Below are 244,329 nucleotides of genomic sequence, written 5' to 3'. Positions count from 1 at the left end.
TAATAATTTCATTCATCTTTAAAGTTTTTTAACTTTTAAAAGTAATATCTTTTTCTTTTAAAACTAGAGTTTATTTTTTAAACGTTCTTAAATCATAAATCTCTGACTATCTTTCATCTTTCCAACTCTTCCAAAAGATGCGATAAAGACGTGTCTTTATTGATTTGTTTGAAATTGATGAAAACATGTCTTTGTTACGTCTTCTTACGCTAGAGAGTAAAAATCTGGTGGTCGAAGATAGTGAGTTGAAGTGTCGTCGTCAGTGATCAGAAAACGTTTGAAAAATAAACCTTAGGTTTTAGAGAAAAAAATATTATTTTTGAAAGTTAAAAAATTTTAGGGAGGGATGAAGTTGTTAGCGTTTAAAACTTTAAGAAGAAAACAAACAAATTTTATATATTTTTAATATTATTGATAAAATAATGATTTTATTCATATCTTTAATAAAAAATTTTAATAATAATTGATTTATAGATAAAATTTTAGATTTTTTAAATCTCATATGTGTGAGTTTAAAAATATCCTTGGCTTTCCACCAATAAAGTCAAGAAAATGGGTGGGAAAGTATTTATTATTGTAAGAAGAAATTAGAGAGACTGATACAGGAGAAGAAAATTTGGCTAAAAGAGTATGAAAACATTAATGACATTGGAAACTTGGCTTAGAAGGAAGCCATTTTTGTTGATTGGAGGGGTGGCAATTCTCCTATAAATATCCCCCCTCTCGTCATGTAATTGACACACTTTTCTTCACACAAAGCTTTCTTCTTGTTTCTTCCTTTTGCTTCCTGTCATAATTTCGGAAGCTTTCCTTCTATTAATTCAATAAATTTCATTATTTTATGATGGGAAATACTCTTTTGGCCTTCCATTTATTACATGATAAAACAATTTAATTTGAATTGTGCATTGATTAATAACAGGCGGGCAGTATACCGCCAGCCAACATTATTGCATGTCAACATCTTGAGCCTTGAGGTCTCTCTCCCGGAAACTTCTGTGAATTATTGAGCTTGAATCAAATCATAATATTTTACATTTTTTTCACGTTTCACTAGTATTTTATCATTAATTGGCCCGAAAATTTTAATTAAAAAAAATAAAAAAAGGAGATAATAATGTTGCCGTTGAAATCAAAGGTTCATAGTGATCACCACGATTTATGATTAAATACCAAATCCAAATTATATTTGAATTGTTCTGATTAGGAGTGCTTAAATAATGCTAAACAAATTCCCCCAACTTGTTTGCTTATATACATGTAAAGATAGATTCAGATTAAGTCAAATTGAAATTTAACTTGTTTTGTATAGAGTTAAGTTCAAGTTTAACTTATTTCAAAAGAATCGAGTTCAAATTTTGCTCAAGTTTGAATCCGAATCAAGTTTTAAATTCGGTTTAATATTAAAATAATTTTATTTTAATATATATTGATCGAAATAATTTTATTTTATATTAAATTTTTTAGATTCATGAGCTTAATGAATTAAACACCATTAAAACTCGAACTTAAGCTTGAAAATATTTAATTTTCAAACTCGAATTCACTTGAACTAAATTCATTATAAATTCATTCGAATCAAATAAACTTGATTCGAATTTAATCCTATCTACATATACAATGCTGAATATATATGGAAAGTGGGTAGTTCTGTCATTGCACATTCATTACCTGAAAATTAGGCAACTATTATTAAATTCTCAGCTTTTGATAAAACATTAACAAACATAAAATATAACGTACAAGTACAAACTTGGCCAATTATAGGATTTGCCAGTTAACGCAGACAAGATACATCAAAATGAGGCATTTTTAAGTGTCGTTATCGACTTCAAACTGCTTAGGCACCAAAATACTAATGCTTGTATCATTTCGCACACCATTTAACTTAACTTATATGTTTGTTTACATTTAATATATAGCCGGCTGGGTTATGTGATATAAAATTCTGTAAACAGCATATGTTCAAATGGACAGCACCATATATTTCATACATCTTGCATTTTAATCTATTTATTTCTTTTTCATATACCTTTTATTATATCTACACAAATACGTAACTTCGAACTTAATACAAGAAAATATTTTTATTGGAGACTTCAGCTTACAGCAGGGTAGGCTCCAAGTTTGGGTAATTTAATGGCCAAAGACTTATTCCCACTATTGTTTTTTTAAGTTTCTCCTGTTAATTTTGAAAATCTCATTTATCCACTCATAAAAGAATAAATTTGTTAATTTTAACGAAAACGATGTCATATTACATCGGAAGGAAAACACATCAGAGAGAAATAGACATTGCTTAAAGATCCTCGGAAAAGTCTCTTTCTCACCAGAAAAATTAAATCAAAAGTTTGAAAACTCTAAGAGAGAAAATGTTATTTTTAAAAACTTGGATTAAGAAAAAATTGTTAGTTTTTAGAGTTTAAGAGAGGAAAATAATACAACTAATAGATTCAATTAATTTTAACTGTTTATAAATAAGTAAATGAGATTTTCAAAATTAATAAAGAAAAACTTGGAAGATCAGCATAGGTGGCATCAAGTCACGTATTGGCCAAATTTAATCCATGTCATCACTTCATTCATAAGTTCTTGTTGTTCAAGAAATGAAATAGGAAAACATGATTATTAATTGGCCAAAGGACTATTTTCCACCCAAAGTATACTGATTTCTCAAGTTTTCCTCTGTTAAATTTAAAAATCTCATTTACCCATCCACAAACAGTTAAAATTAACGGTTTCAAGAACAAAATTGTTATTTTATCTATAATATTAAAAATAAACTTAAATTTGATTTTATTTCCCCCTCTAAACCCTAAAAACTAACAATTTCCTTTAACCCAAATTTTCAAAAATAATATTTTCCCTCTTAGAGTTTCTAAATTTTCAGATTGAATTTTTTGATAATGATCGATAATCTCCAGATGATTTTTCTTCCTCTCCGGCTTTTTCTTCTTTCGACCATGCTCCTTACGGTCCTCCTCGAAGTCGTCATCAACAAAAACGACTTGTTTTCATCGACGACGAAGACGTCGTCTTTATCTCTAGACAAAGATAATTCATTTTCGTCAGAGACAAAGAAGCCGAGAAGGATGGGAAGGAGTACAACCAGAAGGAGTTGTTGGAGAAAGAGACGTCGTTTAAAAATTATCGATCGTCATCAAAAAATTTAATCTAAAAGTTTAAAAACTATAAAAAAAAAATGCAGTTTTTAAAAATTTAAATTAAAAAAAATTATTAATTTTTATAATTTTAAAAAAATAATAATATAATTGATCATCATAATAGGTTTCAAACTGAGAGCATCATAATAGGTGGATAAAGTCCGCTGGCCTGATTAATTCGTCATACGTGACATCAGGTGTTCAGTCGACCAAGGAATGGAGATGCATACGTATTGGACTCAATAACTTGATTAAAGAAAGTCGAAACAAGAAAAGACAAAAGCAGTTGTTGTCCTTACTAAATAATTATAACAAAAAGGAGGACGCAACCGGGGTTCCCAATTCCTGAATTCATGAACATAATAAGCAGTCCCCACTTGACCTGGGTAAAAGCGTTAGAATCACAAGTTCACCTATCAACTGTACCAGTCTGAACAGGAGTAGTTGGGATTCATTTGGTGAGGAATTTGCTTTGATGTATTAATGAGACGTTAAGTCTTCTTCAACTTCAACGCATGTGAAGAATTATTTCGTATACGGCGGCTGGGTTTAGATGGAGGTTGACTCTTTTGATTAAATTCCTTTCGTATTAATCAAGGAAAAACAAACTGTCATAAAATGATACAAAGAATCTAAATCAACAAGTCTTTTAACCTAACTTTGATGGGTATATAAAAAACGTAGAAACGCACAAATTCTTTAATTTTTCAGGAATGTTAGAACCAATTAAACTTGTATTGATGTTACAAAAAACCAGAGTTCCTTCAGGACTTATCCATACTTATTTTAAAAGGTTCTTATCTTTGTCCACTCATTCTTGCGGCTCAAGAAAACAATTAACCATTCATCCACAATTCGTCACACATGGCATCATCAATATAATATGTCAGGCGGCAAAGAAATCTGCCATGGATTTAGAATTATACATTTGTCTTGGCCACGCCACCTAATCGTGGAAAAGTCGTAAAACAGATAAGTTACTTTGATTTTCTTTACTCACAATGTTGTATATATATATTCTAATTTAAAGGATGTTAATTTCATCAGTCACATTCAAATCAAAAAAGAAAAGGACAAGGATGGATACAAAGACAAACCCTGGCCGAGCCATGTGGTTGCGGTGTTTCACAATTATTTAGAGGTGATCTCGCCCGTGAATATTGCAATAATAGTAAAAACGATTATAGAATATTTAAATAATACTTGAACCACTTTTGATGGCATTATAAAAATTTACACATTTGTAAATATATTCTTTGCCAAAAGACTTATTCCCACCCAAGACATTGTGAAATTACAAACTCATAACTTTCAATTTTTTAAAACTCAAACATCTATTTATTACCTAAAATCTATAAAACTTTTTTATTAAAATCAAGGGTAAAATCGTTGTTTTATTATTAATATTTAAAAAATTATAATTTTATCTTATTTTCTTTCACAGGTTTTAAAAACTAATAATTTTACTCTTGCTTAAACATTTCAAGTTTTAAAAAGTGATTATTTTCCCTTCAAACTAAGGTTTTTTTCTTCTCCCCTCTTTGACCATCACTCTATTATTGGCGACTTTCTCTTCCCACCCTCACTGTTGGAATTTTTTGACCAACCACCTTGGAAGCCTATGCGACAAAGAGAAGAGATTCTTCGTCTTGGAAGAGATTGACAAAGAGATGTGTCTCTTTGTTGGACGACCTCCCATGATAGTCATCTAAACAATCCCGTCAGTAAGGATGGGAAGAGGAAAGCGCCAATGACGAAATGGTGGCTAGAGAGGGGAGAAAAGAAAATCCTAGTTGTGGGGGAAAATAATCACTTTGTAAAACTTAATGATTAGATAATGATGAATTTGTTAGTTTTTAAAAACCTATGAAAGAAATGAGATAAAATTATAATTTTTTAAATATTATTAGTAAAATAACAGTTTTATTCTTAATTCTAACAGAAAAGTTTAATAAATTTTTGATCTTGGGTGAATGTTTGAGTTTTTTAAAGTTAGAGGGTACGTGTTTGAGACTTTATTATACTTTAGGTGGGAATAAGTCTTTTGGCCTATATTCTTTATTATCTAATTCCATGCTAAACGGATGGAAATGTTAGCATAATTTCAGAGGATTTATTCATCTTTCCCCAGAAGCCCCATACACTGGGCTTTACATTTAACCTTACCAATTCCGAGCCCACTTGATTACCAACCTTCATCCTCCTAGTTTGAGGCCTAAAATGAATATCTCCCTCTGGAATGAAACCTACATGATTATGCCACAACCGTCAGATCTCATTAATCCATGATCCACCAATCACGAACTCACAATTCCAGTAGTGGTCTGCGCATTCATACCATATTGTCGAAAATATCTAGAAAGTGTTAGAAGTGACCCTTAAATAGGCTTTTTTAGGCTTAAATGTGAACTGTCCATAAAATCGCAAGCACTCGCGCCTCCGAATTCTTGTATCTAGGGTTTTACAGTTTTGTTTCCATTTCTTGACAACATGAGGTAAGCTGTTGCTCTCTTCTCTGACGTAGATTTTATTCTCTTTCTCTGACATTCCGGTTCTACTGATTTACGATTATTTGTTTCTGTTTAATTTGTACAATAATCTGTAAATTTTCCCTTTGCTAACACTTGTTTTAATTGCTAAGCTAATATATATAGCTTTATCTATCAAATCTATCAGGTTGAAGATTTAAATCTAATTAGGGTTTTAGTATATGGAGAAAATTCGAGTAAGGTCAAAAAACTATTTTTGTTCCTCATTTTATGAAATGTGGTTAATCTATAGGCAGTTTCTGTTATGTGTCAGCCAAGTTAGGGTTTTGTGATTTGGTGTGTATTGTATATTTTGTTGTGTAACATTCTATTACCAGTTCCATGAAACTGAAAATTCTGTTAGATTGGTTATTTGCTCCAATTCAGACTTTTCATTTTCTGCTTGATTTGTTAATATTTTTGCTGAGGTTTAGACAGAAAGCTTTAGTAGGGGTTCAAAATATAAACAATTTTGCAATGATAGGATGGTGATCGTGACACATAGCAGAAGTTCATTGGAAATTCACATTAGAGCTTCTTATCTTGTCCATAAATGAATTTTTACGAAAATTTCAATGCAGATAAGTGTGTGTAATCATGGTTGTTTGATGTTGGTGTACATGTGAATTGCTGTACCTTTCTGGTTTGCACATAGTTTAACGTTTCTCCATATTACTTTGTCATCTTTTTTTAGGTAAGTGTCGTGTTCTTTTACTGGTTTAGTAAGGGTCCATACTTCAGATAATGGTTGTATCTCTGTATTTTCACTTCCTTTTGCGGTTTGCTTTCTTTAAAAATGCCCTGTATATATTGTAGCCGTGTTCCTGAGGTAAAGTGGGCCCAGAGGGCAGACAAGGTTTTCATCACTGTTCTGTTGCCTGACTCAAAAAATGCAAAGGTCAATCTTGAGCCAGAGGGAGTGTTTACTTTCTCCGCAAGTGCAGGAGCAGAAAATAACCTTTATGAGATTAAATTGGATCTTTTTGATAAGGTCAATGTGGAGGTAAGAGGGTGCTTCTATCATACTTCCATGGTAATGTTATTGGTTTGATAGGTTGATTGATGGCAGTTAGTTCAAAATCATTCATGTGGAAAATTTGTAAAATAGGGACTTAATATAATGATGCATTCCACTGGGTTATTTAGTTAATTTTGAAATGCATCTACTCTGTGAGTGGTGAGAGAACTCACAGATCTTGTATGTGCATGCATGCTAGTAGTTGGTATTACTGTTATACTGGACAATTTGGTGACACCATTCTCTGATATTTTTGTGTTGTCCTTGCTTTTGTTTCTAATTGGTTTAGGAAAGTAAAATTAATATTGGAGTAAGAAGTATATTCTGCATTTTGGAAAAGTCTAAGACGGGATGGTGGAAGAAGCTATTGCGTGGAGATGGCAAGACACCACATTATATTAAAGTTGACTGGGACAAATGGGTGGATGAAGATGAGGATAATGGTATGCACTATATACTTTAAATTATATGTTTTGCTCCCAAACTTCTGGTTTGGGTTTAGGATTGGAGATATCATTGAGAAATATTTTTAATTTTTCTACTTGTTTTAATTAGGTCTTGGTGATTTAGATCTGGGAGGGATGGACTTTTCGGTATGATTATAACATTTTATTAACATTGCTGTTTTGAACATTTTATTGGGACTTTTTAAACTGATTTTCGCACTATTTTCTGCAGAATTTTGGTGGTATGGGAGGCAAGGGTGCTGATGGAATGGGTGACTTTGAAGATAGTGATGATGAAGGTAAGGATGCTACAAGTCCTTTTTCGTGGATTTGGTATAATCTTTCATCATTCTATTTATGGGATTGGGATGTCTTATAGTACGCAGGTTATGTCGTAACTTATGTGGGTTAAATATAAACAATATTATGATAGTGCTTTATAGACCATTGACAACTATGGTATATACCCGGCCAAAATGTTAATTGGAGCATATTTCATGAAGGACCTTGTACATATACTGAGGTCTTCGAGGTTTATACTTCCTTTGAGAATGCTGTCATATTGCTTGCAAAAATTATAGAACAGTAGGTATATTTGCACACCTGGATCTGCTGTAATCATGCAATTTATATCAGTTCTCCCAGGAAATGGAAGGATAGGCATGGGTTGCTTTCTTATTTTTATAACATTTTTCTAATTGGTTATGAAATACTAACTTTCTGACTGAATGGATCTAGAAGTGGCGAAACCAGGGGAACAAGGTAGTGGCTCAGCATCAGGAGAAAAAAAGCCAAAAGAAGAAGGTGAAAAATCGGAAGCAAAAATAGAAGCTGCTCCAAGCACATGAAGCTGTTGTAGTTTAGAATATCAAATATGCCATAACTATGGTTGCAGCATGGGATAAAATTTTCAGTTGCTCTGATGGGATCAAAGAGTGTGTTTTTTTCCCTAATCAAGTGGCGCAAAAAAATTATTATTCGGTGCACCGTGTGTGTTATAACTTGCCAAAACTATTTAACTTGGATTAGGATGTAGTATTTTTCAGTTGTTTCACGTGTGAGCTCAGTCACATGCGGCATGTCGTGATTGAGAGTAAAACATTAGTTCAGGTCATACAAGCATTTTAAGAACAATTTCATTGTTAAGTCTTACCTATTTATGCTCATGGATTTGCTTGCTGGTTTGTATAGATTTGTGGTTTAAATTTAACCTACTTGGTGATATGGTGAGAACGGGATGCTGTGAATGTGATTGGAGGCAGTATGGGCAGGTCTTTTTTATCATTTGATTTAGCAGCTTAGTGCTTTTTCTGTTTTTACGAAATACGGTAACAGTGTTTATGCCACTGAACTGCTCTCAAGGCACGTTTCTTTAATCACATCAAGCACGCTTGAAAAATTGTCGTAGTATCCATTACTTCGGTTAGGATAGACCGTTGTGATTTGCGCTTTTGGAGTGCATGTAGAAACGATTTGTAGGGTGTTCTTGGAAGTACATAAAAGAGATTAGTTCTGTGTATTTTTATAAACTTGAACTATAAGATCCCAATGATCAAGTGTTTTGAGAATATTTTTAGGATTTTCCCCACTTTACTTAGTATATTGGAACTTTAGCAGTCTCCCGAAAATAAAAGGATGACGGATTGAAGCCGATAAAATTTACCTTTTTTTTAATTATAAATGGTATTTATATTTTATTAAGAAAATAAATTAGAACGAGAACAAGTAACTCGAAATGTGATGACATGGCAGAAACTAACTGGCGGATAAAAGGCAGTCAAGCGAGTATGATTTTACAGGATTACAAACCCTAAAACCTTGATAGGCGAAGGAGGGGGAGTTGATAGCTGAGGCATGAGAAACAGGGAGAGAGCGAGAGATGGAGGAAGACACAGAGATGGAAGTAGAAGAGTGTGTATCACAGAATGGAAATTCAACGAAGAGATTTGAACTCAAAAACTCCATTCAAACCAACTTCGGCGACGATTATGTTTTCCAAATTGTCCCTAAGTAATTCATTCCCTTTCTCTCATTTGTTTCTATCTGAATTTTGATTTTATTGTATTAATTAATCAATTAACTATATTTTTTATTTAAATTATGAACCGAAGGGATGATTGGTCTGTAATGGCGGTGTCACTATCAACCAACGCAGTGAAGCTTTACTCTCCAGTTACCGGTCAGTATTATGGTGAATGTAAAGGTCACAGTGGAACCATAAACCATATATGTTTCTCAGCTCCATCTACTCCCCATGTTTTGCACTCTTGTTCATCTGATGGTACCATTAAAGCCTGGGACACTCGGTCTTTCCGTGAGGTATAGAACTCTTCTCTCTCTCTCTATTTAGTTTTTTTTTTTTTTACACTTTTGTTTGTTTGTTTTAATTCTTAATGTCTCAGGTCTCCAGTATAAGTGCTCCCTCTTCTCAGGAGATCTTCAGCTTCTCATTTGGAGGATCCTCTGATAATCTTCTTGCTGCTGGATGTAATTCAAAGGTTCCATCACTTTCAATATTTACCTATTGAATGTTTTATTATTTACCTTACATTTTTCTTCTTAATGGGGGCTTCATTAAGATATTGGGTACCTGTACCGTTATGAACTGAATACCATTGCATATTTGAAGGAATGATATGCATTAGTTTTGACCTTGGGTTCATACTTCAAAGTTTGTGATTTCAATTTTTCCCTTTTCCTCTGGTTCATCATTGGTGGAATGTTATGTATTCATTTTAAAGACATTGTAATGCTCATTTACTAGTTTTTTTTATTAATCTGGCTCAGATACTCTTCTGGGATTGGAGGAATAAAAAGCAAGTTGCATGTTTGGAGGAGTCACATGTTGATGATGTAACACAGGTCTGTTATGTCTTTGTAATGTGTTTTTATTAGTATTTACTTTTGAAGTGCTTGTTATCCTTGAGGATGATATCTACATAACTTGAATCTGACTTAGCCATATACAGTCAAGGTGGGATATAAATTATCTATTATTGTTAAAATATCTACTTGCATATGAATACAAAAATCAACTATGGCAATTTATGAATTGGTTCTTCAAAATTCCATTCAACTGAATTCCATAGAAATCGTTGTTAGTGTTGAGTTTTGGTGTTAATGCAATGGTTTTGGATGTACTGAATCTGGAGATAATGTGGTGCATGGACACTGCTGTGTTGTGTTTGTGGGAAATGGCTGACATGCCATGCATCTACCAACAGTTGAAATTCTGTATGCAACTTAATACATGGATGATTATGTTAATTATGGTGGACAATTTGCATCTCCATGGTGCCAAGGTCCTGTCATGGCATTACTTAGTGGAGTCTGTGAAGATGAGTCAATTTCGTTTATCTATTTAGTGTTTTTCTTCAATGAGTTAACACTCCCCTGGATATTTCCTGTTTCTTGAATTCATCCTTCAAAATCTGTTTGTATTTCAGAATCGCTCCCTGATTGTTTACAGGTTCAGTTTGTACCTGAACATCAAAACAAGCTTCTTTCTGCTTCTGTAGATGGGTTGGTCTGCGTATTTGATACTGCTGAAGATATCAATGATGATGATCATCTGGAATCAGTAAGTACATATGTTTGTTTAATGGTTGTTAAAAATATTTTGTGAAATTGTGTCAGGTTGGATTTGTGTGGCTCTTTCTGAGGCATGGAACAGAAATCCGATTTTATTTTTTGAAATGTCTTGAAAGCATTGGCTGCACTTTAAAGATTAAGTCCTGGTTCTATGGGTGTATGCCGAAGATATCGTGCCATTATTTATAGTTTACCTAATTCAGTTTACTGTAATAATTACTTTTTAGGTTTTGAGCATGTGTCCAGTGATTATAGTCTTTCTTTATACATTGTGTGTTTTGTTTTCTATTACATGCATCTTTCACGAGAAAGTAAATATTAATTGCTCACAATTTATTATGTAATCATTTATATTTTATGAATTTTGTTGGATTACATAGGTCATCAATGTGGGACTTCTATAGGGAAAGTTGGGTTTTTCGGAGAAACATATCAGAAGCTCTGGTGTTTGACACACATTGAAACTTTAAGGTATCACTCTTCTCTGTAGAGTGATCTATACTTACTGTTGATATTCACAAGAATATTGTAGGGTAAAACTTTTGTCCATCTTGGTGTGCCATTCATAAGCCATGTCTCAGTGGTGTGTTTTATGTTCTACATTCTCCAACTTATAGCCTAGGAACTTCATTAATTTTACATAAATACACTTGTATAGATGTTTTCTTCACTCTGTAGATTTTGCTGATATTTAACTGTAATTTAACGCCACTTGTAGTATTTGGGACTGGAAGGATGGAAAGAATGAAGTCAACTTTGAAAATGCTCGTTCATTAGCCTCTGATAGTTGGACACTAGATCAAGTAAGTTTCATCTCCTAAAAGAATTATGCTCATCTTACGAGATTTGTAAAGGCAAAAGTTCAAAAAACATATTATTTTTTTGTGCTCATTCCATTATTGGTAGATGCATCTTTATCATGAGGTTCAATCACTGCATGTGTGTGTTAATTCTGAAATCTGAAGCTCATTTTCTCTGGGGAATTGCTGTGAAGAATTTCAAGTTCTTCATATTAACTTAAAATTTAGCAAGATTTTGTTCACTGTAACATTTGCCTGACCAATTGCTCCTCTGATTTGGCAGGTTGACTATTTTGTTGATTGTCACTATTCGGAGGACACTGGAAATTTATGGGTTATTGGTGGTACAGTTGCTGGTACAATGGGCTCCTTCCCAGTAAACTATAAAGGAGTGGCATCAATAGGTCATGCTGAAGCAGTCCTTAGGGGCGGACACACTGCAGTTGTTCGCAGTGTGTTGCCAATGTCAAGCATGCAGAGTAGGGCTGCCCAAAGCCAGGGTATTTTCGGTTGGACAGGTGGTGAGGATGGTCGTCTATGCTGTTGGTTGTCTGATGATTCTGGTGACATAAATCGGTCCTGGATTTCAAGTTCAATGGTTATGAGGTCAATGACCACTCACAAGAAAAATCGGCATCATCCTTACTGTCAAGACAAAGATTAAAGTGTTTTGTTCAGTCTTTTTGAGTTTGTTTATTCTGTTGCAAGTTATTTGTGCCATCCTGTGTTGAATTCAATGAAAAGTTTTCTCTGGTAATATTATCAGACCATCTGATTTAACTACGCTTTATACATGTAACAGAAAACTTGATTTTGCTTATTGGTTTGTTGGTGCTTGTAAAAGACTGAATGTGCAATAAAAATTACAATACAGTTCTCTCAAGACACATTGGAAGGCAAAAGAGAATATCAAAAATCATGAAATGGCTAAATCAACTATCATAATTCTGAACCTCACCACGGCAAGAGCGATAAATGTGTGACACAACTTACATACATTTGCTACTAGAAAACCAACCATTACAACTTAAAGAGCCAAAGATTTAGATAAATGAATCACCACGACAGTTCCCTAAAGAAAATGGGCAAAAATGCCTTCAAAAATGGCAAACTCGCCCTTAGTTTTACAGATGCACATCAACCTCGGCCTCTGCCTCCACCTGCCACCAAATTTAAACATCATTTATCCATTAGTTAGACACAATGCATTTTATGATATCAATGAAATGAACAAAAGCAAAATTTATTGATATATTTATCTTCAGTTCTTAAGAGTTCCAGGGTTTAAATGACGTTTCAAAAGTTCATTTTGAAAGAACAGGAAAGAATGTCAAAATTTCTCTTTCACAAACCCGTACATCCCACTTTAACTTTTAGATAAGAAAAACAACTAATTTTTTTCCTCCCTATTTTTGGAAGTCTTACCTCTGCTACCACCAGTCTTTCCACCAGATCCTCCCCTGCCTCGGCCTCCACCAGGACCCTTAAGACCTCCATCATCTAGTCCACGACCAATTCCTTTTGTTTGCCTTCCACCAGGACCATCCTCTCTACCTCTTCCTCTGCCACGCCCAACTCCAGGTGGTTTACGATCTAGAAAGAACAAATTTAGATTTCAACCTTCTTGTGGGGAACAAAGGTCAAATACAACTCAAACAAAGAGCAAAATAAAAAATACACACAGTAATTGCACAAACAGGGTAAGGAAGCACATGACATTCAATAAAGAGGACTTATGAGATAATAAAGAACAAGTAAAATATTTATGTTGATTGCACAGATCTTGACAGTAATCAGTAATTGGAACTGCAACATTCAAACAGGGTAATAGAAACTTAGAATTAGTGGATGCAAAACATTCAACTTTCTTTTCTTCTTTCTTTCTTTTTTTCCACCCCACACACCCCACCCCCCAGATTGATCTCTCTGGAAATAGAGATTAAGAAAAACAATTTTGTACTTGCTCAAAAATACGAGAGAGTAAATCATACCAAAGCGGCTCTTGGTTTCTTCCTGAACTTTATCAATCACCTGAAATGAAAAAGGTAATGATTGAGATTAAAGTCAGCCACCAAAAGTTACTAAGTAAACAGAAAATCAAACAAACAAGAAGAAAAATTGAAATCCACAATATTTAAAATCATCTTTTCCTGGCCAAAATTTCAGGAGAATTAAATTTTAAGATTGTCGCAAGACCATTGTTTAGGTACCACTAAGAGTCTAAGACTTGCTTTATGCTGAACTTCAGATATCACCGTTAAGATTATTTCATATTTTGTAATATTACCAGCAGGGCCGCATTATCGAAAAGAAATACAGCATGAACCTATAATTAGGCTCAGCCAGAGGAGCTATATCTTCACAATACAAATTATAGATCCATCTACCTTTCAACAAAGAAGTGTATAAAGGAACAATACAAAGCCAAATAAAGGTCTTTCAACTAAGCATAGTGAGTATCTGTCAACTCATCAACAAACATGAGACAGAAACATGAATTTATGAGCTGATAACCAGCCAAAAAACCAACTATAATCCCTCAATGAAACAAAATCGTAAAGAAATGCAGTCACCTTATTTTGATAACATAGAAAACAAAGGGAATGAATTTACCAAAGCAAAATAAATCAACAATAGATAATATAGTACGTGCATAGATCAGATACCTCATCAGGAACTCGAAGATACTTAATTGTATTACCACGGATGTAGCATTCGGGCATTCTCCAAAACCTGTCTCCATCCTACATTAAAATTCCAATTAAATCAAGTCTGTCTTAGGCGAAAATAATCTATCTAAACATAACTAAAAAAAGTATGTAAGAAGGAAGAAGAAAAAGATAATATCCTATAAAAGAATAAGTACCTTGGAAGTGCAAATTACTTCACGGAGATGGATGTTCATCCAAGTATCACAATTGACCAAATGCCCATTGTAAGTCTCCCCATTTTTTAGCTCTACCAACTGTGTCAAAACATAACCACTGAAAATTACAAATTATAATAGAAACAACATAAAATAAAGGGGAAAAGAAAAGAAAAGTGAGACATAATTTTCTTTTAAATAAAAAAAATCACACCAAAGTAGATTATAGAGTTGATGACAGAAAAATCAAGACAATTCTCTTACCATAGGATGGCCCTGGGCAGTTTTAAGCAGAGAAAGAGGAAGCTGCAAATTCAGAAATAAATTTCATTAATAAACCTAAAAGGTTCAAATTACAAGAATGAAAACCAAAAAGTCACCCTCTTCTAGGAGCAATGACGATGCAATATTGCTTATAATACGAGAAAGAAGCTAAAACCTCAGTCCTTCCAAGTTTCAAACAACTTTTTGCAAGAACGATGTAAAAACAGAATTGCTAAAAACAACAAAGTTTTCATTGATTCTATATAGAAACAAATGGAGCACAGAGAGAAGGAGAATTAAGAAAGCAGCTTACCATGTTTTCTAGCGCAGAAGCTCAGCAAATACAAACAACCTGAGAGTAAGACAAAGTCAGATAGATGAATATAAAACGGTAGGGAGAAAATTACGTTAAAAGTTAGAAAACCCTAACAAATGTTAAAGATAAAACATAGCCGTAATTTATTTCAAACCCTAAGAAATGAAGAGAAAATTTTGCATATACCTATAGAGGAGAAGGTGAAGTCGTTTTGGATTCGATGCCTCTCCTCTTCTCTCACTTCCTTAATTCTTAAAAACTGGATCGAACGGGTTTTTGCAAAAGACAGTACGGCAATTCACTCAACGACTAAACACAACAGCTGCCTTTTTTTTTTAAATGTCCCACATTTTTCTATATTACTTAGTTGCCCCCCCACAGTTCGGCATTTATAAATAGACCACTTTCTTCGAAGTCACGTGACGTGCAAAGACCCCTCTTCCAGGCAATGATCAGAAATTTCATTAGTTCAGGTAGCTGAGTTCTCAAGTAGGTCTCAAACAGTATTTAGTGTATGAATTTAGATCCTTCGTTGGAAGCTGAAAGCAGATCCGATTCTATACCTACAAGTTATGTGTATAATAACATGGTTAAATATACATCTAAAAAGAATAAAATGAAGGAGAGTCTGCCACTTAATTTAGAAGCAAGAAAAAGCAAGACTCTTAATCAGTAAAAATTGTATCTCTTTGAGGAAATACTGTCAAAAGCGAAAAGCATAGGGCTGTTCAATACAACGTCCAAAGTCCACACAACAATACAAAAGGAAAAAATTATCATGCTAAGCGTTGCTAAAACAAAAAGTTATATAAATATAGAACTGGAAGTACATGTAGGAGATGCCATATATACATTTATAGCCTGTAACTGATTGTATATTGCTACATGAATTTGGGAAATTCAATGAAAACATAATAAAAGAGAACTCCAACAAAATCTATAACCAAACAGTAACCATTCATATATTAAAGCTAAGCCAAGGGCCAGTAGTAACCAAAAGGTCCATCAGCAATCTGCATCATCTTCATTGTAAGTTTTGCGGATGGTTGTCAAATCAACCAAATGACGCATGGTTGGACGACCATGTGGGCAATTCCAAGGAGACTTCAGGTCTGTCAGATGCTCAAGGATCTGCATTATTCAAGTGAAACAATGTAAAAACAATTACTTTTCTCTATATCCTCATTAATGACAACTCATCCACCAAAAAAAAAAAAAAGAGAGATAAAAAATGATATCTGAGCCACATGGGTAGTTACGCTTCAGAAGCTTAAGTAAATTCAAAGGATACTTTCAGTTATTCACTGAAAACTCTAAAAGTTTACACTTGATTGTGAATATTTTAAGTGATCAAATATCCAGACTCAACCGAGCAAAAATTTTCAAAAGCTAGCTTTTCATGGTATAACTCAGGATATAAGTTATTACCTTCTGCATCTCATTTCTTCCTAGAGCATCTCCAATCCTAACAGATGATTTGCATGCACGGGAAGCCAGCATTGCACGAACTCTAGATGGGCAAACAGAATCTGCAGTGTCCATTTTGTAAGAACTGATAATTGAGCATTCCCCTTCACTATCAGCAAGAGAAGAAATCAGGTCCTTCACATCTGCATGAAGGAATGTGAACAATTACTTTCTTCAGAGTCAACTGTGATAGTCTCACATACTCAGACAGAAAAGCAGGTATGCTGCGGTCTAACATAAAGATATATGGTTTGTTTCCCATAGACTAGCATGTTGCTTGAAGCAATTGCTTGCAAAATGTTAGGTGGACTTAACATAATGTCATTTCTAGAAAGAACAAGCACTGATGATCCGCTTTCTGGAAGACTAATAACAAGGTAATGTGTTGGGTTTAATATATTGGGCTAAACCCAGTAGAGGCCATCCATCATCTATCACATGTATAAAAGGAGAGAGGGAGCTGAGGAGACAAAATCATTTTGTGGTTTGGGCTATGCTACCTCTAGCAAGGGGAGAAGTGTTTGCTCTTCTGTCTAGACTAATCCGTTCATATCTCCTACATAGTATTGGAAGTAAATGCAATATACTCCAAACCTTCAGGATGAAGTGCAAATAACCCTCACACAGCTTGATCTAGATTTCTATCAATTTTTAAGGAAAAAGAAAAAGAATTTAAAGATAAACTCTAACACACGTCTGAAAGTATATACAGGTCTATCCCACGTCTCAATATCTTTTAAGATGACACCAACGGGAAACAAAGTTCCAATCACAAAATTTATCCATTTTGTCAGTTAAAGCGAGATACAGCCACCGACATTCCAGAACAGGTGCACCTGAACAGACTGTCATCTTGAAAGGTGCAGCTCAGTTTTCTTAAAAATTATAGTTTAAACCATCAAAATACAAAACAAAAGAAAGCCCAAAATTTCCCAAAAAGACATGAGAAAATTAAGCAACAACTACCTTCAACTCCAAAAGTTATGTTTTTACTGAAGGGAACAGCTTTAAGTTTAAAACGTTGCCCTGTCAGAGCTAGTGGATCCTCCTCCAAAGCAAATCCATTTTTCCTGGAAATTCAATAAACCAGAAAGTGTGTCACTATCATTTAATTGTAGACAGTATCAGGAATTTTTGTCTGATATTGAAAGTAAAGCTGAATGACAATAGAAATAGAAAATAAACCTATAAAGCATAAGAATTGTGACTACTTAATGTCAGAATCTTACATTCAATTCTAAACAGAAAGTGCAAGAACCTATAAAACTGTTCAAAAGAGGATCCATTTCAAATAATATTTAAGGCTTAAAACATATATTAACAAACAAAATAGCAAAGCTATGATGAGCATAGATAAGTGGAACAAAACAGCTCACTTTAAGGATCTCAGATAAAACTGCTCAATATCATAGAAGGTAGAGGAAGATAATGGAATCATTAAATTGATAAGAAAAAAACGTAAGGAAAGACGTTGAAATTAGTGAGCACCTTATTATGTCCATATGCATTGAAGCAACAATTTCTTCTTCAGGAGTTAACTCCAACCTCAATGGCCTACATATAAAAATGGGAGATAGAGCTGAGAATCTGATGTCAAACACAAGATTGAAAGCAATAAGCAGAGAAATACCATTAAATCAAGTGAAAAATAAAACAAACAGTTCAGTTCACTAAAATGCTATAATTATTGCATAATTGAGAATGAATGTGTTAGGACTCATGTATATTTTTCTCGTTGGAAAGAAGTGAAGAAAAGAAACAGAGCAGGTGGCAGCAAGGGATTGGAGCAAGTAGAACAGTCAGCAATTATTTTATTGCAAGGTCAATTTGAAGAAGAAAAGCAACGTGGCACAGGCTTGGAGAGGAAGCAGTTGGCAACAGAGAAAAAAGGAGAAAAGGCAACTGCAGGACCAGGGATGGCATGGGACTCGAGACAGAAGGAATGTAGGGAGAGTACAGGCCTCTCGAAAGCCTGAAGTGAACAGTGCACGTGAATATTTTGCTGTGTAATTGTTGTTTGTTCTTAGTTTTGCTTTTGTTGTAATCCTTCGGTTGAAATGTGGAAATTACGGCTTGTATTGTGATAACTCTTGCGACTTTATTGAATCTGAATGAATACAACAAGTGTTCTGTTTTGATCCATTTACATTTATATTTAGTTACACTTCAACTGTGAGCGGTGATTGTGAAGTTTGGGGGCTTGAAATTGGCTGCTGAGGAGTCTGTCAAAGGGAATTGTTGACGCTGGAGAAACATTCATACAGGTATCTATCAGAATGATTGTCCATGATCAATGGGTTTCAAATACCATTCCACCACAATATAAATAGTAAACAAAAATCTATAGCTAATTCCTTAATCCAAGGGGAAAACGAAATCTTACTCCAAAATACACTTAATGAAGCACCAACAAGCTGAACTAGTAAAGCATTGCTGCAGTGCAGTGTTTTCTATCTTGTGTGCAGGGTGAATGTGAGTGTATGTGTATGAGAGAGAGAGAGAGAGAGAGAGAGTAAAGTCATAAACCATAAACATGAGATATGAAGAAGAGAGTAAAGTTGTGTTTGCATGGTGAGAAAATAATAATATCCTAACCCCTTCACTTAGAAAGTGGGACCTAAAGAGATGTCTGGGCCTTTGCTTAATTGATTTGTTTTGTTTAAAAAATAAATAAGGCATTTTTATTCTATAGTTTATTTAATTTAATGAGATTTGTAGTTGGAAAACACAGGGTAAACAGCGGTTAACCACTAATTTTTAAACTATACATTGATAAAGCAAAATCAATACCAGCAGATATTCCAGAAAACAGAAAGAATTTCACTATTAGTAACATTAAGAATTAGATAAAGATGACAAACTCCTTACCGAAGCAAAGGCTGCTGATTCAAGGTGGTTGATTCTGACAAACGCTCAAAATTGTATTTCTCATCAGCAGCATGCTGAGAATAAAGTAAAAGCTAAATACAAAGTTACATACCATTGGAAATACATATAATCACAAGATGATATCTTGTAAGCCTATCCATTTTAAATTCGCGAAAAGCATGCAAACATCCAGAAAATGAATCCAGAAGCTGGCTAAAATTTACCTGATCCACAATAAATAAATCACTGTCTAGCTTCCCAATGATAAATCCAAGATTGAATTGCCCAATCACCTGCAAAACTAGAACTAACTTTGGTAACCAATAAATCACAAAACTTCTTCCATAAAGGTATTTATACAGGAAAATTAGCTGCCTGTGTCTTAGATTTAGGACTAAATAAGAGGCTAGGCTGAGTACCCAAACCAATTAAGGACCATTAAAAAGGGACCAATCATCAAAATCTGAAAACTCTTATATTAAAACTTCTTAGAAAAAAATTTCCCTTCTGTTTAACCATATCTGCAGGTCAACTGGGGTAAAGTTGTATCTTGGGTGCTCCATGAAACCCTTGTATATCCATAAGGAATAATTGGTCAGTAAAATATTTTTCACGAGGAACCAGGCTCTCCACATCAAAAGAAAACGAAAATTTAATAAAAGAAAAAGGCCACGCAGTCAAGTAAACCTGGCTAAAGAAAACTCACACAGTCAAGCATGCAGGAATATAAACAAAATGATAATGCATGAAATCACCTTCATTCTACCAAAGTCATCTTTTCTAAAGAGTCTTTCCAGTTCAGTAGTTGCTGCCGCTAAAGCCCCTGCTTTACGCTCCTCGTTTTCTGGTTGAGACAGCTCTAGTGTTGCAGCAGCATAGCACCTACACCAGAAACCAATAAAATTAAAATAAGTGCTGAAATATATTGTTTTTTTAATTTTCAAATTAAGCTGCCCTCATATAGACCTTCTCATCTTTACACTTCCAGACATGAAACTGCTAGAATGTGTTCTAAACAGCCTTTGCTGCCTCCTACTCCTTAATTCTTCAAAACTAAATTGCAAGGTAGAACATATCACTAGTCCAGAAGAAGTCAGTGGAGCATCCAGCTGCGATCCAGAACACTTTAAAGAAGATGCCACAGCTGGAAGACATGAATTTTTTTGGAGACTCTTGCTAGATGAAGTAATTGATGGTGAAATAACAAGAGGCATGACTTCTTGTTGAGTGCCTAAGTCCTGCAAATGTACAGTCAAACAGAGAATATAAATATTTAAGCTACAATTGGTGGACACTAAATCAACAATAAGCTCTTGAAACAACAATGTAAATACTTGTATGATTCATGAGATACAATGAGAGAAGGCCCTTAGACCTTGCATTGTGCAAGGTCATATATACAAAAGGATATGATAAAATCTCAGATAGCCCTTTTAAGATAAAAATATATTGACACACTCTTCTCTTAACAACTCCCGTAATCACCAACATGTGCACCACCCATAATTCCCATTCCAGCAAACCACAAATCAAAAACTCATTCTGATTCTTGCAGGTGCCCATCAGGCTAAATCCCATCAAGGTAACCAATGAGCTCACAGTTTAGTTTTTAATAGGATTTTGCAATGCGATTAATACCAGTTAAGTCAAGAGGAACAAGAAGAAGCTTGAAGAGGAAACTCTATAAGACTAGTTTTTCATCCTTGTCCAGCATGTGACAAGGGTGAAAGATGCGCTCTTTTACTAGATCCTGGCAAGAGATGAATGTTAGGATTGAACAATTTATTGGTGAGTTCTCTTCTAGTTAGTACTTGTGACAAATATAGAAGAACATCATTTTCCAGATCAAAAAGTATCACCGCATCATGATAAGCTGCCGCCTGAATGGGGGATAACGGGTTGTTCACCAGTATAAGAGTATGTTCCACCTTCATATAGAGCACAAATTATCAAAATAGAACAGCACTACATACCTCTCCAGGTCTTCCATCAGCACTGGCTTCAGAAGAAAGAGGATTTTCAATTTCCTTAAAAACCTTGTCTGTTCTAAGGCACTTAAATGGCTCATCCTTGTTAACCTCAGCAGAATCACCACCCAAGTTATACTTAACTGGGGACATTGTAGCCGCAGCAGAACTGGTCTTCAATTGACATTGAAGGCTCTGATTTCTTAAAACAGGCACTTCAGATAATGTTGTACCAATAGATTCATACTTCCTCTTACTCACAGTTACAAATTTGCTAATTGATGACTGAATACTGCTTGAATGACTATTTGACTCTCTATTTTCAGCAACTATTTTCTCAATCACTTTGGAAGAGGATGGAGAATATTTCGGAAAAATGTCACCCTTCTTATTGTCATGTGCTCTGAGGGTGAAGTCCTTCAAAATTAAGTTTTCATTGGTACAATGGACTGATCCTTCTATGCCATGTGAGTGCTGAGTATCAATTTTGATTTTCAATGGAGCAATGCTCCCTGAAGTTTGCTTCTCCTGAACTTCTTTGGACGTAATTCCAACTGCAGATAACTGTTCTACCATCACAGTAGATTTCTCATGTGTAAAACAAAACTTAGAGCTATCTGCTTGCCTTGAATGCTCTTCGACTTTATTAACAGAATAACTGGTATTGCCTTGGGAATAGATCTGCTGTAAACCCTCTCTTAGAACATGTAATATAGTGCATTCATCAGAAAGGAATATTTTTCTTTTGTCAGGAGTCACATTGACATCACATGCTCTAGTAGGGACAATAAAATTCATAATCGCAATGGGATATTGTCGTGAGTTTGCACCTTTATATAACTCATTAACTAGTTTGCTGACTTTAGGCAGATCTACAGGTCGTCCATTCACAAAAAAATATTGCCTGTCTCCCAAATTGCGTCCATTGCCCTGTCCAGGCTTGGAAAGGAAACCTTCAACCTTGCAACAGTCTGATACACATATAGTCACAGGCTCTAAGCAGCTGAAAGTGTTCATTCCAAACACTGTTATGATGTTATCTCTAAGGGAACCAGTCCCTTGTGTTTTAAGTACCACAGATTTCACATTTCTTCCAGTGGTGTTGGTGCAGACCAATCGAACTCCTTTCGCAATAAGCGCGTAGGCCTGATAATTAAAAATAAAAAGCAGTGAAGAATATTCTACCATCTGAAAAAACACAGAGATAACATATAAGAAAATAGTGGCATCCCTAACCAAGTAAAACTTCACTCTTGCTAAATTTGTAATTCTAGACATGGTAATGCATCACTGCAACAAAATAATAAAAGCCGTAGCAATCACAGGAAACTAAAACATTGCATAGAAGAATATTCAAATCTCTATAGCACAAGGTAGCTCCAATCATAACATTAAGACACATGTTCTCACAACATTATGTACCAATTTTTATAAGGGAAGCAAGACATGAACAATGATCCCAAAGAAATTCGCTATCACTCCTCAAGGAACAAAATCCTAAAGTTTCATGTCTCTTATATGAATATACAAAACTAAGAATTTGATAAAGTGAACTCAAATGACATAGTATATAACTAAAGTGGGTCAGAATTTAATTTATAACCAATAAGATTGACTTAAAGTTGTACTTCGAATCAATAGATTAGCAACAAAATCCTATATTAAATAAACTTATGACAAAATTATTTGGACCAAAAAAAAAAAGAGAGAGAGAGAAATCGGTACTGCTACAAGTTTATTGGAAAGATGGACTCACATTTAACAAAGAAATTAGCTTTCCATATTCCTTGCGTATGTTGCGACTAAATTCTTTGCTTCGAACGGGTAAATTTGAGAATAATTTCTGAATGGTGACAGTGGTACCAATTTGACGTGCAGTTTTCTTCTCAGCTGTTAGTAGACCTGAATGGTCAAAAGTCAAGTGCGTTGCAACTGACTCATTTTTCGTCCTTGTTTCAACAGTCAAATTCCCTAATGCACAAAGTGAACTCAATGCCTCCCCTCTAAAACCAAACGTTGACAGAGACTGAAGATCTGGAAAATCTGCCAATTTGGAAGTATGGTGCTTAAGTGCTAGAACCTGCGACGAATGAGATACATTACAAATTCCGAAAAAACAGACCTTATCAAAATTTACAACAGTTCTATAAATAAAATGCTTGCCTATCATTTACTAACTGATGGTAAACCCAAACCTTGAAATAGGCCATAAAGTATAGAGCCTTAAGGATATCAGAAACAGCATGCAAAAACCGCACCGCAAGCAACATTGAACTAACAGTACTTCATAAATATTCTTAAATTTGTGAAATAACAAATCTTCTCTTAAGAGTAATTTTGACAAGCACCTTGAAATTATTGGGTGAAATGCCACAGCCATTGTCGATAACCTGGAAAGACTCAGCGCCGTGCTCTTTCAATGCTATTTCGATGCTGGTTGCACCGGCGTCTAAGCTGTTTTCAACGAGCTCCTTAACGGCGGATGATAGGTCCAAAATGACTTGGCCGGCGCAGATTCTATGAACCACACCTTTATTTATGGGTCTGATGATCGGTGATATAGTTAAGGTTTCTGATTCCATTGAAGCGCTAACTATAACGATGATATTCGTCAAACCTTAGACTGTGAACTCAACAGTCATGAGCTCATACCTCGATACAAAGTTAATGCAGGAATGTTGTGGAAAAGACCCTACAATGAAAAATTAGAGGGAGTGCTATTCTGGGCACAAGCAGGTTAATCTACGGTAAGAAGTTACCATAATGGTTAGAGTAAGGGTTAAATATCTAGACTAATCGACCAGATCGCTAACCTTGAAGCTTTTGCCGCCAAAAATTGAAGCCAGTCGGACGTAAGCCCGGCCAGCCCGAGCCCCGATAAAAAAATGTTTCAAATTAAACAAAATTCGGTACTATTGATCTGATGGATGAAACAAAAGGTGTGAACTCATTTCATCACACTTTGGATGAAAAATAGTCAAAATGATTCCCAAACCAATTAAAACATACATTCCATTACACACTCACAATTTAATAGTCTTATTAAAATTAAAGGTCATCAAATCTAATAGTTCATTACAATTTTAGATAAAAAACTTAAATTCAAACTTTATCATATTTATTAAATTCTAAAAAATTTACTTTACCCAAAAAAAGAATTGATTGGGTATAGAATTTCCAACATCAAATGTAAATCATATTTAGTTATATAACAAATAAATTACAACTTTCAGTATAAACAAACATACAAATGGTCTCTACTTTCTTGCTGCTGCATCAGGCCACAGCAAGTTAGATCATGATTACTTATCAAGAAGGCGAAAGGACTATTTCCCACCCCAAGTATGCTATAATCTTAAAGTTCCCCCATTAACTTTGAAAATCTCATTTATCCACCCGTGAATGGTTAAAATTAACAGAACTCTAACCTCTTAAAATTTTATCTCTCCCCCCCCCCCCCCCCCCCTAACCCCTAAAAACTAACCATTTCCCCCTAAGTCAAGTTTTAAAAAATAACATTCCTCCCCTAAGGTTTAGTTTTCAATCCCAGACGCCATCGCCAATGACGAAGCTTTCCTGACACACCACTATGCTCCGATGACCTCTCTTCTCTTCTTTGGAACGTCGATCGGCCTAGATCTAGGGTCGTCTTCATCTAGAAAGTTGAAGAGTTTCGTCGGGAGATGAAACTCTTCGTCTTCCCAAACGAAGATGACGACCTCGTCTTCGTCTGGAAAAACGAAGAGCTTCGTCTCCTGATGAAGCTCTTCAACTTTCCAGACGAAGACAACGCCAGATCTAGGCCGATTGACATTTCAGATAAGGGAAGAGAGGCTACCAGAGCATGGTGGTGTGTTGGAAAAGCTTCGTCGTCGAATTTGGCATCGAAGATTGAAAACTAAACCCTAAAGGGGAATGCTATTTTTTAAAACTTGACCTAGGGGGAAATGATTAGTTTTTAAGGGTTATGGGGGAAAATGGATTAAATTTTAATTTATTTTTAATATTATAGATAAAATAATAATTTTATCCTTTAAACTGTTAATTTTAATAATCCATAGGTGGATAAATGAGATTTTCAAAGTTAACATGGGAAAACTTGGGAAAATAGCATACCTTGGGTGGGAAATAGTCCTTTGGCCTATCAAGAATAAAAAAAGTTGATCAAGGACAACTTGTACATTTGCAGACTATGGGCTTCATTTTAATTGATATCGTCCAAAGAAGATCTGAGCCAGATTTCACAGTTACTTTCTCTCCTTTTGCAATATTGGATGTACTTATTAAGCCACCGAATCTCATCTCTGTATCATCTGTTACAGAAATATCAGTAAGCTTGAGTGCATCATAGTCCAGTACCCAAATGACATGAGCAGTTAACCAGAAAAAAGAAAAGGCAAATTTTGCATGAATGGACATAAGTATCATCACTAATTCAGTATCATACCAAATCCACAGGTATCCAGTAGTAAAATGATGATCAAGAAAGAACTTCAACTACAGGTACAGGGTCAAGATGCCTTGATTGAACATGCTTCAACGTAAATAGAGACCAAATAACTCGATATCCATCTTTCCCCACCCCAAAATGCCTCTATTTATATTCCACTCAGTTAAATTTCAGGCTACTACCAATTCATGCACTATCTCATGCCATAAACGGTTACCAGATTAACCTAAAAGAAGAACGATCTGGCACTCACCTTTCAGCCCAGCACAAAGTAGAAAAGTATGAAATAATGTGTTTGCAATATACTCACCAAGATCCCATTGCAGCCCAGTCGTTGAAGTTCTGCCAGACGGTGATCCAATTGGAATGAGTCCACAATGTGGACCCTCAACAGAATATTGGATATATATCTCATGGCGGTGAGTCTTTGGAAGAAGGTAGATGAGGCAATCATCAGATAAAAGTATTATGTGCATGGTTGAGAATTTATAAAGAACATTGATATTTCCAGCCTCATGGTCAAACCGTCCACCAAGTGCACCAGCAACAAGAATGCAGAGCTGCCCAGGAACACAAAGTATTTACAATGCCATCCAAACACACATTAAACCAATGATTTTCAACACATTCAAGATGCATGAGGTACAGAAATATTTGAATTAGTCAGTCCAACCCACTTCCAATGACAAGTTGATATGATATTATTAATGATAGATATAACAGGTATCTAAGAAATATATGAACTTAAAGGAGCCAAACATAACTTACATTAGACTTCTCCAGGTTCGGTGTGAAGTCCTGAATATACGCTACACATTTATGTAGATCTGTGGTGTCCTGATCATGAGATTCGTCAATTACCTTTGTTCCCTGCATAAAAGAAGCATGAACATCTAATGGCCCCAGCACCATATATATACAAAACATAGTACCACAATAATGCAGGATTCTCAAAAAGAGAAACTCATGCCCCAAAAATAGAACATTAAAAAAATAACACGCCAACCTTGCAGTATTAATCATTTGTGCTTTCATTTATGTTTAAAGTAAACAAGAAGTAGAAAATTAATGGAAATCATAACCTAGAATGATCACGGAAAACACTATCTAGAAAGCCACGCAAAAGGTTAGCTTACCGAGCTAGTATAAAAATCCAGTACTTCTGTTCGGATTGAATCCATGTCTCCTTTGATGAGGTCTGGCTTGTACCTAATAGAAATCTAATAGTTAGGGTAACGATATGATCTGCTCCACATAAAAAGCAGTGGCTCAAAGATAGAAAGACAGGAGTCCATGTCAACTCAAATCAAGGTGATAAAAAGCATATAAAACCCTATAAAATTCAGGGTAATCTGTTGTGTTCATGCTCCAGAGGAGGCTCCGTAATATGATTGTTAGTATTGAAGCATTTAATTCAAGTCAATATTTCAGTTGAAATTATCAGCAAATTAAGCACAAAATGTAACAACAGTTGCTCTATTATGTTCGTACTGGATTAGCTACAAGGTTTTATTTAAAAAAGAAAAAAAATTTTCATTTGCTTTCCCGTAGGATTTTTAAGGCTTATTGGCACCTATTTAAAGCCTTTTTCTCATCATTAGCGGTCAATATTCGCGACATGTCCCCTTTAAATGGCGTCCAGTTAATATAGCCAGACAATATATTTTTCTTAATACTGGTATACCAAATCACTGTGAAACATTTACACAACAATATACAATCAATTCGATAAAGAGAAACTAGTCCATAAAACGGAAAAGAAGCCAGAAAAACATAACATATTTGAAAAAGAAGGATGAAAAGGATTGATCATTTTCAGTTGGAGTAACTCGTATTAGTTTCCTCGAGAAACATGAAGATAGGCAGAACCACGCAAGGAAATATTCAAAATAACAAACATAAATTCTAGGTCTAAGAAAGCAAAGAACTAGATAGCAGATTTAAAAAGCAAAACAAAGAAAAACCTGTTTCGAACATCAGAAGCATCTTCATGAGGAAATAATTGAGGGAATTCGTCGTACACACGGTTAGCGCCTCCATCAGCACACAAACGTAGTTGTGCTTTATTATGCAAAATCAAACAACTAAAACCTCAAAACGAATAAAACAAGCGAGAGTAAGAATGAAAATGATAATGATAATGAGAACAAGTACCGTGCTCCCAAAGAAGCGGAGCGAATCTAGGGAGGCGTTGATTAAGCAGGACAAGAGCGTAGGTCACAGAAGGATGGTGAGCGTCCGATGGGTTTACGGGAAGGAGGAAGGTAGATGAATGAATCATGGCCTCCATCATACAAGACTTTCTGTTTGATTACCGCACCACCGCACCACATCCACACAAGCACAAATTAAAATAATAATAATAATATATTTGAATGACTACGAATTTGGTATCCACACACACACGCTCACGTTTTCCAAAAATAACCCCCATCGAAGCATCTGGTTCTGCAAACAAAAGGATCTCACGAGATTTGCACGCATGATAGAGAAACTTAAACCTCTAAACGTCAATGGTCAAAATTAATGCCGATTCAGTGGACATTGGCCCGTCTCCATGCCATGAATATATGAGATTTATACGTTTTCCAATTCCTTCTGTGAAAAAAATTATCATCCCTCCTCTCTACAAGGCATATGGATTTTAAAATTTTAAAGACTGCAAATGGAACACACTCACCAATAAACTTGTTTTACCAGGGAATTCCAAAACTAGACAGCCTTTAAGAAAGAGCGCGAATTTAAAACTAGCAAAGCCTAGTTGAACTGACGGTGAAATTTGCACTTCGACACTACGCAGGGAGTAAAGGAAAATTCGAGAACAGACACCAATAGATTTTTTTCTTTTTTTTTACTTTTTGAGTTACGCAAAATGAAGAAGACGATCGAAACTTTTCCAGGCTCAAGCTTTGTCTATGGACTGGGCAGTTTCCCAATCTTAATCGATCAACAATTCTATATAATATTATTTAAAAGAAAAACAAAAACCGGCAACATTCAGTATGGACAGATTAGGGTAGAGGGGGAGAAAATAAGAATAATTCATATTTAATTGATAATTGGTATGTACAGGCAGAAGGAAAAAGAGAGAGAGAGAGAGACAAAAGGAAGTTACCTGCTTGATTAAATATAGAAAAATTCCTAATAAAAATTTGAAAAACCTATAAATATATAATACAAAGGAGATGGGACCATCAATGGAATTCCATAAATAAAGGTCCCAGATCTTGCCACCCTTTTAAGATGACAAAGAAGAATAAACTACACAAGAATGTGCTATACACAATGATACCATCCCTACATAAAGTAGCTGAGAGATTTCTTCTTTCTGGATCCACCTTCTCCATACAAGTCATTCCACTGAAGGAGGTCATTCATATTTGTAGACTCAGATGATACACTAGCACATACCTGCATAAAAATGTACAGCATTACTGTCATCTTCAACTGTGAAAAAACCCACAGTTCTTCCATATCAAAAGCAAAATACAAGTTCTATCAGAAATCAACTATAACAACTAAATCCACAATCATGATTTTTTTCCCTGTATCTTTCACCTCTGTACCACATTACACAACAAAACATTACTTATGGAATATTACAATATTAAGGACATAACCAGCTTTAATCACGACCCAGGCAAAGCACCACAGAAGAGATACTCGTACTTCTATCAATAACAAAGTAGTAATGACCTCAACAGGTACTTTGGGAAGACCAAAAAAAACAAAATGTAATGACAATAAATAGCAAGCACAAATACCTGCTCATGTGCATATCTAAAATCATCCATCTTCAGAGGGCGAATATCAGCACTGCTATACAATGCAGGTGAAGATCTATTCTCAGCCAATGCTAGAGCTCTCTCCTGAAATTTGAACAACAAATCAATATATGTTTCTGACCACAGGTCCATCCTCAACTGATGTATACAAACTCAATAGCCATTTATATAACACCATGATAAAAAAAACTTGACAGATAACATCAATATGATATTTATCATATTGTATCCTTGATCATCTGTGTGTGTATTTGACTTCTCAGCTAAGAGATGGCATTTACAAAAAAAAAAAAAAAGTAGCCAAAAAACTCAGCCAGTAAAAGAAAGAGGCAAGGACAAATTTAAATTAATTTTGATCAAAGAACTTGTTTTATAGCTAGAATCAGCTATACAATCAAGGTATTCCCAACATGATTCAGATATAGATTAATGACATTTCTAGCAACTAAACCGTGTGGTCAAGTTGTAAAATTATTAGTCAGCCCTGAGAAGGATCGAGAGAGATCAGGTCATCATGCACCACCATAGGAGCAAAGGGAAGAATCAATTATCAAATTTCAAATACCCTGGGTTAAATAACATTTCCAGGAAATATTTCTGAGACTGAAGGGATATCCTATGCAGTTGGCATTAGCAAAACCAACTAGACATACCAAAAGGTGTTTATCATGCTTGTAGGAACATGATGCAGCTGTTCACATACCAAGAAGCCAACTATAATTTATTAAGGACTTGTGTACCACTGACATATACTGCATTGGAGAGTAAAGCAATAACTATCACATTTATTTTAATTTCAAGAAATCACCCAACTAACCTTCTTCTCCTTCTCTAAAATTTCTCTTATGGGGCAATGAGCAGCAGTAACACATAGGTTCTGTCAACAAAAAAGTAATTAATTAATAATTAGAGGGACAAAAGAACAGGCAATATAGAATATGCACACAAAACTAAAAAACGAAGGGACTCCAAACCTTCAGATCACTTCCAGAGTACCCATCAGTCATACTCGCAACAGCTTCCAAATCAGCATCCGGTGCCAATTCTTCTTTGGTTAAAATAACTTTTAATATTTTCTCCCTGTTTGGGGCATCTGGCAAGTTAACCATCAATCTGCAGACCAAGACAGTACAATAGCATCAATGATAATCATTTTCTTGTCAGATAACAAGGACCAAAAAATGGCAAACATGGCGTTCACCTCCTGGGAAGCCTCCTAACTACAGCCTCATCAAGGTCATAAGGCCTATTGGTAGCAGCAAGTACCAATACACGTTCTTTATCCTTTGTACGTAGACCATCCCAATTTACCATGAATTCATTCTTCATTTTACGCATAGCCTCATGCTCCCCCGGATTTTCCCGTCTTCCTAACATGCTATCGACCTAAAACAATCACCCAAGTGAACAAAATATCATTTGCAGCTAAAGAATATGAAGAACAGTATAACATGATGACAAGAAAGAACGGGTAGAACATAAAACTATTTAGCCCAAAAAGAAACAAATGTGTTTAACTGACCTCGTCAACAAAAACAACACTAGGAGCAATTTTACTGGCCAAAGAGAAGACTGCTTTAACATACTTCTCTCCTTCACCAAACCACTGAAAATAATAAAGAGATGTCAGGCTATGCAAACTCAAACTCAGAAGAAGCAAAAAGAGAATAGACTGCATATAAATATATACACCTTTGAGGTAATGCTTGACATGGATATATTGATAAAGTTTGCACCAGCTTCAGTTGCAACAGCCTTCGCAAGCATTGTTTTCCCAGTACCAGGAGGCCCAAACAACAAAATTCCCTTGCAAGGCTGTAGAAAAAGGGTATATCATAAAAAGAAAACATAAGATAACAAACAATTCAGAAAAAAGATTTAAAAAAAGCAGCATGAGTGAGTGAATATATTAAATCACAAATATATTTACAGATAATATCAACCAAACCTTTGTTAGCTGTCCTTTGCAAAACAACTCAGGCCTTTGAAGAGGTAGCATCACCAATTCCTTCAAGGTATCTTTCACATTTTCCAAGGCACCAATGTCGTCAAAAGTAACCCCAATATCAGTAGGGGGAATAACATCAGCAAGGAGTTTCTTCTCAAATTCATTCTCAGTAACAACATCCTGAAAGAAGTCAAATAAAAAATGTAAGATGAACAGATATTCAGAGCCAGTTGCCAGAATAAGAAAGCATATAGAAATTAATGACAGTGCAAAGAGATAACAACAAACTTTACCTTCAGAGACTTTTTCAAGCTCTTGCTTTCACTTTGAATGCCCTGCAGAATGTTCAGTCCATAACTTATGCTGCAATATGAAATGCAAGTAAATAATGTTAACATAAGAGATAACTTAGGCACATTAAATTCAATAATTTTTTAATTATTTTAACAATAGAGATTTATAGTTGGCAGCAACTAGAGGAACCCAGTAACCTTTCAGTAGATATCTTAAGTTTAGCATCTTTTTCTGGAGCTTCTAAGCAATGCATAAAATGGCGGCTCAAAGCCCAGCCAACCAACTTTTCCACACCTGTTAAAATTGCATAGTATAATGGATAACGTTAAACTACCACATAAAGCTTTATGACTTCAATAATGAGTTTAAAATACCCACTTTCAGTTGTAAGGCTTTGATCTTTGATGCAGAGAGTTTCAAGATCAGGGCACTCCAAGCCATTTCGGGCAAGTATCTGAAAGCAGAAAATCATTATTACATAACGAAAAACAAACATGAAGCATCAATTACAATAACATTTGTAAGTAATGACCTGACCCAATAGTTTAAGCTAACAGGAAAAAGTCCAACAGCAGTATTAAAATCTCTGATACTGATGTAGATACATAACACAGGGATCCAAATTAAGATAATATTTTAATACCATGTTAACTAGGCTTGATCCAAAAGGCTAAATCTCTCTAACAATGTTTATCAGACTAATTCTATAAATAGCTAAATGCATATAGTTATCCAGATATAATAAAAGAAACGATTAATCCCAGACCCTAGAATAAAAAGTTAATTAATTGCTGGAATATAAGATAACACATCTGAATAAGCCCACATCAGTATAAAATTGACTAATTATTGGAACTATTTATTGTTTGAATGTGATTGTACAGAGGTGGGCATGCTTACATGGGATTTCATCGAGAGTCTCATACATTATAATTCCACCAAAACTGACCATCATTTACCAATCTTAAGAATGGGCTGCTAGGACCCTTAACCGCCAAGTTTGCATGGTGCTGAGACCGAAGTGGCTCTAGTTAAACTCATCTTATTCATAGGTTAAAATACTGAAAGATCTATTTTCCATTTGTAGCAAGCATTCAATGAATTTCACACATTGTCAAGGTTCTACAAAAAGCATTCACCAACTTGCCAGGGGCAGAATTGAAATGAAGTTAACCAAGCAACATTATCAGGTAATACTCACTGTGCGTATGCTAACAATGTTTGACTGCACTTTTAAAGTTTCAATATCACGCTCCAACTGCTGCTTCCAATCCAAAAGCAAAGCTTCATCCTGGCATGATACTCAGAAATATTAAATGAGAAATTAATATAATCGCACAGCTATATTGTGCCAGAAACAGATTGTAAATTCAGTACCTGAGGCAGTTGAATAATCACTTTGTTTGGAAAAAGTCGAGAAACTTGCTTTGTTGCTTTGGGTATCTCCTTGCTTCTATCATGCAGTCTACTAAAGTTATCCTGGATGAAAAGCAATGCATACATATCATTTTGGTTTCTTTACAGAATTAAAACTACAATCAATTTACAAACATAATCAGAGTCTTTATCTACCCTGATAATGAGTCCCGGTAGCCCTATTAAAAAAAAAGGTTAAAATCAACTAAATATAGGAAAGAGATTAATAAATCCCAGATGTTTATATGACACATTACAGTGTGTGTTATCAATAATAAATCAGTAGACAATTAACTGGACACATAATGAAAGTTGAATTAGGGGGAAACCTGTAATTATGACACTTAGTTCAGATTTAACAAATCCAGCAGGTAAAGCATAGAAAAGGAAATCAAGAACCAGGATTGAATTATAGGAAATGGGTCCTGTTACTTATATATCCAAAGCAGAATAGGCTACAAGCTTACAACTCCAACCTCACAACAAGATTAGGAACCAAATAACTCCAACCTCACAATACAATAGTTAACCAAACATTACCAATTCTGGCTTCTTAGTTAGCTTGGAATATGTGCTGTATACAGGCAAATTTTCGGGAAAGAGAGTGTTAGGATATCATACCACTATTCCCACTTTTGGCACAAACAGTAACCAAAAAGACAAACAAAAATCATTTTAAACATAAAAGGTATTTACATAGATAAACCGGACAATTGCATGAGCTAGGGCCTCCCATTTCTGGCCATTTGAGGGCCACAGACCTCCCACAATCAGCCCTAAATCTGCCCACAACCCTAAGGTCACCAAAAACTCCCTAATTTTTCTTTCCCCCACACGCATGAACATGTTTTAAAACCACTAAAGTTGCAGCAAAATAACATCAAAATATTGCAAATCTAAGCAGTTTGACCTTCCCAGCATGCAAAACCACAAAGCCAGTATTTAGCTAGACTTTCTAATGCCAAGCATACAATGAATGACACAATTTACTATGCACAAGTATGATATGAATAAATAATTATCCAGAGCTGAAAAGTGGAAAAATGGAAGAAAAAAAACATAATGCCAGTGCTTTGCATACCGGAAAGGCAAAATCAAGTAAAGCTGTTTGATTGCTACCAAACTTCGTAAATAAGAGACCACCTGGATGAGACTGCATAAGAATAGATTGACAAAAGACAAATGGTTAGCAATGATTCATTACATCACAAGCAGATGTCATAAAAAAAACATAAAATTATGACTAAAAAACTAACAGAACCACATAAAAGAGTACTTATTACCTTCTCCTTGCGATTGTCCATTTGGGTATGGGATCCAATCACAACAACATTGCTGGGCAAATTTTCAACTTTACTCTTTAGGATACTATATGCATCACCATTCCCCACCATAGACTTCTCCACATCTTTCACAAACAATATTAAGGGACTGCTTTTGCTTTCATTCAAGGCAACCTAAAGACAAAAGCCACTTGAGCTTAATGCTTGAAATAGCAATGCAATAAATATAAAACCACCGAAAGAGTAACAAGTACCTCAAAGAGTTCGTTAATAGCAAGCTTGTCAACATCATCACCTACAGTAGGATCTAAGCGCAGGGAACTAGCTGTGGTGCAACATGAAAAAGGTAATATTAGAAGCTAAGCTAGCCACAAAAAAAATCCACAGAGAAAAATTTTTGCAACAAAAAGTGCTGATTTGATAAGGGAGGCTTTAATTAATAAGGGAAAAAACCTGGGCAAAAGAAACCATGAAGATCTTCACAAAAGCCACCTAGATTATTGCCTTCTACAACAGTCTTATCAAACCTAACACCAATTTTAGAAGAATCGTTTTCTTCAAAAGGTAGGACTACTCTTCCTTTAAGCCCAACAGTTGGTCCCCTGCATGAAGTAGGTGGGATTAGAACCAGATACACGAAAAATTAAAAGCAATGCAACTTTTCACCAAATTAATAGAAATAGAATGTATAATCACAAAACTGGAAACCAACCTTCATCACTTTGTTTATATTAATCAAAAAACCATAAGGACAACACAATTAGGGAAAGTGTAACAACTCCTTCACAGAAGACCAAAAGATCCATGCACAAATCTCTGTGCTCAGTACAGGTACAAAATAAAGACATGTGCATAGGAACAGACTCCAAAGTCTGAGATGACAGCACAAATAATAAACAGTAGATGATGCAGAAAAACAATGCAACACAACTAAAAATGATCAGAGAAGCTTACATGTGATAAAATAATGTACCTTGAATTAGGTTGCACGGGAGAAATTCCAGAAGCCAGATTACCCACAAACCTTACTCTATCACCTGAAAAGAAAAATCATAATCTTCAATCCAGCTAAAAATTGAAAGGAGTTACAAAACAGAGGCGGTGTGACACATTAACAAATCATTACTGGCCCCATAAAGGCTGATGCTAAATCAAGTATCTTTAAAAAACAAAAAACAAAAAAAAAATGTAAAAAAGCAACATGCCTTTTTTGAAAGCGTAGTTTTTGGATGATGCAGTTGATGCCTCTGGCTTTGGCAGTGCCTGTGAGCCTACCGCAGACCCACCTGTAATATCTGCCTCCACGCTAGAAGTTGGTTTCTTGTGCTGTACAAGAGCAGCTCTTTTAGCAAATACAGATGCTCTTTCTGACCTCGAACTTTCCTTCACATAATCAGTTTCTTTTGCTGCCGCTCCCTGAAGTAAAGATGAAAAGAAAAAAAAGAAATTTTTGGTGACTTAAACAGTAGAAAGAACCTTTACTATCAGCTAAAGAGACCCAAGTCAGGCAAATAATTTTTAGTGACATGATATATATTTGTAAAAATCAAAATAGCCTCCCTTAATGAAATTATTATTTATCAGTGGCTCTCAGTTACCAGCTATTTATCATTCCCATTCATATCAAGTATATGAACATAAGAGAAAGCAAGGTTAACAAATTACATGAATAAACTGAAACCAAATATATTTTCTAATAAAGAACTATATAAATTCTACTGAAGGAAGAAAATTGAACTGTAAAGTAAAACTTACACCAGGCAAGAGAAGAGAATCAACAATAAGCAACCTAGCACCAAAGTGTTTGGCAAGTGCCTTCGCCAAAGTCACCTGATATATTTCTGAACCTATAAGAAGTTTACAATAATGTATCACAGGATCCAAAACAGGAGAAGAGACAAAAAAATAGCAAAAAATTATGAAGAACATTAACAAAACTTTGGAGCTACCTGCAGGACCAGATAACAATATACGAGGACACGTGGTAGGAAGATCTGATGCATACTTTGCAAATTTACTACACTTCAAATGAATGTATGTGGATGCTATCAAAACATTCCTTGTTGTATCACTGTACACAGCAGGTCATCAAATCAATATCAGGATCTAACGAAGAAAACAAAAGAGAATATGCAAAAATAATATAGTGCATGCACTGACACATATAAAGGCATGATCAAAGCTCAATACAGAACATACTGAAAGAAAGTCCAGCACTTAATTGAAAAAGAAAAGGTAGGTTTGCACCTTAAATAATAAGGGAAATTCTCGAACGACACATCTATATTATCAGGACTCAGAATTCCTTCCTGTAAACTATCTTTAAATGCTTGCCGTCTTGAAGAGATCAGAACCATTGAGCGCCCAGATTCCTTAAAGAGTTCTCTAAGTTCCCTCTGATCATCAAGCATTTTGGATATACTGCCACTAATATCAAAGTCAGAAGATGAGGATCCAGCAAGCATCTGCAGGAGTGGCCTTATTTCACAAGTTGAAGCAGGCAGCTTCCCAATTTCAGCATTTACACAAGAATTGAGTCCAATGCTATCAAGGTTTGGGTTTTCATTTGCAGCATCAGATGCTGGATCAACAGTCTTTCCCCTCGGAGAAACACCACCCAGATCATTATTACTTGGGGCATCTTTCAACTCAAAATCGGGAGTACGATCTTCTGACCCATCACAGCCAGAAGGTAGAGAGGATATCTCAGTATTTTGAACATCCTCACCAGTTTTTGTGGGTGGTGGAAGAAGGGACAAGTCTTTCCTGAGACTCGACAAAGATGCTAAAATTGATGCTCCTGCAACAGCTGAGGGGTCTCCTGATCTTCCCTCTATATGCATTGAATTCAGTGGAGCATTTTGTGCCTCCAAAATGCTCATAGAAGAAGGTATGCTGGGCGCAGCTAAATTTTCATCATCCAGTTGCTGAAATATCTATCTCCTCGTCAAGGAATTTACTGAACATCCATTAAGGGTAATGATTGATCAAAGGCAAGTCAAAGTTGCAAAAGCAACCATCAAGAACGTTTTCACTTTTTGGGAAACAAATAAAAAATTAGGAACTCATAAAGCAATAAGGAATAACATAACTCCAAGCAATGCTGATAGAAATATTTTAAATTACCAAAGAAGGATACATAAGAATGTTTTCCAGTAACACTAAAAACCACTTCATCACCTCCTCTTAAAATTACAGTAGAATCTTTATGGTGAATATTGCCATTCACTTCAACAACACCTTTGCCTCCTGTAATTTCTAGTACAGCACAGGTTGAACCTCCATTCTATGTAGATCAATGCCAAAAAGAGCAAAAGAATGATTAACATCATAAAACATAAACTGAAACGAATCATGAGAATTATTTTGCCCATGGGCATCCACTCTATGGAAATGTCTCCAAAATGCAGTTGTGACAGCTAAGTGTTATTACCTCTTTGCGCCTCAGTCTACACAAGCTTTTACTAACAGACGGGTCTTTCAGATATAAATCACATTGACGGTTCTGACCAACAGTAAAAACGGCACCACACATGTTCATGTGACAATTCTGCAATGGATGCAAAACATCCAAGCATTAGAAATGCTAAGTGATCGATAAGATCAACAGATAACAACAGGATTTGTCTAAAGATCAACAATCCTCATTCATTGATACGATTAAGCAATTTCCCCCATCAAATAGAAAACATACAAAGGAAAAACAATGCTTCTTTATACAAAGAAAAACTCCCAAGAAAAGATTAATCTGTAAACTATAATATTCATTTCCTAAACATAACAATGATTGAAAATCTAATGAGGAAAATCAATTTCCATAATAAGGAAAAAATAAAGTAAACCAAACCATAAAAAACATCTTTGCAAATGCATATCAACAACCATAAAAATTAAGCATTCAACAAAACATTATCAAAAACAACTTACAAATATTCAATATCTCATTAAAAATTGTCCTGCAACAGTTAACAATCAAACAAGATACAAGAAATTGACAGGTCACAAACTCACTAAATGGCACCAAAAGTTTTTAATAAGAATTTTACCAGTTATGCAAATTAAAACCTGATCCGAAAGCATGGGGGTTCATTAAGGAGCACTTTAAAATTCCTAGACACATAAGCTACTTTTCTGACAAATACCAAAACTTAACTGCCCTTCTTTTTCATTAAGAACATAAAGGCTGGCCAAGTTGCCACTGAAACACTATCCCTCACTTGTTAGCAATTATCAACCTCTGATTAGCAATCACCAACACACCCAATATATGCAGAGCCAAAATTTAAAAAAAAAAAAAAAAACAGTCAAAGGACCTTACATTTCCAGTTGAATCGAAAAAAGTAACAGTGATTTTTTTCAGACTAGCTAAGAAGACGAATGAATATGTTGAACATGTTTACAAATACCTTTTAGTCTTGTTTATAATCTTTACACATACGAACAAATCGACCATAGATCAGGAAAACAAAGAAACGCACCTGCGAATACTGAGAAATAAGTCTCGCCCAAGGTTTGGCACTCATTTTCGCTAATTTTGTTGGGCGCTTCTTCGCACGCCCATTATTAAGGACTGTGCCAATAGCCTTGGATTTCTCTTCATCCACCACGGTTTCACCTAAAACCCCCGGAAAGATAAATTTAAAAAAATCAAATAACCGAATTAGTCGCCAAGAGAGGGAAAAAAAAAACCTCGAAAACCCCCGTCTTTAAGGAAAAAAAAAAAGATTTAAAAAGCATGCAAAAGCAACAAGATAGCACCTGAAGTCGGCGGAGATACCAAGGCATCAGCTTCCATGTCAACGTCATCCGATTTTTCAGCGTCAACGGTCTTGGCAACATCGGCCTTTTGTGGATCAGAGGATCGGAGCTCGGGGTCCCGAAATTCATAACCAGACTTGGCGGCTTCAGTCGGCAGCGACGGCCCTGAAGATACATCGTTCGTCGATGAGGACGCCTCGCACGCCTAGGGTTTCACCAAAATTCAATCCAAACAAAACAAAAATCAGACCCAGATTTATATATTCTCTTCAAAAAAACGTTGATAATAATAATAAAGATTGTACCTTGGATCGCTTATTCGGAGGCGAAGCGTTTCGAGGAGGAAGGGCGCGTTTGGAAGAAGAAGAACTACGCCTGGTTTCGACCATGTTGTTGGTGGTGGTGTTTGTGGGCTTGTTCTCTGATCCAATAACAAAGAGCGTTTGTTTGTTGAGAGAGAAAGGCGTCTGTGAATATGGTTGCGGGAGATCAGTTATCCATCAAGGTTTTATATTGAATTAAAAAAATCAACAAGAAATGAAGAGAAAGAGAGAGAGAGAGGCGTTATTATATTTATGAGGCGGTAGAAAGTAGGAAAACATGAGATTGTATTGCGCGATACGAAGGCGATATTTAAATTAACGTTATAAGGATTACAGATTAGACAAGGCTTTACTGCTTATTGGCGGTCAATTTCGGTGTTTTCCCTTTTTTTTTTTTTTTTTCTCGGGCGCGATTAGTCATTAAAGTGTCGTCGTTTTACTCCGATGTAATTAATTTAAATGTCCTCTAACCTTCTTAGTTTACTCCTATTTTGCCTAACAATATTAAAAAAAAAAAAAAAATATGACGAACTCCTTTTTTTTATAATTTAAATTCAAGGTCTTATTAGGATATTTTTCGACTTTAAAGTATGGTCAAATCCCTATTTCTGATGAGTAAGTAAATAGGTCCATTTTCAATTCTAATTTCTACTGGGAACCCTACCCAAATAGATTTTGATTTCAAATTCCTCGAAACTGATAGGTCCTGCTTTGATTTTGATTCCAAACCCTTAGAAATATAAATCGAGGGTAGGAACCGAATCTGATGCACTTGCACATGTCATTTTTGTCACCTCTTTAGGGCTTTCTAAATCCAATGGTTAAGGACTTAGGGTGGAGACTTTTCAACTGATAATAATGAATTAAACTAAACACACATTATGTTGCCAATTCTACAGATTCATCAAACATTGCACAAGAATTACTGCTTCTTCAAGTAATGCAGTTGTCTTGTGTTAATGAATAAATTCAAGATGATCTAGACATACTTTATTTTAAACCTTTAAAGTTTATATCCATAAGTTGAACAACAACAATAACCCTCAAACCAATTGATTTCGTTAATTCTCCAACTACTTTAACCACCCTCGAAGGTGAAAAGCCAACTGTGGAAATAACCATGTATTCAAATGTAAAAGGCAAATAGTAAATTTCTAGTTAAAACTACAACATTTTTGTTGAAAATTTTATGGTTTATAGGTTTATTGTGATGAAGGTTGTCTTTACCCACACGAGTTTGGTCTTAAACTCCATGTTTATTATTCAAATAAGCATAAAATGATGTTAAATGAAAATTTTCAATTAAAAAAAGTTATCGTGAATCAGTTTAGGTTGAATATATCCACTTATATTGAATTCTTCGTTAATGCACCAAAGTCATTAATAATGCCTACTAGTACAAAGATAAAAGGTGTACTTAATAAAAGAGCGAGCAAAATTGACATAGAACAAAAGACTTCCACTATAATGGACATAAAAGCTAACAAAATTTATTGACGAAATATGATGATAGGTGAGAAAACAAACTTTTTAAAGTTAAAGGGTAAAAAATTCATTTCATTAAAGTTCGAGTGGTTCATAGTCATAAGCCTTTTTTCAAATTTATATTTAAATACTTGTTGGGTATGGAATAATCTCATCAACTTTTTTTCAAAGATGGAAACTACATAAATACATATAAAATGTTAATAATTTTGAGGCATAAATTTCGGTAGAACTTTGAGATATAATATTATTAAAGTTATCTATGAATTTCCCATAATGAATTATTTGTATGTACGTTAGGATAGCCAATTAGAAAAGTGTAACATTCTGTATCATATTCTAGTCAAAAACCAACCTAACGTTAGAATTATATATGTATTTTTCATTATTCTAGGATCTATTGAGAATTCGAATTTACTGGTGGGTTTGAAATGATAAATAATATTCTTGGTGTCAACAAACCCGTGTATATTTTATTAAACCATGGCTTGTAATCCATTATTAAGAAATGCCACTTATTTCATTAGATAAGACTTCACTGTGAATTTACACTGATCTCCCTGTCTTTGCTATCGTCTCAACTACTATTTGTCAGTCACTGTATATAAATTAAATAAAATCCATACAAGCACCAGCTGTGCAAACTTCTGCCGACCTCAAACAGTTCACTCAACTTGATTCTGACTCTCTGTCATGGAATGTTCAGTATACGGTTGGTTGTTGAGTTTAGTAATAATACAAAGGCCAAATGATAAAAGATGATTTTCTTCGTTCAGTGACGAAAATGACTCATAATGGGGGAAGATGTCGGAAAAGGGTAGAGAGAAAAACTAGTTGATTCCAACACTGAAAAAGGGACGAGAGAAAATCCCTAAATCTTAAAAGAAAAATATAAATTTTAAAATTTAATTATAAAAAATATTAATTTTTAAATATAAAAAAAGATAATATTTTATTATTTTTAATATATTATTAGTTAAAAGATGATTTTATCTGAAATTAATTATTTTGTTAATTTCAATATCTCATAGATGAGAGTTTATATTTTTTATAATCAACAGATAAGAGATTAGATTTCTATCCAACTTTGGGTGGGAATATGTCTTTTAGCCTAATATATATATATTTATATATATGTTAGTATAAAATCAAAATATCACTGTCCACTCTACATATATAGTCATTTTTGTTTAACAGGGACTCTTATTTAAACCAAATCATTATTTTGAGCAATGATTTTAAAATTAGATTGAATTGGTTGATTTAATCAATTAAATTAAAAACTAATTTTCAAGTCTAATCTGATTAATATAAAAATTTTTTTTAATTGAATTGGTCAAATTTTATTGAAAATCGAGTTTGACTAGATAAACTGGTCAAAAACCTAATTTGACCAAAAATTTAAATATATTTTAAATTTTAAATTATTTTTAAGTAATTTAATTATTTTTAATTAAATTGGATGCATTTTTAAAGGTTTATAAGAAAAAATAATTTATAGAATTATATTTTTTTTTGTATCATGAGATTGAGATTTTTTTATTTTAATTGTTTCATTGAAATCAAATAAATAATTATTATTTTTTAAAAAATGATATATTCTTAATATTTATAAGTGTGAGTATCATAATCGATTTTATTTTTTATATAATTTTAAGTAAAATTTAATCATTATAATTTAATAATAAATTAAACTAATTGATTTTTTGATTAAACTATAAATCAATAAAATAATTAATTTGGTTAGTAATCCAATTTTAAAAAATTCATTTTGAGATTGAATTTACTCTATTAGGGAGATGAAATTCCGAGTTTAATGACCATTGATCACTTTTTATTACTTCGGTGTCTCCTTGTTGGCAATTTAATTTGATACTTTCTTCCTATTGGTTAGCTGCTTACTTTCGTACAAATCCAAAACAATTTGACGTGTCACTGACAGATTTGTATTTATCAGCTGAGCCGTCTAGTTTGACTGAGACAGTTGATGCCAAAAAAAAAAAAAATCAACTGAGAACAGAAATAATTCATAAGTCAATAATTTCTCAAAACCCTTCAATTTTGGAGACAAACTATGTTATAGTTTGCTTTAAGGTCAATTGCCGTTACTTGCTTTACTAATGGGTCAATATGGTTTAGCGTTTTCTCAAAAGTTTAACTATGGAAACTTTAGATTTAACCAAACCCTAACGGTAGTAGGGGTAAAATCGTCATTTTGGCTGGTTTTAAAAAATGGCAGTTTAAAACCAAACCCTAGGTGAAACTGCCATTTTTTAAAACTTAGGCAGGGGAAAATTTCAGGGTGGGTGTTTGGTGTTTCCATAGTTAAAGTTGAGAAAACGCTAAACCTTGCGTTTGGCCTTATATTTAATAAAAAGTTTTGTATTTTTAGGAGGAATCCACTAGTCACCTACCCACCAACCTACTACAAACAAATGGTGATTAGGAAATGGATTATTAAGTAGATTGTGCAATAATTATATTATTTTAAGTAAGGAAAAAGGTAGTCACATCATATCACATCACATGGAGAAGGAAGGAATCATGCATGGGTTTGATTAGGTTAAATCATTTGCCTCCTCCTGCTTGTTTACGTGGAAAAAACTAAGACACTATTTGACCATCTTTTCTCCTTTCTTGGGCCTAATCACGAAGGCTTCCACCTAACCCAACTTCCTATTATAATTTCGGGCTTAGTTAGCCCAGTGGGTTTGTGGACCTGATCCTTGACAAACTTAAAAAGCGAAGGGGGAAACAAATAAGCAGCTACGGTTGGGATGATGAAGGATGAGAAGCAAAAACTGGCCAACCATCGAGGATGAGAAAGAAGAGGAAGTAATTTGAAACACGTATTCGCCATACTAATGAAAACGAAACAAGACCCAACCAAACAAATATTACTCATCACTTCACTATCAAACAGTCACACAAACCCTAATCCGAATCCTGACAGTTTTCTGAATCGTTAAAAAAATTCCCCATAGCTTCCTTTCTTTCCACAAGAGTCGTTTTCCAAGGAGAAGGAATTCATGAGACCAATTGAACAATACAATTTTTAATCACTCTATCCTGACATTTTGTGAGATATATTGGATTAGTCAAATTAATAAAATTATGCTATTTATTTTAAATATATAAATAGATACATATTTTATGTGTATTATTATATAATTAAATCATTTTAAATTAAAAATAAAATAATACTTAATCATATAATAATACATATAAATATGTAATTATATATATATTAAAAATGAATATGTATAATACTGTTATAATCAAATTGGGAAATGATTCACATTTTAATTCCTTTAGAAAAATATTTCACATTTATCATTATTAATGCAAATAAAATACTTGTGTTGTGTGGCACGTGTGATGTGAAAAATCTCATCTTCTATTCAACTGTCTGTCTTAGAACCTTTAACAGTCTACTCAACAGTATAGAAATACAAAATATTATACAATCTACGTATTTTGTAGAATAAAAATACTAAATATTGTTCATATTATTATTATTTAAAAAAAATATCTATATAAACAAATTTTATTAATATATTTATATGTGATAATATATAATTAAATAATTAAAATTTTATTTTAAAATTAAACAATCATAAATTAATATATTAAATTATATGAATAAATTAATAAATTTTGTTCTCGTGATTATTTTTATTTTAATTAGGGCAAACGAATATCTTTACTGTAGCATTAGGAGCTCACTGTATCACTGGCCACTAGCAGCTTCCGGTGGACAAAAGAAAAGGGTAGTTGTGTAATTTCAGGGTGATATAAACATCGAAACATTGTAAAACCCGCTCCATGCGGCTTTCATAAAAATCGGTCACGCACAAATGCAAGCACCAACACCACCAACAACAACGTAACCTTATCTTTCTCTCAGCTGCTCGCTCCTCTGCAAACCCAAATCCGGACACCAGCCAACCAATTTAAATCTAAAACCCTAATTCCCTTTTATAAAGGAAAGACACTTCCACCGCCATGGACTCCAACACCTCTGCAGCGGAAACCGTCTCGCATCTATCAGGTTTTTCTTCTGCGCATCTTTCTAATGATACTCAGAGTACTCATAATTATGTGAAAAACAATGATTCTGGGCCTTTTAGTAATGGTCAATTTACTAGTAACAGTGGTATTACTGGTGCTTATAGTGATGGTGGGTCTGAGGATGGGGGGTTTGTGAGTGGAGAAGAGGAGTTTGAGACGCCGTCGGAGAAGCCAGTTATGGCTGAACCAGTTGATAAAACTGTTAATAAAACGGTTGAAGGGGAGGATACTAATGCTTCGTTTGTGGATTCTTTGGAAATTCCAATGCTCAATAGTGTTGCTTCAATTGAGGCCATGAATGATAATAATGGTGATAATGTTATAGGAGGTTTGGAAGTTAGGGTTTTCAGTGGGGAGGACCCATTTGGTGATGGTGAGGAGGGGTTGAAGGTAATTTTGGGTGAGGGTCTTGTGAAAAAGATTGGAATTGGGAGTGTGGCTTCTGGTGAAAATGAGGATTTGGTGGAAACAGGTGCAAGTGAGAAGGGGAATTCTGCTGAATTTGTACCTGAGAAGCTTGAGGGTGTTGAGGAGAGGAGTGAGGTTTTTGACAGTGAACAATTTGTGGAAACAAGGGAACCTAGGGGGGTGGTTGACAATAGTGCAGAGGGTGTGAAATTTACGGACACTGGGGACTCTGTTGTCAATGACATCAATCTTGATACTTTAGAGTCTGAAGCGGCTGTTGTTGCTATTGGTGATGTGAAGGAATTTAAGGATATTGAAATTGAAGAGTTGGAGTTCCCAGTTAATGGTAGTGTGGGCTTGGAAAATGGATTTGATGAGATAGACCATTTTGTTGAAGAACCTGTGGAATTGAAGCCAGTGGAAGAAGTAGTAAGCAGTAATAACATTGAAGTCACAGAGGTTCTGCCTGGTGGAAATAAAATTGATTCTGTTGTTGTTGCAAAACATGACAATTCAGATATTGGCAACGTTACTGTTGATATTGAGGACAAAGAAATTACAACAATTGAACCAAAAGCTGATTCAGGAACCAAACAGATTGAGATTGAAGCTGTGAGCATTGCTGATATGTTGGAACATGAGGCTGAACATTCTAAAAATGATCAGATAATTTTGAGTGCCAATAGTGACACATTGGAAAATGGGATATCAGGCAAATCAGGATCACCTGAATCTTCAGAAAAGAGCACAAGTTTGAATGTACAAGTTTCTTTGGAAGCTGAAGATGATGAAAACCATTATCCTGACAAAGAGTATGAGATTGAAGGCTCAGTTACCGATGGAGAAACTGAAGGCATGATATCTGGAAGCTCAGAAGTAGCCAAACAATTCCTGGACGAGTTGGAACAAGCATCAGGTGTTGGTTCTCATTCAGGTGCAGAGAGTTCTCATGATATTTCACAGATAATTGACGGTCAAATTGTCTCTGACTCGGATGAAGAAGTAGACACCGATGAGGAAGGGGAGGGGAAGGAGTTATTTGATTCTGCTGCATTGACAGCTCTGTTGAAAGCAGCTACAGGTGCTGATGCGGATGGCAGTGGCATAACCATAACCTCTCAAGATGGATCAAAGCTTTTCTCTGTTGAGCGTCCGGCTGGTTTGGGGACCTCACTCCGTACTTTGAGACCTGCTTCTCGACCAAACCACAGTAACCTTTTTGTGCCTTCCAGTCTTACAACTGGGGGAGAGACTGAGCCAAAGAATTTGAGTGAAGAAGAGAAAAAGAAATTGGAGAAGTTACAACAATTAAGGGTGAAATTTTTGAGGCTTGTCAAAAGACTAGGTCAGTCTCCGGAAGATTCTATAGCAGCGCAAGTACTGTACCGGTTGTCACTTGTTGCTGGGAGGCAAACTGGACAATTATTTAACCTTGATGCTGCAAAGAGAACTGCCATGCAGCTTGAAGCAGAGGGGAAAGATGATTTAGACATCTCCTTGAACATACTGGTTCTTGGAAAAGCTGGTGTGGGCAAGAGTGCTACGATAAATTCTATTTTTGGTGAGGAAAAGACTTTGATTGATGCATTTGAACCTGGTACAACTTCTGTGAAAGAGATAGTTGGAACAGTAGATGGAGTTAAGATCAGGGTCATTGATACTCCAGGTTTGAAATCTTCTGGTATGGAGCAAGGTGCCAATAGAAAGGTTTTATCTTCTATAAAAAAGTTTACAAAGAAGTGTTCCCCAGATATTGTCCTCTATGTGGATCGACTGGATAGCCAGACCAGGGATCTTAATGATCTGCCATTGTTAAGGACAATCAGTAATGCACTTGGTTCCTCAACTTGGCGAAGTGCTATTGTCACTTTGACCCATGCTGCTTCTGCACCTCCGGATGGGCCATCGGGATCCCCTTTGAGTTATGAAGTTTTTGTTGCCCAACGTTCTCATGTTGTTCAGCAATCCATTGGGCAGGCTGTTGGTGATTTGCGTCTGATGAACCCAAGTTTGATGAACCCAGTTACTCTTGTTGAGAATCATCCAGCGTGTCGAAAGAACAGAGATGGACAAAAGGTGCTTCCTAATGGTCAAACTTGGAGACCTCAGTTACTGCTGTTATGCTATTCGATGAAGATCTTATCTGAAGCTAGTTCTCTTTCAAAATCTCAAGATACTTTAGACCATCGGAAACTCTTTGGCTTTCGTGTCCGTTCGCCTCCTCTCCCATACTTGTTGTCTTGGCTGTTGCAGTCTCGTACACACCCAAAACTCCCCACTGATCAGGGTGGTGACATTGGTGATTCTGATATTGACTTGGCTGACTTGTCTGATTCTGATCAAGAAGAAGATGAGGATGAATACAATCAGCTCCCACCATTCAAACCTCTCAGGAAAGCTCAGATTGCCAAGCTTAGCAAGGAGCAAAGGAAGGCATACTTTGAGGAGTATGATTATCGGGTGAAACTCCTACAGAAAAAGCAGTGGAAAGAGGAGTTGAGAAGAATGAGAGAGATGAAGAAGAAAGGAAAAATTGCTGCTGATGATTACGGGAATATTGGAGAAGATGTTGATCAGGAAAATGGAAGTCCAGCTGCCGTGCCAGTCCCATTACCTGATATGGTCTTGCCACCTTCCTTTGATGGTGATAACCCAGCTTACAGGTACAGGTTCTTGGAGCCAACATCACAGTTCTTGGCGAGGCCAGTTCTGGACACCCATGGTTGGGACCATGATTGTGGATATGATGGTGTTAACATTGAACAAAGTTTGGCCATTGCTAGTCAGTTTCCGGTAGCAGTTACTGTTCAAGTCACAAAGGATAAGAAAGAGTTCAACATTCATTTGGATTCATCTGTTTCTGCTAAGCATGGGGAGGATGGATCAAGTATGATGGGCTTTGACATCCAGAATGTTGGGAAGCAACTTGCTTATATTGTCAGGGGGGAGACCAAATTCAAAAATTTCAAAAAGAATAAGACAGGTGCAGGAATATCTGTTACATTCTTAGGTGAAAATGTTGCCACTGGAGTCAAACTTGAGGATCAGATTGCAATTGGAAAACGCTTAATATTGGTGGGTAGTACTGGGACTGTCCGATCTAAGGGTGATTCTGCATATGGAGCCAATTTGGAAGTTCGGCTCAGGGAGGCTGATTTTCCAATAGGCCAAGATCAATCATCACTGGGTTTGTCATTAGTGAAGTGGAGAGGCGACTTGGCATTGGGGGCCAACCTTCAATCTCAATTTTCAGTTGGGCGAGGTTCTAAGGTAGCTGTCCGTGCGGGATTGAACAACAAACTCAGTGGGCAAATAACAGTTCGAACTAGCACATCAGATCATCTTCAGATAGCACTTCTGGGCATTGTTCCAGTTGTGATGACAATTTTTAAAAGCCTCCGACCTGGCCATAGTGAGAATTACTCTATGTACTAGATCCTCTGTTTTGTTGCTGTGTTTAGACTACACTGAAGGGGACACAATAAATTAGATTTATCTCATTAGCGGATGTTAGTCGTCGTTGAAATTTCTGAATAATGCTTCTTTGTTTTGGTAGAACCATTACGTTATAATGGGGTTCGTATTATTTTGCATACCGGATTGCAAGGAAATTTGCATGATTCAATTTTCTTTTTCAAAATAAGAAAACATGTTCTTTATCAAGAGAAGGTGTGTGTGTGTTGCTGGCTTTGAATTGAGTGCTTTTTTGTTGTGAACTTTTGTTTAATCTTTCTGGCTTCTATGATCCATGGGATATTTCCATCTTTATCTGGGCAAATTCTCTGCTTCTGAAGGATGTCTGATTTCATATTCAATCCGTGAAGCCATCGGTCAAGTTAAATACTATCTAATATCCGTTACAGGAAAAATATGACAATAAGATACAGAACTTGGTTAAATTCCGGGAGTTGAAAGCAGAATGAATAATAATAACTACATATATCGTTTTTATTCCGCCTGGGGGAAGAAAACAGCAAAATCATGGAGTTAAAAAAGAAAAAAAAAGGGTTTAGCAGGCTATCCAAACCCTCAAAATTCATCCCCAGTTCTAAGTAATCCAGCAATTCATTTCTCATCGTGCCCTCCATTGTTCGAAACAGTGGGTCCTTTCTCGTCCTCCTCAAAAGCTTTAGCAATCCTCTCAATTGGAATCAACAGCAGATACTCCGCAACCGCGTATCCCCTCTCTTCCGTGTAGCTAACCAGCTGGTTATACTTACCCGATCAATAGGCAGCCGATTCAGGGATCTCCAATCCAAGCCGAAACTGCATGTGGTTCGCCAAACGGCTCGTACCTCCAGTATAGTTCCTTAGCCGTCGGCTCGTACTTGTTATACACACTATCTGTAATGTGCTTTACAGTGTCTACCACACTGGCGCGCTGAACTTCAGAAGCCACAGCTCGTGCCTTAGTCGACGCTTGCTTCACCAGCGAAGGCACGTGCCTTTCCAGTTCCTTGAAAGATTCGTCAACCTGCGATTCAAGTTAACAGAAGGATTCCATTTATCAAATATTAAGAAACAAATAAATAACTTCATCTGGACGCGCACTTTGAGATCGACGAACTTGAGAAATTCAAACGGCACATCATAAAACCTGTCGTAAACAGGACCAACGACGGTTTTAACGTTTGCTTCAACGGTTTCCACTCCGGGCTTCAGTGGAATCGAATTCTCCTTGGCGCATTAAAAGCAGACTATGAAGTAGATGGCGGTTACTTGGACGAAATCCAGATACTGAAGTCCTTTCTTCCGTCAAAAAAAATTTAAAAAAATAAAGAAGGACAATTTTATATACATATATATAAATTTTGTTAGATTAAAGATGAGATGAAGGAAAATGTTTACCGGCTGTTTGGGAAGAGAGCAGTGCAAAGACTGGTTGGCTTTATAGGGATGAAAGGGGTGATGTGGTTGGACACGACACGTGGACGGTTGAAGCGAAGTTACATGGTAAGGCACCTGTTTAGCAGGAGAATTCAGAAGATGTTACAGTCATGTTAATTAACCTTGATAGATTTGAGATTTGATGGTTTTAAATTAAAAATAAAATATTATATATTATTATTATTTATGTATAAATTTATATTCATTATTTGCATATAAAATGCTACTCAGATATGATAGCAAGTTTGCAATCTTACATTGAGAAGCATTAGATATCATCAATGAAAAATGTAATATGGTTTCAAAATTGGAAATTACAGCATCTTTCTATGAGGTTTTCTGTGAAAATTGAACTTGAATATAGAAGAATAACACCCAAAATTTAGCGGTAAGCATGCTCTAATCAACACGGCAAAGTTTTCTTAGGGTTATGGAGGTTCTCCGTTTTTGATTTAGCTCCTCCCCTTGCCATATCTGAAAGCCTGGCTTGCGAGTTATTTCATGCTTCCAATGGTAGCGAGCTTCTCCTGACATGACAACTAAGGATCCTGGAGTTAAGTAAACTGGAACCTTTTCAGCAGGTGGATCCTCTGTTTCTCTCTTGCCAGTTGAAGAGCCTTCTCTCACTCTGGTAAAATGCATCACGCATGAAGACTCCAGGGAGACAATGGCAATGCCATCATCAAATCGCATCAGATCAACATGCGCACAAATGCCCTATCATTAGGGAAACCTCACCATCAATAAGCTACACATCCAACTAGCAAGTATTTTCATATGCCATTTTTGAAACTGTGAAGACAAATGCAAGCGGAGCATACTTATTGTAAAATCAGATAAACAGCAGATGAAACAAGATATGCCTTGATTTTAAGAAAATAAATATGCTCAAAGAGTAAGGATGTGTTACAAAAAGGGCAACCAGATCTCATGATGATTTTACATAGATAGATAAAGACTTACTGCAGTGATTACTAACCAACTTGCGCGGAGCTTTTACTTGTGCAAGACAGACACCAGGCATAACAATACAAGCAATAGCATAATTTGAAAGGTTTTTTGAAAGATGTCAATTTTTATTCATCTTAAGGTAAATTGCAACAGGAAAACATGAAAAAACCTGAAAAGTAAACAAGATAACAAACTCAGAAAGTTATATCCCACCTCACCTGGTTGATAAACATTAACAATTAGTTGATCAAATAGAGGCTCCCTCCATAACAAATCTGATGCCAAAGGACAGGCTTCCTTGTCCCCATCACAGCTAGCTAAGTCATTATCACTGAGGAGCACAGCCTCACGAATAGAATTAGAAAGCTTTATTGCCCATGTTGGAAGATCTCCAAACCTCATAGCCTGGCACATAACAGAAAATTTGAGCTTTACTAAGGCACGAACTGAACAACTTCATACCAAAATGATTTCACATTCTTAACAATGAAACCTTCTTACAAACCTTCAAGGCAATCGACACAGCCTAGAACACATGACCCATAATCACTTATGAAATTCTTAATTCTGACTGATAAAATGACAACAACCAGAAACACATGGGCTTCGCCAAACTCTTGATTTAGTTATATACTAAGTAAATTCTAGAACCATAAACAAGTACCAGTTCAGGACTACAAATAATTTTACAAGAAATTAACCAGTGAGTAAACTAGAATTTAGAACCATATAATTTAAGCTACTCAACAGCTTATATGATAATATCGACAACACAAATAACAAATAGTAGTTAATAATTTAAACGCTAGTGTAATTTATAAATGTAAATCAAATGCTAATCAGTGACGGGCACCTGGTTGTGAGAGGCGTCGGTGAACCATCCTTCTGTAAAACTACATATGAATCAGCATCATTTGCGTGAAAGATCTTTAGTAAATCAAGCAAGAGAGAGAAGAAAACGCACCATTTTGGACAGCAGAGAGCAAAGAAGATTGGTCTTGAGGAGACAGAAAGTCTCTGCACAAATATAATCCATTGATTACCTTAAAATGTAGCCAGCTGGGAATTTGACCCAAATTCTCAGATCTAATTTCGTGCTGCTGCGGTTGTTCACAGTCGTTGGAGTCCGAATCTGATGATTCTCCAAACACTTGTTTCAGAACTGTCTCCTGATCATCCATTCCTTCTTTTGAGGGACAGAAAACCTTTCGACACCCAGGTCTTCTTTTCAGTTGTGCTCTTATTGGCAATTACATCGTACGGCTAATTCACTCTTAGGATGGTTTGGTATCCTCCCATTTAAGTGATTGGAATATTACAAAATCCGTGGAGAAAACATGCGCAAAGACACATAAGCCCTTAAACTGTAATTTTTTTTATTGGTTTAAGTCCAAGAAACACATAAACCTATGTAAATGAGTCGAATGGAACCTTGTAAGAAGCTTGCAGCTTGACTTGTCTCAAGTAAGGTCAAAATGAGTTCGAATTTTATATCATAGGACTAATATCTAGTTTCTATAACAGATTTAATGGTGCATTTGATTTAATTATCCTTCGGTTTTTTTATCAAAGGTTGTATGGGCAATTTTCCTCTCCCTTTTTTATTGACAATGTATAGATATTTTATCGTTTTGATTGACATTTAACAATTTTCTTACTATTTTATTAATTGTGGGTAGATTTCAATTCAATACCCTTTGATTTTTTGTAGTTTACCCTCAACCATTTCTCCTATAGCCATTTTTTATTTATTGTAGTTTTCTCATGTCCCTACTCTGATTTAGTTTAACATATAAATGCATTAAAATGAAATAATATTTTATTATTATCACCAATCAAATATAATATATATATATATATGAATTTATCAAAGAACATTACTAATTTATCTCTATAATAATATTTGAGTTTTGATAATTAAAGATTTTATGAACCAAACGCATTTTGAAAAAAGAAGAAGAAAACCACCTAGCAAAGCAAATAGAACTTAGAAGGCCTATTTAATCAGCTACACAAATTCAACTTTCACATGTTTTCCTATTTACTAGCTAAGAATACTGATACCAAATAACAAAAAGAAAAAACTCACTCACAAATGCATAATAAAAGTGCCTTGTATGCATTTTCCCTTGATCAATATCATCAGTCAATCCTTCACCACAACTAATTCGTACTTAATAACTTTTACCTCCAAGCTACTTACCAAATCACGAGACTTAACCTTTCTACTAAACTTCTTCCCTAAATTAGGGGTTATCTCTCAACCCCCCATCCATTCATTCACATTTGTTACTTTTGACATCCTTATTTACTTGTTCCAATAAATTTGGTATATAACCTCAAACCCTGATTTTAATCCCAACTTTGATCCTAATTTGGTTCACCATGAACCTTGCTCTTGATATCAACTGAGCACCTCACAAACCTTGGCCATAAACCTAGCTCCTTTCAAAGTTGACTCTGCTACCAACTCAATATTCTATAAATTTAAACGCTGATACCAACTGTCACATCTAACTTATAATTTCTAGTAACCATGTGATCATAAATATTGATTTCACCTTTGCAACACCCCAGTAAATCTTTGTGTGCTATGTGCTATCAAACCCCAATAAAAAATTGAAAACAACCCTAAATAAGGAGTGTGATTGAAGAGAGATTATATTAAGAAAAGGAAGTACAAGAGTTTTGCACATGAGAACTCACTCAAAGATTGCTTCCATGCATGCTTGGATACTATGTACAATTGTCCCTATTTATATAGATTTTCCACCTCTTTAACATGTGCCCAGAATTGAATACTTGGTCACCAAGCACACAATATAACCTATAATTATTGACCTAGAAAAATCTAAGCATATGCCTAAGAATATTCTCTATGTAGAAAAATATTTTTCCGATATACAAGTTCCTAAAAAGGTAAACCCCTACAAGTCTCTAATGAGTTATAGGGTGGACTGGAATTGCGTAGCCGTGCGCTTCTAGAACTGTCCATACCCTTCCATTATTATCTACAAGCTTCTAGAATGTGTTGGAATCTTCTAGTAGTTTCTATTTGCTTCCAAAATTTTTCAAACCTCTTTCAAATCTACATGAACACTCTGGAACACCCTACCCATTGTATGCGCTATCACTACTTGAAAAAATAGGCAATTGGTACGTACCTTAAGGAGGGATGTGACATTAGGCACTAGAGCACATGCTGGTACTTGAAACACCATGTCTAGCCTGTAAACACTAGTAAAACTCTTTCACAAGTAAGATTTCTTGAGACTCATGACAGATATCATCATTGTAAAACATGCTAATGCCAACTTAACTAGCTAGACACGAAGCCTGATACTACAAAATTATTAGTCATGGAAAGATGTAAGATGGGCAGATGCTGAATATGTTAGGTGCTATTAAATGCAGGCTTCACCGCCAAGTTGCTTATTTACAGAGGATGATTTGACCTATGAATTTCCTCATAAGGTAAATGCTAACTGTTAGAGAAGTCTAAAAAGATCATAAATACATCAACTCATGTTTAATCATCTCCGCACTTCACTCCAGCGAGAGACAGCTTAACTGAAAGTTTGCCTCGGGCAAATTCCTTCTGAGCCAAAGATTGAATTCATCTTATTTTCTGTAAAGAAAAATAAGTCATGTCATAGAACTGTTGAAAAGAATTATAAAATGCAATTAATAAAACTGTGTACACAAACAATCATATAATTAAATATTATTTTATTTTTAATTTTTAACTATTCAATTATATGATAAAATGCCTTTGTTTGTGTATAAAATTGTGAACTTAGCATTATTCAAAGGCAATTAGATACTGATAATTTTAGATGGTAACAAATTACAAATCTTTAAACACATTTCAGACACAACAAAACTAAGAAAATAAAATCTAGATTCAATCACTAGAGTTTTGCATTTGGATACTGATATACCACAAGAAACCAAAATAGAATCTCCAAATCAAATATTAGACACACCCCAACAGCATGCATACATATAACAGAATGCTTGCTTTGTAATTTTAGAGCATATCTTAACAGGATAGCATCAAGTTATTCATATATCGTTGATGATTCAGAACAAGACATGAAGCAATCTAAGTTCTTTATTAACTTGGAAGTTGGGTTGTCATACAAATCTGGATTCACCTACATTGGTGAGCAACTTCAGGAACAAAAGATATATCTGAACCTTCATTAATCATGATTGGTGCATCTGTGCAACAGTACATCAACTCAGGTGATCTAAAGAATGCTTTATATTCAAATGCTAAACTATATTTAAAAAATGGACCATTGATTAGAAGCGCATATCAACAACGGAATTCCTTTAACAGAAAACAAATGAATCCAACTGATAAAATAGAACCAGCAATGGTCAATTACTGTTTGATAATTACGCACAAAATCACATCACATAAAGGGCACAATTGAATGAAAGGCTTTTGCAAAGTGATACGGACAAAAAAACGGCAAGCAACCGTTTGAGGAACCTTCAAGCTAAAGAGGGAATTTCAACTAGAGGATCTGCACAATTAACTTCACCAGAGGATTTAGTAAGTGATTTCAGGATTATTATTTCAACAACTAGCTTCACTAATGAATTTCAAATAAATAAGTTACACATTAGATGCATACAGATCATCCTGCACATGTTCATTATGAACCATATAACAAAATGCCTGCCACAGGGATAAACATTTGGTGCATCAATAATAATAACCACCATTAAAACTAGTTCATCACATAATAATTAGTATGTGCATTGCACTGTGTTTTCCATTCAGAGAGATTACATATAACTATTAGTAAATCTAAGACTCTTAGGGAAAAAAAAAAAGGATGGTATCACCAAATTTGACAAATTGCATGGATAGAAACAGTGCAACTAATACAACATATTTTATCAATGCAATAGAGTAGCAAGGAGTCTGCTCAAGAAGAGGATACCTTGATAGTTTTTTTAACTGTGGTTGTAGTAATCCGATCTGATCTGACCTTAAGTAGATTGCTCGTCTCATTTTGAACTCGCTTAACACTTTTACTGACAAAAGAATTATGAATGAAGCCATAAATTTTAAGTATCTGATTATCAGCAAAGTTAAAAGCTCGGTCCATCTGCCTCAAGCACCTTTCAACTGGATAATCCCCAAACTTGGCACAAGGCTTGCAACCCATGAAATGAGTCACTAGAGGCCAACTATGATCACCTAAACCGAGATTATACTTCTCAACCATTTTCTCGTTCCTATCTACCGAAATCCCCCGATAACCATGCAAATAATATTCGCTCTCAAGAAAAACCTTGTCACCCCACTTATCCCTCTGAGTAGCCAACAAGTAAACCATTACTGAATGATTATCTGCTTCAAAGGCTGGCCTATCCTTAAGCTTCTTGGTTAAGATCTTCCCAGCTCCATCCCCAATTATCCCCTTTGGTCCCATTGGAGACCACGAATTAAGAATATTCAACGACCATTGACAATTCCTCAACAGAAAACTGCCAGTGTTCAGTCCGGTCCACTTCTTTTGGTCATAAACCATCTCATTCCATCCGTGCATCACCAAATTGTAGTTTTCATACCTCTCCCATGGAACCTCAAATGTCATATCAGTAAATACTGCATCACTATCCATCCACCAAAACAACTCCACCTCTGGATGAGACAACATTAAATTTCTTATCAATGAAAGCTTCGCCCAAAACCCTGCCATTTCAGCATCTAGAAGAGCCATATTATAAAATATTTCTATCCCGTGCACTCTACAATAATCAATCTTGTTTTTCACTGACTTCAATAGATAATGATCACCTACCGGATTCTCGCACGCTCTAGGTGCCGATCCCGTAACAAGTAGGACACGTGGCTTGTTCTCTCCAACAAAATTAAGAAATTTTGGATTTTCTTTCAGCCACTTCGATCTTCGCTCGTCCCAGTCTGAGATTTTTGGTCCGAGAGAGTAGGACTTGCTCCAGTCGGATTTTTCATCTCCTTCTTTATCGTCCAAAATCTTGCTGATATCAAATTCATTGTAATTATTTTTATCATTCTGAAAGGTGGAGTTGGTGGTGTTGGAAGTATCAGAAGACGCCGACGTCGTTTGGCGTTCGTTTTTAAGGACTCGATGCGTCTCAGCGCCGCGCTTTCTGGAGTGAAAATAAAAGTGGTTACGGATTTCTATGAAATCCTGCTCCGGAGTGCCAATTTACCGGCTCCAATGATGCCCCGTAAGACGATGACTGTGAGGCCTAAGCAGAGGACTGTGACCTTACAGTTGCGTAAAGTTCTATGAACCTTTCTCGCCCTTTGAACTCCTAAACACCGCTCTATCATTTTTCTTTTTTCCTTTTTTTTTTCCTTTTCAGATTTGGTTCGGAAATAGAAATGGAAAGCGCCTTTTTCTAATCAAATAAAGCGCGCGTTTCGTTAACCAAAAATCAAAATAGTTGTTAGAGAGACACTTGATTGTTTTACTAGAGACACCACTAGGTGATTAAATCATCTTAATCTATCCATTAGAGACCATTAGCTAAGTAAATCATCTTAATCTATCCACGTGATCACAACAATTGGAATGGAAGTCCCAGAGTTGAATTTAAGACAAAATCAATCCAACCCAGTGGGCTCCCAAACGCAACACGATTGGTGGAGACAAGGGTGCCAGCGTTGTATGTATGATTTGGTGTTTGATATCTCTTTCACTTTCAAATTTTAATATTGTTGGACAATAAAACCATAAAAATATAAATATGTATCACTAATTTTTTGGGATAAAATGTCCTTATCTTCAATTAAAAGTACATGTATCCCTATTGTGACAATTTTATATACATGCAAACGTATACTTGCCACCAAGTGAAAGAAAGCAAAAATGACTAAATCTCTTTGATATGTGAAGAAGGTGGAGAGGTTTGGAATTCCCCATCACAAAGTAGATGAGGAAGCCTGAGTTGGATCTCTAGATCAATTGACCCCCATGACATTGCCCTCGTATTGTCGTTTGCAGTTTAGATAGTATTCGATTGGCGGTGGATGATTTTTTATCCAACCCCCATATTTACTAATTAAATTAATAATTATTTATTAATAAATGAAAAAAAAACTTATTCTCACCTAAAGTTTGATCTATTTTTAAACTCATACTCATTAAATTTCAAAAGCTCAAATATACATTATTATGTTAGAATTAAGGATAAAACTGTCATTTAACAATAAATATTAAAAACTAAAATTTCATCTTATTTCCTCTCTTAGTTTAAAAAATTAACAATTTTTGAAGAGTTACATTTTCCCTTTTAGAATTTAATTTTTTTTCCTACATTAACAATGACTTCTCCATCACTCTCTCCCTCCCAACACTCTCTCTCCCTCTACGACGCTTCATCTCCCTCCAAAGCGACATAATCAGAGAAGGTCGTGTGCTCGATTTTGACCAATCTCCTCCTTCTCCTTCTTCCTTGAATGCATCTCATCGTCAAAAGATCGTCTCTATTTTCGATCGATTTTCCATGTAGGCAATGAAACACATTTGACAAAGAAGGTGGATGAAGATGAATCGTTTTCGTCTGTCTTAAGAGACGATTCATTTTCGTCCAACAAAAATGGTTGCCAACTTCTGAAGATCAGCTAGAGAAGAAGATGGTGTGAAGGCCAACCATTGATCGGAATGGAGACGGTGGCTAAAGAAGGATAAAAAAAATCTTAGTGAAAAAAATATAACTTTTTAAATTTTTGGTGGAAAGAAATTACTAATTTTTTGAACAAAAGAGAGAAATAAGATAAAATTTGATTTTTTAAATATTTTTTATTAAATAATAGTTTCACAATTTTAGTAGAAAGATAGAGATTTAAATTTTTAAAATTTAACAAACACAAATTCAAGAAAGAACCAAACCTGGGATGAAAATATATCCACTCTTACCATACTAGTAATGTTTATAATTTTTTGGGTGCTTGACGACTGATGGAGGCCTAATTGCAGGCCCAAGGGTGATCCCACAATCCATCATAAGCTGCTGCCCGTACCTCCCAACTGCTGAAATTCCCAAATTGTCCCCACCTTTCTGCTCGCCAGTGGTCCAGCCGCTGCGTTGCTTGGGCTGTCACCAGGCATTTTCTTCTTGGGCCTGCGATGACACACCTTAGTGATTAGGCCTCCATCATCGACCAACTGGAAGCTGTTCGGGTCACTTAACCGACCGAAACTGCAGACTGTTTGGGTCGAGGGAGAATTTTGATTCTTACCCATTATTCAAAGATTGAAGTCACCGTTTCAAGAGTGTTTCCAAGTAGTATTTTTGCCGTAGCACGATAGAAATCAAAATCAACAAAGAGCATAGCGGCGGTATCAATGTCTCGGGTAAAACATGATGCGTCGACTCTCAAAATTTTCAGAAATCCAAAAATCGCATTCGCTTTTGGTTTAATATTCGCGGATGCCCTTCTTGTGGCTCTTATTATCGCCCATGTTCCATGTAAGATCAGGAACTTCTCCAGTTATACTTGTTTATCTCGATATTATATTTTCTTGTAATTATTTTCTGAATAACTTCAGATACCAAGATCGACTGGGATGCTTACATGGCACAGGTTTGACAACACTATTATTATTATTTTTTTCCGAGTTCAGTTTAAAAAATCACAGCAATTCTTAGTTTGCTCAAGAATTTGGATGATTTACTGTAATTAGGTAAATGGGTTTCTTGGAGGAGAGAGGGATTACAATAACTTGAAAGGTGACACCGGGCCTTTGGTATACCCAGCTGGGTTTCTATATGTTTATTCTGCTATAAAGCATATCACTGGGGGGGAGGTCTATTCAGCTCAGGTAATCCTATTCTTCCTTACGTTTTAATTGTCGAAAATATTAAATAGCGCACAACTACGTTTCTGATCTTCCACGATCAGTGATTCTGTGTCTTAGTGAAAAGTTTCTCTCAAATCCGTAGAAACTATGCTTGATTGGGTATTTTGGAGTTCAAAACTTGTTTCTTTGCCTCTAAAATTAAAGTGGCTGTTTAATGTTTGCATATTGGAAAATGCACGTTGTGCTCTCATAAATGCTTACATAATTTTTCTGTTTGGTTGTGGTTGTGGTTGCAGATTCTTTTTGGCATTTTATATATTATAAACCTGGCAATTATCTTATTCATATACGTGAAGACCAATGTGGTATGGTTATTTACTTGCTTTTGTAAATATGATGTGCTAGTTAATTTGCCTTGATAGAAATCTCAATGCCACTGATGTGTCTGCAGCAGTGATAAATGTATTACGTTGCATATACGTGTTCGTTAATGAATGAAGTTGTAGAAAGGGCCAATGTTACACTTTATCAGCAAACCAGAGAATATATATCAGAAACAGCAGAATGATTTAGGGGCCTAACTGCTAAGATCTTGTGGAGGCAGTTGTGTAAATTGATGTTACCTTGCTTTTTACAGATGTTGGTAGTATGATTTTCATTTAGTGGCTTATATGAGCCACTGTGAAGACTGACATCTGTTCTTATAGTTTTAGATCATGTTATTGTCTGTTTTCAGGGTATTATCATTGGCTTGCCATGTAATTATTTTACTATTAGCCATTAGGGATGTTTCGTTATGAGGCTTGTCCTCGGAAATTTTGAGGGCCTTCAAACCCAGATTTTCTTTGAAAGGCTAGTTCTTTGTCTTGCAAGAATTGTTCTTGTCTGTAAAAACACATATCAACTTGTTTTTTTAATCTCTTTGAACCATTTTTTATTTTATTTCACTTCTCACCTTTGATAAATTAGCTTTATTTTTACATAATGTATATTGCAGCTACCATGGTGGGCTCTTAGCTTGCTTTGTCTATCCAAAAGAGTACACTCAATCTTTGTGCTTCGGCTTTTTAATGACTGCTTTGCCATGACACTCCTCCATTCTTCAATAGCCTTACTTCTTTATCAGAAGTGGAATTTGGGCTTGATTGTTTTCAGGTAGTATTCACATTCTTATTGCATGATTAATACATTAAGTGAAATTTGTGTAACTTCCCTCTGCATTTTACAGTGCAGCCGTCTCAATAAAGATGAATGTGCTCCTCTATGCTCCACCCTTGTTACTCCTTTTGTTAAAGGTACATTAGCTTCAGTGTGCAGATTGACTATAATTGTTGAAGTTTGTACTTAAATCACCTGCAAGAATACTCAAATCCCTGTTTATTGTTTGGGAACACTTATTTTGTAGGCTATGAGTGTCAGTGGTGTGATTTCAGCTTTAGCTGGGGCAGCACTTGTGCAGGTATCTATCCTATCTCTATTTTTTTTTTGGAAACTAATCATCTGTGGGCACATCAATTATTTTTACATTAGGCCTTCTTGGATTCTATTTAAGAGATTTTTAATCTTCAAAATGCCTTACTGTTTTCCTTCCCTATGTGGTTAGGTGAGTTGGACTACTACTGCAATTGACTTTGTAGTCTGGGGTGCCATTTATTCAACTTGATCACTCATTTCCACATAGTTGAAAAATGGTTCTGCAGATCCTTTTGGGGCTGCCTTTTATAGCATCACATCCAATTGCATATATATCAAGATCCTTTAATCTCGGGCGTGTTTTCATCCACTTCTGGTACTTTTCATTTGGCATCTATGGTCTGGAAGATTTGATGATTTTTTCATTGAATGTTATTATTTATTTGAGCTAGTTGAATGCTGTGATCAAGTGTAGCTTTCGAATTTGTCTTTTCAGGTCTGTAAACTTCAAATTCATTCCAGAACAAATTTTTGTGTCAAAGGGATTTGCAGTTTCTTTGCTGACGGCACATCTTGCATTAATTGTAGCTTTTGCTCATTGTAGGTGGTGCAAGTAAGTTAAATGGACTCTTGTTCTCCATTATGAGTGGCGAATGTCATTTTGCAATTTCCCTCGATTATCACATGCTAAGTTTGCCAACTGTAAAAATGGTTATGGGAAAACTATTGCCCTGTCTTTGGAAGAGCGGATATTGTTGTATGTTAAAATGTGATGAATACAACTATCTGTCTGTTAAACTGTGAGGAACAATCCTTCCAACACACTGCTTGTAGATGGATAGTTGGGTTGGCCACTTGGTTGGACATATATACGTAGATGTATCTCCTTAGCAGATGCATAGTTTGCTAATGTTTTTCTATGTCTGGTTGTATGCAGGCATGAACAAGGACTTCTCAATTTTTTGCACTCCAAGTATGTTTCTCTAAAGCCAAAATTTGCTCTTTCAAGCTCTAAGAGTTCATCATTTAGGATTCTGAAGAAAGAATGTGAGTACTGTTATCCAAAATGAATTAATCAGTTTATTGAGAATATCTTTTTCTTTGACTTATATTCTTTTTGGGGATATGATTTCAGATATTGTAACGACTATGTTTGTTGGGAACTTTATTGGCATAGTGTGCGCTCGCTCATTGCATTATCAGTTCTACTCGTGGTATGGTAGTTTTTTCTTTTCTTATTATTATTATTATTTTTTTACAAAAAAGCCAAAGCTGGCAGAATTCAGAAGTCTATCATTTGAACCCTGGTGTTGATATAAATTGTAGTATCAAAGATTGTTTATAGTTGGTCAATGTTCATCTTTTATTTATCTAATTATTGTTCCAATGACTTGAGATTAGTGGTTCTATTTCATTTTTATATGTTTTGAGTTGAATTTGCGAGAGTAAGTTCCATGGATTGCTTGATTGTGCACGGCAATGTCATTTTTACAATGATGGAATGAAATAATACTAAAATTGCAATTTGAGGTCAAGCCTCTTTTATTTTAACTTGAATTGCACTAATTCCATAATGTCTCCTTGTGCAGGTATTTCTACAGCTTGCCGTACCTATTGTGGAAAACATCGTTTAATACGTTGCTTCGGTACATTGCTAGCATTGCTTCCCAGTTAATGTTTGTTTAATAACTTGCGCTGCTTATGCTCACAGTGGCATTCTTGTTTTATGCAGTTTGATATTGTTTATAGGAGTGGAATTATGCTGGAATGTCTATCCTTCAAGCATTTATTCATCTTTCCTTCTTTTGTGTCTACACTTAATTATACTGTGGGGATTATGGTCTGCTCCTGCCGAGTATCCTTATGCAGACGACAAGCCTGCAACTAGAAAGAACAAATAAACTTGCAAGGGCTGATATTCCTCTCCCTACTAATTTGATTTTTTTTAATGTCATTGAGAGAATTATACAGAATAGTTATCGAAGGATAAGAAATAATTACTAACTTTCCTTATTTTGTGTTAGTTTTAAAATTTTATTGTTACTGTTGTAAGTCATACCATAAACTATATAAAGGCTAATCTGAACTACTCTACACTTGCTTGATTTGTTGTGGGATATCATATTGCCTTAAAAATAAATTAATTATTTTGAATTATGAAAGGATTTATTAGCTGCCCAGAAGGGAATTAAAATAAATTTATTTATTTATTTTTAAAGGAGACTACAGTTTTGAAATTCGAATCTAATGGCGCTTCCTCGGTTCCGCTTTGGTCTAGCTTTTCGAAATTCAAAGGATCATGGACCGAAAAGGGTAAATGACAGAAATGCCCATTACTAATTCATCGCGTATTCTAATATTTTTTTTTTGTAGCCTCGTATTCTGATCATTAATTGCAGTAGAACAAGTAAAATTTTTGGAGCATCCTCCAGTTTCACGTGTGTTCATTAACTTAGAAATTTCTAATTAGTCTCAAATACAATTATGGGAAAATAAAATTCATTTTTTGTTTTAGAGAAAAATGGTAGATCGGTAATTACTGCAATAGAACGGAAGAAAGCCTGCGTGGTTTTCACATGATAAATACCAATCATTTACTCATCGGCATTTCAACTGAACGCATCGCATCGTATCCACTGAACGGAAGAGCAAAACAGAAATCCGCTCGTCAATAATGGTAAGCTTTATCTTGTTATGAGCCGTCCAATTCAATTATTATTTGTTTCAGTTGTGGTTAAAGTTGTAGTTCGCATTGTATAATTAGGGTTTGCAGAATTGTTGGTATAAAACTTCGAATCGTTTGGATCTGTTTTCACTCCAGAGTTACTAATGTTTTCGGTGTAGAATGCAATGTTCACTTTGCAAAATCTGTTCACTCGTGATTTGTTTCTGCGTTTTCAAAACTGCTAATTTGTTTAGCTCATTCTTTACTATTAAAATAATTTATATTTTGTTGAGCACTGACGTATGAGTTTAGTGTCGATTTCTAGTTTAAATAGTTTTTTCTTTTGTTTTATATTGTTGTTTAAGTTTGCGCATTTAAATTTGCAGCGGCAGCAAGTCCTGCTTCTTTGTGTTGAAATATTTTTTTTTGAATGCATGAAGTGGTTGTTTGTTGGCAGGACGGACATGATTCAGAAGATCCAAAGCAAAGTACTGCTGACATGACTGTTTTTGTGAGTTCTTCAATTCATATAAACTAATCGTTTAGTAATTAAGTCTCTCATTGAAACTATAGTTTAGACATTTGAGTATTAGTCTTATAACCAATTTGCTCATATTTAATTTGAAGTCTTAATACTCAAAAATTTTTGGCTTAACATATGGTGCAATGCTTCACTTAAAAGAGTTATGATTGATGGTACTTTATTTTCTATAAATGATTGAGCTAGTGCTAGGCTCTGGAATCTTGTGACTTTCAATGGGATTGTGTTAATGGGCTTCAGTTATTGCCTTGTTTGCTTAAATTTTTTCCTTTGTAGGTGCAAAATCTTCTTCAGCAGATGCAATCCAGGTTTCAGACGATGTCTGATTCAATCGTTACAAAGAATATCCTTTTCTCTTATATTGAATTTTGGTGGCAATAGCATATCTGGGATAGGAACATCAAATAAAATTTACTTCTTCTGTTCATATTATATGGCTTTGTTGCATTGATTTGTTTCTTCAAAATTATTGAGTATTCAGAATGAGCTGTCGGTAACTTAGCAGAGTTTTTATGTTTTCATTGCCCATATACATTGTTTCATGTTGTGGTCTAGACTCCGCAGAAGTCGTCCTTGAACAAAGAGTAGTAACTATGATAGGGACAAGGATGACAACCTCTTTGTGTTCTTGATTTTATCGTGTGCAAAAGAGATCATTGGGTCCCAATTTGGAATTCCATTTTATTTTCTGTATAAATGATATGTATTTTCTTGTTATATATGATTTTATAATTGGACAATTACTTGCTTCCTTGACTTTGATGCACTTGATGAAATGGGGTGCCGCATAAATGAGTTGGAGCAGAGCATTAACGATCTAAGGGCTGAAATGGGGGTAGAGGGTTCTCCATCACCATTGGCCCCATCCAAGCTGAAGCCAGGCGATGGAAATCAAGAGGATAGCTCTGCATAGATTTATCATAAGTGTGTAATTTTGCTAAGGAGATAGAATGAACTCCGTGCCATTTTTCTTTTCCGTTCTGGTTGATAAGTGCTAGTAAACTGCCCACTATGAGTGCCGCATTTGTTTTTATATTCGATGTTTCCTGGTTTTTTTGTTCCCTTTTGGACCGACAACCAAGAGTAACTATTCCAATATATTGCCATTAACTACTGTCATATAAACAGCAATGCGATATCATCCATTACCTCTCTTAAGATTGATAGAATTGCTTCTTTGGTAACCTTTTTGTACATGTCTGTCCATGGAAATGATGCATCGGGGGTGTGTTTGGTTCAGATCGGGAAATAATAAAGTACTCTAATAATCTATATATATTAGATTCAAGTAAATAATATGTTAATATTTTTTTTATTATCATCGATCAAAGACAATAATTATTATATTATTAATGGAAAAGACACCCTAATCAATCGCATGTGTCTTTAATCAGTTCGGCCAGATAAACTGAAATCAAAGGTTTGAACCGAAACAATGCTTTTTTCAATTCCTGTAGTCAATTTACTCATTGCTTCGGGGGGAGAGCCGAAACTATGCATTTATCCATTCCTGTAGTCAATTTACTCGTTAATTCGTAAGAGAAGCATGGTTGCCTCTCGATCACCACGCAGCTTTATGATTGCGTTAATTCTGTATGCTCTGCGACCTCCGGGAAGAGGAAGCCCTTTGAGAAACAGATCAATATACTACAAAGGATTGCAGGTAGCTTCTGGTGGCACACAGCTGGGCTGTCTTCCTGGTAAATGCTTATATTACTTTCTACATAATTGAAAAAGTCAAAGACCAGAAATGAAAGCTTGTGTTCTGCACAAAGCAGATATATTGGATCACAATAATCAATAGAAATGAAAATTCAATTAAAACAGGCGGTTTCGTAGAAAAAAAAAAAAAACCAGAAAATCACGACAAATAATAAAACAGCCATCTGATACAATACAATAATAGGGTACATATTCTTCTTCCATCCAGAAGTTATTGAATCCTTGATTCTTTTTTACAGATGAAAACCAGATATCAGCCTGAGAAAACAAGTAACTTAACTACGACAAAGCGTAATTTGACTGCAGCCACGATTATAAGGATTAGCCTCCGCACCAGCTTGACAGTTGTAGTAGGAAGCACCTCTTAGAGAACAAGGTACAGTGTCACTCTGCAGGGCTCCATAGCTTATGTATTGTGTTGTGGCCAATACACGACGGTTGATCTCAGTATCCATTTCAAATTCATTCTCAGTCATGCACTCTGCAATGGATCCTTTGCAACGCCCTTTGGTGCCCATCCAACTCATCAACTCCTGCTGAGCACTTGCATCCACGCTCCTCCACGACATCGTCAGACCTACAAACACTAGGCAAACCATCAGAACAAAACCAGAAGCTCTTGCCATTGTTGTTGTCAGTTTAGCCTTGTCCAACTCCCGTTCAATATTGCCTGTCTATTTATATTTGATACTAGAGACAAGAGAGCCAGCCGACAATTAATTTTAAGGTTTTTCTGACCTAATACATTGACACTGTTTTTCCATATATTTACTTAATATGCCATGTCTAATCATATCTTCAGCATTTTTGTCCCGGTTTGTTGAGATGGTAGTTAATGTAATTAAATTGATAAAGAGGCATAATGTTAGAGAAGATAGAACAGGCATTTAGTTGACTAAGCAGCGTGGAGGATTGGGCGCTGATTCTGGGTCTTGCTCAACAACCTTCTACGGTTGGGCTGTCGAAATCGAAGCTTGTACAATAATTATTATCAGAAGGACACCTAACATAGAATAATTAACAACTTTCTTTGATAAATCTGATTAGTTGAATGACTCTTCTCATACCAATTCAAACGCCATGTTATTGCTGTGAAAGAAAGCTGGATCGTTGAATATCATCTATCTCTTCAAAACCTACCACTAATATAATACAACCGTAATAAATTAATCAAGATTAAAAATTTAAAATATGATCTGGATTCTCATCATATTATCAATGCATGCATATAAATAATAATTATTTAATATTGCAAAAAAAAAAAAAGTACCATTGACGCAAATGTCAAAGTTGAATTGGTTCTGGAAACACGATTTCCCTTGTTTTTTTTTTTTTTAATGTAGACTTCTTTTAAGATCCGATCCCATATCACTCCTTGCCTCCTTCATATCTCACTTCTTTTTAGGTTGGATCCATCAATTATATTTGTATACTAATTTCTTCTCTGATAAGATAATTATCTTTTGGTTTAATTTTCCCCTTTGCCGAAATGAATGATTAAAAAATATAATAAAATTATGTATAGGTAATATATAATTAGATAAATAAATAATAAATTATTATATAATTATAAATATTAAATTAAAGATAAAACTAAAATATTATTTGTGTATTTAATTATAAATTTAATACTATGTGATGCTCTTAAAAACAACCTATAATATTTTTATTTTTTATGATATGATAATCTTATTTAAATCAGAGTATCTTTTTACAGTTGAATCGATCACTATAAATATCTTAAACTATAAATCTAATAACCGATCTTACAACTATTATATCAGGTAAATCAAAAGTTTGATTTTGATGTATCGTTGATAGGTTTCAAACCCATACTCTCATGCTTGAATTACTCCATTTTTATCACTCAAATTTCTCTGTGTGGGTAAATGCATACAATTTAGCATACAATTTAGCCTCTTAGTGGCCTAACTACTACCAATTTAATCCTGGATCTAATGTCTCATCCCCATGTAAAATGTAAAGAAAACTAAGTTAGATTCCCAAAACAGTGTAAGCAAGCATAGCATGGCGCGAAGTTTGGCTAAAAAGAGACAGCGTGGCGGTCTGGGACATCATAAGCTTGAAACCAAAAATCACAAACCTTATATTAAACAAAGATATATCTGAAAAGAAAGGTTCCAATGAGATCGGTATAGCTCCCCAAAGATCACAATGACAGCTACATATACATAAGGAGAATATCTCCTGACCTGATTTTGTTCAAAATTATCTCGATTACAAGTTAGCAACAGCAAGCCGAAACTCTTTATCTTTCCAGCTTGCTTACTAATGCTTCCATGGGTGGCAGTTCTTTCACAATCTGTTGCCAGTCGGGCATGCCCTTCAAATATATCAAGAGTTTATTAATGACAACAGTTTAATAATATAGATTATAGACAGAATGCACACAATCTCATCAGAATAATTGCAGAAATCTCTTATAAAAAAATATTAGAGCTTATCAGACAGCAAATTCTTCATGAACTACTTCACTTGAAATGCAGTTTGTAGATGAAAAAAGATCATTTGTCTATTTTTTCAACTATTTAAAAAGCCGTTAAGTAATAATGTATTATATCTTCCCACCACATCCACTCACTTTTCCAGATCTCCGAACACGGCCATCTAGGCGCAGGATTATGTAGACATCCTCGCCAGGTGTAACTCCTTCAGACTTTTGTTGATCTCTGATCCATCTAAATCAAAAAACAGTTGCAAAGTCCATTAAAAAGTTTGAGTTCATCATTTACAATTGGATAATAGATAACAATATTTCAAATCATCCACTTGAAGGTAAAGGAAAGCTAATAAAAGGATAATCAATGTCAGATGCACCATAAAACAACATATTCCAACCAGATAGAAAATAAAGTGGTGAACAAGAAAGAGTAGCATAACACCTTTCCCATTCAGCAGGTGATACAACCTCTGCTCTAAATCGAATTTCAGCTTTCAGCTTTGATTTTGCAGTTATTGACTGAGCTCTTTTCTCAAAATCTTCCTGCAGTGTTGCATAACACACACAGTCAAGCAGGGCAAAGGCACATTTAAATATGCATCACAGAATTCTACCCGCCAAGTCAAATTGAATATTAATTATTAAGAGAATACGCCCTACTTGTTACATTATACCAATGCAATAAGTTAAATATCCAGACACCAAATATCAGGGGCATTAACAACAGAAATAGAGCAATTTGGAAATGTTGAGTAAATCTCATAACACCGTGGCAAAATATGAAAAGTGAAAAAAAATAAAAAACTATCTTGAAAGTCTCCTAATCATGTTTAGCCAAGTTTTAAATTTGACCAAGACAATTTTTTTGTTGGGCACTGAGTGAAACCATACACATGATGGCAATTTGAAACACTCTGCATGACATTTTTCTTCATTGATGGGGAATCTCAGTTTCTTACCCCAATAGATGGAAGAGCAGCAGCTGCCTTTGAAGGAAGACCAAAACCTTTCTTCTCCATCTGTGGTTCCCTACCTTCACCCCATATGACAGGAACTAGAAGAACACCTCGTCTAAGGAGCTCAGTTCGAAACCTTTCCGCTTTCTTTATAGCCAAGGCAACAGTTTCCTTTTTCCCAGCTAAAATAACCTAAACCAAGTCTCCATAAGATTGACAAATTAATCATACAGTGATACAACAGTTTGGTACAAAAAGGAACTTATATCTTAAAACTAGAAAAATGGGACACAACCAGGTGACACTTAACAAGGAAAAGAAAACAACAGTTAATTAGAATATGGATGCACAATAAAATCTTTCTATTTTTAATAAATGCAAACATAATGCAAATCTTTCATAAAAACTCTAGCAGTGAAGCCCAAAATTTTTTTTATCTACTAGTATCAAAATTCCAACATGACCATGAATTAATAAACAGATATCCAAACCCAAAAAACTGAGAACAGGTAGATATCTCATGTTACTCATGATTGATAATGAAGCAAGAGTCTGAACAGCAGGCAACTCAATAATTAAAACAAAGTCTATTATGACAAGAAATATATAATATTACAGTGTTAAAATAAGATCATTAAAAGAAGTGTTTGGTACTAACTGGTCTAACAGTGTCTCGCAACTGCACAAGTTCAACAATGCGATTTGTGGAGAGACGCAGAGGCAACCTTGATAAAGTTTCATCTCGGGATATTTGCGCAAGTTGTTCCTCCTCCTTCTTGTTGTCCCAGAAAAATAATGCCACAAGAACAATGATGCCTGTAGATTGCTGATTCAAAAGCTTAGTCATTTTAAAAGCCAGTTATTAAGTTGTGGGTTCAGTCATTGTGCATAGGGTTTATCCGTCCAACCAATAGGGGTAGGGTTCTTGGTTACCAAAAAAAAAAAAGCCAGTTATAAAGTCCTGTGTATCTAGTTGAATTCTGCGTACCAAAGAAAAATTAGCTACTTAACAACAACTTGGGTAAAAAGATATAACATGTCAGAAATATAGCACAAGATCCTGGTTTACCTCCAATGTTAATGGCAGCATTTTCAGCAGTTTCTAAAAGATTAGGAGCATCATCATCACCTTGAATCGCATGAATTAGCCTGGGTATGGTAAAGAATAAGGAGATTCCAGCAGCTGCTGAGAATGCCACATAAAAAAATCTCCTAACCCCACGGAATGGAGCCTGGACTTCGCTGATGAGCTTGAGATCCCTCCGAAAACTGTAACCTATATCTTCCCCACCCAACCTAGCCTGTAAGCATAACAAACAATTTCTAGATATACCAGTCACAGTTTCAATAACCAAATGAGGTTATGGCTTTAAAGATTCTATTGCTTTCAGCATCCAGGAAATTAAGAAAATGTATAGATGAGGAGCAATCTTTAACCTCTGCAGATCAAGTTGAACTAAAGCTTCTAGCTGGTAAAATGAGGAGAAATTAACAAATAAAGCAGCTCAAATCACAGACAAACCTCTTCCTGCAATTCCTTGAACTCAGGCAAAGCTCTAAAGGAGGCCAAGTCAGGATCATTTAGAATTGTGCCAAATTTTAAGTTATACTCTCTCAATGCAGTACGTAGACAGTCAGCAGCTTTCTTTCCTTCCCCACTTCCTCAAAATTAAAAAAAAAAAAATCAAAATTCTAAATTCTAAAGCCAAAACTAAAGAAGGACATAAACCAAGATCATGTTTATATGGTGTTTCGATGAAGTTGAGACATTTGCGGATATGCTTTTGCTATGTTTTACTCACTAAAGGCTTTTGCTGAAAGAAAATAACTAATTTTTAAGCTTTATTAGATATGCTCTCTTTTTCATGTTGACTAATTTTAAGTTTTAGCAGAGATGCTCTTCGTAGGTACTTTGACATGGGAGAAGGAAGCTTAAAATTTGACAGACTTTTAAGCTGAAGCTCATATAAGTAAGAAAAAATTACACGAGATCATTCTTCTTTCCACGAAGATACATGTTTGTCACTTACGAAACAATAATAACCTTATGGAACATAATCAATTAAAAAAAATATATTGAAAAACTGTACATATACAGGAAAGAAAGGTAGAATTCCTACCGGTATGCATGACAACAAGCTTTGTTATAAAGAGCAGCTTGAGCCTCCACTGGGTTGGGATCTAAACTAAGAGCTGTTTCAAATTGTATCAAGGCATCTTTAACCTGTAAAATCCACAATTACAGTTTTACACAGTATGATAAAGCTTCTTGTCATAACAAACAGATTACTAGAAAAGTTTTGCTAAAAATAAGTATCTAAACATCAGTCAAAATAACTGAATAAAAGCATATCACGCAAGGACATGCTATTGCTGACATTGCAGAACCTGAAATGAGTTCAATTATAAAACTTTCCCACAAATGTAAATATTACAACAATATTCTCTTGGCAAGCAACTGAATCATGAGAAGAGAAATCTTCAATACATTTCACATTCCATAGAGATTAGTGAGAAAATAGTCCACATAACATACCGGATACAAAATGCTGGAAATGTAAGCCCTAAATGAATAAGGCTAGTGATAAAAACTACTGACCCATCATGCATTTTAGAAACTGGCGAAAAATACTTTTATGAAATAACAAAAAAAAAAAAAAAAACTAAAAAGTATTGTTATGAAATGACAGAAAAAGCTATATTTCCACGATCATTTCATAGATTTGTAAACACCCAGAACGATAAAAATGGCGATCAAATATGAGTGAACATAATTGTTGGATATAAAATCAACAAAACCGAAATCACAGAGCCATAATTAAAATCCAAAATATAAAATGCAAAGATTGAAATAGTAAATAGTATATAAGTACATACTCGTCCTTTGGAGAATAGGGAGAGGCCAAGATTGACACAAGACTCAGCTGTTTCTGCATTAGTTTCTGGCGACTGAGAAGTGGAAGAAGAAGAGAAAGAAATGAAAGAGGCATGAGACTTCTTTAGAGAAACGAAAAGACTAGTAGAGTTGGGAAACCATGGTTTTGGTGTAGCTGTAGCTCTTGTTTGTGTTGAAGTTGAGAAGGAGAGCAGTTGCTGGCTTACAGCAGCCACAGCCATTCAGTTTCCCACGCACTTCCACCAAACACCCTTTATCCGGAGTCTTTACAGTTGTTTTGTTGCGGATTGCTTTCCTACAGCGAACACCCTTTGGATTAATTGCCACGTGTTACCGCCAATTTCCATCCTCAAGTTTGGAAATGCTAGTGATAGTAATTATTGAAGCAGAAAATTATTCAATTACCATAAAAAGAGTCAAATAATATTAACACAAAATCTCTATGCACCAGGCCAACACAGGAAAAAATGGGCCTTGCTAAGCCCATAGGTTTAACGGGCTATGAATGCAATTGTGAAATGAGGCTCGTGGGTCAGCTAATATGATTTGCTCAAAATTATTAAAAATTATAATTAAATAAGACGACCTATAAAAACACGTCAGTCGGCTGTGAAAAGTCCATGGGGTGCGGCTGTAAGAGCCTTAGGTCGTATCTCTTGCCTTGCGTTTTGGTCAGGTTAACCTGACACGTAGGCTCACCAAGTGGTGGGCGTAGACCCAGCCCAGCATGTGGACCTCCTGTCCACCTAATGAGCACACCCTACGTGGATAATACTGGTCCGCACTGCCCCCTCGAAACTTTTCTAATTAAAGTTGGGCGTACAGACACAATCCATTCATATCTAAATATAATCTTTAAAATGATTTGATTTTGTTCATTACGCATTTCTTTTTCTTTTATAATATATGCGTATTTGTTACAATGATTTCAGGTTGTTTTTACATAGAGACCCACACGTAGCTGACTGTATCAAACCCAAGAGTAAGACCATATCATGACTTTTTTTACTTTGTATTTATTTGTTTGCACTGGATTAATCGTCAAATCTCTTAAAGTTTTCCTTGTATAAAGTGACACAAATTTCGAAAATGAAATAAATCTCCCAAACTATATCTATATATGTGATTAATTAATAGTGAAATTGGGATTACAGAGGAGGTGAGTGAGTGTAACAGCATGATTTGAGATGATGATGTCACTCTATCTTTGTGGTTCATCTAGTCATATGAATAAACTTATGCACTATCCCAACACAATTCTTCTGAGATCTGGATAAAATTTTATTTATGGAACTTCCACTCCACTATGTTCCTTACGAGTCAACATTAATTTTCATTCTTCACGAAAGATGGTAGAGGGAAATCATTAACTTTGTAACAGATATCGATTATGACAGTGGTTACTAAATGTTAATTCATCCACATTTGGATTAGGTTATTCTCTTTGAAACCCTTTTTAACTTTTTGTTCGCTTGCTAGGCTATGGATCATGATCATCATGGTGAATGGACCGAAATCAGTGTTCTTCAGAATCTAATATTCCTTGTTCATTAACATGTTACTGAGAATAACTTTAGTAAACAGGAAATTAATATGAATGACCTTTTGATACTTGCCCTAACTCGGCACACACACACGTATATATATATCTAAAAATATATAAATTCTCAATTAAAGTCCTTTTAAAACTCCATAGTAAAGGAATGGTGTTGGGTTTTTTATTTTGTTTCAATATTCTGATTTTGAGACAGAGAGCAGAATCTGCAAAGAACAATGTTATTTTATTAGCTTTACAAAGGTCAAGAATAATAATAATAATAATAAATAGCGGCACAGAAGTAGAAGGATAATCTGTGATGTAGAACCAGATACTTCGATCTTGATATTTTAGAATAAATGGACTACGCTGTATTTAAAAAAAAAAAAAAAAGAGGCAAAAGCAATATATTTGATAGACGATTGTATCACCGTATACAATGACGTGGGGAGAAAAAAACAAAAGCACATTTCAATGGAAACGTAGCAAAAAAAATTTTTTATATATAGACCACCAAATTAAGCACCAGAGCGTATCCGGTACTTTGCTTCAACCCTGTGCTCAATTTTCGTGCACAACCATGGAATATGGGAAGAAACTGGTTTACAAAGGTGAGGAGGCATTAAAGGAGATTGAAAAGCTAACTTCAAAGGCCGATGAAGTACAAACTGTGATTTTGAAAGAGATCTTGAAGCAAAATGTGGAAACTGAATATATGAAGAAGTATATGAAGGGTTCAAAAGACGTTTCAGAGTTCAAGCGACGCATTCCTGTTATTACCTACAAGAATGTTTATCCTTATATCCGGAGAATTGCTAACGGAGAAGACTCTTCTCTTATCACCGCACGCCCTATAATTGAAATGTTATGCAGGTACTTATGTATCTCTTTCCTCATGCCTTGTTATTTCTGCTAACTCTAACTTCAAATATGCACAAGGCTGACTTTCTGTGTATATATGCAGCTCAGGGACTTCCGGTGGAGAGCCCAAGTTGATGCCATCAATAGAAGAAGATCTTGACCGACGCACCTTTCTCTATAATCTCATCATGCCTATCATGAACCGGTTAAAATACAACATCCTTTATCTATTGTTGTTTCTAAAATTTTCATCCTCTTTTTTTCGTTTTTGTTTGATTTTCACATGCAGAAATAGTTTCAATCTACAGTACCGGTGAGTTATACTAAATCTATAGTGGGGTACAGAGGAGCTAATTAAATTAAAAGGCGAACTCCTTTTCCCCTCTTGCATAACACCTTACACATGAAAATAATGTTATAAGAAATTCAGTATTATTTTTCTACTAAGCATGAGGGTAAGATCGATCAGGATATAATGTTATTAAAGCCACGTTGATCTGAGAAGGAGTTTTTATTTATGGTAAAACTGATTTGAAGTTTTAATTTAAGACTGAATTCATAAAACTTCCTGTACTTACAAAGTGCGAGTGGAGTGTAAAGCATGATAAGATATCCCTCAAATCATTGCATGCATCGTTCAGAATTCAGCAACATTATCTGTTCCATTATCTCCATATCTACATATCTTGAAAGATCCGCAATAAAATAACTTTTAAAGAGCACAAGCTAAATTTAATTAACTTTAGCCGAAGAGTACGGGGCAGGCAGTTCTTCTTGATTCCAATAATGCTTATGTTGATATTTCAATTCCAGGTACTTTCCTGGCTTAGATGAAGGCAAGGCGATGTTCCTTTACTTTGTCAAGGCTGAAATGTCCACTCCTTGTGGTTTACCAGCCCGCACTGTGCTCACTAGTTACTATAGAAGTAAGCACTTCAAGTGTCGAGCCCGCGACCCTTTTAACGATTTCACTAGTCCAGATGAAGCCATCTTATGCATTGATAGCAACCAAAGCATGTACTGTCAGTTGCTAGCTGGGCTAGTCCATCGGCACCAAGTCATGCGACTAGGTGCCGTATTTGCCTCCGCTCTTCTCCGAGCCATATCTTTTCTTGAACGTAAATGGGTTCAATTATGCAATGATATCCGCTCCGGTCATCTTGACCTTATGATCACAGACCCGGGATGCCGCTCATCAATGATGGCCATTCTTTCTGCCCCGAACCCAAGTCTTGCCGATGAGATCGAAGAGATCTGTGGCCGTTCATCATGGAAGGGGATATTGTGCCAGCTTTGGCCCAAGGCTAAGTACATTGAGGCCGTGGTCACTGGTTCTATGGCACAATATATACCATCACTTGAGTATTATAGTGAAGGAAAGCTGCCTTTGGTGTGTACCATGTATGCTTCTTCTGAATGTTACTTCGGAGTCAACTTGAAACCCTTGAGTCATCCAGCTGACGTGGCATTTACCCTGTTGCCAAACATGTGTTACTTTGAATTTATTCCCTTGGGGGAGAATGGCTCGCTTTTTATGGAAATTGATGAAGAAAAGGAGGTACCCACGGATAAGCTTGTGGCTTTGGTGGACGTTAAAGTCGGCTGTTACTATGAGTTGGTGATTACCACTTTTGCTGGTGAGAATATAACCTTTCATTTGTGTTAATTACATGTTTACTTATTTTACATTGATCTTCCAAATGGATTAGGATTATATCGGTATAGAATTGGCGATGTACTCCAAGTGACAGGATTCCACAATCGAGCCCCCCAGTTCCGATTCATCTGCAGGAGGAATGTTGTTCTGAGCATTGACAATGACAAAACAAATGAAGAAGATCTACACAAAAGCGTTACGAAAGCCAAGAAATTATTGGAACCATACAATGCTCTACTCTCGGAATATACCAGCTATGCTGACGCGTCAACTGTGCCAGGACACTACGTATTATATTGGGAGATTCAACATGTAGATTCAGCAATCCCCCTTAATCCAAATGTACTTGAAAATTGTTGCATCGCTGTGGAAGAACAGCTTGATTATGTGTATAGGCGATGCCGTACGTACGATAAGTCCGTGGGAGCTCTTGAGATACGTGTGGTAGAGCCTGGCACTTTTGAAGCATTGATGGATTTGTTCATCAGCCAAGGCGGTTCAATCAATCAATATAAAACCCCACGCTGCATCAAGTCTAACACAGCGCTTAAGTTGCTTAACTCTCATGTGAAGGCATCGTTCTTCAGCCCTAGGGATCCAACCTGGATCCCTTGAATGTTAATTTGCAGTCAGCCTTATTTAGGTTAAATTATCTTCCCTCTCCTTTCCTACACTACTTCTAAATTTATGTATTTAGCCCTCTACAAGCTTAGGAAGCCAGTTGTATTGAAGGCACAATAAATGTCGCCGTGATGAAATTATCGATGGGCGCTACAATCAATCATTCAGGTGTTACATCATATATGATATGATGTAGATAATGCATGATTTTTGCTTCGTGCATGACGTTGACAGTCCAATCAAATTTGTGGTTTTGTTGGCAGTGTAATTTTTTATTTTATTATAACCATTACCCACCACCCACTTCTTGAAATTTCGGGAGTATACATGGAGCCATAGCGCCATAAAGTTGATTTACCAGGCCGACATGATTTTCAAGAGTGCCGCGCCCTTATATGCGCATGCATTTTCCTCTTTGCACACTTTCAACACAAATGATGGATCTAGAAATATATACGTAGGGGCCGGCTGGCACCGGAGATTGTGCTTTAAATTGTCTGCAACTATAGTCCAGAAGTTAATGTTCCACCAACTAACCATACATGTCCTCATCCAAAAACAACAGCTTTAGGAGTGAAATGTGAAGCATTTACCTAATACGGTGGGATCGAGTAACAAATAAGAATGGAATCATGGATTAGTTAATGCATGATAAAACTAAGAAGAAAGTAATTAAACCCACTTGTATATTTATAAACAGCTAGAAGTTGAGAGAAGGCACATGTTCGAACAATTAATATATGCACTTTGTGTCAGTAGAAAATTCATGTGCATGATTTAGAAGACAAGGTCACAAGGGCGGGGCCATATATCGCTGTTTCTTCATGTTTCAAAAGCACATCAATTAATATATGCACTTTGTGTCAGTAGAATGCAGGAATTTGAAGAAAATGTCACAAGGGGCTGTATATCTTTGTTTGTTAGTGTTTCAAAAGCAGATAAATTGTTTTCCCTTTCTCTTTCACTTTTTTCTTTTTCGGAAATCATTCTGGAATCCACTTCCCCTCACCACATTTTGCAGCATTTTGTGCATGCTTTTGAATTTTAACACACACTTGGACCACATCCAAACAATTAATTCATGGCAAGGCAACTTCAACATAAATTAAAAGAAGAAAGTGACAACTACTAAAACGTTCTATGTAAAACATTGACATGATGATTTTGGAAGATGAGACATCATTTTCCCAAAAATCATGTATTCATTAATTTATCTTTAGCTTAGAAACCATTCATTCATTCATGTAGTCATATATTATTGTCGATATCCAAAATAATATTAATTATAAGTACATAGATTTTTATTGGTTTCTTCATTACTTATTTCATTACGTATAAAGTTTTACTTTTATTCATCAAATTTCACCCAAAATAAATTAATCCAAGAAATAAAAAAAATGTTCTCATTAATTGTGAACTTGACTTCATCAAAGCTGAGCTAAGCTTGAGATCAATGGTGATTAGCTCAGTGAGTTTGTAAATTCACAGTTTGATCCAAGTAAAATATTAATAAATTTTTAAAAGTTTCAAATCATTTATTTCCACTCAATTTTTTCTTAGCTTTAAATATAGAGGATAAGATTTAAATATAATTTTTTGAAAATTAAAATAGTAAAATATAATTTTTTGAGATAAGATCAAACCAAACTTAAACCAATTATTTTTGCCTCAACTTGAGCTCAAGCTAAGATCTTATTGACTATGATCTTGAGCAATTAAATTACATGTACTTAAAATATGTATCAAATTAGATATTAATAATGATGTATTATTATATAATTGAATGATTTTAATTAAATTAAAGATAAAATAACGACAAATCAAATTATAACACATCATTATAGATATCCAATTTGGTATATAAGTATCTGTAACATTGCTAATTTTAAATATCTTATATTGAAAATTGTGGCTGGTGTGAGTCAACAGAAATTTCGACAAAAGATAATTTGGTATATAAGTACCTGCAACATTGCTGATTATAAATATCTTATATTGAAAATTATGGCTGGTGTGGGGCAACAGAAATTTCGACAAAAGATAATTTGATAGACAATATTTTAGAATTATGACAAGAGGAAGAAGTCAATTAAACCATGAGACATTTTCAGACAAAGCTAAAAACATAAGATGAAAGGCTTTGCTTGTGAAACCAATAGTTGTTGTCTAAAAATTTTTAGTCTAGGTAATAAATGTTTCATTGAAAAAAATTATGATTTGTTATGGATCTAAGGGAAATTTTATTATTTTAATGAAAAAAATTAGAATAGTCATTTTGAAGAAAAAAAATAAATTGAATTTATTAATGAAAACGGACTACAAATGAAAAATAAGAAATTTGACTTCTTAAACTTACACAATGGAATTTGTCAAAGTCTGTTGCGAATTTCCCACCACTTAAATGCTTAAACTATACTCTCCTAATTTGCAACTATGTTTAGGGTAAGTGGGCTCTCATTTTTCCACATCCTAACTTCCTAAGCCTGCCTCTCTCTCTCTATGTCGTACCTACTGGAAAATGAAAGCTTAATTCGGATGGCAAAATTGAAGTTATAATGTTGGAATAGCCCAAAACGAAGTGTTTATTTCAGGATTATGGAGTTTGGCCAATCTATTTGACCAGCAGCAATTAATTTTCTATCTGTGTTGTCACGAACAAATTAGAACTTTGTTGGATTTATTAATAGTAATCTAAATATAATGTTTTGGGATTGTGGTTGTGCTTGGAGATAGTAGATAATAATGTGAAAATTTTATTCTGTGCAAGTAATCTGAAGAAAAGAGGGAGTGATGAAAGGGGTGTTTCCCTTGTGGGTTGTTAATTTGGGGGCTTTTGCTTGTAACTTGTTTTGAGCATTTAACATGGAAATGGAATTTACTCGAATTATTCACCTATGTATAACTCAGCAAGCGCTGTTGACAATGAAGGCAGTCTTAATCAGACTGAGCTTCAATTTATTCTAAAATATTTATGACTTAAGAAAGACAATATAACACTATAACACGTGAAAGCTCCTAGGTTTCATGAAGATATTCTTTTGCAATCCTTCCATTGCCACCGTTGGGGAAAAATCCTCCAGGCTTGTGTTCATCACCAGTTCCATATACTATCCTTAAAACCTCCTGCGGCGTTCTTTCATAAGATAGAGAGTCTGCATCCGCCGATAAGATGTTACTTTCTGTCTTGCCCTCGGCTCCAAGTGTTGGTGGCACTATAAGCCCTTCATCTTTGATGCCACACATGCCCAGCTGGTTCCTAAGCTGGGAAATACGGCTGCTGAAATCGGCCACTGTTAAGTTGTACGGCTGCACCTTCTCATTTGCTTTCTCGTATAATAGTGTTCGTATCACTGCATCTTGCCCAGATTCCACTCCCAAGAGTCCCGCAACCAACTACAAAATTTCACACGCGTTAATCAACAAATTAATATATATGAAATTATCAATAATTCTTGAAAGAGAGAATCTTTGGATTTGTTAATTACTTCTCGAGAAGTGTAGTTTACGAGGTTTGGTATGGTGCCAACATAACCCACAAGTCCCACATAAGGGATAACGTAGCACGCTAAGAGATAGTTGAGAGTGTTGAAGTAAGGATCGAATGGAGGTGACAATTTGAAGCCAACTGCTTCGTTAAATATATTAGCGAAATTCTCAGTGCTCAGATTCAATAGGGGCCTTGGAAACCCACCAATTGTTTTTACAATTGCCCTAAGAATGGAAACCAGTTAACGAATAAATAAACTACATAAATTGTTAATAACACTTAGATTAGTAAAATTATCAGAAAGTTAAGAGCTAGCCGACCTGAGATGACCAACTTCCTGATAACCAAATTCTTCGATGATCTGATTCGTAAGAGGGTCAAGATTAGCCTTCTTGGCGCCCGCAGGAGGAGGGCCACCAGCTGCCAAACCTGGATCTATTGCGTCAAGCCCCTTGCCAAGTGCACCGTTCAAGAAAAACTCGGCTTCTAGGAACTCCAAGTTGAGAGCTACTTGAATACGATCCTTATCATTAGCTATAATTGGTCCACAGGAAGCAGCACACATGACCTTCCGGATATTCAATATTGAAATAAAACAGACAAAAAGCAAAGACAGAGTAGCCATTTTTACTTTTGAAGACATATCACCAACGAAACATATCAAGTGCTTATTCCGCATGGCATGTTGAAGTAGCTTTTATAAACAATGGCATGCATGTTACGGCATTTAGTTTCGTGCTTTAGAAGGTTTTGATAATTAATTAACGTTACCAAATTCAAACGATAAATATGAAATATACAGATACAGAAAATTCTTGTTTGCTGAGATTTGAAAAAAAACAAAACAAAACCTTACCAACTGGTACAAGCAACTTTATGTGAAAGAGATGTATCAGAAATATCACATTATAGAGATTTTGACAGTACCAAGTTTTCAAGTCTTTGGAATTTTCATATTATAGAGATTTATCGGCTTCATTATACTCGAGTTAACCTTGGAAAAAGCTCTACCCACTTCACATAATTTGAAATTTTCATATTATAGGGATTTATTGGCTTAATTATATTCAAGCTAATCTTTGGAAAAAAAAGCTCTACGCACTTCCCTTGATACCCAATTTTTCAAATCTTTGAAATTTTCATATTATAAAGATTTATCAGCTTAATCATATTCGAGATAATCTTGAAAAAAACTCTACCCATTTCACTTAATTTGAAATTTTCATATTATAGAGATTTATTCGCTTAATTATATTCCAGCTAATCTTTGGAAAAAAAAGCTCTGCCCACTTCACTTGATACCCAATTTTTCAAATCTTTGAAATTTTCATATTATAGAGATTTTCGAGCTAACCTTAGAAAAAAAACTCTACCCACTTCACTTAATTTGTTACCTAACGTAAGCTAATGCCTAACTAATTTAATTTATTAATTTTCCATATGACACTCTCATTTGACAAATTTTCATTATTAATTTAAGCTTAAACCCTAAAGTAACAAATTCGTAACTAATTTATGTTTAATATGCACTTGTTTAGCAAATTTAGAATTATTGAATTATGATTATGGGTCTAACTGATTCGGATTCGGTACAACGAATGATTATTGGATTATAAATAATTATAATCCAATTGTAATAATTTGGGAAATAACCTAAAAAGTTGATCATTTGTGTTATAATGCCAACATGTCTAATACCGTTAGCTATGTTTACTGATACACCATATGTTTAAAATTTTAAATGAAATCCAAAGTGTATATTATTTCTTTTAACATTGCAAACTAAATTTTATAAATATCATATTAAGAAAGTAGTGTTTTTCTCTTTCCAGTTGCCTTATGCGGAGTGTGATCCTAATTTTACTTATATTAGATTGATGCAGCGCCAAGTTTCCTCAACTTCAGTTGGGTTCTCTTGGGCTTAGAGACTAACCTTACTAAACTAAGCAGGATTTTAATTTGGAAACCATACAGCTTGGATTATTTGCGAGGGAGTCTTTAGCTTAACTGCTGCCTTCTGATTCCTGTATGGTGCACAAGTGGGATTAACCCATTATAAGTTTACCAAAGTTAATTGTTTTGTCAACATTATCATGGTTGGACTTTTGGAGATTTACTTAATTAAAAAATGGTTCTAAAATATCAGCCATTTGAATAAGATTATGCTCGCTTAAATTATATCATAATTGTAATAAGATGTTATCCTATCTAAACATAATCTATTAGAATAGGTGGTTGTGTCAGACCTATAAACCTGATAGACCGTGTATAGATTTTAGGGTAAGGTTCACGGTCAGTCCTATTAAAAAGATTGAAAAATTAAAAAATTATAATTTGATTTCACAAAAGCACATAGACTCAAGGGTCTTGAGCCATGTCGCGGAACCTTCAATTCCAACGAGCAGACCTGATCCACTGGACACTACAGGCTATGCCAAAGTCAGCACCATGCTGATGCTGATCCCATCCCAGCAACCAGGGAAAAAAACAGTGTTCCTTTATAAATTATGGAAACATGACACATGGGCCAAACAAACAAATGGATGAAGCCACATGCTTACAGCCCATAGGCAAGCAACCTAGCCTGGAACAGTCCATACCAAACCCATATGCCCGTAATAAATTAGAGGGAGTTCAAACGGAAGTAGTTTCTCCTGCATAATTAGCAATTTCAGATCGAATCGTCTGAGCGACAGCTTTTCCGTCATCAGACAATTTTTTGGATCGAATACCAATCACTTATTTAGAATTTAGACCCGTTACGGGCTTGGGCTCGATAAATCTGGTCCTGATTCAAACAAGCCCCAGTGGATCCCGTGACAGGTCTTGCCTTTCTGTCTCACCGGGAATTGTTGGAAAAATATGTCGCGTTGGATTACAACTAACCAATAACCTATCAAATAACTAGGGCTGGATTCGAATTAAGCCGAGCACGAGCTCGGTTTGGTTCACATATAATTGAGCTCAAACTCGTTAAGTTCGTAAAAACCTAGCTCAAACTCTACTCGAATTTGGTTCGGCTCATTTTTTGTTATTAAAAATATGTCGTTTTAATACATATTATCAAAACGATTTCGTTTTATACCAAAATTTTTAATTAAAAAAATCTGACAAATAGCTCGAGCTCGATTAGGGTCGGTTCGTTTTGGGTTTGTCCAAACCGAACTCAAACTTGAACTGGCTCGGTTTGAATCCAACCCTACGAATGACGAGATAAGTTGACACAGTTTGCTGTTATTAGATTTCCATATACATCAAAAGAACTCTTGCTTATCAAGATTTTAGTCTTAAATATCTTTTATTCTATATTCTTACATTCCTCTTTGCACTTGCTTGATTTTCAACTGAAAGGTTGAGTTGAGATGATGTTTCTGAAATATCTGAAAATACATGAATCATTAACATCCTCTTCTTTCAAGCATACTATAAAATTGCTACATATCAAACTAATTGAAAGGACGATAGATATTTCGAATACAGAAAGCATAAAAGGACATACGATTTAAGATAACTCCATTCATACAAGAAACAGAAGAAGTTGAGGACGACTTGTACACCTGCATGAAAATATTTTGTTTTTTATTATACTAGCCAAACTATGTAGCACGTTTATTATACGTACATGCATACGTAAAATATACTATTTGTACAAATATAATTAATAAGTCCTCATCACCTCAGCCACGGTTTTCATCAACTATTACACAATGATTCCAAGAAGGAACCAAAAGGTGTTCATCCAAGTTGATGGAGAGTGATTCATTTTAATGTTCACAATCACAGATCATGTGTGACTCCATGATCCCAAGAACATCATAGTTCTGATGGGCTCTTCTGCACTAAAGCTAGGGTTTCGTCTCTTGGTTCTTCTTGTTAATGAAGGGTTATGCCCTCCTTCGATTCCATCTCCAGCCATAGCGACCCTGGCCGCTTCGAAAGCCTGCCTGAGCTTTTCTCCGATGGTTCTCTTTGAATCATGATGATGATGATCACTGGAGACGTGTTGGTGTTTCATCGTTGCCTATCACAGGATGTTAAGTAAGTAATTTGGCGAAGTGAAGACTTGTGTGGATATATAGACAGAAACAACTATAAAGATAACCTCCTGTGTCAAAATTCTATTAAGTGGTAGGCCAACTGGTCTCGTTGGGATAAGTTTGATTCTTTATATTTGTGGATGACACATCAGATTGACAATTGACAATTTTTGTGTCCCAGTTAGTTCAAACTCTAAATCTTTTCATCTATTGATTTACTTTTTCATTAAACAGTATAGGAATTAGTCTGTTTTGATGAAAAAATTTGAATCTCAAATATTTACATATATTGTAGCTTGCTAATCAAGAATCTGAAGCTGCGACATGAATCACTTTAATTATTCGAAATCTTGTGGAACTTGTTCTATTCTTTGCTATCATGCTTTGGAGGCCCCCTAAAATTCGAATTTCTTTTTAAAAGAATGAGATTCCAAATTCTGCAGCCTGTGGGAAGTTGCCATGTTGTTTACAGGGAATTAAAGAATAAAGAAACTGGTAAGTTTAGCATCAGTATCAGTATGAAGGCGAGGTAAGAAACGAATTAGGTTGGTAGGGTGTTAAATACATTTTCCCACCAAAGTTTAGGGAAACCATAATTTCTTCTTTCTTGGATGTCTACATATATATTCCCAAAAACCTAACTTTGATTAAAAAACAAAAAATTAAAGCTAAAGTGTGATATTGCAAGCAACCTCACATTTGACTAAATCTAGCAACTGTAATGGTTAGATTTTGTCAAAGGTATAATCTGACAAAATCTGGATAGATCTAACAACTGACAAAATCTTATTAAAAGTGTAATTCGATTAGATTTGGAGGTGTTGCCATAAGATTCAATAAGATGGCATTATGATTCCTTAACTGGTGTTGTCCAATAACACTCGAAAAGAAACAATTTTTCTCGTGAGTAGGGAAGTTCACATCCTAATAGTGGCTGATAAATGATCTCACAAGGGCACCCTGAAAATGAGGATGGGGGCTTCTAATAATCACTGAAATGTGTGACAACTCTACCGAGCTTGAATGGTAAGGTTTCATTTTCTTTTAACTTGAGTCTATTGTTAGAATCGGAAAGCCAACAGTATTCTTCCCTGCAATTCCGTGTGTACATAATATATATAATATACATATGCTTTTTCAATTTTAAAGCATCATATGAGGGTACATATGAAATGCATCCATGATGATTGATTCACACGTGTACATCGTCCTTCACACCAAATGTTATGCTTGTCAGGAGGAATAATAAGACATGACGCTTGAGAAATTTTTTGGTCAAAAAACCATTGGGTATCAGATCTGTATTTCCTACTCCTTCGAAAGCCCAATATGAAGATGAAATGTGAGTCCGACAATTCCCGTTATTCAAGCGCCCTTGCTTAAGTTGGGGATTGGGCCTCTACAATGAGCCACCCAGCTCTTGAAAATCTACTAATAACAGTGTCACTTCTTAAAAATGATTATTTTAATTAATAACCCATTTTTAGTTTACATAAATCACAATTTAGATCATACATATCACAAAGTTTTTTTTTTTTTTTTTAAATAATGATACTGGGTAGTAGAGACAATCTTTCTTTCTTTCTTTTTTTAATCCCTAGTTCCAGTGCCTTCACATAGATATATTGCATCTTGCAAAATTAAAGCCCTCTTCCTCCATCCCCAGCACATACATGATTTATGCTAGTTATTGACTGATATTTGTATATCCCTTGTTGCATGGCTCAACATTTTGTCACATAATAGAGCATCCAGCATCATAGTTTGGATCGGACGGTGGAAAGGGCGTATATGCTGGTGGTTGACAGTATAAGTAAGTATGCATGGCAGAGGCATAATATGACGTATTAGCAGTAGCATATGCAGTATTGTAACCTACTCCATTCATTGGAGTTGGAGGAGGATAATACGTAGGCGGCGGAGAGGGATATTGTTGGTGATTTGGAGGGTCGAGTTGTAGGGGACTTATATTCATCCTGGCCATAAATGGAATCGGTTCGAGAGTAGCCATAGGAGAACCAGCAGTTGGGTCTGGGCTTGCAGCTGCAGTGGCATCGCCAACATTTTCACCGCCGCCATTACCCGTTTGTCCTTTCTTCTTCTTCTTCTTCCCACCACTGCCACCGGCAGTTTCCTCCTTGCTTTCACCGCCTTTTATGCCAGCACTCTCCTGTGGCTTGTCAATGGAAATGGCGTTTTCAGGCTTTACTGGTGCATCCTGTTTATCATAATCATCCCCACCAACTTCCTGACCATCTTTAGCTTCCATTTGTTTGTCATTGTTCTTGGGCTTTCCGGGTTTTTTCTCCTTCTTCGTTTCAGTCGTTTGCGGCCAAAGCTCGGCGTGTTTTCCTGATCTCAAAAGCTTCTTAATAAGAGTATCTGCTTCAACGTTGCCATTCACCGTAACCTTATGCTGCTGTGAATCTACAACGACGGTATAAACACCTGTAAAATGAGAAAGTGATTTATATAGTTACCTCAAGCTAAAAATTTAAGAAGAAATATCTAGTACCATCAATGCCCTTGAGAACTTTTTTGACTTTCTTCTTGCAGCCTTCGCAATGGATAGAAACTCTCAAGACCCATGTCTGTAAAACACAGTTGATACTTAAGTTAAAAGGTGAAGAAGTGATTTCTAGAAATGGAATATGTAGTATTAAGAAGATACAACTCACCTCGTATTTCAATGGCTGTGGAGATTCTTCAGCTGGTTTCGTAGCCATGACGGAAACAGAGAGAGCTTAATGGCTTGAAAATGAAGAGAAAGGAAATGGAAAGCTTTGAGTTTTTGAACAGAGCTTGTTTAAACCTAAATAAGTGAGAACTCCCATTACAGTATTTATTGATACAAGATATTTGTAACAGAAGGTTAATTATAATCCACCAATGTCAAATAAACTTGCAACTTTCATTAGCGTTTGCCATTAATGTCGTCAGACTGAGCCAACGTTGTTGTGTCAGGTGGCCTAAAGAGTAAAACCTCCCATTGATGGGCTTCTCCTACTGTCAGTAGTTACAGGCAACTGGGACAGGGAATCCAAGCGCTTGTCAAAATTCAATGAATGAAAAGGCCAAGGCAATTCATCAGCAAAGTAAAAAAAGCTTCCTCTTATCCCCTGTTTTTGGCATGTAGTAAGTAGTTTCACTTTGTTTAGTTGCAAATTTAGAGGATATGTGTGACGACTTCCGGAGTGGGGGAGCGCACTCAAAAGCTCCACCATCAATGAGTTAAAGCTGCCGTCGAATTGTGGTAATTTTAATATCAATTAAATTCGATTCACCAAATTCGTCAGAAGTTTTTTAATAATCTAACAATCCGATTCATTGTTGAAATAATTGTTGCGTGGAAACTTAACCTTGCTCCTGTGTGGCATTTTCCTTCCAGAATTGCTACATAGTTATGGTATTGGTATTATGTTCTCGAGGGAAGTTGTGTAGGAGGCTTAGCCTGGCCGCCCGAATAATGAGCCCCACCCATTATGACGTTGTTGAAATCCACCCGCACCACCAGACATGCTCAGATTGCCCCTCGGGGACATGCACAGCACTTTGTTTGCAGAGGCTACATTCTCGGCATACAGATAATATATTACGGTAAGGTTGTGTATTTTTAAATTAATAATAAAATAATATTCAATTATATAATAGCATATCATTTATATGTATATTAAAAAATGTATATATATAACATTATTTGTCTAATAATAATATATATTTCTGTTTTAGGATAGTGTTAGTCCTTGTGAGATGATGGGTAATGACTCCATATAAGTTACACCACATTTACCCATCACAAAATTGTTATCTTGAGGCCAGGGTAGCAGATGCAGACCTTAAATTCGCATCCTACTTTCTCTCTGCTTAATGAAAGCTGGATCAAAGTCAAAACTTTAAACAGTTTATGATAAACTTCTGTGTAGGGCTCACTCCTTATCACTTTCAAGATTCAACATCAGATCAACTTATATAATTGAATGAAAATTCTCTTTCAGCCTTTCAGGGCAACATATAACCAAATGCCGAAGTAACAAGCGCATTGGAACATATGATATTATAGCCACCAAATGCTTGCCAACTCCGGGCTGATTCTGAACAAGCAGTTTATTAAATGATACAGCAACTATTACATAACAATGCTTTCCAGTGGTAAGCCTCCATAAGGCAAAAGCAGAATTTGCAAAAGATGACAATCAACATTATCAAGCAAACAAGAAGAAAACCAAACATTAATACTAACCATTTTAGCTTATCTCCGACATTGTATTAAGCAATGGCTTTTTGCTAAGCAAAAGAAAACAAAACAAAACATTACCACTAACCATTCTAACTTATCTCCAACATTGTATTTAAAAAAAAAAAAAAGTCTGCAGAAAATGTAGACTTGTATTCTCTCCTATTAATGCTCCGGCCAAGTGTTGCATCAATTGTTTTCAAAATCTAAGTTACCACAGCAAAATATTTCAATCCTCAAGATCTTCTTCGCTTCATTAGACATACGCAATTATTGATACAACATTTTAATTTTTCAAATTCCCACATGAAGCTCATTTACACATAAACAAAAAAGTGACTCCCAGTTACAAGCACTTAAGATCCAATTCAAGAGTTATTAATTGATAAAACCTACTGGAATAAACCGCAAATAGTTTAATAGACTAAATTACAATAACAAATCTGGAGTTTTATATGTGGTAATCATAATTTGCTAAAAGTCTTTCTGCATATAAGAACACCTATAATAACAGAAGCAAGAGTCGAAAAAGCTCCCTGCCTCGAAAGCCAGAATTCAGTCCAAGTCAAAGGTCTTGTGACCTGGAATAATACTTTCCGGAACTGCTCATTCAAATCATCCAGTGATCCAGTGTTATCAATCACAATATCTGCCTTGCTCCTTTTAATGTCCAATGGCATCTGAGCATTTATCCTATTTCTGGCATCCTCCTCACTTGTTCTATCTCTTCCCATAAGCCGTTGAAGTTGTGTTTCAGGATCAACCCATACAACAATAATAGGATTTGTCCATTTATCTATTTTAGCCTCAAATAACAAAGGTACATCAAGAACAATAACCTTAAATCCCTTTATCCACAGTTTTAGAACCTCAAAAAAGATGCCAGAGGAGATATAAGGAGCCAATAACCTACAAAAAAGATGAAAACAGAATTTCAAAAGTAATGTAAATTTGGAACTCTGTAACAAAAAAACAATTGAACTCCCAGATGCAAGTCCAAATAAAATAAAATAAAAAACTAGAAATTCAACTGTATGGCTCTATGATCGATAGAAATTTTCACTTTTCACTTAATATTGCCACAGAAGTTCTCAATAATCCCTTACATGATCATGAATTTAATTAACTGAAGCCGACACAAATCCTAGTAGAGGTTAAACCAATCAAAACCAACTAGAACTAGTAAATCAAACATTGGTTATAAGAATTCAAATAATATGAAAAGACTAAATGGCAATGAATTCCCCATATAATTACTATCGAAACAAATTAATTCTTTGAAAAAAGATTAGTTTTAACACAAACGACAATGATCAATAATATGTTACCATGTATGCGGTACATTAATTCAAAATCAATAAGTAGTCATTACAAATTTGTTTTGCAACCAAACAACCAAATAAAAACAGCAGTAGGTCCATACCGGTTAAGCAGTTGGCGCTTGTCAGGATCAGAGAATACAATTTGGCCGAGTTTTGGCCTATCCACTTCTCCGTTAGATAATAAAATCTCCTCTCCAAAACATGCAACAGCCTTTTTCCAACCACCGGTGCCTTTCTTTAATACATCCTGCAAACAAAATCAAGATCATTCAATCTTCATAAATTTCCCGATTTTTGTAAGTGACATAAGCTTTTTGTAATTGAAATTATAATATTTCAACAACATAAAAATCGAGAATCTAAAACTGCAATATAAATCTTAAAATCCTGAGTAAGATATTTAAAACTAAAAAATATGGTTGAAGTTAATCAGGTGCAGCGTGAGTGAGAATGAAAAGAAAGAGAAATTACACGAGCAACGATGTCGGCGTCAACAACGGGTATGTCATTGGCCCTGAAGAGGTTGGAGACCGTACTCTTCCCAGATGCAATTCCGCCAGTCAGTCCTACGATTCTCATTTTCCCCCTCTTGTTGCCCTCGCCTTAGCTGTTACCTTCGCGTCTTTTATGGTTTTGAGTCAACTTTTTTAACTTATTATTGTCTCTTAAAAACAAGTAGAACCATACAGCAAGCAAGCGCATCTGGTGTAGTGGTATCATAGTACCCTCCCACGGTACTGACCGGGGTTCGATTCCCCGGATGCGCAAAACAAGTTCGTTTTTAATCTTAATACACAGCACATCTAGGCTAGTTTGTTTTTATCTTAATGCACAGCACATCTAGGCCTAACTAATACATTTAGAATAAATAATACAAATACGTTTGACATAATTATTATGCACAAAACTACTGTAATTCACACAGATCTTTCTTCAAACATTTTACAGACAACAAAGCTAACCAATCTTCTTCCAAACAACCACTCTTTCTCATCCATGGCTTGAGTAATTACTGAGACAGACAACAAGCATTTTCATGAACATCTAATTCAGTTATAGATGTAACTAGGCATCAGTATCATAGTTTTAAAATTTTTAATATTATGTAACATAAAAGGTTTGATTATTGGTCGAGCAAAGAACCGAGGTCAAGTTTAGCAGAGAAAAGAAAACATGCTTAATTGATGAAGAAACATAAAAAAGGTTATCAAATTTAGCCCTTGGTCGTGTACATTGTCAAGATTTTGAACTGCTAAAATCCGCTTAATTGACTCATCATGACGAAATTTGTATGGCTATGCATTTCAATGCTATTGTCATTCTACTTGTTGGCACAAGCCATTTATTCCACACAGGCTTTATTATTTCAGTGTGCAAGACAACTACGGTTGTCTTACACGATTGATACAGTACACGCTTCAAGCAGTACACTAAGCATAGCAAAATGAAAGGCTCCTGAAAACAATGCCTAAATCTTTTGACAGACAAGTGACTGTCAAGTGATGTGCAGTAGCTAACATCTATTGCTTCTGCATTGCAATAACCTTGGACCAAGCTGGTCTCGATGAAATATCTGCAACCCAGGCACCGACATGAGGGCGTGAATCAAATAGCTTTTTCACTGGTGTCCCCATCAAGTAATGTAAATTAGGGAGGTGATGCATATCCGCTAAGGTGAAGCAGTCGCAAGCCAAGTACTTGGACTGAGCCAATCGAGCCTCGTAGATGTCTAAGACCTTGCATAGCTTAGCTTCATTCTCTTCAACCACAGCTGGATCCGTAGTCTGGCCAAACATTGGCTTAAATACTAGCTCCCAGCTCAATTTAGATGCCACAGGGTCGAATTGGTGTGCTTCCACCTCCTTCCATACCAAAAGCGGAGCTTTGGCCTTACCTAGGCATGTCAACTGAGTGCCCTTGTCAGCATACTCCTCAGCAATGTATTGGGTAATTGCCCTCGATTCTGCAGAACAAAAATTGAAAACATTAAGTTAACGCTAGTCATATATACTCATACAACATCAATAAGAGAGACATTTTTTAATCATATTTACCAAATAGCTTCTGGTCTCCAACTTCTAACGCTGGGACTTGACCAAATGGCTGGCAACATCAACCACACAAAACTCCGTTAGATTGTAGAAGAAATCTGTTAAGAAATGTTTTCAGTTGACAATCAGGCATGAAAGTGTTCAGTTGAAATTAGACTTACATTGAGGGAAAGAAACGTTTCAGATTTGTGTTCACCAGCTCTCATGTTTACCAGAATAAATTGGAAATCAAGATCCTTCTCGTAAAGGCAAGCAAAAACACGCATTGAAGCTGTGGAGAAAACAGCACCGTGAACTTTCAAGACTGCCATGATTATTGTGATTAAACCGAAAGGAAAAAGCTGAACCCTTACAGATGGATGTGGTTGAAAACCGAGGTAGCAGGAGTTTATAAGGTGGGATAGATGCTTTGGAAATTCTAGAATACTCTTTGCCTTGGAAATTCCAGAATACCCCTTTACTTGAAATAACAAAAAAACAAAGGGGGCCAAAAGACTTTTTTCTACCCAACGCGTAGAAAAATCTCAAACCCCATATTTTAATTTTTAAAAATTTAAATACTTTTTTATAATTAAATTTTTATTAAAAATTTTAATTAGAATTAAAGATAAATTGTTATTTATTAAAAAATTTTAAAAATTTTAGTTTTATCACATTTTTCTTCTTAAATTTAGAAATCTTATAATTTTTCTTAACTAAAAGTCTGAAAATTAACAAATATTTTTCAGGGTTTATTCCTTATCTTTTTAACACCGATTTGTTGTTTCTGACCATTGGCCATTTGGTGCAAAAGAGAAAATAAAGAAATTATAAAGGGTATTTATCGGTCTTCAAACTTTCGACTGAAAGAAAATATAAAATTTTAAAATATGAAGATAAAAATATGATAAAATTTTAAATTTTTTAATAAATAATAGTTTTATCTCTAATATTATTTGAGATTTTTAATAAAAAATTATTTATAAATAAATATTTAAATTTTAAAAAATTATAGAATAAAATTTGAAATTTTATTATTTGTTATATTAATTAAAAATAAATTTATTTTTGTCTCAAATAATAATATAATTATAATAAAATCAAGATTATCATGATAATCTTTTAATACCTAAAATGAAGATAGTAATCAGATTATCATTTATATTACATGTCACGTCAGTATTGATAATAAAATATTACCGTAATATTTTATTACTGACAAACCAAACAAGATAATAAAAGATAAATTACTAAGGTAATCTTTAAATCCGGTAACCAAATGGCCTCTTGTAGATGCCTTGAAATCTTGACCCTATAAAAAAAAATAAATTAATCTACAATTATAAAAAAAATTTAAGCAATACATTACAGGTTCTGAGATCTGATTCCCATATGTCGTAATGAATGAGATTAATTAAAAAATATCAATACATTCTTTTGACCTTAGGGTTGGTCGCAACTCTTTCACGTTGACGTGTGTTATATTGAGTGAGTTTGAGGATGTTGAAGACTCAAATAAAAAAAAAAAAAGTCTCACATCTAATAAATTTATAAACCCAATATATATTTTTTATATGGTATTAGAGCACGACCCAAACGACAAACCTAACAGTCTAATGTTTCTGGATACAAGTGATAATGCATCTAACTAAAAATTGGCAAGTTAAAAGACATGTTTAACAGCCTTGGTAGTTACACTTAAGTGAGAGTGTTAGAGACTCAAATAAAAAAGAAAAAAAAAAGTCTCACATCTAATAAACTTGAGTAAAATAAATGATATATAAGTGTGTAGATTAGATCTTAACACAAACTAATTAGTTTTGTATAATATAAGTTTCAATCTTCACACTTGTAAACCTAATATATATTTTTGGCAAAGGAGTTTTACATTTTAGAAATTCAAACTTTTTTGTTAATTTATAATATGAATCTGTAAAATAAATTATCACGAATTAAAAATGCTAACCTACAAAATTTGAGGCCAATCACAACCAAAAATAAGGCTGAATCACATGTTCCCACCCTAAGTTTAGCGAATCAAAGTAAATTTCTTGGGTTCAAAACTAAATTTAAGTACTTTGCTCTAGAGTAACAAATTTGAGGCATGCAATTGATGCAACGATAAGAGTCTCCAATCCACCATCACAAGTTATAGAGTGCGCTTTTTGCAATTTGCCCAACCATTGCAACCACAACTAGTACCACCAATCAGTTTATATATTATACAAAATAACAAAATAATATTTCACTATTAAATCTAGTATTTGACAAAAATACTCATCTTAACTTAAAAAGTGAAGGAGGGTCATGTCGGTAAAACCTTAGTGAGAAACAGAGGCATTCGGCCTTTAGAAATAGGGTTATCATCTTGTTATCTTTTCAAACCTATGGTGGGAACATGGGTTTCGACCCTACAAATAATTCTGCCAATGCTTTATCCCATACGCCAAGGATGTTAAATCACAAAGCATTAACGATCAGAAAGAGCCCCACCTATAGTTTGAATTGATGCAGTAACAAGATCAACGATTTAATTCATTTGAATCTTCTTCCATCAAACTTTCTGGACTTTTGAAAACTCAATACCAAAAATAATTTATTTTCTATTTCACATTAATTTCTAAAGGGAATATGGACACTGCAAAACAGGGAAATTTTTTTTGCACCCTATCCTTGAGACTGTTTCCAACATCCAGAATGTTAGGCCCAAGTCAAACTAGTAAGCATAAGAAACAGGGATTCGATGGTGGTATTGATCACAGACAAATATGATCACTGTGTCTGTGTCAAGACCCATTACACTAGGCTTCTATAGTGGATTTCTCATAAATTATTTAACAACTCACACATATTTTATCACATTCTTCTTCTACGAATTACACTAAATCAAAGGAAGGCCTTGATTACAATTTCTTTTAGAATTGAAAAAAAAGAAAAGTTAAATGAGTTGCAGATTTTACATATATATACTTATATTTACATCAAATAACAGAATAAGAGTTAATTCTACAATACCATATAGTATTGACACTGGGGGCATGCGTTGCCTCAGCCTTGATCACCCTTAATCCGGTGATCCATAAGGTCCCAGTGTCAATACATGAAGGTATCATATGATTTATCCCACCCACTATGAAGATTACATGAATGGAAGAAAAAAGAGAACTAAGGTAAAAATATACTTTATATTACCCAGATATCCAGATTTCAAATAGCCTTTCAGAACACTGCTTCTGGCTTTAGAAAGTTGTGATATTCAATTTGTGTCATTTCTCCACCATTAACTGGGTCAAACTCGCATCGATAGAAGCTGCAGTCATAATCAGTTGGACATAAACAACTTGATTCCAAAAAATTACTCTCTAATTGAGGAGAAAAACATAGCAATGAAATGTCCCAAAATAAGATAAAACAGGGTGCAGAACCAGGCCAAGGAAAATATTGATAAAAGACAAAAACCCAACAATACGATAACTTCAAAGATTTTGGTACTAGGAGGAAAGTTCTAGGAAATACACTGTGCACCTCTTAAAAGGAATTTTGTTCAAGAGCAGTCACTCAAACAATGGTAAAAAAACTATCTACATTATAATGAATCTATTTATACAAGGTGAAGCACAGAGGACTCAAAAATACTGATCAATTACTGAAATGGTTACCGTAGCTTGTTGTAAGGTGACTTGCTAAAATAAAGACAAGCCAAAATAAGGCAAATCATTTTTTTTTCTGGCATTATTATTTAACATAAGATGTGCAGAATAATTCTATTTTGATATTAATTCATTAATATAAAATGTAAAACTAACAACATACAGGCATTGTATTAATCAATTATCAAGTAAAATGAATCAGCACTTGGCATGTTTAAATTTCATGTTAAACAAGCAAACCTGATCTAGACCATAACAATTTGGGAAAACAAAACCTAACGCTTATGTAGTTAAGGGTCATATGTCAAAAAAATGCAATCCTGGATGGTCAGTGTCTATTTGATCAGTTGGTGTCCTCATGGAGAATAAAAAAATTTCCACCACCCCATGCTTTCATTACCTTCCATCCATGCCAAGGATTACCACTGTATTCTTTTGGTGACCAAAGGCAACAATGTATGCAGAACCCTCGACTAAATGGAACTGAGCCACTGACCACTCTGAGCTGAAATACTTGGGCAACACCCCTGTAAGAGAAAGACATATTAGTAAGGGGAATTGAAAATAGAATTTCCACATCTTTCTGGGGAATTATTCATCCATAACCCTTTGAAAACCTGTAGCACTAAAAAAAAGAAAAGTAGAATTGAGAATATGAAACTTCTATAAACTATTGACAATATTAACAATTAGCAGCATATCCATAACAAACGTGAGATGACAACATTGTTGAGTGGCAAGAATGGAGTCTCTCAGGAAAATTAACAATATTCTAGCATTAGGCACAGCAGAAGTTATGAAGAATAAGCACCTTCATAAATATTGGAAATAACACAAATTCTAACATGAACTTAATTACTAGTGTTTAACTGAAAATAGAGTAGTGATCTTTGGAGAAATCAGAGGTCCACCTGCACGAAACTCCTGTTAACTACAAGATTTATTCTTAGGCATATTATTTCAGCTGATCAAAAGTTTACTGACTCGTAGGACATCATCATCTCATCCAAATAACTCTGTGTATCCAAAGATAGTTGGAAACAATTCTATTGCATTGACCTGAACAAAAGATTTAAAAAAAAAAAAATCTTGGAGCTTGAGATCCATAGTGAGATAATGCATGAATGGCATCGCATAAGTGTAAATGCACCTTTCATAAGTTTAGAGAAGGAATTTTACAGCCTCATTGCGTTATAATTGGTTCAACATCTGGTGTCTACAATTGTCCATTCAATTTATTTGTGTGTTGAAGGGAAACAAAGCAATTATCACCAATAAATTCCCAAAGAAGCCTTACCAATCCATGTAATAATACAAAAAACAAAAATAAATTACTGCAGTAAGAAGTAAATGTACTTGACCTTTGATGAAAGAGAGGGATGAGGTAGGTGATGAGGCAAAACTGGGATCAGATGAAGTTTGTTTCTTGTCTGCTCTAAAGGATCCAGTATTAACCTTAAGGTTGAAAACATGGACAGTGCCCTTATCACTTGAGACTGCCAGCCACTGGGCATTTGAAGAGAAGGCCAGACTATAAATCTCCGCTCTATCAGCACCCCTCCTCACCTGCATTCCATATTCAATTAGTTCAACCTAATAGCACGATGGATGTTATAACGATTCAAAATTTATAGTTTTCAAACCAAAAAACCATGCCCAATTATCAATACATAACATGTTTTAAAACAGGACCTCATTTAACTTCACAATATTTAGCTTTCCTGGTTCACGTTTCACTAGCAAAATTCAATAAACATGCTAAGATCTACCAAACAAAGACATAAATATTCAAGTCAATTACACCAGCAACTAGGACTAATAAACAAATTTACATTTTTCGAAACTTAATAAGCACCCCAAACATAGTGAATGTAAAGTCTTAACAACAACAGGACAGTTTAATTTTCCCCTAACCTACAAATAATAGATTCCTCAGGGTTTTTTCAATAATATTAGGACATACCTCTTGCAGCAAGGTACCGTCAAGAGTATTAAAAATACGAACAAGGGTTCCTTTGGTGCTGGCCGTTGCAAGCAACTGTCCATCTTGAGTTAAAGCGAAACACGCAATTCTTGAGTCGTGAGCCATGATAAACTTTGTCCTTTTGGAGGCGTAATGTTCCACCCTAACCTGTCCCTTCTGCAACCCAGGACACACCAGCACCAACGAACCCGTCACCTGAGACACTGCACATAACCCTTTCGGATTTGCAATGGTTTCAATCTGATGTAACAGCTTCAAATCCGCGAAATTATACACGAATATCTTCTGTTCCAAAACCACCACGATTCTGTCGCGATGGAGTTTTACCGATCGAACCTCCGACCTAAATGCTAGCTCGCCGATGCATCGGCTTTGATGGTCGTCCCAGATCATCACCTTGTTAAGGGGATAATGTGGGTCCGGTCCACCACCAACAAGGGTTAATATATTGCATCGGAAAAGCATTTCAACGACTCCGATCCCTCCACCGCGGTCAAAATCTCGACGAAATATCTCACGGAAAGGGTCACAATTGTAGATCCTGAAGCCGTGGTCCGTGCCGGCGGCGAAACAACCATGGTCTTGGTTGAAGGAGAGGTGAAGGAGGGAAGGTGGGGGTGTTGATGCGGGTGAGGCGGACTCGCTGGCTGAAGAAAGAGGGGGGTGAAAATTGGAGTTGGTCTGCGGAATAGCAGAAGAAAAGGGGTCGGATTGGACCGGAGACATTGACGAAAAGGAATCAAGGTCGCGTAGATCCTCGTTGGAAGGAATGAAATCAGAATTAGGGTTAGGGTTAGGGTTAGGGTTAGGGTTAGGATTAGGATTGGAATTAAGATTGGGATTGGGATTAGGGTCAGGCCAAGGAGATGAATACTCAGAAAGAGTAGCCATGGAAGGAGAATCTAGAAAACAAAGATGAGTTCGCAGCAGCCTTTAACAGATGTTATTAATACTATGGTATTTTCCTGAAAATACGACATTCTCCCCCTTTGTTACGATAGGTGGTTCAAAAGTTAATATCGTTATTCGTTAATTTACAGACACGTAAATTGCATAGATACATGACACGTGTCGATAAGGTTAGGAAGTCGGAATGGGGTAAATATGATTTGTACGCTCACCTTATTGTTCAAACCAGCATTTAGGGCATGGCCCATTGGGATACAATCCAATCCGGTATGATTTGTAGAAGGCCGAAGGACTATTTTTTAGCCGAATTTAGGTGCAATTATAAAGTTACATTCACAAAATTTAAAAAATTTAAAAATTTATTTATGATATAATTTTTATTAAAATTATTTATTAGAGATAAAAATAAAATTATTATTTTATTATTTTATTAAAAAATATAAAATTTATTATATTTTTTCTTATAAGTATTAAAAACTAACAACTTCAACTCAGTTTAAAATTTTTAATTTTATAAAAATCACATTTTTTCTTCAAAATTTTTCTTCACTTCTCTAGTCATTATCTTTAGCGTCGACGACTTTTCTTCTCTAACCTAAATTATTGATCAACACACGTAAACAAATTTGGAATAGATCTTTTCGTTGAAAACGAAGAGATTGGACAAGATCTGGGTGAAGAGATCTGAAATATCTTTGTCGAATATGAAGAGATTCAAAGCCCAAATCTCTTCGTCGATGAAGAGGTTTCATCGTCGTCCTTTCCAGATAGCCAAAGAAAGTAGTTGGAGGAAAAGAAAAAAATTTTAAGGTTTTGGGAGGGAAAATATATGACTTTTCAAAATTAAAAAACTTTAGAATGAGTGAAATGTTAGTTTTTAAAATTTACGAGAGAAAAATGTAATAAATTTATATTTTTTAATATTATTAATAAAATAATAATTTTATCCCTATTTTTAATAAAAAATTTTAACTTCAATTGATTAATAGATAAAATTTTGGATTTTTTAAATCTCTTAAATATGACTTTAAAATCACGTCTAAACTTGGATTGAAAATAGTCCTTTGAAAGTTTAAATAAATAATATATATATATATATATATATATATATATATATATATGGATTAGCTCATTAAAACACTCAAGTGCCAGTTAAAAATCCATAGAAACGTAACCAAACACTTGCCCTGTTATGGCCCAACACGGTCTGTAAGACCCACTTTTTTTATGGGTCTTGGCACTATACTTCTCATATGCTCAACAAACCTATCAAATTTTGCCCCGCGCAACCACGATATTAGCAAAATCCTTCTCAATAATTGGCTTTTACATTTCCTAGGATTTATATATATATATATATATATATATATATATATATATATATATATATATATATATATATATATTTTTTTTTTTTTTTCAATTCATGACAAATTACAAGGAGACAGGAGAATAACCCAAAAATTTACAAGACATTTCTTGATTATGTTTGGTAGTCAGTCCCACATATTAATCAAAAGAAATTGAAACCACCAAATTAAGATAACTCAAACTAGTGCACAATAAATTTCACCCTCTGCGTTTTAACAAGTTTTTGATCTCAGTGTGGCTTTTCACTATATCTCCAGAAACAAGAGAAGCAATGAATCTTACCCTCCTCTCACCGACAGCTGCATGACTCTGGATGAATATCCTCTAATCACATAATCTTGCAAGCAATGAAGTAATACTTCTTTCTCCCAAAAAAAGCCGGATGTGTTATCATGAAATTTGAGAGAAATATGTACATAAAACACTGCTCTGACCATCTCCCTTGACTTGAATCTCTTTCCTATGGAAAAATTCATACGTTGAAATTAGTACATATTGTTTGCACTGAACCAGTGTAGAAGACAACTAATGAAATGTTCTAATAAAAGTCAAAAACTTTACCCCACTGCAATGATAAGCAACTTTATTCGGCCAGCCAGTCCTACGATTCTCATTTCCCCCCCTTGTTGCCTCCGCCTTACTGTTACCTTCACGTCTTTGATGGTTCGGAGTCAACTTTTTTGACTTAGTATTGTCTCTTTAAATATCTTAAGAAACTCGTTAGGCAGCGAGCAAGCTCATCTAGAGTAGTGGTATCATGGTACCCTCCCACGATACTGCCCGGATGCGCAAAACAAGTTTACTTTTATCTTTATACACAGCACATCTAGGCCTAGGCCTAGGCCAAACATTGCATCTATAATTAAAAAAGAAAATTTCACTTTACGGTGTAATCCACGCAGACTTTTTCTCAAACATCTTACAAACAGCCAAAATAATAAACAGTAGACGAGATGTACATCCACTTTATATGTAAAATGCTAATAAATAAATTAAACAAAAAAAAAAAACATTCACTTTACTTTATATCAAGAATAATATATATGATATAATCAATCATTAAGCACAAAACTATTGTAATTCACACATATCTTTCTTTAAACATTTTACAAATAACAAAATAGTACCCCAAAACTAACCAATCTTCTTCCCAACAATCAATACAAATATCAAATTCAAATAAAATTTGGTAACCCAATAAACTTATGCCTTAATTTAACCCAATCAAAGAGTCAAACAGCAATATAAAATTGAGACCTAAATGAATAGTTAAACAGCAATATAAAATATAGATGAAGGAAGATTCATGAAGCTGTGGAAAATATGGTGAATTGACGAGAAGCACGGCTGCCCTTTGTGCAGAAAATGTCCATCTGTTAAAAGAAAATGGAAACTGAAGTTGCAGTTTTAGTATAAAATGGTAAAGTTTTAATATAAATAGATATGGGTATACTTGCAATTGAACAAAACTTACGGTTGTTTTTGAAAAGTCATCCGCCCCTGATCCGGTCTTAATTTTCACTCTTTTTAATCCATGGCTGAGTAATTAGTGAGACAGAAAATAAACATTTTCATGAACATCTAATTCAGTTATAGATATAATTAGACAACAGTATCATAGTTATAAAATTTTTAATATTATGTAACATAAAAGGTCTGATTATTGGTCGAGCAAAGAACTGAGGTCAAGTTTAGCAGAGGAAACAAAACATGCTTGATTGATGAAGAAACATAAAAAAAGATATCAAATTTAGCCCTTGGTCGTGTACACTGTTAGGATTTTGAACTGTTAAAATCCGCTTAATTGGCTCATCATAACAAAATTTGTATGGTTATGCATTTAGATGCTGTAGTTATTATACTTATTGTCACAAATCACTTATTCCACACAGGCTTTATTATCTCAGTAGTTGTCTTACACAATTGATACAACACAAGCTTCAAGCAGTACACTAAGTATAACAAAATGAAAAGCTCCTAGTTGTCTTACACGATTGATACAATACAAGCTGCAAACAGTACACTAAGCATAGCAAAATGAAAAGCTCCTGAAAACACTGCCTAAATCTTTTGACAGACAAGTGACTATCAAGTGATGTGCAGTGGCCAACATCTATTGCTTCTGCATTGAAATAACCTTGGACCAAGCTGGTCTAGATGAAATATCTGCAACCCATGCACTGACACGAGGGCGTGAATCAAATAGCTTTTTGACTGGCGTCCCCATCAAGTAATGTAAATTAGGGAGGTGATGCATATCCGCTAAGGTGAAGCAGTCGCAAGCCAAGTACCTGGACTGAGCCAATCGAGCCTCGTAGATGTCTAACACCTTGCACAGCTTAGCTTCATTCTCTTCAACCACAGCTGGATCCGTAGTCTGGCCAAACATGGGCTTAATTACTAGCTCCCAGCTCAATTTAGATGCCACAGGGTCGAAATGGTGTGCTTCCACCTCCTTCCATACCAAAAGCGGAGCTTTGGCCTTACCTGGGCATGTCAACCGAGTGCCCTTGTCAGCATACTCAGCAATGTATTGGGTAATTGCCCTCGATTCTGCAGAACAATAATTGAAAACATTAAGTTAACGCTAGTCATATATACTCATACAACATCAATAAGAGAGACACTTTTTAATCATATTTACCAAATAGCTTCTGATCTCCATCTTCTAACGCTGGGACTTGACCAAAGGGCTGGCAACATCAACCACACAAAACTCCGTTAGATTGTAGAAGAAATTTGTTAAGAAATGTTTTCAGTTGACAATCAGGCATGAAAGTGCTCAGTTGAAATTAGACTTACATTAAGGGAAAGAAACGTTTCAGATTTGTGTTCACCAGCTCCCATGTTTACTGGAATAAACTGGAAATCAAGATCCTTCTCGTAAAGGCAAGCAAAAACAGGCATTGAAGCTGTGGAGAAAACAGCGCCGTGGACTTTCGAGACTGCCATGATTATTGTGATTAAACCGAAAGGAAATAGCTAAACGGTTATAGATGGATGAGGTTGAAAACAGAGGTAGCAGGAGTTTATAAGGTGGGATACATGAGGCTCTGGAAATTCTTGAATACTCTTTTACTTGAAAAAAAAAAAATCTGTGCATTTGGGGACAAGGACGCAGAGCATTCCTACCCCACTCGTGGAAAATTTTTATAGTAAGATTAAATAATCGATAGCTCTAGGCTTGGAACTCTCCTTCCACATTTGCTTTGCTCAGAACCACATACCAAGTAGATTCTAGAGCAGCGGCTATGTCGATGTGATCTATGTGCGCGACTCACTTCACTTGAAGATGAAAACAAAGCTATTGCATCAACCGCACCAAAAGTCCAGCCCACCTTGGACGACTTGTAAACTTCTTTAACTTTTTTTGAGGCCAGATAGCTATTTCCGATCCAGGATTTGGTGAAATAACATCATCCTATATGTGATTAAATGTTATGTATATGTACAGAGAGTAATTGCCAACCAAATTGCTTTAAGTCTTTATCTTCGAATACAGGAACTTGACCAAATCCAGATGGTTGAACGGTACAGGAACCACTTATGTAAATGCCTGCTCTGTCTAAGTATGGTTCAGCTGTAAACAGCTCTTTTTCATGTAATTATAGATGCTAGTTGACTTACACTCGTGGCAAGAAGCTGTAATTTCAGCTATAAGAAAGCTGAAATTGAAACAGACTCATGTGACAGCTGAAGAATCTTATCGGTACAGTTGGAAGCTGGGTCGTCTTATATTGGACGACGCCTTCTGGGCCAAGGCCTGCCAAATTACAGGTGCTAGCCTACAAAAAAGCAAGGCCGGCTAATGGCCATGACCATTGGGCTGTAAATCAGTGGGCCTTTATCAGGCCGATCCACATGTTTTGTTGACTGACCAGCTATATTATATAATTTTTTATTTTTTAAATCATTAATTTTAAAAAAACGAAACAACGCAAAATGTTTAGTTTATTCCGTTACATTAAAGGTAATTAACAACAAATAAACTATCACAAATTGCCAAAAGTTTTTGAAACAGACTAGAGTAGCTAGAAGATGAGCAGCCCAACAATTTTCAGTCACGGCCGAACTTCATACCCTTGGCCACTTTCTTGAAAGCTGGCCTAGAAGAAATATCCTCCCACCAAGCCTTCACATGGGGACGTTCATTTATAACCGAAGCAAAAGGAGTCTTCATGAAATAGTGTAAGAAAGATGGTGCAAATCAGCCAAGCTATAGAAGTCTCCAGCAAGATACTTGGTGCCACTGAGCTTAGTCTCATACACATCGAGCACTTGCCCTAGCTTCACTAAGTTTGCATCGATGATGGCTTGATCCGGCGTTTTGCCTTGCATAGGCGCCACAAAGAACTGATACACAATTGAAGAGATTGGTGGGTGATATTGCTGGGATTCAACTTCCAGCCACACCTTTACCAATGCCGCTTCTTTCAGGTCTTTGTGCCTCAAAAGATCAGTGCCCGTTTCCTTGAATTTTTCAGCCACATATGATGTGATTGCTCTAGACTCTAGCATATATAAAAGTTTATAAGGATTTCGTTCAAAAGAATCAATGAGTTGTGAGAAGCAAGAAATTAAAGCTTACCAAATAAAGTGAGATCGTTGTCTTCTAGAGCTGGAATCTGACCAAAGCGCTGTCGTAGCAAAATAATATTAATAAGAAGAGTAAGAAGAAATAGATTTTAATTAAACCTGAAACCACCATTGATTAATAATATTAGAAAATATAAAATTTATTATAGTTTTTCTCATAAATTTTAAAAACTAACAAATTCATCTCCGTTTAAAATTTTTAATTTTATAAAAGTTAGATTTTTTTCTTAAATTTTTTTTTCACTCCTTTGGTCATCATATCTAACGTCGACGACTTTTCCTTTTATTCCAAACTATTAATCAACACACGTAAACAAATTTGAAATAGATTTTTTTGTTGAAGACGAAGAGATTGGACAAGATTCAGGTGATGAGATCTAAAATCTTTTTGTCGGATATGAAGAGATTCAAAACCTAGATCTCTTCGTTGACGAAGAGGTTTCGTTGTCATTCTTTCCAGGTAGTAAAAAAAAATGGTTAGAGAAAAAGAAAAATATTCTAATATTTTGGGAGGAGGAATATGTGACTTTTCAAAGTTGAAAAACTTTAAAAAAGATGAAATGTTAGTTTTTAAAACTTACAAGAAAAAAATGTAATAAATTTATATTTTTTAATATTATTAATAAAATAACAATTTTATGCTTATTTTTAATAAAAAGTTTTAACTTCAATTGGTCAATAGATAGAATTTCAAAATTTTCAAATCTCATAAATATAACTTAAAAATCACATCTAAACTTAGATTGAAAATAGTATTTTGAAAGTTTATATATATATATATATATATATATATATGGATTAGCTCATTAAAACACACAAAGTGCCAGTTAAAAATCCATAGAAACGTAACCAAACACTTGCCCTGTTATGGCCCAACACGGTCTGTAGAACCCACTTTTTTTATGGGTCTTGACACTATACTTCTCATATGCTCAAGAAACCTATCAAATTTTGCCCCGCGCAACCACCATATTAGCAAAATCCTTGTCAATAATTGGCTTTTACATTTCCTAGGATATATATATATATATATATATTTTTTTTTCAATTCATGACAAATTACAAGGAGACAGGAGAATAGCTCAAAATTTTACAAAGACATTTCTTGATTATGCTTGGTAGTCAGTCCCACATATTAATCAAAAGAAATTGAAACCACCAAATTAAGATAACTCAAACTAGTGCACAATAAATTTCACCCTCTACGTTTTAATAAGTTTTTAATCTCAGTGTGGCTTTTCACTATATCTCCAGAAACAAGAGAGGCAATGAACCTTACCTTACCCTCCTCTCACCGACAGCTGCATGACTCTGGATGAATATCCTCTAATCACATAATCCTCGAAGGAATGAAGTAATACTTCTTTCTCCCAAAAAAAGCCGGATGTGTTATCATGAAATTTGAGAGAAATATGTACATAAAATACTGCTCTGACCATCTCCCCTAACTTGAATCTCTTTCCTATGGAAAAATTCATACGTTGAAATTAGTACATATTGTTTTCACTGAACCAGTGTAGAAGACAACTAATGAAATGTTCTAACAAAAGTCAACAATTTTACACCACTGCAATGATAAGTAACTTTATTTCGCCAGCCAGTCCTACGATTCTCATTTCCCCCCCTTGTTGCCTCCGCCTTACTGTTACCTTCACGTCTTTGATGGTTCGGAGTCAACTTTTTTGACTTAGTATTGTCTCTTTAAATATCTCTAGAAACTCGTTAGGCAGCGAGCAAGCTCATCTGGAGTAGTGGTATCATGGTACCCTCCCACGATACTGCCCGGATGCGCAAAACAAGTTTACTTTTATCTTTATACACAGCACATCTAGGCCTAGGCCTAGGCCTAACATTGCATCTATAATTAAAAAAGAAAAATTCACTTTACTGTGTAATCCATACAGACTTTTTCTCAAACACCTTACAAACAGTCAAAATAATAAAACAGTAGATGAGATCTGCATCCACTTTATATGTAAAATGCTAATAAATAAATTTAAAAAAAGAAAAAAAAAACATTCACTTTACTTTATATCAAGAATAATATATATGATATAATCAATCATTAAGCACAAAACTATTGTAATTCACACATATCTTTCTTTAAACATTTTACAAATAACAAAATAGTAGCCCAAAACTAACCAATCTTCTTCCCAACAATCAATATAAAAATCAAATTCAAATAAAATTTGGTAACCCAATAAACTTATGCCCTAATTTAACCCAATCAAAGAGTCAAACAGCAACAATATAAAATATAGATGAAGGAAGATTCATGAAGCTGTGGAAAATAAGGTGAATTGACGAGAAGCACGGCTGCCCTTTGTGCAGAAAATGTCCATCTGTTAAAAGAAAATGGAAACTGAAGTTGCAGTTTTAGTATAAAATGGTAAAGTTTTAATATAAATAGATATGGGTATACTTGTAATTGAACAAAACTTACGGTTGTTTTTGAAAAGTCGTCCGCCCCTGATCCGGTCTTAATTTTCACTCTTTTTAATCCATGGCTGAGTAATTAGTGAGACAGAAAATAAACATTTTCATGAACATCTAATTCAGTTATAGATATAACTAGACATTAGTATCATAGTTATAAAATTTTTAATATTATATAACATAAAAGGTCTGATTATTGGTTGAGCAAAGAACTGAGGTCAAGTTTAACAGAGGAAACAAAATATGCTTGATTGATGAAGAAACATAAAAATAGATATCAAATTTAGCCCTTGGTCGGGTACACTGTTAGGATTTTGAACTGTTAAAATTCGCTTAATTGGCTCATCATGACAAAATTTGTATTGTTATGCATTTAGATGCTGTAGTTATTATACTTATTGTCACAAATCACTTATTCCACACAGGCTTTATTATCTCAGTAGTTTTCTTACACAATTGATACAACACAAGCTTCAAGCAGTACACCAAGTGTAACAAAATGAAAAGCTCCTAGTTGTCTTACACGATTGATACAATACAAGCTGCAAACAGTACACTAAGCATAGCAAAATGAAAAGCTCCTGAAAACACTGCCTAAATCTTTTGACAGACAAGTGACTGTCAAGTGATGTGCAGTGGCTAACATCTATTGCTTATGCATTGCAATAACCTTGGACCAAGCTGGTCTAGATGAAATATCTGCAACCCATGCACTGACATGAGGGCGTGAATCAAATAGCTTTTTGACTGGTGTCCCCATCAAGTAATTTAAATGAGGGAGGTGATGCATATCCGCTAAGGTGAAGCAGTCGCAAGCCAAGTACTTGGACTGAGCCAATCGAGCCTCGTAGATGTCTAACACCTTGCACAGCTTAGCTTCATTCTCTTCAACCACAGCTGGATCCGTAGTCTGGCCAAACATGGGCTTAAGTACTAGCTCCCAGCTCAATTTAGATGCCACAGGGTCGAATTGGTGTGCTTCCACCTCCTTCCATACCAAAAACGGAGCTTTGGCCTTACCTGGGCATGTCAACTGAGTGCCCTTGTCAGCATACTCCTCAGCAATGTATTGGGTAATTGCTCTCGATTCTGCAGAACAAAAATTGAAAACATTAAGTTAACGCTAGTCATATATACTCATACAACATCAATAAGAGACACACTTTTTAATCATATTTACCAAATAGCTTCTGATCTCCAACTTCTAACGCTGGGATTTGACCAAATGGCTGGCAACATCAACCACACAAAACTCCGTTAGATTGTAGAAGAAATTTGTTAAGAAATGTTTTCAGTTGGCAATCAGGCATGAAAGTGTTCAGTTGAAATTATACTTACATTAAGGGAAAGAAACGTTTCAGATTTGTGTTCACCAGCTCCCATGTTTACCGGAATAAACTGGAAATCAAGATCCTTCTCGTAAAGGCAAGCAAAAACACGCATTGAAGGTGAGGAGAAAACAGCACCGTGGACTTTGAAGACTGCCATGATTATTGTGATTAAACCGAAAGGAAATAGCTAAACGGTTATAGATGGATGAGATTGAAAACAGAGGTAGCAGGAGTTTATAAGGTGGGATACATGGTGCTCTGGAAATTCTAGAGTACTCTTTTACTTAAAAAAATATATCTTTGTAGTGGGGGACAAGGACGCACAAGATTCCTACCCCACTCGTGGAAAATTTTTATAATAAGATTAAATAATCGATAGCTACTCTCCTTTCACATTTGCTTTGCTCAGAAGCATATAAGTAGATTCTAGAACAGCGGCTATGTCGATGTGATCTATGTGCGCGACTCACTTGACTCGAAGATGAAAACAAAGCTATTGCATCAACCGCACCAAAAGTCAAGCCCACCTTGGAAGACTTGAAAACTTCTTTAATGTTTTTTTGAGGCCACATAGCTATTTCCTATCCAGGATTTGGTGAAATAACGTCATCCTATAGGTGATTAAATGCAAGGCCAAAGGACTATTCCCACTCCAACTATGCTAAATTTTTAAAGTTCCTCTCATTAATTTTAAAAATACTGTTTATCCACTCATAATCGATTAAATTTAACAGAACCCTAACACCTAAAAATTTTATCTCTTTTTATCTTTTTAAACTTTAAAAACTAAAAGTTTCTCTCATAATAAATTTTAAAAAATGACAGTTTCATCTTAGGATTTCGTTTTAAAATCTCTGGCTCCATTGCCGACAACCTCTCCCTCCCGAAGCATCCTTTCCTTCCGACGATCTCTTTCCTCCTATTTGAACGTTCGATCGATATCAGAGAAGCCTTGAGAGACAAAGTCAGACGAAGAACTTCGTCGTCTCCCAAGGCTTCTTCGACTTAGATCAGACATCCAAATGAGAAGAAAGAGATCACCAAAAGGAGAGGATGCTTCGGGAGAGAGAGGTGATCGGCAATAGAGCCGGAGGTGTCATCAGAGATTTCAAAACGAAACTTTCATTTTTTAAAACTTAGACTGGAAAAAAATTTTAATTTTTAAAATTTAGGAGAACAAAAATAGATTATATTTTAGTTTATTTATAATATTATAAAGAAAATGATGATTATATTCTTATTATCATTAATTTTAATTACTCATAAATAAATACACGATATTTTCATAGTTAATGAGATAACCTTTCAAAATTCAACATAATTTCGGTGGGAAATAGTCTTTTGGCCTTAAATGTTATGTATATGTACAGAGAGTAATTGCCAACCAAATTGCTTTAAGTCTTTATCTTCGAATACAGGAACTTGACCAAATCCAGATGGTTGAACGGTACAGGAACCACTTATGTAAATGCCTGCTCTGTCTAAGTATGGTTCAGCTGTAAACAGCTCTTTTTCATGTAATTATAGATGCTAGTTGACTTACACTCGTGGCAAGAAGCTGTCATTTCAGCTATAAGAAGGCTGAAATTGAAACAGACTATGTGACAGCTGAAGAATCTTATGGGTACAATTAGAAGCTGGGCCGTCTTATATTGGACGAGGCCTTCTGGGCCAAGGCCTGCCAAATTACAAGTGCTAGCCTACAAAACAGCAAGGCCAGCGAATGGCCATGACCATTGGGCTGTAAATCCGTGGGCCTTTATCAGGCCGATCCACATGTTTTGTGGACTGACCAGCTATATTATATAATTTTTTATTTTTTAAACCATTAATTTTAAAAAAACGAAACAACGCAAAATGTTTAGTTTATTCCATTACATTAAAGGTAATTAACAACAAATAAACTATCACAAATTGCCAAAAGTTTTTGAAACAGACTAGAGTAGCTAGAAGATGAGCAGCCCAACAATTTTCAATCACGGCCGAACTTCATACCCTCGGCCACTTTCTTGAAAGCTGGCCTAGAAGAAATATCCTCCCACCAAGCCTTCACATGGGGACGTTCATTTATAACCGAAGCAAAAGGAGTCTTCATGAAATAGTACGTGTAAGAAAGATGGTGCAAATCAGCCAAGCTATAGAAGTCTCCAGCAAGATACTTGGTGCCACTGAGCTTAGTCTCATACACATCGAGCACTTGCCCTAGCTTCACTAAGTTTGCATCGATGATGGCTTGATCCGGCGTTTTGCCTTGCATAGGCACCACAAAGAACTGATACACAATTGAAGAGATTGGTGGGTGATATTGCTGGGATTCAACTTCCAGCCACACCTTTACCAATGCCGCTTCTTTCAGGTCTTTCTGCCTCAAAAGATCAGTGCCCGTTTCCTTGAATTTTTCAGCCACATATGATGTGATTGCTCTAGACTCTAGCATATATAAAAGTTTATAAGGATTCCGTTCAAAAGAATCAATGAGTTGTGAGAAGCAAGAAATTCAAGCTTACCAAATAAAGTGAGATCGTTGTCTTCTAGAGCTGGAATCTGACCAAAGGGCTGTCGTAGCAAAATAACATTAATAAGAAGAGGAAGAGGAAATAGATTTTAATGAAAACTGGAAACCATCATTGATTAAATGGGAAAAGTTAATTACATTCTTGGCAAGAAAAGGAGGTTGCTTGTGCTCAGCCGCAAAAAGATTAACGGGGACCAGCTCGAAATCCACAGACTTTTCATGTAGACAAGTCATCACCCTCGCGGTGCAGGTAGACATTGGGGCTCCATACAGTTTGAGCGCCATGAATGTGTATATGTGTATGTGTGTGATGAGAGAGAGCAAATTTTACACAAATGAAAGGAAGCAATGTCTCAATATATAGGCTTCACACTCTGAAATGGGCTCTAGCCTATAGTTCATATTTCAATTTTTAATTTTTTTTATATTTATATTTATCTAAATTAATGAAATTCAATCTTACAGGCCAAAATGCATATAAGAGAACAATATTCTCAAAAATAAAATTATTCTAAGTGGACCCTTCTGATACAGATGTTTGTATAAGGAGTCTTATTGACTTTTATAACATAGCGATAGTAACTAGCGAGCCCATGGAGAAGGGAAAAAAATTGGCAACTTGTGATGGACGGTGGCACATCTACATCTGCATCAGCTCTGTATAGTTGTGTTTTATTAACGCAAGTGTTTTCTTATTCGTTGGAAAGGTAAACTTGCAGGTTTTTTTTGTGAATCTTGATGAATTAGGTATTGACTTGGACTTATTCCATTTGAATTTCATATAAACACTCCTTTTTTTTTTTTTTTGTAATTTAATACCGGCTATTTCTTTGCCTTTCTTTATTCATTATAAATTATATAATATGCTTAATATGTGCAAAGATGTGACTTAATGATGTGGCTTAGCTGTAAATTACAGCCTTGGAAATTGGAGCATTATTATGATATTGTTAGGAAATATTATTAAATGAAGATTAAAGGAGGATGACATGATGTCAGCCTCTCCCCCTTAACTCACATGGTCACAGACCTGAAACCACATGGGTTGTATCGTCAAACCACAATTTCCGGTGAATCAATATACAAATACAATTGCTCTGCTTCATCTTGAGATTTGCCCTTAATCTGGTGAAAACACAGAATTTCATGCAAAGTAATTTGAGATGGTAAACTCTTCTTTTTCCAGCTATAGATGCTCTGAAATCTCAACCCTACAAAAAAAAAATAAAATAAAATAAATCTACAGTTATAAAATAAATCTTAAGCAATAATACATCACAACTTTTGAGATCTGATTCCCATATGCCGCAGCAACAGTGAATGAGATGAATTAAAAAATATTAATATATGCTTTTGACCTGGCTCTTTCATGCTAACGTATGTTCTATTGTGTCAAGTGGGTTTGAGGAGCTTTTCATTCTAGAAATTCAACTTTTTTTTTTTTTTTGGTTAATTTATAATACGAATCTGTAAAATAAACTATCACGATTTAAAAATGCCCACCAACAAAATTTCGACCCAATCACAACCAAAAATAAGGTCGAATTACATTTTCCCACCCCAAGTTTAGTGAATAAACGTAAATTTCTTGGTTTCAAAACTAAATTCAACTTCTTTGGTCTAAAGTAACAAATTTGAGACATGTAATTGATGCAATAATAAAAGAATCCAATCCACCGTCTACAACTAATGCCACTAAACAGGTAGTCATTCCTCTGCACCATCTAATCAAATATTTTATTGTCGCCGTTACACTTTTCTTTTTTCAGTTGACAAAGTTTAGGGTTATAATGAGTTGAGATTGTGTTTATCATGGTTTTGTTGTGGCTTGCTATGGAATTTCTAAATTATTTAGATTGAAGAGGAATCTTTGGGTTGCATTGACTTTGGGCTCATTGTTCTCAACATTGTTGACACTTTCAAAATTGTGGCCCCCTGAGTATTTTTTATGATGAATAAATAAAAAAGAAATGAAAAAAATAAAAGAAATATAAACATAAAATAATTAAAATAAAAATATGATTTGATTTATATGATTAATAGTATAAATAATATTAACTCTATTATATATTGTTCAAAATAACAAAATAATATTTCCCTATTTAATCTAGTATTTGACAAAAATACTTTTCCCAAACTTTAAAAGTGAAGGAGGGTCATGTCAATAAAACCTTGGTGAGAAATAGAGGCATTCGGCCTTTTAGAAATAGGGTTATCATCTTATCATTCTGTCAAACCTATGGTGGGAATATGTACTTCGACCCTACAAATAATTCTGCCAATGCTTATCCCATACGCCAAGGATGTTAAATCACAAAACATTTACGATCAGAAAGAGCCCCACCTATAGTTTCACTTGTTGCAATAACAAGATCAACGATTTAATTCATTTGAATCTTCTTCCATCAAACTTTCTGGACTTTTGAAAATTCAATACTAAAAATAATTGAGTTCTCTATTTCACATTGATTTCTAAAGGGAATACGGGCACTGCAAAACCGGGAAATTTTTTTTGCACCCTATCCTTGAGACCATTTCCAATAACCAGAATGTTAGGCCCTAGTCAAACTAGTAAGCATAAGAAACAGGGATTCAATGGCAGTATTGATCACAGATATATATGATCACTGTGTCTGTGTCATGACCTATTACATAAGGCTTCTATAGTGGATTTCTCATAAAATATTTAAATACTAACACATATTTTACCATATTCTTCTTCTAGGAATTACATTACTTCAAAGGAAGGCCTTGATCACAATTTCTTTTAGAATTGAAAAAAAAGAAAGTTAAATGAGTTGCAGATTTTACATATATATACTTATATTTACATCGAATAGTAAAATAAGAGTTAATTCTACAATACCATATAGCATTGACACTGGTAACGTGGGTTGCCTCAGCCTTTATCACCCTTAATCCAGTGATCCATAAGGTCCCAGTGTTAATACATGAAGGTATCATATGATTTATCCCACCCACTATGAAGATTACATGAATGGAAGAAAAAAGAGAACTAAGGTAAAAATATACTTTATATTACCCAGATATCCAGATTTCAAATAGCCTTTCAGAACACTGCTTCTGGCTTTAGAAAGTTGTGATATTCAATTTGTGTCATTTCTCCACCATTAACCGGGTCAAACTTGCATCGATAGAAGCTGCAGTCATAATCAATTGGACATAAACAACTTGATTCCAAAAAATACCTCTCTAATTGAGGAGAAAAACATAGCAATGAAATGTCTCAAAATAAGATAAAACAGGGTGCAGAACCAGGCCAAGGAAAATATTGGTAAAAGACAAAAACCCAACAATATGATAACTTCAAAGATTTTGGTACTAGGAGGAAAGTTCTAGGAAATACACCATGCACCTCTTAAGAGGAATTTTGTTCAAGAGCAGTCACTGAAACAATGGTAAAAAAACTATCTACATTAAATGAATCTATTTATACAAGGTGAAGCACAGAGGACTCAAAAATACTGATCAATTACTGAAATGGTTACCGTAGCTTGTTGTAAGGTGACTTGCTAAAATAAAGACAAACCAAAATAAGGCAAATCATTTTTTTTTCTGGCATTATTATTTAACATAAGATGTGCAGAATAATTCTATTTTGATATTAATTCATTAATATAAAATGTAAAACTAACAACATACAGGCATTGTATCAATCAATTATCAAGTAAAATCAATCAGCACTTGGCATGTTTAAATTTCATGTTAAACAAGTAAACCTGATCTAGACCATAACAATTTGGGAAAACAACACCTAATGCTTATGTAGTTAAGGGTCATATGTCAAAAAAATGCAATCCCGGATGGTCAGTGTCTATTTGATCAGTTGGTGTCCTCACGGAGAATAAAAAAATTTCCACCACTCCATGCTTTCATTACCTTCCATCCATGCCAAGGATTACCACTGTATTCTTTTGGTGACCAAAGGCAACAATGTATGCAGAACCCTCAACCAAGTGGAACTGAGCCACTGACCACTCCGAGCTGAAATACTTGGGCAACACCCCTGTAAGAGAAAGATATATTAGTAATGGGAATTGAAAATTGAATTTCCACATCTTTCTGGGGAATTATTCATCCATAACCCTTTGAAAACCTGTAGCACCAAAAAAAAAAAAAACACAAAGAAAAACAAGTAGAATTGAGAATATGACACTTCTATAACCTATTGACAATATTAACAATAAGCAGCATATCCATAACAAATGTGAGATGACAACTTTGTAGAGTGGCAAGAATGGAGTCTCTCGGGAGAATTAACAATATTCTAGCATTAGGCACAGCAGAACTTATGAAGAATAAGCACCTTCATAAATATTGGAAATAACACAAATTCTAACAGGAACTTAATTACTAGTGTTGAACTGAAAATCAGAGTAGAAATCTTTGCAGAAATCAGAGGTCCATCTGCACGAAACTCTTCTTAACTACAATGATTTATTCTTAGGCATATTATTTCAGCTGATCAAAACTTCATTGACTCCCTACTTCAGTCTTGTTCATTGAGTAGGACATCATCATCTCATCCAAATAACTATGTGTATCCAAAGATAGATGGAAACAATTCTATTGCATTAACCTGAACAAAAGATTTAAAAAAAAAAAAAATCTTGGAGCTTGAGATCCATAGTCAGATATTTATGAATGGCATCTCATAAGTGTAAACACACCTTTCATAAGTTTAGAGAAGGAATTTTACAGCCTCATTGCGTTATAATTGGTTCAACATCTGGTGTCTACAATTGTCCATTCAATTTATTTGTGTGTTGAAGGGAAACAAATCAATTATCACCAATACATTCCCAAAGAAGCCTTACCAATCCATGTAATAATACAAAAAACAAAAATAAATACATAAATAAATTACTGCAGTAAGAAGTAAATGTACTTGACCTTTGATGAAAGAGAGGGATGAGGTAGGTGATGAGGCAAAACTGGGATCAGATGAAGTTTGTTTCTTGTCTGTTCTAAAGGATCCAGTATTAAACTTAAGGTTGAAAACATGGACAGTGCCCTTATCACTTGAGACTGCCAGCCACTGGGCATTTGAAGAGAAGGCCAGACTATAAATCTCCGCTCTATCAGCACCCCTCCTCACCTGCATTCCATATTCAATTAGTTCAACCTAATAGCACAATGGATATCATAACAATTCACAATTTATAGTTTTCAAACCAAAAAGCCATGGCCAATTATCAATACATAACATGTTTAAAAACAGGACCTCATTTAACTTCACAATATTTAGCTTTCCTGGTTCACATTTCACTAGCAAAATTAAATAAGCACGCTAAGATCTACCAAACAAAGACATAAATATTCAAGTCAATTACACCAGCAACTAGGACTAATAAACAAATTTACATTTTTCGAAACTTGATAAGCACCCTAAACATAGTGAATGTAAAGTCCTAACAACAACAGGACAGTTTAATTTTCCCCTAACCTACATATAATAGATTCTTCAAGGTTTTTCCAATAATATTAGGACATACCTCTTGCAGCAAGGTACCGTCAAGAGTATTAAAAACGCGAACAAGGGTTCCTTTGGTGCTGGCCGTTGCAAGCAACTGTCCATCTTGAGTTAACGCGAAACACGCAATTCTGGAGTCGTGAGCCATGATAAACTTTGTCCTTTTGGAGGCGTAATGTTCCACCCTAACCTGTCCCTTCTGTAACCCAGGACACACCAGCACCAACGAACCCGTCACCTGAGACACTGCACATAACCCTTTCGGATTTGCAATGGTTTCAATCTGATGTAAAAGCTTCAAATCCGCGAAATTATACATAAATATCTTCTGTTCCAAAACCACCACGATTCTGTTGCGATGGAGTTTTACCGATCGAACCTCCGACCTAAATGCTAGCTCGCCGATGCATCGGCTTTGATGGTCGTCCCAGATCATCACCTTGTTAAGGGGATAATGTGGGTTCGGCCCACCACCAACAAGGGCTAATATATTGCATCGGAAAAGCATTTCAACGACTCCGATCCCTCCACCGCGGTCAAAATCTCGACGAAATATCTCACGGAAAGGGTCACAATTGTAGATCCTGAAGCCGTGATCCGTGCCAGTGGCGAAACAACCATGGTCTTGGTTGAAGGAGAGGTGAAGGAGGGAAGGTGGAGGTGTTGATGTGGGTGTGGTGGACTCGCTGGCGGAAGAAAGAGGGGGTTGAAAATTGGAGTTGGTCTTCGGAATAGCAGAAGAAAAAGGGTCGGATTGGACCGGAGACATTGACGAAAAGGAATCAAGGTTGCGTAGATCGTCGTCGGAAGGAATGAAATCAGAATTAGGGTTAAGGTTAGGGGTAGGATTAGGATTGGAATTAAGATTGGGATCGGGATTGGGGTCAGGCCAAGGAGATGAATACTCAGAAAGAGTAGCCATGGAAAGAGTCTCTAGAAAGCAAAGATGAGTTCACAGCAGCCTTCAACAGATACTGATATTATGGTGTTTTCCTGAAAATACGATATTCTGCTCTTTGTTGCTATAGGTGGTTCAAAAAGTGAGGGCCCTTCTGAACGTAAAGTTAATATCGTCATTCGTTAATTTACAGAAACGTAAATTGCATAGATACATGCCACGTGTCGATAAGGGTAGGAAGTGGGAAACCCTCATCTTTTTGTTCAAACCAGCATTTAGGGCATGGCCCATTGGGAAACAGTCCAATCCGGTATGATTTGTAAAAATAATTAAAAGTAAACCAAAAAAAAAAAAAAATTATGGATTAGCTCATTAAAACACACAGGTCCCTGTTAAAAATCCACAGAAAACCCGAACACTTGCAATGTTGTGGCCCAACACGGCCTATAAGACCCCCACTTTTTTACGGGTCTTGACACGACACATTTCATAAGCTCCACAAACCTACCAAATTTCGCCCGACAAGGCCACGATATTAACAAAATCCTCCTAAAAAATTAGCTTTTACATTTCCTACGATATATATATATATATATATACACATTTTCAATTCATAATATTCATAATATTATTTTCAATTCATAACAAATTACAAGGAGACAGGAAAAAAGCTCAAAATTTTACAAGACATTTCTTGATTATGTTTGGTAGTTAGTCCCATATATTAATCAAAAGAAATTGAAACCACCAAATTAAGATAATTCAGACCAGTTCACAATAAACCTTACTCGGTGCGTTTTAACAAGTTTTTAAACCCAGTGTGACTTTTTACTATCTCCAGAAACAAGAGAGGCCATGAACCTTAACCTTCTCTCACCGACAGCTGCATGGTTCTGCATGGATATCACCTAATCATATAATCCCCAAAGGAATGAAGTAATACTTCTTTCTCCCCCAAAAAGCCCGATGTGTTATAATGAAATTTGAGAGAAATATGTACATAAAATAATGCTCTCACCATCTCCCCTGACTTGAATCTCTTTCCTATGGAAAAGTGGAGGAAAAATTCATACATTGAAATTAGTATACATTGTTTCCACTGAACCAGTGTAGAAGACAACTAATGAAATATTCTAATAAAGTCAACAACTTTACACTGCTGCAATAATAAGTAACTTTATTCCGAGAATGTATCTATAAAAAGGGAAAAAGAAGCTGACCATCAAGGAAAAGTTATACCTGCAGCTAATGTTTAAATCAAGTTGACTTGACTGATTGACAAAACATTATGTTTCTTCATATTACTCGTTTAATCATAATTTCTTCTAATTAGATTTAGAATTATCAAGCTCTTAGACAATAATTAAATTGTGATGTACATACCATGGGGGGTGGATACGAATTGACTTCCCAGCTTCGAGGTCAACATCACGGCAAACTCTTGGATTAAAAATAATTGTCCTTTCTCTTCCATCATTAGCCATTGTTTGGTCAAACTCTGGCCATTCGATGCTCTGCATAAGCAAGCAAGCACTTTAATTTTCCTTAACCAGGAACACAAATAGACAAGAATCTGCATTCAATCAAAGCATGCAGCTGGATGCACATCTAAAAGGATTTCTCATCTAAATATCATTCAGTTCTTAATTGCATGAGCATGCAGGTACAGAGTTTGTGTTCGAGGGAAGTGGATGGTAGAAAACTTTTGAAAGAAGGAAGGTTGCATTTTACACAACCAATCAGAGCTCCCAGTCAGAAAGAGCAAGAGAGTTTGTAGAATATTGTTGGTGAAAGAGAACCTTCTACAAGTCACAAGCCATAGGCAGTGGCCCATCAAAGAAAACTTCCTATCTTATGAGCAATGAAATTTAAGTAGAAGTCATCAGTGAAATTTAAATGATAACTAACACAGAAATTTCAAAACCCCCCAGAAATATTGAAAAGAATGAACTTTAACTAGAAGCCATCCTATTCAGGGCTTAATCAACATGATTTGATCAAGAATGTAAGTGTTCTCAGATTCAAATATGACCTCAATGTCCTTTGCAAAAGAGACACGGCACACTATCAACTTTCCATCCAAGTATCTTGAGAGGATTCTTATATTGACACAGCTTGGATCTGAGGAAGAACGTAAAAGACAACCCGAAATGAGCAGCAGGTGAAAATACATTTTGACAAATTGTTTGCATTATAAGTCTATGACTGTGCTAGCTTTATTAAACCATGAAAAGAAGAGGCAACAACTTACTATTTGGACTAGCTCCACCCTGTAACTTCAAAAAGTTCATATCTTTCAACTTCTCACTCTGGGTGACCTGCTGCAACTTCCCAAATAACCCAACGCTGTGGATTCAAAAGCACCAAAGCACAGTTGATATAGGGTTACTCTAATAAAACTTACTTCTAAAAACATTGTAAGGCATGCGCAATGGAAAACTCTAGCTCATCATTTACCCAGATGTTCTCAGTACAGTAACAAGGGCTGCTTTGTCACTTGAGGAAGCACCTAGAGCTTCCTGAAACTTATCTGCAATAGTTTGCTTCTTCATCTCCGGAAATGCAGGTTTTAGTTCTTGATGACTGGCCTATGTGATAATGCAACTAGGATTACATAATCAGTGATTTCAACAAGAAAAAACTATAAGAAAGTAATGACATCCAAGAAATACCTCATCATCACTTGATGATCCCCTAATGGGTTCAGGGAGATCTTCACTGAAAATAGTTCTATCTTCAAGTGGGGATGTACTTCTCTTTACAACTTGTATCCTTTTCCCTGTAGTTCTGCCATACTGCATTATATACTTGATTAAACAAGGTAAAGAGAGCTGTAAAGGGAAGAAAACTACTAATCAAACGGAAAGCTACCATCTTGGAATTTCTTTTCAGCAGACCAGTCCTATCCTTAAGGCCATCTAAAAGCTCAGTCACTGAATGCTCCCCACTGAAACACAGATCTTTTACTTCAGCCGACACAATGTCCGATTTTTTGGGTTTTTCTCCACAGAAATCTTCAAGAAGCTCGGCAAATGAATGTTCTCTAGAGTTGGCAGTTTTCAACCTTTCAGGTCCTTCATGAACCTTGAATGGCACATCATTGCCATCCTTAGGTGACTGGAAATGGAATGAAAAGTTTGGCCTGGATTTACTTTTAATGCCTGCAGAGCATAAATATACAAGTACCCTTTGTTGAAGGAATAATGGACCATTCTTTAAAAATCCATATACATTTGCATCAAATCTATGGTCTGAGAGGTTTGACAAACTCAGTTGAACTTTGGCCATACAAGTAGGTCCCTTATTGATAGTGAGATGCTATTTTATGAATGCAATTTATTTCAGTACATACGCTTGTATGAAAGAATAGTTTATGTTAACATCTGGGAACCTGAATAATGATTTAATTAGCCTTAAACAAATGCAGGTGAATAACTGCGTGTATCACAACCCACTCCTGGCATATAACTAAGGGTGGTGGGGTGGTTCAATCCTTATTCCCTTTTCTTTATCTTATTCCTTTTCTCCTTTAGCTCATACTCAGCAGTTCTTTTGAGAACAAGCTCAGAATCAAAATGGAAAAATGCAGGAACTGAATGCATTGGATGATAGTCACGCAAAAGCTCAATTTTGTATTGCAGAAAAATGATTTACAGGATTCATATAGCTGAACACAGGTTTGTATGCAGATTGAAGCTTCTTGAGTGAACTGTTTCTTTTCTAGGGAACATGAAAGGGGGAAGAACCAGTACATCTAAATTGAAAGTATAAACAACATTCACAGTTACAGCCTGGAAGCATGTATACATTTTATAAGAAAACATTTCATATGAAAGAAAAACTCTTATCCACCAATCTTAAGATGTATCACAAAGTTTATTGGACAGATATGCACACAAACTGCAAATGAGAAATGTGAGAACTCAGAAGGCCTGAATGATCATAGAATACCTTTACAAGATTTGTTTGCTTCAGAGGCAGAATGTGATGAAGAAGAGATACCAATTTCATTCGACTGGATTAGTGCCTCAGCCTCTTCACCTATTGTGGAGCATAAGTTGACCACAGCCTGCTTCCCACTTAAAAAGTTATGAAGTCCATCTTTATGTACTGGTTGAACACCAGAGGTGACTGAAATTTTTAGGAGCATGTTTTCCTTCCAAAGTTACGGCAGAAAGGGGGGGGGGGGGGGGGGGGGGGGGGGGATGATGGGGATGAGGGGTTGGGGAGAGGAGGGAGGGGGTGTAAATGATTCTCAATATTAATGTTTTGCAATAAGGGCAAAAGTTTTCAAGATAGTTACAAAGTCAGTAATCTACTACAAAATGGCTACAACGAAATCTTACAGGGTACCTCATCATCAGAGATTGTTTCATCATCCGTGTTGCATGTAGACACCTTCCTTGGGGAAAACATAAAGCTCTGTTCATCTGGGAAGTCAGGGACTTCAACCTCATCTTCACATAAGACACTTGATTGTTTCTGGTTCCATCAACACAATCATAAGCTAGTTTCCACTAAGTGCACTGATTGGGAAATTATACCTTTAACCCAAAATTAACACATGCCTTTGTGGATGAACTGCTAAATTCCCTTCCACAATTTCCATCATAAGCACCTACGCAGAAATCAAGATTTGTGCTTAGCATACTGATCAGTAATACTATTAGCTACATTCATTAACTTGAAAAAACTTCTTTCTTTGAATAACATGAGGGTTCAACAAAATACCTCTTAGTACATCCAATCGTGATTGAAGATGTAATCCTTCCTATCAATTTATAAATTTATGTTAAGAACACATTGTAAACAAATTAAAAATAGCCAGTAGTTGTGCTTATCATTATTACGACAATTTAAAAAAAAAAAAAATCAATTCAAGAAACAAATCTTCTGCATTTTTCATCAAGACAACTCAGTTAAATTATAATTAAACTGATGAGCTAAATTCGGGATTTAAATTAAATTAGCAAAGTGACTACCTACCCCTTCGTCCTTACGCCCACACATTGAAACACCATTCTCTCGCAAATCAACATTGTAATCTCCCTCATCTGTCAAATGATAAATGAAAAATTAAGGAAATGCATAAACACTTATACTGTAAACAAACCAGAGCAAAGATACGTCACTAATGGAATTTAAAATGTCGCTTTAATTTACCAGAAATGCTTTGATCAGAATCTGGATCTCCCTAAAGCGCAATTCAAAAACACACACGCACACAGCGGGGTTAGTATTAATAAAAGAAATTTCTTAAAAGTAAGAAGAAAAAACGTTTACAAGAGAGGGTTTACTGGGAAATTGTTTTGCCGCCACATTTTCTGAAGTGTTTACAGACTCAACGCAACGGGATGAATAATAAACCGTGTACGATGGATTTATTTATTTATATATTAAAATCAGATTAAAATTTAAAATGGTGTCGGCTGGCAAAAATGCCCGTTATTCTTATCAAAATCACTCTTTTGCCCTCAATATGGTATTTCCCACCAAAAAGTGGGTGGAATAGTTTACATACTACGCGACCTTACATTATACGCCGTGTCACAATGGCTTTGATTGGTCAGATCAATATTTGTCAAATTTTGTACGGTGAGGATCAAATCTTTAGAGATTTCACTGCTGTGTTCCCTGTTCCCTCTCTCATTCGTGTATAGCAAGATTGCAAACCGCGGAAATTGAAACACATTCACTTTCAAAATTGCAATAAATTCATTTTATATACAAGCACAAACAAGGAACGCTGAGAAAGCTAGGAAGAGAAAGGTGGATTGGTACAGTGAATGATGAAGAGGAAAACCAAAACCCTAAAAACGAGGAGTAGCAATGAGAAGAGAAAGACGAAAAAATTGAAGGGAACAGTAGTGAGGCGCCTGCTAGGTCAGCTGGGGATTTCATCTGTCCAGCATCAATCTTCTCCCTCTAAGTCATGGTCCGATCGGTCCAATCGCTTCCAAAACTTTCTGGAATCTGTGGACGAGAATGCCGCTCTCAGTGTAGATGTAGATGCGTATGTCGACGATAAAGAAACCATTCTTACTCAAGATTTCTTCTGGTAAGTTAGTTTTCGCCTTTTTTTTTAACTCCTTCAAGGAAAGAAATGAGAATTTCTATAAATTATGATAAATGAATGATTAATTCGTGTGATCTAATTTTAAGTTTGTTGTGATGGAATTTAGATGTAGTTTGTTTTTAATATGTTTTTTTCAGTACGCCAGATTATATCACCCCGGACAATCAAAACTTGTTGAATAGTTTCGATTGCAACAAGGTAGGGGGAAATTTTTACTAGTACGCAGAACTTGTTTTATGTAAGGTTAAAACTTACTAAAATTTGCTTCATTTGTTTCGCAGGAAAATATTCCTTGCCCTAAATCACCTGAGAAGCTAAATACTACCAAAAGCAAGAGGTATCAACAGGGTAAGATTGGTTACGGTAACTAGATTTTTGGGTTCTATTGTTTGCTTCTATTAGTTCATGAATATAGTTTACTCAAAATTTTGAACTTTGATGTGTTACCATAATTCAATATAAATAATACAGCCGGGGAAAAAATTAGGATGCAGGACAGTTGAGTTATATAATGTGGAGGATGCTTATCATTTATTAGGGTTTGAATAATTTAGAATCATATGTCAAACTATGAACAGCTTGAACCAAATTCTTACTGGAAATAAATAGAATTAGCCTGAGGCTTATCGAATGATCACCTCTGGTCATGTTGCTTGATAAAGGATTACTAATGAGTGCTCTATATACTTGACCACAAGTGATTGCAATTTATTGAATAAAAGGAATTATGGAGATTGACAGTTGATCTGAATGCATAATTCTTGGAATTTGGTTATAAAATCAATATATTGGTTGTGAGATATGGGTAATCCCCTACTACAAAAATTTTTCTATTTATGATTTTTTTTATAATTCCTTTGTTGTTTGTTCCTTTGCCTTGAGATATTTATTGCCTTCATAATTAAAAAAAATACTATTGCCATTCCTTATTTTTGTTCCTCCTATCACATGAAAATGCTTATACAAATTTAGTATCCAATAATTCCATATCTCAAGTTTCATATTTTTTAATGCTAGTATATGTTTTAACCATATTTTTATAACTATTCTATTCATTTTAGATGGTTGCTTAGTGAATTCCCTCAGTCCTTCATCTGGCTACCAAGATGTAGTGGAACTCGCAAAAGATACTTTTGGAATAGATGAAATTATGGTTGATAAAAAAATGTTAAGTGGAACACAGAAGACTCAAAATTATGTTTCACAATCAGCAGTTGCTTTACGCTGTCGGGTCATGCCCCCTCCATGCATTAAGAACCCATATCAAAAGGATGCTTCGGGAACGGACATAGATCCTTTTGGAAACCAAAGAGTAAAATGTGGAGGTACAATTTTCAGAACAGTATTTTCATTGCATGATGTTTATGGAGAGTTCTGTTTCATGTTTTTTGCTTACCCTAGTGGAGGCTCCTTGGTTCTTCATTTTACAATTGTAATTACATACTATATCAATTTCTAGGTTTCTTCCCTGCAATAATTGGAGGCAATGGCCTTTCACGCTATCACACAGATTTTCATGAGATTGAGGTATCTCTCTGAAGTACCAAAAATTTTTGGTCATAATTAAGTATTTGAGCTTTTGTTGTTTTTTGTTATTTGGCTGAGTAATTTGCATTTCCTATTCAGCAAATTGGTGTTGGACACTTTAGTCGTGTTTTTAAAGTGTTGAAGAGAATTGATGGATGTTTTTATGCGGTAAAACATATCACGAGACAATTGCAACAAGATGTGGAGAGGTAACGAAACCATAAACCCTAATCTCGTCATGTTTTAAGTTATTTCTATCATTCTTTAGGCAACTTTCTTATGTGATAATGTGATGAAAACTTGTTAACTAAATTCAACTCCACAATCAAATCAACATAATCAATCCACAACAGATTCAGCATAATGTAATCAAGAAGTTTATGAAACAAACACGTCAATATGAACAAGGATACTTCCAGGATTTCAATAACACCAGGAAATCATTAAAACAATAAGCAATTACTGAAATAAAAGCAAAAATGGAAAATTGACAATAATAGAATAAAAAATTTTGGCAATGAAGGTGTATTGCTATCCTTCGCCCCCTTTCATCACTCTCTTTATGCCTTCCACGTCTGACTCTCTTTTTGGAACCTTGGGATGATTCCACCTCACCCTTGAGCAGCAACCTCTGTCTGCATCTTTTTCTTCTTCTAGAACACCTTGGTAATTGGTGGCCTAACATAATGTTTGCAATTTACAGGAGGAAAGCTTTGATGGAGGTTCAAGCTATGGCAGCTTTAGGTTTGTGATATTGTCTTTGTATTTGTGCTTGCAGTTGAAAATAGAGCCATTTGTCTTGAATGATTTAACTTATTGATTTTTTAGGGTGCCATGAAAACATTGTTGGGTACTATTCAGCTTGGTTTGAAAATGATCAACTGTACATTCAGATGGAGCTCTGTGATCACAGTTTGTCCATTGGTAAAGCTTCACAGTTATTTACCGAGGGAGAAGTATTGAAAGCCTTGCATCAGGTTACACTTCTTTGGAGCATTATTTTACCATCTTAACATTTGAAACTCCATTTTACTTCAGCTAAAAATTGAGTTGTGTAACACAATCAGTAGGATAAACTTATTACTTTATTGACAGTGCAAAAAAATATTTGGGAAAAAATAGGGGTATAAGATTGAGATTTTGCAATTTATCTATGCACTGGTTCAGAAATCATTGTGCTATCTGAATATGCCCATGTGATCAAAAGAGATTGCTTCATTATCATTCCATTTAAATATTTGTATTTCCTCTCTATAAAGTAAACCCAATTGTTATGGGAAGCAAGATTTAATCTTATTATATCCTTTCTACTCATGAATGTCAATAACTGGCAATTAGTATTCATGATTATTCAAAATGAATAGCGCTTCATATTTGATGCTTTCTTTACTTAATGAAATTCCTGTCAGATTTGTACAGATTGCAAAGGCATTGCAGTTTATACACAAGAGAGGATTAGCTCACCTAGATGTAAAACCAGATAATATCTATGTCAAGAATGGTGCTTATAAGCTAGGTGATTTTGGATGTGCAACTCTTCTTGATAAGAGCTTGCCTTTTGAAGAGGGTGATGCACACTATATGCCACAAGAAATCCTGAATGAGAACTATGATCATCTTGACAAAGTTGATATCTTCTCTTTGGGGGCTGCTATTTATGAACTAATCAGAGGGTCACCTTTGCAAGAAGCTGGACCACAGTTTTCTAATCTCAGGGACGGAAAGCTGCCTCTCCTTCCAGGCCATTCCTTGCAATTTCAGAATTTACTCAAGGTTCTGATTCTTGCCTATGCTTTTGCTTGTCAATCTCTTATGTTGTGTTTAGAGTATCTTTGCAGAGTAATTACGGCAGTGAATATAGTACAAAACACAAGAAGTGGTTTTTCATAGCCAAATGCTGTTTCTCTCTCTCTCCCCCTCCCTCTTTCTCTCTCTCTTTTGTTGTGTGTGTGCTTGTTCTATTGTTCTGAATCTTGCATTGTGTTTACTCAAGACCTACATTTTGATACATGCATATATCATGTATAATAAACTGAAATTTTGTATATTAGTTAAATTACCTAATATTTCTTTCAAAATATACAACATTACCAAGTACTATGGTTTTCAACTCTCTCTCTCTTTTTTTTTTTCTTTTGGTTGATTTGAAATGAGAAGTACCTTGTATGCATTGGCCCATGCAGCAGTAATATTTTACAGGAGACCTTTTAATCAAAACGCAGGAAATAAGCTTATGTATATTTACCCTTAATTTGTTAGGCTGTGGTTCCATTTCAGCTTCTTGTAATGGTTAAAACAAAAAAAATATTGAAGAACTAGCAATAATATGACTGATACATTAGGTGATTTAATTATCTTTTCAGGTCATGATGGAACCAGATCCTGTTCGACGGCCTTCTGCTAAAGAATTGGTAGAAAATCCAATTTTTGATAGAATTGGAAAAAAGTTCACAAACTTAAATTAAATCATTAATTGGTTATGCCTGGGATTGGAATGTTGAATTATTGTATATGCACTTAGCATTTGATTGTGATGAGCTAGCCCGACACAAAGGGCATGAGGTTATTCATGATGATGCTAGTCATTCTCTTATTTATGCACCAAGTTTTCTTCATGAATGCTGCAAATGTTGTACAGTTTGGAGTCAGTGTTGTATTACGTGGAGTGGAGGTATGCAACACTGATTGAGAGTTTGTTTGAACTTGTATTAAACAGTCATGCTTCTCAGGTGAAATTATTTCTAGTTATTGTATATGTTGGTGCCCTCATCTATTCCAGTAATGATTTCATTATTTCATTTCTGTTGCAATAAGGATGTTTTGAAAGAGAGGTTTTACCTATTGTTTATAACATAGGCTAAGGCCTAAGCTGTTGATAACTCCATTCGTTTGAAGGTAGACTTTTACAGTTGTAAGCTGCAGCTATCTTTGAATTTGTACATCTAAGATAAGAAGATTATCTGCAATACTAGTTCTATTTGTGACAGTGTAGACTAGTTAGATAATGTGTTCGATACAATCAGTGGAAGATAGAGTGATTAGTGAGGGAAGAGTATCTTATTTAGTGGAGATGGGTCTCAATGTGTTTGGTAAATAGTATGTGGTACGTGAAGAAAATTGACATAAATTTAACAAAAGATCTTCATGCTAGTTAGCTTAGATAACAAAAAGAACAGAATAAATAATAATGAAGAAATAGCAATAATGTGACTGATCTATTCTAATGATTTTGTCCTGTTGGGTCATGGTGCAACTAGATCCTGTCTGTTTTCTACTAAAGGATTAGTAAAAAAATCCTTTTTTTTTTAAATGAAAAAATTTTCAAAAACTGAAACAAACCATAATTTGGTTATGCCTGATTGGTGATATGATGTGCCGATTCAATTATCCTCTGTGGCGAAGAAAATCCGAAGTGTGCAGAAGGCAGTCTGAAGGAGTTTAGTATGGGCGTAAGGTATGTAATGTAATTTTAATGAATAGTTGTTTAATGTATTGCCATTTCTTTATCTATATTAATATAAAAATCCTATGAAGTTATGCTTGTTTCTGTCATGACCAAATAATATAACTTGGCTGTGTTAGCATCTTAGAAGCTTGTTCATTATTATTATTATTATTATTTTGGTTTCTGATTTGTGTAACATGACCAAAAGGCCAGTGTTGGTGAATTGGAGCAGATAGCTAATGCACTCAGGGATGATGAATGAATTATTCTGGTTGAATACGATTATCTCCTTGTCTGACGATGCTAACAAATTTGTTTTCAGTATTAATTTGTAAATTGATTATATTTTAGTCAGCATATCTTACATTAAGAAGAAAAGTCATCCCCATAATATGTCCTCGAAGAATAAAGGAGATGGTGAAATTAATCTTACATTAAGAAGAATAAAGTATATACATAATAAATCATTGTATGCTTATATATTAATTAATCTTTAATTTAAATTCATTTAATTACATAATAATCACTATTTATGTATCGATTTGTGTAGTGTATAAATAATTTTATTGTCATCCATTATTCGCAAACAAAAGTAACTCATTTTCATGTGGATGAAACATGCAGAGTGACATAATCTTGGGAATTTTGTGGATCGATCAGCGCCAACAACTTTCGGTAAAATTTATTGTATTAGATTTATTGTTATTATTGACTGTAGCTGTTATCTGCTTCTAGTTGCAAACAAAGGAATAAAAACCAATTAAATAAATAAACAAACTTTCCGTCTAAATTATTGTATTTTATTGTGTCATTAATTAGTTGCCACTTACTTTTCTAATTAAATTAAAATCAAGCCATGTCAAGAGATGGTAATGCTATGTGTACTTAGTTAAATAATTGAAAGATTTCATATGGCAAACAGTCACCATTCATCCAGAGGAGGATGGTCAAGAGAATGGAGAATTTATCAATGCCACAAATATTTGGAATAGGATGTTGATAGATTATGTTTACAATTTTTCAAATAAAATCAATGAAGTATGTTCATGCTGTAAAAGAATAAAGGGGAATTACAGGTCTTGCATAAGATAGGCCTTGGAATTACATTACACCAGGGCTTTGTGTTGATGTTCAACCATGTGTTCATGTTGTAAAAGAATAAAGGGGAATTAAGCGCATGAATTTTCACTGGGTTTGATTTTATGTACATTAATTTCCAAGTCATTTGCATACCCAACAAGTTGCCTAGCTTAATTTCAATAATATCTTTAAAGAAGAAAACGAAAGGATATTTGGTGCTGGCATCGGCTCCATCGAAACAGAATATTACCATCAGAAAATTATATTTTTGTACGAATATAACAGGAGAAGTTGCTATTTAGGGTAGTTTGGTTGGAGTATTTCTTGTAATCAATTTTTTATTATTTGTTGGTTTACAAAATTAATAAAAGATTTTGATAATTTTATTTTTTTATTATTTTTGAAAAAAAAATCCCTCAATTTTTTTTTTTTTAATTATTGTTGGCATTCCAGATTTTTCTTTCTGAAACTTGCAGGCCACTAGCAACGAAGAGTGGTGTTGGACGTAACCATATTTTGTCTTGGCTCTGTTGGAACCGTGGGCGAAAATCTGCAAAAAAAAAAAATATGTTGATAAATATGTCGGTGTTTTATATGAAGACCCTTTTATGGACAGGCCATCGCGCGGAACTTTCTAATTTAGACCTTCTCTCGTACTGAATTATAATATAATTTAAATGTACAATATCTATTATTATATAAATAAATATTTTAAATTAAAAATAAAATAATATGTAATTATATAATAATATATTATTTATATATTTAAATTATATATATTATATTATTCATAATTTAAATATACAAATTTATTGTATTTTGTATATCTGGAAATAGCTTGTAAAATTAAAGCTATTATTTTAGAAATCATAAAATCTAATATAAAAGTTTGAATTATTGCTGTCTGGAATTAACGTAGATTGACTTTAGCGAAGTTGGTTAGGATAATACAAGGAGTTGACAGAAAATAATGCCATGAATAACAGAGACTGGCTGATGTAAAATATAGTAGCTGTCTCTCTTTCATACAATTATTATCCTTCAATATAATTCTGTCTTTGTTAACTTGATTTCTCAGGAAGTATCATCATGGCAAAGAGAATCAGATACCAATAATTATATATATAATTGTGATAAAGGTATTGGCATTATTGCTAAGCATTTAGACTTTCCTCTTCAAACTCACCAACCAGCTTTAGAATCCTACTCTGCAAATTTGGGATGTACGAAACCAACAGCAGGAGTTGGTGTTTATAGTAAATTAAGGACTTTGAAATAACTTTTCCACAAGAATATTCTTTCTGAATCTTGCAGGCCGATGGCAACAAAGACAACTGTTGAAAGCAACAATGCCTTGTCTTGACTTAGGGTAAGCCATTGTTGAACTTGAAACTCTGGGTCTAACTGGACGAAAATTCATAAAAAGATAATAAAAAATAAAAAGAATGTTATCGGTACATATTTTTATGTGTATAAATAGATACATATATGATATATTATTATATAATTAGATAATATTTTATTATTAATTCAAAATCATTTAATCACATAATGACATATCATATATATATTCATTTATATACTAAAAAATGATATAAGTTTGATCTGTTTATATATTTTAACCGCAAAGGTTAATTTTCTACCTAAACCATATCAAAAAAAGGGCGTCGTTGATATTACTACTGTTAAAAATTAATTTGAGATTAAGAATATGCGAGAGGAAGATTGGCATACAGTAAAAAATCAAAGTGTTTAAATTTATTTCTTTTATAATTAACTTGCCGATTAAACTCATAGCCACAATTCTGTTCATACTTTCTTTTGATTTTTTTTAAATTTAATTTGATTTCTGCTGAAAAAAAATTCTTCTAAGCTTTATTTTTAAATCATAAAACAATTAAATCAAGCGTCCTATATAATTTCATTCTTCATCACCTCACTCAGATGCATCAAATTCTTTTAAAGTATTATTTGGATCATGATGTTTGACATTTAACCTTTTAAAATTGGTTTCATGTTCCAATTTAATGACTGTTTCCCACCCAAATTTTGATGAAACTATAGTGTCTATCTTTTAAATTTGAAAAATTCATTTATCTACTATCATCTACTCCAGTTAATAAAAGTTGTTATATACAAAGATAAAAAAATCATTTTGTAAAGACTTTTTTATTTTTCTTTGCTTACTTTCTTCTGCTTACTTTCTTCTTCACCCCCTTCTAACCAAGTTAATCGGTTTTTATATTTGACTAGACCTGATCTCAATTGATTTTTCAAAAGTCACAGTTAATATATAATAACCTACATTAATATGACCTATACAAGTGTTGAGAGGTTGAATTTGGCTTCTACCACACTTTAAGGGTAGATCTCACTTCTCTATCGGTGATGATCATGTCAATGACTCTATAGTCATTGTGATTGTGTCTCATCTTCCTTTTTTGTCGATTTTTCTTTGTCTCTATGATGTTGTTCTTTTATTTTGTGGTGACTTCATCTTTGTTAATAATGACCACCCTCCCCTTCACGACCAATTTGATTGTTTTTATCTTGATTAACTTTGTTTTTGTCATTTATATTGTCTCCCCATGGTTATAGTTGATGATAAAGATTGATTAAGGATATTTTTATAATTTTATTAAAAATAAAGATAAATTGATAATTTATATTTGTGTTGTGTATTTGAAAAAGGTTTATAATTTTAATAAAAAAATTAATATTAACTAAAGTAAATGATCAAATGAACTTGTTAGAAAGATTGAAACTATGATGATTGGCCGATAGAACATAGATGGGGAGGAGATCCTAGTGTGGCCGCCATCAACACGTGAGGCCTCGGTTGTGTTGTTGGGTTCACGCATTTCTCTACACTAAAAACAAAGATTTTCATATGTTTTGAGTGCAGGTGATGCTATCCTGGCTCTTCCTTAATTTTCATTATAAATATATACCACCATCCAGGCTTCCACCTCGCATCTTGTAACCAGCTCACTATTAAAAATAAAACCAGTTCTCAAACCCCACATTTCTCTCTTTCTCTCAGAAATGTCTGGGGATGAAGTAACCAACACCGAGGATGACTGCCAGGTGGAGGTAGTTTCTCAAGAACTCATTGCAAGGAAACTTTCAATTCTAAAGTTCAGAAGACTCGATTCCTTCGACATTGAATCCCGGAAGGTTTCTGGTCATTATGGTCATGCCACCAAGGTCTGCTTCCCAAAAGACTACTATACATAAATCTATATTGAAATTCATTTTATAACATACTTTATCAAAAAATCTGTTTATAGAAAATTTAATTTTTAATAGTTTGAATACTGGGTTGGGTAATTCAGGAAGGTGTGAAGTGGGGAATGATATTGCATCTAGCATTCCAGAGCATCGGAGTAGTGTACGGAGATATTGGTACGTCGCCTCTCTACGTATATGCAAGCACTTTCACAGATGGTATACATCACCCAGATGATATACTCGGAGTACTTTCTTTGATTTTGTATACCCTCACTTTGATCCCTCTAATCAAGTATGTCTTCATTGTCTTGAAGGCCAACGACAATGGTGATGGTATTACATCTTCTTCATACCAAAAGTACATGCTATATTGAGACTGAATTATGTGATGAAGGATGAGAATTTGAGAAATTGGTCAAATAAACAAGTAAATGATTTTTTTTCCCTTTTCAGGAGGGACGTTTGCTCTATACTCACTTATATGTCGATATGCGAAGGTAGGGTTAATACCCAGTGAGCAAGCTGAGGATAGTGATGTGTCAAACTTTCAGCTTGATTTGCCTAGCAAACGTCTAATGAGAGCTTCAAAACTTAAACATAAGCTTGAGAACAGTCAGTTTGCCAAGCTTTTTCTATTGATGGCCACCATGCTTGGTACTTCCATGGTCATTGGAGATGGTGTTCTAACTCCCTGCATTTCAGGTTATCTCATTGTCCATTTTGTTGTTAACTGATAATATTCTAACACTAGTCCACAAGTATTAATACTTGCAAACGACAAAATTAGAATTTGTTAGTCTTCTTCTCTCATATATATGACTTCTGACTCATGAATTTGAATTGGTTGAGCGACAGTTTTATCAGCAATCGTAGGCATCAAGGAATATGCACCTGCCATGACAGAAGGTACGTTAATTTGAAATCTCAGTTTGTCTATTTGATGCTAAATTCATACTAAAGCTATTTATCCCATTGTTTGTGTTTAGGTCCAACTGCTTGGGTATCAGCGGCCATTTTGGTTTGCCTATTCGCTGTTCAAAGATTTGGATCTGACAAAGTAGGCTACACCTTTGCTCCAATAATCTTTGTTTGGTTTGTACTCATTGGTGGCATTGGTGTCTACAACTTCTTCAAATTTGACCCATGGGTGCTCAAAGCTCTTAATCCAGCATATATTATAGGTTATTTCACAAGAAACAAGAAAAATGCTTGGATATCCCTTGGTGGAGTTGTCCTTGCCATAACAGGTACTCGTTTCTCTTTGCTTTATATATTTTTAATTAATTTAATAAATCAATTTGGAAATGTACTAATCAATTATTCTTTTTGTTTGAAACAAAAGGAACTGAAGCACTGTTTGCCGATATGGGTCATTTCACAGTTCGGTCTATACAAATAAGCATGTGTTTTGTGACTTATCCAGCACTCGTTTGCGCATATAGTGGGCAAGCCTCCTGGCTTCGCAAGCACCCTGATCAAGTGCCCGATACCTTCTACCAGTCCATACCACGTAATTAAATAATACATATAGACATTGAAATCTATATATTTTGTGTCTTTAAATATCAATAAATTAATTAGTTAATTGACCCAAATGGTTAAACAATGCAGATGGTTTGTACTGGCCAATGTTTGTAGTAGCTGTATTAGCTTCAATTATAGCAAGTCAAGCTATGATTTCAGGGGCTTTCTCTATAATTCAGCAATCTCTTGCCTTGGGATGTTTCCCACGTGTAAAAGTCGTACATACATCCACCAAATATGAAGGACAAGTATACATTCCAGAAGTTAATTATATACTTATGTTGGCTTGTGTTGGAGTCACTCTTGGTTTTCGAAAAACAGACAAGATTGGCAATGCCTACGGTAATAATCCCACTCCTCTATCTGTTGTTTTATCTTGACTTAATTTCATACAATCTGTTAATGAGTTTGTTAATTAATTACTTTATACAGGAATTGCGGTGGTGTTTGTAATGACACTGACATCTTGCTTGTTGGTTCTCGTCATGATAATGATATGGAAATCAAATATAATTTTTGTCCTATTTTATGTCCTTATTATTTGCTCCGTGGAGTTTTTGTATTTGAGTTCGGTCCTTTACAAATTTAACAAAGGAGGATACTTACCACTTGCCTTTTCTGCTCTTCTGATGACAATAATGTATATTTGGAACTATGTGTATAGAAGGAAGTATCATTATGAGCTTGAACACAAGATTTCCCCTCAAAGGGTAAAGGAAATAGCCACCGATCCAAATTTTTGTCGATTCCCTGGATTTGCCATATTTTACTCTGAGCTTGTTGAAGGGATTCCACCAATTTTCAACCATTATGTGGCAAATGTACCTGCATTGCACTCAATCCTTGTTTTCGTCTCTATCAAATCCTTACCAATTAGCAAGGTTCCACCAGAAGAACGATTTCTTTTCCGTAGGGTAGAACCAAAGGAGCTTAATGTGTATCGTTGTGTTGCGAGATATGGGTATACAGATGTGCGCAATGAAAAAGAACCTTTTGAGGTAATATTAGTTGAAAAACTAAAACAATTCATAAGAGAAGATTATTGGCTATCGCAAACAACCACCAAGAACATGGAGGTTGGTGAAAGGAATGGAGAATTAAGTGATGTGACAAATAAAGGAGAGGAGGAAGGTGATGAAGATGTAAGGTTGGTTCAAGAAGATGAGCAAAAAGAGTGGGAACTAGAGAGAGAGATTGAAATGGTGGATAAAGCATTGCGTGCTGGTACTGTTCACTTGATGGGTGAGGGTGAAGTTATTGCAGGAAAAGGAGCTGGTATTGGAAAGAGGATTTTGATAAATGCTTTCAATTTCATGAAGAAAAACTTAAGACAAAGTGAGAAAGTGTTTGAAATTCCCCACAAGCGCCTGCTCAAAGTGGGAATGACTTATGAGCTTTAGAACACAACTGAATGTGGCATGGGATGAACTTAAAAAATTTGATGTAAAATAATTATTTATACTTATTTATAATTCTGTCTTTGTTAACTTGATTTAACTATTGGCATTATTACTTAGCATTTAGACTTTCTTTCTTCAAACTCACCAACCAGATTTTAGGGTTCTGCTACTCTTTGAAAATTTGGCATGTCCGAAACCAACAGGAGGAGTTGATGTTTATGCTAAAACAAGGAGACTGAAACTCTAGGTTTAATTGGAAATAAATTCTTTTAATATTTATATTAAATCGAGTGTCCTATATAATTTAATTTCCATCACCTCCCTCAGATAAATCAAATTCTTTTAAACTATTATTTCGATACTGATGTATGTTTAACCTTTAAAATATGTTTAATTATTCTAGCCAATATAAAAAATCTATTTGTTTATTATCATCAACTTCTAGTAATAAAAATTGTTACCTAGTAATGTAAAAAGATTATTTTGTAAAGACCTTTTAATTTTTCTTTTCTCTTACTTTGTAATTTTTCTTCCTCTTTTCTCCGCCCCTTATTGCCACCCGTAACAAAGCCAATAGATTTCCATATGTAATTAGATCCACCTTTAATCGATTTTTCAGAGGTCATACATAGTCTAAACAACATCGATATGACCTGCACAAACATTGAGAGATTGGATCTAACCTCTAAAATGCTTTAAAATTAGATCTTATTTTTCTATTGATGATGATCATTTTAATGTCTCTATTATCATTGATGGTGTCTATTTTCTCATTATGATTGTGTCTCGTCTTCCTCTTTTATAGTGTTTTTTATTTATGTGATCTCATTCTTTCGTTTTTCTTATAATTCTATCTTTTTTAATGATGACCTCTCTCTTATTAATGATCAATTCAATTGTTTTTGCCTTGAGTAACACAACCTTAACCATTGACATTCTCTTTCAATGATTATGGTTGATGATGAAGATTATTAATATTTTTATAATTTCATTAAAAATAATAACAAAATTGTGTGTATATATTTTATGAACATAAATATATATATATGGTATATATTATTATATAATTTAAAAGTTTTGATTTAATGATAATATAATATTTAATTATATAAAAACGTATATAAATGAATATTTATTTATATACTTTAAAATAAATACATATAATATTACTTTCAAAATAAAGAAAATTTGGCGATTGATATTTGTGGAAAGTGATTGGGGAAGATTCATGATTTTATTTCAAAAAATAATATTAACTAAAGTAAATGAACAAATAAACATGTTTGAAAGATGGAAAATATGATCCATTGGCCGATAGAACATAGATGGGGAGGAGATCCTATAGGGGCCCGCCATCAACATCTGAGGCCTCAGTGGTCTCGTTGGGTCCACACAATGCTCTACGCTTAAAACCAAGATTTTTCGTATGTTTTCGAGTGCGGGGTGATGCTATCCTCGCTCTTCCTTAATTTCCATTATTATATATTTAAAAACGAAACCAGTTCTCAAACCCCTCATTCTCTTGTGCTAAGATTTCAGAAAATGTCTGGTAACCAATACCAAAGACTACTGCCAGGTGGAGGTAGTTTCTCAAGAACTCACTGCAAGGAAACTTTCAAGTCAAAAGTTAAGAAGACTCGATTCCTTTGACATTGAATCCCGCAAGGTTTCTGGTCCTCATGGTCATGCCACCAAGGTCAGCGTCCAAAAAGGCTACATATATTTCAAATCATTTGACAATTCTATAAATAAAAATATCTTTCTATAGAAAAGATCTTTTTTAATAGTTTGAATATTGGGTTGTGTAATATAGGAAGGGGTGAATTGGGGATTGATATTGCCTCTAGCATTCCAGAGCATAGGAGTAGAGTACGGAGATATTGGTACATCGCCTCTCTACGTATATGCAAGAACTTTCACACATGGTATACATCACCCAGATGATATACTCGGAGTACTTTCTTTGATTTTATATACCCTCACTTTGATCCCTATAATCAAGTATGTCTTCATCGTCTTGAAGGCCAACGACAATAGTGATGGTATGTTATCTTCTTCAAACCAAAGTACATGTTACCTTGAGACTGAATTATGCGATGAAGGATGAGAATTTCAGAAATAGGTCAAATAAACAAGTAAATGATTTTTTTTTACTTTTTCAGGAGGAACGTTTGCTCTATACTCACTCATATGTCGATATGCGAAGGTAGGTTTAATACCCAGTGGGCAAGCTGAGGAGAGGATAGTGATGTGTCGAACTTTCAGCTTGAGTTGCCTAGCAAACATCTAATGATAGCTTCAAGACTTAAGTATAAGCTTGAGAACAGTCAGTTCGCCAAGCTCTTTCTATTGATGGCCACCATGCTCGGTACTTCCATGGTCATTGGAGATGGTGTTCTAACTCCCTGCATTTCAGGTTTATTTATTCTCTCACTGTTAATTTTGTTTTTAACTGATAAAATTCTAACATTAGTCCATAAGTATTAATACTTGCAAACGACAAAATTAGAATTTGTTAGTCTTCTTCTCTCATATATATTACTTATGACTCGATTGAACGGTAGTTTTATCAGCAATCGTAGGCATCAAGGAATATGCACCTGCCATGACAGAAGGTACTTTAATTTTAAATCTCAGTTTGTCTATTTGATGCTAAATTTCAGACTAACGCTATTTATCCCATTATTTGTGTTTAGGTTCAATTGCTTGGGTATCAGCGGCCATTTTGGTTTGCCTATTCGCTGTTCAAAGATTTGGAACTGACAAAGTAGGCTACACCTTTGCTCCAATAATCTTTGTTTGGTTTGCACTCATTGGTGGCATTGTTGTCTATAACTTCTTCAAATTTGACCCATGGGTGATTAAAGCTCTTAACCCGGCATACATTATAGGTTATTTTATAAGAAACAAGAAAAATGCTTGGATATCCCTTGGTGGCGTTGTCCTTGCCATAACAGGTACTCATTTCTTTTTACTTGTATATATTTTTAATCATTTTACTTGAATAATTTTGAAGTTTACTGATCAAGTATTCTTTTTGTTTTAAAAAAAAAGTACTGAAGCACTGTTTGAAGAAGTTGTAGACAACAATGTGGGTCATTTCACAGTTCGGTCTATACAAATAAGCATGTGTTGTGTGGTTTATCCAGCACTCGTTTGCGCATATACTGGGCAGGCCTCCTGGCTTCGCAACCACCCTGATCAAGTGAACGATACCTTCTACAAGTCCATACCACGTAATTAAATAATACATATAGACACTGAAATTTGTTTATTTTTTGTCTTTAAAAATCAATTAATTAATTAGTTAATTAATCCAAATGGTTCAACAATGCAGATGGTTTGTATTGGCCAATGTTTGTAGCAGCTGTATTGGCTTCAATTATAGCAAGTCAAGCTATAATTTCGGGGACTTTCTCTATAATTCAGCAATCCCTTGCCTTGGGATGTTTCCCACGTGTAGAAGTCGTGCATACATCCACCAAATATGAAGGACAAGTATACATTCCAGAAGTTAATTATATACTTCTGTTGGCTTGTGTTGGAGTTACTCTTGGTTTTCGAAAAACAGACAATCCCACTCCTCTATCTGCTGTTTTATCTTGACTTAATTTCGTACAATCTGATAATGAGTTTGTTAATTAATTACTTTATACAGGAATTGCAGTGGTGTTTGGAATGACATTAACATCTTGCTTGTTGGTTCTCGTCATGATAATGATATGGAAATCAGATATAATTTTTGTCATATGTTATGCCCTTATTATTTGCTCCGTGGAGTGTGGTGTGTAAAAGATATACACTTCATTAATTATGCACATTAATTTTTCATTGGGTTTGATTTTTTGTACATAACTTTTATTCCTTTTACCATGCAAGCTCATCCTTGTTTGACTTGATGATAATATGTTTAAAAGAAGATACGGAAAGAAATTTGTTGCTGGAATCAGCCCTATCGATCCCCTATAGCGCTTGGCATGTATGCATGTTCACGAATTCTTTAAATATGCTATGAGGATATGTATTTATTAAAGTTGATACATGTAAGTCTTTGATTTTTATTTTATTTTATTTTAATCTCATCTGCTAAGAATTCATACAAAACTTTCAAAATAAGACTGATTCTCACTTACGGGGAGAGATGATCCAAACCCATTCAGACATTAATATTAAAAGTTAAAATTGCATCATCAACGAGATCTGATGGTGGTTTAAACGACAAATTAATCTGAACATTTAGCATCACCAAATTGTGGTTCCCGGATCAAGCCCTAACTACCTACTTAACCCAAGCTAAACAATAATTTAGTATGTTTAAACAGTGGTTAACTTAGTTTAACAAACCATGCCCATATGGATTAATGATGGGTGTGTGTTTGAGCAATCAGAGTGATTTCTATAAGCATACAACAAATACGTCATCAACAGGCTTCTTTTAGCCGTTAGACATACAAACTGCTACAATAAGAGAATCACTAGACAGATATATCTTTAGTGTGCATTGGAGTTAACTATTTTGCCTATCAGAAGAGGAGAGAAAGAGGGTTCAAATTATATTGCAAGATACAATTTGTTATCAGCAAAGCGGATTTCTAAATGATCCATGCACACGAACCATCATCAATCACACAGAATGAATATAAGCAACTAAAAAAGGTATATATATAAGCAAACAAAAATGTATCTCAACAATAAAACCATATACACTTAAAATGAGTACTAAATTGGGTATTAATCATAATTATTGTGTTAGATAATTTCGAATTAAAGATAATAAAACTTTCAATTATGTATTTACGAAATCATTATTAGTAACCATCTGTAGATAAGATTACTCTATCTGAATTACTCAGGTATACACACAAAATCATATTGGATGATAACCACAATTGGGCAGAGTGTACCTTACATATATAGAAAAGTGGCAATAAAAATAAGCTTCTTGCATTTCTTCACATCCTAACAATGAATTTATTGATTCTCAATTTCCAACTGTTATTACGAATTGGGATGGCCAAAGACTCTCTTCTTCCCTGGACAACACTTTAAGAAGATTAGGTCATCATATTGAAATTTCTACTTCAATAAAGTTAACAACAAGCTCAAGAGATATTACTCTGAAACACCTTATTTATTGATCTCAAACCAAACCCTAGAAATTCAGATAAATATTCCAAATTACAAACCAAGATACAACTGCCTGTAGTTTATCTTAGTTATAATACTATCTGAAAATTCAAGGATTCTTTAATTCCCCTTAATTGTTTAGCTAGTAACAGAGAAACAAAAACAAGGGGAAGGATCCTCATGAGTTTTTTAAGCATTAATTGCAGAAACCTCTGCAACATCCCCATAGCACCCAAGCCTCACTTGTGTAACATATAGCATCATAAATTACAAGCAGCATCATAAGATATATAGGAATAGAAATTTACCACGCTCCATATATTTATGTTTCAAAAGCGGCCGGAACTATTAGCCGTGACATTGAAGTCGAAGGCCGCAGGTTTCCTTTGTGGTTGAGCTCTATAAAAGTTGGGTGGTTCATCCTTTTCTTCACTGCAAGCAGCCTTGTTTTGGTTAGCTCTTTCTCCTTCAAACTCCCTATACTTATGTAAATACCTTTTCAATTGATCAGCATAGTTATCAAACCCTAGAGTTGCAAGAGCCCAACAAATGTCATCTCCGTTAACTGTCTTCCGCTTCTCTCTGTGACACTTGTCCGATGCTTCTCCAGTAACAAAGCTAATGAACTCAGATACACATTCTTGCATGGTTTCTTTTGCTTCTTTCGAGATTTTCGCATTCGGAGGCAAAATCCGCTTCATAATTCGCCCAACATTAGCTATGGGAAGTAATCGATCTTGCTCCTTAATGGAACCGCCACCATCCTCACCTGAACTACAAGTAGCTCCTGTGCCTGCAACAGAAAAGTTATACTTATGGCCTTCTCTGTCTAAATTATTGCCTATATTATCAACCATCTCTATAAAGAGAAATCTGATATCCTGTCAAACACAGACACGTCGCTTCCTCAGCTTCTAAGTCGCTTATATATATGAATATATTTAAACGCTTGTGTATATATGTATGCGAAGCACTACATATGTAGATGGTAAAGGTTCGAAGGGTGACATGGTCACTGGTCATTGTCAATTGGGGGACACAGTGGCAGGCAATTCCATTGTTAGTATGAGTTAGGTTCATTTTTAATTCTTTCAACTAGCTGTTTATGTTGTTGTGGCAAGCAAAGCAATGAACCCTAAAATGCTTTAAGGGAAAAAAAAATATCAAACTTATCAAAATTATAGGCAAAATGGTCCCCCCAGATGGTACTTAAAGTTAATGCTGATTTCAATTAATTGTGTTTAAAATATTGCTGTAAGTTTGAAATTGTGTAGCACCTGTGCTTGTTGCAGTGTGGATACAACCAAACTACAAACCTAAAATGAGAACCTATTACTTATCCTGGGGTTGGATTACCCACTAAATAATTTTAATTACATTAATTTATTTCTCTTTAACATTACAATGGAAAATCTCGCTTACTTCCCTATTTGCTATTTATAGTTGTGGTCGACATGTGGCAGCCAATGGCATCGATCGGGAAACCTTTTATTATTATTATATGCAAATTTGAATATATACAGATCTTGAACATTGGTCATTATGATTGTTAAACCATCTTCACTTGCATTATGCAAGTACTTATATTATTAATTATGGTTTAATTTAATTAGACGGTCGGGTACTAAAGCTTACTCTCTAAGCTTTGATCTATTGAATTCAATATGTTTTAGTGATATAAACTAATTATGATTAGATGCTTAATTATACGATTCTTATAAAACTTAATGATCTCATAAGTTGAAGATTCGCGAAGAACTACAACCAATATCATGAAAAAAGATTAAAGATTCGATCCCATATCTAATTTTTTATGTGTACACTTGTATTCTGAAATTTGATCTTTTTTTTTTTCCTAATATTGTATAAAGTCATCCATTTTGTTTGAAAAGATTGTAGAAATTGATGCACTACTAATTAATTTATGTATTAGGGTTTCTAAGTTACTTTAAATAACTTCTAAGCAAGAATTAATCACTAATTAAGTGTTTAACAAATTTGGACAGATGCCAATGGAAAGAAAATAGAATGCAGAAGTGAGTGATTCAACATTAATTAACCAGAAGGGGAAAGATGGTGTACATATATTGTTTTGTGCATATTCTCAAACCCATCCCAAAATGAAATATCGGTCAAAGTATCTAGATATTTGTTCCAAATTTATCGCTATTTGTGAAAGGTCATTGCTTAGCCAGCCAATCTCTATCTTCTGCATCTTACTGTACTCCCCTGCGTGAAATCACTGTTAAGAAAGAAGACTTGTGGTCCATGTTAGTAAAGAAACACATATACTTTTCTATGGAGAAAAAGTAGAGGAAGAAACAATAGAAAAGACATTCTCATGGTTCGGATAACCCTACTTTTAAAACTTTTTCTTAGTTTAATGACACATGCTCTTATTTCTCAGTCAAATTTCTAAATTTATAGTGATATATACAGCTTGTAAAGAGTCCCATCTTGCAGAGGCTGCAGCGGTGAGAGAAAAACCCTAGTTAGCTTTATATATACATGGCATTTTTCTGGATGTCTATTAAGTTTAATTATTCAGTTGTTCGAGGACCTTGAAAGAAAGCTACATTGCATTCTCCTCTTTTTAGAGTCCACCTTCTTACTTTGTTAAGATTCTTATCTCCATCACCTCTAGTGGGCATCTCAGCTAATCTGACCTACATTTTGAATCTAAAATTTGTACAGTAGATTTCATTTGGACAAATGCTAGATTAATCTACTGTTCATGTTATGCCTTCTTCGCTTTCTTTAACCTAACTCTTCCTATCCCATAAACTTTTTTCCTGCTTTAAAAAAAAAAATTAACTGATTCATCTTTTGGTACCTTTTGGGTACGTACAGCCATTTGAACATTTTTACTGGATGCTCAAGCACTTGATAATTTTTTACTCTCATCTTTCTTTTAATTACTTTATTAACTAATATTTATCCACGTATACACACACAGAAATGGAACAACTCTTAATATGAACTCATCCCAAGATTATAAACTCCAGTTAAACATCAAGACAAAACCACTAATAATCAACAACTGTAAATGATAAATTATCAATTTCATTACAATTAAAACTAGAGCCACCCGTTATGCCAGCACCACCTGTCACAACTCTAACTCAAAATGCCACCATCCTTCCAACCACGCAACCTCTCTATCAACCACCTTGCAAGGACCACAAGTACCAATTGCCAACACCCGCTCCACCACTGTGTCATTCCCACCCGCACCAATCCTCCACCAAAAACACCACATTGCCACAACCAGCAGTTGTTACCTGCCACCATTGTGCCACAACCACCAATACATGTCGCCACCCATACGATCACTCTGTCAGAACCATGAGCATCACCTATTGCAATCCACACGACCACCCTACTATAACTATGAGTATTATCTGTAAGACCCTATAGCAATCCAAATGGTTAAATATGGCTAAGACATTGATAGCAAACAAATGTCGCGATAGAAAGATGAAAAGAACTTTGGAAAGAAAATCAATAAGTGCTTGAAATATTCGAGAGGAAAGCAGATGGGACTGCTGATGCACCTCGGTCGAATGTAGAATAGATTGAGCCGATCCTTCAATTGACTTAAGGCGTGGATCGATGCAGATTATAATGACAACCTAAGCCGGGACTAATGATACACTTGTGGAGACATAGTTGTCACGATCGTGACTGGCAACACATGTTGCAAGGCATGCTTTGACACTTGCATACTCTTGGCATCGGCCTCCGAGCTCCCCATTCGGCCCTTCTTTCTCTATGAGACCACAACCACTGAATTGCAAACAAGACCACAGCCACTTGTTCTCCTGTCTCTCTCTATAAGGGAGTTCCACCCGAATCCACTGAATGATTAGCTTCAACACCTTTTACAACGCCTGGTTCGACCACTTGAGCCAACTGGTGCGCCAATCGGCCATGGCCCCCAGGCCTCCCACCACTCTCGACAAGCACCGTAACTTGAAGCACCTGGTCGCCAAGACCATGGCCGACTATGTGGAGTACTATAAGGCTAAGTCTTTTGCCGCTGAATGTGTGATGTCTTCAACATCTTCGCCACCCCTTTCAGCTCCTCCATTTCCATTATAACCCCTATCATTTAAAAATTGGTTCGGATTGTGAAACTGGTTTAATTTCCAGTACTGGCAAATCGGTACCTGAACCAAAAATTCAGTTTTGTGAAATATGTAATCTGATATCCGAACCTTATATTCGATTAAGTGGATTTCTAGTTCAATTATCAATTTGAATACCAGTTCTGAACGGTTTTTCGAAAAAAAAAAAATTAAACACCCCTACTCATTTGGTATGAAAAAAAAGTTAGAAAAAAATTACATTTTAGATTCTTAAAAGGATCCTCATGCTGATCTTCACAGTAAAATAATCAATTATAGCATAGTGAAATTATACACGTAAATATTTTTTACTTTCATAGCATGCATATCAACTGAAAACCATGACACCTTGACACTGAAGCACAGATTTAGCATGGAATACGAAAGCTAAGCATATTTTATGCATAAAACAAAACGGTAATTCCAGGCAATTGATCACTCGATTTTAAGTTCATCTTTTCTCTTTGATCTTTGTAAAGAACCGCTAGGTGCCAATAACTAGAGAGTAATATTTATATTGTATTTTTTCAAGTTTTACATTCCAGATTATCTGCTGTTATTATGTTACATTGATACAAAAATGAAAAAATTAATATAATAAGCAATTGGATAATATTATAAAATAAGAAATATATACAATCTGAGAAATATAACTTCACTAGTAGGCAAAATACTTTGGCGAGAAATGCCAATAGAATGGCGAACCAGGATTTTCGTTTAGATCCAAAATTGGGCTTTAAAGATATTTGAAGCATAATGGGCTTGTTTGGGCTTCTGACTTAAAGCCTGGTGTACAAATGTGGTACACGTATATATCAAATTCTGAAATTTTAAATATATTATAATACTGAAATATCTTTCCAGTAACATATATCTTTTTTATATATTTTTTCTTAATCAAATAGTATATTATATGATATATAAAAAATTTAATTTTATATATTATATATAAAATATTATATTATATCGTATGATACAATTTTTAATAAATAAAATAATAAAATATTATTAAAAATATAATTAATATGTCATCATTTTGAAAAATATCATAAACACATTTAAAAATTTAAAATTTTTCATATACATTTATATTACATTATTATTTTTTCTAAAGTATGTATTGATCCGTATTAGTAATATATATAGTATAGTACGATATGTCTACTATATTGTATCAATTACGATACTCCTCATGATACGTATTATTTTTTATCTATAGCATATTGTATCATATGATATGTCTCATGTATCGTAGAATACTATTAACGATAGTCACAAATTATTAGAATAAGTTGCATATATTAAAACATAATTATCAATATCTCACAATATATAATACATATCCTACGATATAAATAAAAAATGATATCTATTATGAAGTGTATTGTAATTAATACGCTACAATGAATATATTGTATGAGATGATATATATCATATGATACAATATATATTATCAATATAGATCAATATATTTAAAAAAAAAAAGATAAGATATCCTATACAAAAATTTTTTAATTTTTAAAAATATTTATAATATTTTTTTAAAATAATAACATATTAATTATATTTTTTTATAAATTATTAATATTTTATTAATTTATCTATTAAAAATTATATTATACAATATCGACATTAAATAGATAATAAGTAAAAGTAAGATGTTGTTAGACAATCCGACTAACGTGAAATATGTCCCCAATAAATGGCATGTAACATCTAGAAAAATTCAACATTTATTTTCTTAGACGCACCGCAGACCCAATAGTTTTTAACTTAATAATGAGCGCAGACGAAGCTTGCGGTTCCTGTTAATGTAAGACGTGTCAAAATCACAGGCAGTTTCTTATACTTCCTAGTTATGTCATAAGACTCAATTAGGACCGTTTGATCGCAAACTTGATAGTCTAATCTTCATCCATTGATACTGTTAGGCGTCGCCAGCGTTGATGGATGCAAGTTATTGGTTGGATCAGATTAGAGCGGGTCCTACTAACTAAAGTCTTGAAAAACACAAGGCCATGTCAGCAATTGATTAAAAAAATTGAACAAAATATAAATTCAATAGTAGACCTCAATATATTTTTATTTTTTAATTCAAAAACGAAAAAGATTATATTAATAGTAAAGCTTTTTAATATGGTGTTCCCAGAAATATAGAGATCTGAGATTGAAAATATTATTATAAATGCCCTAAAGTAAGAGCAACTTGCCTTAGAATTAATTATGCAAACAAAAACAAAAAACAAAAAAGGCAAGACTTGTATGAACTTTATAGTAATTTCACTAATTCATAGAAACCCACCTGCGAACGCGTGTGGTCTGATTCTCATAAATCGAACAAACCGTACACAAATGCAGGCATTAATCTTCATTCTTTTTCTTTCTTTCTCTGTTTCAGCAGCCAAGATAATTTATTCGCTTTGATTGATTTTCTGCCTTTCTCTCTCTTCGCCAAGTCTACAACAATTCAACTCTCATGTGATATCCATCGTACTTCAACTCTTTTGTACGAGGTAAAAAAGCCAATTTTTTTACTGTAGTATAACATGCTTTATTTTCTTTCTCTGTCTTTTGTTCATTTTTTGCAACATGAAAAGAAGTTGAAATCGAGGTTTTCAGATGGATAACTGTAAAATCCTATTTCCCAGGTTTGGTTTTTGACGTGGGATTCAACGTTCAATTTCTTTTGTGGAGGTTAGCTTATGCTCCCTTGAATCATTCTTTGCATGTTTTTGTCTCTTTTGTTATTCGTATGTGACTTATTCTACTCTCTTCTTGTTTTTAGTGTTGCTTAAGTGGTTGAATCGAATTCAGTTATAATAGAATTTTCACTAGATATTGGTGATATACTTTTGCTTTCTACGTTTTTCCTTGAATGCTATTGGTTGTGATGAGATTATGCTGTATTCTTCATGTTAAGAGTTATATCTTTGTTGGGTTCCTCTAATTTTTAATTTTAATGATTTCTTCTCTGTTAATTATTATGTTAACATGTTCTTAGCATTGAATATTCGTTATAGTATTGTTGTTCATGGTTAGATTGAAAAAATGTGGTTCATGTCCATTAATTTTTTTCTTTTATTATTTTTTTCACGTGCAGACTTTTTAGCCTTACCTCTGTGACTCCATTTTCTCTAGGTCGTTCGTTTATTGAACTTCGGAGAATTATCCTGCTGGGTTTAATTTTCCCCGTTATAGGTTTTTTTTTCATAATAATATGGTTCGATAACTTACTGCTTTTAGTGAGTCTTCTGACAGTGATTGGCTAATCGGGAACCGTGCAGTTTTTTCTTTGTTCTTTTGTTTTGTTTTGTTTTTTTTTTTCCACATCAAATCTCCTATGTTTTGGTCCACGGCCTTATCCATTTCTGGCTTTAGCCTATTCAATAGTTCTGGGGAATAACAATGTTGCTCTGTATGCCGCATATAAAGCAGAAACTCTGTTTGTATGGTTCTGAAGTGAAGTCAAGCAATGTAGAGGAACCTTCCTTTGCTTCATTACAGTAAGCAAGAACCACTCAGTAGATGCTAGCAGGTAGATGAGACTAGAAAGTGATTTTATGTACTCTTTCTTAAAGGATGGTTGGAATGTACTTATACATACTCAACTTTAGCTTTTACCTAGTTGACATTTAATTGTTTCTTAGCCCCAAGCCCTAATAATCAAGATCAGTACACTCCATAAATTAGGTTCAGCATGTTCCTCTATTCTTGGTGGCCCAATTCTGTTTTGTCATTTTAAATTCAGCGTTAAGAATTTTGATCTAAGAGATACAGCATTTTGTTGATATTTTTTGAATATTTCATTTCTGTATGCAGTCATAACCTCAAACCACCCAAGAGAAAGCAGCCTTCCCACACCTAAGGCTGGTTATTTGCAATTTTCATACTTTAAGATTGTGTAAGTGTTAAGTTTCTGACTTGAATAACTGCTGCAATTTTGCAGATAAACTCTATCCATTTGGATAGAATCATGGAAAGCATTGATGATGAATCTGATGAGCGGTTACTTTCTCTTTCTTCCACTGAAATGAGTGATATTTCTGACGACCCAGAGGCCGTCCCTCGTGTTGGACATGAGTACCAGGCAGAGATTCCACCTGTTTTTATGAAAGATGATTATTTGCAACAAATGGATGATCCAGCTGAATTAAATACCATGATTAATCTGTCAAACCTGTTTTCTCTGGGATTGCCCATTCCACTTATCTGGGCAAAAATTGAAAATATTAATGGGACTGTAGAGTTTGAGAATGGTGAAGGGAGCCAGATTACTTCACATGATGAATATCCAGAACCTAAAGATGCTTCTTGGGGTAGTGTGTTGTGTGATGGGAATGAAATCGTACCTCAGGAATCAAAAAATAAGTTGTATCATATAGACAGAGGTCTCTGTCTTCTTCCTGGTTCTTTGGGTGAATCTTGGACTCAAATTGAATGTGAGAGTTTTCTCCTAGGTCTATATATCTTTGGAAAAAATCTTAATCTTGTGAAGAGATTTGTTGAGAGTAAAGGGATGGGGGACATATTATCTTTCTATTATGGGCAGTTCTACAGATCTGAGGGATACCGCGGATGGTCAGAACACTGGAAATTAAGGAGCAAACGTTTTGTGCATGGACAAAAGATATTCAGTGGATGGAGGCTACAGGAATTGTTATCAAGACTAGTTTCTCATGTCTCAGAGGAAAGCAAAAATATATTGCTTGAGGTATTGTCTTTTTTTTTTTTAAATTTTGTGCTAGGTAAACACAGTAAGTGTGCTACCTGATATCTGCTATTTGATTATGTGATAATGAATCCACTGTTATTAGAAGTTTTTTCTAAGTAATGTAATAATTGCATGAATATATTGAGATGTTCTCTAGATACATCATGGTTCATGAAGGACATATTTATGCAAGCGCAAAATTGAAGGGGAGAAACACATGTTTATAAGTTTTTCTAGATCTAGATTTTGATTTTCATTAGCAAAAAGAATATAGTATGTGCACTTATCATTAGCTATGTATGAAATTCCAGAGGTTTCTTTTGGTTCATCTCTGAGGCTTTATTGGTTCTTGGAAGTACAAAGTAAAGGAGAAAATTTGTTGATACTCTTCTTTATGAGGATTCATAACCATTCTTAAGTGATTTCCTTTTCTTGGTATTTTCTTAACAGCCAACCAAGTGCATGAATTTGAAATGTATCTGAAACATATTTAGAAGATTCCTAGGGGTTTATCCAACATGCAATCGTTTCCAAGCTAACAACCCTCAAAAGTTATTTATTTATTTATTTTCTGTCAAATGTGTCGTTAAACCTACAATTAAGTTAGAGACATGTTTGGCACTTGCCTTTTCGAATATTGGATTACAAAATTCTATGTATAACCAAATTTATTCCTGCTGATGTGAATTTGAAGTTATAAATGACCTTCTAAGATTAACCATTAATTCATTTTTGTTGGATGGAAAGTAATCTTGTTGTACTGAATGCATGAAGAATAGGATACACTTAAGAAGAAAAATCATTGGTGCAGTATGCCTTTTAAGATTGTCTTTCTGAAGGATCCTTTAATCTCCCTGTAAAGAAGTTCTGTTGATGTTGTCTTTCCGTCCTTTTGCAAGTTAATAGATTTTTATGCTAGCTAGTTAATTGTGCCAATGAGTCTACTCCATGTTTATTTTCGAGAAATATATTGTCCTGTTTGTTCATTTAAATGTAATGTGATCATTGTAGGCTTCTAGGAAATTTGTTGAGGGAAAGAAATCTTTTGAAGAATATGTTTTCACTTTAAAGAATACTATTGGTGTCAAGATGCTCATTGAAGCAGTAGGTGTCGGTAAAGGGAAGCAAGATCTCACAGGCACTGCCATGGAGCCAATAAAGACCAATAATGTGTTTTCTCTTCATTCTGAAATACCAGTTGGCAAAGCTTGCTCCTCTCTTAAATCTGCCGACATTATAAAGTTTCTAACAGGAGATTTCAGGTTAAGTAAAGCCCGATCAAATGATTTATTCTGGGAAGCTGTTTGGCCTCGTCTTTTAGCACAAGGATGGCACTCTGAGCAGCCTAAGGATCATGGCTTTTCTGGCTCAAAAAATTCGTTGGTTTTTCTTATACCTGGTGTTAAGAAGTTCTCAAGAAGGAAACTTGTGAAAGGTGACCAGTATTTTGATTCCATCAGCGATGTGTTGAATAAAGTTGCATCAGATCCAGGGCTGCTTGAGCTTGAAAGTGAAGCAGCAAAAGTTGTTGAACACAAGGAAGAACATAAGTTGGACCAACCAACTAAGCAAGAATCAGATGGTTTGTCAAATAAGCAACATCATTGTTACCTGCAGCCACGGAAGTCAAATCACGTTCGGCGTCTAATTCAGTTCACAATTGTTGATACTAGTTTGAATCAAGGAGCAGGACGACGTAAAGTGAGAGAGCTTAGAAGTTTACCTGCTGAAAGTTCTACTCTATCTGCCCCTTCGAGCAGTTCCTGTGATTCTGAGGAAGATACATCTCATGATGAAGAAGAAGAAACTCATACCCATGCTACTGCAGATAACATGACTGACAACGGAGTGCGTGTGGACTCATCAGATTGTGCAAATAGTATTCTGAATAATAGTATGCCTAACAGCCCTAGTTCCCCAAATGTAGCAGTAGACAAGCAGCAGCAGCTGGAGTTTTGTAAGTATCAGTTCTGCCAGAATGCAAATGCTAGCCGTTCGAACTGTTTGGCCCCTGCTATTGAACCTCAGGATTTAACACCTTGCAACCATGGAGATTCTAGCTGCAGCATCAACAATATCTGTGTGGATCAGAAGCTAGATGAAAATGTGTCAGATCTTAGACCAAGTTTGAATGATGCATGTGACATGGTTTGTCAACAGGGTCTTCCCCAAAATTTATCTCCTGCCAGATCTTTAGCTAAAGGCAGTCCAGATAGGAGCTATGAAGGAAATGTAACTGAAGATTGCGTGGATAGAGGCTTATCTGCCGAGAAACCTGAACACCATACATTGATAGACTTGAATTTACCTCAAGATCCATCAGAGTTAGGAAGTGATGGACCATTCACTGACATGGTGCAGAATAGTGACAATGCTAGCGAGAACAAATCATCTACTGTAATTGAAACCAACCATCAAGATGGGGAATTGAAGTTTGTTGATAATAGTAGAGATCAACAGCCCATCATGAACAACCGAAGGCAGAGTACAAGGAACCGACCATTGACTACAAAAGCGTTGGAGGCTTTAGCATTCGGGTACCTTAGCCCGAAGAGAAAGAGAAAGGACACTGAGACTCCTCAGTGTAAGTCAATGTCAAAAACTTCAAGACAAGTTCGTGGGAAGACTAATGTTAGTGGGACTCTTAGCAATGGTGCTGGAACCAATATTGCTGACTCCAGAATAGAGCAGAGGAGCTTGGGTGCATTATGTGGTAACACCAACATAGTTGGCGAGTCTCAAGTGTGATGGTTGTAAAAAAATGTGCAAGTCTTCGCAAAGGGGGGTTTTTACATTACATTTTGCAGGTTTTTTGTTGGGATTAAATAGTTACATTACAGTGGAAGAAAATCACAGGAAACCTCCTGTGTGCCCAAGTAGAGTAGCACTTGCTTGTGACACATGTGGCCCTCGGAGTATAGAAAATATGACACAGACAGGTATATAATGCAGAATTGAGATTATTTAGATAGGCCGAAGATCTTGTTTTCAAAGTTTCTAAAATTTTACAGTCTTATCAGCAAAAAGGTGAATTTTCATACTTATCATTTTGTTGAAATAAGTATGTAACTGCTCTTGTCTATTTTCATACACATTTTCAGTCTTATGCTTCCTTGGCTACTTGAACAGGAGGAACTTTCCCCGTTTCAGCTAGAATTCGGAAATAGGGTTAGGTCCCAAAACAAATAATTTGAAAATTTTCTAAACTTTTTTTTTTTAAGTTTAGTTTGAAAAAAATTTTAAACCGCGCCAAATCAATCAGACTGAACATATCTCTATTCTAGGCCAAGTAAAAGCTTTCAAACTTAAGTTGCATAAAAGTACAAAAACAATTGAAGCCAAATCAGACATCTCATTTCTTGGCCATTGGGAAACACTAACTACCAACTTCAGATCCAGCCTAAAGAAGAGTGGAATATTATTTTCTTTTTAGATTAAGAGCCAAATTTCTCTCATATTTTATAAAGTACAAAAAAGGGGATTGAGCTCCTATAAAACTGTAAGGAGAGAGTCCTGAGAAATGAGTAAAAGAGGAAAAGACTGATGTGGTGATGATGTGAGGAGATGGGATGAGTGGCACTCCTGGAGTGCAGTAGGATGAAACACAACATTGGAGATGATAAATATACGGTGGTACACTAGCGGTGAACTTGTGATATGAGACGATAAAAGTAAAAGATGTCAAAAATCTTACAAAAAAGATTGAAAATGTTGCTTGAGTTTGATCACAATTGAGAAAAAAATAGTGTGAGAAGATGATAATGCAAAATAACTATTTTATCTTTTCCCATAACGAATTTTATTTACAAAAGTGAAAAATAGGTGAATAAATGAATTTTTCAAATTTGAAAGATAGAAAGTATCATTTTATCAAATTTAGGGCGCAAAATAATTGCTTTGGCCTAAAATAGATAAAGATGCGGAGAGGGTCAATTTCAGGCATGGGGCCTTTGATGTTTCAACCCCACCCTTGAATGCCGGTGGTAATCACCATGTTAATTCTTAATTATTAAGCTAATAATTAAGGATTTCATCCATCAAAGCTGCGATTAACAAGTAAAATTAAATGTTCATTCTTTTTTCACGAATTAAAACGAATAAGATTATTTTTTATATTGTTAAATGGTGGTAGTCTTTCTCATCATATTGGCTACGAACCTAATTGACTACACGTAATCCACCAATTAAAGTAATAACCTCTCAACTCCTAAGACTATGAAATGGACTTGCATTAAGTAATACATTAAAAAAAATCTCCCTATTGCCTTGTAGTATTATACTAAGCAAACCCAGTTGACACCTAATAGCGAAGTTTCATGCTTGTTGCTGCATCAAAATGCTTCTTCTGAATTTCATATAGTTTATTTACCTAATTAGTAATTATCAAGCATATGCATGTCTATATCAAACAACAATAGAGTATTCTTTTGTCCTTATCATTTGATTACAAATAAATATGCTCATCGAGAGGAATAGCCGTCCTTTTGTGTTGGTTTTATCCTTTGCCAATGTCAGTTAGTGGCTGGGTCAGTCTTGTTAGTTAATTTTTTATGTAGCATTTTGATAAACAAGCAGCATCCAAATGCAGCTTAGGTCGTCTTTATATTGGGTCTTATCAAGACAATTACGAAAGAACACTTATAAAGTTTGGAATCTTTTGGCTTTACATTGTTGTGTTGATGTTTGCTTCATAATTTTCATCGACCTTCAACGATAATAACTAAGCAATCTTTTTGTCATTACCTTTGATTAGTTTGTGATGGAAATGAGCATCTCTCCATCCTCTTAATTGGCAACTGTCTTGGAAATTATTTAACTAGAGTTTCAGAATTTAGTGGGTGTTTCATATTCTTTCTTCTGTCTGCTTCTTGTTTCTCTCAGTAAGCTTAACCTAAAATATTCGCATGCATGCCCATCTATATCTTTCCCATGTTAGACGTCAAAAGTAAGTATTTCCCAGAATGTGTTTGTCCTTAATTAAACAATGTGAAATGGGATAATGAAATTTCTTTAGACATGGTCAAGATTGCAACATTAAGAAGGGAAGAAAAAGAAAAAGAAAAAGAAAATCATTCATTATAAAAGCATGCCCACAATGGATTTAAGAAGTGTTCAGCTTTTTCATTTGCTTCATTTATATATATCTAATCTATGGAGATACATTAATTTAACAGCCAGGTTGTCCAGTTTAAACATTAGGGCAAATGCCTATTGGATTTTTGGATATATATCTTTGTTCTTTAATCTGGTATGATCCCTTTTCCCCAATGCAATTGAAGCATTTTTATCACGTTGGAACTTTAGTTGGCACTTGGCCGTAATACTTGTGGGCATTCCTAGGCAATATTATATTTCTGGGTTTATCATTTTGCTAATAAATTATTCCTAGACAATTACAAGAAAGACTTTAAGCTTAACAAATCAGATTCTTTGGGGAAGAAGATTGAAGATACAAAAAGTCTTTCTTACATTTATCTCCCTCACCTGCTTTACAGACAAATGATATGAAAATTACCCAACAACTGAATCACATCAAAGTGGTAAGCACATTAATATGTTGAATTCCATTGGTGAAAGGCTATAAACTGATGAACAATTTGAGAGGAACAGTGAAGATTGCTTTGGCAATCATTATCCTTATATTTGTATACTTAGCTTTCGTCGTTTTTAAGTAAAAAACTCAGCTAGAAAACAAGCCAGCTACATCTTTTATGTCATTAATTGAGTTGTTTTTGAAACACGATGGACATGGACTGGTTTGTCCCCTTCTATCGTTTGGATCAAATGAGACAAAACAAAGTTCGGCACCGTTAAACTTATAAAAGATAAAAAAATATGTAATGATGCAATAAACTTCACCTGATGAATTTGAGTAATTGGCTGCATGATTTAAAGAGTACAGAGGAAGCATGTACAACAAATGAACGAATAGCTGTTATTTCACCAATTCCTAAAACCAGCATGTTATGGTTATGGCAATTTTAATTTCAATTTTTGGTCAGTTTATCGAACAGATCTTGAGAAAATATATACAGTTTGCCCCCTTGGTGGGGGTCATTTGCTTACCCTTTTCTTAACCACTTTTGATCACTAACACAGTGGTTTGATATTGGGATTCTTTCATTCATTTGGTATATAATTGAGAAATTTACCATTTGGGATTTGTCTGCTGTACTGGAAAACTTGAGCAGAATTTGTTCTCACTTGTCATGATTTTTAATTTTGTCACCTGGGCGACTTTTCGAAAATCAGTTTTGTTGTTAGTTTATCAGCTAGCTTTCAAATACCCGCTGCACATGCCTTTGGACTTGATGACATGAAGTAATTTATCTAATAATAAAATTCAGCACTACCAGCTAAAGCTTAAGACATGATAGTCCAGCTGATCTTAATCTGACTGCCGCTGCCGCTGAAAAGTTTAAAATTACATTCACAACTTAATTCAATATAGAGATGGCATATGGGGCTAAAATCATACATAATTTATCCTGGAATCTGGGCTTGAAAATTTTTATGATATTAAGGATATGCTTGAACTCAGATAGGTTATCATGAACAAGTCAATCTTGATGAGCCAAGGTTCTTGTTTTACAAGGTTGATTCAAAAAATTAAATAAAGCATGGAATGGCAATTATTATAATACCCATAACAAAGCAGGGGTATTTAATAAGCAAACGTCTCTTGTGAACACTATATATATTTATAAAAAGCCAAAGAAAGACCAAATTTCAATGTTAGTCTTATGCAGCAAATGGTCCTCTTCTTCACCTGAAATGAAGGAGAATTCCCTGGTTTTTGTCTTCCTCTAGTGAGAGCAGATTCCTGATTTTAAGTTCACCAAAAAACAAGCCCTATTACCAACAAGAAGAAAGAAAGAAACAATTGAGTTTTGGAAAAGGAAAAAGAGACAAAATTTGTATAATTATCTCAAAATCTTTTGTTCAAAATGTCAAATATCACAGGTGACGAAGGGAGCTTCTCTTCAGGAAATACTGGGGAAGAAGTCCACCAGCTTCAAGAAAAGCAGCACCAACAAAATCACTTACAGGGTTCCACTGCAGGACCTTCTGCTGCATCTAACAGCAATGGCTCTACCTCTCAACAACAACAACAACAACCGGTTGCAAAGAAGAAAAGGAATCTCCCGGGAACTCCAGGCAAATTCATCCACCCATCAACCTTAATTATGTTTTTTACACTAATTCTGCACACAGTTGTGTTCTTAGTAATAAGAAAATAACATTTATCTTCTTTATTATGACTCCTGGCTCATGGCAAACCTTTGATCAACCAACTTGTTTCTAAATTTGCCATGGCCGCTCCAATTATTGGCTTAGAGATTGTACTTTTAGAATCTCTTTTTGTTTTCACCTTTTCTGAACTATGGGGCCATGAGTCTATCTCATGGAAGTACACCACTGTGCCACTTGGACCTAGCCCTTTGACTGTCAGCTTTTTTTCCAAATATCTCAACTGTACATTTGATCATGATTAAAACTAGATTGTGCTAATTGATTTGCATGTTTCAGATCCAAATGCCGAAGTTATTGCCCTATCACCGACAACCCTAATGGCTACAAACCGGTTCGTGTGTGAGATTTGCAATAAAGGATTTCAGAGGGACCAAAACCTACAGTTACACAGGAGAGGCCATAATCTTCCATGGAAGCTCAGGCAAAGGACTACAACAGAGGTCAGAAAACGGGTTTATATATGCCCCGAGCCAACATGCGTCCATCACAACCCGGCTCGCGCGTTAGGAGATCTTACTGGCATTAAAAAGCACTTTAGCCGTAAACATGGGGAGAAGAAATGGAAATGTGACAAATGTTCCAAGAAATATGCAGTGCAATCGGATTGGAAAGCTCATCAAAAGACCTGTGGTACTAGGGAATACAAATGTGACTGTGGAACCATCTTTTCCAGGTGACGCTATATATATATATATAATATGTAGTTGCTTTCTCTTTGCTGAATTTTATAGATAAGAAAATTGATATATGCATGGTAATTTCTCGACTTGGAAGTGTCACCTGAGCGGGGCAGAAGTTGTCACTATACTGTAATGAAGCTTGTTCGCCCGCAACAACCCAGACACCCGCCAACCCCACCACCACACACGCCACCACACAACCCCCCCCCCCCCCCCCCCCCCCCCCCCCCCCTCCTTAAGATTTTGCATGATTGTCTTTCGCTTTGTGATAAAATATATACGAGAAAATGGCCGACATAATATAGGCTTTTTCACTTTCTTTTTGACCCCTTTTTTACTCTTGATCTCTATGCTCACTTAGATTACAAAGTCTTATCATTGTTTTTATTTATTAGAATAAAACAACCTAATATGGCCCACTGCTTATTCTTATGGGCGCAGACGAGATAGCTTCATCACCCACAGAGCTTTCTGTGATGCACTGGCTGAAGAAAACAACAAAGTAAACCAAGGACTAATGAACAGCATCGGATCAAACATTCAAAGCCAGGTGCCGGAGCTCATGTCGTCAATGCCCTTAAACACCGATAGCAATACATCCATTGGAATGTCTGATTTCAACAATTTTGACCCCAAAAACCCTCTAAAATCCCTTCCTCAAGATCTAGTCCCTATGCCTTTTAAGTCCATGAACATGGGAGGAGGTATGTTCTCCAGCAGCTCCGGCACTCTCTTTGGCTCTCCAAGAACCATTTCTTCATCTTCTTCGAGCCTCCAGCTTAGCTCCAATACCTCATCCGGATTCAACTATCGCCAAGATAGTAAAACCGGAAGCCAAATCTTGGGAACGGCTCATATGTCAGCCACAGCCTTATTGCAGAAAGCAGCCCAAATGGGTGCAACCGCAAGCAATAGCATAAACTCTCCCATGATGCAAAAGACCTTTTCCAGTAGCATGACGGGTCCTGACCAGCTATCTTCAATTAAACCACCCTCTTATGGAACCATTCAGCAACATAACACTTCATATGAACACTTCCCATCTCAGCCCGATCAATCAAACATGGTTGGAATCAACGGTGGTGCATTCACGAATCATATCACGCCAAAGACCTCAGAAGAAATATCTCAACTTTTTGATACGAGAACAGGAAGTCAAGCAATGAATGAGATGGGGATGTTCACTAGTATGTACATGAGTGGTGAGCAAAACCAGTTCTTGAAAAACATGGAACATGAAGATAGCAGTGGTAGTTCAAGCTTGATACAGGCAAGAACTGGAATAGACCGTAATTCAATAGGACCATCAAGGTTTGGAGGAAGCAGTGGGGGTGGTGATGTGATGACACTTGATCTTCTGGGGATTGGAAGATCAAGGCCAACCAATGTACATGAACAACAGCATAATCAGTTGCATCAACAAAGACTGGAACTTGAAGCAATGAACCAGCAAAGAATGCCAATAATGAATCCCTTCCACCAGCAGCTTTCACATGGCGATTCAGCAATTGAAAAACCCATATGGGATGTTTGACAAAATTGTAAACTTTCTGTTTGTTGATTCAGCTTTAGTGTGTTATCCATGGAAGAATAGACTTCTGACCGCATTCAGAGACACAGAAGAAGGCTACCAGTTAAATACCAATGTGTTTGGTCGGTTACTCAGCAACTTGGTCATTGTATAACATGAGCCTGTAATTTGAATTCATATGCTCCTCCTCATGCATAATTTAATTAGATAGCTTTTTGTGATATTTTGTCAACATTATTTTGAGACTTGAGTTGAGGCAGGGAACGTTTTCTTCAAACAGAAAAAACAATGGTATCTTTTTAAAAATATCCACTCTGCAACACAGTCACATTTGAATCACCGGATTTCGTCTGCTAACTCTCATGTATCTGCTTCAGTTAGTTCCCCGTGCCACTATATAAGTAATTTCACTATAGAAGCATTCCCTCTTTTAATCAATTTCTCTCATCAACAACTACAACTGGTGTTGTGGCATTAAGCAGTCAATTTGGTTGATTGAAATCTGGGTTTTAGCTCACCCAGGAACGAGTTTTAGCTCCATTTAAACAAATCCTACAAACTCTACTGTTTGTGCTACGTAGCAAAGAGCTCTTCAAATTACTGTCAAAAATGCTGAACAGTTATAGATATGAAGACTACTGGACTTTTTGGGACTGACACCATTAAAATAAAGGATCCAGTTCATGAAGACTGAAACCTTTTATCTCATTATTGCAACCCAACCAAAAATTTGGAATGTTGCTGTCATTTCTCGTTGTTGGCACCTCCCCATGGGAGATGATCAATGAGAAGTATTAACGTAACATTAAGATGCTCTACTACAACAAACCAATAGCTGTATCTTTCAATGCCATATATTTAAAATTATGAGTATTTCCCTCTCTGTTTGTTTTTTCCCCCTATTCACAATGAATCAGTGGGATTGGGCGCCCCAATCTTAGCTGTAAACTTACTTGAAAAACATTAGAAGTTGCCTTTAAAATCTCCTGTTCTGCTTCTTCTGCCATTTTCATTGCATCCCTGTGATCACTAAACAGGAAACTGTTAAGCAATTTGATTGGTGTCATCATGTTCAGCTATGTCAGATACAAGTCATACCTAATCAAAATGTCGGCAGGCATGGAGACTTCAATTTGGAGAAAAATCCTGCCTTGCAACAAGTGGTGAGTTATACGCTCAACCACGATATTCTGAAAATCAGAATTCAATTCACTCATGAAGAAGACTGAAAATACATTTAAACTAAACAAAATATAAAGTGCAACAATAATGAAAATGTCTAATTAGTTAAATGCTCAAGCATGAGAGCAGCATGAACAAATGAAAAACTGTTAAAGAGGCATAGAAACAGAATTCGATGGTCACTGAAAGCTAGAAGTCAAAACTTTAGCAATCAGAACTTCATGGCTCATATTTTCTCTATTTTGAACCAAAGGTTTCAAAAAGATATTACTGGATGTGGTACACACGTGCAGAAACAAGGAGGTAACATCAGTTGATGCAAGACAAAGATTCAATAATCCTTCCAATGTTAGTAAAAATTTCTGGGAACTATTTTGATATAAAAAGCCATGGAAATTGTATTCTATAGGCATCTACTTATGACATAGTTCAAGATCAATTTACCATAAATATGCCAGTAAATAAGCTTTTAAGTTCACTCAATGAAGAGAAAAAGAAAATACCTCTTGGAACTTTGACGAGAAAATATTATGAACAATAGCTTCAATATCTGAGTCCTCATAGATATTATCCTTTTGATCTGAAGTTCCCTTGAGACTTTCTTGCTGGTCCATCATACTTGGAGATAATTGTAAAAATTCAGGATCTACAAGGACATTTATAAATGTGATTAAAACACACATAGATGATCAAGTTGGAATGAAAGCCTAAGATTTTCATAAACAGAGATGAAGTGAATCAAAATAAAACTGAGGAGATTGAAGTTACAATGGCTAGATCAACGTGAATGACAACAATAACTACTATAATAATGAGAATAAGGTATACTGTAACTTAAACTAGTTTGCCTGAACCAATTACAAAGAACACGACCTGCAACCCACCTATGTGTATGAAAACTTCAGATACTTCAGGATGAGACTTATGAATATGATCACGAACATTTTCTCCGATTGCATGAGCAGCACTAACACTAGAAAATGGATCAACCTGTAGGTCAAAAGTTGAAAGCATGCAACAACTAAGTCACTTAGAGTTTCTAGCAATCTTACGTGAATGCAGAATACTTCTGCATTGGATTTAATGTTATAATCAGCAGAACATACCACAATATGTACATCAAGGTACAGAGATGAACCAGCCCTCCTTCCCCTCAAACGATGGCATCCCTGCAGACAATTCAAAAGCTATTTAATCGAGAAAATAAAAAATGTAAGTCAACATATAAGTTACTAACTTCACCTGCAGCAAACAACCAACTGATGAAATAATAATTAAGGAATTCCTAAAGTTAAGTCAAACAAATTATATTTCAACTTTATGCTGGAGCTATATAGACTTAGGTTTATCATACAAATACATGGAACTCATGTACTCCCACAATAATTATTGATCAATCAAAAAAATTTGGAAAGTAATTGGCAGCCTTAGAAATAAAACAGCAGTAAAAACTAAAACCAAAATAGAGAACCAATGCGCAACAGTATGACAACAATGGGTCAGAGAATAAAGTAGCACAATTTCTAAAAGGCAGATGTGAGGGGAAAATATAAGCATTCTAGTACAAACCTTGACTCCTTCGACTTTTAGTATTGTTTGCCTCATAGGGGCCAAATATTCTGCTGGGATTGCAGCATCCACAAGTTCCAAGACACTAGCAGTTGATACAAGGACAAATTCAATATTGATATTCACAAAGACAAAAAAGCAACTTATCTAATAATCATTCAAGAATGGAATACCAAATTTTCGGCAATCAAAAATATTAAAGATGGACTTTGGGCTGTCAATAAATTAGATGGTGCATATATAATGGAAAGCAGATAATACCTCAGATACCCAGTCTCCAGTCCAGCTTTGAAGATCATGCCAGAGACAACTAGTCCAGCCAGGGGATCTAGAAACTTAACTCCAAGTACAGAGCCTCCTAATGTCATGATGACAAAATCGATAAGTATTCGCACGATTGGAAGCAATGAATAATAAACTCACCAAGGAATGAAACAAAACAAAAATAGAGGAAGAAAGACAGTAGTTGCGCAGTTAGCACACCATTAAGAAACCGCCTCGTCAAAAGCGGGAAGCAGCAAGGCATGTTGCCTAGGCGTGCTATGGCAATATCACAATCCCCACACTGCGGGTCGAGCAAAATCACCAAGGATATGGAAAGAGTTTGACCACCTGGGCTAAACCACATGTATCCCATAGGAAGAAAGCATGTTGGCTACCACCGAAACATACATTAAGGTGTAGTCATCTCTATGACAACTTTGTGATTCTCATATAGCATCGAAAGTAACGTAGTGACACCATTTCCCACTATCCTGGGGTTACATGTGTCGTCCATGTCATTCATAGGCTGAACCCATGGACCTCAATAATTACAATAAAACCCTTCCTTCTGACATAAAAAAAGGGGAAGCCAAAGGAGAAAGGGGCTTCTTTTTTCCGGCAACAAAGAAAAAAGCATATCAAGAGGATTTTTTGGATCTATTGGCTTTTAATCTACGATCTCTTTCTATTTCATTCTCATAAAATCTTCCTAAGACAAAACATAAATCAAAACAAAAGACATTCTATAAATTCTCTCCAAAAGACTCATGATCACTCTTTGTAATTGTTCTCTGTGCACACTGTAAAAAAGAGTAAATAAAACTACAATAGACATAGGTTTTGCTCGAGCAACAAACTACTTAAAAAACTATTTTAATTGTTTTTGCTAATTACACGGACACTTTCTATTGCACTCTAATTACATCTCTCATGTAATATTTCCATATAGTTACATTATTTCATCGATGCAATTTCTCATATCAACAATAGTATTCCCATATTTCCTCAAGAAATGCTAACATTGAGCAATCCCACCCTAAAAAGTTAAATGCAGTGACTGCTACATGAAGACCTTCAACCCATTTTGACCATTGAGAGAAAAGTTGACATATAGTCATTCTATCATTTTCAATCCACTAGCCAAAGTGCAAAAAATTATGGAGAAGGGAATGGATTATTGATTATACCAGACATCTCAGAATATCACTAATATACAACTTCAAAAAGCTTTTCTGATATATAAAAAAATTACATAAAGGTTTTTGTATTTTTAAGCAGATATTGTTTTGGAAGATACCTTAGCTTTTTCGACAGGCAAAAAAATGTAAAGCCATGCTGCGAATTTGAAGATCAAAAGTGTAAACAGAATAAAATCCAGATTTTATAAGAACCTCGTTAAATAATGGAACCAATAGTAGGGCTGGATTCGAGCCGAGCCGAGCTCAGCGGCTCGGTTCATATACGGGCGGCTCGAGTTCGGCTCGAGCTCGGCTAAGGCCAGCTCGTTTCGGGCTCGAGTTCGGCTCGGCTCGGTTTTCATTACCAAAACAGCGTCGTTTTATGTAAAAAAATTTTAAAAAAAATCTACCGAGCCAGCTCGAGCTCAATCGAGCTCGGCCAAGCCCAATTAGTTCCGGGCTCAACCGAGCTGGCTCGGCTCGAGTCCAGCCCTAACCAATAGACTTGTGTCCACGGCATAGCCCTTCTTTAATGTCTATTGACTCCTGGGATTGAACCCAGGCAATTGCATAGGACAGATTTTAAGGGGAAAACTACTCCCACTTTGTACCCCAGCCATCTAACCAAGAAGAAAAAAAAGGCAGAGCTATCTATATTCTAAATAAGTCCTGGGGATGTCATAATGCATAAATCAGTATCAACATTTTGCAGTAAACATTGGTCAATTAACCAAATGAATAAAGTATCATCTACGAATTATCACAACACATACAAACACACTAATTAACCACAAAATCTTGCACAAAGATGTTACAAGTGCTAAAAAAACTTAAAAGATTAATGGTTTGCTTCTCACCAACCCCAATAAGAGCAACAACCGACGAAATAGCATCAGCACGATGGTGCCATGCATTTGCTTTCATCAGTCCACTTCCTTGCCTTTCCCCAGCTCGTTTTGTTATCCAATAAAGCCTATGCATTAAAAAAAAAAATTCCAAGATTAGAATGACAAAGCAGCCAACACGATCAATGAGAAGAAAATTGGAACTCCCCCCAAAAAAGTCCTGCTACATCCAACAGTAATATAAAGGAAAAGTTCATCGATTAAATTAAAAATAAGGAAAGACTTAAGGGCACCCTTCTTTAACAGATATTGATAAAAGAATCATGGTCAAAGCTAGGATAGGGTGATCCATATCAATTCCATGATGATGGCTATGCTCATTGACATGATTGCCTACTTCAGGAGCAGTAGACGTCAAACCCTGCACATGATTAAAAAAAAAAATCCGAGGGGCAGAAAGTAGAAACTAATTTGATTTGAAAAGTATATGGAAACCTATAAACTAATTCATTTATGAACAAACAGAATGAGAAAGAAAGAAGGTTTACAAGCAAAATGTCTAAAGCATGCCATGCAATACCGCCAGCAGTTGCCAAAAGCATACATGAGATTCCAAGAGCTCCCAGAGTTTCAAATTTACCATGTCCTGAGAAGACAAAATAACAATAACGAGACAATGTTACAAATCAAAGTATATTTTCTTTAAAGCGAATTAAAAAGAGAAGCACAAATTTAAGAATCACGGAGCAGCGTGTAGGTACAAATTAAACGTGACCATATGGATGTTCTTTGTCTTTAGGAACATTTGCCGCTTTGAATGACCACAATGCAATCCCACTGAGAACCTGCAGTAAAATAAATAAATAAAACAAAAGCACATGGAAGGGAAATGCTTAACCAACAAACTTAAAAAGCTGTAAATTACCACATCGGATATGGAATGGGCAGCATCAGCAATAATGGCAGTACTTCCCGATACGTATCCAGTCAAAGCTTTGCCAATTGCCAATCCAATATCGGAGAAGAGACCAAGCCGGAAAATATTCTCGGCCTCTTTTCCCGAGAACTGGTGGCGGTGGTCGTGGTGGTCATGGGCATGACCTAAATGCCACCTAACAGGGATCTTGAGGTAATGTTGATTAGAGAAATTTGAAGAAGGGCTAGAAAATTGGGAATTTAGCGATTGGAAAATGGGGTGATAGTAGGTTCTGTTGGATTTTGTGGACAGCGTGGAGATGTAGCTCCTGTAAATGGTGTTGAAATTGTAGAATCTAAATCCCATTGCTTAATTGGTCAGATCAGAACAACAACAAAGATGAGAAAGATTGATTTATTTGTATCCAGTAATGGAAGATAATCATGAAATTGAAACACAAGGCAACCCAAATTTTCTGCCCGTAAATACATGGTCATATCATCCAATACGAATACGAATCCTTTTTACGTGTCACCAGAGTTGACTCCGTCTATACAAAAGAAAGTAAAACATGTCGTTTCTTTTTAAATAGGTAAATGATAGGTCGTCTATACCTCCAAAAATCAGACGACCTGTCATTTATATATACAGCGATATTGCTTGCCTGAATGCTTGTATCAAATTAGCGGTAACTGTCTGTCTAATTTAAGAACGCCATGTCCTTATTGATTGTTAACTCATCTTCGTTTGAAACCATTATCTTTGTGTACTAGGATGGCTTTACTTAATCACTATTTATGTCACTCTTTTACGAAGACTCCAAAAAAGGAAAAAAATTTGTCAGAAAATAAAAACTTAATAGGAGAAAAATGAGATTTTTAAAATTTAATCATACATAAAAATTTTTGTTTTTTAAATTTACGAAAAGATAGATAATATTTTATTATTTTTAATATATTATTAATTAAATAATGATTTTATTTTTAAAACTTACTTTTTTTAATATTTTTAATTGCTCATAAGTAAGAATTTGAATTTTCAATACTTAACGAATATCGGTTTGAGTTTGTAACAAACCTTTTGTGAGAATAAGTCTTTTGGCCTACGATTTAAAAGTCCAAGGGGTGGGAACTGCCATTTCTCCAAACCTTGAGTGAGAAATCGTGATTTGCTCTTTAATTACCGAAAATTTCTTTGGGTCCTGGCTTGGACATTTGAATTAAAAGGCCCATGTTTGGTTCTAAAAAATGTTCATTGTATGATCAAATTGTAAGCTTCCAGCCCTCTACCAACCCGAAAACAAAGATTCCTTGAAAAAGCCCATTAATCTGTTGCCCCAGTTGTAAGTTAGAGTTGAAATTTTACCAAACCTAAGCTTTGTTATTATTAAAGAGAGCGCGGCAGCGCGGGAAAGAAGAGTGCGAAGTGAATAAGTTGGATGTCGATCAAGTTTTAAATGTTTTATCAAATTCAATATCAAGCTGAGGTTCTCAACACAACTGCAATGTCTCCCTGATCCGAAACCCACTCCAAGAGTGAAACTTCCACTTAATATCTCTACCCCAAAACCGCCAGCAACCTAAAATGTAAATCCTTTTAAAACACAAGTTAGTCTTATGCCAGGGATTCGGAGGAAGAACCAGTGGGTCACAATTACCAACCCAAAATAAGTTTAACGTCTCCTCCCTCGCCAATTCCTATCCCCATATTTGTTATGGTCCCGAACTTCCTGATACCCAGAAGAATTCCACTGTCTGGACCTTTCAGGTCTATAGCTCAATCCAGAATCTGTAACAGGATCCTGCAAGTTCCTTCTAGACATGTACTCTGGTTGCCTAGTAGGACTATTTTCCGGACTCCATGATTCAAAACCATCGTTCCCTACAAATGCGTTTCCATCCCCAGGCAGCCCTGACAGCAGCTGAGGCTGCCGCACAGGGCCAGCTCCAAATGATGCATTATAATTGTTTTGATTTGCTTGATAATGAGGATTTGAAGCCACCTGCTGACTTGCTCTCCAGGAATCGGATACAGGACCCACATTTCCCATTGGTAGCCTGGAAGTAGAGGTAGGAATGTACTGTGGTGTCACATGCCTATAATCAGACACCAGCGGCTGTTGTGGCTGCTTATGTGATCTTGTTTGTGTAGGCATTAAAGAGGACATCGAATATGAAGTGGTTTGTTTCTCTGAGGCATTTACAGGCATTGCAGCTACTTTCAAATTGTTTATATGTTCAACCCGCATTGAAGGCCCAGCTGCAGCCGATATGTTTGGTAAGCAAGTGTTAGAAATAGGTAGATTTTTCATGGTTAAAGGTATTTCTGAGGTCTGTGCTTGTATGATTGGAGAATTGGAGGGAAGGGTCTGATTTAAAGAAGGATGTAGATTTTCAGGTGATATAGTATTTGTTAGGTGTAATGAAGACCCCATTGTTGCCCCAAGAATCTGTTGGGACAAAGATGGCAAACTTGTTGGCTGTGGCGGTATTCCCATGTTCATAGCTGAAATTCCGGACCTCACCGAATTGTTTGTGGGCAACTTTTCATTCAAGGAGGAGGTGGAAACGGCGTCAGGAGTAGGGTAGGCCACATTGCTCCCAATTGTATTTTGCCGTGTGAAGGGATTCCTAGCTTCTTGTCTCCATCCACTCTGCAGATAACACGAAAGTGCATCAAACACTTGAGATAATCATTACATATCTTAATTGATACAAGTGATAGATTTTCTAAAATCAATAACATCAATTACTTGATTGTTTTAATTATTATATACTAGATTCACAATTAATGGAAAATCAACCTTCTGAATAAGGACAAAGACACATATCCCATCACTCAAAGCAGTTACCATTGTCATACTGAAGGGGCCATCTTAACAGCTACTTTCTTTATTAAGTTTGTTTAATTTAATCTAGTGTTGTTTGGTTTTGGACCCATCTGTGGCAATATGGAAATGAGATGCAAATGCAGCGAATACAAAAGCCCCTATGCAAGAGATTGATTGCAAAATTTGTTCACGCACCGTTCCAGGAATAGGGTTGCTTGATGGAGTTGGGGAGGGGAGAGAAACTTCAACCTTATCCTCCACTTTTCCCCCAGTCCCGTTCAAATTACTGGCCAAAGCAGACCCGCCCGTCTTAATCATATCAAGCAGCCTCACAGTATCTTCACTAGATAAGTTAGCCGCTCGGCCAGAAGTCAATGCAAAAACCAATTCAGGATTTTTAAGCAGTACAGCAAGCAACTCAAGATCAGGTTCAGTAGTGTTCCCATTAACAACCTGCGATTGCATGGGCACCGAAGGAGCAGCAGTATTTACAGTAACACTAACAGTGGCAATTTGTGTATCTCCAATGTCAGCATCAGGAGGCTGTTCGGTTGGGATTTCTGGGGTTAGTGAATCATCATAGTCCATTTCAAGGTCCCAAGGCTCCTTGGGATTAGATGGTATCTCCTGAATTGTGTGATAGATAGTTTCCTTCTCTCGGTGGTTTCTGTTTTTCTGAACTTCAACCTCTTTGCTATTCTCACCAACACCGACTCTCCAAACCTCGTTCATTAGAACTTCTGCAGAAAGGAAAGGGGCATAAAAGGTTCAAATTTGCTGTAAACGTCACTGATAATCAAGGACACTTCATTGATAAAAAGGATTTTAAAATAAAAAAGTGAGCGTTCCACAAATTGGCTCACAGCCTTTTTACAGCATTAAATGTATAAGATGCGGATGCTTGGAATCTCTCACAATCAAAAATATACATCTTTGAAAAGAAATACATATACATGCGCGCACCGGTTCCTAAATCCCTTAGAAGTTCCACATACAGAATCAGACCCCCTCATCTTCCTGGCAAATCCTTAGAAAATGAAATTGGGTTGACGATCAATAAACTCAAGAGTATAACCTCAAAAACATCAATGTCCACACAGATGTGCTGGTCTTCCAGCACAGTCTTCGCATTCTAAGTATTTAAAAACATGTCAACTGCTGTATCCATTCCAGCCTTCTAAATTGTGATGTTTAACTTTTTAAGTGTAAAATGATGACATAAAGGCAAAAGCGATTACATTGATATATTATCATCTCCCTATTCAATTTGCTTATTATGAATTTACAAAACTATAGTTAGTAATATCTTGGGCAGAATTAATTTCATTGAGCAGCATAATTGCAACTTGACTTTACATTTAAAAAACATAAATCCAAACAATTTTTAGCATAAGCAGATAGAGATGCAACAGTCTTTTTATACAAAAACATTACTATATATACACATTTTTCATCACATAATTAATATATTATCATGTGATCAAATGTCATTATATTTTAAATCAAAATTATTCAATCACATAGTAATACATCAATTGTGTAATCAATTATATACTTAAAAATGTGTTCACATAATTTTATTATTTTATACAAACTTGGAGAAGCCAGCACCATGAATTAGTAACACTTAATAATCACTTGAAGCCAGATAAGCTCATATTTTTATGTTAGAAAATTATTGTATCACTTGTTTTCGAACAGGCATTCAAACTCCAACAAATCTAGAAACTTACAATTTTGTGTTCATCCGTACTTTTGTATACTCAAGAATCAAAGATAATTTTGACAAAGGCTTCTTGGGTATTGGGGCAAAGTAAATCAATAAAACTATGTGCAAAATTTTTGCACACAAACAATGACGTATCATATTGTGATTGAATGTTATTTTATATTTAATTTTTAACTATTTAATCATATAGTGACATATTATTGTTTGTGTACAAAAATTGTATGCATAGTATTACTTAAAGTAAATTGGTTCAACTTTTCAAACTCATCTATAAGCTAAGAAAAGCAAATTAGAAAAAATAACCATATGCATGGGGCATAAAAAATGCCCTCTAAATCATTTGAAGGCCAGGGAAAAGCATATATATTTCAAACTTCCTGTTGACAACCCTCTGAAAGCAATGGTGTTATCCCAATAAAGTTTTGCAACATCACACAAGTACCTTGTCTCCCAATAAGGTTTCACATAGACCTCCGAAGTGATAACATATTGAAAATTTTTGACCTAGTAAGAAATATATATTTCCAATCATTAAACAAAATCTGATCACAACAAACTCTTTTTGAAAGTAGCACTCCACAAAGATTATTGAATATGATGGGCCACTACCGACTTTTCTTTAATTGGTAAAAGATAGTGATCAATGAGTCAACAAAAAGACACTTCAAACCAGACCCCCACAACCAAGCCTATACAGCTTTAAACAAATCGCTAATACAGAACATCTCATAGCAAAACAGTAGTCTACACGTTATTAAGTTGACAATCCAAATGCCAAACATTTACTACAAAATGGCACAGGCGTTTCATTGACAGAGGGGATCATTTCAAGAAATCAGTGGTACCAAAGGAAAATTTTAGCAAGAAAAAGAATTGTTAATCGATAAATTTCCAAACAGAGTACACTTAGTAGCATCCTGCATGCTCCAAGTCCATCACATATTTAGACAAATTTGTAACTTAATTCATTTCTCACTATTATTATTTCATAAAAATTCGCATTACCTGTAATGCTTGGAAAAGTATATACAATAGGAATACCCAAGTTTTACACAAAGTAGAAGCTTGTTGCTACGCAATCCTACTCGTATGAGGTAAACAAGAAAATTTAGGTTGGGAGTAGGGTGATCAAGAGAAAAGATTAGCATCTGTGATTGCAGAAGCAATTGAATCTTCATTCCAGAAAGAAAGGAATTACCTCTGAATTCCTCTCAAATACTCAAAAATCAAGGAACTCTTTAAAATGTACTCTTCCTTTCCATAGCATATAATACGCAATATTATCAACAAACAGATAAAGGAACCAACAAAATAACACTAAAAGCAGATGTACCTGGTGGAGCCTGCCACGGGATCTGGACCCTCTTGCACTTTTCCTGCAGAGGCTCCTTAATATCCATTATGTGCTTTGGATCAAGAGGGACTTCCAGCCTACCAGAATCTTTTGAGTGAGGTATTACTTGTTTCATCTGTTCTTCGGTTTTAGGCCGACCATGTACCTTTAATACTGGTGACCCAGAGCTCACAAGAGCATTTGTAGATTTGTTCAGACCTTCAGTGTTCACTTCAGTAATTTCGTTAGATGTAGAAGCAGCTTTTCCATATTTATTCTGCATATACTGAGCTCGCAATTTTGCTTTTTGGATATCATCAGCAGACATTGGACGACCCTGACTCAAAGGAGCTGCTTTTGTAGCCTGTGGGCTTCTGCCCGCCACTTTTTGACCTGGCTGTTCAACAAACTGAGTTTTCCGGCGTTCTCTATTATCTGTTACTAATTAAGGCAATGACATACACACAACCAAAAAAATGGTTCAATAATAGTACTTAAATCATTTAAATCTTATTGATCCACTTTGGCATGGAGGTAGTTCAGAGAACTATAATAGATTGGGAATAAATAGTCAAGTTAATATGTCTGGGAAACTAAACAGAGCATCAGAGATTGCAATGACAGGATAAAAGGAAAAAAACTTTTAAAATCTAGAGCTAAATATTGAAATTTAATAGTTCAGTGATTTTAAACACCAGCACTGCTTAAATCTCTTAAAACACCTTATGTTCCATTCTTGTTAATGTTTTTCACTACGAATACAACCAGCAATTCACATGGACTGTTTTCTAACTTTTGGCATCATTTACTCATTAAAAAAATCAAATTCTTATAAAACCTAAGTGGTATAAATTTCACATTTGGCTTATAATCAAATTCTTAAGAAAATTTAGAATCAGATTCAGCGAAAAACATTCTTAAAGTTTTAAATAGAATTCCAGTTGATTTTGCAAAAAAGAAAATTTTAGTGCAAAGTCATGTGTGCCATTTTACAGATTGATCATGAGCCAACAAGTAACAATAAACTTATATACCCACATTGAGCCCAAAAAAAAAAAAGTTTCAGCAGTTTTGAATACAAATCCATTTGATTTTACAAACAATCAAATTTTATTGCAAAGTCATGTGTGCCATTGTACACACTGGACATGAGACAACAAGTAACAATAAACTGATACACCCAGATTAAGCCCAAAAAAAAGTTCATACTTCTAATAGGCTTCATTCCACCACCAATGAATTTTATATTTCATCTATTTCTGTATTTAAAATTCATAATATTGCCTGCCATATATATATATATATATATATATATATATCCAAAAGGATACGGGATGAAGATACACCAAGGATGTTCTTCCTTGCAGAGTCATCTGAAGATGCTGTCAATAACTTGAGAGTTTGTGGAGATTCCACCTTTCTGAATAAGAAAAACTATGCTTAATACCAAAATTCCCACAAACAATGTAAAGAAAACCAAATAAATGTCACATATAATATTTATTTTCACACCTGAAATTCTCCAAACTTTCAGGAGCAAGAATGGCTTCCTGTAAATCAGAACACCAATTAGCATTCTCAAAACAATAAACCCATTTTTAGTGAAAATAATTTGATTTTGTATCGCACTCACAGTTACATCAGTTTTTGACTGCCAAGATTCATCAGCCATAATTTCACCAATACTGCATACATTCAAGTGCAATGGTAAGAAACTATTTCAAAGAAATAGCAGGTATAAGAAGCAAGAGCACTTGCCTCTGTTTCAGAATTAACTCATTCTGCTCATCAGTAGAAGATTTTGTGCCATTATGTTTTTTCATAGCTTGTCTTCTAGCAAACATTCTGCTCCATTTTGATAACAAATTCCTCGCCCTGTGTGATATGTCTGATCTTCGAATCAGATAAATGAGATTCAAAAATATCCAGCAAAGCTTAAAAGGATAATACCTAAATGACACATATTTCTCATGCAAATGAAATCACACAGAAAAGTACTCAAGTAATATTATTGGCAGAATAATTTTTTAGGATGAAAATTAATGAATAGTTATGATATCAACACCATATTTTACAAATATAAATTAATGACCAACAATAAAAACAGATCTTTCCCCCCTTTTGGTTAAGCTACAAGGCAAGCCAAGATTATTTCTTCTTAAGAGTTTTTAGCATGAAGGAAGGCTCATGCTACAGAGTTATATCTTGAAACCCTACCACTCCCCATTCCAGTAAAATAAAGATTCTCATACACTAATACAAATTTGGAACATCAAATAATGTGTTCAAGTAACTTTAGAGTGAATTGATCCACGTGAAATAGAAGAGCAGACTTGAGAGAGTTTTAAAGTCCATATAGCATAGCACAGGTCTCTAAGCAGAAGCAAACCTGATGCCCTGTAAAAACGCAATCTGTTAACACTTTGCAATATGGCTGACATATGTTCTGGAAGAGCTTTATGTAGAGGCAAGTGAGAAAGAACCTACATGCCAGTTAATCAAAATGTAATTCTTAGCCAAGTTAAAGTGGTAAAGACGTTAAACCATTTATACGAAATCCATAAATAATTATATACCTTAAGGATGACAACAAGAACACTTGTTTGTTCCTCATCGGCTGCTTGAATCAACCATGTTGCTAAAATCATAACACCACCTTTGGTTAAAAACCTGCGACCATACAAGGAATGACACCACAGGTAAGCAAGAAAAAAAAGACTTCATATCTTCAAGTTCATATAGCATATCAGCAAGTACCAAAATAGTACAGAAGAATTTTCTATCTGCAAGATCCACTCCATCAGCTTCACCTGCCCAGAAAATGTTTCTTCTTTCCTCATCAAGCTGAAAACATTCTCAACAAAATGTTTATCTAGGTAATCTATGCCAACTAGAGAATCATCCTGTCCAGAACAAGATGGACCTTCTTCAACAATTGGAGCACCAATAGAATTCAGGGGAATGGGATCACTACTAATGACACTGGTAGGGCCATTAGAATTTAAGGGAACAGGACAGATAGGAATCATAGCATCTGAGCTAATTTGCATCCCATCACCATGTGGATCTTCAAGCACATGAGACCTAATTGCCTTCTCCCTTGACAACCGTACTAGTTTCCTCACTCTAGAACGTTGGCTATTAAAAAAGTCCTTAACCTATATAGATAGCACAAAGATGTAAGAAATGACAATAAATATTTCATTCACTAAAAGATAGGTAAAGAAGAAAAAGTGTAAAAAAGAAACAAGAACAAGAAACAGAAGAGCCATTAATATAAGACATCCCACAGCTTAATCTCAGTAATTTCCAGAATAAGTTAAGAAAGATGCAGAGAAGGGATTTATATTGTGAGCGGTCAAAAATATAGAGATACAGTTTGAAATAAAACCTGTGTAACTGTAACACCGAATTGAGCGCTTATCTCTCGGGATTCCTTCTTGCTTATTGCATCCTTCACTGAGAACACTGTTTGCATGTACTTTACGGCCTTAGGGTTTATCAAATCTCTAGGTCTCTTTCCTGTGACATCAAGGATGAGTAGTCAGCTATCAACCACATCAAAGAAATATAGAATACTTGTGATCTTGAAAAAAGGAAAAAGAGCTACGAGCTGAAAAGCATTCGAATACAGAAATAAATGCAAACAAGCACACAAGGTTTCAGTTCCAAGACTCTCAATCTTCTGGGAGTTTTAATATATCCACTCTGTCTTAAAGGCGGAAAACATTGAGCTGAGGGAGCAAACATGATGCGAATGCCTAATTATCAAAACCGTGGATGTCTACAAAGGGGAAATAACTGCTATTTCCACTTAAGGCTCCAAACATTATCATATGCTTCAGTAATCACGATAATACTGATAGCAAACTTACCGATTTTTATTGACAAGGCACCAGCAGCCTGCATGTACAAAAGAAAAAAATCATCAGTCAATATTATGACTAATTACAACTTATTAATATGGTCTATAAACCCCGCCAGCGAGAAACAATAAGAAATTATTATTCAGTGGCGAGAAAATTCTGTGGTGTGTTTTTTTCCCCCACCGACATTCATTTTCCTAAACTATCTTCTTTCCAAAGCAGCAGCCCAACAAAAAAGTAAACTGAAATATTCAAGAACACACCATTTCTTGCGAGAGAGGATTGACTCCAGTTAATCTGCATTGTGTCACAACGACGTTTTGAAGCTGATCGATCTGGCTGTGGAAAAGCTCTCTCTGTGACTCAAGAAACTTCTCAAACGAGTCCACCGAGCTCCCAATCTCTATCTCCAATGAATTCCCCTTCAACTCCTTCATTATCGAAGTCAAGACTCAATTCACCAAATGAACGAGGAGCACGCATTAGAGAATAAAATAAATAATTAAGAAAAAAAATTGAAAATTGAATTCTGGTTTGATATGTGGTTAGGGTTAGGGCTACGAGAAAGAAAGAAAGGCGCAGACGAGGAGAAGAAATTTTATTTATTAAAATAGCAGTAACGGCCCAGATATGTAAAAGTCCAACTAAAACTATTGAAGCCTACATGCTCTCCGTCACGTTAGATTAATTGCACAAATCTCAAATGCTAAGTATCTCAAACATTTTCTTCAAATTTTCAATTTTCAATTTATAATAATATAAAATTTAAATTTAAGAGTTTTTTTATATAATTTATAAATTCCACTTAATTTGAGACATTTATCAAATAATTATCTGTTTAAAAGACATTTATCATTTTTTTGTTAATATATATTTATAAATCAATTAGTTTATTATATTTCTATCGAAATACTCAAGATTTAAAAATTAAATTTAAAATATTTAAAAAATGTTAATCGTTAAAAGTGTAAGTTAAAAGGAGAAGGGTGACTTTGGTTAAATTGTGTCATGATCTTAACTTTATCGCAAAACTAGAGGTAAATACAAATCAAATCAAGTTTAAATATCGTTTAATTTAAATTTAAATTTAATTTGAATTTCTTGAGCTAATATTAAAGATATTTTAAGTTCAATTCAAATAAAAATAATTTAGTTTGAGTTTGATTCGAATTTATACATTAGATATATGGCTCAAATTTATGGTTTAAATTCTTGATTCATTAATAAAATGACATCATTTAACAATTATTTAATATAATTTGAGTCAAATCACAAACCAACTTTAAATCTAATTCAATCATCTATTCAGTTTGTCAACTAAACCGAATTAAACTCTTTATAGCTTGAGTTCGGTTTGGTTTTAAAACGAGTTAAACTTCTAAATTTGAACATGAATCAAGTTCAAAATAAACAAATTCAAATCTAATTAAATCAAATCAAGTCAGTTTTAAAGTTTAAACTAATTCAATTTAGATCTAACCTTATACAAAACATTAGTGTAATTTTAATTGTGTTGATGACTATTTTAATTTTAATTTTTATTAATATTAAAATTAATATAAAATAGAGATAAAAATCGGTTAAATAAAATTTAAAAAATAAGAAAATTGATGGATTTTAAATCCAGAAGACCATCCAATTTATGATCACTCAGGCTGAATAATCTCGAAAGGTCAGTGACTTTAAAATAAGGGAAATTATTAAAAATGGCCAAAATACCCTCCTATTAAGCAAAAATATCCAAAATCACTATTTTCAAACAAAAATAGACAAATTCACTATTCCTGAGCAAAAATACCTATGACTTTTTTTAAAATACCAAAATTACCCTTCCCTTCATTTATATAAACCTTCTCACTCACTAGAAAGGGTTAAATGAAATTTTATTAAAATTAGGGGGTATTTTGATATTAAATATTATAAAAGTATTATAAATTTCTCAATGAAATTTTAGGAATAGATAATTGAGGGGTCAAATAAAATGTTATTAAAATTTGGGGGGTATTTTGATATATCGACTTGTATTTTTCAGATTTCTGAACAAATTTTCGATTGTTATCATTCTAGGGTTTTTCAACTTTTAGAATTCGAATTTCAATTCCGTTTTTTCGAATTTCACCATTTTACGATATATTGACTCATATTTTTTAGATTTTCGAAGAATTTTTGGATTGTTGTCATTCTAGGGTTTTTCAACTTTTAGAATTCGAATTTCAATTCCGTTTTTTCGAATTTCACCATTTTACGATATATCGACTCGTATTTTTCAGATTTTTGAAGAATTTTTTAATTGTTGTCATTCTAGGGTTTTTCAACTTTTAGAATTCGAATTTCAATTTCGTTTTTTCGAATTTTACTGTTTTACGATATATCAACTCGTATTTTTCAGATTTTTGAAGAATTTTTCGATTGCTGCAACTCTAAGGTTTTTCAACTTTTAGAATTCGAATTTCAATTCCATTTTTTCGAATTCCACCATTTTACGATGTATCAACTCATATTTTTCATATTTTCGAAGAATTTTTCGATTGTTGTCATTCTAGGGTTTTTCAACTTTTAGAATTCGAATTTCAATTCTGTTTTTTCGAATTTCACCGTTTTACGATATATTGACTTGTATTTTTCAGATTTTCGAAGAATTTTTTTATTGTTGTCATTCTAGGGTTTTTCAACTTTTAGAATTTGAATTTCAATTCTGTTTTTTTGAATTTCACCGTTTTACGATATATCGACTTGTATTTTTTAGATTTTCGAAGAATTTTTTGATTGTTGCCATTCTAGGGTTTTTCAACTTTTAGAATTCGAATTTCAATTCCGTTTTTTCGAATTTTACCGTTTTATGATATATCGACTAGTATTTTTCAGATTTTCAAAGAACTTTTTGATTGTTACCATTCTAGGGTATTTCAGCTTTTAGAATTCAAATTTCAGTTCTATTTTTTCAAATTTTACTGTTTTACGATATATCGACTCATACTTTTCAGATTTTCGAAGCATTTTTTTATTGTCGTCATTCTAGGGTTTTCAACTTTTAGAATTCGAATTTCAGTTTTATTTTTTCGAATTTCACTGTTTTACGATATATCGACTCGTACTTTTCAGATTTCTGAAGCATTTTTTTATTGTTGTCATTCTAGGGTTTTCAACTTTTAGAATTCAAATTCCAGTTTCATTTTTTCAAATTTCATCGTTTTATGATATATCAACTCATGCTTAATAGTAACATCACTGAAATCACATATCCATATATAACCACAGATAAAGTATATCATACATATATGCACATACAATAAATATATACATCTAAACATAGAAAGAACGATAAATAAGCAATGAGTCAACTAAATATACATCCGTGAGCTACTCGATACAATGAAAATATAACTGCGCCGCTAAACGTCGACGCATAGAGATAGACGACTCTCAGGAAAAATCGTAGCTCCATGACAACGCCAAACACTCAAAAAATCGTAACATAAACACGCCACAGTCACCGGAGCCCAATCTCTGCTGAGGGACATGCGTCGCTCGATGCAAAGTGAAGGAATCACGTCATGGAGGCCTCCCCGAAGTTACCCAAAAACTCGTCACCTCTAATAATGCGGGAATGAATATCATATACGGTCGCATGCGCTGCTCAAGAGTCCTTATATTCCCCGAATATGATACCTCCGAATCGTATACCGTAATCGATCACTCATGAAAATCTATAACTCCAACGACCCAATGTGCGTTCTCGAAGTTTATAGGGATGAAAACCTATAAACAGTGACACATTTTAGTTAATTATCGTTGTCGTTAACCAATTGAATGTAATAGAAATATATATATATATATATATATATATATATATATATATATACTATACCTGATCGACCATCCCCCATGGTTTGTACAGTAATCCCGGGGTGTACGCTGCATCAACCATCCTCGTGAAGAGCCCCAAAAACTCAAACTTGTCAATCGGTGTGGTCTGCCAACTCTTTCAAGTCATCTCAATATGGCCTCCAAAGAATGTGTAGGCAGTTGTCCAACGCTGTGAGACAGTCGACTGGCGATCGGCCTGATGCCGACGTAATAAAGCCAAAAAGGAATCCACATGCTAAAATGGTATAAACAAGTTCACGTGTTAGTTATTAATAAATATATAAAGTTTTTTACCAAATTATATAGTATAGACAACTCACATCGTCGGTCAACCACTCGCGCAACTTTACTACAAGCCTCTAAAAGCTGTCCTTCGACTTTGATCCTATGAAGTAGACATCATGTATGTCAGAAGCCGCAGCTCTGGTATACCATGTGAGGAAAGATTCCTCACGCTGTGACGCAGAGGATGGAATCGTCGTGAGTTACTGTTTTGCCCTCCCTCTGAGTGGATTTGTATACGGGGTGCGAACCAGCGGACCCTTTCGAACGATCCGACCACGTGCTGTACGAAACAACTACATGATACAAAAAACTATTAATTCATTATTTCATTCTGTAAAATCATACACATTATTCGATTTATGTTACCTTCTCCATGTATGCGGGAAGAGGTTTGGCTGGAGAATCTTGAATCACGGTCAAGTCCACATCGCGTGCTTCCTCGACAAATTGCGTAATTATATATAAAAACATCTTAGTGACATATATTTGTCAATTATATTTATTTACTAATTATAATTGACAAACCTCAATGTGGACGGTCTCAAAAACATCCTCCTGGAAGTCCTCCTCTTGTGAACTAATATCCACAAGCTTTTTGGTTGAACTCCGGATATCAGTAAGTAACCATAGTCGCTCATCCTAAAAAAGAGACAAAACTTCATTAAAAAAATATAATATTAAAGACCAATTGATCAATGATATTTCTTAAATCCCTATAACCTGGACTTCCAGGGAAGGTGTTCGGGGAGAACCCTCGATTGATAATATATCAATACCGATTCCTTATATACATGAAAATGACAAAATGGTAAATGATATTTCATATAAAATATAATATCATATCTAAAAGTCGATATAATGTATAATAATTATCATACCTCATGTGGAGGATCTAAATAACCTATATGAGATCCGACCGGATGACCCTCATGAGGAAGACCCTAGACGAATATATATTCCTTATATTAATCGATAACCGAAAAAAATACAAAATAAAGTTTCATTGATAAGTGACATACCTCAGCTCGGATAGGTAATGCAACAGAAGGGCTAACCGATGCGTCCTCCTGGCGACTACCTTAAGATAATAGTAATAATAACTTAATTAGTGACATTTCATAAATAACAATACTATAATATAATAATGAAATTTAACAATAAATATAAATTTGAAATGTCATACGAACCTCGTGTGAGTGATGAGATGGTATTGCGGTATCAATGGGGGACGTCGGTCGGATATCATCGTCTCTCTCCTATACGAATGTAATAATAGTTGTCAGAATAATAACACTATAGACATTTTTTATAAGTAATAAATTAAAAGTGATTTTACAACCTGAGCGACGGGGTTGGATATATACGCGTGACGATGTCCTCCAAACGAGTTATACGATCCTCTAATCGAGTCATCTGGGAAGAGATATCGTCACGTAATCGAGACATCTGGGAAGAGATATCGTCACGAAAACTTGATATTTCACGTAAAATCGTAACACCCCAGTGCACTAATGTAGCATCTAATGTAGAAATATTAGATGCTACGAATGGGGGACACTGCTCGGTGGCATGATGGGTAGTGCGATCCTCCACTCTAAGATGGTCCTCCACTCTAGGATAGTCCTCCACTCCAGGATAGTCCTCCACTCCAGGATGGTCTGTCGTTCGTGAGATCTGAACTACAGGGGAACATATAGGCTGCTCCGTAACAGGAGGCTGAATAGGTTCCTCATGTGACTCAGAAGACTGGACGGGTACAGTTGAAGTCCTGATGCTGGAGATGTCCCGTCTCTAGTCACGGTCGGAATCGAAGAAGATGAGGAGGAATCAGCATCGGGTAAACCGGTGTACTCACAAATCTCATCGTACCAGGGTAAACCCTCCTCGATCGATGATGGACGAAGAGAGAATGTGATATCCACCTAATGATGAAGATATATAAGTCAAAATAATTGTAACATATAATGAATTAATCAACTTATTAATTAACTTGTACATACCGGATCACTAGTGAAAATACGACCTATATGAGTCCAACTAGGGACGTCTCGCGTACGCCACCTAAACATACGTAGGGACGAATAGGGATCAACGAGGTCAATCCAATCGTGTAATGTGTCCAGAGTCTCATAAATCCAATACTGTAATATAATCATTTACGATTTAAATAAATCATTTGACATTTTTTTCAAATTAATATATATAATCAATAAATTAAAACTAACCTAAAAGGTGAAAGGAAATCCGTAGAGGTCGTATCTATGCATCTCAGGCATCCGTCCGGAGCATACTCTGTCACTCGCCTGTGACATAGACTCGTATGTCATCTGCCACACGGGAACACCCCAGGGATAGGAATTAAACTCATCCAAATGATCGACCAACTGTAAATACTCTAAAGACACCTTCTTTCGTCGATCATTCCCTAACAAAACCATGTGAAGAACATACAATAAGGCCATCTTGACTGCATCAATATCGTCATCCCCTCACGGTCTCGACAAGAAAACACGCTCTAGATCATGATACTGCACCTTCGGACAACCTCGAAAGTATGTATCTCTGATCTTATGACTGGAGGAACGAGGAATATATGAAGAAATATCAATGCGTCGACTAAACGAAAGACCCGTCACCAAAGCAAACTCAAACGGGCTAAAATGAACATCAATCCCGCTAATCCAAAACCAAAACTTATCTCTGGCAGAGAATCGATGTAGCTGTCGTAGTATAAATGAATGAACTAATATACCAGAGAATTTGGTCTCGGGTGAACGAAGAAGATATCCGAAACATGTCCTCTCAAATAATCGTAGCTGCTCCGGGGTCAGTGTAGACATAATCCTAGATAATGTTGTACATTGTGCACGACATATCAAATCTATCCAAAAGTGTCTAGACCCATCGAGGATTCGTAGCTCTCTTTCAACACATCTTCTTTTGCGAGAAATATCCTACAAAAATTTACAAAATTCGTTAGCCATTCATAAATAGCAAATATATAAACAAATGTCTTCATGGAAAAATCATAAAAAGAAAAAAAATACAAAACAATAAAATAGGTGATTGAAAAATTTTAAAAATAAGATTTCAAGATTGTAAAACGGTGAAATTAAAAAAAAAGGAACTGAAATTCGAAATCTAAAAGTTGAAAAATCCTAGAATGGCAACAAACGAGAAATTCTTCAAAAATCTGAAAAGTACGAGTCGATATATCGTAAAACAGTGAAATTCAAAAAAACGAAACTGAAATTCGAATTCTAAAGGTTGAAAAACCCTAGAATGATAACAATCGAGAAATTCTTCAGAAATCTAAAAAATACGAGTCGATATATCGTAAAACGATAAAATTCAAAAAAACGAAATTGAAATTCGAATTCTAAAGATTAAAAAACCCTAGAATGGTAACAATCAGAAAATTCTTCGGAAATATGAAAAATACGAGTCGATATAGGCCAAACGACTATTTCCCACCCAAGGTTTAGCGTTTTCTCAAATGTCCCCACTTTAACTATGGAAACACCAAACACCCACCCATGGCCGGTTAGATTTAACTAAACCCTAACGGTGTTAAGGGTAAAATCATCATTTTTGCTATAATATTAAAAATAAACTAAAATGGAAATACTTTTGCCCCCCTAAACTTTAAAAACTAACATTTTTGCCCAGCCTAAGTTTTAAAAAACCGCAGTTTCACCCTAGGGTTTGGTTTTGAAATCTCCGACGACCTCTCCGGCTCCGTTGCCGATGGCCTCTCCCTCCCGAAGCAACCTCTCCTTTCGGCGATCTCTTTCCTCCCATTTGGAGGTTCGATCGACGCCCGGAGAGCCGTGGGAGACGAAGTTCTTCGTCTTCCCAGACGAAGACGAAGCCGTCGTCTTCGTCTCCCACGGTGTCTCCGGGAGCCGATCGGACCTCCAAATAGGAGGAAAGATATCACCGGAAGGAGAGGTTGCTTCAGGAGGGAGAGGTCGTCGGCAACGGAGCCGGAGAGGTCGTCGGAGATTTCAAAACCAAACCCTAAGGTGAAATTGCGGTTTTTTAAAACTTAGGCTGGGAAAAAATGTTAGTTTTTAAAGTTTAGAGGGGCAAAAAGAGATAAAATGTTTAGGCGTTAGGGTTTAGTTAAATCTAACCGCCCATGAGTGGGTGTTTGGTGTTTCCATAGTTAAAGGGGAGACATTTGAGAAAACGCTAAACCTTGGGTGGGAAATAGTCGTTTGGCCGTCGATATATCGTAAAATGGTAAAATACGAAAAAACGGAACTGAAATTCGAATTCTAAAGGTGGAAAAACCCTAGAATGGCAACAATCGAGAAATTTTTCAGAAATATGAAAAATATGAATCGATATATCATAAAACAATAAAATTCAAAAAAATAGAACTGAAATTCAAATTCTAAAGGTTGAAAAACCCTAGAATGACAACAATCGAGAAATTCTTCAGAAATCTGAAAAATACGAGTTGATATATCGTAAAACGGTGAAATTCTAAAAAACGAAACTGAAATTTGAATTCTAAAGATTGAAAAACCCTAGAATGACAACAATCGAGAAATTCTTCAGAAATCTGAAAAATACGAATCGATATATCGTAAAATGGTGAAATTCAAAAAAACAGAATTGAAATTCGAATTCTAAAGGTTGAAAAACCCTAGAATGGCAACAATCGGGAAATTCTTCAGAAATCTGAAAAATACGAGTCGATATATCGTAAAACGGTAAAATTTTAAAAAAACGGAACTGAAATTCGAATTCTAAAGATTGAAAAACCCTAGAATTACAACAATCGAGAAATTCTTCAAAAATCTGAAAAATACGAGTCGATATATCGTAAAAATTCGAAAAAACGGAACTGAAATTCGAATTCTAAAGGTTGAAAAACCCTAGAATGGCAACAATCGAGAAATTTTTTGGAAATCTGACAAATACGAGTCAATATATCGTAAAACGGTGAAATTCAAAAAAACAGAATTGAAATTCGAATTTCAAAGGTTGAAAAACCCTATAACAGCAATAATCGAAAAATTCTTCGAAAATCTAAAAAGTACGAATCGATTATCGTAAAACAGTGAAATTCGAAAAAACAGAACTGAAATTCAAATTCTAAAAGTTGAAATACCTTAGAATGGTAATAATCGAAAAAATTTTCGGAAATTTTAAAAATACGAGGTCATTACATTATAAAATGTGTCCAAGAGGCACAAAAATTGAGAAACTTAATCTAAAATTCTAAAACTACTATTGAAAAATCTTAAAACAGAAAAAACGGATATAAAATTCGAAAACTACGCGTCAAGAAACCATGGATGTGAAAATTATCAATTTACCCCCTGAGAAAATGTCAATTACAAACAAGTCCAATATTTATCACTTGCCTCTCAGTAATTCTCGAAGTTTTTACCGCCCCTGTAGTTTCAAAATTGTTAATTTCCCCCCCAATCCACTGTGACATGGCAAATTTCAGAAACGCCTATAGTGGACTGAGAATAACAACCGTATCCCTAATATTTTTAAAAAGCCACTTAACCCCCCTAACCACTGTCACAGTGGGCTGTTCATCTTTACAGTGGAAAACACTGTTCCACTGTCACGTTGCCGATGACTTCTGACACAATTTTCGGCCAAAAATCGCTCATTTCGACCTCCAATTTCAACATAAATCGAATCTAGATATGCTTTAACACAAAACCCCTCAACCAATTTAACAAAAACAGCCAAAAATCAAAACATATTAAGCATTGTTCAAACTGCAAATCCTAATATTTCAAACCACAAATTCTTACTCAAATCTCAATAATATGAACAATAACTTGATTCAAACAAGATCACGGAGGATACACTAACCTTCTTGACCATTTTCGGTCGTCGGAGAGCAAGAAAATCATCGGAAATCGCTTCACAGTGGAACGCCGGTTCACAGTGGGAGAAAAGTCTTTTTTTTTTATTTACACAGTGATTATGGACGTTTTACAGTGGGAATTATGAAATTTTGGCTTGTTTAATATAGGGGTAGTTTAGACATTTCACAAATATTGGGCATTTTTGTTTAAATATGAATTTTTTGGACAGTTTTCGTAAGCCCCCTTACTTTTACCTACTCTTAATAATTTCCCTTAAAATAATTTAATAAAATTAGTCAAACCAAAAATAATTATAATAATAAAAATAAACCAGGAGTCTCGGTGACCATGAACAATTCAACCCTTTCAGCTCATTATTCATCCTTTAAAACCCTCCCTCACCAAAGCACTGTAACGTTAATCATCTGAATAACTTAGCGATCTGCGTTAGGGTTCCTCCGCGATTCACGTCAGACGCGCTCTCGTCCACGGTTGGTTTCTTTAGGGCTTTGCATTATGCTAATTTGGTCTTTATGGCTTTTATGAATCATTATCTCAGTAATTGACGAATAGGGTTTTATTACTGTTATTATATTTATTCGCGTATAATTTGTTTAGTTGTCGTTGAATTGTTGATATTAATAATTGTTCTTTTAGGGCTTGTTTCTGTTTATCGTCTATTTTCTGCTCAATGGATTGTTTTGATTATTGTTTGCTACCGTTTTAAATATTTGTTTCAATGTGAAATTTAGCTTTTCGAGTGCTTATTAATTTATTTTCGCTTGGAAGATGAATTATTTGAGGTTTTGTGCTTATTTGTATATTTTTCTGATTGATAAAGAAAAAAAAGCACAGCGTCGTTGTTTTCACGTCAATATATTTATGAATTGTATACTTCTATTTGCAGGGATATTGCAACAATGGAGCGCAAGCCTATTGACTTGGATCGAGGATGGGACTATATGAAGGGGGGGATCACAAAACTGAAGAAAATTTTGGAAGGAGAACCTGACTCACCCTTTAACTCTGAGGAATATATGATGCTTTACACGTAATCATTTTATTCGTTTTTACTGTTTTCTTATCATAAGGAGATGCCAATATCTCAGTGGAATGATTTTTTCTTTTTGTTTCCATGATAGAACCATCTACAATATGTGTACCCAAAAGCCTCCGCATGATTATTCTCAGCAGCTATATGACAGGTACAGAGAAGCATTTGACGAATATGTTACTTCAACGGTAAGAAAGATTGCCCCTGTATTCTGCACTGAATTCTAGTATGGCGTGTATCTATTGAATATCTTATATTAATTTTTCAAAATGGAGTGAAAATTCTCTTTTCTTTATTAGGTATTGCCATCATTGAGAGAGAAGCATGATGAGTTCATGCTGAGGGAGCTTGTGAGAAGATGGGCCAATCATAAAGTTATGGTTAGGTGGCTGTCACGTTTCTTCCATTATCTTGATCGTTATTTTATTGCTCGTCGGTCACTTCCTGCGCTAAATGAAGTTGGACTGTCTTGCTTCCGAGATCTGGTTTGTCATAAGTCTTTTTGATAATATAACTTATACTATTATTAGTATTTCTATGAGTTATTCTCCTCCTTGTTGTTTCTCTTTGCTTTTGAATTAATCCAGCATCAATATTTTCTCATATTTCAGGTTTATGGAGAATTAAAAGTTAAAGCCAAAGATGCTGTAATTGCTCTTGTAAGTTCATCACCTCATAACCTAATGTGATAGTAATCTCTTTTTTCTCACTTGATGAAAGGCTGTATGAGCACTATTTCTCTACCATTTTGATGAGAACCTAGTTTCGATCTCATTTTACCAAGTTATCTGCATCAAAACTGCCTTTGTCTAGACCCAATTTGTTATTTCAGCTTCTTCCTTGCTTTGAATCAGATTGATAAAGAACGCGAAGGAGATCAGATTGACCGATCGCTTTTGAAAAATGTGTTGGGTATATATGTTGAGATTGGAATGGGACAAATGGAGAGGTATGAAAAAGATTTTGAAGCAGACATGCTTGAGGATTCTGGTTCTTACTATTCTCGTAAGGCAGCAAAGTGGATTCTAGAAGATTCATGTCCAGAGTACATGTTAAAGGCAAGTCTTTTTGTATCTCAAGTACACCAATTAGTAGGTATGAGAGGATTAATGTTTGATCCCCAAGGACAAATGATTGATGTACCCATTTAAGCAATTTACGTGAAGGACTGTCGTTAACAGAATATGTAATTTGTTGGTAGATTGAAAGATAACTCTGGTTAAACTCTGCTTGATATTAACACTTTTTTATGAAATTGCAGGCTGAGGAATGCTTAAAGAAAGAAAGGGATAGAGTGTCGCATTACCTTCATATTAGCAGTGAACCAAAATTAGTGGAGGTCAGTTTGAATACATGATAAATGTTTTATTATTCTCTTCTAGAGTAAGTTGGTTGGTGTAGAGAAACTTTTTGAAATTTTTCAAGAAGTTCTTGATTTACATATTGAAGTTTGACTTCCGTAGTTTTGCTTGTTCCATATATCACTAGTATGCACTGCTTTTTCACTAGTTTGACTCTATTGGTGTTAAAATTTTTCATTGGAAGCCTTTGGATTTAATTAATATTGTGTGGACACCTTATTCGGATGTGTATCTTCATATGTGTATTAGTATACTTTCATGGTTTATTATGAAGAATAATTATTATTTTATTGAGCTTTTGAAAAAATAGTTTTGCAAACAATATTTTGTTCTAACCTTGGCTGTTTTGACCTCTTTGTAGAAAGTACAAAATGAGTTGTTGGTGGTTTTTGGTACCCAGTTGCTTGAAAAGGAGCAATCTGGATGTCGTGCCTTGCTTAAAGAAGATAAGGTGGTTTTTGGTCTTGTATTGTTTTTTTATGATATTAATAATATGAGTGCTCTGGCCATTTAAAAAGAAACATCTATTGTGATAGCTGGACGACCTTTCTAGGATGTACAGGCTTTACCATAAAATACCTAAAGGCTTGGAACCTGTGGCTAATGTATTTAAACAGGTTGGCTGGTTGGTTTATGCTTACACTTTATTCTACTACCAATGCCTCTTCTACATTTTAGTTTATTTCACACTGCTGATACCTTCTGATATTTTGATGCTGCAGCATATTACTGCTGAAGGTACTGGTTTGGTACAGCAGGCTGAAGATGCTGCAACGAATCAGGTAAAGTTTCATGCTGTAAAATATCGTTGTAATATAGAATCATGATTGATAGTCATAGTGTTTGTTTGCTTTTCTTGTGGTACTATTTTTATTAGAGAGTTCTATTTTGCAGTTATTGCTGGTAATGACTGATGCTATGGAAATCTCCTAGTTAATATAACTCTTTATATCTGAATACATATATCCAAGGAAGGGAATAAATTCTCTCATGACCTTATATCTTCCACAAAATGTACTATAAGAAAGGAAGAGAGTCTATAGAACATCTATACACATTTTTTATGCATCATTTTATGTTGTTGTATTAGTACAGCTTAACAGTATGTCACAGATGTTTACATTTTCAATGTTTAATTGTGGTGCAAAGTGCTGACATGTGAATTCTTACGCAGGCTGCAAATACAGTTGGCATACCGGAACAGGTAAATATCTCAACAACTAAATTATAGATCTTTTTGGAATATCAAAAAATGGACTTAGTTGTGTGGTTTTCAGGCCCTTATCAGAAAAATAATAGAGCTGCATGACAAGTATATGGAATATGTAACCAATTGTTTCCAAAACCACACATTGTTTCACAAGGTTTGTGTTGTATGACATTGTAATGGTTGTTTAGATCTTCATTATTTATCCTTGTTTAAAAATTGTCCAACCTTTGGTTGTTCAATAGGCACTGAAAGAAGCTTTTGAGATATTCTGCAATAAAACTGTTAGTGGCTGTTCAAGTTCAGAGCTACTGGCAACATTCTGTGATAATATTCTCAAGAAGGGTGGAAGTGAGAAATTGAGTGATGAAGCTATTGAAGAAACACTTGAGAAGGTAGTTCTAATTGCAAATATTATCAAAGGAAATCTTCTGTTCATGCTAGAATGTGTTAATATTAGATGATTAAGGACCTTAAGATAAGGGTGAAGATCTTTTGGATAAAGAGTAAATCCTATGACTAGTTCCAATATGTTGGAACTCTGTTAATTTTTATTTTAGTATCATGGAGATTGATTTTAAACCATGTTCCTTTTCTGCAGGTAGTTAAGTTACTTGCCTATATAAGTGATAAAGATCTTTTTGCTGAATTCTATAGGTAAGATCTATTATTATATAGTTGTTCATTTTGCATCATGGTTTATTGGATGACAAGGTCAAAGCTTCTATAATGTGTTCAATAAATTAATTTATTATGAAAAATTCAGTGCTTTTTTTTTCCCTATTTCTTGATGCAGGAAAAAGCTTGCCCGACGACTACTCTTTGATCGGAGTGCTAATGATGATCATGAGAGGAGTATTCTCACAAAGCTAAAGCAACAGTGTGGTGGGCAGTTTACATCAAAGATGGAGGGAATGGTTTGTCGCATGCATTCTTTGTCCAAGTTTTTCTTTTTTATCTCTTCATATGATTATATTTTTATTTCACTTAGCATCTTTCTTTCAGGTTATGGATTTAACTTTGGCTAGGGAAAATCAAGGAAACTTTGAGGAATATCTTGGTAATAACCCGGTTGCACACCCTGGGATTGATTTATCAGTAACTGTTCTTACCACTGGATTTTGGCCCAGTTATAAGTCCTCTGATCTCAACCTCCCTTCAGAAATGGTAATTGCTTCTACTTTCTTAAATTGTGGGAAACGAAATTAGCCTCTATCAATTTAAATTTTGCAGTGAAGTTGCTGTCAGGAATGATATATATTTAACTAACTTATATTGCAATGTTATGTTTCCAGGTCAAATGCGTTGAAGTTTTTAAAGGATTTTATGAGACAAAAACAAAGCATCGAAAACTTACATGGATATACTCATTGGGCCAGAGCCACATCAGTGGCAAGTTTGATCAAAAAACCATTGAACTGATTGTGTCAACATATCAGGTAATGTTTTCTGACAAATTGATATTTTTTGAATGGTTGAATTGCAAGATTTCTAAATTTTTCCTTGTCTGAATTTTACAGGCTGCCACTCTGCTGCTGTTTAATGCTTCAGATAGATTGAGCTATTCAGAAATCATGACTCAGCTGAACTTGACTCATGAAGACTTGGTTAGATTACTCCATTCATTGTCATGTGCCAAGCATAAGATTCTTACCAAGGAGCCAAACACAAAAACCATCTCACAAAATGACTACTTTGAGTTCAACTCCAAATTTACAGACAGAATGAGGAGGATAAAGGTATGAGAATGTTTGTCTTTTCTTTATCTCTTGCTCAATTTTTAGTCTTATTGTACTTGGTTATAAGTTTCGGGTGTATGTAAAGATTAGCTTGAATTAAGAGCTCATGAACATGTGAATTGTCCAACTTTATGTAGATTCCTCTGCCACCAGTTGATGAAAGGAGGAAAATTGTGGAAGATGTTGACAAAGATAGACGATATGCTATTGATGCTGCAATTGTGCGCATAATGAAGAGTCGGAAAGTTTTGGGACATCAGCAGTTAGTTTCAGAGTGTGTAGAACAGTTGAGCCGCATGTTCAAGGTATGCATACTCCAATTTATTTATTGATTCAGAAGCAATTAGGGACCCGTGTTTTGTTTCATATGGGATTGATGCTGACTTGGGATTTTTAATTTGATATGATTGACTTGAAACGTGCAGCCTGATATCAAAGCAATCAAGAAGCGGATGGAAGATTTGATCGCAAGAGATTATCTGGAGAGGGACAAAGAAAACCCAAACATATTTAGGTATTTGGCCTAAGTCAAAGTTGGTGTCATCATTGATTTTTCTAACCGAGTAATGCGAACATCATTGATTTTTCTAACCCTTTTGTCCTTATTCATATTTCACTTTTTTTGGCTTATTTTTAATTTCAGTTTAAAGTAAAGTAAAAAATCAAAGGTATTCAACGCTTTTACGGCAGAAAACTTGCCATATGATTGAATAAGAGTAAATTTATTTTTTCCATCTAAGCTTTGACCTAAAAACTTTTTTCACCTCACTTAAAATCAAATTTTGTCCTCAAAAATAACTGTGCTAGGGTAAATAGTAAATTTACAATATAAATTTAAAAAAAAAAGGAAAATAACTATTTTACCAATAGATTCAAAAATATTAAAGATGACCGGCTGATCCAAACTCTTTTTCAGATAAAATCTAAAAGATTTGAAGATTTATATATCAGTTCCTACAATTTCTTAGAAACCTTTCCCTGATATACTTGTTTGTTAGTCCTTGCCACTCTTGTTGTCATTGCAGTATGAAACATTGTCAACAACATAAACTATCACTTAACAATCATGAAATCATCCACTCTTAATGCTTTCGGAACAGGGGGTGAGAGTGAAAAGAATTTTAACGAAATTTAAATTTTTAAAAAGTTTTTTATTTTAATTAATTTAGAATTATATGATAATTTAAAAAAATAAAATAATAATTTTACTACCTAATAATATTTTTTTATTAACATTTGAACTTGGTAGAAAATATTATTTATTTCAATCAAAGACAGAAATACAATAATAATTTATAACTAACAGTATTCCAAATAACATATCTTAATAATCATCCTTTATCTTTTTGATAATAATAGATTTTTCAAACCAAATGCATATTTGAACTCAACAAAAATCTCTGCCTAGCCCATTCATTTGATTCAAATTGGCATTTTAGGTCACAAATATAACAGCTCTAGCATATACTCTAGCTCATGATCATTGACCAGAGAAATCAAACCATATATAAACCAATGGGTTACAAAATTTATTACGAGAGACTTGAATAAATTTTGCTGTTACTGTACATTTAACAAACTAAGAAAGCAGCAATCAGATATCAAAATTTCAGTAACTTCTATAAATCTAACCTACCCATTTCCCATCAAGAAATTATATGCATATAAATATAAAACTGAAGAAGGAAGCATATACTCCTTTGGCTCTATTCATTTATAGCCAACTCTCTGACTGCCACAACTGTTTGTTGTCAGATGCTTAACCTGAAACCAACAACAATGTTCAGATTGCATTCATCATACTTTGAAGACTGAAACAAAAAGTAATCATTTAAATGATCACATTGTCATTGCCAAATTGATTGGCATCATCTTTAACTACCGTCCACAAAAAAATTGTTCAATTTTACACAATAAACAGATTGAAACTACTACAATCTCCTGAAAATATTGAGTTATACGCTTACCTGTTAGGCTTCTGCATGTTGATGATGACTGCCCTGTTCCCAGAATGTAGGTAATTGAATGATGTGTTTATGTACATGAATAGCCACTGCCCCATAGAAGAACAAAAAGCAGAAAAATTAGAGGCAACTAGATACCCATGTGGTGAATGGTCCAAACAAAAAGTTTCCAATAATAACTACTTTACAAACCTTACAATGAAGATACACACAGATGAACTTATCATTAGAAGCTACATGTCATATTTTATTTCCATCATATAGTTTTTGATTCTTTCTAGTTGTCACAGCAAGCTAAGATTCGTTACAGAGGTTGTAAAACTGAACCTGCACAATCAGAGAAAAAGAATATTAAACACTTCAGATAAATGAAACAAAAGCTTGGTTTTGTATGTCTGACAAAAGAAGGGATGATTCAAAACCTGAGTCTGCCACCTCACTTGTGCTGTTTACATTATGATCCAATCAAAGAGTTGACACAGTTTCTGCTGGCAAATTTTCGATCAAGGTGCTCATGCACAGTTAAGCAATTCCCATCCTCAAGATGTCTTCAAGTTAATAGTAAACAACAAATTAACGGGACAGAAAAACAAAAAACCCTTGTAGAGAAAATGCCATAATATGGCAACCTCTGGTATCAGAATCCTACCGCCCCACATCCATCTATAACTTGATCCTATACTCAAACATACATTATTTCTTCAAACATAATCCTGTCGAACAATGAACCACCCTAATGCTCAAGATCATGATCACGTACGCAGGCTTGCAACCAGAATACCAATCTTGTTACGGAAACGAACAAGGTTGGTCCTTGTATGAGTCCAAAAACAGCTGAAGCCTCAAAGAAGAATTAATGCATATTCCAAATTAATTTGGTGTTGCACACATCTACAAGATGCCTGGTCATTGAATTGGTAATGACAACAACATCACAGGCAGCAGCAAAGAAACCCAGGCAGACTCTCTTCTCCTCTTTTTGGCTCAATACCCATGGATATACTAACCAAACAATTTTTCAATTCAAAGGGTCGACATTATACCCACAAACATTTTAGGCTCCTTTTAATGGCTAATAGCTTCCATTGCTACCCGTACCAAATGAAGTAATCCTTCTATGTCTTGGAAGTTAAAATCAAGAGCCTTTTTAATAGAAGAAATACCCTCCCTGTGTTGGGACTCCCCCAAACTTCCATTAGCAGCTGCAAAAGCATTCCTGGATTTTCTTGAAGCTTCCATTGCAAAATTTACATCCTGTGCCTGTAACACATCAAGTTTGAAGGTGTTAACACTTGCACAATCCCATATAAACAAAATATATTTGTGAACAGTGTCAATTAGAGCAGCAATGCTAGTAAGTCAACCAACATCACTTCATAGATAAACTTGTGTTCTTGGCATTTAGACATTCGGGCAATGCATGACACCATCACATACACATAGAAGAAAATGAATAATCCTCCAGATGCTTGATTCCAAGATATATTAATGGAGAAAATGCATAACTTCGAGGACACTCAATGTGGCCAAGCTTTTCCTAACAAAATTTTGATTGAAATACAGCATCCATTATCATGATATGGCCAAGTTTGTGCATACTTATGCTCCTAATCATATTCTCTTTGATAAAATTTCTGCAAAAGTATAAACCAAAATTTCTACCCAGATAATTATACTTACAAAATTGAGCACTCTGACTAAATTGGGGCGTTTCCGAGCAGAGATGACTTGGTTTCCAGCTACTTGTGGAGAGCTAACACCTTTTGGTAATGCAACCTTGTCTACTGTTGTTGGGTGATTTAAATTATCAACATCGGAGGCAGATGAAGAAGGAGACTCACCTGAAATGTAAGAAAACCATCATGTCAAGAAATAAAAAAAGGTGGTTACTGCAATCATTTAGTCTCATTTAGCATCACTGCACCAGAACAGCAAATTACTGGTAAGGAAAATAAAGGTTAAAGTAAAACATAAAAAAAATGTTAAGATTTGGCTTTAATGCATCAAAAGGATGCAATAAGCATCAGTTCGAAGATGTATCAGGATCAGTAGAGCTTAACTTGGAGTTCCTGTTAGTACATCAATTAGCTCAATAGAAATGTCCTGGCCAATTTCTTCCAAGTATTGTTACATCTTCATATATTTTAATACTAACATCATAACCAAATATTGGTGCTACATACTTACCAAAAAATATATATACATTGGTGCTACATGCCATTGCAAAATAACAGATAATGATGTATGAGCTATGTTTATACAACCACACCAATCAAAATTGGTGAAAAAATAAATAAGTTACATTAATTCAGGACAAAGATTCTTCTGATTTGAAAATATCAGGTTCTTTCTCTGAGGTAAACAATTAAAAGCCAGGAAATTTCCCTGTGGCATCAGAAAGCATCCCCGTTTCCCTAATTTGAGGGACAAGGGCGGAGAGTATGTCATGTCTGGGCTATGATGAAAAAAATTATACAGGAATCAATCAAACACAACCCAGGTTCCTTTCTCCATTTTTCTAGCAAAAATCTTTCTACTTTCGACTTTTAAGAGTAACAAGTAGAAAGAGGCATTTCTAAGAGGAGGAAGTAAACTAATAAAAGTCCTGACAAGAAGTCGATTTGGTTTCCACATCCACAACTCACCGAACAAAGAAGTAAACTAATTCTAGTAACTGTAACAAGACAAGTGTAATCATTAATATATTATTCCAAAAGTTGTGTTTACTTTTCTTCCACCTTCTTAAGTGCATATGTTACACATCTTTACCTCATTTCTGTTGTTCATTTCAATTAATTTGCATATTCAAAATAAGGTGAACAAAACCCAGAACTGTCATAGCCACAAAAGATTTTTCTATGTTTATTGTTCATAACAAAAAGAATATAAATGAGAACAGATTATTCTCACATAACCATATCTAGGACCATTCATCCTACTACATAGTTCAGAAGTGCAGGGACTAATAGGGACTCAATTTAATCATACAGAATTTGTATCCAGAATATTCGCCACTAGATTAGCACAGGGTTTGTTCCCCTTTAATTGATATATATCACATATAATCTTTAGCAATATTATTCTTAAGAGAAATAATAGACTATAACACTCTAGACACCTTTGCAACCCTAAGTACTGAATTTATCAAGCTGTTTTCATGAGTAGGCTTTGCACTTGCGAAAATTCAAAGATTAAACTGTTCTCTGCCAACTAATTCTGATTGACAGAACCACAGGAATCACAAGCAAACAGCAAGTATTTACACATTCATGCTTAAGCAAACATAAAGATGATTAACGAGATAATTTGATAAAGCACATAAATAACAACATTAGACCATGGGCTAGTTTAAATTACCAGGAGGGGCCATTTGTAAAGCTGTCTGCAACTCATGTCGATCTCTGCTTGCACTTGTATGTGATGAATAAATAACCCTCATATACGCTACCTCCATCAATTTGTAAGCCAGTGCAGCAGCAGCCATGTCTTTAGATTTCTCGTATTCATGGGCACAGAACCTTAAAAATATCAACAAAATTTCAAATTGAATTTGATATAATTACAATCAACCACAAATAGTACACTAACAGAATAGTGAAGTCTAATGTAAAAGGATTCAAGTCACAATCTTCCATAAAAAGTTCCGACTGAATGCTATATGCATATGTAGAAGTAGCTTAACAGTAATAATACATAGTGTAAGGAAAAAGTATAACAAGAGTGAAGATCACTGTCAGACATAAGGAAATAAAGCCTCATTGTTGCTTTCTACCAATCTCACATTGAGGCCCTTGCCCAAGGTAGCAGAAAAGCACTATCATCTAGATTCTTGCAAGCACACGTTTTGTAAGTGTTGTATAATTTTAGAAACTATAAGGAGCTCACTATTGTTGTATTGCAACAGAAGGCACAATGAGAAAAGGGCTGAAAGATAATCCCATCAGGGTAAATTGCAAATAAACGCCCATTGCTCAAAATTACCTCAAAAAAGGAACAATTATGCCAGAAATTAGAAAGGTCTTTAATTCAGTCATTGAGCTACATTATTGACTTACTCGCAGAGCTTTGCAGTGCTGCTATACATTTGCATTGACTGTATCATCTCCCCATGCTTGGCACTATCACTGCTGCTAGATTCTAATAGAGAAGCCCCATGAAGAAACTTCAGGGCTGCCTGGAAATAAAGCCCTGTACTCTCATTTGACCCAGAGTTCTGCAGAAGATAACCTCATCTTGCTAAGAGTTAGGCAGAAACAACAGTGAGAATTACCAGAAAAGAAAGAAAGAAAATAAGTACAAACCTTCATACGATCAGCCAGGTGCTTCAAATCTTTAGCTTCTTTCACAGCATTTGTAGCAGACTGACTTGAAGAATCCTTTCTCGCTGGACTTGGGGCATCTAGATCCCTAACCCTGTGCCCATTCTGTGTGGCATGTCTTGAACTATTATGCTGGCCATTCTGATGATCAGCCTTCCTCATATGTTTTGGCACCTTTGACGTATCATCAACTTGGGAAGCATTGGCTGTCAAAATGTCGAATCCATTTCCTTTGTGGGACCCAGGAGCTGGTCGAGGGCAACGAGCTGGTGTCTCACTTTGAGATCCTCCTGCAGGTGGGAAAGACAGTGATTTCCCTCTTCCAGGGACAAGTTCAATTTTGTCTGAGACAAATGTCTTTGAAGATCTTCCATCATTGCAATCTTGCATGAGACTCCGTTTTGGAGTGGATGTTGCATGCTGACTACAAGGAGCATCTACTTTACCATCTGGACAATCATGGCCCCCTAAATCTGACTGATTCTCCCTTTTAAAACTCTCACTGAACAATTTTCCAGTGTCTTTCTTATCAATATATCTCTTCTCATTTTCAGCAGACTTGACGACAAACTTCTCCTGCAACTTGTTTCTAGCATCTCTGGGTCTAGCTTCATAAGACGGAGCATGGTCATGAAATTCATTGACAGAATCAGATTTAGAACTCCAACCTTTTTCCTTGGACCGGGAAGATGACCCCTTTCCAGACTTTCTTGAACGAAAACCATTAGCATGATAATGGTTATTATTCTGTCTTTCCTCGTCATGAAAATCATCTGCAATTGGTGGTTTCCTAGAATGTTGAGTGTCTTGGCATGTATAATCTGCACTACCATTTGTAAAATGATGAGCTGTTATATCAGGAGAAGGCACGATCGCTTTAGCTTTTCCACCTGACAAGTGACTGAAATCTTTATCCTGAATATCTAGCACAGACTCAAGAGATCCATGCTGAGCCACAGTAAATTTGTCCTTCCTTGCTGCCCCAGATCTATCACTCCCATGCTCATCTTCATCATAAGAGCATCTTCTTGGACTACCTATAGCTAGCAAATCAGCATCATGAGACTCATTTTTTCCATTGAGATTCCTTCTAGCAGATGTACTCTTATCTGGATTAGAAATTCTCATAGGAGATGAAGAAACTGACTCCACTGGTGAACCTTTTGGTTCATGGAAGCTAGCCTTATTTTTGTGAGAACCAGAAACCTTAGATGAGCTTGAAGTGGCTGCTACTGAAGGCTGTACATGTCCAGAATCCCTTTTATTATCCATGCCATCCAGGCTTCGTTGAGAAGGAGAGCTCCCATGATCTTGCCCTCGTTGCTGGTTCTTTGTATGACCACCTTTTTTGCCAGTTTTACCACTGCCTTTACTTACACTGGACTCATTCCTCTCAGATTTGGATACCCTAGCCTTCTTTTCCTTCCGGTAGTCATTATCACTGAACTCCTCCACAAAATTCTTCCCATCCTGGAGATGATTGCCTGTATTTGGGAGGGACCCTGAATATATTTGATTATCATGAGAATCCATCATTTTCCTTTTTTTAATAGCAGCATCATCCAATGAAACCTTATCTTTAACTTTCTTAGCAGAAACTTGTAGCCTGTCCTTTGTATCTGATTTTGTGTCCTTTGTATGTGATTTTGAGTCCTTCGAAGAATGATCATTATGCCTAGGCCGGTCCTTTCGGGCTGATGTAGTTGGAAAACCATTACTTGAGCTACGGCCACCCTTCCCTGGGGCCCCTCCTTGGTCAGACATCCAATCTTCATCAGTTTTCAAACCTTCAGTCTTGATTTTCTTGAAGGCTCTAGAACTTTCTTGATCAGGATCCCTATTGCTTTTCATCTTTAAACTCTTGGTATAACCTATCAACATGTCTCATAAAAGAATAATATTACACATTAAATGACAATAGATACATGCAATTACACAAAAATAATAAATTTCTCTATAAATGTTGAAAAGCAGTACCTCCATCAGAGCTTGGATCCAATACTTTATGCTTCTCTTTCTGCTTATGTTTATGCTTCTCCCTTGGCAAGTCACTTGACTTGCTTACTTGTTGACCATCTGGTTCACCCACCGCTGAGGGCTGTCCCATATCATTTAAGATTCCACTTCTCACAGATGCCCTGATGTTCTTCTTCATAGAGTTCGATGACTGGTTGTGACAATCTTTGATGGTTATACCAGCTATTTCCTTTAAACCATGTTTCTTCTTGCCACCATGAGGAGAGGTATGGGAACCAAAATTTTGGTAATTTGGATCAGGGTGCCGGACATCAGCAAAGTTGATGTGCAGATTATTATGACTCTCTGGAGCAGGAACTTGGTACTGTGCAAAAAGAGCTTTTGTTGTCTCCTCTTCAGTAAAACTACATCGGTTCATTCCAGGCCTAGAAAAATATGAAGATAGAAAAATAAAACTTCAGCAAGATAAAAAACAGGTGAGGTTATTAGAGAGAGGATAACTAATATGCCTTTGTTTACTTATTGGTGTATTTTGTGACACAAAAGTGATGAAAAATATTGATCACTTATCCTCCATTGTACCATTGCAATCTGTTTCTGATAAAAAAATTAATGCAGGCAGCAAAGAAATTGTGGGTTTTTCCTACCTCCAACAGCTACATTCCTGGAGTTAAACAAATGCTTTTGGTGGGGAGTTCAAGCAGAAGTATGCTATTGTGGCAGTTTTTCAGAAACCATTAGCCGCAACATTAGAAATAAATTCTGATTTTCAGAAACCTGTAAGTCACTCACTCATGATCCTAACTATGTTAACTAATCATTTATCTGGATTCCATCATTTCATGAATGTCAAAAATTTATAATGCCAACTAGAACAGGACTTACAGCCAGTCAAGCATGCTGCACAACCACTTCTCAGGTAGATCATCAGGATTTGCACCAATAGGAAGGAGTCGCCATGTCTGACACTTGTCACACATTACCCAATGTTCTTCTATCAGCACAGGAGGGGTCGCCTGAGCCAAATCAGAAACAGTGCCAAGTCCAGAGAGAGGGGCATCATTTGGAGTTGATTTAGTATATGGTTCTTGTGTTGAAACCTTGTCAATTTTTCTACCACTTGATCTCTCCTTCTGAGCATTGTTCATGGTAAATGTGCTTTTATCAGCCATGTCAAAATCCTTCTGCTTATCTTCAGGTGTTACCAATAAACTCTTCTTTTTCTCTTCTTGTTCAGATTCTGTTATGTCCCCAAAAAATTCTCTATACCTGTCTTCAGCCTTAACAATGTCCTTGTGTAATTTGTTTTCAGTGTCCCTTTTAATGTAATGGTCTGCATGATTGCCCTTTTTACTTTTAGACACTGAAGAAGAACTAACCTTTGAGCTCTGTTTTGGGACCTCTGCAGCCAGACTTCCATGACTTTGGCTTCCCTTTGATTTCTTTTTTCCTCCAAAAGATTGATGCTCCTTCCCAGGAGGCAACTTAACACCATCTAGTTCATGGGATGCTGCTCTCTGATTGATCTTCAGCTTGGGAGGATCTACAAGTTCATTATTTGGACCTTTCTGCACTGTCAAAACATTTGAATCAGCTTTGACGAAGTCAAAAATTCTCTCTCTGTAGGAACAACTATCTATCTTTGCATGTGCTGAAACATCATCCACAGAACTAGCCTTTTTATCATCCAAGGGCTTTCCAGTCAAACCACCTTTTGGATTACTATCCCATCCAGTGTCTTCAGTATACATTGGCTCCAAAGCTTCCTTTTTTGTTACAGAGATAAGAGGATCCCTCTTAGACAGTTCACTGGACACATCTGATGCCCTACCTGCACCTTTTGTAGTGTCAATAACAGTAGCAAAATAATTGGATAAAAGTGGAAGCTTTAAGGTTTCTGTAACAAGCTTCTCACATGCCAATGTGTCGATGTCCACCTCCTTGGGCACAACATTAAAACCATTGCGAGCATCCCTGTTACTTGCACTCTTAGTTTCTGCGAAAAAATCATTTTTTTCCACTGACTTAGATTTCTTTTCTACTATTACTTTCCCATCATTCTTTCTAAAATCAGATCCATTCAGTGAACTGTGAGCACTTTCTAAGTCACCCCTGGGGAATGGTGCAGATCTACCATCTTTTAGAAGTTTCTCCTTTTCAGTTAAATGAACTAGATATTCAGGAAGAGGTGATAACAGTAGACCCCCAGGCACAGGAAAGGAAGTCATGACCTGCGCCGACAAAACAATTAAACAAACACATTAGACCACTTCAGAGACAGTAGGGGTAAACAATAAAGCACTGAGAAAATTATGGAAAACATTTCACCATAAGAATATGGGTGGGAGATTCAAAAAGCACTTCTTGAGGTTCATGATCATTCCCTTCACTTTCTGAAGGGCTATCATCCAATGACGAGGATGGTGAGACATCAAGGCCAAGACCACTGTAGATTGCCGCATTTTTTTGTGTCAACAAGTTGTCAGAACCAACTTTGATTCGGACCTTCAGAGTTTTCTGGTCTGGTAAATGTTTCTTGTTAACAACATTATGCCTACCAGAATATTCCTCAGCACAACTAGATGCCATAGACACTTCTTTGACTGAATCATTGATAGACGGTGCCTTCAATGCAGGTAGTGAAGTCGAACTAGATGCAGGCCCAGGTCTCAATGACTGAGGGAAAGACAAAGAAACTGCAGAGCTATGGCAACCATTCTGCATAACAACAAAATTTGTGAGCACAAGTATACAAGAAGTTCTTGTATCAGCAAAGAACCAGTTGAAGATGATATAATAAAAAAATGTCTCAAACCATAGAAGAAAGCTACCTCTAATTGCATATTATTTGGAGATTTAGAAGCATTGCCATAATGAACTTTTGGTGGAGTCCTAGAATGTGAACAAACAGGAGACCGCGGATAGGTTGGTAAAAATGAACCATACACACCAAATTTTGCTCCTGCAGATATTTGAAAAATCACCAAAATCAACTCATCAATATGAGAAAGATAAATTTTAGTGAGGCTCTTTATGAGTTTCCAAGAAACCATAACTCCATAATTTCTAGACTTACCCAAATTCTCTGCAGAAACAACACCTTCGAAATCTTTCTGGAAGTGGCCCAAGACATGTTGAAGTTTCTCATCCTTCAAGAACATTAAATATTATAAATGATAAAAATATAGATTATTTTACAGATGGAGTACAATAAGCCAGCGAACAAGACATTAGAAGAGTCTCAGATGCATTATGTTGCTACGCATTCTAATAGCTACTGTTGTTTCAATGAGAAATTCAGCTCCACCACCCCTGTGAGAGAACTGGTACTGTTGACTCCTCATTTCCAGATTTAGAATTTAATAAGTCGCAATAAATCAATCAAAATTTGCAAGCAAACTTCATACAGCTCAAATTATACGCATGGTTTTTACAATGAAGTCATCTAGACACACCCCACAGGAATTTCATCATAGAATTATAATTAAAAATTGATAGGTCAAATGATACGAACCTTAGGAGAACCATACCTCAAAAGCTAGCTATTGAGATAGGAGAGCCCAAGCTCATATAAACCTCACACTAGTTGCCCATACACCATACTTTCCAATGTGGGATCCAAGTCTCATACCTTACACTTGAGATCCTAACATACCACCACACTCCGCAGCCATGGCGCTCACGCGGGCTGGTTGTGCGCTAGCTCCCTGCTAGCCCCGGGCGAACACTGCAATATCGATGTCACCACCCACGCCGCACGATTGCAACTGGAAGACATGGTGATGGCTCTCATACCAAATGATACGAACCTTAGGAGAACCACACCTCAAAAGCTAACTATTGAGATGGGAGAGTCCAAGCTCATATAAACCCTACACTAGTTGCCCATACACCATACTTTCTAATATGGGATCCAAGTCTCATACCTTGCACTTGGGATCCTAACACAAAACCTTATCGTGATTTTAATAAGATGATAGTAGAAAATCCATTTCTTACATTAATGTAGCACATCTCTGAACAAATATTTCAAGCTTCCTTAATCAGCTTAAAGGATAAGTTTTGCATCACAAATTCTCTACCTAGCTAAAATCAGAAACCAACCTTGTTTATAAGTAGACAGCGAACAAAACATAGACATTAACCAAAAGAAAAAACCTAATATTTCCGTTGCCTTCCATAATCCATCAGTTCAAATATTCAACATATTAAAAAAAAAAAAAACATATTGTTTACAACTCACTTCAGCTAACATTGCTAGCAATTAAAATAAATTCACAATCCAAGAATCCTGGATCCGAAAGCATCCAAAACAAGTAAAACCAAACCAATTTAAGACTACGAAAAATTGAAATTTGAAACAAGAATTAGCAGCAAAATTAAAGATGTCGTAAATAAAAAGGAGGAAGTCTTACAAGATAAGAGAGAGCAGTATCAGGGTCGATGCTTGCATCATAATCCTCGTTATTGTTATGATACGAGCAAGCTTCTCCTTCTTCAAGCTCGTTCTCCTCCATTCCTCTTCCTCCACCACGGCCACCACCCAACCCCAAACCAAACTCTAGTTCCTTATTAGCATCCCTATTACCTACACCAATCATCTACAAATACCCCACCAAATCAAACCAAAAAACCCACCTCTACATCTCCACCCACAGCAAACTCTCTCTAACTCATTCCTGAGCTCCCAAAACCCACTTAGGATTTACCCTAATTGGATAAAAAAATATAACCCGATCACGAATCTAAAGAAAATTAACAGAAATTCCAAAACTAAAAATTTTTTTTTAAAGTTATTTTCCAAAATCAAGGTTTCTTTACCAGGATCTTCGGTAAAATTTATTGATAATTTAGGATTTGAGCTTTTTAGAATTGTTTTGGTGCGATCTATTTAGCTGAGATCAATTAGCACATAGAGAAAGAAAGAGAGACTCTTCCCTGGCCTTGGCGTCTACAGCAGCCACGTTTTTATTTTTATTTTTATTTTTTTGTTATCTATTTGTGTATTTAGTTAATTTTTCTTTTGCTTTTTAAGTTACAAAATGAAACTGACTGATGAAAACCATACCAAAATTTTCTTTATTTTTATAAATGAAAAAGACACCTATTCACTTGATATGAGTTTAGAATTATATTTTAGCTTTACATTTTGGCCCCCAGCGTTTTTAGTTTTACTTGTCTGAAAGGTAAGTTAGTTGCTTTCCGTATCAGACGCACTCTCAGGGCGTGTAAATCACACTGCAAGGTAATTGTATTTTTATATAATAATTAAGAGTAATATTATGTGTATCTATTTTAGATATACAAATATATACATATTTATATGTATTATCATATGATTAGTTATTGTTTTATTTTTAATTCAAAATTATCTAATCATATGATGATATATATAAATGTGTATATATTTGTATATTTAAAATAGGTACACATAGTTTTATTGAATAATTAAATTCAAAAAGCGCGTGAAATGGAGAAGCTTGCCTAGCCGACATGAGATGAAATATTTTGACTAAAAATAGAAATGGATAATTATAAAAGAATTCTGCGTTTGGTAAAGGGAAGCAGGAGCTCTCTTTCTTTTGAACATCTTGACCAATTAAAATAATATGTTATAACAATATTACCCCCGGACCCTCCCCATCTTGGTGGGCAAGGTCTTTTTGTTTTAAATTTTATTTCGTCATCTACAAAGCAGTTAATTCAGTGCACGTCATGCGTAGAAACACACTTTATTCATTCATCTTGATTTAAATAATCTATGGAATAAGAGTATCTGATCATGGACAAAGAATTTAGAATTGAGGACTCGCAATTTACAATAAAAACATGAAATTCACAGAATTTCCACGTCAGCCATCCTCATTTTCATTTTCTGAATCTCAATCTTACGTGAGACAGAACGTTGGATAAGCATGTCCACAACCTGTCATTCATCTGATGACGACGTGGAAGATACTTTCTACAAGAGGACAGAATATGCTTCCTTTTTTTGTTTATTTATTTATTTATTATTGGTCATTTACCTTTCACCTTTTTGTGTTTTTGGTTTGGGTGTTTATGTTTGATTTTGAAGGAGACGTCATTTGGAGGAAGTGGAATATGACTGTTGAGACTATACCGGGATTTATGCCCTTGTATCTTTTATCTATATAGGACTTGACAGCAAAATCACGACACATTGACTAGTATTATGCATGTATATACGTACGTATTTACATTCTAATTCGGGATCGGCAATTATTACCTACCGTGCAACTTGATTACAAATGTGCCCGACAATGAATATATTGCAATACTTGGTTACACCAGGGAGCAATTATTTTGGACCTTTGCAGACTTGATCTATGGAAGAAGAATCTGAACTCAAGACCTACAACAATGGAACCAGTTCAAACACCTGCTCAATGCATTGCAGAAAATATAAATCTTCCAAGGGAAATTAAGTGGGTCAATATCTCCTACATCAATTCAGTCATGGCTCAACAATGCAAGATAAATCTTATTAGATGTAAGATAACAATAAGCCAGCATTCAGTCAAGAACGAACTATGCAGCAAGATAAGTTGGCTCACCTTACGCTTTGCAGCATGTAAACTTTCTGCTAAGTGCTTTAAGGACCCTAAAAGTGGAGATTGATGAGGCACAGGAATAATATCATCAATTCAACATATATATTATATATTAAATTATGAAAGTTAAATTAGATTAATGAAATACACTAACTGCTCCCTGTAAGATGTATCAGAGTTAACATCAACATATAGAATAGAAGTTTACCAAATTGACCAGGGCATAGAAGTGCTGGATCAATAAGATCTGGTCTGTTCCTTGCAACTAAAATTATGGAGTTCCAGACATTGATCTGGACATCAAATTCACTCCAAAATATCATTCAAGTTAAGCAAAACTACCAATCAATCCCCTTCATTGAGAATATCAAATTCTCAATAAGATATATTCCTCTTTCCCACATCGAATTTAACTTCATTTACCCGAAATCAGCCTCTAGTGTATTGGAGATGGATAGAATATTGCAATTACAACTATATAGAACGACAAATCAACCAAACAAAGATGTTGTGTAAGCAAAAATATTAAAGCATAATATCTATTATATTTATAAAGTGAATCAATATCACCAATTCATCCCTTCTTCTGACATCCAAGCTTCAATGTAATTTACTAGCAAGTAGCAAGGAAGGGCTTGCTAGAAACACCAGGGAAATGGAGTAAATCAAAACCACATAATAGAGATTCAGGTCTGCGTCTACTAACCATACAAAAATTTGCTAAAAAGTTTACCACATTCTAAATATGAATATAAAGCATACAATCAAATGCAAATTGCAAAGTGACAGAAAACAGTGTTACTCGGCAAAACTAACTTAAGTGATTCAACATTGTTCATGAGTTAAAATGCTGAAATTTAATGACCAGCTAATAGAGATTATAGAATCCTTTTAGGTTTGGAAAGTTGAAATGCTACAGTTTTCTAGAAGAAACAAAGAGATTCATATCGAGAGCTTGAAAGCCTTCGTTCCTTTGATAGATAATCATCAGTTCAGGAACCTGGCCCAGGAATTTTGTAACAAACCTATCCAAAAACAGCTTCTCAACAGGTTTTAAACATGCTCTAAGGCTCAAGTTTTTCTTCGCCAACCCCTTCAATTGCAGAACCTTAATAACCAAACACCTTGGGATGACCCTCTTCTCCAAATTCATAAGGAGCACGTCGGGATACGAGGCAATATCTGTGGGCTGCCAACCCATTTTGTTCACAAGAAACTCCATTGCGTTCATTATTTTGCTTCCAGAGGCACTCATACAAATGGGGCATTTTCTGAACACCAACATAATGTCCTCATCAGACCACCCCCACTCCCTGAAAATGTCAAATTTCCGTTCCAAAGTTGATGGGCTCATTGAGGCAAACACCTGCATTGCATGGATGAACCCACTTTTCCGAGGATCAAAACCCATTTCAGTTACCTTCTTGACATTTTTGTCAAAATTCCCTTGTTTTTGGAAGACTATAGAGGCATAACATGTTAAAACCAATGCAATAAAAGGCTCGGGCATGCCAAGTTCTTTCAAGACTGCAAGTTTTGGAGATGCAGTCTTTGCCAAATCTTGCTGAAAGAGCCATGATTTTTTCCTAAAAGCTCTAATAACATTTTCATCAGAGAGCAGCACGCTTTTAAGGAATTTAAAGTTAGGAATGAGTAGATTCTTCAAACTATGACTCAAAATAGCTGGAATTGAAGAGCAAACACTCGCAATCTCAGCATCTGTGATCCCAAGAGACTTAAAAAACTCAAATTTAGGCAAAATTGACCTCTCAGGATTGGCTAAAAGCAGACTAGGGCGCATTCTAACAAGTTTGGTTATATGGGCAGCTGTAAATCCACGGTGTCTTAGAATTGTCAGGACCGAATCTGGTTGTTGAGCAGATTGAAGCTTGATTCTTTTGGAGGCAGATTCTGCTTTTTCTGGAGACAACTTACATGACTCTATGAGGTATGACAGAGTAAATAAGTAATCCTTGTTAACTTGCTTTCTTTTCGTTGAGAAGGATCTAATGCTAGTGGGCAACAAACTCAAACACATATCCACATGATTAATGCTTAAATTTTGCACAACACACCTATAAATATTTGGCAAAACTTGTGCATATGCTAGCCTTCTATACACAAATCCACACATTGTAATCGTTGCAAAGTATTAAGAACAATGTACCGAAGGTTTTGCTCAGTAGGTAGATATCTCACTTACCCGCTTGAAGAGTAGAAGAGAAGAAGAAGACACTTCCGCCAACTGGTGTTAGGAGCAAATGATTATGACAAACTCGTGCTATATCACCAAGAAAATATTCCTGGATACGAAGCTAGTTAGAAAGTTATTTTCATATGAGAAGCTTCGAATAAGGAGAAACTTTTTCACTCTCGATAACTTCAAAACGGCTAAACCAAAGGGCACAAACAAAACATGGCCAAATGAATACAAATGAGAAAAAGAGAGCAAGAAAGTACTGACGAAATAATTCCAGTATTCAGCTCGAAGTTGAACTGAATAGCTCGTTGGATTGCAACTCAGATTCTGATCAACTGCGTTTATGGTTTTAATTTTTCAAATTCTCCTCTTGCGTTCCCCTCGTCTAAACTAACCCTTTCAAACAGGGTTTTCCATTATTCTTCTGGAGTAAACACGTCAACTAGAGCGGGCCAAATGAAGGTATGGCCCGAAGCATAAATTTACAGTCTGGTGTATAAAGCCCGGATCAATACTATAATATGTCGGACCTAATCCATGCATTTTTCGGATTGGGTCATAGGTTTTATATTAAGTACATGGGCTGACCGGCCCATCCATTACTATTAAAAAATAAAAATTAAAAAGGAAAATCAGTGCCAAAGCAGAAGCAGTTGGCTTCTGCCTTTTTATGGCATACGCACAAAGGCAGAAGCCTTAAATATATATTTTTTTAAAATTATTTATTTATATATAAATCAATCCAACACTTTATCAATTTTAATTTCTCTTAATTTTAATTTTTTTATTATATTATCGATCTTATTTTATCTCATTAGTTCTCTTTCAAAAATTATTTAAATTCACAAATAATAATTCTTTATGTTTATAATTTTATTTTTATTTCAATTTTATTATTATAAAATATTACAAATTAATCCAATGTCAAAAGAATTCAGAAATTTAGATTTTAAAAATGATTAGATAAATAGTATAGTATATATATTTTATTTATGTTTATAATTTATATAATATATAAATCAATTTATTTGTACTATATTATAAACTTATAATATTTTTTATCATGTAACCACAATATTCCTTCGTCATAAATGAGATATTATAAATAAAATATTCAAGATATTGTTTTCGATTTTAATAATTGAAAATTAATTTATATTTAAAAATTTTAATTAAAATTTAAAAAATTGTTTAAATGTGTTGACCTATTCAAAGCCCAACTTAGCCGATTTATATATGGGTCAGACTTTAGGCCTTCAAAAATATATGGACCAATCGGCCCATAGGCCCATTATTGTATAGGCCTCAGGCTTGGCCGGACCCATAAGCCCGATAGTCTGAGCCCGAGCCCGAGCCCAACTCGACCCATTGTCATCTTTATTCCAAAGATAAAAACGCATAGTTCAAATTGAACGAAAGGTCTTGAATCTGGAGCCATTCCCTTAACAAAAAATTACTAACTCAAAATTTTTATTCAATTGATATGTCTATTGATAATTCAGAAGATAAAAAATTTAGAATATCATTTGAGAATAATATTATTATTAATCAGACCTTTCATTTAATTTTTCTTTAATCCGACATTGATCAAATTGTATACTAAAATTCACTCCAAAATATAGTTCAAGGCTTTTTTTTAAAGTAATTTTTAAAAGTTTTACACATATAACTAAAGTTAGAACTCCAGCAAAATTTATTTAAAAATTCTAATCCTCTGAAACTTCTAATTCTCCAACTGTTCTGCTAACCCTGCTTTTTTTTTTTTTTTTTTTTTTTTAAAATATGGTTCAAGTTTAGCAAGACTACCCAAACGGATCCACTTCACTGATGCCTGAATCTCAACAAACATATCCTCCTTCCCACAACTTAAATTCAGCGCTGTATAATTGAAATCTGACTCCAGTACAATAGATATTGATTGATTTTTGCCATTACAATTACACAGAAGAACACGTCAACCAAACAAAAAAGTTGTGCAAGCAAAAATACAACAGTTAATATCTCTGATTCATCTCTTTCTCTGACTTCCAAGCTTCACTGGAGTAAATTACAACTACATAATTCAGGTCTGCATCTACTAGTCATATAACAAATTTGCTTAAAATTTTACCACATAGATATGAACGTAAGATATGTAATCAAATGCAAGTTGGAAAGTGACGAAAACAATGTTACTCGGCAAAACTAAACTAAGTAAATCAACATTGTGCAATAAACTAAAATGCTGAAATTAATTACCAGCAAATAGAGATTACACAAAATAGAGATTACACAATCTTTTTAGGTTTGTAAAGTTGATATGCTACAGTTTTCTGGAAGAAACATACACATTCATATCGAGAGCCTGAAAGCCATCGTTCCTTTGATAGATATTCATCAGTTCAGGAACCTTGTCCAAGTATTTTTTCACAAACCTATCCAAGAATAGCTTCTCAACAGGGTTTAAAAATGTCCTAAGGCTCAAATTTTTCTTCACCAACCCCTTCAATTGTAGAACTTCAATAACCAAACACCTTGGGATGACCCTCTTCTCCAAATTCATAAGGAAAACATCTGGATACAAGGCAATATCTGTGGACTGCCAACCCATTTTTTTCACAAGAAACTCCATTGCATTCATTATTTTGCTTCCAGAGGCATTTATACAAATGGGGCATCTTCTGAACACCAACATAATGTCCTCATCAGACCACCCCCACCCCCTGAAAATTTCAAATTTCTGTTCCAAAGTTGACTGACTCATTGAGGCAAAAACCTGCATTGCATGGATGAACCCACTTTTTCGAGGATCAAAACCCATTTCAATTACCTTCTTGATATTTTTGTCAAAACTCTCTCGATTTTGGAGGACTATAGAAGCATAACATGTTAATATCAATGCAATAAAAGGCTTGGGCATTCCAAGTTCTTTCAGGACTGCAAGTTTTGGAGACACAGTCTTTGCCAAATCTTGCTGAAAGAGCCATGATTTTTTCCTAAAAGCTCTAATAACATTTTCATCAGAGAGGAGCACGCTTTTGAGGAATTTAAAGTTAGGAATGAGTAGGTTCTCCAAACTGTTACTCAAAATAGATGGAATTGAAGAGCAAACACTCGCAATCTCAGCATCTGTGATACCAAGAGACTTGAAAAACTTAAATTTAGGCAAAATTGACATCTCAGGATTGGCTAAAAGTAGACTAGGGCGCATTCCAACAAGTTTGGTTATATGAGCAGCGGTAAATCCATGGTTTCTTAGAATTGTCAAGATCGAATCTGGTCGTTCAACAGATTGAAGCTTGATTCTTTTGGAGGCAGATTTTGCTCTTTCTGGGGACAACCCACATGACTTTATGAGGTATGACACAGTAAATAAGTAATCCTTTTCAACTTGATCTATATTGGTTGAGAAGGATCTAATGCTAGTGGGCAACAAACTCAAACACTTATCCACATGATTAATGCCAAAATTTTGCACGACACACCTATAAATATTTGGCAAAACTTGTGCAAATGCTAGCCTTCTATACACAAAATAACACATAATCGTTGAAAAGCATTAATAACAATGTATCGAAGGTTAGCTCAGTAGGTAGATGTCTCACTCACCAGCTTGAAGAGTAGAAGAGAAGAAGAAGACACTTCCGCCAACTGGTGTTAGGAGCAAATGAACATGACAAATTCGTGCTATTACACCAAGAAATTATTTCCAGATACAAAGGAAGTTAGAATTCGTATGAGAAGCTTCAAACAATCAGAATATCAGAAATTTTGTTCACTCTCCTTCACCCTCAAGAATGGCTAAACCTAAGGGCAAATTTGTCCATCCAAGTTTAGGGCAACAGACGGAAATTATGAAGGACTCTTTAGGGGAAATATGGTTTTGGTAATGTGAAGTCAATTTCTTTTTTACGATGCAAGTTAGTAATCTTTTATTATCGAAATTTGAAAGATTTGTATAAAAATAAATTATTTAAAAACTTACTTATTTTTTATAAAATAGGTAAATATAAAACAAGAAAATTTTATATATATATATATTTTAAATATACAAATAAATATATTTGATATATATCATTATATAATTAAACGATTTTAAATTAAAAATAAAATAATACTTAATTATATGATAATGTACATAAATATATATTTATTTATATACTCAAAATAAATACATATAATAATACTTATTTATTAATGGACAAAATAGGTTTAAACACTATTGATTTTAATGTAAAATCACCTATTAAATTCGGTTTAACTCAAGCTAAAAGGGTCAACTTCTTTTTTAATCTAAATCAAATTCAAGTTAGAGAAAATTTGACTCAATCCTATTGGCAAGCTCAACGCATAACTCAATTTAGTTTGAGTTTAACTTATAACTCGATTTGGTTCATACCGAATAATTATCGAAATAACGTTTTTTTACCCATTATTAGATTACATGTTGTTTTGTCGATAAACTACAAATTCAAATCATAAATCTCCACTATAAAATCTGAACGATGAATTCAAACTAGAATCAAACTATCCTTAACTTTGACTTAATAAACTCAAACCGAATAATATTTTATTCAAATCAAACCTAAACTAAAAGCCATTCAAAATCAATTCGATTTGTATCCACTCTTGTTCGCCCATAATCAACTTTGACCATTTAACTTAATTTTCGATTTTTCACAAGAGTCAAAACTACGTCCGTTATTCTAATATAATAATTTCAACATCCTACTCTTTCTAAATCAGAAAACCATCACTCAGACTAATGATAATGGTAGGGCTGGATTCGAGCCAAGCCAGCTCAAGATCGGCTCGGCTCGGATCGAGCTCAAGCTGAACTCGAGCCGCCTCTAAATAAAGCGAGCCGAGCCCGAGCTGGCTGCGAGCCGAGCTCAGCTCAGCTCGAATCCAGCCCTAGATAATGGAAGTAAAACGCTAAACCAGGTGGTCTAAAAGAAACATACTACAGCTATCTGAAGACGACCATTTTTCAAAGACTGAGTAGCTAACGCCTAGGAACATGGAAGTCAAATTTACAAGTTAAAGAAATTGAAATACTCGGTTAGTACTGCGTTAAAAAAACAAATTAAAAAAAGTCAATCAACAAGACCATACGCCATTTCAATGCTTACAGCAACATCCATCAAGAGAAAGAAAAGGAGAGTTTATCTTCGGATTGACATGGACAAACAACAGAACCAAACTAGAGATTTGTAAGATATGATTTAAACAGTACATTCCTCCTGTGTGTTTATCAACTTAATTCATTTCAGTTTGTCCAACTAAACAATAAGAACTGACTGATACAAGAAGTTGTAAGCTGTATTCAGAGCTGAATATTTTTGGGGGCAAAGGCACTCAAATTAACGAGCAACAATAAGAAAAACATTGTTGAAAAATATACACATTACAAGCTACCGTTCGTTTGCCTCAGGTCTATGCTCAAATCCAATGCCTAGTTCCGAAAGATCAATTTTCCCTTGATATATATCAAATAGTTGTGGAACCTGTTCCTGATACCTGAACAAAAATTTGTCTGTGAAGCCCTTTTCAGATGGCACCAGCACGGAATACATATTGATATTTTCCTTGATCAAGCCCTTAAACAACAAAACCCTTAAAACTGAACATCTCGGGATTATTCTCTTCTCCAAACTATAAGCTAGAGCCACAGCGGTTCTAGCAACAGCTGAAGGTCGCCAACCCATCTTTTTCACATAAAAATCCATTTTGATATTTATATTCTCCACTGACAGAGTCATGCATCTGGGAAAGCTTCTAAAAGCTAACCAGAAGTCATTTTCAGACCAACCCCAACTCCTATAAACCGTCAGTTTCTGTTCCCAGGAATTGTCTGTCATGTTCCTAATTGCTACCAGTGCGTCGACAAATGCCCTGTTTGAAGGATTGAATCCCATTTCGATAACCTTCTTGACACTAACATCAAACTTCTCTGAAATTTCACACAGTACACCAGGATTGGAAATGACCAAAGCTGAAATACTTGATTGTGTCACTCCTATTCCTCTCAAGGCTGATATATTGGGAACAACTGTTTTACTCACATCATGCAAACGAAGCGCCCGCTTCCAAACAGTGACAACTTTTTCATTGTTGGAAACCAGACTCTTGAGAAAATTATAGTTAGGGATAATTTGTTTTTCTAAGCTACGTCGCAAAATAATAGGGTTTGAGGACAGTATATTCGCAAGGTCAGTACCAGAAATTCCCACAGAATGAAAAAACTCAAGCTTAGGCAAAAGAGTTTCCTCAACACTGCCTACAAGCACTGCTGGTGATTTTTTGACAAGTTTGGATATGTGGGCATTGGTAAATCCATTATTTCTGAGAAGGGCAAGTACAGAGTCTGGCTTTTCTGTGGTTTCAAAAGCTACTTTCTTTGACAAAGAAGCAGCGATTTCTGGGGATAACCCACATGCGTTTATGAGATAAGACACTGTAAAAGAATGTTGTTCTGGTTGCTTTTCTCTGTCATATGCCACAACTTCAACCGCTGAGAAAGATCTAGTAAAAAACCTTCTATTCCGCTGAAGAAAACTCAAATAGTTCGTCGAGTGTCCCGCATTTCCCCAATTTGGGACTAGTCGAAATTGCGGTCCTTGGCAGCACAAACAAAACATGGCCAAATGAATAAAAATGAAAAAAAGAGAGCAAGAAAGTACTCACGAATTAATTCGAATATTCAGCTTGAAGTTGAACTGGAGAGGTCGTTGGATTGCAACTCAGATTCTGATCAACTGCGTTTAGGGTTTTCATTTTTCAAATTCTCCTCTTGCTTTTCCACCGTCTAGAGTAACCCTTTCAAACAGGGTTTTCCATTTTTCACTCCATGGTAAAAAAGCACCGTATAGTTCAAATTGAAAGAAAGGTCTTGAATCTGAAGCCACTCCTCTAACCAAAAATTATTTTCTCAAATTTTTCAATAAATTGATATGCCTGCTGATAAGTCATGGGATGATGGGATATACACTCTAGGGTATCTATCTTTAGGGTAGTATTTCATTTAAAAAAAAAAAATTTACTATAACAATAAATTACCCAAAAGATTTATGGGTATAAAGTATTATTCTATATAAAAAATTATTAAGATATTATTTGACTTAGACCGAAAAATAACTGTTATTTGCAAACGCAACTGTGGCCTACCCAACGGAGAGACATTTCTTTCCCAGAGGACATAATTCAAATCTTATAATACCAACCTATTGATCAGTAAACAGAACCATCAAATGTCCAATAGAAGATAACAAGCAGACACTGCTATTTTTTATGTATGGCTGAGTTCCCCGCCTTATACGCTACACTCTATTGTCTGACTAAATACAAAACTCACATAACACAGACTGAACATCAACAGCCCACCTAAGTTTATTATTATATACACTCTTTTAAATAAGATTTATGCTATTAAGGATGGTTTCTTTGAAAGCAGATCCACAAGAGCTTTAGGGTCGGTCACAGCAGGGCTGCAGGTGAAGTTTTGGCAAACGAGTGCCACCACTTTGTCTGCAGTAAAATTATTCTTCGCCATGACAGCATTGTTATTATTATTTTCTGCCCAGAAGTCCATCTCTTCCGTGTCTGTGGGATCTATGTGAATCACCTGCCATAAGTTACATTTAGAACAATAAGTAAACAGAGAAACAAATTGGTACAGATGGTAACTATTGTTAACAGAAATTTCTATTTACTGTTTTGTTGGGATCATATGAGGCATGAACGGCAGCAAGCATGTTCTCAAAGTCCACAGAAGATTTATGGCCAACCAAGACTACATGTTTCCATGAAGGAACAGATAACATGTCTGCTGCACAACACATCAAGGGCACCGCCACAGCTGTTTCTTTCAATCTTGATTCAAAAACTGCCTGCAAAACCACAAGATTTGAAGCTGAGTTGTCACGAGTGAACCAAATTGTATTCAACAAGAATCAATTTTCACAAAGCAATTATGTACCAGAACATGCTCTGCATTCTGCCTGAAATGATCAGATTTACTGCCACCAACCATGGAAGCGAGTCTTATAAGATTAATCACAGAGACTGAGTTCCCTGATGGCTCTGCTCCATCATGATCTTCTTTTACTCGAAGGAGAACTGAAGGATCTTCTCCAGGAGTATTGAAATATCCTCCTCCCTCTCTATCAAGAAATAGTTCATCCTGGATTTTTTTTCAAGTGATTTGAAAAGGCATAAGTCAGAAAATTGAAAAAAAAAAAATATCAGAGGAAATATATACATAATCTTATAGTTCTTGCCTGGGTTTTCTGCAATTCAATCGCCCAAACTAGCCAATAAAATCCACCACCAGACTCATATAGATCCAGCAAACCAGATATTAAGAAAGCATAATCATCCAAAAAACCTGGAGCTTTCGATGGACCATTCCTAAAGCTATGGTGCAGCCTCCGAGTCTGATTATCATAAAGATGCCCTCTAATAAAAGAGGCCGCCTTCTCAGCAATTTCCATATACTCCTTGGGCTGCAATTTAGTGATGCAATTTGTGAAGGGAACAACAAACTAATGACGCAAAACATCGTAATACTATTGTATCTGTCTATTAACTAGGGAGGCTAAAATTGACTGAACTAGAAGGTCAATAATCCTATTGATGTTGATAACCCAACTGCTTGGGTACTGTGTCTGAACAACCAGAAAGCAAGCCTGTTGGAAATTAACTGAAATTACTCACTCAAGCATGAGTTGAGAGACTCATTGGTGGCTCTATGAGCATGGATGTCTTTAATCAGAGAAAATATAAAATAGACAATTGATAAAACTATCAGTGTAACGTTAATATCATGTCAAAATGATAGCTACTGCAGCAACATTGTCATTCGAAACAAAGTATATATGATAATCAATTTACTTATTTAAAGTTGCCAGGGAAACCAAAGGGGTTCTTACATCACAGCCAACAACAGGGAAGTTGAATCGAGTGCCCTCAGCTTCACTCTTGAGTATTTTTGAAGCTCTTGCAAAAGAAGAAATAGCAAGGCCATTCCACGAAACAATTACCTAACAAGCACCCTGAGCAATTAATGTGTGCATAACCAGTAAGAAAAAAGCAAAACAGAATCTGTGGGCTTTTTATCAAATGAATTCCTAATTTTAACAAATAACACCTCATCTTTTCTTTTAAGGAGCAAAAGCAGAATATCAAATGAATTCCAATTTTAACAAATAACACCTCATCTTTGCTTTTAAGGAGCCAAAACAAAGCAAAATACCTTATCATCTAAATGTGGTTTCGGCCGACTGGATCTTACATCAAAAAGTTTTCTTCTGCATTTACCCAAAATATCAAGATAGTCTTCAACTGATAGGCCAAGTTTTGATGCCAAGGCAGAAGTTTCATTCAGTTCAATAAGCACATTTTTCCCCTTGAATTCATTGTCTGGATCACTCATCCTAGAAAGATCACAATTTCCAGTTGGCTTCATGTAAAAGTGTTCTATAAAAAGACTTGCATGTTCTCCAAGGATATCTTCAACCTTAAAGAAGAATAACCAGGTAGAAAATTCCAAATCAATAAAAGTAACCACAAACTAACAAAGAGCACCAAAATTACATCAAAAGATAAAGAGTAAGATTTGGTGTCATCCAATATGTATATTTCAATTAACAAAATTAAATAAAGCAGGAAGTAATTAATCCAATTAGGGGAACAAAATTGTTTTTCTTCGTGCATAATTTAAAAATCTTAGTTAAAAACTTTTGTTATAGCCATACTTGTATTCTCAAACTTTGAGATTTCCCAACAAACTTAACCTTTTTGGATGTGTGGTAATTAAGTTAGAAAAAATTACCTCTTTGGTTGTCCATATATAGAAGGCTCCTTCCTTTTTCAAAGTGGCACCTTCAGATTCAAAGCTGTCAGCATCTTCGGCTGAAAAGATTTCACCTTCTGGTCCAATCATGTCTCTTCTCAAATAATCAAGGATATCCCGTGATACGTATGAATAGAAAACATCTTTAGTGATGGAAAAGGCATCCAAGTAAACATTAGCAAGTTGCCCTTGATCATACAGCATCTTCTCAAAATGTGGTACTACAGAAAAAATGCCACAACATCAATTGTTGAATAAAAAATGAGAAAAGAATACCTGTTTCCAACAAAAACATAAAGAAATTATACATGATCAAATTGGAAGCTATAAACAGCCATTTCCGCTTTATTTTTTACTCTTCTTCATGTTACCTTAATCAGAAATGAAATAAACATCCGATGAGAAAATCACTAACTAATTCCCAAAAAAAAAACTGACCATGCCAGCGCTCATCCACACTGTATCTGTGAAAACCACCACCAACATGATCATGAATGCCTCCCTTAGCCATACATTGCAAGGTAAATAAAACCATTTTTTTAGATGCATTGGATTTCCCAGTCTCCTCCAACTTTTTTGAATGATATAACGTCAATTGAATCTCAACAGGTCTAGGAAACTTGGGGGCAGATCCAAACCCACCAAACCGTGAATCATATGTTTCAGAAAGCTGTGAGAGAAAGAATACTTCAATAATAGACTACACCTTTCAAAAATGTAAAAGCTAAAAGACTTTTAAGTGCATATGTTGAAAATCATAAATTCTCATTGAGAAATGAATTATAAAAAGAGGAACCATAAAAGATTTTTCTGCACAAACCTTCTCAAAATTAGACTAGACAACAAATTTATTGCAATAATTATAGTAGTATTCCATATTTTTTCCCAAAACAAAAAAAGTGAATATGAAATCAGAGGGCACTGAAATTAATTCCTCTAAGTTCCTCTAAGTTCCTCTATTCAATTTATAGTAGGTATATTGTCTAGCTTGAAAACAAAGTATAAAATAATCCCCTAAGAGCTGAACGAGGAAGCAACAAATTAACTTCCACCAAAATAGGCAACAATAAAACAGAAACAAAACTAAAACTGGAAAGTTTGACTCTCGAATTTCCTAAAGTACTGAATTCTTATTTGCTTGCCAACATTCCCTTCAAGCTGGTGAATGAATATCATTCATTCCCAGCGTACTCACATTTTACTCAAACTCTGACTTAAGTAAAGCTTTGGTGAGAATATCAGTTTCTTGATGCATCATTGGAATGTAGTGCAAGCTAATTGTCCCAGTTTCGATCTCGGACTTAAAGAAATTTTTGTCAATCCTTAAATGCTTCATCTGTTCATGTTGTAAGGGGTTGTGAACAATAGCTATAGTCAACTTGCTATCACTGTATAACTTAATTGGACCATGCAAAGAAAAACTCAAGTCTTTTAGAAGCCTTCTCTATCTAGATCAGCTTGCAGATTTCTTGAGCCATAGCCATGGTGTATTCTTGTATACTTGCCAATAGAATATAGGGAAAAAATGTGGGTGCACCAGATCTTGCCGCAGTTCTACCAAGTGCAGAACCGTGTATGGTAACAGCTATCACTCATGCAATCAAGGAATCTATTGAAACTAAGAAATTGTACAGAATCCTACCAGAAAAATTCTTGGCACTATGACTTACATTAAGCCCTGAGCGAACAGAGGCTTTTTCACTCTTCTTTTCTTTTTGGTGGTAGAAAACTGAAAAGAATGGATGTAAATTGAATCCTTACTTGTTCTGCACATAGATGTAATGCATTTTGTGGAAGTCCATCTGGCAATTTAGTTGAACTTGCTCTTGAAGACAATGCTTCCGACAACTGTTCAATAGCAAAGGCTCCACTCTGAATAAGCACATCCTTCTTATTATCCCAAGCATCTTTCACCTTTCTGAAAATAACTCAATAATATTGGCTAATTAGAGGTAGAATAAAAATAACATAGTAATACAGTTTCTTTCCCTTTAATATAATTTTTCAGATACGTAAATTTTCATATCAAATCTTCATAGAATAATTGCTTGTGTTGCAAACTAGAAGATTCAGGTCAAGGAACATCCGCTTCTATTACCAGCATAATAAAATAGGGAAAAAGGAAAGATAACTTAAGCTACTTAATTTTCCATGGGAAGGGAACATAATCAAGTTCAAGAGCAACAATACTCTTACTTGAGAATAGTCTTAAATCCTGGTCTTCCATATTTATCCTCTGGGGGAAAGTAAGTTCCACCCATCAAGGGTTTCAAATCAGGTGAAAGGAAGACACTCAAAGGCCAGCCTCCACCACCGTACAAGGCCTGAACATATGTCATATACACCTGAAATGTTGAAGAAATTGAAATTAGAAAATTGCTGCTTTCATGAAACTCTGTAACTAAACCAACACAACAACTGATGTGATCCATTATAATTTCCTATATTTCTGGTATTACTGCAAACCCCATAAACTATGAACATTTGCATAATGATAAATATATTTATTTGGTCAAGATAATAACAGTATTTCAACGGCTTATATTAGAACAGAAAGCCTTTACCTTATCAATGTCTGGCCGTTCTTCTCGATCCACCTGTTGCACTGAATTGTTAGAACAGGATACAAAAATGTATAGCTACAAGAGTGTTCACTTATCAGCACAATAATCGTATAAACTTAAAAATAGGATACTGATACAAACTACAAGTATTGAAGCATCAATCCTTGAACTCACCTTAACGCTAACAAACCAGTCATTCAACAATTTTGCCACCTCTTCATTCTCAAACGACTCCGCTTCCATTACATGGCACCTTGTCAACCGTTTACACCATACAGTTAGTAGTCATTCAACATAACTTTGAGATCACGGGACGTCAAATTAATTTCCAAACATAGATAAGAAATCTAACCAGTGGCAGGTACTGTATCCAACTTCAAAAAGATCCAAATAATCAAAACTAGCTACATGTTAGTGCATAATTTTGCAAATTATAGGATAAAATAAATAAATAGTGAATAATAAGACGGGATTTCACTTGATAAGAAGATGGGTACGTCTCTTTTTCTTGCTTCAGCAAAAGCTTCTTCACCCCATGGATACCAATTAACCTGTTGAGTTAAAGGAAAAGCTTCGAAATTTATGAGTTACCCAGGGTTGGGACATTCTTTATTGAAGCCAGACCGATGATAAAGCAGGAAAAAAGAAATATTTTTTTTGCTTACGGGATTATGCGCATGTTGAAGGAGATAAGGGCTATGCTCAGTTGCTAGACGATTAGAAGGCTTGTGAGAATCAGAAGCCGACGTAGCAGCCATAGCCAAGACTCTGCAGGAGCGAATGGGTCGGGGGTAAATGAAGTAGAAAGGCGAACGAAAAGGCGTAAATGGGTAAGGTAACTTTCCAGGTAAAGACGATGAATAGACGTTCTGAAGGAGAAATGAAGAGCATAGTAGTGTTTTGAGCATAGATGGATTGCCTAAGAAAGAAGGGAAAGAAGATTGTATAAAGTTATTAAATAAGCTGTGTTTTAAGAAGAAGGAAGACTTTAGAGAAGTTGCCTGCCATACGTTCGGAGCTTGGCGATGAAACGTGGCAGTTTGGATTCGTTAATCTCATGTTGACAACTGGCCCACCTCGCCATTTTTGCGAAGACGGAATTTAACAATCCGATCGACGATTGATCAGACCGGTTTCGGGTTTTACCTAATTAGCATAAAAAAATTTTCTTGGGTTTGACCAATTAAACATAAAAAATTTTTGAAACTTAAAGCTCAAAATCTTATTTATTAATATTAAATATATATACTATAAATTAATTTTATTTTAATGTTAAAATAACAATTAATTGATTCGACCATCAATTAAACTAAATCGCTCCTTCTAATTAATAGACATTCGGTCCAATTCCGAAAATATTATATATCAGATTCATCTTCATCTAACAGTATAGACTTCAACTTAAGTCTGCTGCTTGCCAAATGTGACCATTTGTCATCCACAATTGGACTTCATTCAGCATTCACCTATCTTCCTCCATTTCAATAGAGAGGGGATGAGTTATACTCGTACCTTGACTGAGCATTCATACTTATATTCCTGCCATTTCACAGTCTCATTCCTCCCAATCACTTGGTTGTATAATCTGAAAGTAAGCCTTGTTGAAGCTGTTTCCATTTCAATAAGAACCCTAATTAAAGTCTCCAGAGAGCTTAAACATGAAATGTGGCACCAATTAACATTATAATTGAAATTTTACATGCAATTTTGACGTCTATTCAGACGGCCAACAGGTTTTACACAAAACAGCCAATTCATGCACCCTTACTGAATGCATAGCGTTCAAACAATTTGAACTGCCTTGGAAAGATTCCTGACATGGGGAAGCAACATTCCTGAGGACATCAGTCCAGAACAGTCCTAGTTTTCTTCGTAGTTAAAAGCAATTACACCACAGCTTTCGTCCATCTGCTTCTAGGCGCACCCTAATTTTCAAACAAATCTACCAGTGTAAAAAATTAGCCATATGGTGCACCCACAGACTCTGCTAGTTCTTCTAAGAGTTCCTTCTGCTCCATAGCAGAACAAGCCTACAAGAGGAAAGAATTCAGGAGTAGATCATTTCCAAAGTTCCAAAATTTCTTTGTACGAGTATCTATTATATTAAACCCAAAACATGAGAACAAATAAGCAGCCCAATGTCAAGAGATGGTACCTGAACTGCATTCTCTATATTGCCATCGAGAAACGATGTGAGTTCAAAATTCATCTTCAGCCGGTGATCAGTAACTCTGTTGTCCTATTTGAATAACAAAAAAGTTATAACCTTGCTGAAAGATCTCTAATTTCATTACAATAAAAAAGGAAAATTCAAAAACATATGTCGTTAAATTATTCAAAATGATTTCTTTATCTAGTTTTACAAAAATATACTACACTTACATCTTATTTATGCCATTTTACTATACAAACTTATATGACATAATTACGAGACTCAAGCAACAAATCCATTTACATGCTGAAGACTCTGTACTAAAAATTGACTGCTTTATTGCTACTGAAATACAAGCAGTGAATATTATTTGAAACTCAGTGCCGAGATATATATTCTCCACAGCACCAGTGCATTTCTTGCCTTGTCCCCTTCCTAACTTGCCAATCACTATTTCTTTTACCTTCGGAGAGGTAAATTAAGGTCTGTAAATTTTCAAAAGAAAAGAGGCACCCCAACAAAGCTCAAGGCAAAAGCACGACCTTGTAATTGTATGTTCGTATCTTTTCTGCACGAGCACCAGTACCAACCTGCATTGATGAAAGTATATCGATATATTCCCATGCAAACACATTAGATTGATCAAATCTCGCAATGGAATAAAAACTTGAAGGATTTGCAAGTTGACATGCCAAGCATTGTCCTCTGCCCGTAAGGTTGGAAGCTTGCATGCATGCATCTTAAAAGGCATCTGAATCCAATCATACCTGCGACTTACGTTGGTTCCTTATCATCTCCTGTTGTTCCCTTAATTTAATCTCATGCCTGTAACAAGGAGATCAGTGATCACAACTTATGAGAATTGTTAATATGAGTATATGAATAATCTTAGTGCATTAATGCAAGCTAATAAACGCAGGAGAAAAAGTACATTAATAGACCAGTAAAAACTCAAGAAAGTTTAATAATCTTCCTTGTTCAAAGACCAGTCTTAAAAAAATAGGCAACATGAAATATTAGGAGAATGAATGTAAATAAAGTTTTAAGGAAAGGAACTTATTCAAGACATGATAATTTAAAAAAACAAATCAAAGCTCACAATTTTGCTCGGAGCAACTGAAGGGCACGATTCTTGTTCTGAAGTTGAGTCCTTTCTTCGGTACAAAAGATGCGGATTCCCGTTGGTTTGTGGAAAAGATCAACAGCTGTCTCAACCTTGTTGACATTTTGTCCTGCATGCCAATCATGCACAATAGATGACTTATAGAGAGTTTTTCAACTCTTCATGAAATTGATGGACTGTGACTTGATTTGTTCAGTGAAGACTCAATTTCAAAATTTGCTATTTATACCTCCAGCGCCTCCAGACCTTGTTGTTGTAAGTTCTATGTCTTTTGGGTCAATTTCCACCTCAACTTCATCAGCCTGAAAAATCAGATACAGCATTAAGCAAATGTTGACTAATTTATTTTTTAAAAAGAAAAACCCACACTCAAGAGTATATATACACATACACACATATATGCAACAGAATCTACATCTGAGAAATTGAGGAAATATATCAATGCAATTCATGGATCATGTTCTATACAATTGGAATCTAACAAATACATTTTCAAAGAGAAATGACATCCCATGAGATGTACTAAGATTCTAAAAAATACTGAATTTTCCAGTCCATGACTCCACAGGACATCCAAGCTGAAGCCAGCATGGCCTCAGTCCATTTTCACATATAACAGAAACAACATTCACATGAATATCCTTTCAAAACCCAAAGGTAACTTATGCATCTACCTCAGGCATGATGGCCACAGTTGCAGTAGAGGTGTGGACACGACCTTGAGCTTCTGTTTGAGGCACTCGTTGAACCCGGTGAACACCAGACTCATATTTTAATTTGCTGTAGACACGATTTCCTTTGATCTCCATCACAACAGTTTTGAATCCTCCTTTTTCAGCCTTAAAAATAAAATAAAATCAGACAAATCACATTAAAACCATGTAATGCATATTGTTGCTATTGAGAGAACTGACAACAGGCCTATTTGAACATAAAGTTCCTTACTAAGGCAGGCACAGCATTTGCAACATGAGCTACCACATCATTAAATGATTTAAAAAAATACATATTTTAATGACACATACCTCAGAGCTTGAGACTAGGGAGCACTTCCAAGAGTTCCGTTCACTAAATTTTTGATACATTCGGGCCTTTACATCGAAGAGAAGATATATAAGGTGCATCAGAGTATGACAAATTGAAAAGAAAATTCAGAAGTATGTCTTCATTAATTAGAAACTGATGTCTGGCCAAAGTTGAGAGTTCTCCATTTTAGAGGAAAAGCATTAAAGATAAATAAATATAACACAGTTCATTTGAAAATGTAACTTGAATGTTACAGGAATACGAAAGTAACCACAATGCAATGCCTATCCGTAACTTCGTCAACAAGGTTGTAATCTGTTCACTTTAGACTGGCAATGGCTTGATTTTCTTGATAACAACAGCAAACGATATAATACAATTACATGGATATGATTCAGCTTCAATCAGATGCAAAACATGAAAAGCTAGGGTACCTAATTGATAAGACCTCAAGTGTTCCCAATTGAGAAAGTTAGCTGACATGGCTCCGAGAAACAATATTTCTCACTACTTCCATGTATGAATCAGAAACAGGGTCCAGAAAACACCTTTTGTCCCAAGTATTTACAATCCAATCCTGATTAAGCATCAGGGCAAGCAACTACTATATTCTTCAATGGGAAATTTTTATAATTTTTTTATCGACCACAAAAAGAGAAAGAAAAGATCGGCATAATTAAAAGCCACAGATTTTGAAGGACAAAAATATAACATGTACCTACAAGATCACCAGCCCATAATCCAGCCTCATCACCACCAGTACCAGCTCTTACTGCAAAAAAGAAGGAAATGTTCAGATTTTTATGGTAGAATGAAGCATAATAAACAATTGAGAAAGACAGGAATTATGCACAAGAATATTTTTCATCATATCAAAAGAGTTGAGAAAGGTCTATATTTCAATAAGCAACTGTACAATGTTCCATCATCCTAAACAAAAATTCAAAAAGAGGGGAGTATGACTCATTTTCTTTAGATCTTCCAAGAAATTCGCAAACAAAAATAAGTAAGGGGAAAAGCAGACATTTGTTCTATTTAAAATTGATTTTCTAATATTTTCCATTTCTTTCTTGCTGATTTCCCATTTATGAATGATCTCTTTAGTATTGAGGACAGCATTAACAAAAATGCAATTATATAACTCTTGGTAATCTTAACAGAAATATTCAAGTAAGTCATAAGAACCTTTTTAATAGAAAAAGAATGAGGCCACCACTTCCTTTAAATAGAAAAAAAAAATTCAAGCCAAATACCTAGTGAGAATCATCAGGGAAATACATGAGTTACCTTCGAGCATTATGTTTCTTGAATCAAGAGGGTCAGTGGGAAGTAGTAGTACCTATTACCATATGCAATATCAGTGATATAAGAATACAATAGGGACAAAATCAAAGATTTCATAACTAGAAAAGCAATCCAAATTCAACTAAGCAAAAGAATTAATGATAAGAATGACAAAAGTGGATAACTGTTTCACAATGAAACTCAACATTGAAAATAACCATTGAATCAAGAACTCAAAAAAAAAGATATCTGAGTTGGACAAATCTATGAGAATCAATATTTAAACACCCTCATTCAGGTGGCAACAGAGCAGGATAGATCAGGTAAAATCAAACATCACCTAAAACACAGAAGAAGAATAACCAAAACAAAAGACCAAATTGATATACAAAGCAACAAAACTTTTGGGAAACCTGACTTATGAGCATAAAAAAAGACACATGAATAAAATGCAAAGACAAACCTTAAGCTTCTCCTCAAGCTCTTTGAGTTCATTGGATAAAGAATTGATTTCGAAGGCTATCATTTCAGCCATGTCTTCATCATTCCCATCCTCTTTTGCCAAAGCTGGCAAAAATTAAGGGAAGAAGAAAGACAACTATTAACACACAAATCCAATCATCCAAACTTTTTTACATATGTAATGAAGAGGGCATTACCCCTGGTTTCTTCTAATTGCTTCTCACAGTCCTTGAATCTTCTGAAAGTGGACACAACCTACCCATAAAGAAACAATGAAACATCATGTCAACCGAAATTAATATTGCCCTGGAATGAGAAAGAGCAGGATGAAATCCACTACCTCATCAAGCTCTGCTATGGATTGCGCCAGTTTTTGGTATTCACTAGGATTCGAGACAACATCAGGATCAGCCAACTTGACCTAGAATACGTTTATACATGTTTACCCAAACATGACAAATTATCATACAAATAGTCAGAACACATACAATTATAGGCTAAGCCTCAGTTCTGTTCTGTCAGACTAAACAAATAAGCATATATATATACTGCTTTTTTATATTTTAAATAATCAGAGCAAAAAAATGGCAGCCAATATCTAATTAAAATATATATTAATAGACTTCAAAATCAAATAGAACAAAGTAGAAATATAACTCAAAACTTGTATATTATAAATGGAAGCATACCGACAATTCTTTCCATGTATTCTCAGCAGATTCTAGTTTTGCTATCAAATAAGGTTCCTGCAACAAATATTAATTCCTTTAATAGTTTCAATAAATTCATTGTTCAACAGAAGAAGAAGAAAATTAAAATATCAACTGAGATTTCTTTTTAATTATTGCGAAAACAAAATCTACTCACTGCCATGCAAACGATTCTTGGAGTTCTGAAAGATGGCGTCGGAGTAGGATTAACGACCACATAACGTTTCCTCAACTCACGGCAAAAAGGATTTTGTCTTGGCAATTGATTTAGAGTCAAGTATACTCGAGCTGTGGAAATCATAGTAAAGCTCATAGTTTGTTCTTTTTTCCTTTTCTTAAAAAAAGAGCGTACAAATTTCAAATTGTGTAAGATAAAGAAGATATTGAAAAAGAGAGGTTCACAACTTCACACAATATCGGCTGAGTAGATAACCTGGAGATGGCGGGTGACAAGATGATGCTACTTGTTTGGCAACACAGTTTATAGTATCCCGGACTACGGACATATGTTTTTTGTCTCGAATTCTTCTAAGTTTTAATATTATACTTATTTTAAAAATTCCCAGAGGTTGACAACTAAGTAAGAGAGTGGAGCTGTTAATTCAGCTGAATGAGCCTGAAACTCAATTGTGTGGTTTTTAAAATTCCCACAATTTTATTTTACATCGAACAAAATTTAAATTTTAAATAAGTTTGAATAAAAAAACTTGCTCATTAAATTATCAAATATATTTTAAATAAATTTTTATAAATAATAGAAAGAAATTTTTTAGACTTTAATTTTTTATCTAGTATCTTTATTAAAAAATTCTCACTATTTATTAAATCGAAAACATATAATTAATTTAATTATTTTGTTTTTACTCTAAAATAATTATATACTTCTAGATTTATGATTGTACTATAAATAAACCCATATCATATTTATTTATTTGTCCTATAAATATAAAAAATTAAATAGAAGTAAAGGGTATCATTCAAAATCCTTTTCAAAAATTCTTGTATTATTTATTGTTATTTTATTAAAATTTCTCAAAATTTTTTAAATATATAAATAATATTACTATAAATATAAACTATAAATCAGTAGATTAAATCACATTAAAATTATATAGTTTTTATCATTCATTCAAACAAATTTTTACGCTTGTCACCATGACCTTCACTTATTTATATAAAGTGGATACAAAATTATTTTGTTAATTATAATCATTATTATCATCTCCTTATACAAGACATATATGAATTTTCATATCAATAGTTAATAATTGAAATTTTATTTTTAACATATTGATATGATTTTTTGTTATCAATTGGTATACGTAATTTCTTATATAAAATAGCTATAGGAGTCATGGTAAGAATTGGTTGAACAAACTTTGTTATGCACTATAATGAGTATTAGTTAACTTAGCGTCATTTCCTTAAGTATAAAAATTCAAATATATAACGAAAATAACTTAATTACCATTCAACCAAACAAACTTAATAGAAGGATTAAAATATAACATGATTTGTGTAGTCATAATTAAGATTTTAAAAATCGGATCAGATCATAAATCATTTTGAGGTCTAATTTTGATCAAATCGATTAGGTCATTTTAACCGATCAGTCTAACTAGATTTTTAATTCTATATAAAAATTTGAAAATTTTACTTTATTTATATGTACTTTATACACTAAATTTAAATATTTGATTTTTTTGAATATGTAACTTTTAAAATACTTTATTACAATTATCATAGTTTCACAAGCCAAACCAAGACGACTTTATAAATAATCAAATAAACAACCCAAATTTTATTTATGACTTTGATAATGAATCTTACAAACAGATAAAACAATTAAAAATCATTTTTTTTGAAACATTACCAATTCATGATTTTAGTCCAAACAAAAGAAAATAAGATTATTCATGTGTGATAACACGAAATGAAAACAGATTTCAGATAAGTCTTTCTCATTTTAAAAGAGAAGAAAACATAAAAGACAAGAACGAAGTCCTTGTTGTTTTGTTCGCTATGCTAAACTTGAAGAAAATAACTTGGAGAAGAACAACTATGTCAACTCAATTGGGTGTGTGGCGGGGGAAACAGACAACGTTATTGGAAGTCGACTAGTTGTGTTTTGTTTTGCAACAACGACGACAACACAAAGAAAGGTTGAAAAAGTGGCCTTGCTTTTTTGGATTTTCTGTTTCAAGTTTTAAAGTTTAACTTTTTCAAGACCGAAGATGAGATTGAAACGGATTGGACCGTGAATGGGCAATGAATCGCTGACCCAATCACAATCCAATCCAAAAATTTGCAAAAAAAAAATATTAAAACTAAAAAACCATTTAAGGCACCGGTTCGATTGGTTGATACAGTCCGGTTTTATAAACTTTGGTCACAACCATACATAATAGTCTTATACATGTATTCATAAATTAAATACAACAATTGACTGAATTGTCCTCATGCCCATTCTCATGATTAGGGTTGGATTTGAGTCGAGCTCAAGCTCGGTTTGATTCACATATAGTTGAGCTCAATTTCGTGAAAGTCAAACTCGAACTAGACTCGAATTCAGTTCGACTCGTTTTTCGTTATTAAAACAACGTTGTTTTGTATCAAAATTTTTAATTAGAAAATCTGACGAATAACTTGAGCTTGGCTAGAGCCGACTCGTTTCGGGCTCATCTGAACCGAGCTTAAGTTGGCTCGGTTCAAATCTAACTCTATTCATGATGGCTCAATGCACTGCAACCTCTTGTCTGTCTATCACACGAAAACAAAAAAGAACATGTGAGTAACAAATCATTAAGTAGGACTTAGCATAACGCATTCAATTTTTGTTTATTCCCAATTTCCAATATATATTATTAAATGTTTTTTAAAATATTTGTTAATATATTTGGGTTTTTAAAATATTATTAATATGTTTTTTAAATAGGTTAAAACTTAGATGGAAAATATTCTTTTGGTCAGATCAATTTTCTTAAATGAAAGATGCTTGTCCACATATCAAGCTATTAACTGTTATTTCTATGCAATTGCTTATTTAAATGTCACTATAAGAATTCGATTTAGGTAAAGTTTGACCATGTAACATAACAAATATCTCTACTAAACGTTTTGCATTTGTTTTAAATAACCAAACATTTGAAATACAATATAAGATAAAGATACCGTCAAATTCATTCCATGAAGCTGGCGCCTGAGAAATTGCACTTAATTTTCCGGATACAAACAAAACGCCTTGCCACTCCAATACGTCAAATCGGGTAAAGTATCGCTTCACAAATCCCACCAGTTGGCGTGGCTTTTTTTGCCCCAGTGGTTACTTTGATTCTATCAAAGTACATCTACATATTTCAAATTATAGCCCCACAACAAAGCCAACTAATTTATTTATTTATAAGATATGGGAAATTGGTGTTGAAGGGCAAAGCACATGAAAAAAATGTCGTGCAGCGACCAAGCTTATCATGTCTTTAAACGCTCTAATAAATATCACTCCCTACCACTTTCAATGTCGTCCAAAATTATTCTATTTACGATTTTGTCCTCGTCAAATCTCATTCCGTGTTTCAACAACTAACCAGGCTTCATGGAGGATAGTTCGGTAAATTTGACCTCGGTCAGTGTCGGTTACGTGTTTTAAGTCCAAAACCTGATTTTAAACAATTCCGCAAAAATTACCCTTTCAAGCTCTTTGTTTGGCGGGCGCGGATACAAACAGACACAAAAATAAAAATAAATAAAAACGAAAAGGGAAAAAAATCAAACGCCAACAAAACTTGAAAAGTAGCAAAACCAAACTGTACTGGATCAATAGAGAGAGTGAGAGAGAAACAAAAAGCTCCATTACAGCGACAGCATCTTCAATCTCTCTCTTCTTCTTCTTCTTCAACAAAGCTAACTTTCAACTCTTGATCGAACTCTGCTGGTCTTTCTTAAACATTCTAGAATCTCTTATGTGCAACGTCGTCGGTTGTTAACTTCAGTTTAGGTACTGAACATACAGAACCCTCACCCTCCTCTAACCTCCAGCATAAAATTCCATGGAGCTGTACGGTCGTAACAACACGCCGAGGAATGGGTCCCAGTCGAGTCACCAACCCAAATGGAATCCTCCAACCGACCTCGAAGGTCAGTCTATGTACATTTCATTTTACTTAATTTCACTTGCATTTCATTTGTTGTTTAGAATATGCTTTTTTATTTTTGTAAAACACTAAATAGTTCTAGGGCTTTATGTAATGTGATCATGAATTAGGGTTTTTCTTATGCTAAATTTAGAATCGATGTGGCAATTGAACCTGAAGATCGCTGATTCGTATCCGGAGCGACCTGGAGTGCCCGACTGTGTGTACTACATGCGAACTGGAGCCTGTGGATATGGTAACAGGTGCCGTTACAATCACCCTCGAAACCGTGCTGCGGTAAATATAATTAGCTTGAGGCTTGCTTCATCATTGCCAATACATTGCATTATAATCTATTTTTGTGGTGGGTAATTGTTGTGGCTTGTAGTTTTTGAGTTTAACTGAGAGTTGATTACTGTGAAGTGAATAGTATGTTAGGTTTGATGTGGCAAACTCTGACGATTTCTAGTGTTCTTAGGCGTGTATTATCTAAATATGTTTGGTATATCGGAAAGGTGAGGAAAAGACAAGAGACTTGCCTAAACTATATTGAACTTTAGAGGTTGTGTTTAGGCTAAAACGAAATGAAATCTCTGCAGTACTCTGTGCCATAACATGATAGTTTTGTTGTTCAAGCATGAATATTTTTTCATTTCTTCTATCTTATGCTTGTACAATAATTTGGTAAGTTTATATGACTATTTGTTTTCACTGGTTTTTACCCGGTTTTAATGTTGCTTAGGTTGAGGCTGCAGTTAGGGCTACTGGGGAATACCCTGAACGACCAGGGGAACCACTGTGTCAGGTAATTTTTTAATGGAAGGTAGCATTTTAGACAATATGCTGATATTCTCTTTAATTGTTGTGCTATTGAAAACTTTTATTTGCCTTTTAAGGTATTTTTCTTTCTTGATGAACAGTTTTACATGAATACTGGAACCTGTAAATTCGGTGCATCCTGCAAATTCCACCATCCAAAACATTCAGGTGGTTCTATGAGTCATGTTCCATTGAATATATATGGATACCCACTACGACCGGTTTGAATTCTCAATTGCTTTTTTTTCCCTTATCTGTTGAATTTATATGTATTAATGCTCTGCATTCTTGATTGATTTCGACTACAATTTTCTGACTTTGATTAGTTTAACAGGGAGAAAAAGAATGCTCCTACTATTTGAAAACGGGGCATTGCAAATTTGCTATAACATGTAAATTCCATCATCCTCAACCAGCTGGCACATCAATCCCGGCATCTGCACCTCAGTTTTATCCTCCAGTGCAGTCTCCTTCAGTTCCTATGCCTGAACAGTACAGGGGGGCATCCACCAGCTTGAGGGTACCTAGGCCTCCACTTTTAGCTGTACAGGGGGCTTATGGTCCTGTGCTGTTTCCCCCTGGAGTTGTTCCTTTTTCTGGTTGGAGTCCTTACTCGGTACGATATGATCAGTTCTATTTTGAGACATTTCCTTAAAATACAGTACTTCTTATGCTTTCATTGGCTTACTTGGCATAGGCACCTGTAAGTCCTGTGCTATCTCCTGGTGCCCAACCTGCAGTAGGAGCAACTTCTCTATATGGAGTAACACAGCTATCTTCTTCAATGCCTGCACTTGCAGGACCTTATTCCTCCTTGCCTTCCTCTTCTGGTCTTTCCAATAGTGGTCAGAAGGAACAGTCTTTTCCAGAGAGACCTGGTGAACCTGAATGCCAGTTCTTCTTGAAAACTGGGGACTGTAAATTTGGATCATCTTGTAGATATCATCATCCTCAGGATAGGTTTGCACCAAGATCAAACTGTACCCTCAGCCCACTTGGTTTCCCTCTGCGTCCGGTAGGAATTTTCTAATCTTCTTCTACCATGTTCTAAGCTAAATGTTGTTGATCAGTACTGTGTGTTTGTGAGCTTTAAAATGACCTAACCCTAGAGAAGATTTCCTATTTATTTTATTCTGTCTCCAACGGTTCAAATAGAGGATTTGAGTGTTGTTAGATTGGCTTCATATTTTAAACTTTATTTTATGTATGTATTTTGCAATCATATTTGTAAATTCACCAGATTGATGTTGTGGTTTTTAATTTGTGGTTTTCTTCTTTTCTCCTTCATTCTTTTCCTTGTTCTCTAAGGGACAAAGTTAAACTTTTAGGATTTTTTGTAAGGTTGGAGATGTTTAATGGCTAAGGTTGCAGGAGAGAATTTTGTGCAACTTTCTTGGATCAAACCTTGAAGCCTAAATAAGTGCTCTTCTTTTTGTCTGGCTTATTCTTGTACTTTCAATTCATGATTGTAAGATACTTCTGTTTTCATGTGAAATTGTTGTTTCTGATTTTAAATTAGTTATATTTTCATTTAATTAATACAGATTTTTAAAATTTACGCTGTTTTCTATATTGTAGGCCAGGTTTGTATGTTACATTGAAGTTCACTTTTAAAATAGCATGGTAGAGAGACATACCTATAGCCACAAATTTTTAACTGGAGATTTTATTGTCTATAAGCAACATATTGCTAAAACTACAATCTGCATCTGTGGACATGTTTACCCATGTCAAAGCACAGGAGCCAAATTAAAGTTTGCTTAAAGGAGCTTAATTTAGAGTGAAGCTACAAATGATAAGAGTGATAACATAATCAAAAGGAGGTAAAACAAATTGATATGAGTGTTTTTAATTTCATCATATTTTTCTAAAACATTCTTTTGTGTATTGCCTAGAAAAAAGTATATTCAAAATCCTGAAATGGATCTGTATTTTTAAGGATAGATTTTCTTTTTTTTTGTTGGGAAAAAAGCAACAATTAGTTTTGGTAAATCTTAAACATTTTGGTTCAAAAGATCTGGCTGATTCTTCTATTCAACTATAACAAGTACCCTTTAACTCCTCTTCATTTTCAGCATGAGGTCATGAATTTTACCCTCTTTTTATTTCTCTTCCTGTATCTGATCATAGAAGTTTGGCTGTGGCGGTTGACCTGATTGAACTTGTCCAGGAGTGTATAACAAAAAATAGATATATAAAACTCTCTTACACTGTGTTTCTTTCTTTTCAAATTGTCTTTTATTTTTCTGTTTTGATTTTCCTTAATGAAACTGGGTTAATTTCTGGCTATTGGTCAATCTATCTTTTTTTTAATGTTCGCTTCATATATCACATTTTCTCTTTCTTTCTTCTATTCACACATTGTTTGAGGTCTAGGAGCAGCTGGATTGATGTGGTGGAAACGTTACTATGGGTCTGTGAGGTCTAATGGAAACTCATTTTCCCCAACAATATATAAATACATTTTGTTCATCATTTGGTTATTATTATACATGCTTTACTTTTTTGAAATTGATGTAGGGTACATGTGGTTAGTAAAAAGGAAATTATCGTCGCTATTCTGAAATTCTGTTATGTAAATGAAATGCTTCTATGATATGAGAAATGCAATTTAGTAACTACCCAAGAATGTTGCATGGATGTGGCTGTCGAAATGTTGAAAGCTTTGATTGGTTTCTCCTACCCAGGATCTAATTTAATACAGAGGAGTTTAAAACTGATGCACACATACTTCATTTTAGTAACTTCACTAACAAGTAGATGAAAGTTGCATGTTTCATGTAAAACTATTCTCTTCTTGAAATGCCTTTTAATTTTTCACCTTCTTGGAGCTTTATAGCAGAGAGCATATGGATGATTTGGCATGACTTGTGCAGGGCATTAGGGATGGCTTAAGAGGTTCTTAAGGAATGAACCTTGGCATAAAGGCACTGTGATGTTGAGATGCTGTGTCTTTGTAATTAATATGCCTTTTCTAGAATACTGATGTAATAGAATGACAATATCTCATCCACATTATTCTGTTTGTATATGTTTTCCACTGTTGTGTCCAGTATTAATATTTTGAGCCACTTATGTATTGCTTAGAAAATTTTATGATGTTAAGACATGATGTGTGGAAATCAGTATACTTTCCTTTGAATGGTTGTTTTATATGATTATTCTTTGCAAAACAGGGGGTGCGGCCTTGTATTTTCTACATGCAAAATGGATACTGCAAGTTTGGCTCCACATGCAAATTTGATCATCCAATGGGCACTATGAGACATAGTCCATCAACATCCTCTCTTGTTGAAATGCCTGTTGCTCCCTACCCTGTCGGGTCTTTGCTGTCTACTCTGGCCCCTCCATCCTCCTCTTCTGATCTGCGGCCTGAACTGATTTCAGGATCCAAGATGGATTCTTTATTGAGCAGAGTCCCTTCTTCTGGAAATAACTCCAGTAGTTCAGTTGGTCTGATTTTCTCACAGACTGGGCCTGGTCATCTTTCTGACTTGCAACTTGCAGGTGAGACTTCCGTTTCTTTAAGCAGTAGCAGAAGTACGAGGCAGGGTGTTGAAGTTCGTCGTCGTTCAAGTTGATGTATAACATGAAAGTGATTCTTCATTAGCCCTCACATGACGTTTCCGTAGTCTTTATATGTTTCTTGTTTATAGATCTCAGTAATTAAAGTCAATTGTGCAAATTTTACCCCACCATAGGTCTTATATGATCATCTTTATATGTCCATCTAAATAAGCTTCAGTAGCAAACGCCATATGAACTTTCTCTCCATTTTCCAGATAATTGCAACAGAGCCAATGATCAGGTCAGATCCCCTCTTGTTCAACTTTTCATCTTTTGTATCTTTGTGTCATGATATGTCATGCAATGGAAAGGATTAACAGTTCCACGAAAAACTCAGCTATGCTATTCATGTCCTTAGATTGGATTTCTTGTGTTGCTTTGTTGTCTATTCATGCTTCTCTGTCAAAGCATGGGATAAACTTCCAATTTCGTTATATCTGAACTCACCTATTTAATTTCATAGGGGGCATTTGCCCCTATATTCTAGGTCGAATGAGGACATTTTGAAGTTCCCAAGAAGGCATCTTATTGCAACTTCATTTCGAGATACAAGAGAACTAGGATCCTTAAGGATCTATATGTTTATTGGATGACTTAGAAAGCTTTTGTAAAAGTTCCTTATTTTTCTCCATTGATTTATACGAGGGAAGACATTATGTGGCCTTGGGGATTACTTTTATATGTGGTTAAGATTGGTGTAAATTTTCAAGTAATATATTGAAGTTTTCATACTTGTGAATATAGTTGATGTTTATATGGCAAAAGATTAGTGAGTGTTTAGGTGATGAAAAAGAAAGAGTAATGTATGTGATTGGTTTTTTGTGAGTAAATCATTCATTCATAAATTTTGTAATGACAAAAGTGGGATTGTCTGGCTGGGTTGTTTTGTCCATATTCAGGCAGGGAGGAAACTTAATTGGAAATGTAGTGGCGTAGAAGAAGATATTTTACCAATTTAAAACGTGTGGCTTATGACCTCACATGACAGATCATTCCCCTGCTACTACCCTTCGATTCAAAGTATTCTCTTTTTATGATAAGAATGCAGCCAACTAAATAAAATATCCATAAATCTCAGGTAGCATCTATTCAAACACCTGAATTAGTCATGCGCATGCGGCATTTTTTGTCTTATGGGACAACGAAATCAAAAGTGATTTGCGGTGCTGGTGACATAAAAAAAGCTACTTTTCGCCTTGTCTATCTACCCATAATAGTTACCACGTTTCTCTTCATTTGCCAACAAAAATATACATGAACTTGCTACAATAAAGAGATCTGGCGTGGTTCTACATTCATTCATTTAACCTCTTTCCGTCAATTGAAATTGACCATTCGTTATAGCAGCAGCAGCACCGCATGTCGGAGAATGGCCCATGAGACCATGCCATGGGTGCGAGGCACAAAGTCCAACGAACCCACCTAAACTTGGCCTTACTCGGATACATCCAGGCCCAACATTCTTAATTTCATGCGCTTTACTAGGACTAGTACCCTTTAAAACAGTAACACTTTTCACACCCCCCCCAAGACAGATAAATCTCGTTAAAAAATTCAAATTTATTTTGGTCAGTGGTGATGATTTGGTTGTTATAGGGCAACTTAGGGTATTTAAATTGATGATATTAGTATAATTAAGGGGGCACCCACACGATGAATCAAGGTTACACATGCAATGTGATGAAGTGGTGGGTCATATGAATTAGTATGGTGGGCTCTGAGGTTTTGTGTGCAACCATGATTGTAGCCACAACCTTTTGCTCCGTCAATTATTCATTCTTCTTTCACCTTCATGTCTGCTAACAGGAGGAATAATGTATAAAAGAAAAAGGTAAAAAAAGAAAAAGGCCCTTTTGAGTTTTAGCTTTTGTTTTCCCTTTAGTTTTCTCCAAATTCAAGGATTATACAGCAAAACCAAGCCTTCCCCAAAGAGTTTGAACCCACAAAAACAAAAATTTATACTTTCAAGTAAGATTCCATGTTTTAACTCATTTACCCATCTCACTTGGGGTCTACATTCAAATGTTATGTTACCTTCCCTTAAGCAACTCTCATAATTGATTCTACAGTTGGCTACTTTATTATTTGTCTCCGCAACACAGATGAATAAAATATACTCTTCCAAAGGAGCCCGATTGGGGGAAGCAGAAAACAACTCAAAGGTAAAAGATAACTATTAAGTACAAGTCATTTTGATCCAGTCAAAAAAAAATATTCCCTCTAAAAGAAAGTGAAGGATGAATATGATCAAATGATTTTTACCAGCTGAACATCAAAATTTTCTTGTTAAATAAAAAGGTTAAAGACGACCTACCAATAAAAAAATGACAACGCAAAAACACCAATTGATGGGACCATCATTACCACCTGATCTAAGGCAATCTTTGCCATGATTAACCCAACAGCACCTCTTAAGGATCACATAAATTTATTTGTTCGGCTGATAAAAGAAATAAATGTGTAGGTAAGTGGGGTGATGCAACGTGAACTAATCTCAATCATATCAGTATCAAGCCTTTGTTTCTGGCAAAAGTGTTTGTGTCAAAAATTAGTCATATATGAGTATTACACTATTTGATGTTGGCTGGAGGAATTGCCCTTTTCACATAATTATATCAGTTAGTTAATCAAAATTTCTAGTAGTATTTATGGCACAGAAATGTGCAGATCAAAAGTACTGATACTAAAGCTAAGATTATTGTTATTGTTACACAACTATATGCTTCTTAAGCTGACATAAAAGCTACATTTGCCCCATAATTTTTAAGTAGGTTTAGTTGATACACTGTGGTTCTCATTATAACATGTTATCCAACTCGTTATCTTAGTTTCCACTTTAGTGGGCTTTACACATAATATAGTGTTAATTTATACTAATCTTTATGTGGGTAGCTTTCACTAGGCATGATTACAGACCCCAAAAGCATTGCAACCCTTCACAATTCCTGCAATTTTTCAAAACAAAAACTATGTAAAAAGGCCATTCTCACTACCTTTCACCGAAAAGTGTAAGCACAACAACAACATTCTTGACTTTAGATTATGCAAATTATAAACACTCATTAAAGCTTATTTCAAATTCATCACTACTCAATCCTCTGCATAAGTTCATGTGACTTTCAACTTACTCCAGCTTTCTCTTTCTACATAGCTATAGGGAGAAAAATAAAGGCAGAAAGGTGTCCTTGAACAACCTGTCACTGCAAGAAAATAAGAAACTTACTTCTGCTTTGTAACTGACAAGAGATGGGTTGTTAAAATAGTTGGATTCTTGAGAGAAAGACACTTGGTAGTGGGGTTGGTGTGGAAGACACAAGTTTCAGACTGAAAACTAAGGCTGAACTGCTAGAGTTTTGAAGACATGGGTGTTGTAACTGTTGGTGAATTGAAGCCAAGTATATCAGGGAAGAGATCTTTTCGTCCAAGCTCCAGTATAAGGCATGCCACTGAATGGTAAATAGTTTCTATCTTAGCCATAGTCGATCACTACTTTTGCTGTTGTTAATAATCGTCTGAACCTGAAAACCATGAATTTGCATACTGCCATTGATGCTACTAATATCTGTACACTACAGTTTGTCTTTACTTTCCATCGCAAAGAAACAGGTGGTAAGTATTCTCATTAATTCTGCATGTCATATCTCTTGAAAAACTTGATTGTGAAAGTGGGTACTGTATTTACTTCTACAAGCCTAGCCACCAAATACCTACAGAGTTCTTATCCAGAGGGAAGTACCGTGCAAATGTCTTTGATTTTCAATTCTGTATTTACACAATGCTAGAGCAAATCTAAGAAATGAATAGGATTTATATTTCATTGCAACAGGTCAATCAGGCTAGTGGGTTTTTTACAGTTGATTGAATTCAATTATAATGTAACATTGGTAGATAGACTCTTGCATAGTAATACGAGAAAGCAACAATTCATTGTAGAACTTTACGCAAGGAATCTGATAGAGATCAAACCTGTGATCTTGACCTTGAAAGTTCTCCAACCAAATGACAGTGTTACCTGGCTGCTGGGTTAATTTAATATAATCCTGCACTGTTAACTTTGAGAAGACCATAAATATTTTGCCTGCCAATAATTGGCATGCTTTTACCGTCGTCAGACCCTCAAATGTACACGCAGGATTTAGATGTCAGTTCATTACATGTGACTTGATATGGGCAATGCAATAAATGTTCACAGCTATCTAGTAACTGTAAAGGGACCCATGTAGTTTTATCTTGTCTCTGCAGTTCAGTAAAATGGCCATATTGTTTCCGCTTCCCTGGCAGAACCACTTCTGGGATTGTTCTCTTTCAAATTTTCTGTCAACAAATATTACCTTATTGCCCGTACTACAGCTGGTATTCTAGTCATGAATGGTTTAATAATTGAGCTGTCATGTTTTAAGTCTGGGCCATGAGTGTCGAAACAAGAATCAAGAAGGGTTATGGTGTCCAGAGGTTTTGAGATGTTAACTGTATACAAAGAGAGCTTACTGTTGACATAATTTTATGTTTAGAGATCATGAGTTCAAACCTGAGATTGCAGGCCTTTAGCAGAAGACCCGGCATGGTTTCTAAATTATTGGCACTTACAAAAATGTATCCCTGCGTTTTTGTTTTTAATCAATTTGTTTCGTTCATGAAGTTTTCTTTTCTCTATGTAATGAAATACATCTTCAACCAGTCTGCTGTATATCTTGCAGGCCGATTTCTGATGTCTCTAGTGATCTTACTATCGAAGTTGGAGCATCAAGCTTTGCACTTCACAAGGTACACACAATCTGCTTTAAGCAATTGTAATGCATTTATTTTTTCTATCAATTTTGCTGCTGTGGTTTTTTATCAAGTGGCATATACCATATATATCAACTCGGCATGTCAAAAACAATATCTAAAATTATCAATCGGATCATTTTGATTTCATTATTGTTAAATTGCTTTCGAGGGAATTGCAAACTTTATACTGATTTGTTAATTATATAGATTTATCTAATTCGTGTACACATTATAAGACTGTCAATAGAGCAGTTCCATATAGATGTGCAAGATGTTTAATAAGAGAAAAGTTCTATTTGGATTTGCAGAGCATTTTGTGTGCAATAAATCTATCACTGTCAATGTAAATTTAGAGGAAAAGCAAACTTGACTAGAAGCTATACTCATGTTGTTTCAATTCTCTTGCAGTTTCCTTTAGTTTCTCGAAGTGGAAGGATTCGTAAATTGTTGTTGGAAGCAAAAGATTCAAAAGTTTCACGCGTTAATCTCTCAGCTGTACCCGGTGGACCAGAGGCATTTGAGCTTGCTGCAAAGTTCTGCTATGGAGTAAATGTCGACATTACATTGTCAAATGTTGCAATGCTGCGTTGTGCAGCCCATTCCCTAGAAATGACAGAAGATTTTGCGGAGAAAAACTTAGAGACTCGAGCTGAAGCTTATCTAAAAGAGATAGTGTTTCCCAACATATCAAATTCAATATCCATTCTTCACTCCTGTGAAAGCCTTTTGCCCATATCGGAAGAGATTAACTTAGTCAACAGGCTCATTAACGCAATTGCAAATAATGCCTGTAAAGAGCAACTCACCTCCGGCTTGTTAAAGCTTGACCATAACTTCCCTGCAAAACATGCCCCAAACATAGAACCAGAAACACCTGCAGATTGGTGGGGAAAGTCTCTTGCAGTGCTTAATCTGGATTTCTTCCAACGGGTTTTATCTGCCGTTAAGTCAAAAGGTCTAAAACAAGATATGATAAGCAAAATTTTAATAAACTATGCTCATAATTCTCTTCAGGGTCTTGTTAGGGATCCTCAACTAGTCAAAGGAAGTCTGTTGGATTTGGAGTTGCAGAAGAAACAAAGGGTCATTATTGAAGCAATAGTTGGCTTACTACCAACTCAATCGAGGAAGAGTACAGTTCCAATGGCATTTCTTTCAAGCTTGTTGAAAACAGCAATAGCAGCATCGGCAATTACATCCTGCAAATCCGATTTAGAGAGGCGTATTGGTCTTCAACTGGATCAGGCAATTCTTGAAGACATTCTTATCCCAGCGAATTCACACGGAAACAACCACAGCACTATCTATGATACAGATTCCATCTTGAGGATCTTCTCCATATTTCTGAACTTGGATGAAGATGACGATGAAGATAATCATATGAGAGATGAAAGTGAAATGGTTTATGATTTCGACAGCCCAGGATCTCCTAAACAAAGTTCAATTCTCAAAGTATCCAAGTTACTGGACAATTATCTTGCAGAAGTTGCACTAGACTCCAACTTGATGCCATCGAAGTTCATAGCTTTAGCAGAACTACTTCCTGATCATGCTCGAATAGTAAGCGATGGCTTGTACAGAGCAGTGGATATCTTCCTCAAAGTGAGAAATTTTCTCTCTGTTTTTTATCTAATCATTTTGGTATGAAGTCAAGTACTGAAAATCAATCTGTTTTTGTTAACAGGTTCATCCAAATATCAAGGACTCTGAACGCTATCGACTCTGCAAAACAATAGACTGCCAGAAACTATCACAAGAAGCCTGCAGTCACGCAGCACAGAATGAAAGGTTACCAGTGCAAATGGCAGTTCAAGTGCTATACTTTGAACAAATCAGGCTTCGTAATGCAATGAATGGGGGGCACAATCAGTTCTTCTTTGGTTCAATAAACGGCCAATTCCCTCAACGTTCAAGCAGTGGGGCAGGAAGTGGAGCCATTTCTCCAAGAGATAATTATGCATCAGTGAGAAGAGAGAACCGAGAGTTAAAGCTTGAAGTTGCAAGAATGAGAATGAGGCTAACCGACCTAGAAAAGGACCATGTATCAATGAAACAAGAGCTAGTAAAATCCCATCCTGCAAATAAGCTATTCAAATCCTTCACCAAGAAATTAGGCAAGCTGAATGCCCTATTCAGAATCAATGGTATGAAGCCAATAGGAGGGAAGGCAAATTCGGAAAATCGATTCTTGTTTCAGAAGCGCTGGCGCCATTCTGTTTCATAACTGTGCAATAGTGTGAAAAGTAAAAGAGTGTATAGTAATTATATCTAGTGTGATTGCATAGCTTTTTGAGGGTTGATTCTGGGTTGCCCTGTTCTGTTTGAGCTAGTTTTGAGGAAGGCAGTAATGAATCAAACTTTGTATTTTTTATGTATGCTCATACGTGTGACAAGTATTAGAAAACTGGAACCCGAATTCAACAATCTTTCATACCTCTCTGATCTTCTGTCATCTGCCATTCTAGGAAGATCATTGTTTCTGAAGAGCTTGGTTTCATCTCTGTGAAGCATCCTGAATGCAAGCATGTCATCACTGTGTGACAACGACAGAAACTCTATTACCACCAAGCTCACACGCTTATACGCAGGTTTCCATCCTATCTGATTATCAATCGAATCGGGTCGACCTCTTTATCCGATTAATGTGCTGTCCGGCTTTGAAAATATTAAACTTTGTTTAAGACAGCCGTTCTCATTGAAAGTCTCTGGTCTGAGAATTGGGACACCTATGTTACTGAAAGTCTGAAACGGTATCGTTTAAGTTCCCTGTATATGGAGGTCATTGTATAGGAATAGGGATACTTGCAGTTGAAACTACGAGACCCCGTCTCAATTGGGACCTCTTATCCCCCTTCAAGGTTTATTAAATTTTTAAACTAGTATATGTTTATTATTAAAATATCAAACTTTTATTCATAAATTATTAATATTAATAAAATTTATTAATTTTAAAGATAAAATTATCATTTAATTATTAATATAAAAAATATCAAATAAATATTTTTCACCCAAAGTATACCGAATTCTTAAAGTAACTCCTATTAACTTTGAATATATCATTTATCTACTCATGATCAGTTAAATTTAATGGAACTCTAATTCTTGAAAATTTAATCTCATTTTCCCCCCTAAAAGTTTAAAAACTAACATTTTATTCTCTAAGACAAGTTTGAAAAGATCGCATTTCTCCCCTAGGGTTTAGTTTCAAAACATGTTCACTTTCTCCGATGCTATTGCTGATCGTCTCTCATTCTAGACAGTTTCTCTTCCACCAATGGCCTGCCTCAATTCTGTCCCAACCCATCTAAAGTCGAGAGACATCGTCTGGGAAGAGAAATCGTCTTCCCAGATGAAGACGACGAGTCGTCTCATCTTTGGTAGAAGAGAAACCGTTAGGAGGGAGAGACGGTCGACGATGACGCCAGAGAAAGTGAACGAGTTTGGAAACTAAACCCTAGGGGGGGAAATGTGATCTTTTCAAACTTGGCTTAGAGGAGAAAATTTAGTTTTTTAAATTTAGGAGGGGGAATGAAATCATATTTAAGTTTATTTTTAATATTAAATATAAAATGACAATTTTACCTTTAAAACTAACATATTTAAACGGTCATGGGTGGATTAATGATATTTTCAAAGTTAACGGGGGAAACTTTGAGAATTCAGCATAGTTTGGGTGGGAAATAGTCTTTTGGCCTATAAAAAAAAAAAGTTTACATCATTTTCTCTTTTAGTTTAGAAAACTAATAATTTTCTCAAGATTAAATATTAAAAATTTACATTTCCCTCTCAAGGGTTTCATTTTCAACCCATCTTTTTCTAACAACTGGAATTAAAGCGTGACTTCTCTTTCTCTACCATCGATGATTTCCCTCCGAGTGTAATCTCTCTTGGATTCGTCATCAACTACTCTCTAGTATATTCATCTTTGACAAAGATGAAATGTTTTTGTCATCTGAAAGGCCAAACGACTATTTCCCACCCAAGGTATGCTGCAATTTTAAGTTTCCACCATTTAACTATGGAAACACTAAACACCCACCCATGGTCGGTTATTTTTAACTAGTTATGGGTAGATATTTGGTGTTTTCATAATTAAAGGATGAAAATTTGAGATTGCAACATACCTTGGATGAGAAATAGTTATTTGGCCCATCTGAAAACATCAAAGAAGGAGAAGTCCAGTCACTGGAGAGAGAGAATATTAGAGGAATTTTATTGGAGAAATAGAAACTTAACAGGAAAAAAATATAATTTTTTAAAATATAATTTTATAGAAAAAT

The 244,329-nt window shown here is 35.1% G+C and overlaps 38 protein-coding genes, 1 non-coding gene and 4 pseudogenes across 58 annotated transcripts; 15 read left to right on the top strand and 28 right to left on the bottom strand.

Annotated features, from left to right (window-relative positions):
* Positions 1 to 5,441: 5,441 nt before the first annotated feature.
* LOC123215567 (uncharacterized protein OsI_027940-like) lies at positions 5,442 to 8,346 on the top strand. Of its 2 annotated transcripts, none has more exons than XM_044635722.1 (6): positions 5,442 to 5,659; positions 6,509 to 6,695; positions 7,000 to 7,153; positions 7,266 to 7,303; positions 7,389 to 7,455; positions 7,898 to 8,346. In XM_044635722.1, the coding sequence occupies exons 1-6, from the start codon at positions 5,655 to 5,657 to the stop codon at positions 8,002 to 8,004; spliced, it is 558 nt and encodes a 185-aa protein (XP_044491657.1). In that variant the 5' UTR covers positions 5,442 to 5,654; the 3' UTR covers positions 8,005 to 8,346. The 2 variants fall into 2 exon arrangements, with proteins under 2 accessions (XP_044491657.1, XP_044491656.1); XM_044635721.1 differs by having other exon boundaries at positions 7,895 to 8,346.
* Positions 8,347 to 8,944: 598 nt separating this feature from the next.
* Positions 8,945 to 12,330, top strand: LOC123215569 (WD repeat-containing protein GTS1). The gene is made up of 8 exons (XM_044635725.1): positions 8,945 to 9,166; positions 9,268 to 9,475; positions 9,559 to 9,654; positions 9,944 to 10,018; positions 10,626 to 10,740; positions 11,128 to 11,218; positions 11,466 to 11,550; positions 11,831 to 12,330. Exons 1-8 carry the CDS (start codon positions 9,036 to 9,038, stop codon positions 12,209 to 12,211), a joined length of 1,182 nt encoding a protein of 393 aa, XP_044491660.1. The 5' UTR covers positions 8,945 to 9,035; the 3' UTR covers positions 12,212 to 12,330.
* A 124-nt stretch (positions 12,331 to 12,454) lies between these two features.
* Positions 12,455 to 15,336, bottom strand: LOC123215568 (probable U6 snRNA-associated Sm-like protein LSm4). The gene is made up of 8 exons (XM_044635724.1): positions 15,180 to 15,336; positions 14,991 to 15,029; positions 14,678 to 14,719; positions 14,414 to 14,512; positions 14,214 to 14,291; positions 13,539 to 13,578; positions 12,973 to 13,140; positions 12,455 to 12,707 (listed from the first exon to the last, which is right to left on the bottom strand). Exons 2-8 carry the CDS (start codon positions 14,991 to 14,993, stop codon positions 12,685 to 12,687), a joined length of 453 nt encoding a protein of 150 aa, XP_044491659.1. The 5' UTR covers positions 14,994 to 15,029; positions 15,180 to 15,336; the 3' UTR covers positions 12,455 to 12,684.
* A 445-nt stretch (positions 15,337 to 15,781) lies between these two features.
* On the bottom strand, positions 15,782 to 24,287 carry LOC123215564 (DNA mismatch repair protein PMS1). Of its 4 annotated transcripts, none has more exons than XM_044635715.1 (11): positions 23,644 to 24,287; positions 23,052 to 23,375; positions 21,302 to 22,483; positions 20,295 to 20,566; positions 20,084 to 20,210; positions 19,553 to 19,621; positions 19,329 to 19,420; positions 17,949 to 18,014; positions 17,427 to 17,530; positions 16,422 to 16,603; positions 15,782 to 16,124 (listed from the first exon to the last, which is right to left on the bottom strand). In XM_044635715.1, the coding sequence occupies exons 1-11, from the start codon at positions 23,875 to 23,877 to the stop codon at positions 15,999 to 16,001; spliced, it is 2,778 nt and encodes a 925-aa protein (XP_044491650.1). In that variant the 5' UTR covers positions 23,878 to 24,287; the 3' UTR covers positions 15,782 to 15,998. The 4 variants fall into 4 exon arrangements, with proteins under 4 accessions (XP_044491650.1, XP_044491651.1, XP_044491652.1 ...); XM_044635716.1 differs by having other exon boundaries at positions 19,329 to 19,402; positions 23,644 to 24,285; XM_044635717.1 differs by having other exon boundaries at positions 21,302 to 22,441; positions 23,644 to 24,285.
* A 182-nt stretch (positions 24,288 to 24,469) lies between these two features.
* LOC123215566 (thiamine pyrophosphokinase 1) lies at positions 24,470 to 28,433 on the bottom strand. 2 transcript variants are annotated; one of them, XM_044635720.1, is made up of 7 exons: positions 28,158 to 28,433; positions 27,900 to 28,059; positions 27,710 to 27,806; positions 26,882 to 26,954; positions 26,514 to 26,615; positions 26,056 to 26,305; positions 24,470 to 25,608 (listed from the first exon to the last, which is right to left on the bottom strand). In XM_044635720.1, the coding sequence occupies exons 2-7, from the start codon at positions 28,036 to 28,038 to the stop codon at positions 25,460 to 25,462; spliced, it is 810 nt and encodes a 269-aa protein (XP_044491655.1). In that variant the 5' UTR covers positions 28,039 to 28,059; positions 28,158 to 28,433; the 3' UTR covers positions 24,470 to 25,459. The 2 variants fall into 2 exon arrangements, with proteins under 2 accessions (XP_044491655.1, XP_044491654.1); XM_044635719.1 differs by lacking the exon at positions 28,158 to 28,433 and having other exon boundaries at positions 27,900 to 28,148.
* A 411-nt stretch (positions 28,434 to 28,844) lies between these two features.
* On the bottom strand, positions 28,845 to 39,821 carry LOC123215563. Its single transcript, XM_044635714.1, has 27 exons — positions 39,535 to 39,821; positions 39,230 to 39,434; positions 38,950 to 39,086; positions 37,905 to 38,021; positions 37,611 to 37,757; positions 36,719 to 37,407; positions 36,421 to 36,542; positions 36,227 to 36,318; positions 35,677 to 35,887; positions 35,445 to 35,508; positions 34,925 to 35,073; positions 34,726 to 34,796; positions 34,472 to 34,645; positions 34,270 to 34,341; positions 33,150 to 33,251; positions 32,974 to 33,063; positions 32,151 to 32,226; positions 31,970 to 32,066; positions 31,772 to 31,841; positions 31,479 to 31,658; positions 31,223 to 31,345; positions 31,053 to 31,136; positions 30,732 to 30,916; positions 30,505 to 30,643; positions 30,348 to 30,407; positions 29,510 to 29,614; positions 28,845 to 29,156 (listed from the first exon to the last, which is right to left on the bottom strand). The coding sequence occupies exons 1-27, from the start codon at positions 39,616 to 39,618 to the stop codon at positions 29,043 to 29,045; spliced, it is 3,759 nt and encodes a 1,252-aa protein (XP_044491649.1). The 5' UTR covers positions 39,619 to 39,821; the 3' UTR covers positions 28,845 to 29,042.
* Positions 39,822 to 44,864: 5,043 nt separating this feature from the next.
* On the top strand, positions 44,865 to 49,179 carry LOC123217344 (translocase of chloroplast 159, chloroplastic-like). The gene has a single exon (XM_044638326.1). The coding sequence runs from the start codon at positions 45,043 to 45,045 to the stop codon at positions 48,949 to 48,951; it is 3,909 nt and encodes a 1,302-aa protein (XP_044494261.1). The 5' UTR covers positions 44,865 to 45,042; the 3' UTR covers positions 48,952 to 49,179.
* A 170-nt stretch (positions 49,180 to 49,349) lies between these two features.
* On the bottom strand, positions 49,350 to 50,515 carry LOC123216408 (annotated as a pseudogene).
* A 122-nt stretch (positions 50,516 to 50,637) lies between these two features.
* Positions 50,638 to 52,729, bottom strand: LOC123217345 (alkylated DNA repair protein ALKBH8 homolog). The gene is made up of 4 exons (XM_044638327.1): positions 52,319 to 52,729; positions 52,208 to 52,239; positions 51,568 to 51,759; positions 50,638 to 51,120 (listed from the first exon to the last, which is right to left on the bottom strand). The coding sequence occupies exons 1-4, from the start codon at positions 52,533 to 52,535 to the stop codon at positions 50,803 to 50,805; spliced, it is 759 nt and encodes a 252-aa protein (XP_044494262.1). The 5' UTR covers positions 52,536 to 52,729; the 3' UTR covers positions 50,638 to 50,802.
* A 2,008-nt stretch (positions 52,730 to 54,737) lies between these two features.
* On the bottom strand, positions 54,738 to 57,920 carry LOC123215926 (annotated as a pseudogene).
* A 1,493-nt stretch (positions 57,921 to 59,413) lies between these two features.
* On the top strand, positions 59,414 to 63,688 carry LOC123217140 (dol-P-Man:Man(5)GlcNAc(2)-PP-Dol alpha-1,3-mannosyltransferase). The gene is made up of 13 exons (XM_044637934.1): positions 59,414 to 59,838; positions 59,919 to 59,953; positions 60,054 to 60,191; positions 60,467 to 60,535; positions 61,168 to 61,325; positions 61,399 to 61,465; positions 61,576 to 61,629; positions 61,871 to 61,959; positions 62,080 to 62,196; positions 62,521 to 62,630; positions 62,719 to 62,797; positions 63,173 to 63,229; positions 63,316 to 63,688. The coding sequence occupies exons 1-13, from the start codon at positions 59,715 to 59,717 to the stop codon at positions 63,482 to 63,484; spliced, it is 1,266 nt and encodes a 421-aa protein (XP_044493869.1). The 5' UTR covers positions 59,414 to 59,714; the 3' UTR covers positions 63,485 to 63,688.
* A 298-nt stretch (positions 63,689 to 63,986) lies between these two features.
* LOC123217141 (heat shock factor-binding protein-like) lies at positions 63,987 to 65,947 on the top strand. The gene is made up of 4 exons (XM_044637935.1): positions 63,987 to 64,260; positions 64,706 to 64,759; positions 65,066 to 65,132; positions 65,557 to 65,947. Exons 1-4 carry the CDS (start codon positions 64,258 to 64,260, stop codon positions 65,700 to 65,702), a joined length of 270 nt encoding a protein of 89 aa, XP_044493870.1. The 5' UTR covers positions 63,987 to 64,257; the 3' UTR covers positions 65,703 to 65,947.
* A 593-nt stretch (positions 65,948 to 66,540) lies between these two features.
* On the bottom strand, positions 66,541 to 67,198 carry LOC123216204 (protein RALF-like 33). Its single transcript, XM_044636601.1, has one exon. It carries the CDS (start codon positions 67,135 to 67,137, stop codon positions 66,787 to 66,789), a length of 351 nt encoding a protein of 116 aa, XP_044492536.1. The 5' UTR covers positions 67,138 to 67,198; the 3' UTR covers positions 66,541 to 66,786.
* A 1,396-nt stretch (positions 67,199 to 68,594) lies between these two features.
* Positions 68,595 to 73,168, bottom strand: LOC123215576 (protein LOW PSII ACCUMULATION 1, chloroplastic). 2 transcript variants are annotated; one of them, XM_044635732.1, is made up of 9 exons: positions 72,806 to 73,168; positions 72,049 to 72,152; positions 71,451 to 71,586; positions 70,998 to 71,229; positions 70,587 to 70,744; positions 69,932 to 70,120; positions 69,415 to 69,515; positions 69,101 to 69,210; positions 68,595 to 68,855 (listed from the first exon to the last, which is right to left on the bottom strand). In XM_044635732.1, the coding sequence occupies exons 1-9, from the start codon at positions 73,043 to 73,045 to the stop codon at positions 68,617 to 68,619; spliced, it is 1,509 nt and encodes a 502-aa protein (XP_044491667.1). In that variant the 5' UTR covers positions 73,046 to 73,168; the 3' UTR covers positions 68,595 to 68,616. The 2 variants fall into 2 exon arrangements, with proteins under 2 accessions (XP_044491667.1, XP_044491668.1); XM_044635733.1 differs by having other exon boundaries at positions 69,114 to 69,210; positions 72,806 to 73,161.
* A 1,717-nt stretch (positions 73,169 to 74,885) lies between these two features.
* LOC123216259 (putative indole-3-acetic acid-amido synthetase GH3.9) lies at positions 74,886 to 77,762 on the top strand. Its single transcript, XM_044636662.1, has 4 exons — positions 74,886 to 75,234; positions 75,326 to 75,427; positions 76,036 to 76,859; positions 76,932 to 77,762. The coding sequence occupies exons 1-4, from the start codon at positions 74,942 to 74,944 to the stop codon at positions 77,492 to 77,494; spliced, it is 1,782 nt and encodes a 593-aa protein (XP_044492597.1). The 5' UTR covers positions 74,886 to 74,941; the 3' UTR covers positions 77,495 to 77,762.
* Positions 77,763 to 80,374: 2,612 nt separating this feature from the next.
* Positions 80,375 to 81,664, bottom strand: LOC123216624 (desiccation-related protein PCC13-62). The gene is made up of 3 exons (XM_044637102.1): positions 81,308 to 81,664; positions 80,986 to 81,211; positions 80,375 to 80,893 (listed from the first exon to the last, which is right to left on the bottom strand). The coding sequence occupies exons 1-3, from the start codon at positions 81,628 to 81,630 to the stop codon at positions 80,516 to 80,518; spliced, it is 927 nt and encodes a 308-aa protein (XP_044493037.1). The 5' UTR covers positions 81,631 to 81,664; the 3' UTR covers positions 80,375 to 80,515.
* A 4,844-nt stretch (positions 81,665 to 86,508) lies between these two features.
* Positions 86,509 to 87,855, bottom strand: LOC123216625 (heavy metal-associated isoprenylated plant protein 36-like). The gene is made up of 3 exons (XM_044637104.1): positions 87,703 to 87,855; positions 87,540 to 87,615; positions 86,509 to 87,472 (listed from the first exon to the last, which is right to left on the bottom strand). Exons 1-3 carry the CDS (start codon positions 87,748 to 87,750, stop codon positions 86,760 to 86,762), a joined length of 837 nt encoding a protein of 278 aa, XP_044493039.1. The 5' UTR covers positions 87,751 to 87,855; the 3' UTR covers positions 86,509 to 86,759.
* A 1,676-nt stretch (positions 87,856 to 89,531) lies between these two features.
* On the bottom strand, positions 89,532 to 91,211 carry LOC123216626 (dephospho-CoA kinase-like). Its single transcript, XM_044637105.1, has 3 exons — positions 91,052 to 91,211; positions 90,682 to 90,827; positions 89,532 to 90,167 (listed from the first exon to the last, which is right to left on the bottom strand). Exons 1-3 carry the CDS (start codon positions 91,157 to 91,159, stop codon positions 89,723 to 89,725), a joined length of 699 nt encoding a protein of 232 aa, XP_044493040.1. The 5' UTR covers positions 91,160 to 91,211; the 3' UTR covers positions 89,532 to 89,722.
* A 65-nt stretch (positions 91,212 to 91,276) lies between these two features.
* Positions 91,277 to 91,347, top strand: TRNAG-CCC. Its single transcript has one exon. It is a non-coding gene; the product is annotated as a tRNA-Gly (tRNA).
* Positions 91,348 to 91,905: 558 nt separating this feature from the next.
* Positions 91,906 to 103,585, bottom strand: LOC123216608 (glutathione S-transferase F8, chloroplastic-like). Of its 3 annotated transcripts, none has more exons than XM_044637081.1 (3): positions 103,327 to 103,530; positions 92,635 to 92,683; positions 91,906 to 92,543 (listed from the first exon to the last, which is right to left on the bottom strand). In XM_044637081.1, exons 1-3 carry the CDS (start codon positions 103,474 to 103,476, stop codon positions 92,101 to 92,103), a joined length of 642 nt encoding a protein of 213 aa, XP_044493016.1. In that variant the 5' UTR covers positions 103,477 to 103,530; the 3' UTR covers positions 91,906 to 92,100. The 3 variants fall into 3 exon arrangements, with proteins under 3 accessions (XP_044493016.1, XP_044493014.1, XP_044493017.1); XM_044637079.1 differs by lacking the exon at positions 103,327 to 103,530 and adding an exon at positions 92,793 to 93,026; XM_044637082.1 differs by lacking the exons at positions 91,906 to 92,543; positions 92,635 to 92,683 and adding exons at positions 102,387 to 103,077; positions 103,169 to 103,217 and having other exon boundaries at positions 103,327 to 103,585.
* On the bottom strand, positions 95,493 to 99,211 carry LOC123216603 (autophagy-related protein 18a-like). Its single transcript, XM_044637075.1, has 4 exons — positions 98,224 to 99,211; positions 97,622 to 97,826; positions 96,661 to 96,787; positions 95,493 to 95,920 (listed from the first exon to the last, which is right to left on the bottom strand). Exons 1-4 carry the CDS (start codon positions 99,133 to 99,135, stop codon positions 95,830 to 95,832), a joined length of 1,335 nt encoding a protein of 444 aa, XP_044493010.1. The 5' UTR covers positions 99,136 to 99,211; the 3' UTR covers positions 95,493 to 95,829.
* A 981-nt stretch (positions 103,586 to 104,566) lies between the features above and the next one.
* On the bottom strand, positions 104,567 to 105,232 carry LOC123216407 (annotated as a pseudogene).
* A 2,722-nt stretch (positions 105,233 to 107,954) lies between these two features.
* On the bottom strand, positions 107,955 to 109,199 carry LOC123216607 (glutathione S-transferase-like). Its single transcript, XM_044637078.1, has 3 exons — positions 108,898 to 109,199; positions 108,740 to 108,788; positions 107,955 to 108,648 (listed from the first exon to the last, which is right to left on the bottom strand). The coding sequence occupies exons 1-3, from the start codon at positions 109,045 to 109,047 to the stop codon at positions 108,206 to 108,208; spliced, it is 642 nt and encodes a 213-aa protein (XP_044493013.1). The 5' UTR covers positions 109,048 to 109,199; the 3' UTR covers positions 107,955 to 108,205.
* Positions 109,200 to 110,743: 1,544 nt separating this feature from the next.
* Positions 110,744 to 111,712, bottom strand: LOC123216606 (glutathione S-transferase F13-like). Its single transcript, XM_044637077.1, has 3 exons — positions 111,544 to 111,712; positions 111,398 to 111,446; positions 110,744 to 111,320 (listed from the first exon to the last, which is right to left on the bottom strand). Exons 1-3 carry the CDS (start codon positions 111,688 to 111,690, stop codon positions 110,863 to 110,865), a joined length of 654 nt encoding a protein of 217 aa, XP_044493012.1. The 5' UTR covers positions 111,691 to 111,712; the 3' UTR covers positions 110,744 to 110,862.
* A 2,477-nt stretch (positions 111,713 to 114,189) lies between these two features.
* On the bottom strand, positions 114,190 to 117,946 carry LOC123216604 (autophagy-related protein 18a-like). Its single transcript, XM_044637076.1, has 4 exons — positions 116,922 to 117,946; positions 116,320 to 116,524; positions 115,306 to 115,432; positions 114,190 to 114,566 (listed from the first exon to the last, which is right to left on the bottom strand). The coding sequence occupies exons 1-4, from the start codon at positions 117,819 to 117,821 to the stop codon at positions 114,476 to 114,478; spliced, it is 1,323 nt and encodes a 440-aa protein (XP_044493011.1). The 5' UTR covers positions 117,822 to 117,946; the 3' UTR covers positions 114,190 to 114,475.
* A 454-nt stretch (positions 117,947 to 118,400) lies between these two features.
* On the bottom strand, positions 118,401 to 123,169 carry LOC123216602. 5 transcript variants are annotated; one of them, XM_044637072.1, is made up of 15 exons: positions 123,095 to 123,152; positions 122,961 to 122,991; positions 122,784 to 122,851; positions 122,529 to 122,568; positions 122,366 to 122,415; positions 122,151 to 122,279; positions 121,749 to 121,953; positions 120,669 to 120,958; positions 120,470 to 120,592; positions 120,255 to 120,385; positions 120,049 to 120,143; positions 119,830 to 119,918; positions 119,181 to 119,311; positions 118,816 to 118,841; positions 118,401 to 118,690 (listed from the first exon to the last, which is right to left on the bottom strand). In XM_044637072.1, the coding sequence occupies exons 1-15, from the start codon at positions 123,116 to 123,118 to the stop codon at positions 118,671 to 118,673; spliced, it is 1,452 nt and encodes a 483-aa protein (XP_044493007.1). In that variant the 5' UTR covers positions 123,119 to 123,152; the 3' UTR covers positions 118,401 to 118,670. The 5 variants fall into 5 exon arrangements, 4 of the variants coding, with proteins under 4 accessions (XP_044493007.1, XP_044493006.1, XP_044493008.1 ...); XM_044637071.1 differs by having other exon boundaries at positions 118,401 to 118,841; positions 123,095 to 123,169; XM_044637073.1 differs by having other exon boundaries at positions 118,401 to 118,841; positions 121,749 to 121,866; positions 123,095 to 123,151.
* A 285-nt stretch (positions 123,170 to 123,454) lies between these two features.
* Positions 123,455 to 128,198, top strand: LOC123215925 (wee1-like protein kinase). 3 transcript variants are annotated; one of them, XM_044636235.1, is made up of 10 exons: positions 123,455 to 123,855; positions 124,011 to 124,071; positions 124,155 to 124,221; positions 124,935 to 125,198; positions 125,333 to 125,400; positions 125,500 to 125,609; positions 126,104 to 126,144; positions 126,262 to 126,377; positions 126,820 to 127,173; positions 127,764 to 128,198. In XM_044636235.1, the coding sequence occupies exons 1-10, from the start codon at positions 123,584 to 123,586 to the stop codon at positions 127,863 to 127,865; spliced, it is 1,455 nt and encodes a 484-aa protein (XP_044492170.1). In that variant the 5' UTR covers positions 123,455 to 123,583; the 3' UTR covers positions 127,866 to 128,198. The 3 variants fall into 3 exon arrangements, with proteins under 3 accessions (XP_044492170.1, XP_044492169.1, XP_044492171.1); XM_044636234.1 differs by having other exon boundaries at positions 123,456 to 123,855; positions 126,229 to 126,377; XM_044636236.1 differs by having other exon boundaries at positions 123,668 to 123,855; positions 124,019 to 124,071; positions 126,229 to 126,377.
* Positions 128,199 to 132,970: 4,772 nt separating this feature from the next.
* On the top strand, positions 132,971 to 136,080 carry LOC123216406 (potassium transporter 5-like). Its single transcript, XM_044636822.1, has 8 exons — positions 132,971 to 133,132; positions 133,261 to 133,489; positions 133,610 to 133,858; positions 134,012 to 134,062; positions 134,143 to 134,403; positions 134,499 to 134,666; positions 134,768 to 135,022; positions 135,113 to 136,080. Exons 1-8 carry the CDS (start codon positions 132,971 to 132,973, stop codon positions 136,078 to 136,080), a joined length of 2,343 nt encoding a protein of 780 aa, XP_044492757.1.
* Positions 136,081 to 137,405: 1,325 nt separating this feature from the next.
* LOC123216405 lies at positions 137,406 to 139,872 on the top strand (annotated as a pseudogene).
* Positions 139,873 to 140,919: 1,047 nt separating this feature from the next.
* LOC123217483 (nuclear transcription factor Y subunit B-4-like) lies at positions 140,920 to 142,220 on the bottom strand. Its single transcript, XM_044638540.1, has 2 exons — positions 141,516 to 142,220; positions 140,920 to 141,113 (listed from the first exon to the last, which is right to left on the bottom strand). The coding sequence occupies exon 1, from the start codon at positions 142,062 to 142,064 to the stop codon at positions 141,537 to 141,539; it is 528 nt and encodes a 175-aa protein (XP_044494475.1). The 5' UTR covers positions 142,065 to 142,220; the 3' UTR covers positions 140,920 to 141,113; positions 141,516 to 141,536.
* A 5,609-nt stretch (positions 142,221 to 147,829) lies between these two features.
* LOC123217657 lies at positions 147,830 to 153,151 on the top strand. Its single transcript, XM_044638748.1, has 5 exons — positions 147,830 to 147,847; positions 147,983 to 148,084; positions 149,154 to 149,233; positions 149,275 to 150,045; positions 151,057 to 153,151. Exons 4-5 carry the CDS (start codon positions 149,308 to 149,310, stop codon positions 152,791 to 152,793), a joined length of 2,475 nt encoding a protein of 824 aa, XP_044494683.1. The 5' UTR covers positions 147,830 to 147,847; positions 147,983 to 148,084; positions 149,154 to 149,233; positions 149,275 to 149,307; the 3' UTR covers positions 152,794 to 153,151.
* A 3,628-nt stretch (positions 153,152 to 156,779) lies between these two features.
* Positions 156,780 to 159,733, top strand: LOC123217001 (zinc finger protein GAI-ASSOCIATED FACTOR 1-like). Its single transcript, XM_044637727.1, has 3 exons — positions 156,780 to 157,203; positions 157,576 to 157,972; positions 158,421 to 159,733. The coding sequence occupies exons 1-3, from the start codon at positions 156,993 to 156,995 to the stop codon at positions 159,511 to 159,513; spliced, it is 1,701 nt and encodes a 566-aa protein (XP_044493662.1). The 5' UTR covers positions 156,780 to 156,992; the 3' UTR covers positions 159,514 to 159,733.
* Positions 159,734 to 160,172: 439 nt separating this feature from the next.
* On the bottom strand, positions 160,173 to 165,968 carry LOC123217002 (metal tolerance protein C1). 2 transcript variants are annotated; one of them, XM_044637728.1, is made up of 12 exons: positions 165,474 to 165,968; positions 165,324 to 165,393; positions 165,097 to 165,194; positions 164,842 to 164,969; positions 164,561 to 164,676; positions 162,523 to 162,619; positions 162,262 to 162,346; positions 161,799 to 161,861; positions 161,577 to 161,682; positions 161,196 to 161,338; positions 160,609 to 160,700; positions 160,173 to 160,539 (listed from the first exon to the last, which is right to left on the bottom strand). In XM_044637728.1, the coding sequence occupies exons 1-12, from the start codon at positions 165,828 to 165,830 to the stop codon at positions 160,410 to 160,412; spliced, it is 1,485 nt and encodes a 494-aa protein (XP_044493663.1). In that variant the 5' UTR covers positions 165,831 to 165,968; the 3' UTR covers positions 160,173 to 160,409. The 2 variants fall into 2 exon arrangements, with proteins under 2 accessions (XP_044493663.1, XP_044493664.1); XM_044637729.1 differs by having other exon boundaries at positions 160,173 to 160,530; positions 165,474 to 165,967.
* Positions 165,969 to 166,903: 935 nt separating this feature from the next.
* LOC123216827 (homeobox protein LUMINIDEPENDENS) lies at positions 166,904 to 175,834 on the bottom strand. The gene is made up of 13 exons (XM_044637411.1): positions 175,486 to 175,834; positions 175,232 to 175,259; positions 174,748 to 174,878; positions 174,114 to 174,514; positions 173,933 to 174,026; positions 173,746 to 173,839; positions 173,115 to 173,244; positions 172,990 to 173,041; positions 172,869 to 172,906; positions 172,688 to 172,776; positions 171,357 to 171,791; positions 168,490 to 169,034; positions 166,904 to 168,117 (listed from the first exon to the last, which is right to left on the bottom strand). Exons 1-13 carry the CDS (start codon positions 175,657 to 175,659, stop codon positions 167,137 to 167,139), a joined length of 3,192 nt encoding a protein of 1,063 aa, XP_044493346.1. The 5' UTR covers positions 175,660 to 175,834; the 3' UTR covers positions 166,904 to 167,136.
* A 9,717-nt stretch (positions 175,835 to 185,551) lies between these two features.
* LOC123217286 (cullin-1) lies at positions 185,552 to 191,169 on the top strand. Of its 2 annotated transcripts, XM_044638217.1 has the most exons (20): positions 185,552 to 185,708; positions 186,125 to 186,268; positions 186,360 to 186,459; positions 186,571 to 186,756; positions 186,883 to 186,930; positions 187,126 to 187,329; positions 187,533 to 187,610; positions 187,994 to 188,083; positions 188,169 to 188,249; positions 188,355 to 188,414; positions 188,807 to 188,836; positions 188,910 to 188,996; positions 189,085 to 189,234; positions 189,441 to 189,496; positions 189,636 to 189,756; positions 189,845 to 190,006; positions 190,135 to 190,278; positions 190,360 to 190,578; positions 190,716 to 190,883; positions 191,004 to 191,169. In XM_044638217.1, the coding sequence occupies exons 2-20, from the start codon at positions 186,138 to 186,140 to the stop codon at positions 191,103 to 191,105; spliced, it is 2,217 nt and encodes a 738-aa protein (XP_044494152.1). In that variant the 5' UTR covers positions 185,552 to 185,708; positions 186,125 to 186,137; the 3' UTR covers positions 191,106 to 191,169. The 2 variants fall into 2 exon arrangements, with proteins under 2 accessions (XP_044494152.1, XP_044494153.1); XM_044638218.1 differs by lacking the exon at positions 188,169 to 188,249.
* Positions 191,170 to 192,061: 892 nt separating this feature from the next.
* Positions 192,062 to 203,855, bottom strand: LOC123215912 (cysteine-tryptophan domain-containing zinc finger protein 7-like). Of its 3 annotated transcripts, none has more exons than XM_044636210.1 (15): positions 203,660 to 203,855; positions 203,254 to 203,548; positions 201,915 to 201,987; positions 201,670 to 201,800; positions 201,167 to 201,556; positions 199,724 to 201,069; positions 198,839 to 199,263; positions 196,844 to 198,732; positions 196,598 to 196,755; positions 195,900 to 196,060; positions 194,223 to 194,383; positions 192,965 to 193,802; positions 192,735 to 192,869; positions 192,546 to 192,631; positions 192,062 to 192,342 (listed from the first exon to the last, which is right to left on the bottom strand). In XM_044636210.1, the coding sequence occupies exons 2-12, from the start codon at positions 203,437 to 203,439 to the stop codon at positions 193,608 to 193,610; spliced, it is 5,115 nt and encodes a 1,704-aa protein (XP_044492145.1). In that variant the 5' UTR covers positions 203,440 to 203,548; positions 203,660 to 203,855; the 3' UTR covers positions 192,062 to 192,342; positions 192,546 to 192,631; positions 192,735 to 192,869; positions 192,965 to 193,607. The 3 variants fall into 3 exon arrangements, with proteins under 3 accessions (XP_044492145.1, XP_044492146.1, XP_044492144.1); XM_044636211.1 differs by having other exon boundaries at positions 199,724 to 200,669; positions 200,754 to 201,069; positions 203,254 to 203,854; XM_044636209.1 differs by having other exon boundaries at positions 203,254 to 203,854.
* A 2,216-nt stretch (positions 203,856 to 206,071) lies between these two features.
* LOC123215809 (transcription termination factor MTERF15, mitochondrial-like) lies at positions 206,072 to 208,015 on the bottom strand. Its single transcript, XM_044636053.1, has 2 exons — positions 207,875 to 208,015; positions 206,072 to 207,713 (listed from the first exon to the last, which is right to left on the bottom strand). The coding sequence occupies exon 2, from the start codon at positions 207,542 to 207,544 to the stop codon at positions 206,324 to 206,326; it is 1,221 nt and encodes a 406-aa protein (XP_044491988.1). The 5' UTR covers positions 207,545 to 207,713; positions 207,875 to 208,015; the 3' UTR covers positions 206,072 to 206,323.
* Positions 208,016 to 209,912: 1,897 nt separating this feature from the next.
* Positions 209,913 to 211,133, bottom strand: LOC123216404 (transcription termination factor MTERF2, chloroplastic-like). The gene has a single exon (XM_044636821.1). It carries the CDS (start codon positions 211,131 to 211,133, stop codon positions 209,913 to 209,915), a length of 1,221 nt encoding a protein of 406 aa, XP_044492756.1.
* A 1,651-nt stretch (positions 211,134 to 212,784) lies between these two features.
* LOC123217760 lies at positions 212,785 to 214,630 on the bottom strand. The gene has a single exon (XM_044638887.1). The coding sequence runs from the start codon at positions 214,228 to 214,230 to the stop codon at positions 213,004 to 213,006; it is 1,227 nt and encodes a 408-aa protein (XP_044494822.1). The 5' UTR covers positions 214,231 to 214,630; the 3' UTR covers positions 212,785 to 213,003.
* Positions 214,631 to 214,770: 140 nt separating this feature from the next.
* On the bottom strand, positions 214,771 to 221,069 carry LOC123217758 (spermatogenesis-associated protein 20). Its single transcript, XM_044638885.1, has 15 exons — positions 220,672 to 221,069; positions 220,485 to 220,557; positions 220,359 to 220,380; positions 220,181 to 220,259; positions 220,007 to 220,039; positions 219,639 to 219,787; positions 219,204 to 219,360; positions 217,881 to 218,112; positions 217,422 to 217,663; positions 216,843 to 217,106; positions 216,520 to 216,630; positions 215,869 to 216,093; positions 215,568 to 215,771; positions 215,302 to 215,478; positions 214,771 to 215,213 (listed from the first exon to the last, which is right to left on the bottom strand). Exons 1-15 carry the CDS (start codon positions 220,912 to 220,914, stop codon positions 215,010 to 215,012), a joined length of 2,415 nt encoding a protein of 804 aa, XP_044494820.1. The 5' UTR covers positions 220,915 to 221,069; the 3' UTR covers positions 214,771 to 215,009.
* A 589-nt stretch (positions 221,070 to 221,658) lies between these two features.
* Positions 221,659 to 227,284, bottom strand: LOC123217759 (peptide chain release factor APG3, chloroplastic). Its single transcript, XM_044638886.1, has 16 exons — positions 227,197 to 227,284; positions 226,921 to 227,051; positions 226,743 to 226,799; positions 226,394 to 226,474; positions 226,251 to 226,308; positions 226,055 to 226,158; positions 225,595 to 225,646; positions 225,030 to 225,079; positions 224,307 to 224,372; positions 223,956 to 224,120; positions 223,511 to 223,583; positions 223,258 to 223,390; positions 222,926 to 222,983; positions 222,701 to 222,748; positions 222,162 to 222,245; positions 221,659 to 222,036 (listed from the first exon to the last, which is right to left on the bottom strand). The coding sequence occupies exons 1-16, from the start codon at positions 227,267 to 227,269 to the stop codon at positions 221,965 to 221,967; spliced, it is 1,305 nt and encodes a 434-aa protein (XP_044494821.1). The 5' UTR covers positions 227,270 to 227,284; the 3' UTR covers positions 221,659 to 221,964.
* A 3,243-nt stretch (positions 227,285 to 230,527) lies between these two features.
* Positions 230,528 to 236,018, top strand: LOC123217397 (zinc finger CCCH domain-containing protein 32). Its single transcript, XM_044638414.1, has 7 exons — positions 230,528 to 230,897; positions 231,048 to 231,190; positions 231,636 to 231,698; positions 231,814 to 231,933; positions 232,047 to 232,328; positions 232,410 to 232,727; positions 234,889 to 236,018. Exons 1-7 carry the CDS (start codon positions 230,810 to 230,812, stop codon positions 235,291 to 235,293), a joined length of 1,419 nt encoding a protein of 472 aa, XP_044494349.1. The 5' UTR covers positions 230,528 to 230,809; the 3' UTR covers positions 235,294 to 236,018.
* A 2,346-nt stretch (positions 236,019 to 238,364) lies between these two features.
* LOC123215970 (BTB/POZ domain-containing protein At1g03010-like) lies at positions 238,365 to 242,473 on the top strand. Of its 2 annotated transcripts, none has more exons than XM_044636297.1 (4): positions 238,365 to 238,732; positions 239,977 to 240,043; positions 240,458 to 241,651; positions 241,734 to 242,473. In XM_044636297.1, the coding sequence occupies exons 1-4, from the start codon at positions 238,641 to 238,643 to the stop codon at positions 242,271 to 242,273; spliced, it is 1,893 nt and encodes a 630-aa protein (XP_044492232.1). In that variant the 5' UTR covers positions 238,365 to 238,640; the 3' UTR covers positions 242,274 to 242,473. The 2 variants fall into 2 exon arrangements, with proteins under 2 accessions (XP_044492232.1, XP_044492233.1); XM_044636298.1 differs by lacking the exon at positions 238,365 to 238,732 and adding an exon at positions 239,544 to 239,872.
* Positions 242,474 to 244,329: the final 1,856 nt, after the last annotated feature.

Source organism: Mangifera indica, chromosome 5 (genome assembly GCF_011075055.1).
Source record: "Mangifera indica cultivar Alphonso chromosome 5, CATAS_Mindica_2.1, whole genome shotgun sequence".
In the NCBI taxonomy this organism is placed as follows: domain Eukaryota; kingdom Viridiplantae; phylum Streptophyta; class Magnoliopsida; order Sapindales; family Anacardiaceae; genus Mangifera; species Mangifera indica.
The sequence above is the reverse complement of the archived record's forward strand: the minus strand, read 5'-3'. Positions and strand labels throughout refer to the sequence as shown.

Bases quoted from the DNA above. Each gene is read 5' to 3' on its own strand.
- LOC123215563 (XM_044635714.1), bottom strand. From the start codon at position 39,618: ATGGTCGAAACCAGGCGTAGTTCTTCTTCTTCCAAACGCGCCCTTCCT. The intron at 39,087-39,229 runs GTGCTATCTTGT...CGGGGGTTTTAG, and splicing joins GGTATCTCCGCCGACTTCAG to GTGAAACCGTGGTGGATGAA. The intron at 35,509-35,676 runs GCATGTTGCTTT...TTTTCTTTTCAG, and splicing joins AAACTACGCTTTCAAAAAAG to GTGATAGAGTAAGGTTTGTG.
- LOC123217397 (XM_044638414.1), top strand. From the start codon at position 230,810: ATGGAGCTGTACGGTCGTAACAACACGCCGAGGAATGGGTCCCAGTCG. The intron at 231,191-231,635 runs GTAAATATAATT...AATGTTGCTTAG, and splicing joins ACCCTCGAAACCGTGCTGCG to GTTGAGGCTGCAGTTAGGGC. The intron at 232,329-232,409 runs GTACGATATGAT...TACTTGGCATAG, and splicing joins CTGGTTGGAGTCCTTACTCG to GCACCTGTAAGTCCTGTGCT.
- LOC123217286 (XM_044638217.1), top strand. From the start codon at position 186,138: ATGGAGCGCAAGCCTATTGACTTGGATCGAGGATGGGACTATATGAAG. The intron at 188,837-188,909 runs GTAAATATCTCA...TGTGGTTTTCAG, and splicing joins CAGTTGGCATACCGGAACAG to GCCCTTATCAGAAAAATAAT. The intron at 188,997-189,084 runs GTTTGTGTTGTA...GTTGTTCAATAG, and splicing joins ACCACACATTGTTTCACAAG to GCACTGAAAGAAGCTTTTGA.
- LOC123217141 (XM_044637935.1), top strand. The intron at 64,760-65,065 runs GTGAGTTCTTCA...TTTCCTTTGTAG, and splicing joins CTGCTGACATGACTGTTTTT to GTGCAAAATCTTCTTCAGCA. The intron at 65,133-65,556 runs ATATCCTTTTCT...ACTTTGATGCAC, and splicing joins TGATTCAATCGTTACAAAGA to TTGATGAAATGGGGTGCCGC.
- LOC123217345 (XM_044638327.1), bottom strand. From the start codon at position 52,535: ATGGATGATCAGGAGACAGTTCTGAAACAAGTGTTTGGAGAATCATCA. The intron at 52,240-52,318 runs GTGCGTTTTCTT...GTAGTTTTACAG, and splicing joins GCTCTCTGCTGTCCAAAATG to AAGGATGGTTCACCGACGCC. The intron at 51,760-52,207 runs GTGCCCGTCACT...GTTATGTGCCAG, and splicing joins CCGACGCCTCTCACAACCAG to GCTATGAGGTTTGGAGATCT.
- LOC123217657 (XM_044638748.1), top strand. From the start codon at position 149,308: ATGGAAAGCATTGATGATGAATCTGATGAGCGGTTACTTTCTCTTTCT. The intron at 150,046-151,056 runs GTATTGTCTTTT...TGATCATTGTAG, and splicing joins GCAAAAATATATTGCTTGAG to GCTTCTAGGAAATTTGTTGA.
- LOC123216404 (XM_044636821.1), bottom strand. From the start codon at position 211,133: ATGTGTTATTTTGTGTATAGAAGGCTAGCATTTGCACAAGTTTTGCCA.
- LOC123217344 (XM_044638326.1), top strand. From the start codon at position 45,043: ATGGACTCCAACACCTCTGCAGCGGAAACCGTCTCGCATCTATCAGGT.
- LOC123216602 (XM_044637071.1), bottom strand. From the start codon at position 123,118: ATGTGGCGGCAAAACAATTTCCCA. The intron at 120,386-120,469 runs GTATTTCTTGGA...ATTATCACATAG, and splicing joins GATCATCAAGTGATGATGAG to GCCAGTCATCAAGAACTAAA. The intron at 118,842-119,180 runs GTATGTACATCA...ACTTTTCCATAG, and splicing joins ATTCGTATCCACCCCCCATG to GAAAGAGATTCAAGTCAGGG.
- LOC123216607 (XM_044637078.1), bottom strand. From the start codon at position 109,047: ATGGCAGTCTTCAAAGTCCACGGTGCTGTTTTCTCCTCACCTTCAATG. The intron at 108,789-108,897 runs GTAAGTATAATT...TGATGTTGCCAG, and splicing joins AAACGTTTCTTTCCCTTAAT to CCATTTGGTCAAATCCCAGC. The intron at 108,649-108,739 runs GTAAATATGATT...TTTGTTCTGCAG, and splicing joins TGGAGATCAGAAGCTATTTG to AATCGAGAGCAATTACCCAA.
- LOC123217002 (XM_044637728.1), bottom strand. From the start codon at position 165,830: ATGGGATTTAGATTCTACAATTTCAACACCATTTACAGGAGCTACATC. The intron at 162,347-162,522 runs GTATTATCTGCT...ATCAACTGCTAG, and splicing joins CTGGAGACTGGGTATCTGAG to TGTCTTGGAACTTGTGGATG. The intron at 161,339-161,576 runs GTGGGTTGCAGG...ATGTCCTTGTAG, and splicing joins TGAAGTTTTCATACACATAG to ATCCTGAATTTTTACAATTA.
- LOC123217758 (XM_044638885.1), bottom strand. From the start codon at position 220,914: ATGCTCAAAACACTACTATGCTCTTCATTTCTCCTTCAGAACGTCTAT. The intron at 220,040-220,180 runs GTGAGTTCAAGG...TCAGTGCAACAG, and splicing joins ACTGGTTTGTTAGCGTTAAG to GTGGATCGAGAAGAACGGCC. The intron at 215,479-215,567 runs GTACATAATTGC...GTGGTTTTGCAG, and splicing joins AGAATGCAGAGCATGTTCTG to GCAGTTTTTGAATCAAGATT.
- LOC123217760 (XM_044638887.1), bottom strand. From the start codon at position 214,230: ATGTTTTGTTTGTGCTGCCAAGGACCGCAATTTCGACTAGTCCCAAAT.
- LOC123215912 (XM_044636210.1), bottom strand. From the start codon at position 203,439: ATGATTGGTGTAGGTAATAGGGATGCTAATAAGGAACTAGAGTTTGGT. The intron at 196,756-196,843 runs GTTTGTACTTAT...TATCTTCTGCAG, and splicing joins ACCTGGCTGATCGTATGAAG to AACTCTGGGTCAAATGAGAG. The intron at 194,384-195,899 runs GTAATTTAAACT...CTTACATTTCAG, and splicing joins TTTACAAATGGCCCCTCCTG to GTGAGTCTCCTTCTTCATCT.
- LOC123216624 (XM_044637102.1), bottom strand. From the start codon at position 81,630: ATGTCTTCAAAAGTAAAAATGGCTACTCTGTCTTTGCTTTTTGTCTGT. The intron at 81,212-81,307 runs GTCGGCTAGCTC...TTCCATTCTTAG, and splicing joins CAGGAAGTTGGTCATCTCAG to GGCAATTGTAAAAACAATTG. The intron at 80,894-80,985 runs GTAATTAACAAA...GAAATTTTGTAG, and splicing joins TAAACTACACTTCTCGAGAA to TTGGTTGCGGGACTCTTGGG.
- LOC123216204 (XM_044636601.1), bottom strand. From the start codon at position 67,137: ATGGCAAGAGCTTCTGGTTTTGTTCTGATGGTTTGCCTAGTGTTTGTA.
- LOC123216626 (XM_044637105.1), bottom strand. From the start codon at position 91,159: ATGAGAATCGTAGGACTGACTGGCGGAATTGCATCTGGGAAGAGTACG. The intron at 90,828-91,051 runs GTAATTTCTCTT...TTTTGTTTGCAG, and splicing joins ACGCCGACATCGTTGCTCGT to GATGTATTAAAGAAAGGCAC. The intron at 90,168-90,681 runs GTATGGACCTAC...TCTTTTTTGTAG, and splicing joins AAGCGCCAACTGCTTAACCG to GTTATTGGCTCCTTATATCT.
- LOC123216603 (XM_044637075.1), bottom strand. From the start codon at position 99,135: ATGGCTACTCTTTCTGAGTATTCATCTCCTTGGCCTGACCCTAATCCC. The intron at 97,827-98,223 runs GTATGTCCTAAT...TATGGAATGCAG, and splicing joins ACGGTACCTTGCTGCAAGAG to GTGAGGAGGGGTGCTGATAG. The intron at 96,788-97,621 runs GTCAAGTACATT...TTTCTCTTACAG, and splicing joins ATCCCTCTCTTTCATCAAAG to GGGTGTTGCCCAAGTATTTC.
- LOC123215567 (XM_044635721.1), top strand. The intron at 7,304-7,388 runs GTATGATTATAA...TATTTTCTGCAG, and splicing joins TGGGAGGGATGGACTTTTCG to AATTTTGGTGGTATGGGAGG. The intron at 7,456-7,894 runs GTAAGGATGCTA...GAATGGATCTAG, and splicing joins TGAAGATAGTGATGATGAAG to AAGTGGCGAAACCAGGGGAA.
- LOC123215564 (XM_044635715.1), bottom strand. From the start codon at position 23,877: ATGGAATCAGAAACCTTAACTATATCACCGATCATCAGACCCATAAAT. The intron at 20,567-21,301 runs GTATGTAGTGCT...GTACATTTGCAG, and splicing joins CTGATGGAAGACCTGGAGAG to GACTTAGGCACTCAACAAGA. The intron at 20,211-20,294 runs GTCTATATGAGG...TTTCTGGTGTAG, and splicing joins GGAAGTGTAAAGATGAGAAG to GTGCTATGCTGCTGCAACAC.
- LOC123216259 (XM_044636662.1), top strand. From the start codon at position 74,942: ATGGAATATGGGAAGAAACTGGTTTACAAAGGTGAGGAGGCATTAAAG. The intron at 75,428-76,035 runs GTTAAAATACAA...TTTCAATTCCAG, and splicing joins ATCATGCCTATCATGAACCG to GTACTTTCCTGGCTTAGATG. The intron at 76,860-76,931 runs GTGAGAATATAA...CAAATGGATTAG, and splicing joins GGTGATTACCACTTTTGCTG to GATTATATCGGTATAGAATT.
- LOC123215566 (XM_044635720.1), bottom strand. From the start codon at position 28,038: ATGATGGAGGCCATGATTCATTCATCTACCTTCCTCCTTCCCGTAAAC. The intron at 26,616-26,881 runs GTAAGCTAACCT...TCTTTTATGCAG, and splicing joins TGGATTTTTATACTAGCTCG to GGAACAAAGGTAATTGACGA. The intron at 26,306-26,513 runs GTAAGTTATGTT...GTTCCTGGGCAG, and splicing joins CGAACCTGGAGAAGTCTAAT to CTCTGCATTCTTGTTGCTGG.
- LOC123215970 (XM_044636297.1), top strand. From the start codon at position 238,641: ATGGGTGTTGTAACTGTTGGTGAATTGAAGCCAAGTATATCAGGGAAG. The intron at 240,044-240,457 runs GTACACACAATC...ATTCTCTTGCAG, and splicing joins CAAGCTTTGCACTTCACAAG to TTTCCTTTAGTTTCTCGAAG. The intron at 241,652-241,733 runs GTGAGAAATTTT...TTTTGTTAACAG, and splicing joins CAGTGGATATCTTCCTCAAA to GTTCATCCAAATATCAAGGA.
- LOC123215925 (XM_044636234.1), top strand. From the start codon at position 123,584: ATGATGAAGAGGAAAACCAAAACCCTAAAAACGAGGAGTAGCAATGAG. The intron at 125,401-125,499 runs GTATCTCTCTGA...TTTCCTATTCAG, and splicing joins CAGATTTTCATGAGATTGAG to CAAATTGGTGTTGGACACTT. The intron at 125,610-126,103 runs GTAACGAAACCA...TGCAATTTACAG, and splicing joins TTGCAACAAGATGTGGAGAG to GAGGAAAGCTTTGATGGAGG.
- LOC123216608 (XM_044637081.1), bottom strand. From the start codon at position 103,476: ATGGCAGTCTCGAAAGTCCACGGCGCTGTTTTCTCCACAGCTTCAATG. The intron at 92,684-103,326 runs GTAAGTCTAATT...TGATGTTGCCAG, and splicing joins AAACGTTTCTTTCCCTTAAT to CCATTTGGTCAAGTCCCAGC. The intron at 92,544-92,634 runs GTAAATATGATT...TTTGTTCTGCAG, and splicing joins TGGAGACCAGAAGCTATTTG to AATCGAGGGCAATTACCCAA.
- LOC123215576 (XM_044635732.1), bottom strand. From the start codon at position 73,045: ATGGCTGTGGCTGCTGTAAGCCAGCAACTGCTCTCCTTCTCAACTTCA. The intron at 69,516-69,931 runs GTAAGAAACTGA...GCAACACTGCAG, and splicing joins CTGCTCTTCCATCTATTGGG to GAAGATTTTGAGAAAAGAGC. The intron at 69,211-69,414 runs GTGTTATGCTAC...TTTTTGATTTAG, and splicing joins TCACCTGCTGAATGGGAAAG to ATGGATCAGAGATCAACAAA.
- LOC123216606 (XM_044637077.1), bottom strand. From the start codon at position 111,690: ATGGCGCTCAAACTGTATGGAGCCCCAATGTCTACCTGCACCGCGAGG. The intron at 111,447-111,543 runs GTAATTAACTTT...TTGCTACGACAG, and splicing joins CTCCTTTTCTTGCCAAGAAT to CCCTTTGGTCAGATTCCAGC. The intron at 111,321-111,397 runs GTAAGCTTGAAT...TATATATGCTAG, and splicing joins CAACGATCTCACTTTATTTG to AGTCTAGAGCAATCACATCA.
- LOC123215568 (XM_044635724.1), bottom strand. The intron at 14,513-14,677 runs GTAAGAGAATTG...GTTTTGACACAG, and splicing joins CTGCCCAGGGCCATCCTATG to TTGGTAGAGCTAAAAAATGG. The intron at 13,141-13,538 runs GTATGATTTACT...TGTTCTTTCTAG, and splicing joins AGAAACCAAGAGCCGCTTTG to ATCGTAAACCACCTGGAGTT.
- LOC123215569 (XM_044635725.1), top strand. From the start codon at position 9,036: ATGGAGGAAGACACAGAGATGGAAGTAGAAGAGTGTGTATCACAGAAT. The intron at 9,476-9,558 runs GTATAGAACTCT...TTAATGTCTCAG, and splicing joins ACACTCGGTCTTTCCGTGAG to GTCTCCAGTATAAGTGCTCC. The intron at 10,019-10,625 runs GTCTGTTATGTC...GATTGTTTACAG, and splicing joins ATGTTGATGATGTAACACAG to GTTCAGTTTGTACCTGAACA.
- LOC123216827 (XM_044637411.1), bottom strand. From the start codon at position 175,659: ATGAAGGAGTTGAAGGGGAATTCATTGGAGATAGAGATTGGGAGCTCG. The intron at 174,027-174,113 runs GTACTTGCTGAT...GTATGGTCGCAG, and splicing joins AATTCTTCTGTACTATTTTG to GTTTTTAACCAAAGGTGGTG. The intron at 173,245-173,745 runs GTTTGCTTCTGC...TTCGAAGATCAG, and splicing joins GCGTTTTTACAGGGCATCAG to ACATATCACACAGGGCGAGG.
- LOC123217001 (XM_044637727.1), top strand. From the start codon at position 156,993: ATGTCAAATATCACAGGTGACGAAGGGAGCTTCTCTTCAGGAAATACT. The intron at 157,204-157,575 runs GCAAATTCATCC...TGCATGTTTCAG, and splicing joins GAATCTCCCGGGAACTCCAG to ATCCAAATGCCGAAGTTATT. The intron at 157,973-158,420 runs GTGACGCTATAT...TTATGGGCGCAG, and splicing joins TGTGGAACCATCTTTTCCAG to ACGAGATAGCTTCATCACCC.
- LOC123216604 (XM_044637076.1), bottom strand. From the start codon at position 117,821: ATGGCTACTCTTTCTGAGTATTCATCTCCTTGGCCTGACCCCAATCCC. The intron at 116,525-116,921 runs GTATGTCCTAAT...TATGGAATGCAG, and splicing joins ACGGTACCTTGCTGCAAGAG to GTGAGGAGGGGTGCTGATAG. The intron at 114,567-115,305 runs GTAATGAAAGCA...TTATGACTGCAG, and splicing joins ATCCTTGGCATGGATGGAAG to CTTCTATCGATGCAAGTTTG.
- LOC123217140 (XM_044637934.1), top strand. From the start codon at position 59,715: ATGTCTCGGGTAAAACATGATGCGTCGACTCTCAAAATTTTCAGAAAT. The intron at 59,839-59,918 runs GTAAGATCAGGA...GAATAACTTCAG, and splicing joins TATTATCGCCCATGTTCCAT to ATACCAAGATCGACTGGGAT. The intron at 61,960-62,079 runs GTACTTTTCATT...TTGTCTTTTCAG, and splicing joins CGTGTTTTCATCCACTTCTG to GTCTGTAAACTTCAAATTCA.
- LOC123216625 (XM_044637104.1), bottom strand. From the start codon at position 87,750: ATGGCTACGAAACCAGCTGAAGAATCTCCACAGCCATTGAAATACGAG. The intron at 87,616-87,702 runs GTGAGTTGTATC...TGTGTTTTACAG, and splicing joins CACAGCCATTGAAATACGAG to ACATGGGTCTTGAGAGTTTC. The intron at 87,473-87,539 runs GTACTAGATATT...CTCATTTTACAG, and splicing joins AGTTCTCAAGGGCATTGATG to GTGTTTATACCGTCGTTGTA.
- LOC123217759 (XM_044638886.1), bottom strand. From the start codon at position 227,269: ATGTCCGTAGTCCGGGATACTATAAACTGTGTTGCCAAACAAGTAGCA. The intron at 225,080-225,594 runs GTAACTCATGTA...TCTTTTTTGCAG, and splicing joins AAGAAACATAATGCTCGAAG to TAAGAGCTGGTACTGGTGGT. The intron at 222,246-222,700 runs GTCGTGCTTTTG...TTATTCAAATAG, and splicing joins TACGAACATACAATTACAAG to GACAACAGAGTTACTGATCA.
- LOC123215809 (XM_044636053.1), bottom strand. From the start codon at position 207,544: ATGTGTGGATTTGTGTATAGAAGGCTAGCATATGCACAAGTTTTGCCA.
- LOC123216406 (XM_044636822.1), top strand. From the start codon at position 132,971: ATGTCTGGGGATGAAGTAACCAACACCGAGGATGACTGCCAGGTGGAG. The intron at 134,063-134,142 runs GTACGTTAATTT...GTTTGTGTTTAG, and splicing joins TGCACCTGCCATGACAGAAG to GTCCAACTGCTTGGGTATCA. The intron at 134,404-134,498 runs GTACTCGTTTCT...TTGAAACAAAAG, and splicing joins AGTTGTCCTTGCCATAACAG to GAACTGAAGCACTGTTTGCC.
- LOC123217483 (XM_044638540.1), bottom strand. From the start codon at position 142,064: ATGGTTGATAATATAGGCAATAATTTAGACAGAGAAGGCCATAAGTAT.